At 44.8% G+C, this 288,358-nt stretch overlaps 2 protein-coding genes across 2 annotated transcripts; both read right to left on the bottom strand.

The window, feature by feature from the left end:
• Nucleotides 1–59,343: 59,343 nt before the first annotated feature.
• On the bottom strand, nt 59,344–112,360 carry DCLK3 (doublecortin like kinase 3). Its single transcript, XM_075547078.1, has 5 exons — nt 112,252–112,360; nt 85,633–87,458; nt 64,521–64,653; nt 61,692–61,859; nt 59,344–59,752 (listed from the first exon to the last, which is right to left on the bottom strand). The coding sequence occupies exons 1-5, from the start codon at nt 112,331–112,333 to the stop codon at nt 59,532–59,534; spliced, it is 2,430 nt and encodes an 809-aa protein (XP_075403193.1). The 5' UTR covers nt 112,334–112,360; the 3' UTR covers nt 59,344–59,531.
• Nucleotides 112,361–160,835: 48,475 nt separating this feature from the next.
• Nucleotides 160,836–276,406, bottom strand: TRANK1 (tetratricopeptide repeat and ankyrin repeat containing 1). The gene is made up of 25 exons (XM_075547077.1): nt 276,249–276,406; nt 238,569–238,700; nt 235,157–235,283; nt 232,344–232,494; nt 229,658–229,726; nt 228,778–228,896; nt 227,520–227,603; nt 227,170–227,308; nt 226,078–226,209; nt 218,064–218,234; nt 209,198–209,359; nt 206,746–207,000; nt 204,583–204,759; nt 201,030–203,924; nt 195,134–195,333; nt 194,712–194,849; nt 190,231–190,377; nt 186,445–186,601; nt 183,510–183,598; nt 179,754–179,857; nt 179,510–179,642; nt 174,403–174,548; nt 167,552–170,607; nt 166,049–166,147; nt 160,836–162,707 (listed from the first exon to the last, which is right to left on the bottom strand). Exons 1-25 carry the CDS (start codon nt 276,269–276,271, stop codon nt 162,607–162,609), a joined length of 9,006 nt encoding a protein of 3,001 aa, XP_075403192.1. The 5' UTR covers nt 276,272–276,406; the 3' UTR covers nt 160,836–162,606.
• Between the last annotated feature and the right edge of the window lie 11,952 nt (nt 276,407–288,358).

Genomic DNA, 288,358 nt, shown 5'->3' with positions numbered 1-288,358 from the left:
ATATGGCAGAGTGACAGGATACAAAATCAACAAACAGAAGTCTATTGGACTGCTCTATACATCAGACAAGATCACAGAAGAGAAGATTAAAAAGGTTGACCCCTTTACAATAGCCAGGCACAAATTGAAATACCTAGGGATATACCTGACTAAAAGAATGAAAGATTTGTATAAGGAAAATTATAAAACATTACTACAAGAAATCAAGAGTGACCTCAACAAATGGAAGAATATCCCATGCTTGTGGATTGGCAGACTCAATATAGTAAAGATGCTAGTTCTGCCCAAGGCACTATATAAGTTCAATGCTATCCTGATACGAATACTACCATCCTTCTTCAAAGAATTGGAAAAACAGATTACCAACTTCATGGAGGGCCAAGAAGCCCATAATTAGCAGAGAACTCCTCAAGAAGAAGGACAAAGTGGGAAGGCTTGCTCTACCTGGCTTTAGCATAGTGTATACAGCCACAGTAGTCAAAACAGTGTGGTACTGGTATAATGACAGAGCTGAAGGCCCAGAAATAAAAACATCAGAATACAGGCAACTGATCTTTGATAAGGGCCCAAAAATATTAAATGGGAAACAGATGCCATCTTCAATAAATAGGGCTGGAAAAAATGGATATCTACCTGCAGAAAAATGAAGCAAGACCCTTACCTCACTTCATGCACAAAAAATAACTCAAGGTGAATCACAGACCTTGAGATAAAACCCCAAACAATTAAGGTCATTAATAAGGGAATTGGGACAAACCTGAGAACCTTGGCACAGGGTATGCATAGGATATCAGAAATAGGGAAGGATACAAAGACAGAACAATCACAAATAGACAAATGGGATATACTAAAGATAAGACACCTGTGTAAATCAAAAGAATTCACCAAGAGAGTCCACCGACTGGGAAAACAAATCTTTCACAATGACACATCAGACAAAGGCCTTATTATTAAAACCTACAATACTTTGAAAACTTACAATAAGAGAAAAACTAATTGCCCACAGAGGAGGTGGGCAAAGGACCTGAACAGAAGTTTCACAGGTCTGAAGTCCGAATGGCCAATAAACATATGAGAAAATGTTCCTGATCATTAGCCATAAGAGAAATGCAAATCAAAACAACTGTGAGATACCACCTAACACCCTCAAAGATAGCCCAATTCAAAAAATCAGGAAGCAACAACTGTTGGAGGGGCTGTGGTGAGATAGGAACTCTCATCCACTGCTGGTGGACCTGTAGGTATTTACAGCCACTATGGAAATCGATTTGGCAATTTCTCAAACAGATGGAAATAGAGTTACCATATGACCTAGCAATCCCCCTACTGGGCATATACCCAGAAGAAGCAAGAAACAAACCACGGCCAGACATCTGTGCTCCAATGTTCATTACAGCATAGTTCACAATCGCAAGGAATTGAAAACAACCCAAATTTCCATCAACAGAAGAATAGATTAAAAATTGTAGTACATACATACAATGGAGTACTATGCATCGCTAAAAAGCAGTGAGGAGCTCATGAAGCATATCTCCACATGGGAAGAAATGGAGGAAATTATGCTAAGTGAAGTAACCCAAGCACAAAAGGACAAGTATAACATGAGTCCACTGAGGGAAGTTATATATATGAGAACAGAAAGGTAAGTGCAAAAGGGGCACAGGGAAAAAGCTACTGTATACAAACACTCCAGGGGTGAGGCCCAGGTAGCATGGCAGGGGTCAGACAAAATCCAGGGGTACATTTGGTAGCGAACTAAAAAGGCAGCAGGGAGGGAGGAAAAGGGAAAGAAAAAAAAAGACATGTGGTGGGGGAACAGGGCACTGACCCACCCAACAGGAGGGTATTGTTTGTGTCTCCACGGGGAAAGAGGAACCAGATTTAAAGCCAGTACCAGATGAATGCAGTGTGCCGGCAAGGAGTGGGGAGCCCGTGGAGGGGCCTGAGGGCTCAGGCCCCATATCAGCTATGTGGCCAACTGCCCCTCCCCCCAGAAGAATTTACTTGAGAGGACAGCACTGAAGCTGCAGCTAGGGGAGAGGGTCATGTCTGATCAGAGCAAATGGGAGCAAATGAAGGGAGAGGAAGAGAGAGTGGAGCACATCCTGGCCCAACAGGCCTGGAGGACTATATCCCTGCTCTGAACTGCCAATGCACAGAGTGGACAATATGGCTGATCCCACTAGGAGACATGCCATCCCTTGATGGCCCAGGAGCCTAAGGGGGACAGCATTGGAGACTCAGTGTCAGTACTGGCCCAGAATGACCCTGTGACACCAAGGCAAACCACAAAAAGAGTGCGGCAAAACAACCATGGGAGCAGAGCAGGAAGCCCCTGAGGGAGTACAAAGGACAGACTCTGGGGCCAGAGCATGGTACCCCATTGGACCTGACCAAAGGGCATGCCTAGAGATCAAAAATTAGACCTTGATCTATTTACAGGTTTTTCTTTCTTTTTAAATTTTTTTCTTTTAATTAATTTATTCTTCTATGGGTAATTGGTTTTCTTTTTTGTTGTCATCGCTTTGTTCTCATTCATCGCCTATTATCTCTACAGATCTATCTAGATAAGATAGACTGAATAGTCTGGAGGAGAAAACAATGGGACCAATGTTTCCAGGGAGACAAGGGAGAGGGACAGGCAGGGGTAAGGAGGTGGTGCTGACCAATTCAGGGACAGGGAAGCAACAAGTAATCCAAAATCAGTGACAAGGAGGGTGTGAGTGGCTTGGTAGGGATTCAGCAAGGGCAGTGTAACCAAGAGAAATTACTGAAACCCAAATGAAGGCTGAGCATGATAGTGGGACAAGAGAAAAGTAAAAGGAAATAGAGGAAATAACTAGGCACCAAAGGGTATTTATAGAGGTCTAAAGACTGGAATGTACATATGTAAATATATTTATATAAGAATGTGGTGAAACAGATCTACGTGCATATAGTTATAGGTTTAGTATTAAGGCAGCAGACAGACATTGGGCCTCCACTCAAGCACTTACTCAATGCAAGAACACATTGTTCTATTAAATTGGTATTCCAGGATGTACACTTTCCCAACACAATTGCTGAAGAAAAAATGTGTGCATAAGCAAATGTGGTGAAGAAAGCTGATGGTGCCGGGCTATCAAAAGATTAGGGTCTGCAGTCTTAAAGGCTTGAAGATAAACAAGCGGCCATCTAGCTGAGAAGCATCAAAGCCCACATGGAAGAAGCATACCAGCCTGTCTGACTACAAGGTGTAGAAGGGACCGGTTATCAGACATCAAAGAACTAAAAATCATATCAGTGGGTGCCCACCTTCCCAATACAATCACTGAAGACAAACGTGTGCATAAGCAAATGTGGTGAAGAAAGCTGATGGTGCCCAGCTATCAAAAGATATAGTGTTGGGGGTCTTAAAAACTTGAAGACAAACAAGCAGTCATCTAGCTCAGAAGCAACAAAGCCCACATGGAAGAAGCACACCAGCCTGTATGACCAAGAGCTGTCAAAGGGATCAGGTATCAAGCATCAAAGAACAAAAAAATCATATCATTGTAAATATGGGTGAGTGCAGAGTAGACTCAAAGCCCATCAGTGGGCAACTGGATGCACCCTTACTGAAGTATTGTAGGGAGGAGATGAGCCAGTCAGGGTGCAGGATAGCAATGATGAAACATATATCTTTCCTCTATAAATGCTTCCTCCCCCCCACTATCATGATCCCAATTCTACCTTTCAAATCTGGCTAGACCAGAGGATGTACATTGGTACAGATAGCAACACAGGGAATCTAGGACAGATGACTCCTTCAGGACCAGTGGTGAGAGTGGTAATGCCTGGAGGGTGGAGGGAATGTGGGGTAGGAAGGGGGAACAGACTACAAGAATCTACGTATAGCCTCCTCCCTGGGGGAGGGACAGCAGAGAAGAGGGCGAGGAGAGATATCCGATAGTGTAACATATGACAAAATAATAATTATTTATGAATTATGAAGGGTTGAGGAGGGAGGGAAGAGTGGGGAGGGAGGAGGGCAATGAGCAGCCAATATTAAGGGTTCAGGTAGAAGGCAAATGTTTTCAGAATGATGATGGCAACAAATGTGCTGAACACAATGGATGTATGTATGGATTGTGATAAGAATTGTACGACCCCCAATAAAATGATTTTTTAAGTCCACTTGTATAGTCACTATTTATGTTGCTTAAAAAAAGTTTTTGTGAGGAACAAGTCATTTACCTTGCATAATTCTATCATGTGACCTCCAGCTGCCTTTCTACCACCAAGGCCATATTTTCCAACTATAATTTCTTCCTCTCTGTTTCCAGTTTTTGCATTCCAATCACCAATAATTATCAATCCCTCTGATGTACATGTTTGATGAACTTTTAACTGGTAAAGTTGATAAAATTCTTCAATTCCTTCATCACTGACTTTAGTGGGGTAGGTAAAAGTGAATAATAGTTCCATTAACTGAATTTCTTTGTATATGACTATATAGTATTTTATCACAGGCAGCATTTGACTTCAAGATAGATTTTGAAATTTTTGAAATTTTTTTATGATAAATGTGATGCCATTCCTCTTGAATTTGTTATTTCCAGCGTAATAAGCCATATGATTGTCTGAGTCAAAATGGCAAGCACAAATCCACTTCAGCTCACTAATGTGCAGGATATTGATCTTACTGTGTTCCATTTCATTTTTGTTGCTTTCCAATTACCAAATTAACACTTTGTACATTTCACCTTGTGATGACTTAAAGATGTTTATAACTCTTTCTTATTTTAAGCCATGTGGAATCAGCAAATGAAAGTCCTGGAGGCTTTACTCCATCCATAGCTTTATGGTCCACTCTACTCTTAGAAAGGATCTCTTCCTCAGTCGAACTTTGAGTTGCTGATCTGAAAGGCTTATTTTGGGGCACTGTCTCTGGCAATGATTGGCTGCTGTTTATAAGGTGTTTTAGTGATGAACACTCAGAAGTGGACGACCTATTCCTTCTTCATAGTCTGTTATTAGCCTGAAAGCTCCACTGAAACCTGTTCACCTTGGCTGACCCTGAAGGTATTTGAAATGCTGAGATCATAGCTTCCAGGAGCCCTGGTGGTGTCGTGGTTATGAGTTAGGCTACGATCCTCATGATCTGCACTTCAAAACCACCAGCAGCTCCAGGAGCGAAAGACTGGGCTTTCTATTCCCATAAACCTTTACGGTTTCAGAAACCCACCCAGGGTCACTACGAGTCAGCGTTGACTCAATGATAGTGAGTTGGTTTTTTGTTTTTTATAGCTTCCAGCATAAAAATAAGACCCAAGAATCTACATATAACCTCCTCCCTGGAAGATGGACAACAGAAAAGTGGGTGAAGGGAGACGTCGGACAATGTAAGATATGACAAAATAGTAATAATTAATGAATTATGAAGGTTTCATGAGGGAGGGGGAGTAGGGAGGGAGGGAGAAAAATGAGGAGCTGATATTAAGGGCTCAGGTAGAAAGCAAATGTTTTGAGGAGGAGGATGGCATCAAATGTACAAATATGCTTGACACAATGGATATATCTATGGATTGTGATAGGAATTGCAGGAGCCCCAATAAAAAGATTTTTTTTAAAGAAAGGAAACATCCCAGTGGTGGTCCCACCGAAGACCATAAGTCCCTCTTCAGACTCATGCGGTCACATACAATGATGCAGAATGTATTAATAGCACAGGCTGGTGGATGTAAAGCTGTGTGTATCCAATGGTGGTGGTAACATTACCAGGCTCTGGCACCTCTCAGAGTGGTCCACAAGCAGGAAGGTACAGGTAGAGAGAGGTTCCTGGGCCCTCCTTATAAGAAAGTCATGCTTACAAAGAGGAACCATCAGGCTGTAAGCCTTTGTATATCTAAAAGTTTACAAAGAATTATGTAATTGCCACACTGATTCCAACTAAGAATATCTTTAATGTAAAATAAATGTATATTTCCATTTTTTAAAAATTCTTTCCTCATATTGATAAGTATTTTTATTTTCCATTAAAAAACCTGTTTTTAAAATCTTTGTAACAACCAATAAAATCCATATTGATCACAAAGTCCATTTCTTGTGCACACATAGGATGCTCATGATTTGGGAGCTGATTTGTAGTTAAAATCAGCAATAAATTGATTTTATATATTGTTCAGAATAAAGTTTCTCATTTGAGTCTACCCCAAACATATTTTATTTGTTGAATAGTACAGTTTATATACCAGCCATGATTTCAGCTTCTTTGATTTGTAAAACATGCTCATGAATAACAGAGATATAGGAAAATTGCCTTGTATAAACCTCAGGCGATAGATTATGTATGTTCAGTCTGACAGAGTACCATTTGTACAATATTTATCTGGCATTTGAACTGTTAATTCCTTTGTAGTAAAAGAGAATTCCAGAAACATATTTTAAGATATTCTATATTATAAAAATGAAATTCTCCTCAATAAATTAGCTACATAATTAGAAATGTTGACTAGTTTAAAACAACTTAAAGTCTTATTAAAATATACTAATTGTAATTTAATACTAATATTTCAATAATGCAATACAAATTATCTCTATCCTACTAATGAAAAGCAATGCAAACATAAAATTTTTGACATGTATTTTAATCATGTTTTAAGTGCTTGTGTTTAAATTAATAAGAAGCAGAATTCAAAATTTTAAAAAAGACCCAAACCATCACAATTTGACAAACTGACAGACAAATGGGAGAAGCTAGGAATAGAGTTTATGTTTTAAAGTAAGTAAATAAATAAATAAGAACAAGCAACTGAGACTTTATGTGCCGAGCAAGGTGATGCGTTTAGGTCAAGTCAATGCAGAAATAAACCTAAATCTCTTTTATCCCAGTGCCCAACCTACTCCTTCCACCCTCCTGTTGTCATGCCCCCACATCTTCTGGGTATAGCTGACTATTTTTACTCATTGTAAGTCCTAGTGACCTAATGGGTGGTTTATATTTACCATAATATAAAAATGTCAAGTGTCTCATGCATACAGGGAGTCGTCAATCATTACTTGATGAATAAGTGAATGAATTATGTGTCATTTTTTAAACTAAATTATGTATTTCAAGGACTGTACAACTGAGATCAGAGTTTTCAAATCTAAATGTTAAGAAGCCCTGGGAGCAGAGTGAATCTTTCCATGAGAACATTGCCTATTAAATAAACTTCAAACAATTTCCAGTATTGGTTTCTGTAATTTTTCTTTCAATGCAACAAAACATGCAAAAGCTGTTTATTCAAACTGTGAAATTTGACTTTGCTTATTATGATAGATTAGGGAGTCAGCAGACAATGGCAGACAAGCTAAATCTAGTCCACAGCATGGATTTTTGTTTTGTTTTGCCTCAAAAAAAAAAAAAAGCAAACAAGCCAGGGATCATATTTTTATTTTCAAAGAGGTGTCAAATAAATAAGTAAATAAATGTATGCATGAGAGACAACCTGCAAAGTGTCTGACCTGTCACAGTCAAAGGTTACGGACATCTGCCACGTATGATAGTCATCAACTCTGCGCCTGCCGGGTCTCTCCTGATATCAGTGATAGATCTCACTGCCTCGGGCCAATTGGTTCATGGAGGGGGAAATTTATTTTACTCTTCACATGTAAAGCACAAAGAGATACAGTATATAAATATATGACGTGTTTGTCGTATTGATATTTCATGGGGAGATGGTTGGGGCGGTATGTAAAAGTCTCCATAAGGGAACTGTAGTGAATAGCAAGGTTGAGAAACACCATGGGAAGCAATAGCTAACAGGGTGGGCTATCAAAGACTCTCATACTTCAACTTGTGACTGAACTTGGAGCTTCCTTTTCCAGTCAGAAACACCGGTGGCATACTTAACTAGTCAGAGCCGTAACGGAGCAACCCAAACGCTGCCAGGCCAAACCGCTGTGCTTCACGCTCTAGGTATCACGGCTATTCAACACAAAGCCAGGAAATATATTTTTTCATGGAGAAGCTCACTTGCGTGACCCCCACTCAGGCCTCGCACTGTCACGAGTGAACACCCCTAGGTTCTCTTCCAACCTCAACGAACCCTTTTCCACGTAGGACTGTGGCAAATCCAAAGTGCCACGCCAGAGAAATAATGGGCAGTCAGAAATGTCAAGGCCCTCTTGTCCTCTGTAATGAAAACTCACGAAAGAGTTGGGTTTCACTTCTACTCACTCGAATCCACAGCTCTCCAGAAAGCCGCTCTTGCTATAGTCACGAGGGAGCTCTGTGCTGACAAATCCAGTCGACGTTTGCTCTTCTCTTGCTTGACCTCTGAATCCTCGGAAACAGCCTCGCCTTCATTTCTTTCCTCTTTTCAGCAACTACCCATTTGGCATCTGAGATAGTTACGGTTTATTGTGCCAACCTGGCCGATAAACACATGTGGGAGTAATTGAAGGGCAGCGAGATAAATGGCTCTGTGAGGCTCGCCTTTCTAGTTCTCAGGTCTCTTGCTTTCTGATGGTCAGACCAGGGTGCAGCTGCCTTAGCCAGTTCCCTGCTTCAACTGACAAGGCTCACTTCCTGCAAGACATTCCCTAGGAGAAGCCACATGAACCTACCCCGATGCAGCCCTGCATGCTGGAGCAGCCGTGTGGAGACCCCTGCCAGCACTGAAATGCTTACAGGCTCACAGATTCGGCTTTCCTCCTGCAGTCGGCATCATAGTGTGTGTTTTGTGAGATGGAGGAGGACTTTGTGGATTGGTGTGAGACATATGGGCTAGTGTTAGACTTGTGGGCTTGGGCAGCACTGGGTTGGGATGCTTTCTTAATGTACACTTACCCTTTCTATAAAACTCTCTCTTATACATGAGTTTCTGTGGATTTGTTTCCCTAGTTTACCCAGACTGACACAGCAGCTAATCATAAAGTCAGTAAGTTTAAAACTTCCAACTGATCCATGGCATTAAGAAGAGGCTTTCTGCTCAAATAACAATATACAGCCTTGAAAATCCACCTGGGCAGTTCTACTCTGACCTACAGGGATGCAGTGAGTCAGAAAAGACCACATGTGGCAGTGAGTGAGTGCATAACTGCCAATCCTTTCAAATTTCCTTTTGGAAATTCCTCTTGCTAAATCTGAATCTTGGATGTGAGAATTCCCTACAGCAGTCCTAGTGCCTGTCTCTTCCCTCTCAGTGTTATATGATTCATTCCATCATATGCTAAGGAAAAAGAAACATAAGTGAAACACACAGTCTTAGCCTGGGATACCCATGGAAAGTAAAACCTGAGACAGGGGCTTCCATGCAATTCATTTGGGGATAATAATCTCTCCAGAGAAGAGAGTGTGGTCGGAACCAGTAAACTAGAAAAGGAGTAAAATCCAATAAAAGGGTTTATTATCAGTAAGTCTCTGGGCCACTGTAGTCCAAGTCTCGAACCAAGGTTGTTTGAGTGGCCCAGTAAAATAAATGTACCACAAAATTGTCCAACTGGAAGACAGAGGGGAGACCTTATTTTCCATCACTGTCCCTCCTTAGTCATTCACCTTCTCACACACTCCATGCTGTCATGTCTGGATTCTGTGAGGTTCCGGCAGAATGTGGGTAAAGGATCAAAAACATAGGCGCTGAGGTGTAGAAGTAGCCAATGTTTCTTGTAAATCTGTTAGATAAACAAAAGTAAAGTGTTACTCCGTCCTTGTCTTTTATAGTATGAGAATGAGAGTATTGTCTAGACTTCGATAAGGTAATTATTTCTAGGATACTTTCTAGAGTAGCCACAAAGAACAGAAATACTGTATATAACATTAAACACTACAGAAAATGAAATGTAAAAGATATCTCAACAGATAGAAAGGAAATGGGGATTATGTACTAGTATAAAAAGTGAAAATAAAATAAGGTGATATATTTAAACCCATACATATCTATAGTTATATAGATGTAAAAGTATTACATTTCCAGTTATTAGACAAATATCAATAATTTGAAGTACAAAATAAGTAAAATTTTACCACTGTATTAAAAAAAACCTGGTTAATATGATGAGAAACTTGTTAATGTGCCATGAGAAATTAAACCATCTCATCTCAGACTAATATATGAGCAAAAAAATTCAAACTCGCTACCATCAAGCCAATGCCAATTCATAGAAACCTTACAGGACAGGGGAGAATTGCCTCATCGAATTTCTGGGATGGTAACTATTTACAGGTGTAGAAAACCCTGTAAGAAAGGCTGGTAATTTCAAACTAATGGCCCAATACGTAACCACTACCTCACCAGGCTCCCTAATAAATAAGTAGAACATAATAAATCAAATTATAAGCAAAATACTTTAGAAAAATTGACAAGATTATTCCAAATTAATCTGGAGAATATTCAAGAATATGAGTTTAAAAATGGAATCATTCGAGATGTTAAACTATCCATAAAACTTTCAGAGTAAATCTGTATATCACCCCAACTTGTCCATGAATAGTGTTTAACAATTTTCCAAACACTTGTACATTTATTATCTCATTTGATAATAAATTTCATGAGGATTTTATAAAGGAAAAGGCAGAGGCTCAGAAAGAATGACTTTTCCAAAGTTGCCCAGCAAGTGAAGAAATCTAAACCTAAGCTCAGCTCAAATTCAGTGTTGGTGCGATACCTTATTTTATGATATCTACGATGATGACATCAAATTAAATGTATGCACCAATGGCAAAAGCTCATGCTAAAGAAATTGAAGAAGTCTACCAACAAATTCAGTAGGGAATTGATCAAACATGCAATCAAGATACGTTGATAATTATTGGTGATTGGAATGTAAAAGTTGGAAACAAAAAGTAAGGAACAGTAATTGGAAAATATGGACTTGATAGAAATGAAGCTGGCAGTCTTATGACAGAATTTTACAAAACAAACAAACAAACAACACAAAAGGTCACTATATACATGGACTTGCCCAGACAGAACATACAGAAATCAAACTGACTATCAAGGGTAAGGCTGTGTAGAGAAGAGGTATAGCTGTAGCCCAGGTGGTGACGGAGCATGGTAGTAGGGCAGGAGGAAAGTCAAGGGAGATGGAGGAAAGAGCTAGGAGTCAAAGGGCATTTATGGAGGTCTAGACAAAGACATGTACATGCAAATATATATAGGAGGATGGGGAAATAGATCTATGTGTCTATATTTATAGGTTAATTATTAAGGTGGTGGAAGGACCTTGGGCCTCTACTCAAACACTCCCTCAATGCATGAATACTCTCTTTTATTAAATTGGAACTCTATGATGCTCACTCTCCCGACACAACTGCTGGAGCCAAAGGGGGTGAACAAGTAAATGTGGTGAAGAAAGCTGATGGTGCCCGGCTATCAAAAGAGATAGTGACTGGGGTCTTAAAGGCTTGAAGATAAATAAGCGGCCATCTAGCTCAGAAGCAACAAAGTCCACGTGGAAGAACACACCAGCCTGTGTGATCGAGTGGTCCCGAAGGGATCAGTTATCAGGCATCAAAGAACAAAAAATCATATCATTGGCTGCACACCTCCATGATAGGATCACTGAAGACAAATGGGTGCATAAGCAAATGTGGTGAAGAAAGCTGATGGTGCCCGGCTATCAAAAGAGATAGTGTCTGGGGTCTTAAAGGCTTGAAGGTGAACAACGGCCATCTAGCTCAGAAGCAAAAAAGCCCACATGGAAGAAGCACACCAGTCAGTGCGATCACATGGTGCCAAAGGGACCAGGTATAAGGCATCATGCAAAAAAAATAGATATATATGTATATGTATATATCTGTGTGTGTGTATACCATATTGAATGAAGGGGGAAGTGCAGAGTCGAGACCCAGGGCCCAAGTGTCGGCCACTGGAGATCCCCTCATAGAGGGGTTTAGGAGAGGAGATGGGTCAGTCAGGGTGCGAGGTAGTACCGAAGAAGAACACAGCTTTCCCCCAGATCCTGGATACTTCCTCCTCCCAACTACCATGATCCAAATTCTACCTTACAGGGCTGGATAGGGCAGAGGTTGTACACTGGTGCATATGAGGGCTGGAGGCACAGGGAATCCAGGGTGGATGATACCTTCAGGACCAAGGGTGTGAGGGGCGATGCTGGGAGAGTGGAGGGTGAGTGGGTTGGAAAGGGGGAACTGATTACAAGGATCCACATGTGACCTCCTCCCTGGGAGAGGGACGGCAGAGAAGGGGGGGGGGGGAGGGAGACTCCGGATAGGGCAAGATATGACAAAATAACAAGGTATAAATTACCAAGGGCACATGAGAGGGGGTGAGCGGGGAGGGAGGGGAAAAAAAAGAGGACCTGATGCAAAGGGCTTAAGTGGAGAAGCAAATGCTTTGAGAATGATTGGGGCAGGGAATGTGCAGATGTGCTTTATACAATTGATGTATGTATATGTATGGATTGTGATAAGAGTTGTATGAGCCCCTAATAAAATGTTTTTTTAAAAATAGACCCAATCACTTAGGAAAGTCATCCATAAAAAAAAAAAAGGAAATCAAACCGACTGTATCTGTAGGAAGACACATAGAAGAAGCTCAATATCTGCAGCTAAAAGCAGACAAGGGGCCAACTGTTGTACAGACCATCAATTGCTCATAGGTAAGGTCAGCATAAAGCTGAAGAATCCACAAGAGTCGAAATACAAACTCACGTCTATCCCACCTGAATTTCAAGAACATCTCAAGAACAGAGTTGACACATTGAACAGAAGATCTGACGAGCAGCGGGAGGACATGAAGGCCATCATCCATGAAGAAAGCAAAAGGTCCTGATGCAAGGGGCTTAAGTGGAGAGCAAATGCCTTGAGAATGATTGGGGCAGGGAATGTATGGATGTGCTTTATACAATTGATGTACGTATATGTATGGATTGTGGTAAGAGTTGTATGAGTCCCTAATAAAATGTAAAAGAAGAAAAGAGAAAAAAAAGAAAGCAAAAGGTCATTAAAAAGACAGGAAGGAAAGAGATATCAACGTGGATGTTGAAGAGACTGTGAAACTTGCTCTTCATCTTGAAGTAGCTAAAGCCAATGGAAGAAAGGATGAAGTCAAGGAGCTGAGTAGAAAACATCAAAAGGCAGCTTGAGAAGACAAAGCCAAACATTATAATGAAATGGGTAAGGATCTAGCATTAGAAAGCCAAAAGGAAAGCATATGCTCAGTATATCTACAACTGAAAGAACTCAAGAAAATTTCCAGCCTCAAATTGCAATAGACTTAATGGACAAAATATTGACTGGTGCAGGAAGCATCCGGACAAGAGAGAAAGAATAGACAGAGTCACGGCACCAAAAAGAACTAGGCATCGGTCCACAGTTTCAGGTGGACACATATGAGCAGGAACTTATGATGGTGCTGAAGGAAGAAGTCCAAGCTGTACCGAATGGATTAGCCAAAAACAAGAATCCAAAAATTGATGGCATAACCACTGAAATGTTTCAGAAAGCTGAAGAAGTACTGGAAGCACTCACTCGTCTATGCCAGGAAATTTGGAAGACGGCTATTTGGTCAACTGACTGGCAGAGATCCATATTTGTGCCCATTCCACTGAAAGATGACCTAGTAGAATGCTCAAACTATGGAACAATGTCATTGATATTGCACACAAGTAAATTTTTGCTTTAGATCATCTGACAGATGTTCACGCCAGATTCAGAAGAGGACATGGAACAAGGGATATTATTGCTGATGTCAGTTATATCTTGCTGATGTCAGTTATATCTTGGCTCAAAGCAAAAAATACTAGAAAGAGGTTTCCTTGTATTTCATTGCCTATGAAAGGGCATGTGACTGTGTCGACCATAATAAACTATGGATAACCTTGAGAGGAATGGGAATTCAAGAATACTTCATTATGCTCATGAAGAATCTGTACATGGATCAAGAGGCAGGTGTGCAGAAAACACAAGGGAACCCCACATAGTTTAAAATTAGGAAAGGTGTGTGTCATGGTTGTGTCCTCTCATAATACTTGTGCAATCCATGTACTGAGTAATTCCTCAGAGAAGCTGGATTATATGAAGAAGAGCATACCATCAGGATTGGAGGAAGGCATAGTAACAACCTGCAGTGTGCAGGGGAGACACCCTTGCTTGCTGAAAGTGAGAAGGCCTGTAGGCTTCAGTGCGGATTTTAACTTAAGGTAAGGAAGACCGAAGTCATCACAACGGGAACAATAGATAACATCATGATAAATGGAGACAAGGTTGACGTTGTCAAGGATTTTGTCTTACTTGGATCTATGCTGATGGAAGCAGCAGTCAAGAGCTCTTTAGGTAAATCTCTTGTACAAAACCTCTTTAGAGTGTTGAAGCAACAGGATGCTACTTTGAGGCCTAAGGTGCACCTGGCTCAAATCCATGGTATTCTCCATTGCATCGTTATGCATGTGAAAGTCAAACCTTGGATGGACACAGTGGCTACAACAATGAACTCAAGCATAGGAACACGTGCGAGGATGGTGGGGGACTAGGCAGTGTTTCGTTCTGTTGAGCACAGGGTCACTCTAGGTTGGAACTGACTCACTGGCACCTAGCAGCAACAATAATAACTATACGGACCACTTTCTTGATATAAAATTCTTCCTGAAAATATGTGTTTGGATGTGTGTGTGTGTGTGTGTGTGTGTGTGTGTGTACGCATGCCTAGTTTTGTTTCTTTAGAGAACCCAGTCTAACACATCTTTTTTGGAAGACATACAGTCAGAATGTTTCTTAGAAGCAAAACTAGAGAACCTTCATCTCACATTCTTTGGACACGAGGGACCAGAGGACCAGTTCCTGGAGAAGGGCATCTTGCTTGATAGAGAGTCAATGTAGAAGAGGAAGACCTTCAAGGAGATGGATTGGCAAAGTGGCTTCAATAATGGGCTCCAACCGAGCAAAACCCATGAGGAGGCTGCAGGGCTCTGCAGTGGTTTGTTGTTATGCAGAGGATCACTGTAAGTGGGAACCACTGGATGGTAGCTAGTAACAGTCACAACTTCAACTTCATCTACTTGTGATGTTTCTGCTAAAGTAGCACTAGATAACTAAGACAAAAATGAACCATGTAGATATTTTCAATGAGCATCAAGACACCTAGCTACATATCAATATGTTTTCATGCTGGCTTCAATTTTTTTAACTACATGGGTCTTTTTAAGTATTGGGGGTATAGAAAAAAGTCTTATTCACGTAATATCATATATACTATTGATACAAGAGTAAGTCAAAATCACAGAAATCTTTGTTTAAAAATATCAAAATATGAAGCTATTATTTCACAACATTGAGGTCTATCCACTTCTGAGGTGGCGTTTCTAAATCTCTAATCCTCCGCTAAAGAAATTTGCACTCTTTGATTTATAGCACATCAAACTGATAGCTATGGTGTCCTGGAGGGATGCAAATTGTGTTTCTTTTAAATTTAAAGGAGCAGTAATATCAGGCCTGGAGGTGACTGGTGTCAAATTTTTCAATGACGTTCTTGTTGGGCAGCCTTGCTACTCACAGAGAACGAGTAGGTCCATTGTCATGATGGGAAAATAAAATTCTGTGGAACAACTTTTCTGGTCCACTTCTTACCAATGCAGTTTTCCATTTTCATAAAGGTTCTTCATACTAAGGCCCCATGATCATCCTGGATCCTTGATAGTCCTTTGGGATCCTAAAAACCAGTCCCCATACCACCTGAGCTAACCATCTCTCCTTTCTTGAACTAAACTGACCTACCAGATCCAAGATCCCCTCAAGCCTCTGGTGCTTTAATTAAACATTTTTAAGGCACCGTAAGGAACCCTGGTGGCATAGTGGTTATGTTGAGCTGTCAACCAAGAGGTCATCAGTTCAAAACCACCAGGTGTAAGAGGAAGCGTTCTACTCGCTATGCTGTAAAGAGTTACAGCCTCGGAAACCCACAGGAACATTCTCCTCTGCCCTGCAGGGTCACCATGAGTCAGAATTGACTTGATGGTAGTGAGTATGCTTTTGGTTTCCAAGGAAGCTTAGACAAGTGCATTGCTGAGCAGACTTGCCTGCAGCCATCTGTGGATTTCAGAGACCTGTTGAAACAAGTTTGGTCTGGAATAACTGTGTATGTATGAGTTGGAACTGTCGCGGCAATCTTTTTTTTTTAAATGATCCCTACGTGTTGATCTTATGTTCCACAAACAAACAAACCCCACCAGAAGAAAGCTCAGAACCTCACATTTTGTATTGTACATTTTTATCACACAAAATTGGCAGATGAGGTTACTTGATTTCAAAAAAAAAAAACCAACAACATAAAGTCTTAAATTCCTCAGCCTCTGGTCATCCACCTCATGCATTTTCATTTGTTCTCCCCCACGAGTGTTCTAATGAAAATAGTGGCAATAAGGAAATGGAACTATCTCATGTACTAAAACATATTCATATTTCTATTTTTGTTTAAAATATTGAAGAACTGCCTATCTCCTAGGGAGACTAAGCAATTCTAACGAACTGTGAAGCTCTGAAAAATCCTGAACCCCTTTCCACCTACTGCTCACCTGTAGGTGACTCTTCCCAGTAATCTATGCTGAACATTTTTAGTCTTTACTAAAATATTGCCTTATCATCCCCAAAATGAAACCAAGCTAAAAGATTTGCCAAATACTTTCTTTCTTTTGGTAGTACATTATCAGAAATATAGTCACTTCTAAGTAATCAGTTTATTATTCTCAAAAAAAATCTCCCTCCCAAGGAGTCAGTGCTGACTCCTAGTGACCCCTGTGTGCTTCCGAGACTGTAATTGTTTTCAGAAGTGAAAAACCCAGTCTTTCTCCTGGGAGCTGCTGGTGGCTTTGAACTGTTGACCAGGCAGATCACAGCCCAACGTGTAACCACTCCCCGACCAGAGCTACTAATAATTGCTTTCAAACTCTTCTGCCTTTGAGACTGTGTTCTTGCTTTCAATATTTGTTCACCTCTCCTCTACTGTGAAGGAGCTCTGGTGGCCTAGTGGATTGTGCATTGGCCTGCTGTCTGCAAGGCTGATAGTTTGAACTTACTACCAGCTGCTCAGTGAAAGATGAGATTTTTCTGCTCCTGTAAAGATTTATACTCCTGCAAACCCACCGGAACAGTTTGACTCTGTTCTATCGGGTCAGTCTGAGTTGGAATCGACTCGATGGCAGTGTTTGGTTTGGGTCTCTGCCTCCCCTTCTGTCTCTTTCTATCCATTGCCTTCACCTGCCAGCTCAATGCTACTGTCATCCTTGATAGGCCTTCCCACAGGCAGCCACGTCCAAAGGTTGTTGACAGGTTTTGTGCCAATACATGTCGGAGGACATCTGATACAATTCTTATTGTAAGGGAGGAAGCACCTACAGGCAGGCAAAGACTCCACAAAATCCCTACGACCTTGAAAAAGTCAGTCTATTTATATGACGCCCGCCCCACCTTCAAGCTCTCTTAACTACTTTCAATTCTCTATCCCATCTAGATGTCTGGAAGCCAAAGGGAAATTCTTCTCGGATCCCAAACAGCCCACAGAATGAGTTCTGCTTTCCCTCATCCTTGACAACAGCCCATTGATAGAAACCAGTTCCCGTGCCTATTCATTGCAGCTGTGACTGCAGCCATATGGATTCTAATTGTTCCACCTAGTCTACACGGCACCAGCCTCGTGCCCAGCATCAGTCAGGCCTTCCCTCGATGCCCATGCTGGTCTACAGTGATGTGGGCTGGTGATTGCCGAGAGACAGATGAGTAGGCTGCCCGTCACAGGGACTAGGCTGTCTCTGTTATCCGCCTGAGAACACTCCCACTATTTTCTCTCTTCACCCCACTTGTGATAAGCTGCAGAGAGGGTTTGCCTGTCACTAGAAGCTACAACTGTTTTGTTTTGTTTTGTTTGTTGCTGTGGTGTCGAGTTTTTATGGTAGGTTTTTGTTTTGTTTTTTAATGTTTTCCAGTATATGAAGTTGAAGTAGGTAAATCTATCAAGATAGTAACTGGAGTTATGACAGGAGAGGCTAGGGGAACTGGAGAGCTCACAATGGGTACAGGAAGGAGGAAAGTGTTCTAGAACCGATTATAGTGACGATTGTACAACTCATTTTAGTGTGCTTAGACTATTTACTTGTATGAAATGTGGATCATGTGCCAATACAACCATTTTTAATACAGAGTCAGCAGAGCAGTGCTCTGTGGGACAGACTGTAAAGGCAGGGACATTTTTCCTAAGAAAAGCTCATTGCCACCCAATTCTCGTCTTAAAACTGGAGAGACTGATCCCCGGGCAGAGGCAATGGACTTCTCAAAATCTAGGGGAAACATGGCGCAGCTTCTTGGAGCAACAGAAGTACTTATTCCTACTGAGAATTTTACAGCCCTTTAATACTAAAATAAAAGGTGAATTATTGTGGAGTGCAACACAGAATGCACATTGATTATAAACCTGAAATGCCAAGACTTGTAAGGAATTTTGAAATTCAGGGGAAAAACAGTAACCCGATGTAAGACCACTCCCACCCATCCTCCACCATAGAGTAATTCTTTTCTGTTACTACTGAGAACCTCGGGAAGACTTGGCTTTACTGTTTCCCATTCCTTGAATAGGTTTTTGGTGGTAGGCATAAACTTTATATCCTTTTACTATGGCCCTTCCCCCTCTGGCCCTGAGGCTATTCCAGATGTTGAGAAGTTTCCAGAGCTGATGTCACTTCAGGGGATTGCCTTCCAGACTGACATTCAAAGTGGAGTTATTTTTTGTATGTGTTACAAAGAGATAGAGATCAATAATAATTATGGCTAATTACAACGTTCTCCTCTGTGTTGCTATTATAAGCAATTAGCGATGAATATTCTTGTCATCATTACATGTGCACGTGTCATTAATCATTTCCCTAGGGATAACGGGAAGGCGACTCTTTCTAGGATATGTAAATTGGACTAATATTTCTATTTGCTATTAACTCAAGGACTAGCTCATGAGTATCAAATAGTTCTCATGTGTTATAAAGAGATGTCTCCAAAATAAATTTTTTTTAAATTTTTAAAAGAGAGATGTCTCCATGATTATGGGGTTCATAATAAAGTTGATGACATGTTATCTTTAGGTGGCCTGGTCATCCCAGACTACACTCTGGTGGCATAGTGGGTACTGGTTGGGGTGCTAACCAGGTCAGCAGTTCAAAACCACCAGCCAGCTCCAAGAGGAAAAGTTGAGGCTTCCTCCTCCCATAAAGAGTTACAGTCTGGGAAACCCACAGGGGCAGTTCTAGCCTGTCCCATAGGGTCAGAATCGACTCCATGGCAGCGAGTTTGCCTGTTTTTTAATAGCTATCACCACGTGTCTGTCAGTTTGTCATACTGTGTGGCTGTGTTGCTGTGATGCTGGAAGCTACTTGATCAGGATTTCCAATACCACCAGGGTCAGCCCAAGTGACCATGTGTCAGCAGAGCAGGCAGACTAAAAACAGACTACGCAGCAGGACTCGGCTCCCCACTTGGGAGGAAGCAGCCACTGAACGTTTTATGCAAAGAATCAAAATACTGTCTGATACGGGAGGTCTAAGAAATGGAAGCAGAACATGGTGGCAGACCGTGCCGGAGGAAGGGCGTCAGAAGGCACCCGAAATGTGACTGGTAAGGATCTGCTCTCTCAAAGCAGAGTCAGTCATGGTGGCATGAATGGAGTCAAGCCTGCAGGCATGGAGTCTTTGAGGTCTTCATTCATTGACGGGCACAACTCAAGGTAAGAAACACAAAGTGGTAAAGCAGAGGGGCGGCAAAAGGGGGGAAGGCCCTCCACAAGATGGGTTGGCACAGGGGCTCAGGCATAGGAACCGTGGTGAGCGTGGTACAGAAACAAGCAGTGTTTCTCTCAGCCACGCAGAGGGCCGCTATGGGTTGGAGTCAGCTAGGTGGCACCTGACAATAAACAAGCAATTTCTATCATAATAAACTTTGGGTGACTGGTAGAAGCAGGAATGTGTTTTCTCACCTTTCTGGAAACTAGAAGTCCAAATCAAGTTACTGTCCATGGCGATTCCTTCTGTTGGTCCCATGCCTTACTGGTAGCTTCTAGTGACTGCCCGTGATCCTCGGCGCTCCTTTGCTGCTTGGAGCTGCGTTTTCACCTGGGGTCTTCCCCCTACGTGTGGCCGCATCTCCGTGTCTGCTCTCCCTTTGTAAAGGATGCCATGCAGGGACCATTACTATAGAAGGAAAGTTAAGAAAAGATGGTCTAACACCAAAAGAAGTACATGCTGATGGTAACAGGAAGGCCAGGGGTAGGTGGGGAGCACAGGGAAGGTAGTACACGACAACTAATGGTGCCGCTAAAGTGGAACAGGGAGGCCAGTGCAACAACATCATGCAGCCGAGACTTGCCGGGTTCTACCTACCCTTTCCCATCGTGGATTGATGAGCTCTGGGTAATGACCCACAACCCCCAAAGCTGAGCGAGTATACAATTGAACCCTAGAATCCTTTCTCTGCCCTGAAAGAACCCGCTGGGTGTATATGTATGGGGGTAGAAGGATGCTCAACCTGACATTGACTGAGCACCTGTGGCATTCAGGCAGCCTGCCGGTGAGTCACACATGTTGGCCATTTAGTCCTCATGGCCACCATGAAAATTAATATCATTACTACACTTCAAATGGGGGCACCAAAGGTCAGGGTAGGCTGAATATATGTTCAATGGATCTGCATTGCCCAACACAACATGGATGGCACAGCACAGCTGAGGTTGGGGAGGCAGATGCATGGGCCTCTTTAAGAAGGTCATAAAGGAATAAGTAGGTGGTGAGCCCGGCTAACGACCCACTGAAACTGAGACCAGTTCGGCCGGCACTCACAGAGGAGTTGCCATCTCCTATGCAATATAATGGGGGACCTCCGAAGTCTGTAGAAACCACACCGGTGTTCTGTCTGCAGTCTTGTTTCAGACAGAATTGGGCTCTCCGTTTACCTGATGAAAGGTAACACATGTAATTTTTCAAAGTCAATGCAAGCAGGGCATTCAAAGTCAAGGAGGTTCTGGTGCCCTGGAGCTGCAAAGGAAAATCACAGCACAGCACCTAGAATGTCTTGAGGAAAATATTTTTTTTAATTAACCAACAAAACTGCTTTCCAACTCCTTCAAAAAATACTGATGACCAGAGAACCGTGACAGAACCACAAAGTTGCTCACGAGGGTGGTCCTCTGTGTAGCCTGATGAAAACTGTCCCTTTGTGCTTTGTGCTTCAAAGTCCTGCCCAGATGGATCATTGGTTTGTCCTCATGACTCATACATTACACAGTTTGCGGAATCTATATTTCACAGAAACGTATCATGTGTACGCCTTGTAAATGCCAAAGCCGGTAACAAGCCCTTTTCATTACAAGCCATGATTGGAGATTAAATGATTTCATCAACATATTGGCTGCTTCACATCTGGCATGAGCCTTAGAGCCCCTTCAATCTGTCATCACTGTTAATGAGAGAGCGACCTTCTTATGAGCAACAAGAAGAAACGTTCCCCTTTGACAGTCTGCCAGAAAGCAAACCCTCCGGAAGTGCGCACTCTTCTTCAGCACCCTGTGCGGAAGGCCTCAGGAATGGAGGGCCCTCGGCAGGGCAGGACAAGGACCGCTTGTCCTGGAACATATGAAATGTAGGCCTTGAGTTTGCCTGAGATCTTTCCTCTTAACATGGCGTCAGACTTATCAAAAACATCTATTGACGTTTCCCTAGTAGTAGAAAAGAGTGAACTCATATACTCTGGGGACTTGGGAGCATGGCAGTGGCTCCTACCACGATTTCAAATTTCCCTACAAGTCTTGTGTGATAGTTTAACATTTTCATTATTTATCTGGCATCCTATGCTGCAATATGTCCAAGCCCAATTTCTGATTTACCCTTAAATTTCCGTTAATTTCTGATTTACCCTTAAATTTGCATTAGTGCAAGGGAAATTGATGCCCCCAGAGGATGAATCTCACTTTTCCTTGATGTTGGGTAGGGCATGGTCCTCAGTTACATGAAGTCCCAAGAGCTCAAATACCGCCTTTTTTTAATCCTCAATTGTAGAGATTTTCTGAGTGGATCAAGGTTCCTTTACTCTCTCAGATGGGTGAATCGATAAACTAGTTAGAATATGGTTTTTTTTAATCATGGAATACAGAAAGTTTGCAGATGATAGACATCTGATTTATGCACAAACCAACCCCTATGATGCCTATTATATTAAAAACCCAAGGTACATATGATGATTCATAATAATAAATTGATACTATATTTTGGCATGCATCAAAATATTATGTATTATTATGCTACAAATGTTTTGTGCAATTTGAAATGTTTGATTTTATATTATTTTTGCATTACACACTCCATATTAAGACAAACATTTAACTAACATTAGATACGAACCATATCTAAAATATGGTTCCAACATACATATAAATTTGACTGAAAGTCAGGTTTAAGAAAAGAAGTGATTTGTAGCCAAGAGACTTCCTGCGATGTCTCCCTTCAGCTATACTTTTGCCAAATTCCGTATCATGAGAAGGGTTGCCCTTTTGTCACTTTTAGTAGATCAAGAATAGGAGTAGCTTCAATTTTATTTCTCTCTCCTTTGTAACAATGAACGAGCAGGTTGCATGGGACAATGTAAAACAAGCCTGGATGAACCAACTGTCCTCAGACGTCGAACAAAGCATTGGACTGAAGGGTTTTTAAGACTTCTTCTTCAAATTGCATTTATCTGTAGTGGTAGGTTTCAACCTTTTTGCTTTCAGACCCCTTAAGAAAATTATAAAAGAATGTACCCAATGACATGTTTTCTGACACAAATTTAAATAATTGCAAATGATAAATTTTTCAGGATGTAAAACATGTTGCTATTTTTTAAACAAATTACTGCTGTCACTCATTTTGATTATTGCAGTGTTGTGTTAGCAGTCATCCTCCCATTTTTAAAAAATAACCAACATTAAGTTTTTCTGTAACATGTTTTTGATATCTTCATTTCCTTAGGCATTCATAGTTTCATTTCATTTTCTCCACAGAATTTTATTCTGTTATCATTTCCCATTTGATTCTGGAAACGTTATTACATGATTCTCTACAACACAATAGAGCTACAAATGGGAGGTTGCATGCATTTCCTCCATTTGCCATTGATCTCGAAGTTCATTCGACAAGGTTTCCTGTGGATGTTGCTATAGGCATATGAGGGGGTTTTCCCTTGTGTTTTCTTTTTTTTCCCTTTGGGTCCTTTCTGAAATAAGTGAATCTGTAGCATATGCCACAAGAGGTTTCCACATCATTGGATATCCCCCCACCCACAGAAGTGATATAAGAAAGGGATGATTCAACCAAGGTGTAGTATAACACCGACAAATCACACATCATTCCTCTAGTTCCTGAATACGCCCGCCCGCCCCCCTCACTACTACCATGACCCAGTTCTAATTTACAAATCTGGATCTGGCTAGACCAGAGAACACACATTGGTACTGATAAGAGCTCTGGACATATGGAATTCAGGGCAGGTACAGTAAGAGGAGTAGCAACATCATGAGGGTATGGGGATGGTCAGGGAGGGGGAAGGGTGAGAAGTGGGAACCGATCACAAGACTGGATGTATAGCCCCACCCCCACCCCTGAAGGAGACAAATAACAGAAATGTGGGTCAAGGGAGACCATGGACAGTGTAAGATAAGAAATAATAATAACAATATATCATTGATCAAGGATACACGAGGGTAGGAAGGGACGGGAGGGAGAGGGTAAAAAAGGAGCTTATACCCAGGGCTCAAGTAGAAAATGTTTTGGAAATGAGGATGGCAACATATGTACAAATATGCTCGATACAATTGATGTATGGAATGTTATAAGAGGTATAAGAACCTCCCAAAAGAGATTTTTTAAAAAGAGGTTTCCACATCTAGAGTTTTACTCTTCATGGTGGTCGTTTGTATGTTTGTCATCTTCTGCATTGAGTTCTGGAGAGTTTTTATGTAAAGATTTCCTTTGGTAATAATTTTTTGAAAGTAGTAACAATATAGTTTGATTTTGCTTTATAATTGTGTAGTCTACAGTGGTATTGCATGAAAAAATAATTTTTTAAGACTGACTCTGGACAGAAGTACACAGCCTGTCTTCTCCCAGGCCCAGGGGCGCCTGGCGGTTTCCTGCTGTAGACGTAGGATGGTGGGTTGCAGCTCAGTGCTTAATCGCCCAGCCATTGCTCCATGGAGATGAGTGACTCAAACCAGTGCAAACAAAGCATAGTCACTGGGCTCAGCAGAGGGTGCAGAAACTTGGAGGGTAAAACCATGCTCTTTATGAACTGAATGAAGCCTGGTGCACTTGATGTACCCAATCACCACCGACCGTCATTTAACCCATGAGGACCTGTGTATCATTTTTGATGGACAAAACTCTTAGGTCATCGATTTCTTTTTTCCAAAGCCACTAGATTTGTCAGCCTGAATTTTGGCCACATGAGAAAACGAATACACTCTTGTGAGTTTCTTATCGAACCTTGGTCTCTTCCATGTTTCTTATTGTTCATTAAAGAAAAAAATATCGTCAATAGTAGACCATTGATTTTCGCTTGAAGTGAAAGAAAGTTTTAAAAATTCTTTTAGCGCATACTAATATTTCACAATTTCCACAAAATAAAAGCAAAATGCGTGTGGCTAAACTTCCAAACTGCCTGGGCTGCGGAAGCAACTGCAGGCAGTTGTAAATCTGTTCTAAGTATTCTTGCAAGTTTTTTTAGAGTAGGGGGCAGAATAACTCACAGGAAAATCACCTCATGTGCCTATATCTAAATAGTAATGCTGTCTAACAAAGAATTTCAAGCTCTCAGTCGCCTTACGAACAAATATGTACTTTTCTCATTCAGGACCCTGCGGCTCAGTGAGGGAGGCTCTGTGCTTCAGCGCTGGCTCGGACTTTGGGTCGGTTCAGGCCTGTTCCTTAGCTCTTCATTGTTGGATGAGTGGCCATGTTGGGCCTTTTCCTATTAGCATGGAATGATCGACAGATGGTCAGGGAGGTGAGAACGTGGGATGGATTTTAAAAGTGAAGGATCTGAAATGAGTTTGGGGAGAGAGTAGGGAACTTTTGAGGAAAGGAGCTTCTGCAGGGTCTGAGACAAAAGTGATTAATTGGTAGACACCCAAGGAAGATAAGCTGTGGCCCACCTCCTCTTCCCATTCACCGTCCAAAGAGGATTCTGTGTGGATTATAAATGGTTACTCAACTTTGGATGTCCTTCTGGAAACCGTGTATGTCCATGATAGACTAAGAAGAGCATCCTTCCTCGATGGGACTTTGCAGTCCTGTCCATCAGATGTCAATGGCTTTGGACACAGACTTGGACATGTTGAGGTTCTGCTTGGCATGTAATGGCGCCCTGGTGACATTGTGGATAAACAATGAACTGCTGCTACATTGGTAGTTCAAACCCACCAGTTACTCTGTGGGAGAAAACAGGGGCTGTCTGCTCCGGTAAAGATTTGTAAGCTCAGAAATCCTATGTATGGACAGCAACTCTATCTAGGGATAGAAACCCTATCCAGGGCTATGAGCTGAGGTCACCTCAATGACTGTGGGGGGTGTTTTTACAACATAATAATGATTTGAAAGGAAAAGAATCAGGTTAGATCATTTTGAAGTGCCCACTTTTTCTAATGGAGAGGGGGAAACGTAGGGAAACTGCCTGAGAGCCTACCCCACAAAGAGCAGCAGGGTCAAGCAGCTTGCCGGATGGGGTGAGGCCCTGACAGACAGCACCCACACCGCAAGCACCCACCGATGAAGCACCTCACACCCTGCCATGCCCACTCCTCACTGAGCACGCCTCCTGCCGCGTGCAGTCACATTTCAGAGCCAGACAGCCCTCCCAGCTGCCTGGCTCTGGGAAAGTAGAATATGGTTCTCTTTCTTCATTGGACCCGTGAATCAGGTGAAGTTCGGCAGCTTTCTGGGGTCAAAAGTGCAGATGCATGAGAGAAGAGACTAGAATTCAAGTCACCTGTCTCTCCCCACCAAGAAGACCAGACAAGGAATACCAAGTAGGCCGGAGTCGTGTTCTGTCAAGCTCCGCAAGCATAAAGCTTATGAAGGAATCTGACATTTGAAGTGTAATTTCTCCTTTGCCAGTTTCTTTCTTCTTTCCCCCATCTTTCTTGTCTTGCAATAACTTCATTTTTTTTTTGCACAGGGAATATGATAGTGCTTGTAACGATTTTACTATGAAAAGTAAGTTATTTTGTGCCTACTTTTAAATTCTGTAAAGCTGAACATTCCCACGCTTAATCATTCTCGCCTCGTGTGGTAGCCAAAAAATTCCCCAGATGAGTCAGATGGCCCTGGCCCTGGGTAAAGCCAAGCAGGGACGCGGGGCCCTGATGGCATCATGGATTCCGCACCGGGCTGGAACCTCAAGGCCCATCTCGACATCAGCTGCTCCAGGGGAGAAAGATGGGGCCTATCCACCTTTAAAGATGTGCAACCTCAGGAAGGCACAAGGGCAGTTCTACTCCATCCTGGAGGGTCACTGTGAATAAGCTATGACTTGAGGGCTGGGATTTGTGGTTTTTGGTTTTCACTAATCGGCAAGATTGGCGGTTCAAATCCATCCAGATGCACCTCAGATGAAAAGCCTGGGAATTCCATGAAGCAGTCATTGTTCATGGGTTCGCCATGAATCGAAATAAATTTGGAAGCAATGGATTTGGTTTGGGTTTGGATCGTGGGAAGACCTGTGGATAGGATGAATGATGACTCTCATTTTGGCTCAGGTGACTTTTAAAAAGGGAGCGAGTCCAGATGGGCTTAATTTAATCACACAAGTCATTTAAAGATAGTTTTCTTCAGCTTCAAGCCAAAAAAAAAAGTCAGAGATTCCAAACAGGAGTATGCTTCTGTACACAGTTGATAGCTTGAAAGGGAAGAGTTTGTGTGGAGAGAACTGGAGAGCACTTTCCAGCAGTTGAGCGTGGCCCCAGCCAACAGCCAGCGAGAGAACAAGGACTGGGCCACAAACACAAGGCACAGCATTCTGCCAACAACCTGAACGTACCTGGAAACGTTTGTTCTCTGGAGCCTCCACCTGGGCAGTGGATCTGGGAGACCCTGGGAATGGATCCAGCCATGCCTTGTTGGACTGACTGTCCACCCTTAGCACTGTGAGCCGATAACTGGCTATTGTTTCCAACTTCTAAAGTCATGGTAATTATGCAGCAATAGAAAGCCAATGGGGCCATCTCTGATTAAAATAAGGATCTGTTAGGTAGCAGAACAGGGCCACAGGTTGTCCCTCCACATGTCTGAAGGCCCCCTACAGGAGGTTGAAAGGGAATCAGGTGAGGCCTTTAGCCAGTCATAAAAACTAACTGGGCATGCTCCAAATTCAGGCCCCTGAGCCAGGTGGGCGGTACACCTGGGTGGCCCAAATTATCCAGACAGGCTTAATTCAGCCAATGGGGTCTATCAATACCTTCGACCACACCTCCCAGCTGAAGGCCCCACATACTAGGACCTCAAGACTCCAGCCCTTCGGTTTTCTTCTCTGCCTCCAGCTGGTTGGACTGTGCTTTGGTCCGTGTGGCCTCTGGCCACCACATGTGGGTGCTCAGTGACTGTAAACCTGAAACTTCCGTCCTTTATTAAAACTCACTTGAATAACAAGCCAGGCTTCGACATGAATCCCATCTCATGCGAAGCCAAGAACCGAGGTATTTCCCACCTGAGAACCCTAACCTATTTTCACACAGAGAGCATAATCAAACAAAATGTTGTTTCTTAAGAGATTGGATTTTACCTGGTAATTCAATGACTGTCATGACCTTTTCTGCTCCCTGAACAGTTATGACCAGCTAGATCATAGGGTAGCGATTGAGGAAACATGGTCAGTTGCCTTTGAGTGGAGTCCAGCCCATTGCAGCCCTGTATGTCAGAGTAGACCGCTCCACGGGGTTTTCAATGGCTAACTTTTCAGAAGAAGACCACCAGGCTTTTCTTCCGAGGTGCCTCTGTGTGAACTCAAATTCCCGACCTTTTAGTTTGCAGCCAAGCATATTAACCACTTAGACCACCCAGGGACTTTAAAAAAAAGTTGCTTTCAAATATACATATACATGTACTTAGTCCATATAATTATTGAGTACCCCACTCTGGTTCTCATAGTCAAAGTTTGGAGAGGGGAAGAAATTCTTTAAAAGGAAGTCGGTAAATGCTTCTAGGACCAAAGAGGACACGAGAAGGTATTTTTGTGAGGGTTTCCGCCTTTTGTATATCAGCTTTACCTTTGAAAAGCAGGTCATTACAAGCATCCATCTTGTCTTCCTTACATCCAGAACTCATCCTCCTGCTCCTCTGAAAGGAGCTTGTATCTAAAAGAGAAAGTTAGACACATAGATGCAAGAAAACCAAGCCGCCGGATAGGAATCGACAGTTGTGGCAGTTCGGCTGTGAGTGACAGGGAGAGCAGGGGAACAGCTTCTGAAACGTAGCACCAACTGTCACCGTCAGGATCATAAATTCAACCAACTGTGAAACGGTGCCTCTTAAAGGGGCTCTGTGAAGGTATTCTCTAGGAAGTGTGAAACAGACATTCATGCCATCAAAGGCGAATGCAAACCATGCGTGTTAGCAATTGGCGGGCAATGAACAATGAAGATCCTGCATCACCGACCATAGATTTGCACCTATGGTCCAGATGCTTTCTGAATGCATGGCAAAGGCCCCCTGGGCCAGGTTTCAGATGCAGGAACACCATGACAATCAGAGGTTGCTGGTCCAATCTGCAGACAACTACAGCTGTGCCTGCCTAAAAGTGGGGAGGAGGATATATCTATCAGTAAAGGTGAAGAGTCTTCCAATACCTTCATTCTAGTCTTCGCTGGTCTTCACCTCCTACAAGAGAGTAGGAAGGAAAGCCGAACCATCTACCTCCAAAAATTAGCCAATGTCAATGTCAACCCGTTGTATCAACAGAGTTGACCAGACATGGTGCTGAGATGAGGCCCCCAGGGTTGTAAGGAGCCAAACAATGGACTCACACACACCCGTGATCATGAGGAATGGCACAGGACCAAACAAGCCTTTATTATGGTATGCATCCAGTTGCCTGGAAACCAATTCAGAGTCAACTACCAACAACAACCAATACCCAGTAATACAATAGCTGAAGAAAGCTATGTCTTTATATCACAAATTTGTCATTTAATTTGGCCCAAGAGCAACATCTTGGCCATGACATATTGAATGAACAAATATAATGAATTGAACTTCATTTAATACTTTCTGGCTTTCTGATTCATGTCTCCTGGCCAATAAGCAAGTTTATCTGCCAGCAGCATCGCATCTTCTATCGGGGCCAGAAGAGAGAGAAAATGATGTTTCAGCTGCGAGGCCACCATAATGGAGAGGAAGCCTTGGTTGTGACTAAGATGTGAAGTGTTCATTCCTGTCTCAGTGGAAAAGAGTCCATACCCAACAATACAAGACAGGAAGACCACCCAGTCAGCCCAGGAAGACCTAAGCACTTCATCTTACCTCATAGGGTGAGGCTCTAAAGGAAAGTTGGATCTATGATGAGAAAAATGAAGAAGTTAACTTTTCTGTTCACTCTGAATAGAGTGTGAGTAACTTTAGAACCCTCTCACAAAAAGGTGTCCCAGAAATTTGACCTAATAGAGCATACTGAAAATTCAGCCACCCAGTGGTCCACAGTGGTGTAGGCACAATGAACTCAGGAATCTGCACCTTGAAGGTAAGGGGCTCCTTTGCCCTGGAGATTCCAGTGACTAACATGGTAGAGCGACCTCATACCAACGACAATGGAGGACTGGGTAATAAACAGTCCCAAACTCATCTTATTCATTCTCCACATGCTAATTCCACAGCTTTGATGCTCAGCATGCTTCCGTGGCACCTGCTGGGACTCCCCCACCCTTTACGCACTCATGTGTGCCAGCAGTGTCCAGTGCCCCCATCATGAGGATCACATACGTAAAAAGCTGAATACAGGAGGCAGGCAAAACAAAATCATCTGTCTTTTGTTTACTGTCTCCCTCAGGAAACAAAGGAGTATGAAAGACTATAAGAGACCGTGCTAAATATATGGAGCAGAAACTCAGATTCCATAAGTAGAGCGATCCAGGAAGTCTGGAAAAGGCAAAGGACGAGGGAAAACTTATCCAGCATCAACTCTGTGCATTTAAGGGTGAGACTTGGGATCAAGTTTAACATTCGCTGGCAAAATTAAAAGTGGTAGAGCAATAAAACAAGATTGGCAAATTTTACTGATGGTTAAAGCTAGGTGCTAGGTCTTTGAAGCTTCGATATCTTTGTCAACTTGAAAGTATATCTAAAATGTTCTATCAGAAAACATCAGCTGGTGGTTTTCAAGTATAATTCCATGCTGCTCATCTTAGACATGTCACACATGACCTACTTTAGTCTGTTTAACCATTAAATCATTTTGTTGATGAAGCGCCTAAGCGTTAGTGTGGTTAACAAATTGCGCCCAACAGTGATGGAGCTAGATTCCTCTTGAGCTCTCTAACTCTGAAAAAGGCACCTGAGGAGCTGGAGTTTGAACTGGACCTCACCTCTCAGAAGGTAAAAGCATTCCGGGGGGAGCGCAACCTGAACAAACACCCTGAGATAAGACCACGGAGAGAAACTGGTATTATTCAGAGATGGTTTTGCCATTCATAAATACACATTTTATTACCCAGTTAATACAAGCTGATTGGCTTCTAATCTTATCAACCCTGAGTGAAGTAATAAAGGCAAATCGATGAGGCAGATGATTATTAAAGGCAAAGAGTGATCGATCTGAGGCATCGCGGGTGATGAAGGAAGGGAAGAAACAAGCGAGTGACTGACTCTGACTCAGCAGTCTCTTGTGCTCAGTGTGGGAAGGAAGGAGGTGAAGATTCCCTGACAGATTCCCTGGTTAAGGCAGAAGCTCTGATGCCTCCCAGCTTTTATAAAAATAACTTTTCTTTCTCCTTCTTCATTCACTTCTAGCTTCTGGCTACGAAAATGTTGACTGCCCCTCTGCTTCGTGCTGACGCTGGGAATGCAGCGATTCGGTACACCTGATCTGTCCTTAGAGGGCTCATTTATAGATTGAATTGTGTCCCCTCAAAAGATATGATGAAGTCCTAGCCCTGGATGCCTATGAACATGACTTTGTATGGAAACAGGGTCTCTGAAGATGCTATCAGTTAACATGAGGTCATACTGGAGTAGGGTGGATACTAGCCCAATCTACATGGTATCTTTATAAAGAGAGAGGGGGGTGGGGCAGACAGGGAAAGACAAAGGCAAAGAATGAATATCACCAGCAAAGTCTACTGACCATCACCAGAAGCCAAGAGAGAGGCATAGAACTGCTTCTCTCTGAGAGCCCTCAGAAGGAATCAATGTGGCTGATAGCCTGCTTTCAGAGCGGTGAAGCAAGATATTCTGTCCTTACAAGCCATTCCGTCTGGGGTGCTTCATCAGAGCAGTCCTAGGAAATGATGACAGGTTTCAAACCCAGATCAGCAGCTGAGAAAGTGAGCGATAGTTTAAGTTCAGAATAGAGGTGTGGCCAGAGACAGGGCAGCTTGGAGGAAGCAGAAGCTGCATTATACCATACCGCAGGGATAGGGCTGAGGCCAATACAAACTTAGACGGGCTGCCTCAGCAAAGGTGAATGCAACGAATGTATAAGGATGCTTTGCTCAATTGATGTATGTATGTATGGATTGTGATAAGAGTTGTATGAGCCCCAATAAAAATATTTATTTTAAAAAAAGGTGAGGACATGTCTAAGATGCATCTAGCTGGTGTATCTCTCAGGGGACAGGGAGACTCTAGGAAGGCAATGGAAAATGTTACAGAGGAAGATAAAAAGACATTGTCTGAAGACTTGAGTGCCAAATAAAACAAAAGAGGAAATCCTTGGCGGTTTCTGAGGAACTCAGTCAAGTGCCTCACACACACTGGGGGAGATTATATTTCCGGAGTCTGTGTGTTTGCTGCTGCTGTTGTTAGGTATCATCTATTCAGTTCCAACCCATAGTAACCTTATGCACAACAGAACAAACCACTGCCTGGTCCTGCACCATCCTCACTTTTGCTCGTATACTTAAGTCCATGCTGAAGCCAAGGTGTCAATCCATCTCCTTGAGGGCTGTGTTAGTCCGGGTTGACCAGAAAAACAAATTCATGGACACTCCTATGTGTGTAAGAGAGAACTTTATATCAAAGAGCATTTGCACATTAAGAAAACATCCCAACCCAGTCCAGATCAAGTTCATAAATCCAATATTATCCTATATGTCGATACTACTCCATAGATTCCACTTTAGACTCACACGGCCATGCAATGATGCTGAATGCAGGAAGATCACAGGCCAGTGGGTGGCAAGTCTTGTGGATCCAGTGGTGGTGAAAGTATCTCAGCGTTGGCAGGGGTCTCCACGTGTCTTCTCCAGCTCCAGTAGGAAGACAAAGCAGAGACAGTTTGTCTGTACCTGGCCTCCAGTGAGCTATTTATCTCCGTGCCACCTCCAAATGAGGTCATCACAAGTTGACACCAGATTATGTAACTACCACAAGGGCCTTCCTCTTTTTCACTGCCCCTCTACATTACAAAACACGGTGTCCTTCTCCAGGGACTGGTACTTTAGTGACAACATGTCCAAAGTATGTAAGAGGAAGTCTTGCCATCCTTGCCTCCCAAACAGACCGGTTTGTCCATTTAGCAGTCCAGAGTACCCTCAACACTCTCCTGCAGCCCCGCAATTCAAGTGCATCAATTCTTCCATGGTCTTCCTTATTCAGTGCCCAACTTTCACATACATAGGAAGTAATTGAAAATATCTTGGCTTAGGTCAGGTATATCTTAGTCTTCAAAGTAACATCCTTGCTTTTCAATAATCTAAAGAGGAACTGTATCAGAAGGGTAGGGATATATTTGAATGAGTAAGATATGCCAATAAGAATATCTTAGAAAAAATTTGATTTAAAATAGTCATGTTTAAAATAATAATCTAGAGAGGTCTTGTGTAGAATTGACTAATGCAATTTATCTTGTAATCTCTTAACTACTGCTTCCATGAGCATTAATTATAGATCCAATCAAGATGAAATCCATGACAATTTTAATCTTTTCTCCATTTATCATGATGATACCTATTGGTCCAGTTGTGAGAATTTGAGACTTCTTTCCATTGAGTTGTGAGCCACACTGAAGGCTCCAGTCCTTGCTCTTCATCAGTAAGTGCTTCAAGTCCTCTCTTTGAGCACTTATTCTTCTTCATAGAATCCAGCTTCTCTGAAGATTTGCTCAGAATACCGATTGAACAGGTGTGGTGAGAATACACAACCCCAGTGCGCACCTTTCCTGATTTTAAACCACTCAGTATTCCCTTGTTCTGGTCACACCACTGCCTCTTGGTCCATGTACAAGTTTTCCATGAGCGCAATGAAGTGCTCTGGAATTCCTATCCTTCTCAAGGTTAACCATGGTTGTCACGATCCACTGAGTCGAATGCCTTTGCCTAGTCAACCATATACAAGTATACATCTTTCTGGAATTCTCTGCTTTCAGCCAGAACCCAACTGACATCAGCAATGAAATCATCCAGGGTTCCCCCTCCCTATAGCCATGCCTTTACTGTGTGACTTTGCAGCTCCCCCTCTGGAGGCACCAGTGGAGTGTATTTCCCCACTCCTGGACTTTGGGATCAACCATCAGCTGGCCTTTAGCCTGCTGTGGAATGCTGGCAGGTGTAACACAAAGCTGGGCTGAGAACTATGCCTTCACAGTAGAGCATTCCTTCTTGTGCTGCAACGGTTGCCAGGAGAAAGGCATGCCCTAGCTAGTCTCGGGGCCCAGAGGAGATGAACGACACTGCCTGGGGGACCTGACCCTGGCAGTAAGAAGCAGCCATTACCACCCAAAGCAGATTCATTCAGATGACACCCACAAAAATATGTGCTAAATAAGAACTTTTCACCTATCCCAGAAATTGTTGTGGTGCATGTTACACAGCAATAGCTAACTGATACACATACATGTCTCCTTCCAAAATTTTAAAAATTCAGGACTACCTTGCCAAGGAGGTTGTGAGCTGAGCCCCGGTGACGCTAACTGCTGGGGACCTTCCTCTCATTTTCTCTGGAGACCAGAGCTGGGAGCAACTCTGGAGATGGCACGGTTCTCATAAGATGATATATTTGATTTGATAGGACCTCACTCTCCCTAATGAGTGAAATATGGTTTTCCCTATAGACTAGTATTCCAGAAGATTCTGGGAGTGTCAACCAATTAGAAGTTTAGAAGGTCGCTGTTGTAAAAAGTAAATAGTTAAATCTCCAAATTTTTAGACCCCCTTACAGACACACACATACACACATATCTTCCAAAGCCATATATTACTATGGGTCTACAGTGTGCAGGGATAAACATTTTTCCATTATTTTAATGGAAATTATTTTATAACAAAGTCTTTTTTTAATATAAACTCAAAGCTTCAGAAGCCGGAACCAATAGAATGTCTTGGGCATGTTTAACATAATTCAGTTTTCTGATTTTAAAGTGTTGGCCAACCCTTCACTATTTTAAAAGGTTTAAATGGTATAAGTCTCACCACTGTCAGCAATTCTGTTCTGAGGGGGAAAAAAATCTATACAATGTGAACATTTCAGCCCTGAGATCTTATCTCCTCCTGTGGCAGCTTGTTCTCTGTAAGCTTGGACAAATCAGTCCTAAGTACTTATTGCTTCCCTAAGCCAGGAATTAAGGTTGTTAACTTGTGTGTGTGAGTGAGAGACAGAGAGAGAGATAAGCAGAGGCGGAGGCAGAGGCCAAGAAAGAATGAGAATTAGTTGTCCCCAGGACCACATTCAAATTCGACAACCTTTCTCAGAGACACCGATTTGAGCAGAAATGAACCCAGAGTGCTTTGCAGCCCTCAAATATGGCCACAACCTCACAGCTAGCTCCGTGACCCCAGCCCTCAAGAGTCTGCCAAAGCAGATGCTGCTCAGCTGGGGTCCTGCTTAACCTGGAAGAGATGTTCTCCGTGGCTGGGGGCGGGGGCAGGGGGAACAGAACTAGCTGGACTTTGCAAATTTGCAAGGCCCTTCTAAATTTCAGAACATTCTTGCACAGTTTTTCATCATTTCTGTAGCAAACTTGAGGGGTCTTGGTGGAACAGTAGTTAAAGCACTCAGATGCTAACCACAAGGTTGGCGATTCTAATCCACCGACTGCTCTGGAAGAGAAAAGTGGGACTGTCTGCTGGCATAAAGATGACTGTGAGTCGGTGCGGACCCACAGTGGCCCCTGTTGCGTTCTGAGACTGTAGCTGTTTACAGGAGTAGAAAGCCAGTCATTCTCCTGGGGAGATGCTGCTGGTTTTGAACTGCAGACCAGGCAGTTCTCAGTCCCGTGTGTCCCACTACACCACTAGGGCTCTTGCAGCCTTGGAAACCCTTGGTAACAGTTGGGAACCCTTGGGAATAGTTTACTCGGTAAATATGAGCTGGAATTGACTCATCAACCGCGGGTTGAGGTTGGAGTTGGGGTTGGGATTGGGAGTGGGAGTGAGGGTGGGGTTGGGGTGGGGTTGGGGTTGGGGTTGGGGTTGGGGTGGGGTTGGGGTTGGGGTTGGGGTTAGGGTTGGGTTGGGGTGAGGTTGGGGTTGGGTTGGGGTGGGGTTGGGGTTGGGTGAGGTTGGATTGGGGTTGGGTTGGGGTTAGGGTTGGGGTTGGGGTTGGGGACAGCAAAACAGAAGAATCCTTGACTGTGAAAACTTAGCCCTATAACACAGAGCATGACATTTTCATAACATCTAATTAAGTGTATATATTAATATATATGTTGATAACTATGAAAGTAAAGAATTAAAAAAATTTTTCCTGAAATTAAAAATTCAGGCATTATAGGGTTAAGCTTTCACCTGTGAACCAAAAACATTGGCAATTCAAACCTCCCCATTGGCTCCTTGGGAGAAAGATGGCCATGCTCCCATAAATTAGATGAGAGCCAGCAAGACGTCATTGGACAGTTCCCACCTTTACCACACACGGTCACTTTCGATCTAAATCAAATCTATAGCCCCTCACAAAAACGACAGCATAGCAAAACAAGGTCCCTGGAAGGTACAGATTGACAACCTAAATCTGGGCTACCCAAACCCACCAGCAGTGCCAAGGAATAAAGGCTTGGCATTCTCTTCCTTAAAGAGTCTTCCCCAGAGAGCCTTATGTCACTGTTCTATCCTGTAACACATGAGTGGAGACCATGGCACCATGGGCCGGTTCAAGACGCCCACACACTGAAATCCCCAAGTGTATGGCCAAGCTCCCCTGTGACCTCAGCTACCCTTGACATCAGTCAGTATCTGATCCTTTTCCCATGAACAAGCCGTCCCAGGGCCTGGGGTCACCTCTTACTGGGCAATGACCCTCTCCCACACTATGTCCCAGTGACAGCCCGTCCCTGGGCTCTAGTCAGTTGCTCACCCTGTCCACCCTGGCCTCTGGGGTGAGGGCTGCCCACTGCCGAGCTTATCCAAGAAGCTTTTCACTGCCACAAGCAGGGACATCTTGTTCTGGTGACATAGTCCTTATCTTGTCACACTGAAATATCCCATTTTGAGAGACTAAGCCTAGCAGGGCAGAAAATGAGAAAGATACCAAACCCTGATTGTCAGGGAAAGCATTTATCAGAAGCCAATATAACACAAATCCTCTGGCCTAAGTTCAGGGGCAGGATCTGGGCTCACGCAGCGATGGGCAGGAGGAAGCACAGCCACGGGCTCATCAGAAGCAACCCTGGGACAGGAACACATTCCCAGTCTCTGGCTCACCTGAGCAGGGCAGAACGTGGACGCTGCCTGCACCGCCATCTGGTGGCCGCTTGTGGTAATCCCACCTGTGGAGCCTAAGGCTGTTAGCCACAGCGGAACCCAGAGGGTGTGATCTGAAATTCAGAGCTTCTGAATTTCTTCAGAGCTGCTGTTCATTCTTCTCCTCGCTCCCTCTGGCTTCGTGGTCAGGTGTGTCTGGTCGTAGTAGTGTGCATGATGAGGAAAAACTCAGCAAGGACCCGGTTCAATTTAAAACAAAGCCATTGTCAGTTTTCTTTGTTGGGGTACATTAGACTCCAAATCAGCCAGAACCAGTGTTGACACGTGCCGGCTCCTCCAGGAAGGCAGCGCCGCCTGTGGTTGTTCACTGTCTCTCCTCAAGGACCCAGAGAGGCAGGAGATGTGGACAGAGCGAACCTTGCTTGGGTCGACCTTCACACACACATACACACAATTAAGATCACCTAACTCTTTGAGTGTGCTCTCTGCGGGCTATTTGCCAATGACTGCATATGGTCTACAGCCCAGAATGAATATCTACTTCTGTCAAGTTATTCAGCGGGCAGCAACCCAACCTCATGGCCTCTTTTTCCCTTTCCAAATCTTCTTTCAAAAAGCCACGGTAGTATAGTGGTTTGCACATTAAACTGCTAACCACGAGGTCAGCAGTTTGAACCCACCAGCTTCCCCATGGGAGAAAGATGGAACCATCTTCTCTAGTAATGATTTAAACTCTCAGAAACCCAAGGGGAACGGTTCTATTGGGTCCCATAGGGTGACTATGAGCCAGAATCCACTCACTGGCTAATCTTCATTCAAACACTCTTTCAAATTGCTTACAAATTGAGTTAATTTATTATGCCAACCTGGCCGATAAACACATGTGGGGTTCATTGAAGGGCGGAGGGATAAATGGCATGGTGAGCCTCACCTTTCTAGTTCTTGGGTCTCTTGCTTTGTGATGGTTGGATCAGATTGCTGCCTTTGCAGTTCCCTGCGTCAGCTTGCAAGGCTGACTTGCTGCATGACATCCCTAGGAGAAGCCACATGGACCTACCCCGATGCAACCCTGAGTGCTGGAGCAGCCGTGTGGAGACCCCTGCCAGAGCTGAGATATTTACACATTCACTGACTCGGCTTTCCTCCTGCAGTTGGCATCATTGCGTCTGTTTTGTGAAATGGAGGAGGACTTTGTGGGTTGGTGTTGGACATATGGGCTAATGGGACTTGTGGGCTTGGGCAGCACGGGTTGGGGTGTTTTCTTGATGTGCACTTCCTCTTTATATAAAACTCTCTCTTATACATGAGTTTCTGTGGATTCATTTCTCTAAAGTACCCAGACTAATACACAAATAATGCTTTTCTCAGTGTTAGTGTCCCAAGCTGGACCTCTGAGGATGTAGGGCCAGGGCATTAGCACATGCACACCATGACCTGTGACTGCAAAGGCCTTCCCTTGGCTTTGTCTCTGGGGATGATGCTGGGATGTTGGCCCAGCCAGGAACAGAAAGAGGCTATCGTGATATGGAGATGGAATATTTTGTCAACCCAGCAGAGCAATCTTTCCTGAACACTGGAATTACCGACTCAGATTCATACCATGGCCAACTATTGGCAGGAACAGATTTTGAAACCTGCCATTCAAATTAGAGGTACCCAGGGGGAAATGCTACATGGGGACTGAGGGCCAAGACCCAGAAGGGAGGCATTAGAACCTGGCATGAAAACCACATCACAGGGCACAGCGTGACTCAGGACTGGCACACCCAGATCAGGGAGCACACATCAGCACCTCTGATTAGTATCTATCCCTGGGGCCTGAGATCACCTTGACTTCTGACCTGTAAAAAACTCAGTGGGCACCTTCTCTTTCACAAGCAGTAGGAGGTTCAGGGAATTCCTGGGAATGTACTATCAGGGGTCCTGGCCACCAGAAAGCCCAGGAGATTGAGCAGCCTGTGAAATTTCAGTCACTCTTCCTTCCCAGATGGGTCCCAACAGCATAAAGGGAGCAGAGAGCAGGTGTTCTTTTGTTTTTTTTTTCCCTCGGATATGAATTGCTTACTCTAAGCCTCTTAGGATTTAGGTCTCTAGTCAATTTTGTTCTCAAAAAGCAGTTACTCAATTGTCAAAACTCATCGAACTGAGCAGTTAAGATCGGTACCTTGTCTCATATGTCAATTAGCCCTCAACATTAACCAAAAAAAAGCAATACTTTCTAACATCTGGAAACATAAACAAAAACAAACATACCTGTCTTCAAAGGTATGGTCAATCTGTTACAAAAAGCAACACAAAAAAAGCTTGCTCCTGTCGTCATTGGTGGTGGTGGTGGTGGTGGTGGTGGTGGTGGTGGTGGTGGTGGTGGTGGTGGTGGTGGTAGGGACTGTAGCATCTGTCCTGACTCATAGCGACCTTATGCACAACAGAACAAAACCCTGCCCGATTCTACACCATCCTCACAATTGTTCCTATGCCTGAGCCCATTGTTGCAGCCACTGTGTCCATCCATCTCACTGCCCCTCCACTTTACCAAGCCTGATGTCCTCCTGAAGGGACTGGTCTCACCGAACAAGATGTCCAAAGTGTCCAAAGTGCGTGAGACAAAGTCACACTAGGAGCAGTCTGGCCATCCTTCCACACTTTAGAAGATCTTGGGTTGGGTTTGTATATAATGTTTAGGACACCTTGGAGTTGATGGAGACTAAAGGTATAAAATATTCTAGAATCTGGGCTTAAATCCATCACTAGGGATTCTCAACAGTTGGCAAAGTCAACCCAGATACAGAGTCAGCAAGGTCATGTGCATAGTGGTGGTATTAGAGTGGAGGAAAACATTCCTGTTAGCTTCAAAAACCAAAACAGAGGTTGGCTTGGAGGCCACGAGCTACATTCTATGACACATTTATTGTGTTCCCTTGAGAAAAGGGATTTCCCCTCATTGGGTGTCAGTCAGTTCACATGGGCCACTGCTAACTGACTGAGTTCCAATGAGACACTTTTAAGTGGAAGAAAGGTCTGGAGATCGACTTCTGGAAAACCAACCTTGGGGACTCCCCTAGGGCACAGCTCGGCTTGGACATGCACGTGGGGTTGCTGTCGGTTGGGATCCACGGCCAGTGGGTTTTGCTGGTGAGGAGTAGGAGGAAGGGATGATCTCAGACATAAGCATCATTCTTCTGTGTCTCCACTTTGCTGGAGGAACTTGGGGGAACATTAATGCTGACTGGGGCATCCTCTCTGAGAGCATCCCTAAAAGAGTCTGCCATTCCAAGTGTCCACATGAAAACCCCAGGCTTCAGCCAGTTGCAGCCATGGAACAGATTGGACATGAATCCAACACCCTCACACGAATGGAGAGAGGCCTGGGGGGTGGAGTGGGGGGGTCCCATTGCTAAGCGTCAACTCATTGGTTCGCTGGGAGAATTCTCTTTTTCCAGGAGAGAGACCAGGTGTCTATGTCCAACCATGGGACTTGTATGAAACCATCACCCCATCTGTTGGTCCAGGGGGCTCGGTGACTACGATGCAGAACAGGTTTCAGCACCACTTCTGGACTAAGAGTGGGAAGTGAGGCCTGGCGATCTCCTAAAAATCAGCCAGGGAAGGTCCTAGGGACCACAATGGTGCAATCTGCAACTGATCAGGGGATGGCCCGGGATTGGGCAGTGTTTCCTTCCATTGTGGCACCGGGTTGCCTTATGTGGGGAGAGAACAGCACCTAAGAGCATGTATAAGATTGTCACAGGTGAATTGTAGAGGCCCCTTACACTGGTGATGGACCAGAGCTGAAGGGAATCGTACCTTGCCTTGGCACTAGACTTGACCTGCTAGCCTTGCAGTGTGGGACTGCAGGTAGACGAGAAGCTGGTCAGCCTGGGTCTAAAGAAGGTTCAAATGTCCCTAGCAAATCATCAGCTACAGAGCTTGGTCCAGTGTAGCTTGTCCAGCCTGGCCAAAAAAAAAAAATAGGGCAGAGTTCAAGAACCAAATGGCAGTTCTGTCGCGGGCCTCTGCTGCATCAGCTGCACTTGGCTGACTCGGCCTCGATAAGGTCAGCACAGAGGGAACATTTTTAAAAGATTAAAAAGCAACAACCCACTGCAATGCAACACCAGCAAATTACAGACTCTTCTCTGACCGGTTCACCCAGGACTGCAGGGCTTGTGCGATTCTGAATGTCGAGAGCACCACCTGCTGTCCAACCTGTGCACAGCCAGCTTCCGCCGTCCCTCTGCTCCAGTCACAGAAACAATGCGCGCCCAACAGCTTCTCTCCCAGGGACGGATCTGCCTGGAGCCCAGAGGTCTCTCTCTCTTAAGACTTGTAGAATGTGCGTCTGTGTGTTTGTCCTTAGGATCATCTGAAAACGTGACTACAAGCATATGCCGGCTCTCTGGACTGATGTCTTTACATAACAAAGAACTCTTGTGGTGTGTTTGTTAGGGGAGTTCTAGGAGGTTGTGTCAGGTGCTACCATTTGAATTGAATGCAGAACAGAGATGAACTACATAAGGAAGCATTTACAAACCAAACCCAAACTCACCTCCCTCGAGTGGACTCTTCGGAGCCATCCTAGAGGATAGGGTAATACTGCCCCTGTGGGTTTCCAAGACTGTGAGGAACTCTTTACAGGAAGAGAAAGCTTCGTCTTTCCCCTGAACAAAGCATTTTGGAGCAGAGCTGCTGAGCACCCCACCATGCTCCGAGAACTGCGGGGGCTGTACAGGCATGTTATTGGTGCTGGTAGTAGCTGCTATTCTTGTTATTAGCTGTCACCGAGTCAACCCCTGGGTAACTTATGGCAAAGCTCGTGCACAAAGGGATCAGACTGTGGTCACTCACAGCGTTTTGCCTGGTTGCTTTTCCAAAGTGGGTAGCCAGGCCTTTCTCCCTAATGTGTCTTAGGTTGGAAGCTGGGCTGAAACCTTTCAGCATCAACGCAACATGTGAGCCCCACTGGCACAGGGGGAGCTGCGGGACAGGGACACCGAACAGAAGAGCGCCAGCGGTGCAGTCTGAGCAGATCTGCAGTGCACAAGGCAGCTTCCCGAAGCAAACGTCACCCATCCACCCATCATACTGTGTGTCAGTCCAGGGAGACTAGAGAAACAAATCCATGGACACACATATGTGCATTAGAAAGAGATTCATATACGAGAGCAATTGAACATCCAGAAAACATCCCAACCCAGTCCAGATCAAGTCCATAAGTCTGATATTAGCCCATATGTCCAATACCAATCTATAAAGTCCTCTTCAGACTCATGAAACACATGCAATGACGTCGAATATAGAAAATCACAGGCCAGTAGGTAGGAAGTCTTTGGACCCAGTGGCATTGGAAACATCTCAGCACTGGCAGGGGTGTCTGCATGGCTTCTCCAGCACCCAGGGCTGCATCAGGGTGGGTCCATGTGTCTTGTCAGCTCTTATGTCTCCCAGGGTGTGAGCAGAGTCTCCCACCTCCAAGGAGGAAATACCAGAATTCCCTGAATCCTTAGGGGAACGCTATGCTCACATAGAAGCTTAATTGGCTATAACCTGATTGACAGGCTAGACTCCACCCCTACACGCTTAAACCTTAAATGACAGTTATAGAACTACCACATGCTGAATGGAGCTTTACTTGACGTGGAGGGGCCCTGGCATTGAAAAGCTGGCAGCTCCGACCCTCCAACTATTCTGTGGGAGAGAGCGCTGGTGATCTGCTTTTGTAAAGATGCCAAAAGCAAGCCCACTGCCATCGAGTCCATGCTGACCCATAGCAACCCTCTAGGACTGGATGGAACTGCTCCTGTGTGTTTCCTAGATGATAACTCTACCGCTGGTGGTCTCAAACTGCTGGCTCATGGGTAAGCAACCCAAAGCATAACCACCATGCCACCAGGGCTCCTTATAAAGATGGCAGCCTTGGGAACCCTATGAGTCAGCTCTGCTCGGGCCTATAGGACTGCTGTGAGTTGGAATGGGGTGGGGTTAAGATTAGGGCTAAAGGGTTAAGATTAGGGGGAAACATGCAACCCTGGCACATAGCTTTCCTGAATGTAATCCATGCAGCATCACCTTGTTCTCTCGGAATGATGTCTCCGTGGTCCATTCACAGCTTCTGCATGAGCACAAGGGAATTCCCATTCTTCTCAGTATCATTCATAGCTTGCTAAGATCCTCGCAGTTGAATGTCTTTGCCTAGTCAGTAGAACACAAATAGGCCAATTTGCAGTATTCTCTGCTGTCAGTCAAGATCCACCTGATGGCCCCAGTGACTGTCCTTGTTCCACATATTCCCCTGACTGTGCTTGGCTGTCTGGCAGGTCCCTGGCTGTGTGCTGTTACAACCACGCTTTTTAAAATTCTCTTCAGCACCATTGTACATGAGGTGGTATTAATGATACTATTGCATCGTGCCTGCTTGCTGTTAGATGGCCTTTCTTTGGGATGGGCCGTACGTGTGGATCTCTTCCAATCAGTTGGCCAAATTTCCTGGCACAGATGAGTGAGGGCTCCCAGTGCTTCATCAGCTGTGGAAACATTTCAGCTGGTGCCCCATCCATTCCTGAAGCCCTGTTTGCTGATAATGCAGCTCAGACTGCATAGCACCCCCCAAAAATGGCGATGGCTCACAAGAACAACCATCTGTGTATCTCATTCATGGGTCTGCATGTCAGAGGCAGATCGTTTCCACGTGTCTCTCATCTTGGAGCCAGAATTACCTAAGACATGCCCTTTCTGTGGCTAGTGGCAGAAGCACAAGAGGCCACAATTAACAGGCAAAAACATTTAAAGCCTCGCTTTGCAACATTACTGCTCACATCTGCTCCACCAAAGCAAGTGTCATGACCAACGTCAAGGAGGTGAGACAGCCTATTCATCTCAGGGCGCCTGGGGGAGGGCAGGGGAAGGCAGGGGTGGAAGAGAGAACAATTGTGAACAAATTATATAAGTGCAATCTACCACTGCCCCACATGTATGAAACATTGCTTTTTAAGAAAATGAGTCTTTTGTATTTTCATCCTTCACTTAAAAAATAAAAAGTATAAGCTTCTAATCCACATGGATTTTATTCTCTTGTTCCATGTCTGAAATCTCCATCTGCAAAAACCCAAATGGACTTCACTGTGGAAACCCTAAGTCACAAAAAGAAACCACAGAAGGCCAGCAACCATGTCTAACCCTAAACATCTGAGAGTGCAGACTAAGGGGAGGTGCCTAGGACTGCCAGGAGCTTCACCTCCCATGGCAGACTTTGAAGACAGGCCCTACTAGGAAATCAGTGATGGGATCGCTGCAGTCAGACATTAGCCTCAGGTCAAAGTGACTTGAGATGGTGAAGGGCATGGTGCAGTCGTCTGAAAGCAAACTCCTATCTGAATGGACCTTTGACCTGTTGTCAAGGCTCTCTCCAGGGAGACCTCAAAATTCCTCAGAACCGGCACCCGCATTTCCCACATGAGATTGTGGGCAACTTGACTGGCTGGTGAGGGGAGCATGTTGCTGGCAGCTTCGAGCTGCTCAGGCAGACATGGTTTGGGAAGTGCTCAACACAAAAGTGGCATGCCTATGGTCAGAGGGCAAGAACCCTGCTCACTCTCCTGGGGCCTGCCCTTGCTGTCGTACAGTATTGTACAAACTGAGCCCAGTCTAGTGAGAAGAATCACAGGACAAAGGAAATGAAGGAGCAGTTGAAAAGCAGTGGTTCGTGGTAATTACAAGATTGTAGCTCTGGCGAATAGATTAGCAAGTTCTTGGACCAGAGTCTAACCTAGCTCTAGACTTGATGTATTTTAAATTTCAGTATATGATAAATGGAGTTTGGAGCCCTGGTGGCTTAGTGGGCTACGCGCTGGACTGCAAACCTCCAGCTCAGCAGTTCAGAGCTACCTGTGGGACAAAGATGAGACTCTCTACTACTCTCCTCAAAAGTAGTAGAAACCCCACAGAGGTGGCTCGCCCCACCCCACCCCACCCACCCGTCCTATAGGGTTACCATGAATTGGAATTGATTCGCTGACAATGAGTTTGTTTTGTTTTGCTTTTAATTAATGCAATAGTCTTTAAAATGAAAAAAAAAGTTAGTACGTCTGAGCCATGTGTCAAGACAATGGGTAGGCCAACTGGAAAATAAAATAAAATAAAGCTCAAATGCGTTCCTAACTCTTTTTATTAAAATAAACTTTTGGATGGATAAATTATGAACTGTTGAAGTGTCTAATAAAAACTCCCTGTGAGTACTAAAATATACATAGGAGTTTGGGAGGCGGGTAGCGGGGTGTTCATCTCGGTGCGGGAAGGGCCGTCTATGAAATATGTCAACGTCAGAATGCAAAACAGCGAAGGCCAGGGAGTCAGGCTCTCAGAAAAGGATCCTGTGCCTCTGGATAAAGATTACCAAGGAGTCTCCGAGGATGTAAAAATGATACTTCAGGATCCCATTAGACATGCCAGTCGTCCCTGCCTAAGTCCTATCTTTGTCTTCCTATGATCATGTATCCCTAGCCTACTTCCCCACGAGAAAGGCCCGCAGGTGCCACGTGACCTGTCACCACCATTAAACAAAGCTGATTGGACCAGAGGTGGACACCTGCCCCAGCTGAGCCAATCAGAGTTACCCACCAGGAATTGGGAATGAAAGCCTCACAGACTGAGCCCATTCACTCTGAGATGATGGAGACTGAGGAGCCAGAGTGAGCTCCGGAAGACGCAGTGGGCACCTGGTGGAGAGGCGTGCCGGGAGAATCAATGCCACTTGACCTTCTGGAAGGCCTTTCCTTAAACCCCCTTTTTACCTGCTCATCTTCCTCGCAGCTCACCGTTCCTGGTGATGAAGCAGTCTGCGAGGCCGTGTGTGTTAAGAAATTGCCCACGAAGGACGCGGAGGGGTGGATGTGACCAGCGGTGGCTGCTGCACAGCCCCCTGGGAGCGGGGTGTGAAGGGCCAAGCTGGGGACAAGCGAGTGCAAACGCCGTTCAGTCACTCAGAGCCCGTGGAAGGGAAGCCTGGCGAATGAAAAACCCCAGAAGCAGCGAATGTGGGGCAAAATGTCCCCTGGTGCTTCGGTTTGTTTTCAAGAGGGCAAGCACAGCGCAGAAAAACAAAGTGCTGTCCGCCTTGAACGGTTTTCGTGAGGCTGACAAAGCCGACCAGGCGGCTTGAAAGCGCTGCCTCCAGCTGCCAAGGTGCAGGCCCTCCTGATTCCAGCAGAGCTGACTTCTCACAGCCTCCTCTCCTCTCCCTGATGTAGCTGCTGTAGCCCCCGCCCACCCCCACCCCACCCCCCAGGGAAATTTGAAGAGCGGCACACAATAAAAAGAATCCCCCTCTGCTCCCCCTTCCTACGAACAATGCTGTGCTGGCCCGCTGGACGAACGTGAGAGCTTTTGTAGAGATAGAGACTTTACTGAGCTCATTACGGGGAATGAAGACCTCCTGAAAGAGTATTGAGCTTGTCTGTTTATTTACCCTCTGCCATCAAGTCCATTCCCACCCATAATGACGCCGGAGCACCCCAAGGTCTCGGCCAGAAAGTAGAGCTAAGCCTGAAAGCGGGAAAAGCTCACACTGGCAGGCCACACACAGCCCGCCATGATGGCTGTTACAATTATTTTTTCTCAACTAGTGAGACTTCTGTCAATCATCAAAGTCTTCATTGTCAAAGGGGAAGGGCAATTTTAATTTCTACTGGTGGTTGAGAGAAGCGGTATCTCCCTTTTTGTATGAGACAGGATTCTTTGATGACACCGCTGGTTAGCCACTCCACTAGTAACCAAAGAGAGCCTAGTGACCGCTTCCAAAACGCACACCGCAGTGTGACCACATGTGTCACCAGGAGTTTGAGTGTTAGGATGGATGGGTTCTCCAGAAAAGCCAAACCACTGACACTGGTGTGTGTGGTCTATGGTAAGGGAGTTCTATCAACGGTTGACACTGTTGTGAAATAGGTCAGTCGAGCCCAGTTTCTGACTAGTGGAAGCTGATGAACAGGAAGCAGGATGCTGAAGCAGAGATAGCAGGGGGCACAGGCTGGTGGAGACACAGGTCTGAATCAGCTGAATGAATCCACCCTCCCCTGAGAGTAGCTGGGCTCGCCAAGTGAGGCAACAGGAGATGGAAGAACCAGATCCAATATCCAGCTCTAACAGAAGGAAATAGGCAAAGAGGATTCGATTCTGCTCTGTCTCTCTCTCTCTGACACAAAAGGGTTTATGCCACCAAGGAGGTGTCATCAGGCTGTGACACATCTGATAGGTTGAGCCCCATGCCTACCCTTGCCCAAAGGTGTCTAGGGGACATGATCCCTAACCGTCATAGGTTGGAATCTACTCAACTGCAACTGGTTTGGATTTTCATTTTGTGTTTGTTTTTCTGGTTTGAGAGTTGAGATGAACCTTTGAGATAGAGCCCAACTTTTTAAATCTATGAGAAGCTAGATATTCTTTTGAAATATCCCCTTTGTCTTTCCTTCAATTCAAGCTGGTTCTTGTGGTTTATAGCAAGACCTTAAAAAGATGTAACTCTCCGGATCTAATGTTCTTATTTCCAAAAGTGTTTACCATGATTAAGGTGGGCAGAGGGAGGCTCTCTCCTGTCACAAAGTTTAAGCACCCCTCCAAAAAAAAACACCTCAACCATCAAGAGAAAGAATTATTGCATGCAATACTAAAGTACACAACATAAAATCCATGATGAATAAAAGAGCAAAAATTTAACGAACTTGAGATATGTCAAGCCACATTGAAGCCTGAGACAAAATGTGTGTGTCCTTAACTTTAATGGAAGCAATGTCATCAATAGTACATTCAAATCCTACTTCTTGGTTTATCTTTTTCTCAATTTCAAGAATTGGCATGTGTGCCCAAGTGAGCATCAACCCACCACCTTTGAGTTTATTCTATTCATAATGAGGCTGTAAAGAATTATTATAAATTCTGCCTTGGTATAAATAAAATATTTAAACCTAAACTAACATTGGTGTTAATATAGCTCTGTTTCAATATTTCTCTATTTTCTAACTATGTTAGTGCTCTAACAAACAATAACACATTTAAAAATACATAAAACAATGTATACTGGGTGCATGTTTCCTTTAGCCCTAGGCTCAAAAATGTCTGCTCATGACACTGGCATTTATTTTAATGTTTTTTTAAATCATTTTATTGGGGGCTTATACAACTCTTATCACAATCCATACATGCATCCATTGTGTCCAGCACATTTGTACATTTGTTGCCATCATCATTCTCAAAACATTCTTTCTACTTGAGCCCTTAATATCAACTCCTAATTTTCCCCTACCTCCCATCCCCCTCCCTCATGAACCACTGATAATTTATAAATTATTATGTCATGTCTTACACTATCCGAAGTCTCCCTTCACCCATATTTCTGTTGACCATCCCCCAGGGAGGGGGTTATATGTAGATCCTTGTAATCGGTTCCCCCTTTCTACCGCACCTTACCCTTACCCTTCTGGTATCAATACTCTCTCTCATTAGTGGTCCTGAGGGGTTTGCCTGTCCTGGACTCTCTGTGTTTCCATTCCTATCTGTACCAGTGTACATCCTCCAGTCTAGTTGGATTTGTAAAGTAGAATTGGGATCATGATAGTTGGGGGAACTAGAGGAAACCTGTGTGTTTCATTGTTGCTATACTGCACTTGACTGGCTTGTCTCCTCCCTGCAATCCTTTCTGTAAGGGGATGTCCAGTTGCCTACAAATGGGCTTTGGATCTCGACTCCACAATTCCCCTCATTCACAGTGGTATGATGTTTTCTTCCTTGATGCCTGATACCTGATCCTATCGACACCTCATGATCAGACAGGCTGGTGTGCTTCTACTATGTGGACTTTGTTTCTTCTCAGCTAGAGTGCCACTTGTTTATCTTCAAGCATTTAAGACCCCAGATACTATATCTTTTGATAGCCGGACACCATCAGTTTTCTTCACCACATTTGCTTATGCACCCACTTTGTCTTCAGTGATCTTGTCAGGAAGGTGAGCATCATGGAATGCTGTTTAATAGAGCAAAGGGTTCTTTCATTGAGGAGTACTTGAGTAGAGGCCCAATATCCATCTGCTACCTTAATACCAAACCTATAAGTATATGCACATAAATCTATTTCCCCATCACCATATATCAATAGATTTACATATATACATGCCTGTATTTAGACCTCTATAAATGCCCTTTGCCTCCTAGTCCTTGCCTCTATTTCCTTTTACTTTCCTCTATCATGCTCAGCCTTCATTTGGGTTTCAGTAAATCCTCTGTTACATTGCCCTTAATCAAGCCCTACAAGGTCGCCTACACCTGCCTCACCATCGATTTTGGATCACTTGTTGTTCCCTTGTCCCTGGGTTTATTAACGCCCACTTGCTTTCCCTGCCTCCCCCTGCTGACTTTTAGGAGTATTTTCCCATGGCATCTGATGGGTGCCACGCCTTGGCCCAATAGTCTATTTTTGGTATTCCCTCAGGACTTCCTTGCTTTGCTCCCTTTGCTGTTCTGTTGCATGCCCTTTGTGTTTTGCCTCAGTGATGTGGGGTCAGATCGGGCACAATTCCTGCACTGTCTCCAGTGTTGTCCCCCATAGGGCTATGGGTCAGTGAGGGATGTCATGTCTCAAATGGGGCCGGCCATGTGTTCCTCTCTGTGCCTTGGCTACTCTGAGTAGCTCGGTGGGCCAGGATGTGCTCCGCTCTCTCTTCCTCTCCCGTCATTTGCTCCTGTGTGCTCTGTGCAGCCATGTCCCTCTCCCTGAGCTATAGCTTCAGTGCCATCCTCTGAAGTAAATTCTTCTGGGGAGAGGCAGGGCTGTCCACATATTTGGGATTGTGGCTGGCCCTTCAGACCTCTCTGTTAGTTTCCTGCTACATGCTGATATGTTGCATTCACATCTTGGAGCACGGGGTTTAAGTCTGGTCCCTCTTTCCCTGTAGAGATATAAACAATACCCTCCCCTTGGGTGGGTTAGTGCTCTGTTTCCCTGCTACCCATGTATTTTCTTTTTTTCTTTTTCCCCCTCCTTTTATAGTTGGCTACCATATGTATCACTGGATTTGGTCTGACCTCTGCCATATTACCTGGATCTTGCCCCAGGAATGTTTGTATACAGTAGCTTTTTCCCTATACCCCTTTTGCATTTTTTAGCTTACCTCACCAGACTCAAATTGTACTTGGGCTTTTGTGTTTGACTTACTTTGCTTAGCATAATTTCCTCCAGTTCTTCCCATGCAGAGATATGCTTCATATGTTCACCACTGCTTTTTAGTGATGTATAGTACTCCATTGTGTGTACGTATGTAGCACAATTTTTAATCCATTCATCTGTTGATGGAAATTTGGGTTGTTTTCAAGTCCTTGTAATTGTGAACTGTGCCACAATGAATATTGAAGCACAGATGTCTGGCCATGGTTTTTTCATGCCTCTTCTGGGTATATGCCCAGTAGGGGGATTGCCGGGTTGTATGGTAGCTCAATTTCCATCTGTTTTAGAAATCGCCAAATCGATTTCCATAGTGGCTGTACATACCTACAGGTCCACCACCAGTGGATGAGAGTTCCTCTCTTCCCACCACCCCTCTAACACTTGCTACTTTCTGATTTTTTTTAATTGGGCTATCTTTGAGGGTGCTAGGTGGTATCACATTGTTGTTTTAATTTTCATTTCTCTTATGGCTAATGAATGAGAATTTTTTCTCATGTTTATTGGCCATTCAGATTTCTGTCCTTGTGAAACATCTGTTTGGTTCCTTTGCCCACCTCCTCAGTGGGCAACTCCTTTTCTTTCTTTTTGGAAGCTAGCGGAGTAGTGTAGATTTGAGTAATAGGCCTTTGTCTGATGTGTCATTGCTAAAGATGTTTTCCCAGTCCGTGCACTCTCTTGTTACTCTTTTGGAGAATTCTTTGGAAGTACACAGGTGTTTTATCTTCAGTACATCACTTGTCAATTTGTGACTCGTTGATATTTGTGTCCTTCCCTGATTCTGATAGCCTGTGTATTCCCTGCGCCAAAGTTCTCAGGTTTGTCCCAATTCCCTCATTGATGGCCCTAATAGTTTGGGGTTTTATCTCGAGGTCTGTGATCCACCTTGAGTTTATTCTTGTGCATGGAGTGAGCTAAGGGTCTTCCTTTTTCTGCAGGTAGATATCCTTTTCTTTTTTCAGCATCACTAGTTGAAAAGGGCATCTCCTTCCCATTTGATATTTTTTTGGGCCCTTATCAAAGATCAGTTATCCGTATGCTGATGATTCTATTTCTGGGTTTTCAGTTCTTTCCCATTGATCTGAGTATCTGTCATTGTACCAATACCACACAGTTTTGACCTTTGTGGCTATATAATATATGCTAAAGTCAGGTAAAGCAAGTCCTCCCACTCTGTCCTTCTTCTTGAGGAGTTCTCTGCTAATTCAGGGCTTCTACCTTCTCTATATGAAGTTGGTAATCAGTATTTCAATTTCCTTGAAGAGAGGTGAGGGTAATTGTATTGGGATTGCATTAAACTTATATAGTGCTTTGGCAGAACTGACATCTGGACTATATTGATTCTTCCAATCCACGAACATGGGATATTCTTCCATTTGTTGAACTGACTTGGTTTCTTCTTATAGTGTTCTATAGTTTTCTTCATAAAAATCTTCTGTTCTTTTAGTCAGGTATATCTCTAGATATTTCAATTTGTGTTTGGCTTTTGTGAAGGGTACCACCTTTTTGAGCTCCTCTTCTGTGGCCTTATCCAATGTGTTAGCAGTTCGATAGACTTCTGTTTGTTGATCTTGTAAAAACTCAAAAAATACATTAAAAGAAACCAAGCCCTACAAAAAATCCTTGCTGACTCAATATGGGCAGAAGAACCTTACTCACTGAGAAAAAAATAAGAGACCACTACATAGACCAACCCATCCAGAGGGCAACAAAGAGAAAACATCCCCCAAAGATAGCATTGGCTTAAGGGTAGAAAGAAGTCAAGAATGAACCACACATACATGCACAACACACTGATAAGAAATGGAGATAGGAAAACACCCAACACAATCCCACTGAAATAGGGGACCAGACGAGGATTCTCCTTATACCCACTCTTATTTAACATCAGACTGGAGGTTTTAGCTAACAGCATAAGGCAAATAAAAGACATCAAAAGTATTCATCTGGGGAAGGAAGGGGTGAAACTATCATTTGCAGATGATATGATTTTATATATGGAAAATCCCAAAAGCTCCACAAGGGGGGTGCTGAAGCAATAGAGGAGTTTGGCAGAGTGGCAGGATACAACAGTCCGCGAGTCTGCTACTGGTTTTTATTATCTCATCTTTAAGGTCTTGTATTTCCCTTTAGTGTATGGTCTTTATCTCTGCTATCATTTCATCCTTTTTTTCTCTTGTTTCCCTCATATGCTGTATGACTTCACAAAGCATTCTAAAAAACTTTTTCTGTGGCAGATAAATGTCTGCTTCTTCTATGCATGTTGTTAGGTTCAGGATATCTTCCGACATTGCCTTTTGTTTTTTTTTTTTTCATTAAGGTTGTTGGGGCTGATTGTTGTTTGCATTGCATTGTTTTAGAGAAGCCAAGTGCCATTTTACAGGGAGTCAAAGAGCACTGGCTTGCTCTGGGAGACTCATAGGAATGCTTCTTCAGACTGTCTGCAGCTCATTGTACTATGGAATTAGCCTGCCCCTTTATTCTCTTGTGGCTTCACTCTTTTCCTAGTCAACAGTATTATGTTATTTGGAGGGAAAGTTGGATCGTCCTCTCAGGGGACAATGGCTTGGTGGTTGTGGTCCCACATGGATTGTGCTGTACTGGGTTATCTCACAAGAAGCAGTGATGTGTGGCCCATGGCAGCTTGGGGCATCGCAGAGGTCATGCAGGGGTGCCTGCTGCAAAGGGAGTGCCACAGAAGGCTGGAGGATTGCCCACTGTGGTGTAGAGCACAGAAAATGGTGGGTGGAATTGCCCTGGTCAGGTAGATTGCTGTGGAGGAGGTTGGGCAGAGGTTCCCGCAGCAGCATGGAGCATTGGCAAGTGTTGGCTGAACTGCCTTAGGCCATGTGAGGCATGATGGCAGGTGAGAGGAAGTTCCCTCAGTTGCATGGGACCACAGAGGATGGGTAGGAGCTCCCCAAGCCATGCAGGCAGGATTCTCCACCACCACCATCCCCCCCCCCCAAAAAAAAAAGAAGGTGGGTGAGATTTCCCCAGCCATGTGTTAAGCACTGCAGAGATTGGGTGGGGAATTTCCCCACTGAAGAAGTGGGTGGGTATGATATCCCACGGTGGAGGGTGGGCAGGCTTTCCCCAGCCTCGGGTTATACTACAGAGGATGGAGCTCTCCCAGCTGAGTGGAGGGCAGGAGTAAATGCCAGAGGCTAAGTGGAGTGGTCTGGAGGTCAGCACTGGCATATGAGAGAAAAGGAAAGATAAGAAGAAGAAAAAACCCTAAACCTGTTACAAAAGTAACAATATAGCTGAGCCCTGAGTCCTGACCATGGGATTGGAGGAGTTTAAACCCTGCCCCAAGGAGGCAGCAAGCTGTGTTGAGATAAAGCCCCTGCTCTGGTTTCAAATAATCCCTATCCAGCCTCCACTGTGGTAAGCCAAAAGCCCCCAGCTCCTCAAAACCCAGTGGATCTGTGCCTACTTATCTTTATGATGCTCCTCCTGCGACCCGGCAGTGTGGAATTTCCCTCTTAGTAACTCTCCTGCGTTGATTTCTGCGGTGTCCCTCTGGTGTGTGGTACTCAATCGCCATCTTCCCGGAAGTCCTCTTTAAATTGTTTATGTTTTCTGCATCGTGGGTTTCTCTTGGCATTTGTTTTGACTTCTCCAATAGTGCATTATAAAAGTCTTTGTTCTGACTAGTGAGTTTGATGGAGCTCCCTGATGACTCCCAAGCCACCTCAGCCTTACCCAGCCCAGCATGGAGGAGAAGGTGGAGGGTTAGTGGAGACCCTGAGTGATTTAAACATTTACATGCTTGGATGCTAATGGATAGGTTGAGGGTTTCAGTCCACCATAGGCACTGTTAAATAAAGCCCTGGTGATCTGCTCCCCGCCCATCAGTTGTTGAAACCCGCAAGAGACAGTTCTATTCAGACACACACGGGGTTGGCATGCACAGGTTGGGGTCAACTCAATGACAACTAGTGTGCAGGGTTTTTTGGGTGCAGGATGTTAGCAACATAAAAGGGATTCTTAAAGAGAAAAGCAGGAAGAGGGGTTTTCAAGCAGGCTACTTACAAAAGCAATTCTTCCTGGCTTGGGGAAATTGAGAGAGAGAGAGTATTCCATATGCTCCGAGGATCCAGGTGAAGCCCTAGGAAGGAGTGAAGATGACCTCAAAGAGGAATAAGAAGTGTCTCCTTGGAAACACGTCGTGGAGAGCTGTGCTAGAGATTCCCAAGGCTGAGTAGCAAGGAAGCAAAGGGGCAGCACCAAGTTGGAATGGTGGATGTGTCCACAGTAACCCAATGGGAAATGATGATCAAAGGAGCTTCCTGTGACAGGCCTCTCTGGACAAGATCCTAATGTGGAGAAAAGTGGCTGAGATCACTGCCCACCAGTCAGCAGGATGGGTGTGCACAGGGAAAATGTCATTAGACTTACAGGAGTGAAATTAAATAGCAAAGCTTGCACACCTGCACTTTGGACTGATCTGAAAGACCTGCCAGATGCAGATGGAGAACTCAAGGTTGCGAGATTAATTAAGCATCCTGCATTCAGGAGCAGAATTTATATTTGAGGGAGAAATTCATCAATTTACACATGACGATTTCAAGTGACATGCTCAGTTTCAGGAAGAATGTTTATGAAAACCCTATTTTCTGTTCCAGATACCTCCCTCATGCTCCTGTGTGTATTTCCTGTGTCAGATGCTTGGGAGCCTTTGGTGATGGCTGATGGGAAGTGAGAGCATCTTTCTTCCCCACCCGCACTCCCCACCCAACCCCAAAAGTTCTTTTGAGGGAGTTGGGGCTGAGAATGTATGCCGCAAACATTCTTCTATCACATCAGAGTGAACCCAAGATCTCTCATGTGAAATTTACTTTCTGATTATGATGAAGTTATTGGCTTTCTGTTGGCATAAATTACATGGATTCCACAATAGAAGCATCCTATTCTCTGTGCTGCATGTTTTTTGGGTGTTGTTTGTTTGTTTTTTTTTAATAATAGCAGCTGAATTTCTCGGTGTAATTTTTCTTAAGATCAAATTTTCTTCTCCAATTGTATTCAGTGATATGAAACTTGTCAGAACAAATCTAGATATATCTCTGTGTTCTTGTATTATTCTATTCCCAGACTCTATCAGGAAGCGAGACAGGGAGAGAAACAATATACCATTTACAATGAAATAAATATCTGGTGCTACTCTGCTGCGTCTGTGTAAAACAGAGAGAATGCAGCCCAAGGGAGACAGAGACATTTCCACTCCCTTCCAAGTACCGCTGCTTTCTGGAAAACAATTACAGGCTTTGGGCTGCAATTTATTTCAAGATTCTAGGATACCATCTACTGTAAGAGATATCCTAGGTTAAATCAAAACTTTCAAGGGGTAAAGGAACCCTCTATTAAGTATTTACCAACTGAAAATACATCCCAGTTTTAAAAGTGCTCGAATGTGGAGTGAGAACAGCCATGGAGACTCTATCTCACAGTAACTCAGCCCTAAGGGTTTGCCAGTGGAAGGGTCTTGGTGATTTTAGATGGAGCCAAAGGCCAGGTACCAATAAACAACTTGGGATTGAGATATAGAAGAGATGAGCGGTGTATAGTTACAGGTTTTCCAGGAGGGTGGGAAGGAGGGAAGATCTGTGGCCTCTGATTACTAGGAGTTCGGATCCCAACTCTGCTGTTTACTTCCTCTGTGGTGTGGAGTCTCCATCTTCCCGATAGTTTGTGGATTCCTTCATTCATGCAAAAATATATTTGTTATTCACTTCAAACTTCCCAGGCACTGGTCTAGACGTTGGGAGCAAAACAGAAGGGGTTCCCTGCTCTCCAGGAGCTTGCATTCTACTGGGGAGGGACATCAACATGTCAACAAACAGGCTAAGTGGAATCATGACAGAGGGGTGCATTGAAGGACATGAACACAGGGCAGCAGAGTCTGAGAGGGGAGGCCCGTTTAAGGAGGCAGCATGTGAGCTGGGACCGAAAACAGCTGGAGAAAAATCCGTCAAGAGCGAGGAAACAACAAGAACGAAGGCTCCCAAAGGGGTTGTCTGAATTTGAGAAGAGAGAGAGAGAGATTTTGAAAGAGAGAGAGAGAGAGAGAGATAAGGGCTTGGCAGGTGAAATCAGTGAAGCAGGGAGGAACAGGTCACTGGGTACCTGTGGACCATGGTGAAGAGTGTGCTCATGTTCTCAGTGTCGTGGGACACCCTTTTGAGCCGAGGGCGATTCCAGTTTTGTCTAATTTCACTCCAGCTTTGGTTGTTTATGCAAGAGCTGTTGAGGTGGCGTGATAGTACTATCTACTGCAGGGTCCTCTGGGGATTAGCGGAGGAAATGACGAAGGTCTGGCACAGGGCGTGCGTGGCCCTCTGCTGTACTCCTAAGTGGCCACTACAGGTATTTTATGAAGCTGAATATCTCCTTGATTACATTGCACTTCACCATAACGTATGGGCCTGTCTCGTCCAATATCCATCATTCTGTTCTCGGGGCCTAGTCCAGGACCTGCCTCCTAGAGGTTCTCCCACGGAACAGGGAAGCTAATCTGAGCAGGAGATGAGTGAGCAGAAGGCATATTGTAAGGACAGTCCCGATTTTTAACAATTTGTCCTGCGTCCCGCGGCGTTTTAAAAAAGTCCTGATTTTTGGAAAGAGCACGACAAGCTAGGGAACGGCGGGAGAACGGGAAGGGAATATACAGTTTTCGGCTGCCATGCGGCTATTTCGTTCAGGCTATAAGTTTTATATTATTTTTGTTAATTTTATAATGTTAAATTTTAATAATAACAAATAATTGTTGAGAACTGATTATCGAGAACTGCTTATCAAAGTTCATATTGTTGATCAGTTGTTAGAATTTGACCACCATTGTTTGGACTTAATGAACAATGGCATTTTTTGGCATTGGCAACGACGGAAACATTTTGTAACTGTCTCTTAGACGATACACATCGTACTGCGTGCTAGTGCCAGTTAAACTAGTGATGTCAACAAATCAGCTATTGTGCTGATGCTAATCTCTTTTCTTAGTCTCCATAATTTGTTTTCTGAAAAAATTCCTGTATTTTGGAAGATGCAGCAGTATTTAAATATCTTTCATGTTTCTGTGTCTCCAAGTGCTTTGAAATATCATTCTTCCCACCATACAAAAATCATTCGATCATATTACTCAAAATTTCCCATATAGTAATATTTCCAAAAATGATGTTTTAATGCAGTATCATTATTAGATAGATAGATAGATAGATAAGGAAAAGGTTAAATCTTGGGCATCACAATAGAGAATAAAATGGTTAGAAATATTTCATCATTTTGAAACAAACCATGTTCCATACAATAATGCACTAAAAATTGTGGAATATGCACTGTCCTTACCAGGAACTAATGCTGCAACAGAATATGTTTCTTCTATGGTAAATAAAGTGTGGACATCAGAAAAATCACAACTAAGTGTTGAGACTTTGAAAGCCATTTTATGTGTGAAATATAATTTAACAAATTCTTGTGAAAAATTTCATGACCCTTTAAACAATGACAGCAATCTATTAAAAAATTCACTCAAATGAGAAATATGCCAAAAAATAAAATAATCCTGTACATAATTTTTAATGTATTATATTTGTAAATTGTACTTGTTGAAATTAAATATATATATATTACATTACTATTTTTGTGTTCTATGAAAATTTTTGTTGCTCCATATAGACCAAATTTTTAATCAAGAACACCACCCCACCTCACACCACCCCCATCAATGGTGTCCCGCTTTACCAAAGGTAAAATCTGGTTACCTTATATTAGGGTGAATTTTCAGGATCATCACTTCCTGAAGAAAAGGCAAAGGAACACACTGCAGCAAATAAAGGTGGGCTGTGATCCAGTCCAACCCAGGGCTCAGCCAACCCAATGAGCTCTAGAGTTGGCATCGTCCTGTAAGATTAGCCTTACTTCGGGCAATAGTGCTGAAACTTCATAGCTGCAACCAGCTCCTGGATGCACTGATTCTTCCAGCTAAATACAACCCATATAGAAGAATGACAGTGGAGGATCATCAGCCTGCAGGGCTCCAGCAGCAGAAAGCCAGTGTCCACTACAGAACATTTCTCCTCCAAACTTCTGGGCTGTAATCATCCCAACCTCTTCCCGTGGTTTCCCCACCCAGGAGTAGCCACCACTTCCTGCTATGGTCTACTGGTGTCTAAATCTCAGTCTACTCTGTGCTTTTCCCATTAGCAGAAGCAACTCCTTAGACCTAGCCCGCTAGTCTTCCTGAATGGATGCCAGCTGGTAAGCTTCTCAACCCAGATAACTCTAAAATGGATCATGAGGGTAGGCTACGGTTGCCAGGCCCACATTGTTAATGGATTCTGTGACCTGTGGGTCATACATAATCCAAAGAAGTCAACTTGGGAAATATCAGGATTACATCCTGCCTTCAGCTCACACGTGTTTCCAGAGTCATCTGGAAACACCAGCATCTTGTTATGGAAATCCAAAATACTCAATGCTGCAGAGTCAATGCTGACTCAGTGACTCTACAGGACAGGGCAGAACTGCCCCTGTGAGTTTCCAAGACTGTAACTGTTAACGGGAGTAGGAAAACCTGATCTTTCTCTCAAAGAGCTGCTGGTGGTTGCAAACTACCAACCTTGAGTATCACAGCCAGGGCTCCTTATGGAAATCAAGGATGCAATCATTGGCCCTGTGGGGAAGCCCTGCAGATGGGCTCTGCTTGAGCTGAGGCCCTTGGCACCTCGGTGAAATCCAGTCGATGCATTTCCGACATATATGGCTACCTCATGACTGGACAGTGTTTTAACCCAGTGTCGGCCTGAGTATCTAATGTCACCTACAAGTGACTCGAACTCAGGGATCATTGGGCTGAAAAGTGGGTACCAAAGGGACAAGCCTAATTCCATGGTTTCCACTTTCCTTTGCTGAAAGAGCACCAACCCTGATTTTCAGTGGATTGAATGCTACAGCCCAGGATCCCCTAGTTTCTTTGTTATCCAGCTCAGTAGCTCCTAAATGGGAAGATGTCATCAGTCAATCAGACGTCCCTCTCAACAGTGCTAGCGTAGTCATGTTGATCTGGGGAAGCATGTCTGAACTCTAATTTCTGGCTCTCATCACCGCCATGGTAAGAAGTAATCGGAATACAGACCCACTTCAGTCATTCAGTGCACATTTTATTAGCACAGAAAGAGCATGGTTCACGTATTAATCTCACAAGGGGAGTTTGGAGCCCAGTGAGCACCACTCATGTAGTGCATCATGAACATGATCACAAGGAAGAAGCGAAACATCATGATCACTAAAATTCCCCACAGAGAACAATGCCTCCCGCCCACCCACCCACCCACAAAAAAGTATTAAAGGCTTCTACATATATATATATATACAGATCTAGAAATATGTTACAACAGCTCTGAACAGGAAGACTCGGTTGGTTTGATTTTTTAAATACCCTATCAACAACACTGAGCATCTCTCTTAGTGACCAAGCTGGGATAAGCCCCTTTCCTGATGTCTCTCTCCACCTTCTACCCATCTCAATGGGCAGACGTCCGGGGTGGAGATGCCGACGCCGCCTCGTCTGCAGACCTCTTGTGCTGGCTCCGCAAAGGACCCTCACTAAGGGACGCCTCCTTCTGGAGGTGTGCTGGGCTGGGCTTTCCAGCAGCTTCAATCCAGGGGTGCCGCAGAACCTGATGGGCCGTGTAGCGCTTGTGGGGGTCCACCACCAGCAAGTGCCTCACCAGATCTTTGGCAGCTGTTGGAGGAAGAGAAGGAGAGGGGGATGAGATGGGGGCAGGTGGCTCAGCATTGCTCTTCCCCAGACGTGGCAGCAGAACACAAACACAGAAGGCTCATCTGCATTCCAGCGTAGGGCCAGCCAATCGGATCATCTGCAGTGGTGGAAACCTTTCCTATCTGTGCTGGTCCTGAGTTTTGCTGGGCACTTGAAAAGGGCAATGGAGAAATGGAACTTGTTCCCCTACTTTTAAATAGAACACACTGGTTGCCACTGAGTCAACTCTGGCTCCCGGTGATCCAGTGTGTGCCAGGGCAGAGCTGTGCTCCATCGGTTTGTCCGTCGCTGTGGGTGCTCAGAAGCAGATCACCAGGCCTTTCTCCTGCCCGACATGCTCCTGGGTGGGTTTGAACTACCAACTTGTTGGTTAGTAGTTGGATGTTTAACCATTTGCCCCACCCAGGGACTCCTTCCTTCTCATTAGTCTACATGCAGACATCAAGTGCCGTGTATGTGTCTGACGGCTCCCATTGTGGATAGTTCCATTCTGGGAATGCTTGTTTATTTCCCTATAGAGTTATGGGACCAGGCCAGTCCTTAACACTGTGGCACGCAGGGCAAACGAACAAATAGACTCACATACGCTCTGTCTGCCGATTTTACAACTTTCAATCACACTAACAAGTTGTTAAATTAAATGTAAAAATAAATAAATAAAATGTATTCAATCTTTCTAAGCTGGTAGATAGGCCTTCCTATTAATACAATTGCAAAGTATGTGGAAAGACATCAAGTAGCACAAATTCAAAATCAATTTGACTTCCCAACCAATTTGACTGGTTCTGGAGAGCTGTGCTGACCACTGAGGGCCAGGTAGTAAACAGGGGAACACGAAGGGAGAGGAGACATCTCCTTGGCTCACTGGTTCTCACAGGCTGAGAAATGCACAAGTACTCACTCTTGCTTTACCTTTATTGAAGGACCCTGTGAGTCAGTATATCTATATAATCCCCCTGTTCTACTTTTCAAGCTAATGATTTTTTTAAAGCTGTTATCCTTAATTGACTCCAAATCATGGCGACCCCCACGTGTGTCAGGTGTTACTGTCCCACAGGATTGTCAAGGCTGTGTCCTTTCCAAGACAATTCTCACCGCCAGGGAGTCCACACTGACCCACAGAGATCCCCCGTGGATTTTTGAGACTGAAATTGTTTCTGGGAGTAGAAAGCCCAGTCGTTCGCTCATGGAGCTGCTGGTGGTTTTGAACTGCCGACCATGAGACTCAGCCCAGTGAGTAAATACTATACCACCAGGCCTTTTTTCTGAGGCACCTCTAGGTGAGTTCACATCACCAACCCATTAGTAACCAGGTGTATAGCCATTTGAGCCACTCAGGGACTCCAGAGACTCAAACCACCCCCACCCCCATGAGCTGGTTCTCAGTGTTCTAAGGGCAGGGGGGATGCGAACAAGTCTGTAGAAAGAAAGGGGAGACTCCATTTGGAAAAGGAAGAAGACCATCAGCTGCAGCCCCTGTGCTCTGAGCATGCCCTGCTTGGCCCCAGTTCACTCCTGTGTAAAATAAGCATTTTTTTATCTGTTCAAGTCACAATCTAATGTCTAGTGGAGATGACTTCCAAACGCAGGGTATATGTTTCTGAGTTTTTCTTTTCACGTCTGAAGTTCTGAAACCGCATTAAAGAAGAGATGCTTAGACTTTTCACTCAATCTCAAAGCAAGTCACATTCTCAGGGTCCTGCATAAACATACATGAGGCTCTTGAGGAGGTAAAGGATGAAGGACAATAAACAAGACAGGCCAGCTACCTGCCAGGCACCAGGCGGGCACACTGCGCATCTGACTTCACGTCTGATCTGGAAACCTCAGATTTGCGATCCGAACCAAGAGACTCCACCCCTCACCCCCTCTCCTCCTGCTTATGAGAGCCGGGTCTCACCTTCAGAGATGTTGTCCCAGTAAGGGGGGAGGAACTCAAAGTGGCCCAGCTGGATGATGCTAAAGAGCTCATCTTGGTCCCGCTCCGGGCTGCGGAAGGGGGGGAAGCCACACAGCAGGATGTAGAGGATCACGCCCGCAGCCCACATGTCCACCTCCAGCCCGTAACCTGCACAAAGAGACAGAGACAAAATGTTGAGCGCAGACGGGATAACACCAGATGAAGTTCACCAGGGAGTCTTCATTCTGGGTCCCAAGTATGACAACATCAGCTCTTCGTAAGCAGGAGCCACTGCGAAGCCCATGGGTGGACTTCCTGCCCCATCACACCTCCTTCAGGCATGGTGCCAACCTCAGTGATACTCAACGTTTGGTCCACAGACCACGGTCGCTTTGTGATGTGCTTATTACTGGTCTATGTTAAAATAGGCTTCGCAATTGCAAGGATGTGGTTAAAGGATGGAGCTCTTGGAGTAATGTGCTATGGCTGTGATCTCCAGAGGCATAATCAACGAACTCTCATTGAACAGGGCGCAGATGCGTTCGATGATTAGTAGACGGCTGAGGTGAGTCACGCAAGCTGGGGGCTGTGTCGTGATCGTGTGCAGTAAGAGCACGTACTGCTCACCCGAAAATGTTAAAGCTGCAAGTTCTGGTCCTCATCAGCAGTCTCTACTTCCTATCCATGATGTGCTGTCTCTACATTTAAAACATAACATGTCTGACTTTGTAAAATAATTATAATGACTGGTGTTTATCAGCTGTCGCCCCCTCTCTCTCGCCCACACACAGACACACATTCACTCACCTATGCTTTCTTTAGCAAAACTGGGATCGGATTAAACATCCTTGTATCTTATTCAATTAGTATTCTATCATGGCATTTCCTGAATAAAATACATTTTCAAGAAACATCATTTCTAATGACTGTTATTATTCCCTTTCAATCATGAATCCCCTGTGTTGGAATTTAAGTTGTTTCTGATTTTTTTTTGCAACTGTAAGCTATTCAGGGATGAGCATTAAATATTGTGCACATCTCTGAATGTAAATGCACCGTCACATATGGTGATTTTGAGTACAGGCTCTCTACCTGAATGCCAACCAAGCTGTCAACAGCACCAAGTGACTTTCCAAACATTTTGAAAACTTTTTTCTTTTTTACCTTTGGGAAGGAAAAAACACTTGGTAGTTTTAGTTGGGAAGTTAAATGTTAAAAAACCTGGAGTAAGTTTGTCAAGACACAAAATCCACAGGAAACAATTAAGAGGCCATGTTGCTGGTAAACAACCTCTGGCCGGTCTTGGTGGCCTTTCCTCGGTCCTCAATTACCTTTCCATTTTGGGGGGTGGAGGGGGGGAATCCTGGGGATCTGATTTTACATCATATAAGTGAACATGCCCAAAAGAATCTGCCTGGCCTCCCCAAGCTCACCTCTTAGTCCTTGGCTTCCAGGCCCACCTGGCTTCTGCTGACCCCTCCTCCTGCCTTCTCTCATCCCCTAACTCCTGGTCTCCCTCAAGTGACCTGCTGCCGTCACTAAGGAGCCTATCGTCTCACCACCACAGCCGCCACCTTTAGGTTGAAGAGTCTCAAAACTATACACTCCATCCGGATCTGTCACCTCGCTGCCACCTGGACGACGCCCAGTGGCCCCACTGCTGTCTCTATGTCAGTGTGTTCACAGTGAACTCGACCCATCTTCGGAGCCAAAGGAATACTGCTTCTTAGTAGTCTGGTACAGCTGAGGCGTGCCTAAGAGTTCATGGTGACTATTTGCTGTCTTCCTCCCTTCACCACTTCACCAAGGCTGCCATTAGCGTGTCTACGCTCCTTCCGTATTCTCCCCACCCCATCACCACATCCATTCCAGTAGCTATCATGAGGGTCACACCCGGGCTACACTCCAGTCTTCCCATTTGTGGGGGGATCGAACCTCAACTTCCTCAAATGTGCTTCCCTTTATTCCCTTGAGGTCCGTCTTCTCAATGTCTCTACCTCCCATCCCCTTCTCAGATGCTCTACTCCCAGGAAAGTGTCCCTCCCCACACTGACATCACCCCTACGGCCCATTCAGAACTTCCCCATCTTACCTCAAAAACTCAACCCACTGCCATCGTGTCAATGCAGACTCCTCTCAAGCCCCTCTGGGTTTCCAAGACGGTAACTGTTCACAGGAGTAGAAAGCCCAGTCTTTCTCCCATGGAGCTGCTCATGGTTCTGAACTGCCAACCATGTGGGTCGCAGCCCCTACACCACCAGGACCCCATAGGTTGGTAAACTGATTGCTCCTGGGGTATCACAGTAGCCAAACAGTCATTCATTTATTTAGAGCTTTGTAAAATTAATAGTGATTACTTTTTGATGTAAGTCTCTACAGAATATGTCACTAAAAGAGTTTACTGGGGTTCTCACCCAACACACCAAATGAAAAATAACGTTTAATCAGTTTTAAATGCAAGGCTATAGAAGAATTTTTAAACCAGTCCTTTCCCACTGGAGGTGGCGAGAGCTCGGCAGCACAAACAACCTCCTTTGCTCAAGTTCTCCATCCAGTTCTCCACTGTCGTGCATTTCACCGTCTTGCCAACACACAAAAACACAAGCACGCATCCACACCCGCAACACCTCTTCTCTAGGACGCCCAGCCCTGATGAAGGAAAAATTAGCTATCCACTCTGGGCCAAGGGAACCTGCTTCAGTATTTCACTCGGCCTTCGACCAACTCAGATTAATTACTGCCTCGTGTTGAAAAGTACATGAAATATTAAACATACAGCATCTAGTAGGAAGTGCACTGAAGTCCCACAGAGCAAAATGCAGCATTTACCTTTCTCAGAAAGAATTTCGGGAGCGACGTACGTGGGCGTCCCACACACAGTAAATATCGGTCTCAACACAAGCTTTGCAAGGCCAAAATCAGCTAGCTTCAAGGTGGTCGATTTGTCTTCATTTCGCTGAACCTGTAAGGAAACAAAATCCCACACCGACAGAGGTGTGGTGAGCACAAAGAAGGGAACGGAATGCAACCACCAATGAGTCAGTTCAGGATAGGCAAACGGTGATCCTGCCCAAGCATACAGCCTAGCCCAAAGCTGGCAAACCCGACTCCATCGCTGACAGGCGCCCTCGTTTTCAACTAACGAACAAATGAGCTCGGTTTGCTGGGGCTTCTAGTGTGGCGGCCACTGGTCACAAATGCCTATGTGAGTTGAAGTGGATTAAAATTAAATAAAATCTCCAACACTAGCTTCATGACAGGTGTCCAAGAGCTGGGTAGCCGTGGCTGCCGTATTGCACAACTCCGAACACTTCCTTCAAGCCCAAAGTTCTGCTGAGAACACTGAGGCCAGGCAAAGATTAAGGATCTTTTGAGCACTAATTTTCCTAAACCAGAAAATACCTGAGTCATGGAATCCTTAGGAAGAGGGATGAAGAACTGAAATTGACTAAAAATGAACAGAAGACCACTGAGCAAGGGAGGGATATTAAACCCCGAGCCCTAATTTGGGAGAATGGCACCCTGGTGGCACAGCGGTTAAGCGCGTGGCTGCTATCAAAACGGTCAGGTTAGAGCCCCCCAGCTGCCTGGGGAGGAAGGATGGGTGGTCTGTTTCCTTGCAAACAGAGGGGGGCGATTCGACTCTGCCACACAGGATCACTGTAAGTCAGCGCTGACTCCACCACCATGGGGGTTGTTTATTTGTTTAATTTGGGAAAGGACGTGGTTAAGAACTGAACGGGCCATTTCATAGTCATTTAGTCATGCCTACTCCAAGAGTCATGTCAAGGTCAGGAGTTCGTGAACCACCAGCCACTCCGCACGAGAAAAGATGGGATTTTCTACTCCAGTAAGGATTGATGGCTCAGAAACTCGCCGGGGCAGCTCTACCCTGTCCCCCAGGGGCTCCGTGAGCCCGCCCGGACTCAGGGCAGTGGGTGAATCTCCCAGAGTGAAGGAGCCCTGGTGGCGCACAGGTTAAGCACTCGGCTCCCAATGGAAAGGTGGGCCGTTCAAGCCGGCCTGAAAGACCTCACAGGCCGCTCGTCTACAGATGGCAGCCTGGAAACCCATAGGAGGCAGGTGGACAGGCTGGCAAGTGGGTTCCCTGGTGTCCGACAAGCCAATCCCCTCCGCCAAATCTCGGCGTCCTCCGCCCCCCCCCGGGTAGGTTTGCTGTGAAATGATTTCGAGGGAAAACGGAGCAGATCTCAAGCGGTGGGTTTTGCAAGTGTGAGGCAGCTTCCAAGAACCCGTGGGGAAATGGTGTGGCCGTTTTCATCCCATTTGTCCAACAAACTGGGCAGCGCCCTTCTTCGTGGGTCACCATGGCACCACTAGAGTGGGACAAGCAGCTTTCGGTCGCTGGTTCACGGAAGGGCTGGTGCACAGCTTCCCCAGTGACTGCAGCCCTCTGCACCTCGGGCGCTCCAGGGAACCGCCTCCGGGGTTGCCGGTTCAAACCTCCTAAGGGCTGCCCCGGAGGGAAGGCCTGGCAATTTGCTTCCATAAAGAGGTCAGCCAAAAAAACTCTAGAAGCCCCTCCTTGTTATAATTTCCTGAAAGCCAAGGTAGCCAGGCGGGATCTTGGTCCCTAAGGGCACAGCCACCTTAGCCTGTCCTTGAGGCCAAAGTGCTTGCATCTCCACAGCAAGGGGACGCTGGCGTTGAGGATGCTCTGGCTCCGCCCTCTGCTGACCTGCGGACCCGGGGCTGACCACTTCCCTGCCAACTTGGGTGGTCTGCCTCTGGGTCTCCTGAGTCGGTCGGGATGCTGCGGCTCAGCTTCATTTTGTGAAACTGAAGTAACTCCTCCGCCAGGAGGGTTGGCATCAAATACGAGTTACAACCAGACTCTGCAGCCTGGCTGTCGGGCTCGGATTCCAGCTCTCTGCTTCCTATGTAGCCACTCAGGTCACTTGCTCTCACTGTGCCTCTGTTTCCTCAACTGTGAAACAAGAGTGTGAATGCCCCACATTGTGGGTTATGGAGAGAGTGTGTCAGACACTAAGGAGTGGGCCTGGCATTGCCATGCAGTCGATTCTGACTCACGGCACAAACTGCCCCCTTTGGGTCTCCTTACTGGAGCAGAAAGCCTCTTCTTTCTCCCTTGTAGCCCCCTGGTGGAGTCAAACTCCTAACCTTGGGATTAACAGCCCACTTTGTCACCAAGACTCTGATAGCTATCCCTAAAAGGCACTATATACAAATCTGTACATTCATTGCCCTCATCATTCTCAAAACATTTGCTCTCCACTAAGCCCCTGGCATCAGGTCCTCATTTTCCCCTCCCTCCCCGCTTCCCCCTTCCTCATGAGCCCTTGATAATTTATAAATTATTATTTTGTCACATCTTGCCCTGTCCGACATCTTCCTTCACCCACTTTTCTGATGTCCGTCCCCAGGGAAGAGGTCACATGTAGATCCTTGGCTTATACAACTCTTATCACGATCTATACATATATCAATTGTGTAAAGCACATTTGTACATTCGTTACCCTCATCATTCTCAAAACATTTGCTCTCCACGTAAGCCCCTGGCATCAGCTCATTTTACCCCCTTCCTCCCCGCTCTCTACTCCCTCATAAAACCTTGATAATTTATAAATTATTTTGTCATGTCTTACACTGCCTGATGTCTCCCTTCACCCACTTTTCTGATGTCCATCCCGCTGGGCGGTGGTTATATGTAGATCCTTGTAATTGGTTCCCCCTTTCCAACCCACTCTCCCTCCACCCTGCCAGTATAGCCACTCTCACCACTGGTCCTGAAGGGATCATCCTCCCTGGATTCCCTGCATTTCCAGTTCCTATCTGTACCAGTGTACATCCTCTGGTCTAGCCGGATTTGTAAGGTAGAATTGGGATCATGATAGTGGGGGAGGAGGAAGCATTTAGGAACTAGAGGAAAGTTGTATGTTTCATCGTTGCTACTCTGCACCCTGACTGCCTCGTCTCCTCTACCCTTCCGTAAGGGGATGACCAGTGGCCTACAGATGGGTTTTGGGTCCCCACTCTGCACTCCCCCTCATTCACAATGATATAATATTTTGTTCTTTGATGCCTGATACCTCATCCCTTCAACACCTCACCACTAGCCTCTCTTAAGGAGAAAAGGGCTTTCAACTCCCATAAAGGATTCGGAGTCTGTGGGGAACTTCTACTTCATCCCATAGGGTCCCTATGAGTCGGCATCTACTCAATGGCAGTGAGGGGATTTGTTAGTTTAGCCTCCATAACAGGTTGCTTCTTAACTGTTTTCCTGAAAAAGAAGAAACGCGGACAGCTGTCCTCATATTTTCCTCCTCCTCCTCCTCCTCCTCCTCCTCCTCCTCCTCCTCCTCCTCAGGATCTGCACTTCGGAGCCCAGGGGTGGCGGTGGCTCAGTGGCAGGGTTTTCATCTCCCATGATCATCCAAACCCAAGTGCTCGACGTATCCCATTGCCCACTATCCAGCTGCCCCCGCTCAGCCAGGGACGCAGGCAGGTTCCTCCTCCGCCATCAGCACTCCAGCTGTCGGCAGTTGATGGATGGCTCCGGTCAGAGTGGGGTAAGCAGTTCATCAGAGCATGGGGTGAAAATGCACCCCTCAGTCTAGTCAGAAACTCTTTGGAGCCACCCCAGCTAGGGGGCCAATTACTAACTTGGTTACCAGCACATGCTGTCCTCCTCAGCCTTCTACTGGAACTGGGTGCAAAGGTGTCTACAGGCCCTGCCAGCCTTTGGGGGGTGGGAGAGCAATCAGGGGAGCTCTGGTCCTCCCTGGTCCATGAGCCACGGCCACAGCGATACTCAGAACTGCACAGGCAGCCATTTCTCCTGCATCCTCAGGGATGGCCACGTCCTTCCTATGGCGTCAGTCCCTGAAAGTGTGCTTACATCTCTGGAAGCAGAATGAGTCTTAATTACTTCGTCTGAGTCACCCGCCAGGCAACCTAATCAATGTCTCCCTAATTAACCTACCCGAATGGCAAGGCTGAGACGGAGAAATGGAACACAATTCTGCTTTTGCAGCCCCAAGGGAACACTGTGGTACCTAATTCCAAGGACGGAGGGCCGGGGGTTGGGGGGGCAGAAAAGCTAGTTTGGGAGGGAAGTGGGGGAGGGGGGGGGATAGGGTGGTGGCCGTATCAAGTTTCTAGATGGATCAATGGCACAAATCACATTTGCTGGATAATTACTACAAAAAAATATGTCTATCACAAATATTTGCACATGTTTCCCAACCAAATCATCAGCATGAAAAAGCATTTGGCTGGTTAAATATGCCAAAACCCAAAGCAAAAGCATTTCCATGTGAATGTGAAAGAGCCCAAAATCGAAGGCAAGAAGAGCTCCATGTTGTTCAGACCAAAGGTAAATAAATAAGAGGCCGTCAAGCCAAGTTTAGGTCGCACATGCTTCGGACACGGTGTCAGGAGAGACCAGTCCATACATGCTTTGGACACATGTCAGGAGAGACAGTCCCTGGAGAAGGACATCGTGTTTGGTAAAGTAGAGGAGTGGGCCTTCAACAAGATGGACGGACACCATGGCTGCAGCAACGGGCTCAGGCAGAGGAACAGTTGTGAGGTCGGCCCAGCACCAGGCGGTGTTTCCATCTGTTGTGCCCAGGGTCACCGCCGACCGGATGGCACCTAACGGCAGCACCAACAAGCCAAGTTCACAGGCATGAGTTGAACTGCCCTGAGACTTCTGCTTTTGTTTTTCTTAAAATGGCACCTCACCACCCTCGTAGTTTGCAAACACCTGCCAGCAAACCCTTTATAACTGTAAGCCAGCGTCATCCTGCTAAAACAATACCTCCTCCTCGAATCTGAGGGACCCTCAGATTCAAGCCTCCACCCAGCCCGGAAACGTGTTTGAACAGACTCCCCACACCAGGCTGAGATGCGGAGCAGAGACCCCACAACTTGACGCTGGAGCCCAAGCCCATCGTGGCCACCTTGTTAGGAAGTGCATTGGTAGGTTGACTCAGAATCCCGTCCTCCCTCTGTTCAAGCACTCCTCTGAAGGGCAATCGACAAGGACAATCCTGTCCAACGATGAGAAACAAGTACCAGACCCCGTAGTCGGAGTTGGAGATCGCCACTCGTTGCAAAACTGGCTTTTGGTCACGTAGTTTGGGGTCTACAACTTGCTTGATTTACACTAGATTTTGGAAACCGTTTGGAGATAGCAAACTCAGCCGTTTCCTTTTGTCTCACACTTCAGAATAAACTAAGAATTTCTCATATCAACCTAGTCTCTGTCTTTGCCTCAAAGTCACCAGTAATCCAGGATCCCGGCAACACAGAGACAACATGAAATGTTCCAACTGGCTATCCCTTCCTCAGAAAGCCTTCCCAGACTTGGCCCTGGGTTTGGCTGGGGCCCTCCTCGGGCAACCTCATGGTCCCGAAGCAGAGAGCTGGCCAAGTTCACCGCCCACAGTTCCCTTGCTCTTCCTCCTGAGGCAGAGCCCCTTCCACTTTTACCACTCACCGCCCTTTTTGCACCGCAGGCAGGTACTTCCAGATTCATGATGCATTTGATTTTGAATTAAATTTCCAGATTCATAATGCATTTGATTTTGAATTAAACTTCCATATTAATGATGCATTTGGTTTTGAATTAAATTTTGGTCGTTGAGCATTCAGAAGCCTTTTACTGTTGCCTGATTGTTCGTGACTTTCACATTCAATTGTGTGATTCTCTATGGAGTCTAGACCCACAGTTTAAGAAGCGTGGTATCTAGTCTATATAAACACACTTCTCTGTCCCTAATTCCCTCTGGGGCTCTGTTTTCATCTGACTGAGCAACTGATGTTACTTTGAGGACTATCGGTGTGCTTGCCCCACCCAAGCCATGGAATTTTTCAATCTCATTATATGCATATGAAAGTTGGACATGGACTAAGGAAGACCAAAGAAGAATTGATGCAAAATATTCAAAATATTGAAAGTAACATGGACTGCCAAAAGAACAAATTAATATGGCTTGCAAAAAGTACGGCTCCTTACAATTAAGGATGGCAAGACATACTTTGGATATGTTGCCAATTTGAGACTTAAGAGTGAAGGGGTGGAGGTTAGCCTCTCAATCAGGTCGCAGCTTGATGACCTCATTTGGAGGCACTAAGGAGATAAACAGCTCCCTGGAAGTGGGACACAGACTCACTCTGTGGAAGAAATTGCAGCTAACAAGACACATGGAGCTATGCTAGTGCCCTGAGCTGGAGGAGCCATGTAGAGACCCCTGCCAGCCCTGAGATGCTTCCACTGCCACTGGATCCACAAGACTTCCACCCACTGGCCTGTGGTCATCCTGCATTCAGCATCACTGCATGAGCATCATTGCAACAGCATATGTTGCATGAATCTGAAGAGGATTTATAGATTGGTATTGGAAATATGGGCTAATATTAGACTTATGGACTTCATCTGGACTGGGCTGGAATGTTTTTTCAATATACAAGTATTCTTGTATATAAAGCTCTTTCTTATACACATATGAGTGTCTATGAATTTGTTTCTCTAGTCAACCCAAACTAACACACATGTTATCCAGAGAGACCAGTCCCTGGAAAAGGATATCATGCTTAGTAAAATAGAGGTGTGGCAAAAAAAAAAAAGAAGATCCTGGACAAGGTGAAGTGACACAGTGGCTGCAACAATGGGCTCAAGAATAGGAACAATTGTGAGGATGGCGGCATTGGGCAGTGTTTCATTCTGTTCTGTTTAGGGCTGCTATGAGCTGGAACTGACTCTATGGTACCTAACAATAAAAACAACAACAACACAATGTCTGTTCATCTGTCTGGATACAGTCTCCCCTTTTCCAGCCACACCAAAGCATCCTGCTTGGAATAGTCAAGGTGATCTTGATCATCTTTAATAAGCATCCAGGGAACATATGAACAATCCCAAGGCTTCACGGGGGATCATCTTGTTTTCTGAGCAATTAGAAGTCTTCATTCTCTCCTTCAAGAAGCCACAAAGTCAGCAGTTCAAACCTACCAGGCACTCCAGAGTACAAAGATGAGGCTTGAGATCCCATAAAAAAAAGTTTTAGCCTCGGAACCCCAAAGTCTAGTCTGTCTTACAGGGTCACTGTGAGTAGAAAGGACTTGATCTTAGTGGTAACATCCATTTAAAGGTGAGCATGCCATTTTCATCTCAGAACACAAGGTGGCAGCAGAGGGCCGCTATACTAAGACAACCACCTTCTCACTTGCCCTCTGTGTCCGGAACCATTTCCCTCCAAAGTTCCGTTTTTCACTGCTTACCAGGATGGCTATGAATTGGCATCAACTTGAGGGCAGAGTTTTTGTTTTGTTTTTCAGCAAAGGTTGAAATGGTCTTAGAAATAGTTCACATTGAAGGGCCCATGCCTAAAATGAATGTGTATTTACTTCCAACAGCAAAAGATGTTTTCTGAAAGAATGACACCTGAAAAAAGCCAACAGGGGCAAAGGCTTCCTGTCACATAAACTCCAGCAAGCCTAGGACATGTCTAGCCCTCAAAGGAGAACAAAACATGATGCAGCCTCAAACGTGGCTTTTCTGAGCATATTTCATCTCCCTGCAAAATGAAGGAGATCCAGGTCTCTAAGTTGCCCGTGTAGCTCGAGAGCTCACGCTACCATCGACCAAGATATAACACAGCCGAGGGGGAAAGGATCCCTCTCCTCTAGGGTTTCTGCCCAGAAATAGCAAATTTGAGGTTAGGATCAAACAACCAAGCATCTCCCTAGCACAGTGGTCAAGAACATGGCTGCCACTTCCTAGTTGCTCAGCAGCCTTGGGCAAGTGACTCAACCTCTCGGTTTCCACCCCTGTACATTGGCAATAAGAGCCAGGTGGCATAGGGTGTATCCGTACAAGTGACTGGTTTGCAGTGAGAGTCAAGCTTGCCATCATCCCAAGTCTAATTGGGTCCCCTTAAATCATTTATATAATAGTTTCCTGATGCTCTCCTTCTTGACCTAAGGTAAACTAAGACAATATGATTACCAACACACCTAAAAGATACCTAGAAGGAGCCCTGGTGGTGTAGTGGCTATGTGTTGGGCTGTGGTCCCAAGGTCAGCAGTTCAAAAACACCAGCAGGTCTTCAGGAGAAAAGATAGGGCTTTCTACTCCTGTGAAAAGTCACAGTCTCAGAAACTCATAGGGGCAGTTACCCTGGCCTATAGGGCCACTATGAGTTGACATCAACTCCATGACAGTTCTGGTTTGGGGGTGCCAAAAAGCTAAACAGCCCTGGCCTTGAAAGGTGGATGAGCGTTATTTGCATATAGGAAACAGGCTACAGACTTAAGCCTGAACATTTGAACTTAAAAAACAGAAAACATGGAGAGGAGGGTGATTGGGACCACCCAGTCACTCTTTGTACAACCCCTTGGATAAGGGTCCCTGCCCCCAAGACTTTACAGGCAGGAGCCCCATCTAATCTGACACCCATCTCAGAGGGTACAGAATGTCCTGGAAGCAGCAAGGCTAGAACTAGGCCCCGTGCCTGGGGTGGATCTGCAGACCAGGGAAACAAAAGCAGGCTAAGAGCAAGGGAAAGTGTCTGAGTATCTGAGAGAGGCCTCCTTCCCATAGACCAGGTGTGTCAGGGGGCCTCCAAGATCCTCGGCCAAATCACCTGTGAGGCTTGGGGTGAACTTGGAAACAGAAAGCCGAAGGTGCTTCGTGTCTACAGTTTGCAGAAGGCGGGCACCTCCCACAAGTACCTTTCCTCTGCAGTGGCCGCCAGAGCCCCCGAAAGAGGACTCTGCCACATCCCTAAGACCCCCCTCAATAGAGATGCCAGGATTCCCTGGCATTCCGTGGTCTCAGGAACTAGCTCCTAGGTAGTTTCTCCTTCTGTCAGGGAAGGCGGAGTCAGGGAAGGGAGGAAACCCCTGAGGGAAACGCACTAACCCCAGCCATGGGAAAGGAGTCTCCGGGCCCTGCCATGGTTTATATGCCCAGCTGATAACCAGAAAGCTGGCCGTCTGAGTGCACCCAGGGGTGCTTAGAAGGAAAGGCCTGATGACCTTCAGTGGCACCACTTGAGGGTCGCAGGAAGTGCAGACGGCACCAGGTGACACTGTCAGAGAGAGGTGACGCAAGTAGGACTGCTCATCAAATTCCTGTCCAGTGATTCAGCAGAAAACTACAGGGCAGAGTATCACTACAGGGCTAAAACTCTCTGCCAATCTCATTTGCGAGCCTTGGACTGCATTCATCCGGGCTGTCATTTCTACCCGATTCCAGCCACGTAGCTTCGTCTGCACGTGCTGGGGTTTTCATGGAGGCTCGTGGCATCGGTGTGTCTGATGTTTGCGCTACAGTAAAGTGGTCCTTCTGAACCTTTGTCCAGTGTCCTCGATAGCATTGGTGTCACTGGTGGGTGAGGCCGCTAGCAACTGGCCCATTCCCGGAGGATACTCTGCTTCTCCACTCCGTGGTGCTCCCTGTGGTCCCTGGACCGCACTGAAGAAGGAGTCCGACACATGTCACTAACCCAAGTGACACTATGGGCTTGGTGGACCTCCCCTGTAGTGCCAACCTGCCTACCATCAAGACAGACACTTTAGACCTTAGGGATCATTTTGGTGTCATCCCTCCGATAGAATCAAGGGGTCAACTGAGTCATTTATTATATCAGGAAATGGAGGGGGGGGGGAATTAATTGATCATGAACGAAAATCCAAACCAAGCTCACAGGCACCACGGTGATGCTGACTCACAGTGACCCTGTAAGGCAGGGTAGAATGGTCCCTGTGGGTTTCTGGGATTGTCACTCCTTAGGGGAGTAGAGAGCCTCTTCTTGCTCCCATGGAGCGGCTGCTGGTTTCCAACTGCTGACCTTGTGGTTCGCAGTGCAGCCTCTAACCACTACGCCACCAGGGCTCCTCAACAAAAGGAAAAGAAGTCCACACGGAAGAAGCATACCAGCCGTGTGATCTAAGGATTTGGAATAATAAAAGTCCAAAGGAGGGAATGGAACCAGAGCCACAATGGGGAATGCCTGGTTTGCAGAAGGCTATGGAGGACAGGGGAAACGCAGCATCCATTCACAGTCTACACATGGACCAAACTTCTGGTGACTCCTCTCTGATCATAGTTGAGGGGTGTGAACAGTCTTGTTATCAGACAGAGAGCATTGTAGAGTCAATTATGGCAGGTGTGGTCAGGTTAAAATGCAATAGCGTATCATTTGATCTCCCTTTTGACCCATTTTAAAGATGTTTCCATTTTTTAAAGGGGGTGGTACACTTGGATTAAGCTTCTGGTGAATCCCCTCTCCCTGCAGACTGGAGATGTCAAGAGTCCTGCTATCACGCAGAATGTGTTGACAAGGGCATTGCTGCGGTGCAGGTAGCAGCACCCCATCATTCGCTCTCCCTCATAACCCATTTTAAATGTGTTCTAGTTTTTAATATTTTCTGCTTCCTTTTCCATTGAGGTTTATATCTGTTCTACTTGTTGTTGTTAGTTTTGTGAGGTTTTTAAATCTAAAGAAACAGTAACTCGATTAATGGTTCCCTGGGGCTGTGGGGGGGGGGCGGGTTGGCAGGAAATGCGGGGAGCCAAGAACTGGAATAAAGAAAATGTACCAAATGGTCGGTGGTGATGACTGCACAATTCTTCTTGAGGCGAATGAATTACTGCATTGTATTTGTGAATTGGACGCCAATAAAACTGTTGTTTTTTAAAAAGCATTTTCAAATGGAAGCACAAGGGTAGTTCGCACATCTTAGAATAATCAACCACTGAGAATCAGAAGGGCAGCATTGACCCAGGCACAAAATCCCTGGGTTAGGAATGAAAGGGGAATGGAAACAGGAAACAGGCAATCCGGGGAGGAAGTGGGGTAAATCGTAAAATACCCAGTTCACAAAAAGGCTAGGACACAAGAGAGGCGTTCGTAGACTCTAGGAAGCATTGCGCTTCTGAGATTTCCACCACACTTAGCACGTATTTTCCTAAGGTGAAATGGATAGCAAACAATACTAGGGAATCCGCACGATGGGAGGCCAGTGGGCAGGGGAAGACGGGGTGAAGCCAGGAGTTCCTTCCCTGGTAAACACCAACCCCAGTGACATCACCAAATCACCTCCAAATCCTAGGGAGCACAGTCCTATCTGACGCACACAAGGTCAAAGTCAACTCAGGGCCACCGGAGTGGCACACTATCTTGGGAAAACATCTATGAAACTGTTTCCCATGTCACACCCACTGCCTGCGACTGAGAGGCCAAGCCCCATAGCAGAAGGTACCTTAGCCCAAGAGCCCAACCACAGGCCCGTCTGAAACTTCACACACAAGACTGCCTGGCGGATCCACTCTTTATCCTCTCCCACATCCTTACAATGCATTCTGGATGCAAATTAAAGTTTTGAGCAACTGGCGCTGAGAGCCTCGCCTACGGAAGGCCCTCTGTGAGACACCTCTCACAGGCAAGAGAGGGCTGCTCTTCGTCACCTTGCCTCAGTGGCCTGGGGTCTCTGGATGCCCTGGAAACAAAGTTGCAACTGTAGAAGACCCCCCCCATCAAGTTGGACAAAATACAAATCCGGCTGTAGCAGGCTCCTGTTGTGGCTCATTGACTGCCACGGATAAATGATCAAAAAGCTATCCTTGTGTTAGGTAGCTTAGCCTAGGGAATTGGGAAGTCCATTTACGCATGCCCAGGAGAGCCAGCAAAGGACAAAGCTGGATTTTCCCGCCGGTGGGCTCGGAAGGGCGTTATACCTGGAGCAGCCCACCTGGGCCAGGTGATTGCAATTCAGCCAATGGGAGCGAACTGGGGTCGTTCACCACACCTCCCCTGGGAACCCTTGAAAAGGCAGGGACCGAGAGGGAGAGGGCTGGTCTTGCTTGGGCGGTCTGGTCGTCTTCGTGGGAGGAGAAAGATCCTTGTGTGTCCGGAGCGGTCTCTGCCAGGCCGCATGGTCAAAGGAATCCTATGGGTGCCGCGTAAAACCTGAAACTTCTTTTAACTCTCATTAAATTCACTTGGATCACAAGCCCGGCTTCAGAGTGAAATCTTTCTCGCGCAGAGCCAAAGACCAAGGCTGAAATTTAGGCCAGAGAGAGAAACCTTACACTTTCAAGTGATTGTTTTAAAATAGGGTTCTAAACCTGTTCGTCCCCTGCTGAGAACTTCCATTAACACTCAAAACATACTGAATCAGAGGCTGCATTTTAACAAAATCCCCCGGTGACACGTAGAAATCATTTGAGACTCTGGTTTAAAGGCATGCCTCCTCTGCCTTCCATAGGAGCCCCAGGCGCGCAGTAGTTCCGCATTGGGCTGCTAACTGCAAAGTCGCCTGTTTGAAACTACCAGCCGCTCCGTGGGAGACAGACAGGGCTTTCTACTCCGGAAAGAAACATTCCAGAGCAGTTCTACAGGGTGCCGCGAGTCGCCACCGACTGGATAGCAGGGAGTTTGGCTGGTTTGGGTCATCTTACTGCCCTCTGAGGATAAGGGGGGTTTTGCAAAGAAAACTCACTGCCATCCAGTTGATTCCAGTCATGTTGCTGTGCCATCGAGCTGGCTCCGGCTCAGGGACCCCACGCCCAGAGAACGAAACGTCTCCCTGCCCTGTGCTGGCCTCACAATGTCCTTACGTCAGAGCCTCTCCATGCACTGCCTCCGTCCATGTTGTCAAGCGTCCTAGCAGCCATAGAGGACAGAACAGAAATTGCCCCCGGTGGCTTTCTGAAACTACATCTTTACAGGGGCAGAAAACCTCATTTTATTCCTGCTGAGTGGCTGCTGGTTTTGAACTGCTGCCCTTTCCCATTAGCAGTCAGGCGTATCACCACTAGGCCACCAGGGCTGCTCTAGTAGACTACAATACAGTATACACGTAACTTCAACATGCACTGGGAAACAAACGAAAAATGTGATGTGACTGTTTATGGCGAAATGCACTTTACAGCAGTGGTCTGGACCAGAATCTGCAGTATCTCTCAGGTAGACCTGTATCTGGGGTGGACAGGTGAGTTCTCAGGAGGAAAATCAAACTGGAATCAACTAGCTTCAAGCTCTGATTCCAAAGGAACTAACGAAGCCCACGCTTGCTCAACCTCCCTCTCTTAAGAGTGTTTTAAAAATTAGTTCCATGGGCTAATCAATGACATGATAAACAGAAAGTCCCTTTGCTCCAGGGAGATGATTGAGAAGCTTCTCTGCCATAAGATAACAAGGGTGTCTCCAAGGTGAGCCAGAGGCTCAGGAAAACAGATTCGGGAATGGATTTGGGCTCACACGTAATCCTAGCTCTAATCTAAGAACAATTCGTTCTTACAACCTGGCCCTGCTCTATGCTCACGCTCACGAAGGAAACACATTAGATAAGGTGCTATAGCAAAATGTGGTGAGGAAATTAGATGGTGCCCGCTATCAGGAAGAATAGCGCCTGGGGTCTTAAAATCATGTTTCCAACCAACTAGCTGTCTTAGTGAGATGTCAATGAAGTCCACATGGGAGAAGCACACCAACATCAGCAACCCAAGGATTATAAATCATATCATCCAAATACGAAGGAGGGAATAATATCAGAGTCTAAATTGTGAGATTCTGGTGTGTAGAAGGTGACAGTGGATCCCCTAAATACTTTTGCAGGATCTCCACGGGGAATAAGCCTATAGTGATTTCCATCCAACCATAATTGAGGGATGGGAATAATTGGAGAGACGACGATAGAAGATTAAAATGGTATTTCTGACTTGAACAGTTAAAAGCTGTCATTTGACCACTCTCTGGTACACTTTGAGCATGATCTGGTTTTTAATATTTTCTGTGGGCTTTTTTCATATTAAGGTTTTTCTCTGTTGTATTTTATGACTGTAAGTAACCTTCTGGGATTATTATTATTCATATTTTTCTGAACATTACATGGGAAATTAACTTAGCAAAAAAAAAGTGACCTTCTGGGATCTTTGTTATGTGTTTTTCTATGTCTTTTAATATATTAAACCCAAAATAGATGAACCTATAGAGACAACAACTATAAGGGTTCCTGGCAGAGTCTGGTGGAGGAAGTGGGAGTGGGGGGCAGCTGATATCAAGGAGCTAAAAAAGAAGTTGTTTGTTTTTTATTAGAAAACGTTTTCAAACTGCTTTGGGGAGCAATTGTACAACACTGCTTGATGTGATTGAACTATGAATTAGTATAATGTCTTGAATAGATCCTACACCGTCTGCACAATCGCTCCATGCTTCAGCCCATTGTGGCAGGCACTGTGCCAATCCCTATTGTCTAGAGCTTCCTCTTTCACTGATCCCTTCCTTTACCAAGTGTGATGTTCTTTCCCAAGACTGGGCTGTCCTGATACTAGCTCCAAAGCACGTAAGCTAAAGTCTTGCCATCGAAGGATCATTCTGGCTGTACTTCTACCGAGACAGATTTGTTTCTTCATTTGGAAGTCTGTGGTACTTTCAACATTCTTTATCAGCGCCGTAATTCAAATGCACCAATTCTTCTTCCATCTTCCTGATTCCATGTCCAATTTCCACATGCATATGAGGCAATGGAAAATACCAGTTTGCATCAGCACATAGTCCTCAAAATAGCACCCTTGCTTTACAGCACTTTAAAGAGGTCTTGTGCAGCAAGTTTACCCAGTGTAATCTGTCATTTGATCTCTTGATTGCTGCATCCATGAGAATTCATTGGGGATCCAAGAGAGACAAAATACCTGACAACTTCAATATTTTCTCCATTTATCATAATTTACTAATTGGTCCAGTTTGAGGATTTGAGTTTTCTTTAAATTGAGTTGTAATCCATATTGAAGGCAGCAATTCTTGATCTTCATCAGCAAGGGCTTCAAGTTCTGCTCACTTTCAGCAAGCAAAGTTGTGTCATCTGCATATCACAGGTTGTAAGCCTTCCTCCAATCCTGATGCCACATTCGTCTTCCAATAAACCAGCTTCTCTGATTTTTTTCTCCACCTACAGTTTGAATAAATGTGGCGAGAGGATACAACCCTGACACACCACTTTCTTGATTTTAAGCTATGCAGTATTCCCTTGTTCTGTTTGCCCAACTGCCTCTTGATCCAGGAACTAGTTTCCCAAGAGAACAATTACGTACTCTGGAATTCCCATTCATCTCAAGGTCATCCAAAGTTTGCTATGGTCCACTCAACCGAATGCCGTTGCATAGTCAAAGGTACACAAGTAAACAGCATCCGGGTATTCTTTGCTTTCAGGCAAGATCTAGCTGACATCAGATTTGGCCTTTTCTGAATCCAACTTGAACGTCTGATAGTCCCCCTGTCAATGGACTGCTGCAACCAAATCTTCAGCAAAATTTTACTTACATGTGATATTACTGATGTAGTTCCATAACTTTAGCATTCTATTGAGTTACCTTACTTTGGAATGGCTACAAATATGGATCTCGTCCTGTCAATTGGCCAGGTAGCTATCTTCCAAATTTCTTGGTAAAGAGGGGTAAGTTCTTCCAGCGCTTCATCAATTTGCTGAAGCATTTCAGTTGGTCTTTAAACTCCTGGAGCCTTGTTTTTGGCGTATGTCTTCAGTGCCACTTGGACTTCTTCCTTCAGCATCATTAGTTCTTAATTATGTGCTGCCTCTTGAAATGGCTGAATATCAATTAGTTCTTTTGGTATAGGGACTCTGTGTATTCTTTCAATCTTCTTTGGATCATCAATATGTTGCCAATAGAAGTTCTCAATATTGCAACTTGAAGCTTGATGTTTTTCTTGAATTCTTTCAGTTTAAGATATGTTTAGTGTGTTCTTCCTGGTTGCTTTTCTAACTCTAGGGTTTTCAACATTTAATTCTAATATTTGACTTTGTCTTCTCGAGCTGCCCTTTAACATTCAGCTCTTTGACTTCCTCATTTCTTCCATTTGCCTTAACTACTCTACCTTCAATTAAGAGCAGGTCTCAGAGTCTCTTCTGACGTCCACTTTGATCTTTTCTTTTTAATGGCATTTGCCTTCTTCGGGTATGATGTTCTTGATGTCACCCCACAGCTCATCACGTCTTCTGTCTCCTGTTCAATGCATCAAATCTGTTCTTGAAATGTTCTCGAAATTCAAGTGGGAGAGGCTCAAGGTCATATTTTGCTTCTCATGGACTTCTTTTCATTTTCTTCAGCTTCAACCTGAACTGATGTGTGTGTGAGCAATTGATGGTCCATTCCACAGTTGGGCCCCTGGCCTCATTTTAGCTCCTGGTATTGAGCCTCTCCATTATCTCCTGATGGGGAAAGGGGTCCTCTATCTCTCAGCCGAGGTATAGCAGCAGCCAGCTGCCCACCCTGCCCAGTCTTCTCAGCACGTTTTCATAACAAAAGCTCATCCTTTCCCTGCCCTTTATTCTGGGAGAGATATTCTCAAATGACAGCCCCTATCTCTACAGTTTCTTTCTCTATCCCTCTCACCCCTCCATTTGCCCTGAATGTAATAACTCACTCACTGGCCTTGAATAGCCTGGCCTGGCCACTGCCCACCCTGTTTGAGCTGGTCTCTGCCCAACATTTCTTTTCAGGCTCCTATCTGCTTCCTCTCCCTTTCTCCAGGGCCCAGCCAGCAGCATATTCCAGCCCCAGCAAAGGAACACATGCTGGCAGAAGACGCAATTAACACTGATATTTCTGCAAGCTAGAAACCCCCATCATTAGAACTTCTTTGGTAAGAGCTCAGGAGTCGAAAGAACTCTAAGGGGAGAGAAGTAGCATCTGATCAGTAAATATGACGAGTGTGAGTAGATAAAACTCAGTAATACCAGACTGAAATGTTACTCGAGGCCCCCATTATCAGATTTAAATATTTCTGTTGATTAAAACAGCATGCTACGCTTGCAATACTCGCTCAGAGCTTTTAGCAGATTCGGAAAGTTTCTTGCAGCAACCACAGTTATAATGAGCTCTGTCAACATAGCGCCAACAGACTCACCTCGCTAAGCTTGACAACACACAAAGCCAAACCTGTGGCCGTGGATCAGTTCTGACGCTGGCAACCCCAGGTGGGGAACTGAGTTCCACAGGGTTGTCTTGGCTTCAGTCTTTACAGAAGCAGGTTGCCAGACCTTTCTTCCATGGCACTGCTGGGCAGATTTGAACCGACAACTCCTCAGAAACTGAGAGAAAATCATTTGCACCACCCAGACAGGTTTAGTTTAGCAAGAAGCAAACAAACACTTAACCCTGTTGCTGTGGAGTTTCCAAGACTGCAACCTTTGTGGAAACAGGCTTCCACATCTTTCTCCCCCAGAGCCTCTCCTGGGTTTCAACCACTAAGCTTTTGGTTTGCACCAAATATTTCACCTCTACATCACCAGGGATCCTTAAACCCAGCAAAAATTCAAAACAGAAACCACTGCCTTCCAGACAATTCTGACTCATAGTAATGCTCTCTTCAGTGTCTGAGACTGTAAATCTTTATTATGGGAGCCGATAGCCTCATCTTTCTTCCACAGATCAACTGGTGGATTTGAAATACTAACCTTGAAGCTACCAGCTCAACACATGACCCACTCCACCAGTAGGGCTCCTTTAAAAGAAACAACCACAATAATAACAATATATTAACTAATGAACTGAAGTCAACATGGGGATATTTAATAATAGTAAACCTTAGAAAATACCAAATAACTCTTCAATAATTAGTACCATCACCCTGGGGGTGTAGTGGCTAGGTGTTGAGCTGGTAACCACAGATCAGCAGTTGGAAACCACGAGCCACTCCTTAGGAGAAAGACCAGGCTTTCTACTCTCATAGAGTTACAGACTCAGGAGCCCCCAGGGGCATTTCAACCCTCTCCTATGGGGTCGCTATGAGTCATTCTATGGCAGCGAGGTTAGAATTTTAATCACAAGTTTAGCAATGACATCTTTCTGAACCCAGGCAGTGAGTCAACTGTCAGACCTAACATTCGCATGATTTCCTTCTGAAAAAGCAAAAGGAGCTGCCATTAGACAGCACTGAGAGTTCTGACATGACAATGTGTTGAACTTTACAGACTCAGATTAAAGACAAACGCGTTGTGACAGACCGTCGTTTTGATAACTGCAAGCTGACGCGTTACCCACAGAGAAAACATATGAACCTATGCCACAAAACCATAACCCGGCCCATTGATTTCAACTCATAGCGACCCTATAGGACAGCATAGAACTGCCCCTGTGGGTTTCCAAGACATGTAATGCTTTAAGGGAGTAGACAGTCTCCTCTTTCTCCCACATTTGACTCCAATGTGTAGCTTTGGGGAGTTTGTGAAGAGCTATACCACTACAGACAGGCACAAAAACATTTTTAATTTAAAAGAAAAAGAACGCTTTTTTGAAGTCTGCAAGGAAAACATGATTAGGTACAATCAATAACTGACTCACACTCATACACACATTTGTACACAATCCATCACCCCTAACAAAAATCTCCTCTGTTTTGACATTTAAATCCACAAAGAGATGCCAGATGATGTCCCGGGTGCCCTTGGCTCTTCCTGAAGCCCGCTGGGCCCTGACATCCCAACTTTCTCCATGGTCGTAAAGATTGTGGACAAGTTAAGGCATTTAACAGAGGAGGCTCCACTGGCGCAGAAAGTCCCAGCTTCCGTAGGCTGGCTCTGGGACTTGGTGATAAACAAGTTCAACTGGTTGTTCATAGAAGAAAACACCTCGATCTGGGAGATGATCTTGTTCCGCGTATTTGAGCACCGTGTAACCATAATCAGCTGTACTAGACACGTCCCTGAACTGTTCAGCTCGGGGGACCTACCCAGGCCTCTCCTCGGAATCTCTCCCGCTTAGGCAATTTGGTGAAACCATCCGAGAGAGTCACTAAAGAACCGTGCCCTACCTTAATCCTCCCAGTATCCAGCCCTTGTACAGGAAGGCTCCCTGGACTCAGGTTCAAAAGCTAGAGAAGGTCGGAGAGTGACAGGAAAAAGGCCAAGGAAAGCCAGCCGAGGCAAGAACGAGATGTTTCCAAAGGCCAGTTGTTTGACGACAACCAGTCCGATGATTTCTGCAATTCTACGAATCTGAGCAAAAAGGGGGTTGCTTGGCTTCAGGGTTGATGCCAAACTTATTTTACCAAATCATTAGCCTGACTCACTGCAGGCTTCTCTCAGCTTGTAGGCACAGTTCATGGGCAGATGAATGCAGGGGTGGGGAGGGAGGGGAGCAGGAGTTTTCCGGGCTGAGTGGACAACCATGGAAATGAAAGGAAATCAGTCAAACCCTTGCCGAACAACACCAAAGTGAACGTTCCTCAACAAGGAAGGCCGTGGTCTCCATTCCCTGTCACTGATGTGCAGCATCGGTAGATAGCTTTAAAATAGGAGTGTCGTCGCTGTCGCCATGTTATGTGTGAGGCCACCACTGCAGCCACTGTGCCAGGGAGGGTCTCCTCTTCTGCACGGCCCTGCTCCATGAGACCTTTGCCAGGGACAGGGTCAGGAGGCCCACCTTCCTATCACACCTGGTTGAGATGTACGAATCATCCTGGCAGCTACCCGAGGTGGGCGGCAGCCTCTCAGGCTGCGTGGGAGAGTGTTGGATTCATTCACACAGTTTGCATGTATCGAAGGTCTACCACACCAGACACCGGGCTCCTTGTTGGGGTCCTAGCTAAAGAAAATAAAGGCCCCTGCTGCCATGGAACAGTCTTTCCAGTGAGAAGAGAAAGGATCCTGGTGAGTAAATACAGACTGTATGTATCCGGTGATGATGGGGATGGGGGAGGCTGTGAAGAACAAGGTGGGATAAAGGTGCCAGAGAGGGACAGCAGGAGGCCAAGCCAGAGAGCACCAGGAGCGCACTTGTCATCAAGGAGATCAGGTTATTGATTCGGGACAACAAGGGAACGTGCATGTCGTAGGGATCTATGAGTAAGAGGCTGTTTGAAAGACCGCTCATAGGATTGGGGCTGTTGGGATCTGGGGGAAGTTTGGTTGGACACGATCGGGAGGTGGGGGTCTGCTGGTTCTCTTGGAAGTTCTTCTCTAGAACATCAAAGGGGTGGGTGGGCAGCCATCCCTCACTGTAGCCAGGGGAAGGGGTACATGGCCATGCTTGTGAAGACTGCAGTATGGTGTTGCTTTTGTCTTGAACCATCCCTGAGGCCAACACTGGCATTCTGTGAAACTGTTTGCGGTCAATAGAGCACCACGGCCAAGCTTGGAGGGCCCGGCCACGGCCACGGCTGAACAGTGGGAGCTGCTCGTCTCCTTCCCGACTGCACTCCTCCCCCAACCTCACCAATAGTTACTATTATGAGTTCCCTTTCTTAAATAAGGAGAGGAGGTGCAGACAAGTGAGGCCATCTTTGGTCAAGCCAAGATTCAAGGCCGGATGATCAGCCTCCAGAGGCAGGCTCTTGCCCATGCCCCACTTGGGTCTCTGCAGGGCGGAGCTTCTGAAGACACAGGTCAAAGGGAGCTTTCTTCAGGAGGGTGGGGAGCAGACTGGAGAGAAGCTGCTAACAGCAGAACCCCACCCCACAGGCACCCAGGCTATGCAAATGCTGGAGATTCTAAGTCTGAATATTCCCTGCCAAAGGCAACAAATTTTGCACCCAGGGGCAAGAGAGCCCTTTCTGCCTTTATTTCAAGTGGAAAGTTGCTTTCTCAAGCACTTACTCAAAACCCATCTCCCTCAGTAACTTGTGAGCAGTGACCACACTATTCGATACCGGGAAAAGTGCATGGACGTAATAGAAAGTGAACCTTCTCGCGTGTCAGGTGACAGACGACACAGGCAATCACAGGCATCTCATCTCCCAGTTTACAAACCCCTCTCCCCAGAGGTTGCATAGCACGTCTGCCCTGTACGGTCGATGCAATTTTTCCGTAAACCGAACGCTGCTCTAAAACACAAAGGAGGAAAGGAAGGAAGGAAGGAAGGAAGGAAGGAAGGAAGACATGACACAAAACACCACCCCTCTCCCATAGCAACAAAATCGGGCCTCACCAAGAGGTTCTCCGGCTTGAGATCCCGGTGGACGATGCCCTTGTCGTGCAGGTGGACGAGCGCCCGACACACGTCCGTGATCATGAGCGCCGCCTCCCGCTCGGGGAACTTCACGCTCTGGATGATGGCGTCGAAGAGATCGCCCCCCGGCACGTACTCCATGGTCAGGTAGATCTCCGTGTCCGTCTCGTACACTTCGTGCAGTTTCACGATGTTGGGATGGGCGAGGCTCTGCATGATGGCGATCTCGCTGTCCACCATGTCCTCCCTGCCCTGGAGTTTGGACTTGTCGATGATCTTCATGGCATAGGTCTGGCGGCTTTCTCGGTGCCTGCACTCCTTCACCACGGCGAAATTCCCGTCCCCGATGACCCGGCCGGGCTCGTAGTTCTTCTCCACATTGGTGGTGAGGATGCCCGCGGGCCGTGCCTTGCGCCCTGTTGGCCGTTCGGGCTTGCTGTCTTCGGGCCGAGGCTTGGGCTCCGGGTCCACCTGCGCAGGCTCCTGGTCCCTGAGAACCACTTTTCTCCCTGCTGGCGCGCAGGCCTTTCTCTCCTTCCCGGGCCCCTCCTCCCTGTCCTCGGCCCGGTGCTCCCTCCGGAGCCAGCCGCCCTGCCTGTGGTGCCCAACATGCCGGGGCTCTTTCTTGGCTTCCTTCGGCCCCGGCTCTGGGGCTGGCTGTGCTTCAACAAGTTCCTTCTTGGTCTTGACCGCTCCTGGCGGGAGGCTCACCTGACTCTCGGGCTCCCTCTCCTCCCTCTTCTCCGTGGTCTTGCCGGGTTTCCTGGGGTCGTGCGTGGGATTCCTGGGGCTGCTCCTGTGGCTGTCGCCCTTCCTCCCTTCCTCCCCACCCGGAGGGTTCGCCTCGGGGGACTTCCTGCAGCTCCTGGTCCTCACCAGCTTCTCCACGTCGTGCACCGCGGGCCTGCCCAGGGCTAACTCGCTGGTCCCCTGGGAGAGCCTCTCCCGCTCTCTCTTGCACTTCTCGCATCGGACAATTTCCCCCGAGGTCTTTTCGATCTCCACCCCCAGGTGCTTCTCCCCACTCGCAGGTGTCTCCTCCAGCTTGGTGGTCTCCCTGGGAGACTTGCTATGGGAGTCAGCCTCCCCCTTTCCCTTCCCCCAGGGCTTCTGGGCCCTGGCCCTGTCCTCCCCGGCTGGGGTTCGGTTGATCACCTTGGAACCAGCAGCCTGAGCCCCGCTCTTAGTGGTCTGCGTCTCCCCAGAGGGATGACCCCCTTTCAGAGTCTTGCTAAAGAGCCTGCTCCTCAGCCTTGGGGAAGGGGCCCGGCTACGCGGAACTAGTGTCAGGGCCCGGGCTTTGGTGGGGTACAGTTCCTCTATGGCCAGCTGAATGTTCTTCAAGGTCAACGGCTCTTTCCCCATGGCTATGAAGGCATCCCCTTCCCTGAAGAAATCAGAGACGCTTTTGATTTCCCTGCCCTTGAGGTTGAATATTTTCCGCACACGATCATTCTTCCACCTCGGAAAACCCAGGGCCTCCGAGATGTCGGCGAGGAGCTGCTCGAACGTCTGCACCGAACGTCTGTTGAGCAGCAGGGTGATCTTCCGCAGGGGGTGCCCGCCCAGCTTCACCACGGTCACCACCCTGGGCTTCAGCAGGCTGCTGTCGGCGTGGAGGCAGTGCAGGCCGTGCTGAGGGCTGAACACCGGCGCCGCCGAACCGCGCGAACCACGCGGGCCCTGCAGCGGTTTCTCCACCTTCCCAGGACCCGATCCCGCAGGCAGCCAGGAGCCCTGCAGCTTCCGCTCCGTGATCCTCGAGCTTAAATAGTTTAGAGAGTGCTCGCATAGGCCCCGGTGCCCTGTAACGGGAAAAGGACAACAGAGCATTAGTGGGTGCGAGTCAAAGAGCCTTCTTCACCCACGCTTTTGGTCTACAGGGCTGAGGGTGCGATCAGTTTGGTGTGGTGCATGGGGGTGTTCTGGAAAGGATGGAGCCATTGTACATTAAGTCTAATCCTGGTCTCCCCTGTGAGAGATCAGAAGTGCAGAATGGAATCGGCATGGGGCCTGAGGGGACTCCTCTACACGGCCCAGAGGACACCCCTACACCACCACCACCACCACCACCATGGGTAACGTGGGAAAGCCCTCCCTAGCTGAGGCCGAGTCTGTGAACATCGCTCCCAGGTCAAAAATCCATGGCTGAGGGGAAAGGCCCCAGAAAGCTCCAACCCAAAGGCGGGAATATTCTCAATCACAAGGAATCCAAATCTCCAACAGTGATTTGCCAAGAGCAGGCTCAGCTCAACTTCCAGCTTCCTCAAGGCATTGGTAGGTAGTAGGGAAGTGTGATGCTCACAGGAGTTGAGGCAGGCCTGGATTTTCACCCCAACACAGCCACTTACTATTCATGTGCCCTTGGGCAAATGACTTTCCTTCCAGTTTTCTCATCCATGATTTAGGAATGATAACACCTTTCTCCCAGGTTTGTGAGGAGCCAGTGAGAAAACAATGACCATTCACTAAACACAGGGCTTGAGAAATATTTCCGTGTTATCACTACATTTTAATTGTAATCCATTAAGAAAGTAGAAGTCTGCCTTCGCAGCATAGCGTAATACAGGAACTCATGGGCCACCATTACATGGAAGGGCATTTCTTAAGACTCTGATTGGGATTTCCCTGTATTGCGGTCTGGTCAAGAAAATCGAAGGAGGTTTCAGTTTAGATATAAAAATGTTTCCCCAAAAACAAGGAGCTGATACCAAGGGCTCAAGTAGAAAGAAAATGTTTTTAAAATGATGATGGCAACAAATGTACAAATGTGCTGGACACCATGGATGGATGGATGGATGGATGGATGGATGGATGGATGGATGGATGGATGGTGATAAGAGTTGTACAAGCCCCCAATAAAATGATTTTTTATTAATGTGTCCCCTGTTACGAAGAAAGAAACCACAGTATTAGCAATGTTCAGAGCTTTACTCATGAGAATGGCCATGAATAAAGCAAGACTGGATTTCCTGGTCAACGGCACCAGTCACAGTACAATAGCTGCCGCCAAAATGATTCCCTTTCCTTTGTTCTGGTCAGGAAAGGAAATGACAGAATGCATGGTTCAGCGCCACCATGAAGATGGGGTGCTCATTGGGAAAGTGACCTGAGAGCAATGGTTCTCAACCTTCCTAATGCTGTGACCCATTAATACACTTTCTTATGTTGTGGTGACCCTCCAACCCTAAAATTATTTTCATTGCTACTTCATAACTGTGATTTTGCTACTGTTATGAATCGGGTGACCCCTGTGAAAGTGTCGTTCAACCCTCCCCCCCCCCCCAAGGGATAGCGACCCACAGGTTGAGAACTGCTGCCCTAGAGGCTCCGTATGTCATATGCCACATGTCAGAATCTGCCACTGTGCTTCTTCTAAATAAAAGTTAGAAATGATGACGTATCAGTATATTTGAATCAAGTACAGCAAAAATCCCAGTTGTCCCAGGATGGGCAGTGTGGTCCACCGGATTACACAGAGCGGTTTGGGGTTTTTAATGATAAAGTCCAATCTGTTCTGAGATGCTGAGTTCCTGCACCTCACAGGTGTCAGCTGCGATACAGTAGCAGGTGGTACTGAACTTCCCACAGGCTGTATATTTATGGGCTTAAGCATCACATTTACAGTTCATCTGTGTATTTGCAGACACCTGGTGTCCATTGTTTTCTCATAATCCCTCTGCTTCCGTCTCTATCTTAGATGAGTTCATATGAAGGGATGAGTTAATGTTGAGGAAAGCTGAGGAGGGAGGCCGAGGGAGGAAGAGGGTGGGAGAGGGGGGGACAGGGAGCTGGTGGAGGCATGGCTACCTCAGTCTCATGGCCATAGGGAAGCCAGATGAGGTCCGATGCGCCCTCAACATGCTGCATCTACACAGCCGAGAACCTAAAGGCTGAGGTTTTAATTCACCCAGAGGCACCTTGGAAGAAAGGCCTGGGAATCGACTTGGAAAGCAAATCAGCCCTGTAAGCCCCGGGAGCAGAGCCCCTGCTCTGATGTAGATGAGAATGCCAGGAGTTGCCGTCAACTGGAAGGCAACTGGTATCAGTTTGATAAGTGGTCCCAACTCTCAGCCCAGCCCCCCTTCTCCCCACAGTCCTTACACCCATTCAAGCCTTACCCTCCTGTGAGGTACAAGACCCACATCTACCATCTACTGCACAGCCTCCCTGCCCTCCCAACTTCACAACGATAGCTCCCTCCTCTATCACCCTGTTCATTCATGACACCAGTGGTGTAGGGGAAGCCTAGCTACTGGGACACAACTGGTCTCATCTTCTGCCTATCTCTAATTACTAATTACTACTTCATCTGCATATGTCTAAGTAGTCCTAACAAGAGACCCCCCCTACCACAATCATACATTCAGGCTACCCTAACACAGGCAGACCCTGCATAAGGAATCAATTCTAGTCCCGATTCTGTCTTTAGCATGATGTACATAAATCGGAACAGTTCAGTCAGGTTCACACCTAATGTGAGATAACCAAAGGCTGATCTGAGTAGCTGGTATATCGTATACCTGTCAATGCTTAAAAGGCAATAGAGAAACCCTTCCAGATGCACTCGAAAGCATATTTCACACAATAAGGCCACCATAGTAGTAACAAAGTTCTGATGTGGGTGGCAACGTGGTGTCCATTTGTGACTATGAACCACCGGGGGGCGGGGGGGGGTGTGCAGTACTACAGGTTGTGTGTAAATGGAATGTTCGAATCTTGGAAGCTCAGAATCCAGAAAGAGCCTAAATGTCTAGTAAGAATTCAAGTCCTCAACCTTAACATCAAACACAAGCGTCTTTCTCAGGCGTTCCAGTGCTTGCTGTCAGTAACTGAGTGCCACTGCTCACTGCAGTGCCAGATATCCCGCAGCAGTCCTTCGAAGCAGCGTCAATAAGGAGGTGAAAGGAAACCATGACGTCCATTTACTACAAGGCAGTCTTTATACGGGCCAAACGCAGATAGAGAAAGCAATGTTATTTCTTCAAGGTCTGAGAAAGCTTCGTCTCAGAGCTGCGCAAAGACCGTGGGGTAGGAGACTGCAGTTGAAATCCCGGTTCCACTGGGCTCTTATTAGCTATGTGACCTTGAGAATGTTACCAAATCTCCCTGAGCCTCCATTTCTCCTTTTGTCAATTTTAAAAAACAAAAACTCATTACCATTGAGTCAAGTCTGACTCATAGTGACCCTAAAGAACAGACAGAACTGTCCGTGAGGGTTTGCTAGACCGTAACTTTTTATGGCGTAGAAAGGCCTCATCTCTCTCAGCTATTGGTTTTGAACTGCTGAGCTTCCAGTTAGCAGCCCAAGGAGTACTGAGGGGCGCAGTGCACTGCTTGGAGTAGAGTGGACACTCGGACTGTGTGTGCTTTCATCCACCCACATTTCAAGGCCAAAGGGAATGCGATGTTAAATATGACACGACACATTGATGTCTCATCCCTGTAGCAATTAACACAGACAACCAGGAGGGGCAGGTTTACAAGAGAAACGCTCCAGCAAACCTAAGCAGACAGCTTTTCAGGGAACATAAACTCCGGCTCCCTGGTTCTAGCATTCTCTGGCAGGAGCCCGTACAGTCACTGCACCTGCACATTGTTGTTGCTCCCTCTCCTAGATGCTGCAGCAATCCAGGGGGATTAACACAACAGCCCTCCTCCAGCTCATCCTCCTGGAGGGATCGTGAAGTGAATGGAAACACATTAGCCCAGTTTCCTATCTAACCATTGATGATTATTTCCTTAGGCTGTTAATCAAGTGTAAGGTCATAAAAAACACTCTATTAATATACTATGAAATTTAATCTTTGTATTATCTTTTGAAAGAACTAAGAATATTCACCTTTTTCTAATCCCTTTTTCACCAGAACCAAGGTGTCTAATAAAAAGAAAAATTACCTGGACAGTCAGTAAGATTTTAGAACTCTCTCATCTGCTCACTTACTGTCATCTCTCCAGTCCACCTGAGAGCAAGCCAATAGGACAGAGTAGAACGAACTTGCCCCGTGGGTTCCTGAGGCTGTCGAGCTGCACAGGAGCAGAAAACCCACTCTTTCCCCCAGGGAGCAGCTGGTGGGTTTGAACTGCTGGTCTTATGGTCAGCAGGCCCATGCATACGCCTCCAGGGCTCCTCTCCTTCCACCCCAGCTTCTGGAAAAGGGTATATGCTACTGGTAAAAGCCGTCTCTTTAACTATTAACAACCTATGTGTGGTTGTTACATGCCCTCGAATCAGCCTCAACTCACGGCGACCCTCTGTCCAACAGAAGGAAACACGGCCCCGCCGGGGGCCATGCTCACAACCGTTAAACTGAAGCCCACGGTTACAGCCACCGGTGTCAACCCATCTTCCATCTTGCATCTGTCTCTGCCCTTTACTTCACCAAGCACGATGCCCTTTTTCAGGACCGGTCTCTCCAAACAATAAAGTATGTGAGATGACGTTTCTAAGGACTGTTCTAGCTGTATTTCTTCCAGGGCATATTTGTTCATTCTTGTGGCAATCCACGGTGCTTTTTAATGTTCTTCACCAGCACCGTAATTCAAATGTATGGATTCTCCTTCGGTCTTCTTAGATAGCCAATGGCCAACTGTCACATGAATTTGACATCATTGAAGATACTATGGCTTGGGTCCGGCGCACCTATGTCTTCAAAATAACCCTTTTGAAGTGTTTACAACACTTTTAAAAGGTTTGGAACTGGAAACACAGGGAATCCAGGACAGATGAGCCCCTCAGGAGCAGTGGTGAGAGTGGCAATACTGGGAAGTGGAGGGACAGTCGGGTAGAAAGGGGGAACCAGTTACAAGGATATACATATAACTTCCTCGTTGGGGGACGGACAACAGAAAAGTGGGTTAAGGGAGATGGCGAACAGTGTAAGATATGACAAATTAATAATGATTTATAAATTATTAAGGGTTCATGAGGGAAAGGGGGGCGGGTAGGGAGAGGGAAAATGAGGAACTGATACCAAGGGCTCAAGTAGAAAGCAACTTGAGAATGATGATGGCCACAAATGTACAAAAGTGCTTGACACGATGGATGGATGGATTGTGAAAAGAGTTGTACTAGCCCCCAATAAAATGATTTTTAAAATAAAATTTAATTTGAAAAAATAAAAGAGATTTTAGACTGCGACTGCCAAAAATAAAAAGCGGTCTTGTGCAGAAACTAAACAATTTTTGTCTAGTTTCTTGACTGTGGCTCCCACGAGCATTCCTTGTGAATCCAAGTAAGGCAGAGTCCTTGACAACAGCACTCTTTCCTCCATTTATCATGATGTTACCTGATGGTCGCGTTGTCAGGGCCTTGGTCTTCTTGACATTGACTTGCATCCATGTTGCAGGCATCTGTCCTTTCTCTTCGTCAGCAAGTGCTTCAAGTCCTCCTCATCTTAACCAGCAAGGTTGTGTCAGCGGCAAGGTTGTTAATAAACCTCCCTCTAATCCTGGTGTGACATTCGTCTTCACACAATCCAGCCTCTCTGATTATTTGCTCAACATACCGATGGAGTAAGCATTATGAGAGGTTATAACCCTGACACACACTTTCCTAAGGTTAAACCATGCAGTGTTCCCTTGTTCCACACAACTGCCTCTTCTCCCACGCACTGCTTCCCCAGGAGCACACTGTGTCCGGAATTCCCATGCTTCTCAAGGCTATCCATATTTGAGGAGCTACACAGTCAAATGATTTTTAATAAAGCACAAGTAAATATCTTTTTTTATTTTTAATCATTTTATTGGGGGCTCATACAGCTCTTATCACAATCCATCCATACATTCATTGTGTCAAGCACATTTGTACTTTGTTGCCATCATCATTCTCAAAACATTTCCTTTCTACTTGAGCCCTTGGTATCAGCTCCTCATTTTTCACCTCCCTCCCCCACGCCGCCTCCCTTATGAACCCTTGATAATTTATAAATTGTTAATATTTTTCATGTCTTACACTGGTCCATGTCTCTCTTCAGGGAGGGGGTTATATGTAGATCATTGTGATCAGTTTCCCCTTTCTCCCCCCACCTTACCCTTACCCTCCTGGTATTGCTACTCTCAATATTGCTCCTGAGGGGTTTATCTGTCCTGGATTCCCTGTGTTTCCAGCTCTTATCTGTACCCTCGTACATGCTCTGGTCTAATGAGAATTGTAAAATAGAATTGATATCGTGATAGTGGGGGTGAGGGGAAGCATTCAAGAACTAGAGGAAATAAATTTAAAATTTTTTTAAATAACTAGAGTAAAGTTGTGTGTTTCATCGATGCTATACTGCACCCTGACTGGCTCGTCTCCTCCTGCCACCCTTCTGTAAGGGGATGTCCACTTATCTACACATGGGCTTTAGGTCTCCACTCTGAATTCCCCCTCATTCACATTGATATGATTTTTTGTTCTGGGTTTTTGATGCCTGATACCTGTTCCCATCAACACCTCATGATTACACAGGCTGGTGTGCTTCTTTCATGTGGACTTCTCAGCTATATGGTTACTTGTTTATCTTCAAGCCTTTAAGACCCCCAGACACTCTATCTTTCGATAGCCAGGCACCATCAGCTTTCTTCACATTTGCTATGCACCCATTTTGTCTTCAGCAATTGTGTCAGAAAGGTGAGCATGACAGAATGCCAGGTTACTACAACAAAGTGTCCTAAAACACAAATGTCTTTCTATTAGTCTCTGCTTTCAGCCAAGATCCTTCTGACATCAACAATGATATCACTTGTTCTATCTCCTCTTCTGAATTCGCCTGAACCTCTGGCAGCTCCCTGTCAATGTACTGCTGCAACTGTTGTTGACTAATCTTCAATAAAATTTTATTAGCATGTGATATTAATGATATTGTTGGATAATTTCCACATTGTGTTGAATCAACTTTCTTTGAACTGTACAAACATGAATCACCTCCAGTCAGCTGGCCAGGTAGCTCTCTTCCAAATTTCTTGGCACAGAAAAGTCACGCTCCAGTGTTTCATCAGCTTGCCATAACATTTCTTCTGGGAGTCTGGCAATTACCAGAAACTGGTTTTAGGTTAACGCCTTCAGTTAACGCCTTCAGTACCATCAGTTCTTGATCAGATGCTGTCTCTTGAAATGGTTGGGTGTTGAATAGTTACCTTTGGTACAATGACTGCGTATTTCTTCTATCTTCTTTTGATGCTTCCTGCATCGTTCAATAATCAATATTTTGCCCTTAGAATCTTTCAGTATCACAACTTGAGGCTTTAATTTTTATTCAGTTCTACCAACTTGAGATACATTGAGCAGGTTCTCCATGTTTTTGTTACTCTAACTCCAGGTCTTTGCATATTTAATTGTAATGCTTTATTTTGTCTTCTGGAGCTACACTTTGAAATTTTTTCAGCTCTTTGAATTCATCATGTCGTCCTTGTTCGTTGGCTGCTCCATGATCAAGAGCAAATTTCAAAGTCTCTTCTGACATCCACTTTGGTCTTTTCTGCTTTTCCTGTATTTAAATGACCTCTTGCTTTCTTCATGTATGCAGTTCTTGATGTCATCTCACAGTTTATTAGATCTTCTGTCATTAGTGTTCAATAAGTCTTGAGGTGGTCCTGAAATCTAGATGGGATATAATCAAAGTCATATTTTGGTTCTTGTAGACTTGTCATTTTTTTCAACTTCAACTTGAACTTAGACATCGGTAATTGATGATCTGATCCAGTCAGGTCCAGGCCTCACTTTGCCCATTGATATTGAAATTCTCCATAATCTCTTCCTACTAATGTAGTCAATTTGATTTTTGTGTGTTCCATCTAGAGAACTCCACCTTTTGCGTTGTTGAAAAAATGGTATCTCAAAATGAAGAGGCCGTTGGTCTTATAAAATTCTATCATGCATCTCCAGCTTCATCTCTATCACCACGGCCATATTTTCCCACTACTGCTCCTTCCTCTTTGTTTCAAATTTTTGCATTCCAATTACCAATAATTATCAATGCATCTTAATTGCATATTTAATCCTCGGTAGCTTTAGCGGTTGAGTAAATCTGAATAATAGTTCTATTAACTTGAATTTCTTGTACCTAGATAAATATTACCCTATCACAGACAGCACTGTACATCAACATAGACCTTGAAACATTCTATTTGACATTGAATGAGATGCCATTCCTCTTGAATCCATCATTCTCATCATGGTAGACTACACGATTATTTGATTCATAGTAGCCAGCAGTCCATTTCATCTCACTAGTGCCTAAGATATCGATCTTTATGGGTTTCATTTCATATTTAATGTCTTCCAATTTTCCTAGATTCCTAGCAAACCTAGGTGGCACAGATCAAAATGCTGCCCAGTCCTGTGCCAAGCTCGGTGGCTGCTCGGTGCTGAGGCTGTAGTCCCTGTTACTCATCAGCAAGTGCGTAAAGTCCTCTTGGCCTTCAGCCAGCAAGATTGTGTCATCAGCATATTGCAGGAAAGTCACATACAGTATCTAATAATATACTCAAAAAGGATTGGGAGAATCACACCCAAACTGCTATAGAACATAAATAATGCTTGTTGTTGATGTTTGCTGTTGAGCCCATTCTGACCCATAATGACCCCATGTGACGGAGTACAACTATCTCACAGAATTTCCAAGCTATAATCTTCATGGGAAGGTATTGCCAAGGTGTTTCTCCCCAGTAGCCACTGGTGAGTTTGAACCTCTAACCATTGGGATAGCAGCTGAGGGCTCTAACCATTGCAGCAAGAGCGCTCTCTGGGAACTCTTCAAATATGTACAAATTACTTGTTCTGAAAGAAAGGGAAGTGGATTTTTTAAACATCTGGTAATATCTAATACAACAAAAATTACTAGAAAATAAAAACAAATCAATCTAAGTGCATGTTATTAAGCCCCTCTTCCTAGCAGGGAAGAGTCCCCTTTACCCACTCTAGTTTTCAGTGATTCTCCGGATGGATCAGCTGTGGCTTCAGTGCACGCTGCTGAGAGACTGACTATTCAATGCCACTCTTCTGTGGGAGAATGGGAGGGCTGGCTGAACCCATCTTCCTTTCCCTGAGTAATCAGCTCTGGCTGTTTTCCAGAGGCCATTTGGGAACAAATTCCTTGTGCTCCTCTGCAAATATGAGGCAGGAGAAACATTTGCGAACTGACGTCTGATTGTGCAAACATTCTAAAGATAGTTTTCTAAATGAATAAAAATTTTTTTAAAGCTGAATTGGAGCTTCTCCTGAAGCCTGAGAAATGCCACTGTTTTATAACTGTACTGGTCAAAGCTGAAGCTAAATTTCTAGGTCGGAAAGCATCACTGTGCCTGGTGTGCCATTGATTGGCCCTCCCCACCGGGGACAAGGCCACCTCTAATGATCTATGACATTGAAGGATCTTCTTTATCACTAACATGACATGCATGACTGGGACATGAGAAGCAGTGTGGAGGACAAGACTTTCTCCTGCTCATATCTCAGAAAGACCTTTGTTCTGGGTTGTCTTTTATCTGCAGACCCATTCATACCAAAAACCTGCGGTGCCTCCCCGAGTACTGGCACAAGAACCCAGTAGAGTGACTGATGAACATTTGCCAGTCCTTCATGTTCTATCCAGCCTGATGCTGGGACTTCTTTCCGAAGGTCCTTGTTGATGGAAAGATGAGGTTTAACAATCCAATCACTTCAGAGACACTGAGTTTTAGGTACGCCCTCAATTTTCACATACCCTTTGCCACAGAATTCATTCCAACTCCTAACACCACTGTGTGCTACAGGATGGAACTGTTTCAGAGGGGGTTGGAACCCACCCAGAAGCCCCACTACCGACAGGCCTGGGAACCTGCTTCCCTCAAGACTGCAAGCAAGAGAACCCTCGGGGGCAGTTCCGATCTGACAGGGGTCACCATGAGTCTAATTCAACTTGAAGGCAATGGGGTGTTTTAAAGCAAAGAGGCTTGGGTTTCTTTACTGACTCCTAAATCTCACCCATAACCCCTCAATCAGGCCCGATGCAGCCCCAATGGGCTTTCTATCTCATTACCATATGACCTCTCCCACTTCCTCTTCCATGAGCTAAATTTGCCTTTAAAGGGGGAAAAAAAGCTGCAGAAAGCATTTGTCTCTCTCGGCAGATGTCCTAGACACCAGGCGACACCCTCAAGGCAATCCGCCACTAAGGGGATCGACAGCCAACATAGGAACTGTTTTCTGGGTCCCAGGAGTACCCCTCCAAATGCTGTCCTGAGATGGTTCAACCAGCAGCCTTCAGGTCTGATTTTCTGTGTTCTAGACCAGGGGAGTGGTTAACGTGAGTTATCCATTATCTCAATGGTTTTCTAAATGGTTAACGTGAGTACCAGTCACGCAAGGGTTACGATGCAGATGATAGTTCCATGAGCCTCTATGGAGCCTGAGAACCTGCCTTTCGATCAAGCTCCAAGGTGGGGGTAACACTGCCGGCTCACATTGGGGAGGCAAGAGGCTGGAAAAATCACGGGTGTCCTTCTATGAATGCTGGTCATCTACAAGCACTTTCAGACCAATTTCTTAACGTTGTAAATGTCATAATGGCACAACAGCATCTTTGTTTGCACAATCTGACTAAATAACTTAGAGGATCTGCATGCAGAGAAATGTAGCCCAGCCAGACAGGCCAGGATTCCCACCCACAAAGGGGTAAGCACAGCAAACAGAAACGCGGTTGGGGGTGAGGAGTCTAGACTTGGACAACTCAAAGTAGGCCAGCAGCCTGGGCATCATCGGCAAGCATGTGAGAAATGTGGACTCTGGAGCCCTGCCCCAGACCAACATCATCTGAGCCGGCCTTTTAACAAGATGTTGGGAGGTGGGGGGGGATTCAGGGGAGCCAGGGGCTCGAATGTTGACTCACATTAAAGTTGGAGAAGCTCTGCTATAGAATATCTCTGGCTTTTCCCCAAGTGCTTAGTGTAACCAAACAAGGGAGGCCCCACCTGGAAAGATGACAACGCCCTTACTCTAGTCTGTATCGATTCACACTTAAGAACTGGGCATTGTGACCCAATTAAAATCCGAATGGGGACCCAAGGCCTGGCTGTTGGCCCTGCCGGTGGGTTCAGTTAGAATCTCAGGTATCTTTTTGTACCACTTGCCAAATGAGCTGGAAGGGAGTGGGTGAAGGAGGTATTTGGGTGCAGGCACCCATGAGCCCCTGGGAGGAGAAAAGAGGCCCAAGAGGAATGACAAAAGAGAGGACTTCTGCCCCTGCACTCTCTGCCCCAGAAGGGCTGGTCTGGGCTCCCTTTGGAGCACGAGGTCCAGGATGGAAGGGAGCTGAGCTGTCACAAACTTTGTGTGAGGCTGTGGGTAAAGGGCCGAGGCGCCTAGAGGAGGCAGAGGGTCAGCCGCCTGCCTCGCCTAGTACTAGCCCAACACGGCGGACCTCAGGTGGCATGCATAATAGCAGGGAGGCCATGGGATGGAAAGACAGAACAAACAACTGCAGCAAGACCAGGGACCACAGTGAACCTGAGCACAGGTGACAGCCTGTCCCGGGGGACCCAGAGGATGCTGGCTGAGGTCCTATGTAAGCAGATGGGGCTTCTGGGACTTGTCAAGCTAGACATGAATATTAACACGGCCTTGTTTGCCCTCGGGGCGTGCGAGGCCTTGGACATTCCCGGTGACTCTGACCGTCTACGTTTCTCTCCACCTGCTTTTCCTGCAGGTGAACTCACCTCCATCTCTCCGGTTATTTTGTCACAAAGCTCTCCCTGGGGACAGACTCCCTCCTTGGGCTTCATGTTTCCTCCCAACACGCCCCAGCTCAATGACGATGTGGTCCCTCGGGTGCCCCCACTCACTCAGTAAAATTCCAACAGGGCCCGACGCCCAGGCCGGGCTGCTGTTTCCGATGACCTGGATTTCTAATCCCAGTTGTCTCCCGCAGCCAGGAGATGCCAGATAACCTCAGCCTGGGCAGAGGCTCACCTTTCCCAGAGGATCTTGGGGCGTCTTCATCTGGAAGGGCGTCTCCACCCCAAGAACATTCTCTAGGAGCCTAGATGCTGGTGAGACTCCACAGCCTCCTCTTTCTGTCTGGTTATGGTAGCTCATAGGCCTTCTCCGGCCCACTCAACTGCAGTCCATGTCACAACAACACATCACAGCAGATCTTAGCCCAGTGGGCTTCACGGCAGTCTGATCCGGCAGGTGAGGCTGTGGAAATCACTCTGAGAGCGAGCCCCTCCATCGTCTCTGGTCCAGGCAGTAGAGACCGGTGGTATGGGGGTTATCTGCTCAGCTGCTAACCGAAAAGGCTGGCGATTCAAACCCACCCATGGCTCCAAGAGGGGAAAAATATGATGATCCACCTCCCTCCTCCTACCCCCTAAAGATTTCAGCCTAGGAAACCCTATGGGGCAGTTGACCTCTGTCACATGGGATGGCTGTCAGTTGGAATCCACTCAATGACACAAACAGCAACATCTCGCTTCTGCGTCTTCAGACTTTGTTTTGGACAGACCGTAGGTGACAGGGCAGGAAGACGTTTGGGATGTGTGCATCATCCGTCAGAGCTGTCAGACCTCACTCCTCAGACACAGATGTGGGGGCGGACCGACACTGCCGCCACCCATTTTTCTGCAGGAAGGAGGAGGCAACGGCCCGGCGCGTCGCTTTAAAGGGCCGTGTTTAAACAACGTCTGATGTCTCCGGAAGACCATCTTGATTTCTAACTCAATTACCCATGAGCAGAGAAAGCCGTGTTCAGAGGACGTATCTCAAAGCACACGTAGCTCACGCTCATACTCAGGAGACCTGACATTTAGAAAACACTGGGGCTGTTTATGGAAAGCATTAGGAAGGGAGTCTTATGAATAATTTTACGCCCATAAACAAGGCCATATAACTAAAATGGATAGATTCCATGCAAGGCGTATTATCAAGCTCACCAAGAAGTAAATCATCTAACTAGCTCCACTGTGACATTGATCAGAGGTCGAGGTACGCCAGGCGAGGCGTAGCTTGCCTTCAACATGCAGGCTACAGCCAGTTACACAATCTGTTGGATTTGCCGGTTAAAAATCCCACAAGCGGCTTCCATTCAGGCACGCGCCCTTTGTACACTCAACCACGCCCCCGAGCTATATACTGAGAAGGACATTCATGTGGCTCCAAAGGCTGTGAGGGTGGAAACTTCGAGTGTTAGGTCTGTAAGCACGATCCCCCAATAGCCCAGCGCCCTCAAGTGTCAGACACAACTTTGGCCCACAAAATCTCACTGGCATCGAGTCAATGCTGACTCATAGTGACCCCATAGGCCAGGCTAGAACTACCCCAGTGAGTTTCTTAGACTGTAACTGTTTATGGAGGTAGACAACCCCGTCTTTCTCCCATGGAGCAGCTGGTGGTTTTGAACTGCTGACCTTGTGGATCACAGTCCAACACATAATCACTATGCTACCAGCTCTCCTAGAGCAGCAGTTTTCAACCTGTGGGTCGAGACCCCTTTAGGGGTCGAATGACCCTTTTGCAGAGGTTGCCTAAGACCATTGAAAAACATCAATATTTCATAAGATATTACATATTGTTTTGTGATTAATCACTATGCTTTAATTGTTCTTAATTATGTTCCATTTGTAACAATGAAAATACATCTTGCATATCAGATATTTGCATGACGATTCATAACAGTAGCAAAATTACAGTCATGCAGTAGCAACGAAAATAACTTTGTGGTTGGGGGAGGGGGTCACCACAACATGAGGAACTGTATTAATGAGTTGGGGCATTAGGAAGGTTGAGAACCACTGACATAGAGGGAAGCAATAAGCCCAAAGCCACACACTGGATGATAAAAAACCATTCTTCCGGAGATTGTGAATCTTTCATTAAAGTTTGGGGATGCCATTTGTCACCACAGGATAAAGGAAAGCCCAAGAGGCCTCCCCGAGGAAGTGGTGAGCCAAAACTCAGTCTCATGAAGGGGCCTCGACATCTAGGCCTCAGATACTTCCGCGCTGTCCTATTTGCTCAGCCAGCCAGCATCTCAGTTGGGCAAAATAATGTCACACAATGTTCCTGAAGCTACAAACAGGTAAGCTTTACCCTGATAACCCCAAAGACAGCACGGCCTCGGATTCAACTCCCCGAAGTACATTAAGATCCCAAACAAGTACGAGTGACCTTGGGCACAGCAGGGTACTGTGCCAACTTTGCTGCCTTTGGGGATTTCAGCCTGGGTTTGCTTTTCCTCTCATTTAAAAGTAGAGAAGTCACCGTGCCAAACGACTGCTGGTGACAGGCTTCCGGCAGGTACCACAAAGCGCCCTCACTGTCCTCTGACATCCCTCCTAAGTGCCAGAGCCGTGGAGGTCCTCAGCCACATGTGTGCCGGCAGCGCACCCGGTGGTCCTCGCTGCCCTGGGAGCTCTGGGACTCGGCAGCCTGGCTCCCCAGGACTATCGTCACCTGCGTGTGCTAAAATCTCAGTGGCTACGAGGTGTGTGGTCGGCCTGCGATAAACAAGTGCTGCTGGCAGAGTCCCCTAAATCCACAGCCCTGCTAACAACCATCACCATGTCACACAGAGGGGGCTGTGGGATTGAAGCAACCGGGTGCTCAGGATTTATGCCTCCACGAAAACCTAACCAAACCCACCGCCACAGAGACCACCCGGTGATCAAAGAGCAGCCCGTGACAATCACTGATCATAGGCGCTTCCTAGTGTCTCATTTTATAGCTTTTACACTGAGCGGGAAAAGACCTAGATGACCTAGAAGAAAAAGACTTTCTTAAAATGCTTGGACAGGATGGGACTATGCCTGACTGAATTGTTAGCGGACGGTGGTTAATTGTAGTTTGACCATGTCAGCCTGGTCCAGATGGAGACAGCTAGTTAGCCAGGATCTGCGGAGAATGTTTGCCAGTGACTCAAGGCAGTTCGGAAAATATAAAACTTTCCTCTGTCCTCCCCTGAGATGGGCAGATATTTAAACCTCCTTCCTCCCGGTAGAATAAAAATCCCGCATGCAAGTTTGTTGTTCTTTCTTTGGGTTGTAGGCTGCTGGGAAAGCCCACGCCAGGAGGGAGGTAAAGCAGTAAGAGGAAGGGCTACCAACCTGCCCCTTCCCACCCTCCCACCCCCACCTCAACACGTCCAGTCCACGGTGCCCTTCTAAGAGAGGCAGCAGCGAAATAAAGACGCCTCTTTGATGCTCAAAAGGAAGAAAGCCCAAGTCACTAAACACAAAGCGGACTGGCAGCCTCCCTTGTCTCTCACACAAAGACACAGCAACTGGAAAAGAACAAATACCTACCCAATGTCCCAGAGATCACAGGACCCACTGGGGCATTGGAACCGGTTGGCAAAGTCCGTGTGTCCTCCTCCTCTGTCCGACCCACCCACCCACCGGTGCAGACTCTCATTTCCCTTTCACAGTGAGGGTGGGCTCTCGTTTTCCTTCCACACAAAGAGACATCTTTGGAAAACACTCTCTCCAGAAACTGACAAGCATCGTTAGTCAAGCAGAGTCGGAAAGGGTAGAGTTCTCCGAGTCTATGTAACAATGCGGTCATTTCAGACACAGCACTAACACGTCCCCAGAGAGAGAGGACTCGACCTGCCCTCACTCCCCACCCACCCAGCCCCCACAGGCTTCCTGGGACCAGATTACTGGAGATCAGCAGCCTCTGGGCACCAGCTGAGCCCAGGTTCCTAAAAGAGAAGGGGGATCTGGTCTGGAGCACTTTGTGTTTCTACCTCTTTCTTTTCCCTTTTCTGAGGAATACAGCCGATGTCTTGCCGTTCTCCACTGGAACACAAGATGAGACCCTGACTGGGCAGCAGCAGCCTTTTGTTTTGTTTTGCAAGGACAGGTCTGACCTGCCAGGGCTGCCTTTGGCATCAGTGCAGAGGGGGCCTCCTGTGACATTGTCTTTTATTACCCAGACTCTAAACCTGTTATTACTGACAAGCATCAATCATGTCAAAGCAGACTTTGATGTCGGGGCCAGTGGTGTCTATGACCAGTCAGAGACACTTACAATCAAGTTTTCAAGGTGTAGGAGATCGTGCCACAGATAGAAAACACACAAAGAAGCTCGCCTATCTGTTTGCATGGCATCTGTAACCCGGCACCTGGGCTGTGGGGGTGGGGCGCTCCAATTCTTGTCGAGAACCCAGCCCCTCCCTCTCTGCCACCCACTCAGAATGTGTTGCAATTTTAGAAGGTGTCCACATTTTGCTTCAAAAGATAACTAGAAGACAGCCTGCTACAAGTGTGTGTGTGTGTTTAAAGAAAAGAGTAATACACGGCATTCCTAAAGAACTAAAGACGGGGAGTTCAAATCCACTCGATAGCTCTGCTGTGGGGGGGGTGGGGGCAGAATGCGTGTGTACACTACATAACTGTGATCATCAGTTGGAAAAAATAATAGAAGAAATATTAACGCTTATAACGCTAACATATAGAAAGCTCTCAGAAATAATCTTACCCAAAGGCGTGGGCCTGGCACGAGGAAGACCACAACTGGAGAGGAATGAGGAAGGGCATGTAAACGACTGGCCGCTCCAGAAAGTGAAATACTCGATTTGAAGGCACCATTTCTTCCCTAATGCAATTTGCAGATTTGAAGCAGTTTAGGCACTAATGTAATAATTTTGGAGGGAGGACGGGACGAGATGCGTAATGAAGATAGTAAAATGTATTACAGAGCTGCAATTACGTCTTGGTACTTGCACAAGAATAGCTGGATTTGACGAAAAAGAAAAATATAGCCCCCAAATAGCTACTACTTCGCATTAGAATTTAAAGATCATAAAAATGCCATCAGGAAGATAATAATTCTTAATCAATGTTGGAACAATTGGCTAATGATTGTGGGGGGGGCGTATCTGTATTCTCATCTCCCTCTGTCACACACACGTACATATTTTCATTCCAAGTGAATTTAAAAGTTAAGCATACCCCCACTGCTGAATTTGACTGGCTTTAAAAAAAAAAAAAGTTAAGCATAAAGAGCTAAACCATAAGAGAACAGAATTAAATTTCGCTTTAATGTTCATCAAGCCGCTGAAGAGGGGAGGAATTTGGGAATTAGAAGCATTATTCAGGGAGCTCAGTGGGAAACGCTCTCAAGAGGCCTCAGGTATCTGTCCTGAGTGCAGACAAGGAGAGGGCTGACTTACGTGCGACTGTACACAGAAGGGACAGTACCCAAGCGAGGCGCCCAAGGCCGAGACTCCTCTGCTTCAGAGGACAAAGGCTCAAAAGCTCAGAGGCCAACCTCATAAGACCAACTTTTCACCCGTAGGCATTCCAGTGGAGACGGGCAGCCAGCCACCTATTTCCCTCTTGAAAGCTACTCTGGGGTCGGGGAACTAACATGCCAAGCACTCTGGCCTGCCCAAGAAAGGGCCAACCTGTAGCCACAGAATGCTCTCTGCATTGCAGCAGCGTGCAGTGGGTGCTCTCAGAACAGCACTAGCAAGTGCTCAGGGACAGTGGGCAGGGGACTGGTGGCATCGACTGAAGAAGAGGGCTTATGTGGGCGCTGCCAGCATCCCTGTCCTGGACCCAAGTGGCAGAGGCTAGTGCTGGAGGTCAATCTGGAAGCACCGCCACCGCTGAGCTACCTCAAATCCCCAGGCTCCTCCAACAGGTTTCTGAAAGGCCCTGCTCAAAACTAGGAAACGGTAGCCCTCCAGCCAGCCCTTCCAGTTTGCCCTGGGCTGCCTCGTGGAAGTATGCATCACCATGAAGAACAAACCCTCCTGCCACCATTTCCATGGGACCTGTGGACCAAAAGGCAAACGTCGGAAACCAAGAGCCTTCTGTCGGAGAAAGAGGAGGCTTTCTACTCCAGGAAGGGCTTACCATCTCAGAAACACAGGGCCAGTCCCAGTGTGGCCCGTGGGATTGGGAGGGGTTGGGATCCACTGGATGAGTTGGAGTGTGGGGGGTTCCATGAGGAAAAGCTGTGCTCCCTGGGGTGGTAGGGATGCACCTGCCCTTGGGGCTCTGTAGCAATCACATCAAGGAGGCAGGGGGGAGGCTTTACTTCTCGGAGGGCCTCTGCTGTGGAGATGCCATCTGTACCCAGACCCAGCAGCAGGCAGAAGCTCGTCACAAGCGGGGTCAGTGTGAGGGAACGCCATTTCTGGCAGCCTGCACCTGTTGCTTTTGTCAGCTGGTTAATCGTTTTTAAAAGAGGGGACAGAAGGGTCGAGGGTAGGAGACGAGCCAGTCAGGGTGCAGTGTAGCAACAGTAAAACCTACACCTTTCCTCTAATTTTTAAATGCTCCGCCCCCCACTATCATGATCCCAGTTCTACCTTACAAATCCGACTGGACCAGAGGATGTGCACTGGTACACATAGGAACTGGGAACACAGGGAATCCAGGACAGAGGATCCCTTCAGGACCAGTGGTGAGAGTGGCGATACCAGGAGGGTAAGGGTAAGGTGAGGTGGAAAGGGGGAACTGATTACAAGGATCTACATATAACCTCCTCCCTGGGGGATGGACAACAGAAAAGTGGATGAAGGGAGACATCAGGCAGTGTAAGATATGACAAAATAATAATTTATCAATTATCAAGGGCTCATGGGGGAGAGAGGAGCGTGGAGGGAGAGGAAAAATGAGGAGCTGATACCAAGGACTCAAGTAGAAAGCAAATGTTTTGAGAATGATGGTGGCAATGAATGTACAAATGTGCTCGACACAATGGATGTGATAAGAATTGTATTAGCCCCCAATAAAATGATTTTTAAAAAGAAAGGGGGAACATGGAAGTTACCTTTTAGCATACTGAATGTGGAAAATTTTAGTGAATACAAGATTCCCACCCCCTAGGAGCCCCAGGGGTTGTTTGCAGCTTTCGGTGTTTTTATTTGTCTGTTTGTCTTTGATCGTGTTCTCTGCTCACCACTTCCCCAAAGTGCAGCTTCTATACTCCAGTGTACGTCATTTGCTGGGGCTCCTGTAATGGTCTCTGCTGGGAGAATGTCCACCCAAAGAAACCTGAGTGTGGGAGGCTGGTCATTCTGTTCTCCCAAACTAAAGGCAGACCACTAATCTCACATTGTGAGTCTGGCAGCTTCTGCCTCAGACCAGCCAGTCATCAAACACATAGAAGAAGTCTGTGCCTAATTAGGTCAAATGTTGCCAGACCCTCCTCCACCAGGTCAGAGGCAGCAGGCACAACAGAAAGGCTACCCAAGCCGTACTTATCATCCTACCTAATGAGCACACTAATTAAATGTCCTGTTGAGTCAAACAGGCACTGAAAGATGCAGCAAGTCCCCAGAAATTGGTCCAAGGAACGCTCTAATCAGTTGGAAAATCTCAATAGGAATGTGGCTGAACACAGCTCTGCCCTTGAACGCTTCTGTTCTGTCCACCAAGGCATGGGGCCCAGGGAACCCCAGGGAATCCGAGGCATTGGGTTGCCTCTCAGCCCACCTCCCTTCTCCGGTGTCAACCTCCAGGTCTCTTGGATTCCACATGCAATATGTCTGCCGACTCAGGCTCCTTCTCGCTAGTCCCTTAACTCCTGCCCTTTCTGAGCCTTCAGCATGTCTGACCTAAACCGCCATCACGCCTTTCCAGGGCTTGCTGTCGTCCTCCTACCCTTCACCTGCCGCCACCCCCACCCCCGCCCTGGACAGAGGGACATCTTTAAGCCCTAACAGTGGTCACCTCTCCACCCCTTCATTAAACCCAGAAATGGTTGTCTCACCTATAAAACTCGGCATAAGCCACAATGCATCAGCTCCACACTGAAGCCTAGAAGAGCCAGGGAGCAACTCTCCAACTATCTCTTTCTACAGTGCTGGCTGCAGAGACTACGTGTTCCAACGGGGTGACTGCAAGATGAGGAAGCTCCGTGAAGCTGGTGCTCCACTGAACCCTCAGGGGACACATCATGATGAGGAATGGCTTGGGTTAACCAAATAGAATTATGGAGTTAATATGTTGCTGCAATGGACTGCATCTTCTCCTGACTAAGAATGACATCGGGAACTGAGCTCTGTGCCCCCGAATGAGCCTGTCTGTGATATCCTATGCTTCAGATGACCCTGTTCAAGGACCTGATCATGGCACCATACTTTTTGGCATGTAGCTCCGTAAGCCCAGAATGCCCCTCCCCAGACCCTTCTGACCTCCTCCCTACTAAGGCCAAGTGATTGATCCTTCAAAGTCCATTTCAAGTAGAGTTACCAACAGGAAGTTCACACACATACCCATACCCCTTTCCAAACTCCCTTCCACCCATCGTCCACGAACACAATCCTTTTCTCATCATGCCACAATCACATGATTAGATGTCTCTGTGGCAGGATTGTGTATCTCTACAACCTCAGTGCCAGCTCTTTGGAGTGTGGGCAACATTTGTCCAAAAGAGCTCCCTTTGGGAAACTGGTTCTAAGGCATTTGAGGGAAGTTGGGTTAACTCCAACTACCCGATGGGAAATCCCATATTCAATCCCAATTCTACACTGCCCCTGCCGCAGGTCTCGGCCAGGAAGCCTGAACCCTCGCCACCATCTTCCCCTCACCCCAAACACAAGATTCTCAGCCCCACCCCTTTCCCTCAGAGAGAGATTCGGACTTCACCTCTGGAAGGTGTAGCCTGGGACTCAAAAGTGAGGTCCTCACACTAGAGGCATCCACAGCACTTAAGCGACAGTGACAAAAGCAGCATCGCGGGCTCCTTCCCGGACCACCTAAACCCAAACCTGCACTTTGACAAGAGCCCCGGAGCATGATCGTGACCATTATTGTTAGTCTATTCAATAGTATTTGACCAAGCACTGGCACCCAAACTGAATCTCGCCAGCAAAAAGTTCACTCAACAATATTTTCCATTTGTAATGCTGTTGGGTGCCTTCAAGCTCTTTTCAACCCACAATGCCCCATGTGACAGAGCAGAGCTGCCCCACAGGGCTGTCTTGGCAGTAATCTTTAAGGAAGCAGGTCCCCAGGCATTTCTCCTGCACAGCCAGGTTCAAACCACCACCTGTGGGGTTAACAACCAAACCCTTAACCATCTGCCACCCCCTGGGCTCCTATGTATTTGTAGTAGTATCTGCTAATTACTTCACAACACTCAATCTTCAGAACAATTGAGTCACACCCATTTATCAAGGAGAACAACGAGTCTCAGAATAGTTGGGTACCTTGCCCAAGGTCCCACACTGTGAAATGTAAGAGCCAGATTTGAAGGAAGTTCGAAGGGACTCAAGGGTCCTAGCCTCCACCCCCCTCGCCACGTGCCACCCTGCAGGCTGCCGAGCTGCATGAACGCTAGCACTAAAGAGCAGAGCAGGCAGCTAGGAGAGGCCTTGGCTCCCTCGTGCAGGCACTGACCTGGTGCTTGACTCCAGCCCACCCCTGCCATCCCCATCCTGATGCATCTCCGCCAACAACTAACCCTAAGAGGCTTCCAGTTCTCCCTGGGTACGTTATTTCATGAGCTTGCTCAAATAATTGTTGGATGAATCAATGAAAATATTTCCCTCTTTGATCCTCAAATAGCCCTCTGAAGTTGGTTGCATAGTTATTATTAAAAAGTAAACAAAGATGAAGACACGGAAGTTCCCAGAGAATTTCAGTCTTGCCCCAGGTCACCAGGAAGTCTCCATCTGAGACCTAAGCTCTCAACTCTCAGTCTACACTTCTTCCCCATTCCTACATTCTGTCAGCTCTGCTTCAGTCCTGCATCAAAGCAATGAACAAATATGTTTTCTTCAAAGAACTTTCCCACGTAGTTCTATCCAAAGGGGACTCTGCTCCACCACAGGACAAGCCAAGTTTAGACACTGAGTCAAGGCCAACCATAGAAAAGAGGAAAACTCAGGAGAGTATACACAATGGACTCCCAACCCCGGAAGAAGGGAAACCCTCACACACAATGAACCACTGTCAAGCCTCAGAGCCCCCTGGCAGCTCCTAGGAAGCCAGGTGAGTGAATGACTAACTGACCACTTCCCTGGCCAGCCTCTACCTCCCACCTGCAGTTTGTAGCACTGAGTTTCTGATGGCCAAGGCACGGACTTTTTCCTTCTCCTGGCCCATTTTAGAAAGAGGCTAAGACATTTAGTCAGTTGGGTCAGAGCAATGCAAACATCTGCCTAGAGTGTTCAGATCGTTAGAGAAACATAGGAGGTGGAGAAGGGAGGATAAGAGAAATCAAGAAATGAGATCATGGGACAAATGGGCAACCCCCCATCCCAATCTTGTTTTTGTTCTCCCAGGCACCATGATGTAGTCCCCTTAGGTTGAACACTGGGTGCAGTGCCAAAGGCAGCTGAGAGGGTCAGTGAACCCTAACACCCTTCTACCAATCCTATGCCCAGGCATTGGACAGCATTCACCCAGAATGGGGGAGGTTCTGCTACTTCACACGGAGGCACCCTACAGACCAGCACAGGCTACCATTTACTGGTGATCATGTTCTTATTCTGATACCACAGCCGGGAAGGGAGGGGTAAAGAAACATTGAGAGAAAGGTCCACATTTTATGTAGAGTTCCATAGAATCAGATCCTGAGATAAGAATGGCTATGAAAACGTTTAATTAGGAGGCACTAGGAAGGATTGGTAGTGGAGTTTAATAAGACGCAGAATGAAGGCAAGCAATGACCCACAGAGGTCATGCTAACGTCACTCCACAGTGAATCTCCTAGGAGAAAGCATGCCATTCCCCTGAGTGTCCCAATCAAGGGAAAGGACCCTGGACTATGTGTGCCCTCATTTCTATAGATTCCTGTTTTGGGGCTGCCCCAAATGCACCGCACTCCTGGCCCACACACAACACAACCACAGGCACTGACATCCCAAGGGTCATGCTCCAACAGAGACGTGGTGACTGTCAGCTGAGCGGAAAATACTGATGGGCATCAGCGTGTCCCAAGGTGGTAGAGAGATCCGAGGAGACACGCACTCCCTACTCCGATATTTCTTTCCCTGCGAGGGGTCTTTCTCCAATTTGGAGCTGTTTTGCATGCTGAGAACACTAAGACTGGGCCTCAGTTCATTGGGAGGCCTTAGGCGTTCTCACTGTTTCCCACTTCTTTGAGTCCACAACAAAGGAACAAGCATGACATGTGCTCTGCTTCTGAGACCTTTCAAAGGCCAAAGAAATGAGTCACAAAGCACCTTTCAGAAACCATTTCCTGCCTTCTGATTCTGTCCCACCCCCCACCCCACCCACACCTGTCCGGCACTTTGTGGCACTACCCTAGGCAAAGCAATCCGTACATTTGTTCAACTGCTTTTTCTACATTGGGGTGTCAAGCAAGCCCAGCACCCCTTCTGTTTCTTCTGTGGACCTTGCCCCCTAAGTCTAAGCACAATGCCTCCCTCTTTGGAATCATGATCTCAACACCAGCCTAAGGGATCACCTCGCTAAGTAAGACCTACTGCACATCTCCCAACACAACCATCAAAGGACAGGGCCACTTAATGGCTGGATGTTACATGAGAGACAAGTATGAAGAGGGAAACTGGCTTCTACGAGCAGCTTTTAACGTGGACTCTACGTCAAGCAAGAGACAGAAAATGGATCAGCTGGGTGGGGGTGAGGTGTGGGGGATGACTAAGTGTAAGAGATGAATAACAACCCAAATTCCTGCCCAACTTCTCTTCACCCCCTCTCCACTCCCAGCAGACGGAAACTGCAAAGGTGACCCCAGACGCCTCTGCCCAGGCTAATAGCATCTTCTCCCATCTCACCACACCTCGCCCCCAGACACACGTGAAAGGGAGTGTAAATATGATCCTATATTTGATGTAATTGATGGAATATGGTTTCTCCCTGTTCATTCCCAAATGTTCTGCCCCTAATCATTCCCAGGATCATCTTTCATGCTTTGTTTCTTTATGGGGATCAGATTCCAATTCGAAGGAATGTTCCTTACCTTCAGCTGGTTAGAAAGGCAGCAAAATAAATAAACAAACAAGCAAACAAATAAAAGAGGAAGCCCTTGATGCTGGGTTCAAACCTATGAACAATCGCGAGGATGGCGCAGGACAGGGGAGAGCTGCGGGGCAGAGGGGCGCTATGAGTCCGCATGGACTCCAGGGTACCTAACAGCGACAAGGGCAGCCAGAGCTGGGGTTCAAACACTGACTCCTTCACGCCGAGCTAGTGAGCCCAAGCAAGGTGGTGGAAACCTCGGCTGCCTCCTCTAAGAAATGGGGAGTACACTGTACAAGATTAAAGGATAGGTGAAGGCCAAGTCTGGGTGAAGCATCCCGCACACCGCGATGCTCAAAACATGCCACTTCCTTTCGGGGCATCATCGCTGACTGCAGCCCCGCGCACCGCGCAAGGTGCCAGCCTTTCAGGCAGTGTCTCCAGAAGGAAGAAACCAGCTTCGACAGCGTTATTCCCAAGCAAGAGAATTTCACATTTCAGCTTGTGGAGACACCCGCGCAAACACACACACGCACACACACACACGCACACGCCACAGCGCGCGCCGGGCACTCCCACAGGGACTGACACGGTCCCCGCCGTCCGTCTGTCCCCCTCCAGCCCCATCAGCCGGGGCCAGGGGCCTGAGTGCGGGTACAGAAGTTCTCGGCTCCCGGCCGGCCGGGGCAGCTCGCGAGCAGCCGAGACCCGTTCGGCGCCGGAGCGCACGGCACTCACCTGGGGCGGGCCTCGCGGGGCAGCCCGGCGCGGGCCGGGCCGGGGGCGGCGGCGGGCGCGGGGTGGGCGCGGCGGCGGGCATGGCGCGGCCGGCGGCTCGGGCGACTTGCGGACTTGACTCTGCGGCCGCCCGGCGGGGGCCAGGAGGCGGGGCGCGGCGAGCGATGAAAAGCGCGCCAGCCCGCCCTCCCTCCCTCCCGCGCGCGCCGGCGACGGCACCCGGCACGTCTCCGGGGGCGCGGGGCTTAGCAACGGCGCCCGCCGCTCTCCCCGCGCTGGCCGGCTGTGCGCGCCCGCCGCGCGGGGCTCTGGAGGCCGGGCGGGGCTGGCTTTGAACTTACGTCCACGCCCCGCTTCGTCAGCGTACAGGACAGCCCAAGGGCGGCTCCAAAAACGTCTCTCCGCGCCCTGGGGGGCTTGGCCCTTGGACTCGCCTCCTTCCCCGCCTAGTGCTGGGCGCACTGGCTTGGCACCCGGCGGGGTAGGGCATTGAACGTGCGCCTCGCCTGCTGCTGCTGGCGGCAATCCCTGGGCGGCCCAGGACCCCCATGCAGTCCTCGCCGCACCTCCCGCCCCTACAGTGGAGGGTCTAGACCTGGGGAGCTACTCTTTCCCCTGCCCCGCGCCCCTTCTCACACACCGCCTGTCTTCAAGGAGAGCCCCACGCCTAGCCACCCTGTGTAGTTTCTGAGTCTCCAAGTTTTTTAAGGCAGTGGTTCTCAACCTTCCTCATGCCACCACCCTTTCATACAGTTCCTCGTGTGGTGCTGACCTCCAACCATAACATTATTTCCGTTGTTACTTTGTAGCTGTCATTTTGCTACTGTTATGAGTTGGGCGACCCCTGTAAAAGGGTCGTTCGACCCCCAAAGGGGACGCCCCCACAGGTTGAGAACCGCTGCTTTAAGGGAACAGAGAGCCTCCTCCTGCTGCTGAGCGGCCCCTCACACTTACTGCTCTACGCCAGACGCCCCATTATTACATCCCAGTGGCCCCCTAGAGACCTGGGAGCGCTGGTGGCATAGTGGTTTCACAGACGCCTGCGATCCACAAAGTGAGCCCTTAGAAATCACCAGCAGCTCCACACGAGAAAGACTGGGCGTCCTACTCCTGTGAAGAGTTACAGTCTCAGAACCCCACAGGGCAGTCCTACCCTGTCCCCTATGTATTCATCGCTGCGAGTCCGCGTGCACTCGATGGCCGTGAACAAGTGAGTACCCACGTGCTGCTGATCCACACCTGTAGCCTCATGCCTCCAGCTTCCTGCCTTCCTGGTATCACCTGAAGGCGGCCCAGGGCCCCAGGCATGGTTTCATCTTCACCCAGCACCACACCTAATCTTCACTCTGCAGGTTCTCTGGGTCGGAAACACAGTAGGGAGCCCAGGCTTCCATAGCCTCAAGCCCTGGCTCCAGGGTCCTGAGTGAGTTGGTCTAGCCGGGCGGGGTGGGGGTGAGGGCACATACACCTCTCCATTCAGTTACTGACGTGTTTTTACCTTGATCCATTAGGCCACTTTAGGGACCCCATCTCTTTCCAGGCTCCCACAGCACCACCTTCATTGCCTCAGGATCACAAAACAGCTGTAATGCCCCCCCCCCCCCGTGTGAAGTCTCTATGAAAAAATGAACTTCTTGGTCTAGCAGATAGGTTGGCCAGACAGCCCACTAGGAAATCAAGTTGGTTTTTTTTTTCATCAATCCCATTTTGTAACAGTGAAGGAAACAATAAAACTTCCTAACTTTCCAATCTCTCAATTTCCAGTGTACCCACCCACCCCCCAAAAAAAACAAACCGGTTGTATCAATTCCAACACACAGTGGCCTCACGTGCTTCGGCGTATACCTGGCTCATCTTTGGGAAGTAGATAGCCAGACCCTTCTTCCTCAGCACTGCTGGGTGGACTTGAATGGACAAGATACTGCTGAGCAGCCAAGGGCTAACTATTTGTGCCATTCAGGAGCTTTCCCTCTAGTGCAAAGAATGAAACCATCAGATGAGGTGATCAACAGTAAGGAGAAACTTTGTGGCAGAAAGGAGATACACCATGTTGCTATTTTAAGTGAGTGGTCAGAGAGAACCTCACTGGCAAGGGGACGTTTGAACAAAAACCAGAGGAAAGATCTTATTAAGAAAGTCCGTTCCAATTGGTGGCAACCCTGTAGGGTAGAGCGGAACTGCATCCTTTGTTGGTTTTCCAAGGCTGCCACATAGTAACTGGTGGGTTTGAATCACCAACCTGGAGGTTAGCAGGAGCATATTAACCAACAGGTCTCTTTCTCCTAGAGAGGCATTTCTATAAATTAATTAACTATAACCTCTCCTCTTGGCCTGACCTTTTCTAATTTAGGGGAAACTAAAAGTCAAATAAACTGATTTTCAGAAAGAAGTTTAACTTCTGTGGAGGAGAAATCAGATCAGTTGCGTGAGCTTCCTTGCAAAAGCGACAGTCCAGCAGTGTTTAATTACTTCTTAGGAATTTGCCTTTGATTTTTAATTAGGTATACACATGATGCAATCCCAATGAACACCTTTAGGCAAGTTATCAGATCTCCTCACAAAAGTAAGGGATAAATACTATGGAAGAAATTGCTAGTTGCTTTACCTAATACTCATTCTCTCCTGACCTGATAACCGAACCTCAACTCTTAGCTAGACCTACTGCAACCTGGGATACAGGGCATGGTTGTTTCCCAGTTGCCCAGAAATGGCCCTGTGGAAGTTTCTGGCCAAGGAAATATGCTTGGAAATATTGCTAGGGGCTTTCAAGAGAGTTCCTTAAAGATGCTAACATGACTCATGGGGGACCCTTTTCCCCTCTCAGCCCCCTTGGTCTTGGGATGCTGCCAGTGATAGATTGGATTACTGTCCTCCGTTCTTCACCCCAGCCCTTCCCAGTACATGACAGATCCAAGTTCGTCCTTATGCCGGGACTTTGGGCTTGCTTTGGCCAATGGAAGGTTTTTGAACACAATGTGAACAGAGACTTGGAATGTGCTCGCATGATTTGGTTTCCTCTCTTGAACTCCAGCAAATTCCCATGAGGGTAACAAGCCCAGCGAGGTCATGGTCCAAGTAAATGGAGAGGCACACGCCTTCGTTCCAACCCACCCTGCAGGGCAGTCAACCTGAGCCCCAAAGCAAAGCTACAGCAGCAGGTCTGCACACCTGGCAGTGAATATGGGCTCACTGTTGCAAGCAACTGAGCTCTGGGCTAGTCTGTTACTCAGCCGGAGGGTAGCAAGAGGGGGCCCACTCCATGGTTGGTGACGGCTGCAGGAGCAGCACCACCATCTTGGTTCACGTGATGACCTGGAAGCTGGAAGCCAAGTCCTGAAGGTTGCATAGCAGAAACAGGAAAGCCTGAGTCCTTATGACACCACGGAGCTACACAGCATCTCAACTACCGACGTTGGGCCTCCCTTTTCAGAACGAATAAATAAATCTTTACCTCTTTAAGCCACCAGAGTCAGATCACATGGGTGATTAGCTGGCAGAGGATGCTTTATGTCCATCAGCGTGCCAAATAAGAAAACTCTCTATTTTCATATTGAGCAGCACAAACTTAAAGTCGTCTAATGCAACATAGAAGACAGAAAAAAGGACCTCACATGCCGTGTCCTGTGAGCCACTTCACTCGCGGCTCGTGTAGCTGAGCTGACGGGCATGGACCGAGAGCAGTGGTGATCTAGTCAAGAGCTCAGGGTTATTGTGAGCACACGGCACCAAAGTGCACTCCGGTCGGCTCAGGTGACGTCAGAGAGCACATGGGGTATCTTAAAGATATCTAAAGAAACCTTTCCAGAAGCAGATGGCCACTGTACCTCATGACCTTATTCTCCAAGGCCGGGTACATTTGCTATCCCTTATAGCCAGTCTCTCCAGACAGCCATTGGATTGGAGACATTGGGATAAATGACCATCCCTGTCCAAACAGCCATAGGTGGGTGGAAAAGAAGCTGAAGAAGCATCTCCACAGCCTCCGTGAGGTTGTGCGCAGGGTATGTTTAAGGCAGAAGGGAAAACTGTATGTGCCAGCTAAATCAGCTTCCATCTCCACGACCCCAGGTAATCTTAGTTAAAGAAGAAGCTAGCAACATTCTGAGACCAAGGTGAAGTTCTTTCTATTTAGGAGTTGCTTGGAGGAGAGACCTAGCTAAAGGACTGATGGGTCCTGCAAGGGAATCGTCCCTAGCTGGTAGCTCACCCAGGATTACTCCAGATCGACATTTGGGGAAGGGAGAACATTTCAGAATCTTAGACCCCTATTAGAATATAATGATTCCCTTCATGTTGATAGAACATTTTCAGTGCCTCCCAACCCCCATCGGTTGCCACCTCTCTGCTTCCTGCCCCAGGTAGACTTCTTTTTTTAAAAAAAAAACATTTTTATTAGGGGCTCATATAACTCTTATCACAATCCATATATATACATACATCAATTGTATAAAGCACATCTGTACATTCTTTGCCCTAATCATTTTCTTTTTTTACATTTTATTAGGGGCTCATACAACTCTTATCACAATCCACACATATACATACATCAATTGTATAAAGCACATCTGTACATTCTTTGCCCTAATCATTTTCAAAGCATTTGCTCTCCACTTAAGCCCTTTGCGTCAGGTCCTCTTTATTTTCCCCTCCCTCCCCGCTGCCCCCTCCCTCAGGAGCCCTTGATAATTTATAGATAATTATTTTGTCATATCTTGCCCTATCCAGCGTCTCCCTTCACCCCCTTCTCTGTTGTCTGTCCCCCAGGGAGGAGGTCACATGTAGATCCTTGTAATCTGTTCCCCCTTTCCAACCCACTCAACCTCTACTCTCCCAGTATCGCCCCTCACACCCCTGGTTCTGAAGGTATCATCCACCCTGGATTCCCTGTGCCTCCAGCTCCTATCTGCACCAGTGTACAACCTCTGCTCTATCCAGACTTGCAAGGTAGAATTCGGATCATGGTAGTTGGGGGACCAGGTAGACTTCTTAAGAAGTTACTTCACATTCCCCATTTACCCTCCCTCCCTTCCTTATGGTGAACTTGTCAGACCTGCTGGAATCAAAATCTGTTTCACTCTTTCTGCACTGCTGCTTTAACTGCATTGCTGACAGCTCTTATCTGCCAAACACAGTAAACACAATTAAGTCCTTGTTTTATTTTGCCTCGCTGCAGAATCTGACCAAGTCCCTGCTTGAAACACGTCTACCCTGACTTCTAGTAGTCCTAGTGCTCTTTTGTATTTTATTTTACCCTCTTTTTTAAAGCAAAAGGATCATGATGGCCCCGTGGGTTAAGCATTGCACTGCTTACTGCAGGGAGGGTGGTTCAAACTCACCAGACACCCCAAGGGAGAGAGATGAGATTCTCTCTTTCCCTAAGGTTTTACAGAAGCCCCGGGGAGCAGTTCTACTGTAGTCTGTGGGGCCACTACGATTCAGAATCAACTTGACGGCAGTGGAGATCTTAACATTGTTACTTCATTGTGGGTTTCTCTTGTACTACTCAGTCTTTGTTGTTGTTGTTATTAGGTGCTATCTAGTCGAATCCAGTCCAGAGCAACCCTTTGAACAACAGAACAATATTGTAATTTCCTAGGGCTTCTTCCCTAGGTTTGGAAGACTCCCAGGGCAATCTTATCTGGCCCCTTGATTTTAACTTCAGAGCAAGCTCATCTCCTTTGTTCCAGCAGCCAATCCAGATGGCTACTAGCCCACTCTCCAACAGCATGTCAGATATAAAGCAGCATCTCCCTCTTCAATGCGTGCCTTCTACAGGATTATTGGCCTTATTTAATTCAATTGCCTAAGCCATAAATCTGAGAATTATCACCAACCCCACTGTCGGTCACCAAGTCCTCTGCTCTCTCCTCTCCTCCTTGTCTCTCTGCCATTGCTTTATTCAAGTTGTTGTTGTGATGCATCTTGGTCATCCTGACCAGTCTGTTCCCCTCCATTGCTGCAGCCTTTGCTGGCCTTACTCAAACCAAACCCACGGCCATCAGGTCAACATTGACACATAGCAACGTCCTGTGGGCTTCCGAGACTACGAGTATTTACAGGAGTAGAAAGCCCAATCTTTCTCCCTTTGAGCTGCTGGTGGTTTCAAACTGCTGACCATGGGGATCGTAGCCCAACCCATAATTATACGCCACCAAGGCTCCTGTCCAACCTTACTAGAGTTAAGGAATCCTTCTAAATACTGAGCTAGGTGATCACACAATTTCTCTACTTAAATCCTCCAGTAGCACCATCTCCAAAGAGCCAAGGTCCAGATTCCTCGGTATGATCATCAAAGCATTTCAGCCTCTAGACCTCTCTATGTCTTAACCCTCACCTGTCGCCATTCGCCGTGGATAGGCTGGGCTCCAGCCAACGCAAGGGCTTTGTTTTCTCTGAGCAACTGCCTCTCCATGCAGCACGTCATATGGTCTGCAGCTCATAGACAAGCACCGCCGCCTCACTGTAAGTAAACCACCAAGCCAGGACTCCAGTGGGATTTTTGCTATTACCTATTCTACCTCTCCACGCAGAAGGAACACAGAAAAGAAGGATGAGACCGCACCCATGAAATGACTGCACAGCCATTTCACAGCCAACCTGATCTCACTCTGGACGCTGACAACTGACCCAGACCTGGGCATTCAGTCGGTGATTCTATCTCCCTTGACATCAGACCACACACTTCAGTCGGACTTGGGAGACTCAACCTATATGGTCCGAGTTCACTCTACAGAAAGGTTTCAAAGGGAAGAAGAGGCCAAACACCTGCCTAAGATAAAAGGTGGGGTTTCCTGTGATGTCCTGGAGACATGTAGCCTCTCGCTCACATTAGTTCAGAAAGCTGCATGCTGGTTGTGTGTGGACAAAATTAAGAAATAATAAATCTAAAACATGTGATCACTTTCCCTGCATACAACTCCTGCTTTTAGATAAAGCCAATGTCTGCTAAAATGCCATCGGGCTGTCCTGGTGCTCACAAAGATGGCCCTCAGAGCTGGAAAGGCAAGCAGCGATCATTGTCTCTGTACTATAGCAAGTTTTAAAAGCCCATTTGTGAAACTGCTCCTCAGTTTGTTTGTTTTTTAATATGGGATGGCGATAAAAGGAAACTCCACACAGGTCTCAGGTCCTTATTATATTGTAATAGACTCAGAGGATGCTTTCAAGTATCACTGGATTTTACGGTGCACTTTGAACTTGACTGGCATTTCCCAAAGTACTGCCTATAATTAAATATCATGGCCAGGAAACCAAACTGGATTTAAGTCTGAGAAAGATGGACCATAACCATACTGCAATGACGTGTGTGCTCTCAGCTGCCTTGCCAAGACTTCACTCAAAAGAAGACAAGGAAGAAGCAAACATGGCGACTGTATCCAGTCCCTGGGTTTCAGACAGAAAAGAGAGAGAAAGGGACACATTTTCCCTAGTTCTTATATTTCCCTGAAGGTTCTGGTGCTCCAGAGGAGGGATCTGCTAATTATACGGACCCTGTAGCTCAATACGAGCCCTGATGGCGTAACTCTCAGGGCTGCGATCCTCAAGGTCTGCAGTTTGAAACCACCAGCCAATCCATGGGAGAAAGATGAGGCTTTCTACTCCCATAAACAGATAATAGTCCCAGAAACTCACAGGGGCCTGGCCTGTTCTACCCTGTCCTATAAGGTAACTTTGAGTCAGTATCAACTCAATGAGTTTGGATTTAGTTTTTTGGGGTTTTTTTTGAGTTTTGTGTGGCCCAATGTCATTTTTCCCAGTTTTGTTGTTTGTTTGTTTATTTTTCCTGGCTACAAGTTTATTATCCAACACAATCAATACTTTCCAACTTTAGTAAAGTGGCAAGCGACATCTACTATCAAATCTGTCACTTTGGCTGGAATTCAGTGGCTGCTTTGCCCCAGCCTCAGCTTTTCTGGTGACAGCCCTCCATCGGTGTGTGTGTCTCTATCGGCCTCCCCTTTAGGGAATGTTGCAGGTCATCCACCCTCCAGGTCACAGCCTGCCAGACTCATAGTGGCTGCGGCAAAGGGGCAGGTGGAGGTAATCCAGAAGGACTGCATACCCTCATTGGTGAGGTCCAAGCACAAAGCCTCCAGGCAGACTGTTCCTTCATGTAGCCTGGAGACTTGAGAGACTACATGGGCTTCTTGACATGCAGCTCTTCTTGTCTGCAAGTCCCGGGTTCTTTGCCATGTGGGCATCGTTCTGGGCCACCATCACCCCCTCCTTAGAGACCTAGTTCTTCTTGGACATCAACATTTTATTGGAACACAGCTACACCCATTCTTTTATATCCTGTCTGAGACCGTGTCAGTCACTATAGGTCAGAATTGCAGTGAGTTTGGTCTGGTTTAAGGCTGCTCTTAATTAGTTCAGACAGAGGCTATATGGGCCACAAAGTTAAAAACTACCCATTATCTCACACGATCCTTACTAAGACCTCAGCACCTCCATGTGTGGCAGAGGGGCCCAGATAGATTTATACTGGACACTCGTACTATTGCATGGAAAATATTTAGAACGGCAATGTTCAGGACACTGCTTTCTTTACCATGCTTGTCTTCTGTGAGGTACATGCTCCTGTGAAGATTCCATGTGTAAATGTATCTGGGCCAGGGCAAGGGGTCTATTGGCACAAGTGGCTACATGCTGGCTACAAACCAAAGGTTGGTGTTGGCCCCCACCCAGAGGTGGCCTACAAGAAAGGTCTGGGTGACTCAGGGGGGGTAGTTCTGCTCTGCCACACAGGGATGGGGTCAGGTCACCATAAATCCAAACTGACTCAGCTGGATGGCCACCTGTTAGGCTCCGAGAGTGGCACAAATAAATGATGCTGGCTTCACACCGTGGTGGAGGTTTAAAAGTCACATAAAATGGTGGGGAGCACAGGTGTTTTGGAACCTGAGAGAGGCAGTGGTGGCTGCACAGCACTAGGCAGGTGTTGAAAGTCATTGGCGTCTTCACGGTCCAGCCGCTGATTAAAACAGGAAACTCAAATATGAAGATGTCAAATCCGGCCGTAGTGGAATGAGCAATCTCCTGAACCCCAATCCTTAAGAGCTATCTTGCTTGAAACGCTCAAAAAGTGATAGAGTTATAGCAATCAATGAGCCAATTGTTCTCCACCTCCCTTAGTTCCAGTGAAACTAAGAATTCATAAACCAAAAACGAAACCAAACTCCCTGCCATCGAGTCGACTCTGTTCATAGCAACTCCATTAAACAAAGTAGGACTGACTTTGGGGTTTCGGAGACTGTGATTCTTTACAGGAGTAGAACATCTCAGCCTTTACCCAAGGAGTGCTGGTGGTGTCAAACTGCTGACCTTTTGGTTAGCAGCCCAATACATAACCCACTACACCACCAGGACTCTCTAATAGCGCAAGGAAAAACAGACTAAATCTACAGAGCTATCATTCAAAGTTGTAACCCTTTGAGCAAAAACAGGAGTGTCTCATAAAAGCAATCCTCCAAAATTGTGGCAAAATCATGCCTGGATGTTAAACGGATCAGGTATCAGGTATCAAAGAACAGAAAAACATATCATTGTGAATGAGGGGGAGTGCGGAGTGGAGACCCAAAGCCCATGTGTAGGCAACTGGACACCCCCTTACCGAAGGGTCTTGAGGAGGAGACCAGCCAGTCAGGGTGCAGTGTAGCAATGATGAAACACACAACTTTCCTCTAGTTATGAAATGCTTCCTCCCCACCCCCATCCACTATCATGATCTCAATTCTATCTTACAAATCCAGCTAGACCAGAGCATGTACACTAGTACAGATAGGAACTGGAAACACAGGGAATACAGGACAGATGATCCCTTCAGGACCAGTGGTAAGAGTGGTGATACCAGGAGAGTGGAGGGAAGGTGGGGTAGAAAGGAGGAACCGATTACAAGGATGTACATATAACCCCCTCCCTGGGGGAAGGACAATAGAACAGTGGGTAAAGAAAGAAGTCAGGCAGTGTAACACATGACAAAATAATAATAATTTATAAATTATCAAGGGTTCATGAGGGGGGGTACGGGAGGGGGAAATGAGCTGATACCAAGGGCTCAAGTAGAAAGAAAGTGTTTTGAGGAGGATGATGGCAACAAATGTACAAATGTGCTTGACACAATGGATGGGTGTATGGATTGTGATAAGAGTTGTACGAGCCCCCAATAGAATGATTTTTTTTTAAATCATGCCTGTAGAGAGAGCAGACTAGTGACAAAAGTCTCTTCCCAAATAGCAGTGAGGAGAGTCAATAAAGTCAGTGGGAAACCATCAGAAAGGGCAATCTACACCATGTGTGTGAAAGAGAAGAAATCTCCAGCTCATATTGGACAAAGCCCTGAAAATACGATCCCATTTATCCATGGACAGAGCTCCCAACCTCTTCGTTCAGGTTGGAGCTCTGCTGAGAATTTCCATTTCACTCTAATACACGGAATCAGAACCAGCATTTTAAAGATTCCTAGGCAATTCTTATAAATCTGCGGCACAAGATGTTTTTAGAGTGTTAAAAGGCCAGGGTGTTATTCTGAGAGCTAATGTGTGCCTGACCCCACACCATGGTATTTTTCAGTCACCTCATATGCGTGTGAAAGTTGAACATTGACTAGGGAAGACCAAAGAAGTACATTTGAATTATGATGCTGCCGAAGACTACTGACTACACCCATGGGTTGACAAAAGAACAATCAAATCTATCTTGGAATAAGTACAGCCCATGTGCTCCTTAGAAGCAACGATGGGGATACTTCGTCTCCTATACTTTGGACTTGGTATCAGTAGAGACTAGTCCCTGGAGAGGGACGTTATACTTGGTCATGCAGAGGGGCAGTAAGCAGTGGACGGCCCTCAGAAAGCGGACTGACACAGCGGTGGCAACAATGGATTAAAGCGTAAGCACAATTGTGAGGATGACACAGGACGAGGCAGGGTTTAGTTCTGTTGTACGTGGGGTCCCTCTGTGTTAGAGTCACCTGGATGGAACCTAACAACCAAGATGTTAATACAGGACTGGATTGTACGTTGAGTCAATCTCTTTTGAGCTATCAAAGAAGATGACCAAGTAAGCAGCCATCAGAGGGACCTACAGTCTAGAAAGAAGAGCCAGAAGCAGAGAAGTCCTTTGGACCCTTGAACTCTGAGACCCACAGGAAGATTGCTGATAAGACACATGGAGGTTTGAGGGGTGCTGGATCCACAGATGTTAAAGGGAGACAAGGTTCTTTCCCCAGAGCCAATAGAGAAAGAATGCCTTCCCCTAGAGCTGGTGCCCTGAATTCTCCTTTTCCCCTAAACAGTGATCTGCAAGGTTGCCAGTTCAAAAGCCACCAGCACCTTTGTGTGTGGGGGGGTGGGGGCGGGGTGGAACTGGGCTTCCTACACCGGTAAACAGTTACAGTCTCAGATAACCACAGGGGGTCGCTCTGAGTCAGCATTGACAATGGCAAGGTGCGAGTCTCCTAAACATTAAGAGGATCCATTTCTGTCCACTAAAGTCATCTACTTTCAATGTGTCTGTTACAGCAGCACTAGATGAGACAGACGGACAGCGCTTCAATGATTCCAAGCAGCATATGTTAGTGATACAGTCAGTATCCTGGAGTGGCTGAGTGTGTAACCTCAGATTTAAAATATCACAATTATTCATACTGAAGAGAAGCTCAAAATATTGTCAAGAGGTTGAGGCATAAAGGATAGGTATAAATGACTCTATCAGGAAGTCTGATTTCTTTCGTATCACATGCTTCTCTCTGATCCCAGAGAAAAGGAGTCAGTCATATTATTGGGCATGTCTAAAAACCACATTCAAAGGCTGCACCAGACCATGAAAGAATTCTTTGCTGGGCCAAATGCAACCAAGGACAGAATATAAACACAGGTACTGCTCTCATGCAAGTTTAAATAGCCGCCCCTGCAGGCATTGAGTGCAATGTAGCTGCTCAGCTAGCTGACTGCCTTCATCATTTCTGGTGAGAGTCTAATTCCAAAACGCAAACGCACTCAGAGAACAATCAGGCACCTGCTGGCATTCTGAGCATCTAAAACTGGTATTTGGCCAAAATAAAAACAGCTAGGGAGAAAGCCGGCTTATTGCTTATTAACCTCAATGTATAAGACAAAAGTCAAATTCTGCAATCAATTGTGATGTGTGGTAACTACATATGCATTAACAAACAAACAAATAAACCAAATCCCCTGCCCTGTAGTAGTTGATTCCAACTCGTAGCGACCAGGTAGGCCTTCTGAGGCTGTCTTCATGAAGCCAGATGAAACCAACATCGCTCTCTCCCAGCGTGACTAGTGGGTTCAAACCACCTGCCTTTAGGTTCACAGCTGAACGCTTTAACCATTGAGCCATCAGCACTCCTTGTATGTAGATTTCTTAGTTTTATAGGTACACTCTCCCCTCTCACTGATTAGAAATTATTCTTATTAGCCTTGGGTTGGTTTGTTTTTTTCTGACCTGATCTTTAACATTTAGAAACAATGAATAATGACATTTAGAAACTAAAGTTGGTTCATGGTGCAATACAGATCCTCTGGGGTGGTCTAAAATTTCAAGGACAGGAGAAATTCCTGAATAAGCACGATTGAAAAAACAACCGCAGCCCGACTATTTCTGCAATCTGAGAGCAAGGCGGACGCAGCACGGTCATGAGATCTGTTGTCCTTTGTCGACAGCCCTTGGCTCTGTCCTTTATGCTCGCAGAGAACCTTCTTGGTTTGAAATCTCAAAAATGTTGCAAGTGTTCCATGAATCTTTAGACCATCCCACTTACAGCGAGAGTGGGTGGAGAACACAAGACCCAGAGAAATGAAACAGCCGCTTCTGTGTCAGAGAGGAGAATCAGAATGGGGGAAAAAATGTCTACACTTTTTCTGGTTCTTTTTTTCTTTTCCTGTTCTGCTTCACTTTTAATAATGCTGTTGATTGGAGCATCTTAACAAGAAAGTCAGACAATACCTCCTCAGATTATCCTTAATTGTTAGAGAAACTATCAAATGTAGCTTTGCAGATTTTTTTTCTTTTTAGCTATTTTCAGGAAACCATTTAAGAAGAACAATTATCTAACGAGGAAAACTTATAATTATATAATTGTACGGCACTTGGCAGCATACTGACTTTTGTTTGAAAGAATGGGTGGCTTTCATCTTCTTCCTTTGTGTCTACAGAACTCTGTCTTGGGTCTCTAGAGATTTCTAGGGCAGAACAAGGTTATCATCAATCAAATGTCTTCCAGGGAGAGAGATTGTGGCAGTTACATAATCTACTGTCAACTTGAGGGAAGGGGTGGAGTCTACCCTGTCAATTTGGTCATAGCCAATGAGGCCTCGGGGTGGACATGGCCTTCTCCTGAGGATTTGGGAACTCCTGCCCTCCTCCCTGAAGGTAGGACATTCTTCTTGCGAGACATCCCAGTTGACAAGCCACATGGGGCTACATTGACGGAGCCAGAGCCCTAGAGTTTGAGGAGTCATGTGGAGAGATGGTTCCACTGCCACTGGATCCACAAGACTTTCCACCCACTGGCCTGTGATCTTCCTGCACTCGGCATCATTGCAAGTGCTGTGTGAGTCTGAAGAGGAATTTATGGATTGGTATCAGATATATGGGCTAATATCGGGCATATGGGCTAATATCAGACTTATGGACTTGATCTGGACTAGGTTGGGATGTTTTCTTAATATACAATTACTCTCTGATATAAAGCTCTTTCTTTCTTTATTTTTTTAACATTTTATTAGGGGCTCACACAACTCTTATCACAATCCATACATATACATACATCAATTGTATAAAGCGCATCTGTACATTCTTTGCCCTAATCAATTTCAAAGCATTTGCTCTCCACTTAAGCCCTTTGCATCAGGTCCTCTTTGTTCCCCCCTCCCTCCCCACTCCCCCCTCTCTCACAAGCCCTTGATAATTTATAGATTGTTATTTTGTCATATCTTGCCTTATCCGGGGTCTCCCTTCCCCCCTTTTCTGCCGTCTGTCTCCCAGGGAGGCGGTTACATGTGGATCCTTGTTTTGGGTTCCCCCTTTCCAACCCACTCAACCTCTACTCTCCCAGTATCTCCCCTCACACCCCTGGTCCTGAAGGTATCATCCACCCTGGATTCCCTGTGCCTCCAGCTCCCATATGCACCAGTGCACAACCTCTGCCCTATCCAGTCCTGCAAGGTAGAATTCAGATCATGGTAGTTGGGAGGAGGAAGCATCCAGGATCTGGGGGAAAGCTGTGTTCTTCATCGGTTCTATATCGCACCCTGACTGACCCATCTCCTCTCCTAAACCCTTCTGTGAGGGGATCTCCAGTGTACGACACTTGGGCTTTGGGTCTTCACTCTGCACTTCCCCCTTCATTTAATATGGTATATATATATATATATATATATATATATATATACACACACACATACACACATATTTTTTTTGCATGATGTCTTATACCCGGTCCCTTTAGCACCTTGTGATCGCACAGGCTGGTGTGCTTCTTCCATGTGGGCTTTGTTGCTTCTGAGCTAGATGGCCGCTTGTTTATCTTCAAGCCTTTAAGACCCCAGACACTATCTCTTCTGATAGCCGGGCACCATCAGGTAAAGCTCTTTCTTATACACATGTAAATAAGAATTTGTTTCTCTAGTCAACCCAGACTGACACACTGTTTATCTCAGTCTTTGGGAAAATACAAGTTGAAAAGTGCACATGGAAACTGCTGATAATGAGACAATGAAGTTATGCTCTGAAGAATATTTTCTCTGACAAATGAAAGCAAATGTCACACAATCCCTGACCAAAAAAAAAAACTTGGCTCCCAGAAAAATGTTTCCTCCTACACATTGAACTTTTAAAAGTGTCATTGTGATTCTTAGATAGACCTGAACAATTAGAGCACACCTGCTCCGTGCAAGGCTCCATGCTAATGACTTTATAGGAATTATTTTAATTATCCCCCACAATAACCTCTGCAGGAAAGTGTTATTTCCTTTTCATAGACAATTCAGATGAAGTGATTCTGTAAGACCACATAGTTGATAAGCGACAAAGACAAGATTTGAATCCAGGTATGTCTGACATGAAAGTCCATATTCTCTTACCATGCCACCCTGTTGCAGACTGAGAGGTGAGGACTGCAGCTAACAAACAACCCCAAAATGTACTCACTTAAAATCAAAACCACTTATTTAATTCATAAGGAGCCCTGATGGCATCGTGGTTATGCATTAGGCTGCGGTGCCTAAGGTTTGCAGTTCAAGATAACAGTTTTCTGGTAGGAAGATGGAGCTTTCTACTCAAAGAGTTACAGTCTCTAAAACTAACCAGGGCAGTTCAGTCCTATCTTATAAGATCTTTCTGAGTCTTAGTTCATGTTTTTTTTTTTTGAGATATTGACTTATGGTCTCAAATAGAGTTCCTCTCATCTTAACTGGGCTCCCTCATATGCCTACCAAATTCACTGCCTTCAAGTACTGTATATCTTTACAGGAGTAGAAAGCCTCATGTTGCTCCTGTGGTGCAGCTGGTGGGTTCAAACTGCTGACATTATGACTAGCAGCCCAGAGTGTAACCCACTAGGCTACTGGTCAAGGATGGCCTTGGCTAGTAAACCTATCACTATCAAGTAGTCTATTATCCTTTAACAGGTTAGCCTAAGCCAATACACAGAATAGTTGGTCAGTGCAAATGTGTAAGATTTTATGAGACAGGTTCAGAATTAGTATAACATCACTTCCATCATAGATTATTGTCTACAGCCAAGTCACAAGTTCAACTATATTTAATATGTAGACTTCATCTTCAATGAGAAAAGCTCGTCACATTGCACATCACTTTGGGGAGCAGGATTTTCATCTCTTAACTTAAATACTTTCCACTTTGTTTCAATTCCTCCCTTTTGTCTAAGCATCTCATGTCTGTGGTTTTCTGCCATGTACATTTTTCCATACCTTCCATCAGTTTATTATGAATTGGCCTCATTTTGACATACATAGCTTCAATTTACATCTAATAATTCTGCTAACAACTCTGAAAGCCAGGCAAAGGAAATCCCTCATGAAAATAATATAACTCCAAAAGAACTGAGCAAATGAAACCAAAAAAAAACTTATCAAAGATATAATCAAAGAAACCTTTCTTATTGAAAACAACTCGTTAGATTGAAAGAACTAACGATGACCAACACTGCGCCATATCTTTGGAAAGTTAGTGGACTCAGAAAGAAAGAATTGGCATAATGGAGAAATAACAAGTCCCTTATACAAAGAGGCTTCAAAAAGTTCATGGAGAACAGAATTTTTTAATTATGGATTTTTTCCATGAACTTTTTGAAGGCTTCTCATCCTAAGGGGAAACACATCGGATGAACCCAAGACTTTTCCATAACAACATTCAAGGCAAAGGAGCGTGGAGCGAAGCTTCCGAAGACTTTGGAGGAGGGGGTGATGACTTGGCCATGCTCAGGCAAAATTCCAGTCGGTGGCTTGTTGTTGTGGTTCTGCCGCCATCCAGTTGGCTCTGACGCATCGCAACTCTGTGCACAACAGAAGGAAACAGCTTGGTCCTGCGCCTCCCTCACCACCGTTGTTAAGCTCGAGCCCATTGTGACAGCCACATGGAGTCCACCCATCTTACTAAGGGCCTTCCTTTGCCACTGCTTCTACATTACTGAACATGATGCCCTGCTCCAGGGATGGTTCTCTCTTGACCACATGCTCATAATACAGGACAGTTAGTCTCGCCACCCTTGCTTCTGGCCGTATTTCTTGCGAGATAGATTGGCCAGGGACATTTCACATATAGTCAATGAATATTTCAAACATGCAGAATCTCAAGAGTCAAGTATCTGCGAATGCTTCTTAGAAAAGCTGCATGGTAACAACTAAAGAAAAAAAGGATGAGCGGACAAGGTGTCATCGAAGGGTTGATAAGGAGCTTTAAACCATTCCATACAAAGCCAAGACTAAACAACTATCAAAAATGTAGACTCTCAATATCACTGCCAGAGAGAATGGACGTTTCAGACCACGCATTATACTTAAGTGCAATGATTAACCTTCTTGGATATAATAGTAGTAGTACAATTTTGCCTGACGTTGTTTGCTATGAGTCTTTATGTATGTAATATTTTTTAATCAACATGTATTCCCTTTTCTTAATTTGCTACATATAAAAGTATTATTTACCTACTTCTTTCTCATTTTCCTGTGACTTAGGAAAAATATTCCCTAAAAACTACTTGTTTCAGTCTGTACTTAACCTATCCACACTAGAGTTTCCAACCCACATACAGAAAGAATAAGTGAATTAGGTTGACGTTCATACCCGACAAAATGACTTATATGGCTCTATCTACAGCTAAATTTCTCAACACAATGCCTAGCACCTAAAATGAGGTTCAAGAAAAAATAAATGTTATGGGAATGCAGATTATGCAACTAAGGAATTTCACTGAAGGACTTTCAATGAATTCCCTGGATTCCATAGTTCAGTGAATAATAACCCAAAGCAAAGCCAGTCTCAACTGCACTTCCCTTCTGGAGCACTGCACAGAGCCCATTCCCAGAACCTTCCCTCATTCCGTCCTCACAAGACTCTGAGTCAAAGACGCTATCGCCCTCACATTACACACTGACAAACAAAAACACGCACCATCAGACTTACCCCAAAATTATTCAGCTATATCAGTGTGGAACTGAAAGCCAATATCAAGGCTTTGGGGCTTCAAAAACTACGCCTCTTCCCTGACTCCAGTGATTCCCAAGCTTTTTAAAAAGCAGACACCAATTCAGCAGATCTGTGGGGAGCCTGCAATTCCACATTTCTAACACCTGGAGATGCCAGGCTCTTGGACTATAGACCACATGTTTAGGAGCAAGGCTCTCCCACCAGCTGTTGGGTATTGGCTTGATAAGCTATGTCCTAGACAGGCTGAGAGCATCAGAACCCCCTCACCTAAGGTGGAAAGGTGAGAAAATCAGTGTGCCTGGTGAGAATGGAGTAGAAAGGGCTCTATTTCCATGCAATAATGATTTCAATACTATCTTTCTGTAGAACACTTTTTTTTTTTCAACTGAAGTCTTTTCTTTTACATCATTTTACTGGGAGCTCATACAGCTCTTATCACAATCCATCCATCGTGTCCAGCACATTTGTACAATTGTTGCCGTCATCATACACAAAATACTTTCTTTCCACTTGAGCCCTTGGTATCAGCTCCTCATTTTCCCCTCCCTCACCTCCCCTCCTCCCTCATGAACCCTTGATAATTCATAAATTATTTTTATTTTGTCATGTCTTACACTGTCTGACAGCTCCTTTCACCCACTTTTCTATTGTTTGTCCCCCAGGGAGGGGGTTATATGTAGACCCTTGTGATCAGTTCCCCCTTTCTACCCCACCTTCCCTCCACCCTCCAGATATCACCACTCTTACCTCTGGTATTGAGGGGTTCATCTGTCCTGGATTCTCTGTGTTTCCAGCTCCTATTTGTACCAATGTACATCCTCTGGTTTAGCCAGATTTGTAAGGTAGAATTGTGATCATGATAGTGGGGGTGGGGGAGGAAGCATTAAAGAACTAAAGGAAAGTTGTATGTTTCATCGTTGCTACACTGCACCCTGACTGACTAGTCTCCTCCCCATGACCCTTCTATAAGGGGATGTCAGGTTACTTACAGATGGGCTTTGGATCTCCACTCCACACTCCCCCTTATTCACAATGATATGACTTTTTTGTTCTTTGATGCCTACTACGTGATCCCATCAACACCTTGTGATCACACAGGCCGGTGTGCTTCCTCCATGTGGGTTTCATTGTTTCTCAGATAGATAGCTGCCCATTTATCTTCAAGTCCTTAAGAACCCAGATGCTATATCTTTTGATAGCCAGGCACCATTAGTCTTCCTCACCACACTTGCCCATGTACCCGCTTTGTCTTCAGCAATCATGATGAGAAGGTGAGCATCATGGAAGGCTATCAACTGAAGTCTTAATAGAACCTTAATTTGTAAAGTTTAATTTTATTTGTAAAGTTTCAGTTTATATACTAAAATTTAAACTTTCATTTACATTTTATATTTATATATTAAAATTTATATTTCTATATTAATTTTATATTTGTATATTAAATTTTATATTTATATATTAAAATTTATAATGTACTCATGGTAAAGTTAATGATGGGTATGATTTAATTGTTTTGTTAACACAAATATTTGAAATAAGAGCTCATGGAAGATACAGCATTATGTAAGACTCAGAATCCTGAAAGCAAGCTAGCCCAGAAGCTTAATGAGTTTATATATATATAAACTATCAAATCAATATTATATACTTGGAACAAAACACTATGACAACAATGAGAACCTCTTTTTTGCCCACAATACTAAAGGTTGTCACGTAGGCGATGCAGTGGGCACTCATAAGCATTACTTTCATACTGGTACAACTTTTGAAAAGTAATATTTGTAAAATTCCGTAAGGATTTCTTTGCTAAGACTCGGACTGAAGGGGATATTAGGCTACAAAAGATGAAAAAAGCCAATATTTACTGAGTACCTTCTCTGTTAGGTATTGTGAATTAGATATGAAATGCCATTATTAGGTGCTGTCATGTTAGTTCTGACTCATAGCAAACCTATGTGTTGTTGTTGTTAGGTGTCCTCGAATCGGTCCCCAACTCATGGTGAGGTACAAAAGAGCAAAACATTGCCCTGTCTCATGCCAACCACACAATTGTTCTTCTGTTAGAACCCATGCTGCAGGCCCCATGTCAATCCATCTTGTCAAAGGCCTTCCTCCTCTTCTCTGCCTGATTAGCATACATGATGTCCTTCTCCAGAGACTGGTCTCTCCTGACAACATCTCCAAAATACACTAAACAAAATCTCTCCATCCTTGCCTCTGAGGAGCATTCTGGTTGTATTTTTTTCCAGGACAGATTGCTTTGTCCTTTTGTCAATCCATGTTACTTTTAATATTTTTTACCAGTACCATAATTGAAATGTTTCCATTCTACTTAGGTCTTCCTTATTCAATGACCAACTTTCACATGCGTATGAGGAAACTGAAAATATCATGGCTATAGTCTGGTGCACCTTAGTCCTCAAAGTACCATCCTTGCCTTTCAACACTTTGAAGAGGTCTTGTGTGACAGATTTATCCAATGCAATGCATCATTTGATCTGTTGCCTACTGCTTCCAGAAACATTGATTGTGGATCCAAGCAAGAAGAAATTCTGGACAACTTCAATCTTTTTATCTCCGTTTACCATGATATTACCGACTAGTCCAGTTGTAAGGATGTTTGTTTTCTTTACATTGAGCTGTAATCCATACTGAAGACTTCAGTCCTTGATCCTCATCAGCAAGTGCTTCAAGTACTCCTCTCTTTCAGCAAGTAAGATTGTGTCACAGGTATGTCTCAGCTTGTTAATAAGCCTTCCACCAATCCTGATACCCCATTATTCTTCATATAATCCAGTTTCTCTGATTATTTTCGCAGCATACAGATTGAATAAGTATGGTGAGAGGATGCAACCCTGATGCAGATCTTTTTTTTTATTTTAAACCATGCAGTATTCCTTTGTTCTGTTCACACAACTGCATGAGGAGTGTGGTGTTCTGGGATCCATTCTTCTCAAGGCTATGCGTAGTTTGGTATGGTCCACACAGTCAAACTCCTCAGCACAGTCAATAAAACCCAAGTAAACAGCGTTCTGACATTCCCTACGTTCAGCCAAGATCCATCTGACATCAGCAATGATATCCTCATTCCAAGTCATCTTCTGAACCCAGCCTGAACTTCTGGCAGCTCCCTATCAATGTACTGCTGCAACCACTGTTGATCTTCAGCAACATTTTACTTGCATGTGACACTAAAGATATTGTCCTATAATTCGAGCATTCTGTTTGGTCAACTTTCTTTGGAATGGGTAAAAATATGGATCCCTTCCAGTCCGTTGGCCAAGTAGCTGTCTTCCAAATTACTTGGTGTAGAAGAGTAAGTGCTTCCAATGCTTCATGCGCTCATTGAAACATTTCAGTTGGTATTCCATCAATATCTGGAGCCTTGTTTTCTTCCACCAGCACCACGATGCTGTCTGCATCTTGCCCACGTGCTAGCTCCTGGGATAGTGAAAGGCAGCTCTCTGTAGCACCGTGACTCTGTGCTCTTTCCACATTCTTTTGATCATCACTGCAACATTCCACCTTTTGCCCCTACAATTTTTCAATGTTGCAACTCGAGGCTTCAATTTTTTCTTGAGTTCATTCAGTTTAAGTTATGCTGAGCATGCTCCTCTTCCTTTTTGGCTTTCTAACTCTAGGCCTTTGTATAGTTCATTACAGTATTTTAGTAATCTTCCTGAGCCACCTATTGGAATTTTCTGTTCAGTTTTTTTTGGGGTATTAACTGTAAGGTCAGCAGTTCAAATCTACCAGTGGCTCCTCAGAAGAATAATGAGGCTATCTACTCTCAGAAACAGTTACAGCCTCCGAAGCCCACAGTGGCAGTTTGATCCTGTCCTATAGGGTCACTGAGTCACTGACAACTTGAAATAAAAACAGGTGAAGGGAGACATAGGACAGTGTTAAGACATGTAAAAATAATAATAATATATAAATTACCAAGGGTTCGTGAGGGAGGGAGGGTCGGGAAGGGAGGAAGAAATACGAGGAGCTGATACCAAGGGCTTGAGTAGAAAGCAAATGTTTTGAGAATGATGATGGCAACAATTGTACAAATGTGCTTGACATAATGGATGGATGGATGGATTGTGATAAAGTTGAATGAGCCCCCAATAAAATGATTTTAAAATATAAAATAAATAACCATAACCAAACTGGCTGCCATTAAGTCAGTGTTAGCTCACAGCTACCCTACAGGGCAGGTAGAACTAACTGCCCAGGGCTCCAAGATATGAAATAGATATTACTAATTTATTTTACATAGGGTTTAGGTAATTTATATAACACCACACAGACAGATGATCTAATCCAGGTTCATATAACTCTGAGGACCACATTTTGTGTCTTTGAAATTTCAGATTTTTGCCTACCAAAAACATATACTCAGAAGTCTGATACACCTCTGCCTGCTTGGCAAAGGCATATCATAAAAAAGCAAAGAGAATATGAAAATAGAAAATCTATTGTAGTCTTAGGTTGCCATTTATTGGGCCCCTTCACCACAAGAGATTTGAAGCAAAGCCCAATGACTTCCAACTTCATAATCTTGGGGAAGTAGTCATCTACCTCGTCTCATAACAGGGTATTTCAGCCTTAAATCAAAGGGAGAAATTCAGTTCCTTTTATCTGTTACAGAGTTATTTAATATAAAGTCCCATTCAATTAGACAGATATCCAAATCAGATGCTTCTGATGTGGCCTGTGAAGCATGTTGTGCACCTCAGAAGACATAGTCTAAAGTCCTAGTTGTCTATAGCACTTGGCCTGGGTCACCAAGGGCTGGACAGAAACTCAGTCAAAAGTATCTGATTAGAAACACAATATTTTCTCATTGTGGGACTGTATGAATACGGATACGCATTTTTTCCCAATAGCAAGTTGCTCCTCCTAATTTATCCACCAACAGAAGTGAAATCACCTTCTCCAAGACAGACACACCCACCCCCCACCACCTCTGGAATTGAATTTCCATTAAGGCTCACCACATACCCTTGTTAAAGGGTCTGTAGATTTGGGGTGACCATGGAACAATTCTATACGGCAGGAACCGACTGTTCTTCTCTCTCTCCAAACCTGAGACACTGACTCCAACTGAGCCAAGGCTTCCTCTAACGAAGTGGTTTTTTAAGATGTATAATAAGGGGGTGAAACATGGGACATGCGCAGTAGGCAGCACACCACCTCATTGCTTGGGAGACTGATTCAAAGATTGCATGACCCAAGAACAGATGCCTGCTCTGTCTGGGTGCATATCCTTGTAGCAGTGATCTCCCACAATAATTGTCCATTTGTGACTGACTAACTCTGCTCCCCTGTCTCTAAGCCTCCTTGTTGGCATAAGGAGCCCAGTCACTTAAGCTTCTAATCTTCACAAATCAACAAACCAATGCATTTTAACCTAAAAATCTACTCTTTACGTGTATATTTTCCTTTTTTCTTAACTGTATTTTAAATTCTCTATCATTGGCTAAATTAAGATACTATCACTAGAACTACCATACACCACCTGTGGATGACTTATAACATCCCCTAATAAAATGGCAACGATACATCTAATGTGAACTGCGGGCATATATAATCCATAGATATTATTCATTGTTTTTGAGCTTGTGCTTTATTGTAGCCTTCATCTATGACCAATTAATTCTTGTAAAGTGGCCCTACTCAATACTTGCCCTTAAATAAAGTGATCACTGAAGATGTGGGTGCTATAGCAAAGTGTGGTGAAGAAATCAGACGGCATCTGGCTGTCAGAAAAAGCAGTGTCCGGGCCTTAAACGCTTGTCTAAACACAGCAGCCATCTAAATGGGCCATCAGTTAAGCCCACGTTGAAGGAGCACACCAGCCTGTGTGAAACACAAGAGGAGGCTAGTGTCTTAGAGCTTAAATTCGGAGCACTCGGTTTGCAGAAAGCTGTGAATGACAATGAACACCCAAAATCCATTTACAGGGTCCCCACACGGAGTAAGCTTCTGAAGAGCCCCCTCTGACCGCTGGTCAGAGATATGCATAGCCTTGCTATCAGACAGAGGGCATTGGAAAGTGGACTGATGTAGCTATAATTAGATTGATATCTAATACCTTATCATTTGGTCTCCCTTATAACCCATTTTAAATTTGCTCTTTTTAAATTGTTTTCTATTTTCTTTTTTATTAAGGTTTTTCTGTTTTATTTTATTATTTCTTGTTGTGGCTTCTTGTGGGAAGAGGGTTATGATTTCCTTTATGTGAACTTCAGAAGAGGTAAATCTCTAGAGATTGTAACTGAATCAATAGTTCTGAGGGTTATGGCAGGGAAGGTTAGGGGAAGATGGGGTGCTAGTAGAAACGGATCAAGAATGAAGGAAAATATTCTAAAATTGTGATGATGGTACAATTCCTTTTAGTACTCTTAAGCCACTGAATTGCACGGTATGTGAATTATATGTCAATAAAACTGTTAATTTTTTAAGAACTAATATTCTCCATACTTCTTGGTATATCATTGTCATCTCCTCGTCTTCCCCTGTCTGTTACCTAATGTCACATAGTTACAAGAAGTCTAGGGGAATTTGCCTGTGTAGATATGGCTCAATGTCTGTGCTTTCCAAGCTATATCAGCCCTCAGCTGGAAGATGTTTACTACATTCCAAGGAGCTGTCATCAGATGAAACTTGACTCTCTTTACATCTGGGAAATTATTAGAGGAAAACATCTGACTCAAACAGGAAATTCTGACATAAATTCTAGAAAGAAAGTGTGGGAACTCATTGCAAAATTCCCATTTCTCAATGAAAGAATGTATCTTTAAGGGCATCGAGCGCACATCTCTGGGGAATTGTCCACCCGAAGTTAGTGCAGTGGGAACAGTGCATCCCAGAGACAAACGTGAGGAAGCAGAAACTCAGGGGGTGGGGGCGGGGGCAGGTCGGGGAAGCTGGCAAAGCCCAGGGACATGGAGGAGATTGTATCAAACGTCACAAAACAATGTATAAACTGTTGAATGGAAAACAAATTTGCTCTGTAATTTATACTCTAGTCAGAATTGTAAAAACAAAATAAGAGGCTGCTCTGTTAATGAATGCCAATAACTTTTATAAGAACTAAATCAACGTGACTTGGGGACAGTCCAGAAAATATCTAATTAACACGCCTAAGAAAGCAGCTTTCTGCTCAGCCTTTCTGAGCTCAAGGAGCTCCATTAGACCAGCCAGTTCTGGGAGGTCAAGTCCAAGAGCCCAGACACTCCCTTTGAGAAAATAGTTCAAGCAAAGAAGGCGTCGATAGGATTGTTGTGCCATATTCTTCGTTCCGACGTGGACTCTGTGGAAAGAACATCATGGGTGCATGTGGATGTCTGCCTGCTGATCTTCAGACAGAGGTCTTGGAAGACAGGAATGGGGATGGGCTATGGGCTGGGCTGCTAACCACAAGGCCAGCAATTGGAAACCACCAGCTCTTCTGAGTGAGAGAGGCAAGGTTTCCTCCTCCCATCAAGGTTTACAGGCTGAGAAACCCACAGGGGCGATTCTACTCTGTCCTATAGGATTGCTATGAATTGGCATAGACTCAGTAGCAGTGAGGGAGTGACCCTGGATACAATCATAACTTATGTATTGGAAGAAACCAGTAATATTTGGTTTATCTGAAAGAAGAAACAGCGTGAAAGAGCTGGCAACCCATGAGCGTTGCCCATTTGAGCTCTGGCTAGGAATCTATCTTCCCCTCTGGTCGGCTCCTAACCACTCCTGAGACCCCAGATCGCATCCAACGGAAGCTCTCTCGGCCTCTGCTGCCATAGGGAGAGGGGCTTTCTAAGCTATCTGCTGCATGGATGATCCTTTGGATTATTACAAGATTTACACCTTTCTCAGAAGTTGCATGGAAATAAACCACAGAAAGGGAAGTTGTGTTAGTCCAGGTTGACTAGAAAAACAAATCCAGGGAGCCTTATATGTGTATAATAAAGAATTTCATATATAAGAACAATTGAAAATTCAGAAAACATCCCAGCCCAGTCTAGATCGAGTTCATAAATCCGATATTAACTCATATGTTAATATGAGTTACCAATCTATAAAGTCCTCTTCAGACTCACGAAACCTATACAATGGCCCAGAATGCAGGAAGATCACAGGCCAGTGGGCTGGAAGTCTTGTGGATCCAGTGGCGTTATAAGCATCTCAGCACTGGTAGGGTTCTCTACGTGGTTTCTTCAGCTCCGAAACTCTGACTGCCTCAGGGTAGCTTTGTGTGGCTTCTCCTCAGAACTGTGTCACAGGGAGTGAGCCCTGTCAGTAGACAGTCTCCTGCCTCCAAGGTGGAAAATACAGGCGTTCACAGAATTCTCAGGAGAAAGCCATGCCTCTACAGCGGCCTCATTGGCTATAGCCTGTTTGACAGGCTAGATGACACCCCTTCCCTCTTAGTCCTTAAATCAACCACATTACGTAACTAGCAGTTCATTTTTAAAAATTGATATGTATGCGCATTAGCTCACCAGCTATACTCCTGCTGTTGGATGTCCTTTGGCTGATTTCCATTTACGGCAACCCCAGGTGACAGACTAGAATCGTCCTGCAGAGTGCTCCAGGTTGTCATCTTTCTGAGGACAGACAGCCTGGTCTTCCTAGCAATCTCTGAAGAACCCTGCGCGTCTGAGAATTCTTGCACCCACCACCAACACGATATTTTTCTAGGGGCAAAGACAAGGCTGCACTTGCTACTCCCTAAACAGGTGTGTCTCGGAAGCCCCCAGCGGGGCGCTGTGAGTCCGCATGGGCTGGGCGGTGGTGAGTCTGGGAAAGGAGAGGAAAGCCGAAAGAAAACATCAGATCGTATTAAATTAACACGTGGAATGCGCTTCCCTTGTCTCAAGCATTTTTTCTTTAGTTTTTTGAAAACAGCAACAACAAAATATTGTACAGAAAATATCCAGAACGATAGCAAGCCTCAAACACGGGCAAGCACAGGATGATGGGTTAGCTAGAGAGCTGATAGCCGTAGTCGGTGCACCTTTCTGTCTCTGCCCGGCAGCCAATCCATCACCAGTCCCTCCAGAACTGCCTTCAAAATGACCTAACACTTCTCTACCTTGCTTCATCTCAGATACACGCCATCACCATTTTCGGCCTAAGCTCCTGTCATGGCCTCCTAACTCGTCACCGTGTTTGCACCCTGCCCTCCGTCCATCTGTTCTACACGGGAAGCCAGAGCTGCTCCTCAGCATGTGTGTACAACTGTGTCGGGCTCTGGCATGAAAGTCTTCGGTCACTAAAAATCATTTGAAAAGATTATTCCCTTTTTTATTCATTAGAACACTATAAACTCGACCACAGTTAAATACTGGTACGGATCAACCCGAATGGCTAAAAGGATAAAGATGTGAAATAGTAAACACGGGTGAAGGTGTGGAGAAACTGGAATTCTCAAACATTGCTGTTGGAAAATATGCTCTCAGTATCTGATAAGACTGAGCATACCCTCCTGCAATGCCACTAAAATATGCATCTTGTAGCATTGACCAGCCATTGCTTGGCTGGTGCTCAGTTCTGTGTGCAGATGTGAAAAGGTTAGCAGCCATAGTCAAAATTATCTCTGCTCAGTAAACAGATATCTTAGATCTCGAAGGGCTAATTCTTTTCCTACGTTTATATCTTCCTGGATGAAGTCTTTTGTTTTGTTTTGTTTTGTTTTCTGAGTGAAGCCTGTGGGAGGAGGTCAGATGCTCACAGGCATCCTCCCTGAGGGCCATCAGTTGCCAGACTGCAGTAGGCCCCACTCCTTGCTGTGAAAGACAATGGATGCCTGCTGGCCTCGATTTGGTTCCTGTAGGTGGGGTTTACACCCTACTGATAATGGTTCCTATGGAGATCTAGGGAATAGGTCAAAGTTAAGCTGCCATCCTAGACCTAGGATCTGCCCATCTTGTCACATGTATAACCCCAATCCCTCCCCTTCCTATTGCATGTATGTCCCTAGACCACCTCCTCTCATTACTGTATGACCTATAGCACAGCCCCTTCCTGTGATGTATGTCCTCACCTGTAATTAGGGGGCTTGCATGTCCCCAGAGAAGATAAAAAGCCTGGGCTAGCATTAAATATCTCTCTCTCCCTCCACGCAGACCATCAGGCAGGGCTGAGGTGAGCATGCTACCATGAATCGTGTCTGACTCCATTTGTTTCAATACTTCACTTCTATCTCTCGTGCGCTCTATAACTTTACTATGATCTTGACTTATTCTCACTGTACAATTGCGCCTACCGGACCCGTAATGATGTGTTAGGGGCTGGCTTCCCCTGACAGAAGCCTTTTCCCCACCTACAGCAAACCTGGTTCCAAAACTGAGTGGAACTCATGTGCTAATGAACATAATCCTGCCGAGAAATAGACCCTTCCTGGAAACATATCACATTTAAATTTGAATTGTGTAAATGTAACAATGGAGGCTGCCATTGGCATTTCTATATACACAAGAATAAGTCAAAAATATTGCCAGGCGGCGTCCAGTTCAACCATGCGTGGGGTGATCACAAGCAGAACGTGCTGACACCTGTGTCTGCCATTAGTGGGTGCCTGCAGACACGCTCTCTCAGCAAGGCACTTGCCATGATCTCACTGGGGTACTTTCCAATGGTTAATCTGAACAGTGGCTCCTAAGGGAATCTGTTGGCTTAGTTCCATCCGAGGCAGAGAGAGAGCTCAGAAGGTTATAGTGACTGTTTGGGGAGATTCTTAAAGGGTAAGATTAGCATATTTTCTCAAAGGACACAGGCCAACTTTGGGAGTTTCTTACAAAGAGGTTTTAAGAAAATGGAAAACTGTTGGCAAGGAAAGACCAGGAATGTGGTGCTGGGAATGCTTTCCCATCATGATGATGCACCTGCTCAGAGTTCACGGGTAGCAAAGGCTGTGGTATGAGAAGTTCATTGGGAGACTTTGCTCCATCCACCTGACCGTCTTGATCTTGCCCCTTCAGGGTCCTCTTTGTTCCTCAAATTCAAAGGGTTTGAATTGTGTTCAAAGAACACACCTTGAGTCCCTTTATGATGCCAAAATTGCCATTTCGATAAATCAAAGAGCACAGAACTTTTTAGAAAAGGGTTAGCGAGACAGAACACCATCTTCAGAAGTGTATAGGCCTGGATTGAACATATGCTGAGAAAGCATAGCTCCACATTTTGGTATTTTTGATTCATAATAGTTTCTATTATTTATAGCAGTGTGTGTGTGTGTGTGTGTGTGCATGTGTGATAATCAGGATTCAAAGTCAGCAAGAATGACCCCCAGTTGTTTTTGCAAACACAGTCTTATTGGAAGGTAATGATAGCCATTTCATTTGTAGATTAACATTCTTTGAAACTGTAAAGGCAAAGGTTTAACACAGACGATTCGAACTGTGAAGCCAAAAATAATAGTATTATCTAGCTTGTAGTGGGCTGAATGATGGCCCTCAGAAATATATCTCCATGTCCTGATCCTTGCTACCAATGAATATTACCTATTTGTCAAGTCAAAGACTGTTATTCTCTATCATAAAAGATATGATTAAGACAAGGGTCTTGAGATTATCTTGGATTATCCCGATGGGCCCCAAATGCAATCACACAAGTCCTTTTAAGAGAATGGCCGAGGGTGTTTTGAGCCATGCAGAGAAAGCCATGTGAAGAGGAGCAGGCAGAGCTGCAGCCAGAGGCCAAGGCGTGGTGCCAACCACCAGAAACTGTACGAGGTAAGCAGTGGATTCTCCCCTGGATCTCCCGACAGAACCCTGGCCCTGCTGACACCCAATCCAGATGCAACGAAACTGATTTCAGAGGGCTGGCCTGCAGAACTCCCAGAGAAGAGATTTCTGCTGTTTGAAGCCATTAAGTTTGTGGTCCTTGGTAACAGCAGCAGCCCTAGGGGGTACCAGGTGGCTCCCTGTTAAAGAAGGAGCAAACACCGTCATACAAACGAGTCCTATGGTATTAGATTATAATTGGAGATACCAGTGTTACTTATGATTTTCAAGTTATGGAAATAGATATGTAAATATAGGTGTAACATATAACATATATGCATGTTTTGAAACACACACATAGTTTACATTCTCTAGCTTGGTTCATTGAAAGGGCCCTGGGAAAGCAATGCCCCAATTACAATGAACACATTTTGTACCCAGAGCTTGGCTTCTATGTACCAACTTTACTAAAAGGAACCAGAGCTTGGAGAAATTGTTGATTCCATAGCTGAAGCAGGAAAAGAATACAAGGGAAGCATGCTCTTAATATATCAGAGAGTAAGCAATCGTCACAATAAAGACTTGTAAAATGGGCACAGAAGTCAGCTGGAAGGGACTGCTACAGGCCGAATCTGGGACAATTTGAAAATATCAAGATGAAGAAGAACAATAACGAATGCTAAGTCATTAAAGAAAATAAGAAGCCACGAGTCTATACTGACATGAATACATAAGAGTTTGATAAGGAACAGAATAGTCACATTATTCCCAAGCACCTATGTGGAAAATATTGATTCATTTCCAAGGGGAAAGGAGGAACTTCACAGTAAAGGAGGTTGGCAGACGAAACAGGTGAATCAGATGAACATCATCAGAGATGGACCCCCTCGCGTCATGTGGGGCTCCTGGCCCCATGCGAGGAGAGGAGGGCATTGCTTCTGCCTGGTTCCTGCCAAAGGAGCAGAACCGGAAACTGCTCATGGGATAACTGCGGATCAGCCAGAACCGGGGGAGAATCGACAAAGCCATTGGCCTACAGCCTTGGGAAACATTCAATTCATAAGGGCAAGTAAACCTGAGTTGTTGTTTTTTTTCAGATGAAAGGAAATGAAGATATAAGTAAGCAAGAGGCATGATTGTGAATGGATTACTTTTGCTATCAAGGCCATTATTGAAACAGTTAACAACTGAGAAGAGATCTGAAGATCAGACGGTAGTCCTGTGCTGACAGGGAGTCCTGGGGGTGCAGGAGCTCAGCTGTGAGCTGAAAGGGGGAGGCCACCACTGCTCCAAGGAAGAACAGCCTGGCAACCACCTTCCACCAAGATTCCAGTCAACCACACTCTACGGGCAGTTCTGTTCTGTCACTTGGGATCATCAGAGTGGAATCCACTTGGAAGAATCTAGAAACAATGTCTAGAGATAGCTTTTCTGATGAAGAAGATTGTATTGTGTTTGTGGAAGAAGATACCCTCGCTCGTGTGAAATGATAAGATTTCTGTGGAGTGATGGGACTGGATGCTGGTGACGTACTCTCACATAGGTCCAGAAAACAACCTGCTGTGACAATTAACAAAGGAGACAAAGGAGCCACACCAGACTGGCTGTCGGACGTCACCTCTGGGTTGAATGGCTTATTTATAATGGATGTCTGGATTGATTACGTTCATTCATTTATACACCAAACATTGACCATGCCTCAGAAGGTTCTGAATAGATTGTGCATTGGAAACACAAAAAGGAATAAAATAGACGTCATCCCTGACCTACAGAAAATTGACTAGGTTGGGAGATACAGCCAAGTAATAAGGCAGTAACAGTACAGTCAATGAGCTCATATAATGAGGGTCCAAATTCAGACCTTGGGGCTTATATAGTCTTCCCAAGACCCAAAAAGACTGAACAGGAAGACAGATCAAATCGGCTGCTTTGAAGGGTTCTTAATTATATTAAAATAGGGTTTATATGTCACGTTATCTAAGGGCTAGTTAGTGCAAAATTCTAAGCACGTTCTGAAACAATCACCCTGATTTGGCACGTAATTGGCCCAGAGCCATGATGCTTCCTGCGGACTTCTCTTCTGGTATTGCTCAACTCTGAATAAGCAGACTCACTCTACTCTGCCCACCGCATGGAAGGAGGCACAGGTGGTAGCCCCAAATCCATCCCCCAAACTGGAGCGAGCAGTGCATCCCAGGAAGCGCTGGGATTTGTCTTTTCAGCAGTTGCTATGACGACAACTTAATAAGGCAGCTCCCAAATGTGTGCGTCTCAGTGGGTTTTTGCAGACCCACTTCCTTGGTATTCACGCTCACCTAATGTGGCTCCCAAGGAGGCCATGCAACTACCAGGCATTTGTTGGTTCTGCGTTGAGAAGATGATAATGGATTTGGTACATGGAATGTCAAAGAGCCTGTGAGGCACATGCAGTTTACAATGGGTTGGTAGGCTGCTAACTTATAGGCTGATAGTTCAAACCCACCAAGAAATGTGAAGCAGTTGAAATCTGCAAGACACAGGGTCCCTGTGAGTAGGATTTTGACAGAATGACAAAGGGTTATGTTTGTTTGGGTGTGAAACTTGAAAGAATGGAGGTGAAAAGGGGCAGCTAATTAATTTAGGAAAGGACCTACCTAGTAATATGAAGTAACAAGTTAAAGCTTACTGAATCTCAGGAAGTGATTTTGCATGAATCAGCATGAACTTAAGACTTTGAGATTTCTTCACAGGTCCTGAAATCACCATATTGCTTCTGCTTGGAGCTTACCCAGTACAGTCTGCCACCCAGGAAACAGGACGAGGGCCTGATTTTGCCTAAGGTGCAGTCAGCAGTCCTAACTCCTGGTCCAGGGAAGAAGAGAAGAATGAAAATTTGAGGGAGAACATCAACAATGGCTTCCAAATTTTCTCCTTAGTCCAACTTTGGGCTGGACCAATGAGAAACAGCTTCCCTGAGCAGGGGTAATTGAGAGAGATCTGCCACCGAACACCCCCGAGTCCATCTCAAACCATGGTGAGCCCATGAGTGTCAGAGTCGAGCCGTGATGCACAAGATTTCCAGTGACTGGTTTGGGGGCATTAGATCACCAGGCTCATCTTCCAGCGTATCTCTGGACGAACTCACAGCACTGGCTCTACAGTTAGCCGTCGGGCACAAGCACCACGGGCACCACCCAGAGACTCCGATGGTCATCACAGACCTCAGAGAAGCAGAGCCCGTGAAGGAAGCTTGAACCCCCATAGGTCAGAGGAACCGTGTCGCCCCGTCTCTCCCCAGTGTGAGGAGCGTCTGAGTTGCCTGTCTGCAGGCAAGACTGTGTGGAAGAAGAACCTTGTAGCACCGGTCCATAAGGAGCCCCGGGGATAGGAGATAAACATTGGGATTCTTGACAGGATTGAATCATTGAATTGCATGGCAGGCGGATGAAGTGTCTATAAAACTGTTAGGGGGTGGTAGAAAGAAGCTGATATCAGGGAGTTCAAGAAGGAAGAGAATGTGCTAGCAACTCTACAATCCTGCTTGGGTGATGGAGCTACGAATGGCATGACATCTGTATTAGCTCCTAATAAAATGGGTTGGGGAAAAACGTGTTTAAGAAAATGAGGCGCCATGTCAGAAACGCAAGGGGACAGTTCTGTCCTGTGCTCCAGGGTCTTAGTCAGAATGGGCTGGAAGGCAGTGGGTTTGGTGAGCGAGTTAGTGCAGAGTTGGGATTATGAGAAATCTTTTGCTGGAACTTGGGACCATGCCCAGGTTAGCTATGGGAGACAGCTTCTGCACCACACCTCCCCAGCCTGGCCTGGGGAATTCCAACTCGTGGGCTTAGAGGGCCAGCATCGCAATCATAGGCACTACATTCTAGAAAGTCTCTTCCTCAGGGAAGAGTAGAAATGAGGCCGTGTCTGTGTCTCATCGATCCCAGCGGAAGGATATTAGAATAGGTATGCAGGGCCCAGTACACCTGGGAATATTGGGAAACCAAGTACTGTCAGCAGTCAACCCAGAGTGATTTTCTGGGAACATCTGCTCCCCCAATTGTCACCTTGATGACTATTAATAAACCTGTCCTAGCCAATCCACCTTACCTGGAGTCCCTGCCCCTGCCTCTACTTCCTCCTCTTCTCTTACAGGGACTCCCATTTTCAAGCTTGAAAATCCATCTTCTCTTCTGGCCATACTTGGGAAAAAAAAGAGAGGGCCATCTAGACAGGACTCCACCTCCATGCCCCCAGGGCAGAGGATGGGAGCCTTAATCACCTATTTCGTCTTTCAGATAAATATTCATCAGGATGCTCTGTGGCCAGCATCTGAGCCTTGTGGAGACAGAGGTCAATCACAAAGAACAAAATTCTGACTCTTATGGAATTTTACATTCTGATTTTACAAAAGACAGACAGGAAAGAAGAAAACAAAGAAGCAAGATCACTTCCAGTAAGCGCCACAAGGTAAACAAAGCACAGGGCTGTGGCGGAGTGGGACTGAGAGCCTGAGAGGATGAGTCTCTCAGTTGTTTCTGGACCACTCATGGTCTTTTGCAAGGAAGAGTCTGTCTTCACCCTCCAAGCAACGAGGAGAGAGCACCTTGGGGGTCTGGGGGTGGAGTGGAGGTGGCTCCTGCTGTCATTTCAGCAGACTGTTGTCATCTGGGCCCTGTTGCCAAGCAACCAGCCATGCCGCAGGCAAACCTGGCAGAGAGCTCTGAAGGCAGGTAGGCAAAGGAGATTCTTGCTCAGCAGATCAGCTCTCGCCAGAGCATCTCGGGTATTCTCAGTGGGTTCAGTAGGGTTTTGAGGAAGAGAAGAGCATCATTTGTGAAGCGCAGAGCCGGCAGTCTGAGTTTTTCGTCCGTGCAAGAGGACAAGACTGAAACATCTCTTCAACCACCACAAAACTAACAGCAACCAGACTTAGCACTGCACTATGCAAATTTTGGCCAGAAAGATTGCTGGGGGTCTTTCTTGTTCATACGCTTCCATTTGGATGTGGGCCCCATCCCACATCTAGCTAAGTTATTTACCACCCGTCTCTTTTCTTTGGTAAAGTGTCTACTCAAATGTGCATCCATTTTGGTATTATTATCATTTTTATTGAGTTTGGGGATATGCATCTATATGTATACATGTACATATATAAAAACCTAACAAATTGTACACTTCAAACATGTTTATTTTATTAATGTCAGTTAATCTCTAATAAAAGCTGTTTTGGGTTTGTTTGTTTCTTTTTAAGTCATCGAAGAGAAGCTAGATAGGACAGTCATGAGAAATTTAAAGAGATCTTTTTGATCAGATAGCTGATCAAAGATGAGAATAATCAAGTCCTAGATGGCAAAAGATCTGTAAACCAACCATCGATGGAGGCAACTTTGACAAACTCTCTCAAAAATCCAAATATACATACACTTTGCTCCACTAATTCCACTTCTAAGAATTTATCCTGTAGGTAGGTATGCCCTCATATGTGTGCAGAGATGACCATACACAAGAATAAAAACAGCCTTATGTGTGTCTGTAGAAGAACAGAGTAAAATCCAGTCACTCAGTCACTTGGGACTCAGTAAAGTATAGCACATTCATAGGTTGTGGGTTTTCAAAGTGTGACAGAGAACCATCGACTGAGACATTCAAGACAGCCACGCCATGGGCTCAAAAATATCAAAGATCATAAAGATGGCATGGAAGCCGGCAATGTTGTGTCCTCTTCTACATGATGTTGCCATGAGTGAAGCCAACACCTTGGCAACTAACACCAGTGGCGACATACAAGCTATGTTACTAAGTGAAGAGCAAAGTAGCATTGAGGGGAAGGTCAACAGTCAGGAAGCAAAGGAGAGCTTATACTTCACCTGTGTACATAGTTGGTGTGCTTGTAAGGGAAAACAAAATATAAAAATAATGCTTTGTAAATGATTAGGGCAAGGAATGTACAGATGTGCTTTATACAATTGATGTATGTATATGTGTGGATTGTGATGAGAGTTGTATGAGCCCCTAATAAAATGTTAAAAAATAATTCATATAAGTATATGAACCAAAATAGCTGATTTAAGTTATGATAAATAACAAGAGGCGATTATACCTATTCTAATATTCTTCCGCTGGGATCGATGAGACACAGACATGGCCTCATTTCTACTCTTCCCTGAGGAAGAAACTTTCTAGAATGTAGTGCCTATGATTGCGATGCTGGCCCTCTAAGCCTACGAGTTGGAATTCCTCTAGATGCCGCAGATATGGAGAAAATGCTTAGATTTGCGCTAAGGGCCCTGTCCCCATACCTTTTGCCTTTCCCAGGCAACCTGCAGAGGATCATGATTCCCTGCCCCAGCCTGCATGAGTCAGTACAATGAGGGAGGAGTGACCAGGTACCAGTTCCAAGCCTGGACATTTAGTGACCTTGTCTGTTTGGGCTCATTCCTTTTACTTCTCCATCTCCTGAAAAGGATTTGCTCAGGCTAGCCCACTGGTCTCAGCAGAAAAATAAGAGCCATGTAGAGCCCTGCTATCCCAGCTAAACTGGCTAAGCCACGCTCAGCCTGTAGCAGAACCCCTAGGTAACCCAAAGTTAGGAGCAAGTCTCGCTAAGATCCACCAAGCCCAGACTCCTAACTTGTGAATTCTAATAATAAGTGATTATTGCTTTGAAGTTGTGTTAAGGTGTTTAAGAGGCTCAAACTTAGCACCCATGTGAGCATTGGTGCAGGAATGGCAATGTTTGGTTCTGTTAGGCATAGCACCGCTATGAGTCTGAGCCAATTGGCTGCACCTGCTAAGCACCAGTGGGGAGGGTGTCCAGTTATTATCTCTGCGGTCTCAGGGGTGATCCTCAGGATATCCTAAGAGGATCTTGAGGCAGGGGTCCTGGAAAAGAAGGGCTCGGTCTGCTACCACAATCAGAAAAGTGATGCATCGATGATTAATTATTGAGGTTCAACCCATTCTTCCAGTTACTCCAGATTCGGTGGCTTTAGAGGAAGTATTTGTTCATTATCTCTATGCCATTGTGCTTGGTGGAGTAGCGGGGCAGGGAAAAAGAGGAAGACTCTCAACGAGATGGACGGACACAGTGGCTGCAACAGTGGGCTCAGGCACAGCAATGACTGTGCAGATGGCGCAGGCCCGGGCGGGGTTTCCCTCTGCTGCACACAGAGTGACTAGGAGTTGAACTGACCCGCCTTGACGGCCTCTAACCGCAACCTCTCTCCTCCATTTGGCATCAGCGAAGGCAGTTCAAGTGCTAGGATCATCTGAAGGCTTGCTCACTCTCATGTTAGTGGCTGATGTTGACTGTGACCTTACTGGGGCTGTTGACTGAGGCACCTACACTTCCTATGGCTACTTGGGCTTCCTTCTAATCGGGTGGCTGTGTTCCCCAAGAGAAAAAACCAGGTGGAAGCCATTCCATCGTTTATGACCTATCCTTGAAAAGGATGTGTTCTCCTTCCTCCAATTCTATTCCTCATGGTTTAAGAGACTCTCACCCAGGTATATATAGAAGGGAAATAGACCCCCTCCCTTGATGATTCTTGTGGTTTCTTTCTTTAGAGGTACCACTGCTTAGGCTCAATGATGCCGGGGCGTGATGGGATCGGTTAAAGGCTTACCCAGTGTTACAGAGAGTCAGTGGCATGAGATGCTGAACTGGGCTCAGTCTCTCCTGGCAGGAGGGTCAAGTGTGAGAGTTGTCATAGACATGGTGGGAACAGCAAATAATCCCTTCCCCCATTTTTATATTTGTGTAACAAGGTACAGAGCAGTGTGCTGAGAGGTGGAGAGGAAGAGCCGGGGTCAGGCTATTAAACTTCTTTGCACCCCAGTTTCTGTACCTGCAAGGCTATCCTGATGATTAAATACCACGATATCCAAGAGACGCTTAGTAACCAAATGTCACTTAGCAGGTGCTCCATGCAGATGCCCTGATTGCCGTGCTTGGATTTCTCTGAACATTCTTAAAAGAAAAGCATCCGTTCTTTGACCAGGAGTAGATTGATCCCTGAGCTTCAAAAGCATGTGATCAAATGCTGGGAACACTTACGGGGAAAGCAACCGAGTGTGGTAGGGGAGATGATCCACTTCTTAATTTGAGCCTGGTAGAGCTCAGAGCCTCCTCCTACTCACAGGTGGGGACCTGCAGACTGGGTTTCCCAGAGAAACCAGTTCTCTGTTGCTGCCAGGGAGGTGCCTCTGTTTGAGGCTAAGACTGACATACAGCCCCAGATTTGCGAAGGCTGGGCAACGGTCAGGAGCCTTGCTCTAACCTTGCCATGAGCCCCCCCCCCCCTCCATTTTCTTTGTTTCCCTCTTGCCCCCTCTCAGAAGCCCAGTGCTGGGCCCTGAGAGTGCACACCTGCCAGCCTGGGCCGAGCAGGGGAGCGTGGCGAGAGAAAGAACAAAGGAGGCGGTGCTCAGACATTTGGACAGTCTCAAAGATACCCACTGGAGTGCAAACGCTTGGCCCTGATTCTGTGTTCAGCTGTCAGCCAAAAATGTGTCTCATCTAAGCTGGAAAATGTGTCAAGAATAGCAATTGTCTTCACTCCACGCAAACACCCTGCCAGCGCCACAAGATTTTTGGACTGAACACTTGGTCTGGGAAATAGCTGGTGCTCCGTGAGTGGGCCTTCCCTTCCTCTCTCCCCCACCTCTCGCCTCCCGGACCAGCTAGCTGCAAGGACACTTTGGAATCTGTGACACTAACTCAAGGGCCCTAAGATGCCTTTTTATTTTATGGTCTTCTGACTCACTTAATCTCTCAAAAACGCACAGGCCTTCCCATCCAACATTGGTCGAGCATCAACTCTGGGTCAAGCCTCCTGCTTAATGCCAGGCCAAGTCCCTTCCCTTAACAGTGGCTCTCCACCTTCCTAATGCTGCGACCCTTTCATACAATGCCTCATGTTGTGGTGACCTCCAACCATAACATTATTTTCATTGCTACTTCATAACTGTAATTTTGCGACTATTATGAATCGCGTGACCCACAGGTTGAGAACCGCTGCTTTTGAGCAACTCGTTTCAAGAGAACTTTCTGTGATGGTGGACATCTTCTCTGTCGGCACTGTCCACAACGGCAGCCACTACTCACATTTGACTATGAAACCATCGTCATCGATGCAATTAGGTTACAATTTAATACCTTAAAGGCTTGGTTTCCAAACAAGCAGCCATCTACGTGAGATGTCAACCAAGTCCACGTGGATGAAGCATGCCAACATCAGTCACCAAAAGATTGTAAATCGTATGATCCAGAGCCGAAGGAGGGAATGGTATCCGAGCTTAAACTGTGAGATTCTGGTTTGCAGAAGGCTATGGATGACAGTGGGAACCCAAGATACATTTGTGAGAACAACATAGGAAATAAGCCTCTGTGATTTCCTTCTGTCCGTAATAGAGGGATGGGAAGAAGCTGGTTCTTAATCCAGAGAGATGACTATAGATCCAAAGGATAAACCTGACTTGAATGGTTAAAACTTTATCAGATGACTCTCCCCTTCCAACTCCACCCACCCCATGCACGTTATCGGGTTTTCAACGTTTCCTGTATTTTTTGTTTTTAGTTGTTCATATTGGGGTTTACCTCAGATGTATTATATCATTCGGGTCACCTTCTTGAATTTTTGTCATGTGTGATGATGAAACATACAACTTTTCTCCAGTTCTTTAATGCTTCCTCCCCGCCCCCCACCTTTCCCCACTATCATGATCCCAATTCTACCTTACAAATCCAGCTGGACCAGAGCATATACACTGGTACAGATAGGAATTGGAAACACAGGGAATCCAGGACAGATGAACCCCTCAGGACCAGTAGTGAGAGTGGCCATACCAGGAGGGTGGAGGGAAGATGAGGTAGAAAGGGGGAACTAATTATAAGAATCTACATATAACCTCCTCCCTGGGAGACAGACAACAGAAAAGTGGGTGAAGGGAGACATCAGGCAGTATAAGATATGACAAAATAATAATTTATCAATTATTAAGGGTTCATTGGGGAGAGAGGAGCGTGGAGGGAGAGGAAAAAATGAGGAGCTGATACCAAGGGCTCAAGTAGAAAGCAAATGTTTTGAGAATGATGGCAACAAATGTACAAATGTGCTTGACACACAATGGATGGATGTATGAATTGTGATAACAGTTGTATGAGCCCCGAATAAAATTATTTTTTAAAAAGGAACTTAAAAAAAAGTCCTGGTCTCAAACCAAACACACATACACACATTCGCTCACATGCATACACACCACAGACATAGGAACATACACGCTTCTGACAAATGTCCTGCTTGCTTAAAAGCTGTGGCCTTGAGGTCCAGGTCACATCTGCATCCTCCAACACATCTAGTCTGACAGTCCAGCCTCTCCGGAGTCTGCTTTTGTTCTTAATCGAGTTTCTTCCTTTAATTTTTAAATTTTATTTTAAAAAGCCCTTGATAGGAAGAAGAGTTCTTTCAGGCAAGTGATGCAGTTACAGAGCCCAGTCTCCCTAAACACCCTAATCTGACCTTGGTTTCTCAAGAGTTGAATGTTGATGAGCCAAGAGAATTGATGGCCAAGGTCAGTGATCCTGAGGCAGATTCCCAGGAGTCAGATGTTTGGCGTCAGACACAAGACTTGCAGGATGATGGGCTGAGTCTCCAGCCGCTTGTCTGACTATCTGGGCAGTAAGCAGACCCACCAAGATTAAATGCTTTCCTCAGCTCCGACCTGAAAGCTCTGAGGAATATTGAGAAAATTACTCAGCTGAACTGCGCTCCCTCCCTTGAGAGACACGGCTATGTTTCAAGTGAGGGGTTCTTTCCCTTCCTTGGATGTGGCCCAGGCCCGTATTGTTTCTGAAGAGGGGGGGGTCCCTTTCCAAGGTCAATAAGACCCAGTGGGGGAGTCTTCGGGACACGACACCACTGTGGCTCTCTGCCAAGAAATGGCTTGGGGAGCAGCTCAAGCTGCTGCTGAAATCTGCCCCCAGCAGATTCTTTCTGTGCCTGAACCGTCAGCACCCTCTCCCTTCCCCCTGCCAAAGGAACACCTGCAAGGTCAGCAGGCCAAACAGCCAGTGGACACCAGACATTTGGAAACATGCTGACAACTACTTGAAAGAAAACAAAATGCAGGGGAGAGAAGATGGGGGGGGTTAGTGGCTGGAATAAAATGGTCCGTGTGTTCAAGAAGCCCTCTGGGGACTTCTATAGACTTCTCCATCTCTATAGTCTGTGACCCCCAAGAACAAGTCCCTGGGTGGGACCCTGTGGGACAGGCTAGCTAGGACCCCATGTGTGAAACACTAAGCACAAAACCAAACTCATGGCCACTGAATCCATGCTGACTCATAGTGGCCCTGTGGGACAGAGTGGAGTCATCGGTGGAAGTTTCAGAGGTTTCGGAGCCTGTAATCTGCTGCGAACAGAAAGTCTCATCTCTCCCCCTGAGGAGTGGCTGGTGGGTTAGATCCACCCACCTTGTGGCTATAGCAGCCCAGTTCATAGCCCCCATGCTGCCAGGACTCCTTTCCATCTGTGTAAGGGGGGTAAAAAGGCACCTTCCCTGTGGGGGTTGTTCTGCATATTCACTGGAGTGGTTCCCGTGCAAGCAGGTATTAATGTGCTCGTTCCATAAATGGTAGGAGGTCTTATTCGTGTTGCTATTTGTATCAGTGTCTGTTGTCCCTACCTAGTGCTACCTCAACAAAAGTGGGTAGGTTTGAAGAAAAACTTCTCATAGTGCTGGAGGCTGAAAGTCTGAATGAAGAGCAAGGCTCTTAGAAGGTCTTTCTTTGTCTCTTTTGGTGCTTATTAGCCAGAAAACCTTGGAGTTCCTGGGCTTATCCATGATCATCAGACAGCGCCTGTCGCCCTCCTGTGTGCCCACTGCCTATGTGTCTATTCTGCTCCTTTTAAACCTCAGAAATGATTCGTTCTAGGGAACCCACTCCACTCATGTGGCCCCACTAAACACAAGAGAGAATCTTATTTTCTTATTTTTAAGGAGAATTCGATCCATAGGTTTGGAAGTTGAAGGGAGCTAGGGAAGGTAGCAGGAAAGTATCGCCAACTAAGACTCAAGACTAAGGATGCGCTCAAAGGATACGATGGAAGGTCTAGAGTCAGATCATGGAGAGTAGCACAAAGAAAGGAGCCACGCAATAAGGGTCAAGGTACAGACGCTGGGCAACCCCAGAAGCTGAGGGCCCTGCTTGTTTATGGCTGGCCGGAGCTGCACATCTGTTGGATGTGGGACAGGTGGATGGAAAGCACCGATCCAACCTGTTTGGTAGCTCGACTATACTGTAGAGCAGTGGCTCTCAACCTGTGGGTCCCGACCCCTTTGGGGGTTGGATGACCCTTTCACAGGGGTCATCCAATTCATAACAGTAGCAAAATTACAGTTATGAAGTAGCAATGAAAATAATTTTGTGGTTGGGGGGGTCACTTACAACACGAGGAACTGTATGAAAGGGTCGCAGCATTAGGAAGGTTGAGAACCACTGCTCTAGAAGAACATCTTTTTCTACTGAGCCATCACCACCAGGGAACACACCCTACCCCTTAGCATCTCCTTGTATCATATGAGTTGGCAGAGAAAGTTCTTTTCTGGCCAGGCCTTTGGACAATAAATACATACCCTCTTATATCATTCCACTTTGATTTATAGAAATATCGTGGTTGCTTGTGACCACAGATATAATCCAAGCTTTGTTTTGTTTTAAGTCAACACTATCAGGATGCTCAAAGTCAAAAAGGAATTCTCTAAGTCATCCTACACCACAGAGACACTGACGATTTTATTTATTTTTACCAAAGAGCATCTAGCCTCTTCTGACATTTGCACTCTCTGTGAGCAATTTGTCTTGGCCACATCGCCCTGCTGGCACATTTAGAGCTCTTTAGAAATGGACCTGTGTTCACGGTACTCAACCATGACCCTGCAGCATCTTTGGATTATTCCCAGTTCTGCTCTCTCTCAGTGCCGAAGTGAACATTCTTATCCACATTTCTTGGGACACTAGTAGGAACATTTCTTTAGTATACCCCCCTGAGAGGATAAAAGCCAAATTCAATTTTAGTAAATAGGGCTCTTTTTTATTGTTATTTATTTAAATGGGTATTGTCAACATATCCCCAGAACAGCTATACCAATGTTTGCTTCCAATACAATGTACGAGTCCCTGGGTAGTAAAAGGGCTAAGTGCTTGACTAGTAGTCAAGAGGTTGACAGTTCAAACCAATGTCGGGCTGCCTCCGGGGAGCAGACTGTGGATCATCCTGCTTCTGAGAGTTCAGAGCCTTGAAAAGCTTCGGGAGGACAATTCTAAGTGGCACCACACGGGGTTGGTCTCAGCCCAAACCAACTCCATGGCCACTGCGGGAGGACTGACTGTCTGTCATTCCTCCCGGTGTATGAGAACCCTGCTCCCCACAGCCTCTCTCTTTTTTTTTTTTGGAATCATTTTATAGGGGTCTTATACAACTCTTACCACAATCCATCCATCTATCCATTGTGTCAAGCACATTTGTACATTTGTTGCCATCATTTTCAAAACATTTTCTTTCTACTTGAGCCTTTAGTATCAGCTCCTCATTTTTCCCCTCCCTCCCCAACCCTCTATCCCTCATGAACCCTTGATAATTTATAAATTATTATTTTTTCATGTATTACATGGTTCAATGTCTCCATTCACCAATTTTTCGGTTGTCTGTCCCCCTGGGAGGGGGTTATAGATAGATCATTGTGATTGGTTCCCCCTTTCTCCTCCACTTTGCCCTTATCCTCCTGGTATCACTACTCTCATAATTGGTCCTAAGGGATTTATTTGTCCTGGATTCCCTGTGTTTCCAGCTCTTATCTGTACCAGTGTACATGCTCTGGTCTAGCCGGATTTGTAAGGTAGAATTGCAGTCATGACAGTGGGTGGGGTGGGGTGGGGTGGAGAAGGAAGTATTAAAGAACTAGAGGAAAATTGTATGTTTTGTTGGTGCTACGCTGCATTCTGGCTCCTCTCTTCCTTGTGACCCTTCTGTAAGGGAATGCCGAATTGTCTACAGAGGGGGTTTGGGTCTCCACTTCACACTCCCCCTCATTTACATTGATCTGATTTTTGTTCTGGGTCTTTGATGCCTGATACCTGATCCCATCGACACCTTCTGATCACACAGGCTTGTGTGCTTCTTCCATGTGGGCTTTGTTGCTTCTCAGCTAGATGGCCACTTGTTTAACTTGAAGTCTTTAAGACCCCAGACGCTATATCTTTTCATAGCTGGGCCCCATTAGCTTTCTTCACCACATTTTCTTATGCACACATTTTGTCTTCAGCGATTGTGTCAGGAAGGTGAGCATCACCCCCCAGGCTCTTGAACACAGGTGTACCAACCTCACTTTCCATCATGATCAGCTGATGGGAAGTGGAGGAAAGGAAGGAGGTAGAAAGTGATAGGTGCGCCAGAACATGAATGTTTGCTGACTCAGCTCCATCAACATGCTCAAGTGGCCACAGGGTCCATTTGGGTGGCGGATTTTTTGAGGGGTGGGTGTAGATGCCTCCAGGCTTCTCTTTCTTTCTCTTTCCTCAGCCCACTCTCTGACCTTCAAAGGATGACTCCCAAAATCACAGACTGGCCTAGATCGTTCTCTGAAACAGCTGTCCTGCAGAATCACTAAAACTTGGGTTAAAAATAGTCTCCATCTCGAAAAGAAGGGTGGATCCCTGGAAATAAAGGCCTCTTAGAAATGTTTACACTTCTATGAAGGGCACGGGCAAGCTGACCCAGCTTTGTCCCTGGAGTTCTTCTCCGTGCCCTCCCTGTCCTGGAAACCAATCTGTACCAATCTTTTCACGGACCTTTCGTTTCTGTCCTACCTATGGAAGGGAGTCAGGGAAGGCAGTGTCTGCCGTGTGGCTAGGAGCACCTAGCCTGTTCCTATCGATAGGACCACAGCCACGCTACCCACTCGGTGTCATTAGTTCCACTTCACAAATGCCCAGATGGGCTCAGACTTTAAATAACTTGCCTGAATTCATCCAACCAGTAGAAAAAGGGAGACATTTCCCCTTAACTCTTTTCTATCTCTCTAGTGCAATAAGGTCCTATCACACCTCAGGTCCACATCAGCACTGAGAAGGTTAAGACACACGAGTCTTCAGCAGATACCATAAAAGTCTGAATATGGGTTAGAAATCTGCATTCACAAAAGACAGGTTTCTAAACAGCAATTCACCAGGATGCCTGGTCCCTTATTGATGGCTTTTCTTAGTGAAGGAGGAACATTTTTTCCTGGGCAGTGGGTGTGAGTGAGGTTCAGCTGCCTGATGTTGCCAGTTGCCCTAGTTTCTCTGTTGCAATAAGGATCAAAGTCTATCAATTAAATGAGAGGCATCCACTGAACGCTCAACCTCTATAGCTGTGATGGGGGTGGCTGACTAAGGAGACTACTCCTTCCATGCCCTAGCTTTTTGTTCTGTAGTCAGAACGTCCCAAGCAGATTTAGAGTAACAATGGAAGGCAAAGGCATTCCCCACTGCCTAGGGAAGATACTCATGACAGAAAGGTGAGTGGTTACCTGCTGCACTGATTCAGCCTCTGCTTCATGACTTCAAGGGGGACTCAAAGAAGAGAGATTCCTGGAAACCACGTGGTGCTTCTCAAAGAACACAGTCAAGGCATCCACCTGCTAGAGGAGTCAGGAGAGTATATTCTCTGTGTTGAGAATATTATGAGGGTATCAGATCTGGGGAATCTATGAATGGCGCATTCTGTCCTGCAAAGATCCTGCAGTAGATGCAGGAGGAGAACTGGTCAAGAAAGGTAGTGCCATAACTGTTGTGCCCCAAGCCTGCAGAGAGTACATATCTACAGGCCATTCTAGACCACCCTCCAGGACCCAGAAGACCCCTGCCAAATTAGCCCTGAGCCTCTTCTTCTCCAATGTACTGGGTGGCCATAGAAGCCATTGGGGGATGGGGTGTGCGGAGATATAATGAGCTTGGATATGTGGGCTGGAAGACCCACATACATGAGAAAGACCCTTTGCAGTGTAGGATGGAGCAAAGGATGGGAAAACAGGTGGTGAGAGTAGATCTTCATTTGCATTCTTACCTGAATCCCACAATGTTAGGAGCAGGATTTCCATGATATATGTCAGGCCGTGATGTTATTCGCCAGTGGCCCAGGGGAACTAGCACACAGGAACTAAGTAGAGTGATCCCTCTCAATGTTGGTCTGAAAGACCCATTGGTCTTTCATGTCTCAGCTACCGAGAAAGCCTCACACAACCATCTAGCTGCCAGAGCCCAGAGAGGAGATGGCTAAGGAAGAAAAAACAAAAAGCTTGGTTCCAGAGATGAGTTCTAGGATACCAGCTGTGTTAGGTTTATTGTGCCAACCTGACCAATAGAAACATGTGGGTGAAGATTAATCAGGTCGCTGATTGATTGAAGGGCAAAAAGATAAATGACTGCAAGGTCCACCACTGTCTCTCTTGCTCTCTGGTGATTGGACCAACGTGTTGCAGCTTTAGCTAGTTTTCTGCCGCAATCTGTGTGCTACACTACCTGTGGACCAAGGCAACCTATGGATTGTGTCGCTAGTTTCAGGCTCCTCTGAGACCTGCATCACCACTCTGCTGGTGCATACATTGCCTGAGTTTAAGGCTGGTGGATCCTGCTGTTGTGCTTGAGCTCAAGATCCCATCAGGGCCTGCTTTGCTACTGACTGTTGCTGACCCACCCTGCCTGCTGCCTGCCTTGCCTGAGGAAAAGACTCCATTGTCTGCATCCTTGACCTTGGACCAGACCACCCATGAGTTGAAGGACTTCCAGTATATTAACTGTTCCAGGAAAGTGAGTTGAACTGAGCCTTCTGTCCTGCTGTGTGGACTAATTAGCTGGTATATTCTTTCTCACTATAAAAACCTAGCTTGGGCTTCTTCACAGCTTGGCAGTCTAGTGTCACTTCTGCCACCTTCTACTGTCACAGTAGCCCACCAGAGGAAGGAAAACAGACTCCATCTCGTGGTGGGTGGAGTGACACACACTAGGATGGAAAGGAATTGATGGTAGCCAACATTACTGGCATCTGCCTTCTACAGCTGTCAGCTATTTTATTCAACTATTTATTCACCTTGCATTCTCATTCTCCCTTTCCAAAAGAGTAACTAGGCCTTTATATGGCCTTACTATTTCAAAGGTGAAGCAGGTTTTAGGGGGTGTCATGGCCAACAGATGTACCCTCACCTCCTGACATGGCACTAGAGGGATGGGAAGCTCCGGGGGCATGGCTGGGTGGTTCCTCTACAGAGAATGGAGCAGAGGCACCAGGGATCCCAGACTCATCAAACTCAACAGGGAAGAAACGTAGTTCATGGTCTCAGATACTGACAAGGCTCAGAGGAAGAGCGTCAGTGTAGCCCCTTCCTCTCAGAACCTGTCGGTATCTGAGACCATGAACTACGTTTCTTCTTCCCTGTTGAGGTGTACTCACTTGATTCACACCCCAGACACGTCTTACCACTTAATCCCAAGGAAGTAGCGGATTCCTAATAATGACTCGGGTTGAATTTCACACCAAATGAGCACTAGTACTCAGTGAATAGACTTGCAACTTAAATAAAATCTAGCATTGCTTACATAACTGAGATTCGTGTCTATCCTGCTATCATTAAACCCTTAATCCCAAGATTATCAAAGCCAGACTAAAACTCCATCATGTAGGAAGTTCATATCCAACACCAATACCATTTAAAAATAAAAGTGAAATACCTCGTATGTGGATTGGGTAAAGCCTGGAAGTGTAAGTGGAAGTCAGGATTTTAGGGTTGGGTGCTTGTTTACAGTGGTGGGCATGGTCCCCACTGCAGGCCTGGAGTCACTGTCAGCTCCTACAAGGAGCTCCTACATCATAGCCCTCTCCATCTTCTGGTCTCACCACTTGAAACCCTGTCATGTCCCCACAGCGGCACTGGGCCCAGGCCCCCACAGCGGCACTGGGCCCAGGCCCCCACAGCACTAAGGAAACCGATAGCTGATGCTCTCTGGCCAGTGGGTTTGGGCAGGTGCCCGGATCCATTGAGCATGCATCATCTCTCGTCTTTCTCTGGCAAGAAGCGTGGCATGAGCTCCAGATGTAGGGTTGCTGGGTACTTCCCAGGGTGCTCAGCAAACCTAGGGCTCATTGTGAACTCCAGGTGAATTGCTCCAAGGCAGGTAGGCTAGCATGGGCCAAGCAAAGGTGAATTGCAATGTTTTTGATCTTAAGTTTGGGGTCCACGTGTGTGAACAGTGCTCAGGGTACGAAGGGTGAGGGCGTTGAGGAAGTGAAGCCAACCTCAATTTCAGTTTAGGTGTTGGGTTGGGCTTCCCAGTGGGAATTACTTTGTACAATCACTTTGACCTGTCACAGTGGGGTGAGGAGCCAGGTGGCCACAGGCCACTGCAGAGCACATGTGCATGTCCCTGTCAGGGTGGTGTCCCCTTTCCTTTAGGGATTCATTAGAATAAAAGTCCTATGAAAGGCTGAGGGGGCAGCTCTCAAATGCTCAAGAACAGATATGCATTGATAGTGGACAGGAACCATGGACCCCAAAAAAGACAACTTGATGGTTGGGGGCTTCCAAATAAAACCAAAAACTCACTGCCATTGAGTCCTTTCAGACTCATAGTGACTCTAGAACTGCTCCTGAGAGTTTCCAAGACTGTAACTCATTAATGTCTCCTCTCGTTCTCCCAAGAGAAGCCGGGCTATAAGGTAAGTGGTAGACACAGCACCGAGGGTACATCCCCTTCCCCACTTTTCCACATCTCCATCTCTCCCCGCACCAGATTGTGACACTCCCCCAGCCCCACACCCCACCAGAGGTCCTTCCACTTGAGTGTGCATGCTGAGTGGATCTAACTTGGCCCAGGTAACATGGCTCAGGAATACAGGACAAGAATTCAATCCTAGGTCTCTTGTCTCCCAAGATAACATGTTAACAAAATATTCCAGCAGCAAACACTGACAAATCCCCCCTTACAGGCTCAGAAACATCCGAAGGAGAAAGGATTTGCATAGGGCAGCTGTGAGCCCCTAGGCTGATCCTTCACTTCCATCCCTGGATTTCTGCATTCCAGAGGCACAGCGTGTCTGAACCAGCAAAATTTATCCCTTCTCTCTCTGAGTAGAAATAAATAACAGGACACCAGCAGGTAAGAGAAGTGCTTTAATTTATATAAAAGTGTGGTAATACAACAAGATTTGATTTGGATGTTTGTGTGTACACATGTGTTTTTTTTCTGGCATGTGAAATTTACAAAAGACACCTGGAATTAAAATTAGAAACATGACTTAATAAAACTTGGAAACAAACATTTCAAGAAAACTGTGTCGTTTTGAAATCCAATGGGGAGACAACCACGAGCAGCAAAAGCAGTAGCAGCACGGGAAGAAAGTTGGTTCTGTGGTGAGGTCAAAACAATTAAGGACCACAGTGAACTTGACCTTTCGCACCAGGGCGAGCTGAAGGGTAGGGGGTCAGAGGGCTTAGGGACAAGGCATGATGGCTTCTCCCAGGGGCTATACTGTGGGCTTCTGGCCCGTGGGTAGTAATAGCCTCCCATATAGGTCCCACCCTGCCCTCCTTCCACAGGACCTACCAACCAAGCGGCAGTGATTCCTAGCCAAACCCCCATGGCTCGCCAATCAAGGACTGGCGTCCACACTGTCCAATGGCTCCTGACCTGTAGTTCTGCTGGTTATTATCCCAAAGTGAACTCAGCAGTGTGGGGGGGGGGGCGGGGGGGGAGGGGGGAATGGGAGTCATCACAATGTCATCCTAAGTGAAGATGGCAAGCTTGCCAGGGAGAACCAAGATAACGAGACACACTAGGCTGCACACACAACACCGTTTGGAATGTCTGCACCATAGCCAAAGCAGAGAGTTAGGACCACCTTGGAGAGGCAGGCCCAGAACCTCCAGGCCACATTCCCAGCCTTTCCCTCTACGGAAAGGGCATTGAGGCTGGCCACTCAAAGGACCTAGGCAAATTCTTGACTACATCTTGAGGTAGTCTGTGACTTACACAAGTAGCTGAGAATCTCTCTCTCTCTCTCTCTCTCTCTCTCACACACACACACACACACACACACACACACAAGCTGGGTGTGGGGAGTGGGGAAGTACATAGAGTTCTCAGAGAGAGAGACGGCTAACATAAAAGAAGGAACTAGACTACACGTGGGCTCAAGAGATGACCAGAGGATGGCCTGGGTGTGGCAAACCCACAGGGAGCCTGGCACACACAGCTCCTCACATGCTGTCGGGCCATGTCACAGCTGTGGGATAGGAGGTGGGGGGATCTGTGCAGTGATTGCCCAGCAACTCTGAGATGAGGGCTGTTTGGGGGGGTTCTGTCTGGTCAGTTTTCAACTCAGTGACCCAGTGACCCCCTATGCTGAGTAGAGCTGCCCCTGCTGGCTTTTCTAGGCTGTAAATTTAGAAACAGATTGCCTGTTCTTTTCCCCATGGGGCAGCTGGGCAGGTTCAAGCTGTCAGTCTTTAAGGAAGCCGCTGAGCTTAATACTACAGCCACCAGGGTTCATCTGAGAGCGCCTTAAACAATATGTCTCCTGCTAGACTCATATCACGATGGAGACAAGTCGGAGGACCTGAGGGCATCAGGGTAGAATCCAAGAAGCCCCTTCAACTGTGGCTCCTCTAACTGGTGTATGAATGGATCTAAGCATCTAATGCTGTTGGACTTTAACTTGGAAAACACGTATTCAGTCCCTGCAGATGAGGGAGCAAGTTAGACCCAAAGCCACTATGAAAAGAGAAATGAACAAAAAGCAAAGAAAGGCATTCTTAAAAAAAAGAAAGAAAAGCATTCTTAGATAGCCTTTTTTTTTTAACACTGATATTCTTTTTCTTTCTGCCCAACGTTCAGAAATCAGGATGAAAGTCACTGAACATGTAGGAGGGAACATCTGATTTGGCACTAGTATTTCCTCTGCTTTCCACCTTTCCGTGAACGCTTTACAGGACGCAGCTCACCAAAGTCTTCACCTTCATTGTCGTATTCATCCTCCTGAACGATGCCTATTAAAAACACAGAAATGAAGAACAGAAGGGTGATTTTGTTTTCACTCAACCGCATAATGTCTCTGCACTGCCAGAAAACAGACAAATCAGTCACGGAAGAAGTACAGCCAGAATGTGCCTTAGCAGGGAGGATGGTGAGACCTCATTTCACGTCCTATGGACATCACGCTTGATACACTGGAGGGTCCGTGGAAAAGAAGACTCAATGAGATGCACTGACACAGTGGCTGCAACAATGAGCGTAAACAACAACTGTGAGGATGGCCTAGGACGTAGCAATGTTTTGTCCTGTTGTAGACAGGCCTCACTATGAAATAGAACAGAATTGATGGCAGCTAACAACGAAAAACAAAGATTTAAATAAAATTTTAAATAACTGTCTCAACGATGCTTGCTTTAAAGTAAAGATATGAAGAAATAGGATTTTCTCTGAATATTGCTTTTACTTCCCATAATGACCCAGAGAAAGCATCGTTCTCTGGAATTAAGGTTTTTTTACAGACAGGTTCCTTTGGCCTGTGGTCTTGTCCGGTAAGGGTGGTACTGTTAACCTCAAGGTTGTCAGTCCAAGCTCACCCACTACTCCCGGGGAAAAAGATGAGTTACCATCAAGCTTTACAGACTCAGAAATGCTATACAGCAGTGGCCCTCAACCTGTGGGTTGCAAACCCTTTCATATGGGTCGCCCGATTCATAACAAGCAAAATAATAGTTAAGAAGTATCACACAAATAATCTTATGGTTGAGGGAGTTACCACAACATGAACTATATTAAAGGGTCATGGCATTAGGGAGGTTGAAAAACACTACTATATAGGGTCAATGTGAATCAGAATCTACTTGATAGCAATGGGTTTGGATTTTTTTTTTTGGTCTAAATGACATAGCCGTCAAATAAGACCTAAATTCAACCACAAGCAAAGTTAGTATACCAAGATTTTAAACATTCAAAAAGCCATGGTGCCCAGCAGAAACTATATTCTAAAGTATCTTAAAAAAAAAAAAAAAAAAGCCCTGACATGACATTTTCCTCCCAAGTCCTTTCAACTCTTTCTTGGTTCAAAGGTGCAGATCCCAGTATTTTCCAGATTATGAGGATTCACAGAGGGTCATCAAGAGCTGGCGGGAGTCCCAACAAGACGATATGTGGTCCACTTGGCAATTCTACTTTAGGTGTATATCCAATCAACTCAAAAGCAAGGAAGGACTCACACAGATATGTACAGACCAATATTCACTGAAGCATTAGTCATAATAGCCCCAAGCAGGAAATAGCACATGTCTATCAACACATGGATAAAAATAAACATCATGCATGCAATATTATATGATTTAGCCATAAAGAGAAACTCTAAGTTGAAGAAAAGATGTAGAATGCCAATTTTCCTTATCCAATACAGTCCAACTTGTCTTCTCTTCTGGTACTGAAGGCGCAGGCTACATACTCACTGTGCTCAACCCACAATCATTACCATCAAGGCGATTCTGACTCACAGCAACCTGTATGGTTTCCAAGGCTGTAAACTTGATGGGAGCCGCCAGCTTCATCTTTCTCCCTCAGAGTGACAGGTGGGTTTGACAGTCAACCTTGCAAGTAGCAGTCCAATGCTTACCTCATAGGACTACCTGGAGTCGTTGAAACTGTGATTACTGACTGTAGCCACACTGAAAAGGGGTCAAGAGTGAGACAGGGCTCACTGGTCTAGGCAGTCTATTGTTACCATCCATATACGGGCTCTCACTTTTGCTTCTCAAATCCTCGAATGCCTTAAACACTGTCCCTTACCGCCTTCTTGCGGCCACAACATACCCTCTTTGGATCCTTCCTGCGTACTTGAAATGTCCTTTGCTTACTTCTGACAAGAAGTCAAGAGACCTAGGCAGACGATCTGATTTCTAAGCCAACAGCTTCCCAGTTCTCCCTTTTGCCTCCTGATCCCATCATCCCTGTGGGTAGTAGTACACTCTGACCTCTGCTTAATGTCCAAATTCCTACTCTCCCCAGTGATGTAGTGGTTACAAACGGGGATGTAATCCTTGAGGGCCAGCAGTTCAAAACCACCAGCCATTCCAAGGGAGAAAGACAAGGCTTTCTATTTCTGTCAAGAGTTTTGTCTTGAGAAACCCACAGAAGCAGTTCCACCTTGTCCTATATAGGGTTGCTATGGGCTGACATCCACTCGAGGGCAGTGAGTTTTGAGTGAGCATATCTTCAGAGTCCACCCTCCTCAATCATCGACAACTTAACCACTTAACAGTACTTCACCTGCCACACTTACCTTTCTGCTAAGGCCGTTTCAATCCCAACCTAGTAACCAAGCAAACCAACCTTACCCTACGGCATCCATGTTGGGGAAGGGAATCTGCTTGGCTACGCACAAGCCATTAACCCTCTGTGGGAGGGTGCAGCCAAGTGTCCCCAATGATCTTACTTGTTTGGTTTTTCCACAGGTGTGTCCCCAGGCCCAGAACCCTGCTGATACATACTAGACAATCAACAATTATTTATTGAAGCAAAAAACTGAGTGCTGAGCCCCACCAGACGGGAAGCAGTAGTACCAAGGGGCACCTGTCAGATTCTGAAAGAAAAAAAGAGGGGTTTGAGAGCCAGGTAGATCAGCTCTAGCTTTTGGGGGGGAATTCCCAGATAGAAGGGGTGCCAACATTCCTGCAATAAGCAGCAATGCATGGAGTCACCCCAGTAGAGGTCAACAGAGAGGACAGTAACACCCCAGTAGAGGTCAACAGAGAGGACAGTGTGGAGCGTGGGTCTATACACCCAGTGCTTACATATAAGGATATCGGCAAGGGGCAGGAAAACCCCCATCCAGCGTGCATAGGCAAGGGCTGCTTTGTACTAGTAAACGGGTGTCAATTACATTACCATGGAGTCGGGGGGGGGGGGGGCGGTACTAGCTCCGGTGGTCACTTGCTCAGTAAGGTACTCTGCTTCTCTTCCACAATTCTCTGTAGGCAAGACCCACACTTTGCATTGTTCAGGGGCCTCCCGTCGACACAAGCATTTACCAAGGGGTGGCTTTGCAATCTACCCTTCCTTTGGAGTCACAGTACTCAGCATGAATAGTGACTGAGAGTCATCCAACAAGAGCTCATGACTAGCAAAGAGGGTTTTGGCAAAGAACGAGAGCCTGGACTAACTGCTCTCTTAGTATAGACCGCTGCTGCTCATAAGTTACCATGCTGGGGGTGCTGCTCCCAGAAGTGAGTGACCATGACTGACCTCACTGGGCAGCCCCATCCAGATTCACGGGGGATTGACAGGATCTAGAACCACGAGACCAAAGCATTGCCCCATCTAAGGCCACCAGATGGCTTACCTTCTTCCTGTAAGTGGAGCTCGGTTTTCCTCAACCACTCCTTCGCATCCCTGACCGACGGGGTCAGAATGTTGACCAGTTTGGTCATCACCTCCTTCCCTAAAGAAGCCAGAGAACAAGGACTCTGAGTAAGGGGCCGCCACAGGGGCTGGAACGCCAACTCCTGAAGCAGAGCCCCTCCCACAAATGCTGGTCTGCGTGCATGTGCTTCCCTGGAGAACGAGGTCCCAAAGTTGCCTTCGGCCACAGATGCAGGAAGCACAGCCAATGAGCTACCATTATGATGCTGGCCTGACACAATGACTGCCAAGTATACTGGAAGAACCTGCCAACAGCAAGCCTATTCAAGGAAGCTCATGTCTGAATATGGTTTAAAACATGCATTCACATTTTATACCTAACTTACACTTAGTGTTGCTAGGGAAGGTTGTAAGGGAAATCTGATTCCAGTATTACCTAAGAATTGCTGACGAGAAAAGACTTACATTGCATATGGTTTAAGTCCTTGTAGTTATTGGTGTGGGCCATTGAGTTGATTAGGATTGACCAAGCTGTGATCTTTAGAGAAGCAGCTCACAGCATCTTTTTCACCAGCAGTCACTGATGAATTTGAACTATCGACCTTCCAGTTAAGTAAAGGTCAATAAGAAAACTAGTTACTCATCTCCAGATACCAGTCAAGGGTTCAACACGTAGGGGTGCTCATTAAGTGTTCACTGATGAGTGAATCAAGAGAACCTTCGCCACCTGGTGAATGTAGTGACTGTTACTGAGTTGTATACTTAAAAAAATGGTACGGGTGGCCACTATTGGGGAGGGGTTCCCACCAGCCTCTATAATCTGATCAGTAAGCCTGTCTCTTTTATGACTTGAGTTCTGTTCCCCATTTTTCTCCCTCTCCTAAAAATAAAACAGTGACCCCTGTGAATTTCTGAGAACAGTCTACAGGAGTGAAAAACTCATCTTCTCCCCAGGAGCTGTGGGGTGGTTTCCAACTGTCCACCATGCGGATCACTGCCCAATTTGGAACCCCTGCACCACCAGGGCTCCATCTCTCGCCCTCTCACTCTCGGACCTTCTAATATGATCCTCTTCAGATGATTTGCTCCGTCAACCATCACTCATTCACAATTACAAGTTTTAAAAATGTCTTTTAAAAGGGAAAAGTAGTGAAAATGGCAAATGCCTTCATATATATACATATGTATCACAATAAAATCAGGACCTCAATACCTTAAACATCCTCCTTTCCTCAATCTTCAATAGTGCCAGGAAACCCAATCAGCCCAGCTAAACACAAATCTTAACTGCGGGGAAGGGGTGGCCAGAACAATGAGGTTTTGCTCTAATTGGAAAACACACACTTCTCATGTGTTTCTGCTAATGACGAGACTATACCGTGTCCTGACTCAGGTGCTACTTGTGCTCTTGACACCCCCTCCCCCACCCTGGCTTCGGATTGGTTTCTAACGTATTGGGTCTCCCGTGGCCTGAGCCCCTTACCGGCTCTCCAAGCCTTCTGCCTGTAGAGTTCCTCCACCTTGTCGGAGACCTTCTTGATGTTCTCCTGGACCTTCCTCTGCAACATGTAGCTGTGCTCCTTCGAGCCCAGGTGGCTGCGGATCCACATGCTTTGCTCGATGTCCTGCACCACCTGCTTGCCTTCATGGATGGCCGGATCGACTTTCTCAAGGAAGAAAGCCGCATATTTCTGGTAGGCCGCTTGCTGCCGGCGGTGGCCTTCCAGATGGATGTGCTGCTCGTAGGAGTCGCTGTTCAGTTCCAGGCCCTTGTCCCCTTCTAGCTTGGCCCTGACAAGGGCTGCCACCTCGGGCCCTGCCTCCTCAAACGCTTCCCGGGGGTTGAAGTAGGTCTCGGGCCCGCGGATGAACTTCACGCCACACAGGTCGCACTGGGTCCGGTCAACGTCGGCCCTTTTGAAGTTGCCAGCGCTGGGCTCGTGGGGCTCCTCCAGGAAGCGCTCCGCCTGGGCGCTCACCCTGCGCCGCCAGCTGACGCACAGGGACACCACCAAGCACACTCTCCTCAGCTTGCGCTGCAGGGACGCCTTCCGCTGCTTTTGAAAAAGGATGGCGGCCAGGTGGTCGTCTCCGTCCTCCAGGGCCACCTCCTCCACCGCCTCCTGGTCGAACGTGTCTTCCAACTCGGCGAAATAGTCCCCGGCTTCGGCGCAGAGAAAACGGTTGAGTTTGGCTTCCTCGTGAACCAGGCCGCGGGGCTGGGGCCCTTTGCTGTACCCGCTCTCCCAGCGCCAGTGGCAGTCCATCAGGTACTCCTCGTCCCGCTCAGAGAGCAAGTCCTGCAGCACCTCGGCCACCTCCTTCACGTCGATGGCCACCCGCACGCGCCGCATCACGCGCCGCAGCTGGAAGATTAGCCTCTTGGGCACCTGGGCGTAGCAGTTGACTCTCATCCGCACCAGCCGCCTCTCCATCTCCTGGAAGTGGCGGCACAGGAGAGGCTTGCAATAGGGCTGCAGCAGCTCCTGGGCGTTCACCAGCATCACCAGGCACAGCACCAGGCTCCGCTCGGCCTCGCCGGAGACCACGTAGTTGATGTCTCCGAAGGCGTCGAGCAGCACGTTGAAATTCACATTCTCAGAGCCGCAGAACACCTTGACGAGGTAGGACAGGTGGGACCGCAGGTCCTGGACGGCTCTCGGCACATCCTTGGGCTTGTACTCCTGGATGAGGAGGAACACGTCCCTGCATCCCTTGTCCGTCTTGCAGAGCAGGAACTCCCAGTAGTGCAGGAGGGAGATGTAGCTCCTGGGGAGGCACAGGATGGCACTCTTCCTGAGGCGGGCCACCAGCACGGCACAGTGAATAAACTGGAACTCCAGCAGGGCCAGTGTGTTCCCGATGCTGGGAATGAGCGGTTCCTTGCACCGCCTGATGAGGACATTCATGAAACGGAAAAAGAGCATCATGTAGTCCTCGGGGTTCTTGTACACGTAGAACTGGTCGATGCAGTTCTCCAGCAGGCGGATGAAGCAGAGGTGAATCTTCTCGGTCCCTTCATCATCCTTGTTGGGCACCAGCATGCCGAATTTCCCTTCGACCCCTTTGAGCCGGCTGCCCCTGCCCCGCTCCTCCTTTTCAGACTCGAGCGCCTTCAGCTCCCTGTGGTAGCTGTCCTCCTCTTGATGGAGCAGCTTTTCAAACTCCTCGGGGAAGTTGGAGGAGACCAGGAATGCCTGCATGGCCCTCAGCCACAGGTCGGTGGACTCCCTGCGGCTTCGGGCGCTTTCATTTTGAAAGAGGAAGTGGATGTACTGTTTCAAAGCGAACCTGTAGGGTCGGAAGGATTTGTAATGGGGCTTGAGGATTTCTTTGCATGACATAGGGTTCTCAGAAAGTATTCGCTGGTGGAAATGCTTGGGGAAGAGGACATTCAGAAGAGATTTGCAAGGACCGTACATGTCTGGGGACAGAATATAATCAATTTCTTCAAGTCCTTCAGCTAGGATTTTAGGGAAGGTTTGTTTGGCTTCCAAAAGCAATCCGTTGATTGCCACAAGGTTTATTTTCGACTGAACCAGAGACCTGGCCTCACAGCGCCGCAAAGGCCGGTGGAAGTCTTCACAGTTCTCCTCTTCGCATTTTAAGCCCACAGTAAACCTCACGCAGATGCCTCGGTAGGTCTTTGCCAGCAGGCTCTGTGAGATCTGACACAGCCTGCTCAAAAGGTGCCTGTTGAGGGCGAAGTTCACGTGGTCGGTCAGTATCAAAAAGTGATCTTTGGTTTTCTTCTCTTCCGAGGTTAAATCCAGGTCAACGATTATTCTTAATATGGGCCCAGGGTCGTTCTGCGCTATCTGGCAATATTTCGCATCCACTTGGGAAATTCCAAAAAACTCAAAGCACGATTTAACCATTTCCTTCTCGGCATTGTTTGTGACTTTTTTCAGAGCCCTGACCAGATTGAGCAGGACTTCCAAGCCCGCCGGGGCTAGGGCCAAGATGATCTCGGGCTCAGTCTCACAGTGGCTGGCTACTTCATAGAGTGCTTCTACCACACCGGCTGAGTGGTTGAGTGTGTCAAAATTGAAGAAGGCCCTTTTGAGCTTCTGAAAGTCTCTCAGGATCACCCCCTGCAGGAACTGGGCCTCAGCAATTCCAGACAACTGGCCGGTTTGATAGCACAGATCAAGGGCTTCTCTCAGAATGCCCTTGGTATGTTCCAAGTCAGAATCCCTAGCCACATTGAGGCGGGCTGCCCCCAGCAGGCACGAGGCCTGGAACTCCTTGTTGGTGGTGAGCCTGGCAGCCTCCAGGAGGTAGCCGTGTTGCTTCATCAGCAGGGCAGCCTCCTCTCGCCTGCCCTCCCTCTTCAGCAGGTCTGCGGCTTCTGCTAGCCGCTTCCGGGACTTCAGGAACACCAGCTGGTCTTCTATGTCTAGCTTTGAGAGGACAGACATCATTTCATTGATCTTATTTGCACTGAGATACTTTGCTGCAGCTTCCAAGTAGAGCTGGCTGGAAGAGTAGGACAGTTGGGAGGTGGGAAGGGTCTTGGCCTTTAGCATTTCTTCATACCTGCAAAGACAGAGAATGCAAATGTCAGCTTATTGTCACCCTCCCAACGGAAATTTCTCTCCAAAAGGCAGAGCAGAAAAAGGTTCAAGAAAATCCACACTTGTCACACTGATCAAATGTTTTTACTACAAATGCTTCATTTTATGCTAAAACAAACAAAAAAACCTTTATTTTCCAAAGGGGCCAATAGCTGGTGAGTTTAATTTATAAAATATAATGGAGTTGCAGTTCAAGGAGACGACAGTTTGAAAGTCAATCAGAAAGGCAAAAAGCATACATACTCAAAACTGTCCTTGAAAAACTATTCCTCATACTCCCATCAAAACCCTCAACCCCCTTGATGGCCATCGCGACAACTCTGACTCACGGCACCACAGTCTGAGCCTGACTGCTTGGGTGCAGACTGAAGTACACTCCACTGTTTGCAAGACAGTGGCTTTCCAGAGGCAGGCCTTTCTTCCTGATGCATTTAAACCAACAACCTTTATGTCACTAGATGAATGCAAACCTCTTCCACTACCCAGGCAAGGGCCCTTTTAAGTTTCCATAAAAGCATGGCAATCATTTTAGGTGCACAGCCCTGTCCAGTTCAGTATGTGATTAATAAGTAACAAAGAGGAGGGGAGCTGGAAACGCTGGCAATTACATGTGGGTTTTCTCTTCGGCCAGATGTACATATGGTTGCCTGAGTGAGATTCCTGAGGCTCGGGTGGGCTCCCTTGACTGCTATTCAGTGGGCATATTTGGACACACTGTCAAGTCTCAGAACATCAGAATATATGTTCTCACACTTATTTGGCCTACCACCTCTTTTTCAGGGAAAAATATTACTCAGGCCCTCCATGGCAATGAAAAACTTTTATACTAAAGCCCATAATCCAGGAGTAAGTGCAGGATCTACTTTTGCAGGCCCACTGGATCATTCCAGTGACCTCTTAGAGGGTGCGCAGTATCTCCTGGGAAACACTGCACTAGAACAACCCAATAAAATCTGTTTTCTCAGGATAAAAAGTGCCTAAGGGGCCATCTTGTATATCAGAGAGAGAGAGAGAGAGAGAGAGAGAGAGAGAACAAACTCACTGTTATCCAGTCTATTCTGATTGATAGTGACCCTGTGTAGGATTTCGAAGGTTATAACTTTTCACGGCAGTGAACTGCCTCAGCTTGCTCATGAGGACGAACTGGTGGGTTTGAACTAGCAATTCAACACTTACCCAATGATGCCACCAGTGGACCTAAAAACATCAGATTTCCTAGTGCAAAACTTCCATCAAGATGAGTAAATACAGCAGGCAGTATATTCTGGTGAGCATTAGCTAAGGGTATATGGAGTTTTTAGCAAGTTTAAGACCCCAGATAATCTCTTTATAAAACAAAACATTTTTTACTGGAGTACTGTATTGCAGAGTAAATGCACACTATCACATCTTGTCTTCAACTGTGAATACTTCCGTATATATTTCTAACAGAAAAGGAGTTTATTAACAAAAGCACCTTGCCATTACCGTAATACAATGAATAAGAACACCCTCATATCTTCTAATATTACAGATCCTCGGTGGCATACTGGGTTGATTATGCATCGGGTTGCAAACTGCAAGGTCGGTGGTTTGAAATCACAAGGCACTGCTCTGAAGACAAGCCTTTCTAGTCCTGTAGAGTTAAAAGTCTCAAACCCACAGGAGAGTTCTACACTGCCCTATAGGTTCAGTGTTAGTCAGCATCGACTCAATGGCAGTGAGTTTAATTTAAATGTCTTCTAATACTGATTCTACACTGAAATATCCCACTCGTGGGTGCTGATTTGGCAGAATAATACACATTGCTTTGGTTGGTATTTTTATTTTCTGTTAAAAAAACAAACAAACACAACAATAGCAAGCAGGGTTCTGTAAGTCCTTCTAAACCTCAGACACTAGTGGAGCCAGCAAGCTGGACACAGAGCCTTGGGAAGCCCTGAGCTTATAGATGGCATCCTGAGTGGGTCGTGGGAATGTGTGAATTTATAGCCAGCAGGTCAGAAGCATTAGTGCAGAGGGCTCTCCAAGCACTTGGCTGATGTCTGCAGTTGTGAGCCCTTTTAGCAATCTAAATTTGCCTGTGTTTGCCTTTCCTTTTACCCAAGTTAATAAGTTCTTACCCTCTAGTTAGTGAGTTGCCCTCTCTTTTCTTGCCACCACTGTTAACCATCAAAGAAGGTTTCTAATTTAAGAACTTGGAGAAACTACTTATAAAGGAGGAATAACCCCAACTACCCTTTATCTCCAAAAAATAGAAAATCTGATTCCCCATGACTAGGGTTGGTGTTTCTCTTTCAAATGTAAAATATCCTTAAAGCACCTTCTTGGGCCAATTAGCAAATGAGCTTTACATTCATTATGCACAGCATTCAAAGGGCAGGCAGAGAAATCTAATGTGAGCTTCCAGTTAATAAGACTTTTTTCCCAAGTCAAGAGTCATGGGAAAATTGGATTAAATGATAATGGAAGGTTTCCAAAGACTTTCTGAAGTCCCCTCCACCCGGTCCCCAATGCTCAGCCTAACTACACTCATAGCTCAAACCAACATATCATTGAAACCTCTCTCATTGGGTTTTGTTATCTGAACTCATAAGGTACTTGAGTAAGGTCTGCTTAAATGTCACCGAATCACACACACTGTGTGTATCAGCACAGTGGCTTATGCATGTTTACTGAACCCAATTAATCTGATCCTTCAGATGCCACTCACTTTGTATGACGTATGATAAAACTCTCACTCATTGTGTATCACACCTAACGATGGTCCCAAGGGCCTTGTTAAGAGGCTTATGCTCAATGACCAAAGGCAGCTCAGCATACCCACTTCCTCGCTTCAAAAATAAAGATCCATTTCTTTAACTGGGTGCTGGTTTACAAGTTTACTTTGTAAAGACTGTGTTACTTGTTAAATCTAAGTTATACTTCCATGAAAATTAACTTAAAGATTCAAATTTTCCACATCTGGATCAATTATGTTCACTTCTCAACCCCCTTCCCTAAATAAGTACAATTTGGTAGAAAACAAAGAAAATATAGGGTCAAAAACATGGCCCACACTACTAAAACCAGAAAACTGACTCAAATCCCCGCTCAGCAGACATGCCGACTTGCAAAATCCCTCTGGTTCTGGCTCTAACATACCACCAGGAAGACTTCATGAGATTTGGGAGCAGAGTTGTTTCTAGGTTCTGGTTAACTATTTAACTCCATCCATCTCCACTTTACCACTAGAACGTTAGCTAAAAATATAAGACTCACGGAAGCCTTCCCCAACCCTGGCTACTCTTCCACTGGGTCATGTGTGTAGTGTGTGTCCTACATCTGAGGATATGCACATCCATATTATACTTGTATGTAGCAGTGCACAGCTGGGGAATCAGCAGATGATAATGAAGCAACATCCAGACTGGCCCCCCAGTGTTCTGACTTTTATCCATCCACATAACAGCAAACTGTCAACTGAGTAAGAAAAGGCAAAGAGAAGAGAACTACTATCAGGTACGAAATGTCAGGACAGTTCCAAATGTGGCTGACACACTCATAGCAAACCTTTTGTCTTCAGTCCCCACGTGATATTGTGTTAAAAGAAAATGAAAACATAGAAGCCTGCTCTTAAGAAGCTTTTGACTCAGCCTGGATCCCACCACTCAAACTGCAAGGGACAGGGGCACCAGATCAGAATTAGCATACCACCACCCAGAGCAAGCTGCCCCAGTACGAGGTAGGAGGAGGACCCAGGAGGGAAGAAGAGAAAGGAGAGAATAAAACCACCTACTTTTCCACTGCAATAGCTGCTTCTTCAAAAAGCTCCTCTTGACAGTACATTTTGAGTGCTAGCTCATACTCCTGAATCTGTTCAAAACATCTGAAAGCATCTTTGTAGCACTGGCTTCGCTTATAGAAATAGGCAGCATCTTTTATCTAGATCAGAATCAAATTTTCCTGTTAGAACATTTACAACATAACCTTTTATCTTAACAATACAGCATCATGACTGATTAAAAAAAAGATATTACTTGTTAGGATTCAGTGAAAAACACTCCAAGACATGTTAAACACTAATTTTCTATATGGAAAAAAAATCATGTTAAATCCTAAGGTAAGTTCCAAATACACTAAACATCTAAATGAACGAGCTAATAGGGGAAACACAGAAAAGCACTGTACTTGTTCTTTGGCGCTTGGCTTACTTCACTTAGCATAATTTCCTCCAGTTCTTCCCATGGGGCGATGTGCTGCATCCATTGATCACTGCTTTTTAGCGATGCATAGTACTCCATTTTATGTATGTACCAGTTTTTTAATCCATTCATCTGTTGATGGAAATTTGGATGGTTTCCAAATCCTTGCAATTGTAAACTGTGCCGCCATGAACATTGGAGCACAGATGTCTAGCCAAGGTTTGTCTCTTGCCTCTTCTGGGTATATGTCCAGTAGGGGGATTGCTGGGTCATATGGTAACTCAATTTCCATGTTTGAGAAATCGCCAAATCAATTTCCATAGTGGCTGTACATACCTACAGGTCCACCAGCAGTGGATGAGAGTTCCTATCTCACCACAGCCCCTCCAACACTTGTTGCTTCCTGATTTTTTGAATTAGGCTATCTCGGAGGGTGTTAGGTGGTATCTCATTGTTGTTTTAATTTGCATTTCTCTATGGCTACTGATCGCAAACATTTCCCCATGTTTATTGGCCATTCTGATTCTGCCCTTGTGAAACTTCTTTCTTTTCAGGTCCTTTGCCTACCTCCTCAGCGGCCAATTATTTTTTCTCTTTTTGTAAGCTAGCAGAGTATTGTAGAGTTTAGTAATAAGGCCTTTGATGTGTCATTGCCAAAGATGATTTCCTAGTCTGTGGGCTCTCTTATTACTCTCTTGGTGAATTCTTTTGATGTACTCTTTTGATGTACACAGGTGTTTTATCTTCAGTATATCCCACTTGTCAACTTGTGCCTCCTCTGTCTTAGTGTCCTTCCCTGTTTCTGATAGCCTGTGCATTCCCTGCGCCAAAGTTCTCAGGTTGGTCCCAACTCCCTCAGTGACGGCCCTAGTAGTTTGAGGTTTTACCTCAAAGTCTATGACCGACCTTGAGTTTATTCTTGTGCATGGAGTGAGAGACGGTCTTGCTTCATTTTTCTGCAGGTAGATATCCATTTTTTCCAGCACCATTTGTTGAAGAGGGCATCCACTTGATTTTTTGGAGAGGAGGGGACCTCCCAGATCAGTTGTCTGCTGGTGATTTTATTTCTGGGTTTTCAGTTCTTTTCCATTGGTCTGAGTATCTGTCATTATACCAATACCATGTGGTTTTGCCCACTGTGGGTGTATAATATGTGCTTAAGTCAGGTAAAGCAAGCCCTCCCACTGTGTCCTTCTTATTGAGGAGTTCTCTGCTAATTCGGGTCTTCTTCCCACTCCATAGGAGGTTGATAATCAGTTCTTCCATTTCTTTGAAGAAGGATGAGGGTAATTGAATCGGACTACATTAAACTTCTACAGTGCCTTGGGCAGAACTGACATCTTTACTATATTGAGTCTTCCAATCCACCAGCATGGGATATTATTCCTTTTGTTGAGGTCACTCTTGGTTTCTTTTAATAGTGTTCTGTTGTTTTCCTCATATAAATCTTTTGTTCTTTTAGTCAGATATATCCCTAGATATTTCAATTTTGTGCTTTGCTATTGTGAAGGGTACCACTTTTTGATCTCCTCTTCTGTGTTTTTTATTTATTTATTTATAAATCATCTTATTGGGGGCTCGTACAATTCTTTTTTTTTTTTTAACAATTTATTAGGGGCTCATACAACTCTTATCACAGTTCATACATATACATACATCAATTGTATAAAGCACATCTGTACATTCTTTGCCCTAATCATTTTTTTATCTCTTTTCTTTTTTTACATTTTATTAGGGACTCATACAACTCTTATCACAATCCATACATATACATACATCAATTGTATAAAGCACATCCATACATTCCCTGCCCCCTCTTCTGTGTTCTTATCCAATGTGTATAGCAGTCTGATAGACTTCTGTTTGTTGATCTTATACCCTGCCACTCTGTCATATTCCTGTATTGCTTCCAGTACTCCCCTTGTAGAGCTTTTGGGATTTTCCATATGTAAAATCATATCATCTGTGAGTAACGATAGTTTCATCTCTTCCTTCCCCATGTGAATACCATTGATGCCTTTTCTTTGCCTTATGCTGTTAGCTAAAACCTCAAGTACGATGTTAAATTAGAGTGGGTACAAGGGGCATCCTTGTCTTGTCTCCTTTTTCAGTGGGATTGTGTTCATCTAGTTCTTTAATGCTTTCCACCCCCATCCCTCACTATCATGATCCCTATTCTACCTTACAAACCTGGCTAGACCAGATGATGTACACTGGTACATATAAGAACTGGAAACACAAGGAATCCAGGATTGATGATGCCCTCAGGACCAGTGGTGAGAGTAGCGATACCAGAAGGGTGGAGGGAAGGTGGGGTATAAAGGGGGAACCAATCACAAGGATCTACATATAACCCCCTTTCTGGGGGACGAACAGAAACGTGAGTAAAGGGAGATAGACAATGTAAGACATGACAAAATAATTTATAAATTATCAAGGGTTCATGAGGGAGGAAAGTGGGGAGGGAGGGGCAAAATGAGGAGCTGATACCAAGGGCTCAAGTAGAAAGCAGGTGTTTTGAGAACGATGATGGCAACAAATGTACAAATATGCTTGACACAGTGGATGTATGGATTGTGATAAGAGTTGTACGAGCCCCCAATAAAATGATTAAAAAATAAAAGCATTGTAATTTTGGAGGTAACTGTTCAATATCTTCAATATTGAAAAACTATTTTAAGGGAGAAATTTGATATGAATATTATTTAACAAAACATGTAAAATGAAGTTAACAGAAAAAAGTCAAACAGAAGCTGTCTTATCCAACAGAACATCTGTGAAGATAAACATGTTCCATATTTGCACTCTCCAATGGGGTAGCCACTGCTCACACAGGAAAAATGAGATGGAAATTTTCATTTCATTTCATTTTAATTAAACAGTCACCCACATGATTAGTGGCCACAGTACTTAGGCGGGGCTGATCTAGAAGATAAGATGAATTCCTAAAACCACAAAAGACTTTTCTAGAAGCACAGAAAAAAATAGTCAAAGGATAGAAACTGCCAGTTCCTAGTGACGACAGGAAACTTGTCTGCCTAACAAATACATGAGGATGCTTCACCTTAACAAATAAATCAGGGTACTGTGAATTAAAACTACAGAAGACTAAATCCACCTGCTTTGCGAAACTTAGGCAGTCAGAACCACTAAACTTGGGCAAGGATATGAGGAAAACAACTTTTGTGCACAAAAGTACAGCCATCTTTAAAGCAAAGTGGCTGCTGTTGTTGGAAGTTGCCGCGAGTCCGTCCTGATTCTGGGAGACCCACGTAGCACAGAGCAGAACTGCCCCATCGGGTCCTCACAGAGCAGACTGCCCCATCGGGTCCTCACAGAGCAGACTGCCCCATCGGGTCCTCACAGAGCAGAACTGCCCCATCGGGTCCTCACAGAGCAGACTGCCTGCAGTTTTGCTGCGTGGGAAAGCTAGAGCTATCATGGTTATCCCCTTACAATGAGACTTCAAATCCCAGGGTTTCATCTGCACATGCTACAAGCTATTGTTTTTGTTTCTGCCAGTATTTTTATAGTCGGCGGTTGTGAGAAATGTTCCGGTGTTCTAGCTGGTATTTGTGAACCTCTATCGGTGTGTGGGTGAAGTGGAAAATGAAAGAGAAAAAATTTAAAAGGTTTCCTGGTGGCCCAGTACACCCAGTGTCTGTCTGGCACACAGTAAGGGCTTTGCATCTCTGCTAAATGATTTCATTATCTCTTGAGATCTAAAAATAAGAGTCAAAATAAAACAAAACAAAATGCATGCGTCAGACCCTTGAACACATCTTGTGGCATGCCCTGGCATTAATTCTGACGCACAGTGACCCCTGTGAGAGGGGTAGCTCCCCCCGCAGGACTTCCAAGGCTGGCATTTTACAGGAGCAGGTCACAAGGTCTTTGAGTGGCTGGTTGGTTCAAAAGAATGGCATTTCTGATGGCAACCCGGTGCTTAATCATTGTGCCCCAGGCTCTTGTAATAAACCTTAGCTGGGTGACTTTAAACGAGGCAAACTATAAAATAGAATATAACAAGACTCAGATGCTTCTAAAGCTAGAGACTTCAGCGACTAGGGTATACAGGCCACCTCAACATCTAGCCACCCTGTTCAGTTTTGTCTTCTGAAAATGCAGATTACCCTCATTCATTGCCAAATGTATACCAAGTAGAGGGAAAACACAGAGGCTGGCTCTGCACGGCAGCTCTCCCTTTCTGATCTGCCTGGTTCTGTAAGGAGGCTCCCGCCTGCCTTCCAGAGCAAGGGCCCAGAGCGGTTTCCAGGGAAACCGATGCTGCTCCCTGGAGAGAGGGGAGAAGCAGCAGCACAGGAATCCCTGAGAGGAAATCTAACACTCCCACAGCATCCCTCCCAAGCACATCTTCCCAGGGGTCACACACATTTAGGGGTTGGGAACCCTCTACGAATCACTATATGGTCACTCTAACTTGAAATTGCATTGATGGCAGTGGATGACTCCTATCAGGCCTCAAACATTAACACGGACAAGGCATACACACGTATACAGACTGCATCTGGATCCTTAGGGCGGCCTGGGCCCACTGAAGGAGGGCTATCCTCAGACCCATCGAGGCCAGGCTCTCCATTAAAACTGGAGCCTACTCTCACCACACGCAGAGGTTGGAGACCCATCCCTCAATCTGCTCAACTAAAACCCTGTCTTCCCAGGAGCAGAGCAGAGGCGTACCTGTCCCAGCCTCTCGCACAGCTGGCCGCAGAGCTGAAACTCCCTGCTATTGCTCAGACACTTGAGAGACAGCTTTGGTTCGTTGCACTCCAAATAGGTCTTTGCCAATTCCAAATACCCCATCTGCTTTTCCCTGGAGGAAGGGAAACAAAACAGAATTGCCATGGCATGCCGACCCAACACCAATCCATCTGAACGGCTGCTCTCATCGACACAGTGCAGGCGTACTCCTCGAGAGGCTTACATGGGGCTGACTTTCGTGGATTTCATGTTGAGGGCGGTGTTGTGGGCCAAGACCAACTTCGCCTTCTCAAGTGAACCTCCTTTTTGGTAACACTTGGCTGCAACCTGGAATAGACAAAAGATTTCAATCCCCCGCAGATAACAGTGATACCACAGAACAAGAGTTAAAATGTACGTCGCCTGGTTCTATTGACAAAGCTGAGTCTCACCCCAGCCCCATTGGAGGAGAGGGGAGCCGTGGTTTGCTGGTGAAAGTAGCTGTAGAGGCTGCAGGCCAACAAGAATAACCAGGTAACACTTCACACCCAAAGATGCCTTTGGGAAATACCCAGAAATCATGGGAATGTACATCATGAGGATTTTTTAATAGGCCACTGTCCACAGGCCACCATACCACCACCATCATTTAATCTTCTATCAGTCACGCACAAGGAGTATCGCCCTACTCTCTCTCTAGACCTCAGCTCAGAGATGTGCAGTGATTGGCCCAAAGCTGCCCAATAGATTTTCTGAGCATCAACAGGGGTTTTTCAACAGCTGGTAACTCCAGCGGCCACCTCATAGTGTTGGCGGGCAGATGTAGCACAGCCACAGAGGAAAGAGATGCAAAAAAGTCACCGGTCAGATGCTTGAGACATTCAAATATGGGATCACCAAACCCTCTGAACATCAGATGGACAAACATGTGTCACAGGAGAGTCACACAGAGTCAGACCGCACCCTCACTCTTGCTAGCAGAAATCCGGGTTTTTAAAACAGAAATGCTAACCTGTATCTTAAAGGACAGCCCGGAAGAGCAGAAAGTTCATGTCCTGCTCAACATGAGAGAATGGGTCTCAGCACGGACACCATTGGGACACTGCAGCCCGCATTAATACACTGGACAGAAATATATCTCCCAGCTTCACATTCTGCTCCAACCTCCCTAGTCTACGCTCGTTCCCACCACTGGGCCTCTGCCCGCACTCTCTCCTCTGATGGTAATGCTCCTCCACCCCTCTCTGCATGGTTAGCCTCACTCATCCTACGGACCTGCGCTCAAGGTCTCCCTCCTCAAGAGAAGCCTTCTCTGGCCCCTGGTCCAGACAGAGCAGTTCTTTTGTCTATGTGCCTGTTTCACTTATCATCATGATCCTGAGACCTCAACACAATGCGTGGCCCACAACTCAGGAGGTATTTGCTCAATGGATGAATCTCAATGAGTTTCCACTTGCAACGTGGTGCTCAACCTTCTATTGACATGCATTTATAGCCTCAATAAACCACCTTCCTCCTGAAGTTCCTTAGCCAGATCAGAATAAAATCAGGCGAGGAGAAGGCTTTTTAGAACATTCTAATCTGTGCCAGCTCTCCTATAAAGATTTTAGATTCAAACATTAAAAAGACATGGAAGGCGAAAAATAATTTGAAATCTATAGGCAGCGTGTTATGGTGAGCACCAACAGGGACCCAAAAAGAGAAAGACTTTACCTAGTTTTGCAGTGTTAGGCCCATATTTGCTGTCCATCCTAGCCCAACCTCTCCTCCCCACTCGCCCCAAATTGACCCGACCCCCCAAATTTTGGTTTTCTAACAATAGCCAAGTGTTCAGTATTTCTTTCCAATGTTAACAAGAATGGCCAAGGAATAAAGTTGGCGGGGGGGCAGGGGGATGTCACTCACTTCCTGCAGCTCAATGGTGCAGATGGATAAATATTTTCTATCCACCCTCAAACATGTAACAGTAGAAATGTTCTCTCATCTTTTGGTCGGCTGAAAGGGCGGTCATATCCCTTCTCTCTTCCCTCTGTCCACACCCCATTCCAGTATAACTTGGAAGCTTCTCCCACCAACAGTGGTAGTAGCTCTTTCTCTTCCCTTTCAAACTAGAGTGTGACTTGCTTTGGCCGATAGTGCCACAGAAACAACTGTGCCTAGGCCTTGAGAGGTCTCGTTTGCCTCTCCCTCTCTTCAAACCTGCCCAAACACCATACAAACAAGTCTTGGACTAGCCAGTTGAATAATGAGTAGTACAGAACTCCAGTTACCCCATCAAGTCAGCCAATAAAACCAACCAACCTCCAGCATCAAAGGTGCCTGGCTGCCTGGCAGCTGTGTTCCCCATATGAGATCAGACGTTCTGCTCGGCTAAACTCAGCTTTTCCAACCCCCAGACTGATAGACTTCATAAAGGACATGTCTGAGGCACCAAGGTTCAAGAAGTCCTGTAGCAAACAGTAACTGATAAAACCCAAATGTGAGTTGCTTGCTGTAGACTAAATATCCTTTTCTTTGCCACAACAGACAAAACTCTCCTAAAAATTGTGACTGCGAAAACTCTAGGAATTCCTTCTCCCATGGTACATCAGACAGAAGACATCGCACCTGTAGCATCCATGAGTTCTAACTTGGAATTTCATGATACTTGTCACTTGCCAGTACCTTTACTTGGGCCCAACTCTATGCCTGGTAAGAAAGATCATGAAGACAGCAGGGCAGGCCCTCCAGAGGAATCACCATCCAGATGTCTGTTCACCAGTTTCAAAGGAAACGGTGGCACTTACCTCATAACTTTTTAAGAGCGGGAACCTCTCATATGAACACTGAGACATGGAAAGGAAAGAAAGGATCTGTCCAAAACTCAAGCCCAGCTATATTCTCAGGAAGCCTCTCCTGCAGCTGCCAGCCTGGGGGACTCCGTGGGCCTGGGGCAGTTAGATCTTTGGGAAATGTGCATGAGTCAGACACCGTTGGGTATTTGTTCCCTAGCATCCTGCCTCCCATGCTTGTCTGATGGCAGGGATCTAACTCCCACAAGGGCTGAAACTGCCATATGGAATTACTCTCCCAGAATCCCTTGCTGCTAAGAATGGTCTAGCACTAGTCAATGAGACATAAAGAGCCCCATGGAAAACAAATCCCTGTTCTTCATGCATGGGATGCTCCTGAGAAAGAAGCTAGTGCTTGGAGCTACTGCCGCCATTACATAACCATGAAGGGGAATCATGATAACATAAGAAAGAAATGGAATAAGATCAGGTCTTTGTTGAGTTTGTTGGACTTTGTTGGATCCAAGCCTCAGATCAGGCTTCTGGTTATTGGTTTTGAAAACACCCCTTTAACTGTGTTATAAACCCTCAGGGTGAAGGTGTCATTACTGCTGTTATGGGAGACACACCTGCCAAGATTCCTAGCTAACACCCATGACACATGGGGATTCTGGCTGCGGGAGAAGTGATAGGGCTCATCACGCTGGTCTCAACTTTTCAGGAAGACTACTGCTGTCATTTCCTAGGAGAAGACTGCTTGAGCCTCGAAAATGGCCTGTAATTAGCAATCAATCTGCTCAGCCTGGTGATAAAGCTTAATCTACACCCACCAGACTCAGATGCGCAATTTGGTTCATATTTAATCAACGAAAAAAGTAAAAGAGAGGCACAATCTGTTACTGTTTTAAAATACAGTGTGATAATTATAAAAAATCTTTCTAAGCATACAGTACAGGAGGGAGAGAAAATATGTAGGATTTAAGGGGCCAATACATTGACCTCTTTCAATGACCTACTAGCACCTGGCCACAACAAAGGTTGTCATGACCATGCTGAGGAAGGGACGGGGCAGGGAGCTCTCATCACTGCAGAATGGCCCAACATTTCCAAAGAAGTGACTTGAAAAATGTCACCTTACCCTGGCTCCAAGGTGATGATGAATGAGATTATGGGAAGCCTGCTCTGGGGCCTGACAAGCTTGCTCCCTTGCTCCTGGGCCAGCCCCTTACCTCCCAGCACTGATGCTTGGCGTAGTATTCTCCCTGGGCAATCCATTCTTCAGGGGTGGAAGTCTTAACGAACATACTATCATCAAAGTCTAAAAGAAAAAGAGAAAAGCAGGTTTACTTCTTTGAGCGCTCATTCACTTAAGCAATCTGATACATTCCTTTTGGTGGATCCAGCTGCTTTTAGTCAGTTCCTCCTGTTGGCCTTACTAGCTTACTTTTAACAATACCTGCCATCCTAGCTAACTTACCTAGCTTACTTTTAACAATACTCAGCCCCCAGAGCATGACCAACAATGGGCGAAAGTCCCTGAGGGCTCCCAAGTCACCGCTGCATGAGTCCAACAAGTGACAGTAAATAACAGGCCCATGCTAACCATCAAGTTGGAGGTGAAAAGGATAAAGCTACTCAGGTCAATGAACAGCCAAGAGGAGAACAGGCAGGCATGCTGGGTTGGTTTAGAGGGTGTAAAGACATGCTATGCTTTAAAGCCTCTCTGCTCCCTGTTCACCCCTGCTAGTGCCCTGGAACACATATGCAGTATCTTGTTCTGACTGATGTGCATTACTAGTGCCCCACTGACATCTTTTTCCTACAGCAGAGCCTCATCTTTTCTCTGAATAGGGCCAGTGGGCTTTGTAGGTCCCATACTGAAGAAACCCCAATTTCATAGTAACGACCCTCACCCCCCAAGTCCTCTTGAACATGAAAACGGTGCTCTCAAAGATGTACCAATGTGCACCTTACCACTCAGAATTAAAACTGTAACTGCTGTGGTGTTCTTGATGCTACTAGAAACATAAAATAACTGGCGATTCTTTATCATTTGGTATTTTGACTTGAAGAAAGTGTTTATCTTGATGACTTTGTATAATAGGGGCCGAACCATATGAGCTAAAGGGTGGATTAAGGAAGCTGACCATGCTAGACCAACCCACTCACATATTTTTAGCTGAAATACTGCTTCATGGAAGCAGCAGTCACGAAATCAAGTAACATTCAATTGGGTAAATCTGCTGTCCTTGGAAGGCTAGCGTTATGTCTGACGTAAGCCACGGTATTTTCCATCACTTCATATGCAGACAAAAGCTGGACAATGACTAGCAAAGATTGAAGAATGAATGCATGAGAATTATGATTTGGGGGAAGCACAGTGGATGTACTATAGACTGCTAGAAGAAGGAACAAATCTGTGTTGGAAGAAATACAGCCAGAATGCTCCTTAGAAGCAAGGATGACAAGATTTCATCTCACATACTTGGGGCATGTTATCAGGAGGGACGAATCCCTGGAGAAGGAGATCATGCTTGGTACAGCAGAGGGTCAAGCACAAAAGAAAAGACCTTCAGTGAGATAGACTGACACAGTTGCTGCAGCAAGGGGTCAAAAATTGATATGATCATGAGGATGGCGCTGGACCAGGCAGTGTTTCGTTCTGTGGTGCATGGGCCTACGTCACTGAGTTGGAGCCAAGTGGACAGTACCTAACAAGAAAAGCCCAGAGGCAAAGAATGGAGCTTTAACAAGAGGTGTGTGGCCATACTGGCTGAGAATTCAAAGAAGACCCCAACCGGTATTTTAAACTCCAGGTCTTCTATTTTCCCATAATTACCACAACAGGCCCCAGGATGAGAACATCTATTCCTGATCCCCAAACAAAACTTTAGGCAGAACTAGAAATAAAAATAGTTAATAAAAACCTCAGTGTAATTGAGTCTGTGCTGACTCTCAGAGCTCCTAGAAGGCCAGAATTGCCCCTGAGTTTCCAAAACTGTAACTTTTTACAGGAGTAGAAAGCCCCATTTTTCTCCTGCTGGGCGACTCATAGTTCTCAATTGCAAATCATTCAGATCATAGCCCAACACACGTAGAAACTACGCCACCAAGACTCCTACCTACCCAGGAATAGCTGTCATAAAGCTGGGTAAGAAATGCTCCCCAAACCAGAAAACCTACCTGTGGCAATGGAACCCTGTGCCTTCCCCTACCCTCGGAGGAACCAACTTTGATCTGAAAGAGTTAAGTCAACAGCTCATCCGCAAGAAAGACAACCATCTGCTCCATCTTTACAAGCTGGTCATTTACCTTCTCAGTTCTCCTATCAGGAAACATTCCCTTCATTTTGTAATCACCAACCCCACACTTACTAGTCCTTGCTCTAGAAGTAGCCATTACAAAAAGTTTTGTGTCAGAAATTATTAGTGTAAACAAGTGTATATGCATTCAGCCTTACTCTTTGAATTTTGCTATTTAAACATTTGCCACCCACCCTCAGGAACTGAATACACAGTCTCTGATGAATCCCTCACTATACTAATTTGTAAAACTCAAGAACCAGATAGATGCAGATAACCTGTTATCTCTCACTATCTAAACTCTCAAACCAAGGCTTCAAATGGGCTCTTCTCTGTTCACCCATAGCCACAGAAGCTAACCCTGAACCCATCTGAATTTTTAAACTTTGGGCTAACAGGAATGATAATCAGATAGAAACCCTGTTAACAACTCAATCTTTTGAAATTATGAGATTAAACAAGTGAGCAGAAATGAGGTTAAAATAAAGGACAAGATAATGGAGATCTGTAAGGATTCACGAAGCAGAAGCTGAAGAGACAAGGGCTCCCACCAGAACCAACTGAGAAAGACTCCCCTGAGGATCAGCACTCTGAATCTGGACGTGAAGCCTACTAAGCAGTGATGACACGCATGCCAGCTACTTGTGCTATGTCTGTCTACTATGGTAGCACTGGATAACTACGGCACAAGGCCTCATAAGATGAAACACTACAGTTAACGACTTTATGTAAAAGGTGAAAAGAACAACCTACTCTGGCGGATGAAGAGCTCTCATTTCTCAGAGGACTACCGAGCAGGCAAAGAAAGTTGAGAAAAGCATGCTTCCATGTCAACAGTGAGACAACTTTAATGACCAGTTACCTTTATTTCCATCTGTCTTCACAACTTGGACAAAATTTCTTCTCATGAAATATTTGAAAGCAGGAGTCCGCTTCTCTCGGTTTTCATCAAAGATCCAGAGGTTGACCCGGGCTCGCGTGATGGCAGTGTACAACTGCTTCAGTTCTCCATTGAGGAGCTGTGGAGAAGATTGGAGGCTAAGACAGTGAACCCATGGCCAATAGCTACCGTGTGACACAACAATGCGCTTACTCTGGTTTTGGCACAGTACCAAAGCAAGGCTTCGGAGGCCATCCCAGTGTGATAGAGGCAGCAGCAGCTCCAGGTCGCTGCCACATAGCTGAGTGGACTCTGAGACACTCCACTCCTACTCCTATCTCACACAGAGGGCAAGTGGCCAGGACTACTCTCTCAACTTTGTACTGAAATATATTTCCACAGGAAGTTACAAAAATATGGTGAGCTCCCACAATTCCCATCCACCCGTTAGCAGGTTGCCCCCAAAGTAACCTGCTACGTGATTGTTCTCATTCACTTTGCTTTCTGTGGTACATTACACACAACATAAAATTCATCCCCTGGACCACTTAAAACATAAAATTCAAAGGCATTTAGTGTATTCACAACATTGTGCAAACCTCTCCACTATGTAGCTCCAAACTAAACATTTTCACCACTTCAAAAGAAACAGTACCCACTTTAATGCCAAATAACTGCATCTTCTATTCCCTGAGCCCCTGGCAACCACTGATTACCCTGCTTTCTGTTTCACTGAATTGCCTATCCTAGAATTTCACAAACAAGGAACCATACAACATGTCACCTTTGTGTCTGCCTTCTTTCTCTTAGCATGTTTTCAAGATTCATTCATTCGGTAGCATGCAACAGTAATTTCATTCCTTCTAAAAAGTATTCCATTGGATGGATATATCAGAATGAAGCCTATTGGGTATATACTGCCAGGAAAAAAAGCGAGCAAATTTGTTTTAGAAGAAATATAACCAGAATGTTCCTTAGAAATGAGGGTGGTGAGACTGGCTCATTTAATTTGGAAAATCGTCATGAAAGACTGATTGCTAAAGGATATTATGTTTGTTAAGACAAAGGGCTAGCAAAACCTCAGGGGAAACCTCAATGAAATGGCTCAACAGTAGATTCAAACACATGGAGATGTGTCGTAAAGATGACCCGGAGAAACATTTCATTTTGTTACCAAGGGTTCCATGAGTCAAACCCAACTCACCACCAATCATAACATAACATTGTCTACGAAGAACACATGGGCTGTTTCTACCTTTTGGCTAAAGTGAACAGTACTGCTATGTCCGTTCGTGTACAGATTTTTGTTTAAGCACTTGTTTAATATTGTGAAGTTATAAAGTCATTCTGTTTTAATTTATTGAAGAACTGCCAAACTGTTCCCACAATGGCTGTAGCATGTGTATAGTTCCACCAGCAATATATCAGAGTTCTAAATTCCTCTAGCCTTGCTGGATTTCTGTCTGGGGCAATCATTTGAGAAGGATTCATGTTAATTTTTCTTTAAAAGGTTGGTAAAATTCACCAGTAAAGTCATTTCTTTGATAGGCTTTTTTATTACCTATTCAATCTCTTTATTGTTATAGTCTGTTGAAATTTTCTATTTCTTCCTGATTCAGTTTAGGTAATTGGTGTGTTTCTAAGTATTTGTCCATTTCATCAAGATGGTCTAATATGTTGGTAAACATTGTTAATAGCATGCTCTTACGATCATTTCCCCTATGAGATTAGTAGCAATGTCATCATTTTTAGTTCCGATTTTAATAAATTGTGTCTTCTGTCTTTATTTCATCAGTCTAACTAAAAGTGTTAATTTTATTCATTTTTTTCTTAGAACTGTCCATTTTGTTTATGCTATTTTTTTTTCTATTTTCTATGTCATTTAGCTCCGTTCTAACATTTATTTCCTTCCTTTGGTTACCTTTGGGTTTGGTTTTTCTCATCTTTTTTCTAGTTCCTCAAAGTTAGGTTCTTGATTTGTGTATCTATTTATTATTATTATTATCATTATTATATAAGCATTGCAGCTATAACTTTTCCTGTGAGTATTGCATTCACTGCATCACTTGGATTTGCTTTCACTTTACTAGTCTCCACGTCTTATCTAATTACCCTTGTGAGTTCTTCTTTGACCATTGGTTGTTTAATAATTTAATTTCTAAATATTTGCAAATTTCTCAGTTTTCCTTGTTACTGATTTCTCATTTCATTCTATTATAATCAGAGAAGTTAGTTTGTATGATTTCAATTCTTTTTTAATTTATTGAGCCTTCTCTTGTATCTTACCATATATATGGTCCTGTGTACAGTGAAGAACAGATATTGCATTTTTTTAAAATCATTTTTCTAGGGACTCGTATAACTCTTATCACAACCAACACATCCATCCGTTGTGTCAAGCACATTTATTGCCATCATCATTTTCAAAACATTTCTACTTTAGGTATTGCATTGCTAATGGGAGTGTTCTACAGACATGTGTTAAGTTTATGTTCTTGAATCCTCTCCTGTAGTATTGATCTTCTTTCAAATGTGCTATTGTTTAAAGTGGGACAATGAGGTCTCCAACTATATAGCACTGTCTTTCTCCCTTCACTCCAGTCAGTTTGCTTTTTCGATGCTGAGGCTCCTCTAAGCAAGCTGCACAGGGACAAAGTGTCACCTTCTGCAGTGGGGAGGCAAGCTGGGGTGTAAAGACTGCAGACGGGGAAGTTACAATGCCACAGTGCTCTTAATAACTTGGGAAGCTTCTCTCGTTATTAAGTAGGCATTCCCCCACTTGTTGCTGGGCTTTGATCAGGGACAGAGATCTGAAAAATGCTGATTCTAATAGCATTTCACTTTTGCTGGCTTAATCATTGCTAAGTGGTGGGGCAGAATTTTAGTGTTCCTTACTCTCATTTTTCCAGAAACTTAAATTTTAAAAATGAACTGAGCTACACACCTCTTGTAATCAGCATTAGTACTGAATTATTCATGATCTACCTCTTGACTAGTCATGCTGAGTCAGCTGAAGACTGCAGATCAAAGGGCATTGGGTCATGCACACAAGCAGGGCGTACTTAGAAAACAACACACATTTCCAGACCATAACAGAACAGTGGCTAGCTGAAGATTTGCTTGGCTTGTCTATTATTTAACTTAAATTTTCTGCTGTGCCTTCTTACAGAAAGAATCTGATGGCTACTGCTCTATTTGGTTTTTTTTATATATGAAACATAAAACAACAGGAGTCATTTTGCCTAAAGAATTTTGGTTTCCTTCGGCTCATTTGTCCTTTCCTGTCGCTCTGCCTTCGGGATTGCCACAGCAAACACCCTTAGTCGAGGACTCCACGGAATTCCATGGGCTTGGCCTTATTCTTGGTGTAACTGGAATGCAAGGGGAAACGGAAGCCAGGCCCCTTAACCTTCCAGACGAGTACGCTTGTGGCACCACAGATCAGTCTGAACTTCTGCATTCCCTTCAGAAATGCCCAATAAGCTCTGACCCAGAAGAGTCAAGTATGGGATTGAGGGCTGAACAAGGCAGAGTTCCAGAGGAGGGTCAACCCTTCCCTTTTTACTTCAGACAGGAAAATGCTCTCCAAGGCAGCGAGGCTGCTCGCTGCAGAGAAAAGGGAAATTTTCCTGTGCTGACACTCAATACTTATACATTCTTCCCTCCTCCACATGCATCAGATCCACCAAGAACTAGGCTCCTTTTTAAAACTGTTCTAAGTATGGGTTCCCTGCCTAATAAATGTATAGGAAAATGTATGAAAATCACCTTGTACATTTCTGGGTTCAGTGGGAGGCATCGATCCGGCAAGGAGCTTGCTTTTTCAAGAGGCACGTCGATCAATGGCCAGTTGTCCTCTCTGGAGTCAGGCAATAGAGGCATAAATGAGGAAATGATCTTCCATTCCTTGTGAGCCTAAACAATGATGAGAAATTAAAGACCAACGAAATATGCTTCTGAACTGTCCACATAACCTCCCTGAGCCTCTCGGAAAGCTGAGCCTTGCATTTTTCTCACATAGGTGTTCGTGTGTATGCTGGGGTGGGTGGGGGGATTCTGTAGCCCCAGTGCAAGGAGGCAGCCAGTCTATGGCCTCAGAGTGGGATAAGAAGGTTTGAACGACATAGGTGGGGATTAAGGAAACGATAGTGAAAGCTGTCTATACACTACAAAGCTGGGCACATTTCCAGAAAGAATATTAAGAGTCCAGAAAATTACTCCATCAGACTATCTGCTCTTAATCATTTTTCAAACATTCAGTACATAAAGAGAGAGGTACCCAGTGAGCTAAATGCCATGGTTAAGAGATGACAGGGCCAGCAGTTAAGACATGTTTAACAGAATTTTTCGAACTAGGCTATTCAATCAAGGATAGAAGAAGATTCAGGAGCTGGGGTGGCATTCAGAGTAGACTCTTGAGAACAGACTGAATAAATTGATGTCTTGGTTCTTCTACTCATTTGCTATGTGACCTTGGAAAAATTGTTTACTCCCTTCTAGACCTTGTTTTCCCTTTCTATAAAATGGAGATAATGCAATGTCTCAAGTTTTGTTTTAGAAAATGAAAAGAGATCATCAAGTCTTATACCTGGCTATTAGCACAAAACTTAATAAACAGTTCATTTTTTACCTTCTCATTCTTTACCCCAAACCTAAAATCAATGGAATGGTGTGAACCAGAGGTTAGCAAACTTTTTTTTCTATAAACTCTTAACTGGTAAAAGTGTCTCTCCCAACTACTCAATCTTGCTGTTGTGTAAACGCCACCAAAGAAAACACATACACAAAGGGGCCTTGCTGTGTTCCAATAAAACTTTATGGAAACCAAAATTTAAATTCAGATAATTTTAATGTGCAGCAGAATATTATTCTTCTTCAATTGTTTCCAGCCACTGAAAAATACCATGCTTAGCCCCCAAGTCATACAAAAACTGAATTTAGTGCATGGGGGTGGCTTTATTGACCTGATAAAGCTGAAGTGTCCAGATGGAATGAAGTATTTATATTTAGAGTCTGGAGTTTTTATGAAATTCCAGATTTTAGACTTGTGGGAGTAGCTAATTAACCCTGCTAGCCGATATATTTATATTTAAAAAATGGTGCTCCTTGCTACCTTTTTGTGCTTTCAAGGATACTGAAAAGGCAAAGTGAGTTTACCCACGGGGCTTCTAACTGCACAGTCAGCAGTTTGAAACCACTAGTTACTCGGGAAGAGGAGGCTTTCTACTTCCAAAGAGTTACTGTCTCAGAAAACCACAGAGCAATTTTACTCTGTCCTAGAAGTCAGAAGTGACTTGATGGCAGTGAATTTGGTTTGGGTTTTTGAAAATAAGGAAGTAGGTGCAGTTGATAAAATGCATTAAGTTGTCCTAGAACTTGATCTATGTAAATGTTGAGTTAAATTCTTTAAAACTGGTAAAACATGTAATCATTTAAATAGTTATAAGGCTAAGAGTAATTCTTCAGGGCATATTTATGCCAATATTCTTGGTAAAGCTGTTCAGATGGCTGGATTGTTTGCCAAGAAAAGCAGGCAAAAAACATACATGCTTGCTATTTGAGAGGATTCTCCTGGCAAACAGCAGGAGTTGACTGTGAAAAGCCTAGTGAAGTACAATGTCTTTTGAAACTACTAGATGGGAAGCAAACGCTATGCATATTGGCACCCAACTGACCTGTTTCCATAAATGAAATACATTTTATTTTCAAGACAGAGCCTTTCAGGAGTCAGCATGTGTTTTTGTAATAAAGACACAGGCCTGCAGCACCGCTGGCAATAAAAAGCAGAAGCATTTGAAACCCATCCAGCTTCCATTGCGACCACTAATTGTGAGAGGAAAGGCAAACCTTCTGGCAAACCTACCTGTGAGGAGTCTGTTACCTAAATTAAATGCTCATATTGTTGTTTTCAAAGCCCCTCCTGTTCTGTGCATTGGTTTCCACATCGGTGTGTAGGAAAGGACTCACCTTTAGGGAAGTGTAAATGGCAAAGCACCCTTCCCCAGCCTTCACAGGATAGTTTGGGGGCAATTAGGAAAATGACTATCCTTCCCCAAAGATAAAGCAAAATCTTACAAGATAAGGGTTTGGTGTAACTAAGTCCCTTGACCACCTTGGAAGATGGGCCTGGTAACCAGGTAGTTAAGCAGGTAACATCATGTTCTCTAAAGGGAAGCCTCCCAAACCGGGGCTGCAAGAGTGCCACACATACACGTCGAGAGGCCAATGCACAACGAGGAAAGCTGCCAGAAACATCTGTGGGCTGGAGGAAGAGGCTCCGGGGAGAGAGAAGCTCCCGTGGTTCTCTCATTGTGTCGCAAAACAGTTACTCTTCATCAGCTGGTCACCCCAAAAGAAACTCCACATGAGCAGCCAGGTCATGGCAGCTGGGAGGTATGTATCTCGACCCTTTTCTCCCTTGATTAAAGCATTTCCTCTCGTTTGTTGACTGACTTTCTTGATCTGTCCACTGGGGGTGTTGTCTGGTCAAGGGCACTGAGGCTTGTGTTCCCGGATATATTTCAAAGCACCATCCGAAAATCTCCTTAGGAGCCTTGCTGTATACATTCCTATGAAGTAGATGTTACCAAAAGGTTCAACTGATATTAATTTGGTACAACTCATTGAGTCATCAGCCTGAGCATATACCTGGACCACTGCCATGGATAGGATCAAGGTGAGATGAGTAACTTGATTTTTCTTGCATAAACAGAGCTGACCGCAAGTTATAAACCCGTAAATCCAGCACTCCTTGAGCTTCTGGCTGGCACCAGCATACAACTTTCACTTAATAAAGTACAGGAACAACAAAGTCTTACCCCTTTCTCTTTTAGGTGAGCCTCAGTCCAACCATGACCAATGGATGTATTATGAGAAAAAATAGTTAGTCCTCGGGATTAAAAGTGGTTCCAGGGTTAATGAGAGTGCATCCAATTTTAACAGCAAAAGTCAATAGAAAGGGAATGTACATAAGGTATGGCAATGATACACTCATCATGGAAGGTTCTAGATGCCAATTTGCATGCAGGCCTTTAAAAGGAAGGGGAGAACACTGGAAAGTACACGAGATGTGGAACCCAAAGCGTCTGGGCCCATCTCCAGCCTCTGCCACCTCCATTATGACTATGGGCAATTTACTGAACCCCCATGGCCCTCTGCCACTATAGAATTGGAGTTAAAAAAAATAGTACACCTCAGTTAGTAGACAACACATTCAAAGGGTATTTTGTAAACTGTAAAGCACCCATAGTAATATTAATTGTAGGTATCATGAAGGCAGACATGGCAGGAAAGAATGACCAGGAGAAGGTGAAAAAGGGATTTGATTTAAAGGGTCAGATTTGGAAAGGATTTCCACGGTGGCAAAGCCAGCAGAACACCTGACTTGAGTATAGAACACAGCCCTTTTAAGCATGCACCAGATGCAGGGGTATGTCTATAACAGGGAGCAGGACGCAGCCAGCCAAGTCCTCCAAGGAGACTCCATAGCACATTCAGCCTGGGTGTCCATCCAAAGATGGTGGCCAGGAGAAGTCAGTAGGTAAAACACCGAGGACACTGGTCTTGAGCTGGTGGTTTTACTTACAACATACAATGCTTGGGGAGGAAAACACAGCAAAGGGACTCTGGAGTCAAGGTAAAACAATGGGCTAGCACAGAGGTTACTGTGGGTCAATCTAGGGACTTCCTCATTGCCATTGTCTGCACGGGGTACAAGCAGTGTTGGTAAAGCCATGCCAGAAGGCGGCTCCTGGGCAAGACGGCTGTTCTCGTCCCCCATTTAATCTGGCTAGTGGGCAGGAATCATGCCTCACGTGACTTCCCAGAGTTGTCTTTCTATGAACTAACTTTGGCCAGTTCTGTCCTCATAAGGTAGACATTGCTAACCTTGCCTTAAAAGTCTGCTCCGACTTGGACACCTGGAAGCCAAGGATAGCAATCGCTAATGAAAACTGGGAACTGGCACTTAGATACCAGGTAGGCAGAAGAAAAATAATACAAGCGAACAAGAAAGAACAGGGCACGAGGAGAACCAACCCAGGACACACTGTGAAATGAACCACAGCCACCGTCAAAGCCACAACCAAACATACAAGACCCCACCCTACAAGGATGGCACGCCAAAACACAAGCAAGCACCTGTGAAAAATTATTTCTCCTCCGGTCCAAATTCTCTTCCCCACAGTGAAGGAAAACCCCCCCACCCCCGCCACACATGCAGTATGTAAAAAGAATCTACTACCACATACCTCAGAATCAGTAAAAAAGTTGTAAAGGAGGACATCATCAAATTCTAAGCCTTTTGCCTCATAAACTGTTAGCACAAGTGCTAATCCCAACTCTTCTGGAATTTTCTCCTTTGCCATTTCATTGGCAACAAGGATTACCTGCCAAAAAAAAAAAAAGTAGGGAATAGGAAAGGGAGGGGGCAAATCAGATTCTACAAAAAGAAGCCTCATAATACCCAACTTATTTTTTATGGGAAGTGGGTTACATCTTCAAAGAGCCCAGCCTAGATTTGATTGGTCAGGCAAAGGGGAGTATTTATGACAATTACCCATTCCGGGAAAGGGGCTATTGAATTCTATCTTGTATCATAATTCAGACACTGAATTTTTTTTGCATTGCAAACTACATTTTATTTCAAAACACAGAATCCCACACAGCTCACCTGGTGTGCTCCGAATTCAATGGGCTGAGTTTTCCTTTTGTTGCCTCTTAACAAAATCGCCAAGTCGCTCACACTACAAGACTCTAGGACAGTTGCTTTGGGGCCATCGAAGAGGCCACAATCCCTTGGAAGGCGATCAAAAGATTCTGGGAAATAGAACTGAAGTAAATCCACCACTCCAGATGCGAGATTGAGGATTCCTGGAGCAAACCATAAAGCATGTGTCAGCTATTTACAACATGACTAGGTATTTCGTTTTTTCCCCCCAAGACACGGTAGTTTTCTCAGAAGCACTGCATGTCATTACAAACCAGTGTCCAGTTCCCATTTGATGATCACATTGGCCCTGAGATGTATTATTCTGGGGACAGTGGATGGAGGCAGAGATGCACTGCTATGCACAGAGAGTTTGGGGGGAGGGGGGGAATCTCTTTCCTGACCAAGTTCATGTTGGAGAAAACTGCCTCAGAAAGAAAGGGGCGAGGCAGAAATGTGACCTAAACAATTAGAGCTGTTGAAGTGTTAACAGAAAGGCCCCATACCTGTGGCAGAGAAACATTATCCTGCTCTCATCTCACAGGTGCGTAGAGCAGTGGTGGTAATGTTGTCATGACGACAGCAGAGCTGATGCTAACTGGTGGTAGCAACCAAGGCCCCCATCATCCTTTTCTGCCAGGTTAACACCCAACTGAGAGGGGACTGTACTAAGAAAAATGATCAGAGCTAAAGGAGGATTTTCCAAAGAGACTTTTCTCAGCTTCCCACTTTTTGTCTAAGCTCTGAAAGAGCAGTGACATTTATTGAACTGCTATCAACATCAGGCACATTCATAAAAAACATCCTATTTCATCCTTGTAAAAGCCCAGAGAGGCAGAATCAATGATCCCACTTTTACAGTGAGTCCAAGGTCCACGGAGTTGTGAATGCCTCCAAGTGACAGTGTTTGCCACTGGGCTAAATCGAAATTATCCTGGGTCTCTCCACTGCCCTCAGCCCTACATCAGGCAGAAGGCCATGGCCTTGGTAGAACACCATGAACCAGACATGCGCCTCCATTGCAGTGGCTGGGTAACAAAAGAAAATCTTAAGCTTCAATACAATTACTAATAAAAGTCTACAAATAAAAAAGGATGTGTGCAGGTGGAAACTGCTGGATATAAACAAGCCAGTCATTACCGAATTCCCTCCCAACTGGCAGTGAGCAAAAACCAATGGTTTACATTAGTGGGAGACTCAGGAAAGGCCAGGAAGGTGTTCATGGCCATGAAAGAATGGAATCCACTTAAGATACCCTTGAGGCAATTGAACAAGTTTTGATATGTATTACCTTCTATACCTACAGAATAAAAGGTGGTTCCAAGATAAAAATGAATGGATTCTGATACAATGATACATGGATGGACCTTGAAAACATTGTGCCAAATGAGAGAAGTACATCACAAAAGGCACTGTGGGATTTCATTCCTGTGACATATCCAGCGCAGGCAGACATAGAGAGACAGAGTTGATCAGTGGCTGCCAGAGGTTGAGGAGTGGGGAGAATAGTTTTGATTGCCAGCAGGGATGCAGGCTCTTGGGAGGTTAACCAAAATGTTCTAACATTAGAAATCGATAATGATTGTAAAGCTCTGTGTCTACACTAAAAACTATTGAATCATGTATTTTTAAAATATGAATCTTGTGACAAGTGAATTATATCTCAATTTAAAAGAGAGAGATAAGTGAGGAAAATATCCACTAAGCATAGTATAAATCCAAATTCAAATGCACTGCCATTATGTGGATTTCAACTCATAGCATAGGACAGAGTGGAACTGCTCCATAGAGTTTCTGAGACTGTAAATCTTTACAGGAGCTGATAGCCTCATCTTTCTCCCACAGAGCAGCTGGTGGGTTCAAACCAATGACTCTATGGCTAGCAAGCTAATGTTTAACCCACTGTGCCACAAGTGCTTCTGAACATGATATATAACCTCCACGGGAGGAGGGGAATCCACTGCCACTGATTTCATTCTGACTCATAATGATCCTATACAGGAATTCAAGATTGTACATCTTTATAAGAACAGGTAGCCACTTTTTTTCCTACAAAGTACCTGGTGTGTTTGAACCACCAACCTTGTGGTTAGCAGCTCAATGCCTGACCCACAGTGCTACCAGGGCTCCCTATAGTTGCTATACAATCAATTATCTCATAAATACATATAACATATGTAAAGAAAAATATCAGAAGGAAATAAAACAAAATGCTAGTGTTTTGTATAACAGTGTATGCCATTCCTACATGCTAACGGTGGAACTGGCAGGTGTCTCCAGGCCAAACAAGGGTTGGACCCAGTGTTGGTAGCCCAAAAGAATGCTGAATTTTCGCTGCATGCGTGAAAAATGTACAAAGTAATGCTGAACTTAAGGGTTTAGATATGAATGCTCTGCTCATTAAATACATCCAGGAGTACAAATCCCCCAAGATGCCGCCACTGGACTTACAGATTGTCAGACCAACTGATACAAAAGCTCCCCCTGCCTCACTGAAGTGTTCCTGACTCAAGAGGAACACATTGTTCCTAAAACAGAAGAGGAGGCAGCACAGAAGAAAAAGGTCTCCTAGGAGAAACAGAAGAAGCAAAATGTATGGCTTGGGAGTAAATTAAACTTAAAACAAAAGCTAACCAAAGTTTTTTTAAAAATCCAATAAAGAGTTGTTTGAGCAATGCAGTAACCATATTAAGTAAGGGAGTATAATAATGCGTCTGAATAAATGTATAACACAGAATAGGGATCCCAGAGAGAGACTCACAGATGTATGAAAATAGAAGCAGCACATTACAAATACTGACACACTAATTACCCTTTGGAAGAAAAGTCAAAGTAGGTCACTAGAAAGCTGTTTTGATAAAAAAAAAAAAATTCATGCCACAATCACCTCTTAGATCAACTGAAACCAAGCCCACTGCTACTGAATTGATTCTGACTCACAGTAACCCTATAAGTCAGAGTTTCCAAGACTAAATCTTCACAGGGACAAACAGCCTCATCTTTCTCCCAACAGTGGCTGGTAGGTTTGAACCACTAACCTTTTAGGTAGCAGTCTAACACTTAACCCACTGAACCACCAAGGCTCTTTCTAGAGATCTACCTAAATTTAAAGACATGTCTCCATCCATCTTTTTTGCTTCTCCTTGGGAGACAAGCAGTTTTAAGGACTGATGACTGGTAACACTAATTTTACAATTTCCTTGTCAAATAAATAGGTACCTCCAACATGCTGTAACAAAAGTTCTCGAATAGTCTCAATGTTCCCCTGAAATGTGTTCATGCCACAGCAAACTCTCTAAGCTATAATTACCTACAAGTAGCTAACAGTACATGTTTAGCCAACTTAAGTTGGTGGCAGAAATCATGAGGTCTCGTGCTCTAAGATGTGAATGCAACATGCCGCTGTGAAGTAGGGAGCCAGTGGAGATGTCTGGGGTGCTGGCCCCAATCCCAAATACTAAGTGGATACCTGCTCCTCCCCCCAGAAGAATTTATTTCAAATGACCGCATTGAATCTACAGCTCCAGGAGAGGGACAGATCTGATCGGAACACATGGGAGCAGATGAAGGGGAAGGAGAGAGTGGAGCACATCCTGGCCCACCAGGCCTTGAGGACAATGTTCCCGATTAGAGCAGCCAGTCAACAGAGAGGATCACATGGCTGGCCCCACTATGAGACATGACACCCCTCACTGACCCATAGCCCTACAGGGGACAACACCGGAGACACAGTGTGGGAATTGTACCCGATCTGATCCTGCCACACTGAGGCAAAACACTAAGGGGGTGCAACAGAACAGCAAGGGAATGGAGCAGTGAGGTTTCCAGGGAATGCTGAAGGTGGACTTTAGGGCCAGGGCATGGTGCCCCAACAGACTGGACTGGAAAATACTCCTAAAGGCCAACAAACGATCCTTGAACTAACTACAGGCTTTTCTTTCTTGTTTTGTGTCATTGATTTGTTGTTGTTTTGTTGTATATTGTTGCTTGGTTTTGCTGTCTTGTTTTTGTGCATGTTATCTCTGCAGGTCTGTCTAAAGAAGATAGGCTGGAGGAACAATCTGGAGGAGAAAACAACGGGACCGACAGTTCCGGGGGGACATGGGAGAGGGGGAAGTGAGGGGAAAGGACGTGGTGTTAACAAACCCAGGGATAAGGGAACAAGTGATCCAAATTGGTGGTGAGGTGGGTGTGGGAGGCCTGGTAGGGCATGATCAAGGGTAATGTAAAAAAGAGGAATTGCTGAAACCCTTGTGGGGACTGAGCATGATAGTAGGGCAGGAAGAAAGTCAAGGGAAATAGAGGAAAGAGCTAGAAGGTAAAGGGCATTTATAGAGGTCTAGATAAAGACATGTAAATATGCAAATATATGATGGAGAAATAGATCTATGTGTTTAAAGGTTTAGTATTAAGGTAGCAGAAGGACATTGGGCTTCGACTCAAGTACTCCCTCAATGCAAGAATACTTTCTTCTATTAACTTGGTATCTATGATGCTCACCTTCCCGACACAACAGCTGAAGACAAAGTGGGTAAATAAGTGAACGTGGTGAAAAAAAGCTGATGGTGCCCAGCTGAGATAATTTATTGTGCCAGTCTAACACACCGGCTATCAAAAGATATAGTGTTTGGGATCTTAGAAGCTTGAAGATAAATAAACGGCCATCTAGCTCAGAAGCAACAAAGCCCACATGGAAGAAGCACACCAGCCTGTATGTTCACGATGGGCCAAAGGGATCAGTTATCAGGCATCAAAGAACAAAAAAATCATATCACTGTGTGCTCACCTCCGTGATACGATAGCTGAAGACAAATAGGCGCATAAGCAAATGTGGTGAAGAACGCTGATGGTGCCCGACTATCAAAAGATATAGCGTCTGGGGTCTTAAAGGCTTGAAGGTGAACAAACGGCCATTTAGCTCAGAAGCAACAAAGCCCACATGGAAGAAGCACACCAGCCTGTGCGATCACAAGGTGTCGAAGGGATCAGATATCAGGCATCATCACAACAAAAAATCTTCCTATAGAGAATGAGGGGGGAAGTGCAGAGTGGAGACCCAAAGCCCATTTGTAGGCCACTGGAGATCCCCTTACAGAGGTGTCTTGGGGAGGAGATGAGCCAGTCAGGGTGCGATGTAGCAACAGTTAAAAATTACAACTTTCCTCTAGTTCCTAAATGCTTCCTCCCGCCCCACTCCTATCCCCCACCCCCACTTATCATGATCCAAACTACCTTGAAAGTCTGGCTAGACCAGAGGTTGTACACTGATATAAATAGGAACTGGAAACACAGGGAATCCAGGGCGGATGATCCCTTCAAGACCAGTAGTGTGAGTGGTGATACTGGGAGCTTAGATGGGAGAACAGGTTGGAAAGGGGGAACCAATTACAAGGATCTACATGTGACCTCCTCCCTAGGGGATGGACAACAGAAAAGTGGGTGAAAGGAGACATCGAATAGGGCAGGATATGTCAAAATAATAATTTATAAATTATCAAGGGTTCATGAGGGAGGAGAGAGTGGGGAGGGCGGGGGGGGGGGGGGAATGAGGAGCTGATGCCAGGGGCTTAAGTAGAGAGCAAATGTTTTGAGAATGATGAGGGCAATGAATGTACAAATGTGCTTGACACAATTGATGTATGTATGGATTGTGGTAAGAGTTGTATGGGTCCCTAATAAAATGATTTTAAAAAAGAAATCATGAGGTCTCTTATTCATAAGTGTATATGCCAACAAAACGCAAGTGCTGTCCTAATACTGGCTGCAAAAGCTAACAAAAATAAGCCCACAGTTTCGAAAGCAGCCCACGTTTATTGCCCAAGTACCCTGCTCCATTTGGGCACCCAAGTTCTATACCTACCTGAGTGTGACCTGTAATTCTGGTACAGCTGGTAGATCACCTTGGGTTTCCGGACAGCATACTGCTTATCTGTGCTGTTTCTGCTGGCATAGTGGAACAGGCAGCACAGATCACTGAAGCGGAAGGCCACACCCTGCATGATGCCCTGGGCTGTGTCCCCAGTGAGGAACATGGCATTGGGGTCATTAATGCATTTCATCAGTAGTGCCAGCTCCGCTTGGGTGAAGTCCTGAATCTCATCACCGTAAAACTCATGAAAGGACCACGGAAGCCCACTGAGTTTCGACAGCCTCTGAGACAGGTTGTAGAGAAAATCCTCTTCATCAAAATAACCTTTCTGGGACCTGATCTGCTGATAGAGGCAGAAGAGGTTATAGATCTCGCTCCTATCTTCCTTAAAATTGGGCGACCGCTTTCTCCCTAGTTTCTTATATGCTTCTTCAGTGAGTATTCCGTGGGGACTGCTGAGAGCCTCAAAAGAACCTTTTAGAAAAGATTTTATTTCTTTCCATATCAGTGCGGCGTTGTAGGAAGTTTTGCCTTTGGTCATCTTGGGCCATATTTCATTGACGAAGACCTCAAATGTCACATACACCCGGGGGTCGCTGTCATCTTTGCGAGCTTCTGCAGCTTTATCCTCTTCACCATCGTCTCCGTCCAGGTCTGTCTCATCCTCATCCTCTTGCCAGTTGGGGATGGTCCAGTCTTCCTGCATGGACCACCCTGCAACGGTTCTTTTCAAACTGCCATCTTCGTTTCTCAGGAAAAACGGGTTGGGCAGAGAAGCGTCAAGCAGCAGGAGCAGCTGCTTGGAAGTGACAAACAGAGGAAAGTTCTCATCCTTGAGGTCCTGGAGTTTGTGAACATTGGGCCCCATGGGTCTGTAGTGACTCGTGGCCTTGGTAGACTTGGAGAGCTCGATGAAATTCTTCTGTACCTCCTGGCACAGGACGTGGTTCTTGGTCACGAAGATCTGATGGAGATGCTCCAGCTGCTGGGGATGACTTGGCCCATGGACCGCCTCTGCTGGGTTGTCTGTCACCTGCTTCACGGCAGGCCCCATTGCACCAGCGACATGCTCCTCCTCTGGGCTGCATGCCGTTGCCACTTTAATTGAATTTTCCTCTGCCTCAGCCTGCATCTCCCTCTCTCCTTCATCTCTCCCTAGACCCTTTTCTCCAGGTTCCACTTCCAATCTTTTCCACCAGACCGGTTTGGCCAGTAGGGGGCTCCCTGCCTGCTTGGCTTTCTCCCAGTAACTGTGGAATTTCTTCCACATCCTGTACAGGCAGCAGGTTGTCTTCCCGGTGCCACTCCGCCCAATGAGGATGATGGGTTCCAGCGGCTTCGGGTTGAGGTCAATCACTGCATACTCGAGCTCACCCACCCGGAAAGGGTACTCCACTGTGGTCGTCGTGTCGTTGAGGATGTTGAAGGCCATGTTGGTACTGAAGCTGTGGAACTTCATGATGTTGTACTCTGTCTCCACTGCGCTGGCGGGGGGGAAATACTCGATATCCACGCAGTCCCTGCCCTTCTCTCCCTCTGTGTCCTCCACATAGCAACGGGGTATCCGTTTCTGGACTTTCATGTTGGAAAACCCCTGACTCTTGCTGATCCCCTTCAACTTCTTCCGCAGAACACAGGACATACCTCGGTTGTAGGCACTGCAGATGGCCCTGATGGAGTCTGACAGTTTGCAGTGATCTAAGACAATGTCCCAGATGCGGATGATTTCCGTGTAGACCCGCCCCGACTTCTCCGTGGAGTGTGCATTCTGCCCCGTGGCCATGATCTTCTCCGGGTTCTCGCTGCATCGAGGGGAGAAGTCAATGGCAAGCTCCCATAGCATCCGAGTTCCTTTATCCAGCTTCGCTTCAAAGAGCTGGATGTTCCCTTTCAGGTGCTTCAGTCGCTTCTGCAGGCCCTGGGTCCACTCGCCATTCCCCAACTGCTGGATAGCAGAGATGGCTTTCTTTTTTATGACCTTGGTCATTGCCTTACTTGAGAATTTCTTCAGCATCTCTGATGTGCACTCAATCTCCCATGTCATGTTATCAAAGTCCTGGAAACAAAGCTCCACATCCTGCATGCTCCAGTCCTCCCCATCCCCACGGTTCATCCTCCTGTTGACAACAGGAATGAGCTGCCTGGCCCTGGCGCCTGCCTGAGCATGGCCTTCCGCTGCCTCAGGAAAGGGATTATTGCCTCCACCACAATCAGAGTTCGCCGCAGCTAGGCTTTGCTGGAATTCCTCTTTCTTGGCTTCTGCGCCTGCTCCTGTCACCAGAGACTCTGTACACAGAGGGCAGGCTTCTGGGGGGGCCACAGCCAATTCAACTTGCTGAATCAAAGTCATGATGTCCTGTACGAGATGGTCTCTCAGAGAGCCTGACCTGATGGCTTTAGGCTCCTGCTTCGTCAGCTGGGCATGAGGGGCCGTTTCCCAGCTCTCCGGGACCCCAGCTTTTTCCAGCAGGGCCTCGGAACTGACGGCACATGACAGTGACTTGAATGAACCCTGAGACTTGAGCTGAGACACATGGCCAGGGGTGGTGGACCTTGGGAGCTTCCCCATGTGGGCAGCAGAGTCCTGTCGGCTCCTCCGCTTGCTGTCCATCAGAGCTTTGTTCCAGGTCAAGAGCAAAGGATCATTCTTCTTGACCCGGTGTCGTGCATCTTTGCCCTCTTTGTTCTTCAAATTGAGATTGATGTCAAACTTCACCAGCAGGTCTATGAGCTTCTTCATGCGCCTCAACATGCCTTTCTGAAACAGAATGTGCATCAATGTGTTCCCATTGCTGTCTTGGATGTTTGGGTTGAGGTAGCAAAATTCAGTGGGGTTAGACCAGAAGAGGTCCAACAGGTGGCTGAGGAAGCTAAAGCCAATGTCAGCTGAAAGACAAAAACAAGACCTTGTGAGTACTGAGCTGCTCTTCTTGGAGGAGAGAAGTCCCCTGGGCTTGAGAAATGCCAGTCGGGGTATCTTAGAACATGGAATGACCACAGGCATTGAATACTCAATTAAATAACCCAGTGCTTTTCAACCAAGGGCAATAGTTGCCCCCTCACCCCCACCCCATGGAGCTTGGAAACATCTGGAGACATTTTGTATTGTCCCAGCGAGGGGAAGGCTACTGGTAACTAGTGGGTAGAGGCCAGGGATGCTGTTAAGCATGTGACAGCACCATACTGCACAACGAAGAATTATCCAGCCCAAAACATCAACAATGCCAACCCTGAAATAACCTTTCAACATCCCAGCAAGATCCTTTATGTCAAGACCTTCAAGAGGGTCATAAATAAAAATATGTCCAGAGTTGTGACTCACAAGTCTTTCCTCGATCCACTCTGACAATTCATCATAATGGTCACTTCCTCCCATTAAGTTATGTGTGAGAGGCCAGGACAGGCTGGACTCAAGAAATTAAGCTTTTACAAATCATTGGTTTTCCCTTTCCCAAAAGGAAATAAATACCCAAAACACAGCATCGTTTACAAAACCCAACCTGATCATCAAGCAAAAGTCTACCATGTTTATCTACTGACTTACCATGTATATCTAGAAAGATGTGGAGTGCCGCATGTAAAGGAGTATCACCTTCCATGAGAGAAATGTCGTGAGGGTCTGCACCCTTGGTCAAGAGAAGAAAAGCCAAGTCAAAGTCCTCATGTTTTAGGGACAGGACAAGGGGGCTCACTTGGCTATCCTGGAGACCCTCGAGCAAAGCTGAGGAAAGCAGAAGAGAAGACGGTATCAGGCACTTCCCTGTGAAGAAGCACAGCCTAGGAGGTGGGAGGGACCACATTCGCCATTTAGTTTAAGGGAAGAGCTGATGCTGACTGAATCCCAAGCCCCTGCTGTCACCAACCCTGTTGGAAGGAAAATGTGCTCAAGTACCCTCAAGGGGAAAGCCCAGCTCCTGTAAGCCTCCTGTTCACAGACTTGGACCCTCCCAACCTCTCTAGCTGCCCACCTTTTCCCGACACAAAGAACACAGTTCCCACCACTAACATTCCCCTAGAAGAACGTTGCCCAAAGTGGATGACAGTGTCTCCTAGGGATGCTGAAACAATCCAAGAGGACCCGCTAAAGCAGATGCCTACACTTTATTCTGGATTATTAACTATAGTACAAAGATGTTTAATTTTTTTTTGGTGGGGGGAGAGCTGAGCAATTTTCTTTTTTATTCTAAAAATAAGTTTGGTGACCTATGTCTTAAGATTAATAAGATAGGGAACCATTGAAATTCCAATGCTTGACTCCCACACTACTCAACACAGAGTTGGTCATAGGAGTATGAGTGGTACTTCCTCCATTCTGTGCTACTACTCAGTTCTGTCCTAAAATGTATGTCTGGCCTCAGCTGCCATCCTCCCTGACACGTCTGCAGCCTCCACCTTTTAAGTTCAGTTCATGAATCCCTCTATGGTGCACGCTCCCCTGCTTGGCCTCCTTCATGAGACAGCCTTACTCACTGCCAGATCAGTAGCCCTACTACACAGACCCCCAACAGCCATGTGCTCACCTTTGAGACTTGGTTCCTACTACCACCCCATAAGAGTTATGTTGGATCACAGCATAAAATAGGGATTCCACAAGGGGCCTGATTTCCAAGCAAAAGCAATAATTATACTCCATGTTATGAATGCATTCTCTACCTCCTGAAAGCTTTGGGTGGAGCCAATGCCTGCAGGCTATACATTACAGTGCTTTGAGAGATGAGGCCCAACAGGCTGTCATTCCTTCTGAAGGGTACTTTCCCTTAAATGGGTAAGCCCAGGCACTCATCCAAGCGCTTGCATTTGGTAACTTATTAATACTCAGAGAGAGCAGCCAAAAGAAACCACTCTCATTCCCATTTTATAAACAAGGAGACAAAGGTATAAATAGCAAGCCCAAAGCCATATAGTTAGCAGTGGCTTTAGTTGGGGTGGTGGCATGAAAAGGTTGGTGTTTCTAAATTAGTTTTAAAACAAAACCCAGTTCCCGATACAGTCTGCACACTCCAGACGCAAAACCAGCCGTGCGTGATCATCCTGATGTAAACAGCAGATGTTTCCACCCACCAATTATTTGGTTGTTTCTTTAAAAACAGTCTCTCAAATCCCAATCCACTGATTAGGAAAGAAGGCCTCAAAAGCAACAAGGACACACACCATGCAGCAAGTGCAAGGGAGCCATCTAAGCCAAGGTCAGGAGGAAGTTGACCTCTGTGGGGACTCAGCCAGAGCAGAAGGCCTTCTACGTACCTGATGGCCTTCACACAACTGAGAAAGCGAGGACAGCAGTGATAACAAGAATTCACCGAAAGGCAATGTTCCTACTAAAAAACAAACCATTCTGTTGTCGTCTGATTTGACTCACGGCAACCCACATGGCAGAAAACAACTGGGCCACAGACGGGGTTTTCTTGCCTGCAATCTTTACAGAAACAGATCAGCGGGCCTCTCTTCCTGCTGGTGGTTTGAGCTATCAACTTTTAGCTTAGTGGGTGAGAGTGAAAACTATCTGCAGTACTCATCAACCCCCAACACTTCCTAATAGGGCTGCAATCACCTTTCACTGTCTCAAAACAAGAGGCTACAGGGGAGAGAATAAGGCAGAATGTTAAGGGGTCTCCAAAAGCCAAGGGGAAAGACCCTTGGAAAGGCAGTGCCTTGGCTCCTCCCCACGTGAACAATGTTTCCCCAGACATTATGTAGGCATGTTCACCTCCGCTGTCTATGAGGCAGCCCAGGAGCTGCGTCTTCCGCTGGTCCCAGCTGCTGAGGTGTGGGATGATGGCACAGATGTCAAGTTCCCAGAAACTGCAGTCTTTGATGAGACAGTCTCCATAGGGTGGCTCCCCGCTCACTTTGCGTGTCAACAGGAGGAGGACTTCTGGCCACTTTTGTTTTTCCAGTAAGAACTTGATGAAGATGTTGGCACAGTCGCGATTAATGTCACAGACCAGGTCAGGAGGAATTTCTTTGAAAATTAAGCATGGAAGAAGACACATCCAAAAAAGGGTTCATGATTTCTATCCAACCCCCAACATCCATGTATGAAAGCAGCACAGGTTTCAGACCAGGAGTTTCAAGTGCTAGCGAAGCTGTAAGCAAGTGATTAATTACTTTAGGGAAGTCATAGGGCAAACACCAACCTTAGAGGCTCAGAAGTATTGCATGACGTAGAGAAGTTGGCTTCAGAGGCTAATGAAGCAATGATGGTTGTGTTTTAAGGTGGATTATCTGAGTTTGGGGCATTCATCTAAGGTCAGAAGGGAAACATCTGACTTACATTTTACATAGTATCAAGAGTATGCCCTGCTTAAAAACAGTGAAATACTGGAAGACTCTAGAGAGAAATTACAAAGTCAAGAGCTGTCAGGTAATGATGAAAAATGGCTTACCCTCGACTCTTAATTTGGTATTATGATATATTAAGTACTTCCATGTGACTCCCGATATCTGGAGACAGGATAATGGTTGTCATAGTTCATGCCGTTGTTATGAATTATGGGTTGAAAAATTTAAATACGTCTTTAGAATGTTTATTGCCAAATATAGAACATTTGATTTTCAGATAACCAACAAATATATATAACTATATTTTAGTATAAGTATGCCCATGCAATATTTTATATTTGTACTTTATCTGGCAAGTCTGCTAGTAAGAAAAAAGGGAGGGAGAAAGGGGGAAGAAATCAAGGGTTCCTTAAAGAAAAAGTAGTATGGTTTACATTTGCTGATTTTCGCTCCCCAAGGGAGGAGAAAGGGGAAACTTAAAGAAAAGGCATAAAGTGAAAAGGCCAGGTATCAAAAGAGTTGGGGAAAGGTGCTCAAGTCGGCTGGAGGAAGACCTGCAGGGGGCAAGGAAGAGAGGGGGACAGATTTGAGAAGTAAGGTGCCCAAAATGAGTCAGAGAGGGACCCACCTCAACACATATAAATATTCATAGCTAAACAAATAAAATGCAGGAGCACAGACCTTAAGACTTTCAAAAATAACATTCTTATAGCTTCTTAGGAGGTTTTTACCAATCCCCAATAGCAGCTCGCATTTTATTTTTATAACCCTACTTAGAAATCAGAATATTCAGATTGGGCCATGGGTCAGATAACATGAAATCCAAAAGTCAAAGGCCCCCGAGGTGCAGTTTTTGCACCGTGATCTCACTGAAAGATCCCTCATGAGGTGGCCCTATCCTTGAGGCTTAGGTGTGATATTTATCTTTGAGTCACTCATATCCCAAAAAAGAAAAGCTGGTATTACAAACCCACACTAACAGCTAACATGAATTAGTATTTTCTATACAGGCCACTAGACTTATCAACTATCTCATCTTGTTCCTTATCAACTGGGATAAGGTGAGTTCTCCCAACTAGCCGGAGATGAAGAAAGTAAAGCTTGAAGAGGATAAGCAATTGGTCCAAGGGCACAGACTTGGCAAATGAAGAGTTAAGACTTGAAGGTAAAATTTCAAGCCTTAAACTGTACAATCTGCTGCATACTCTGAAAAATGTATTTGGTTACTCCAGCCAAGCCTTCCTGCCTTCTTTGTAAAATTGAGACCTCTCTGTCCTACGAGTTGAGTACTTTAACAGTTCATACTGTCAATTTTATAAATGCTCAATTTCACTTATCAGTTCTGGAATCTTCTCTTGATTATCTAAAACTTAAACCTCTTTTCTGAAAGTTTCCTAATTTCCCCAGTGAAAAAATTAACACATATTAGCCATTATTTGGAGAAAGATAGGCGGTTTTCTATTCCCATAAAGAGTTATGGTATCTGAAACCCACCAGCGCAGGTCTACCCTGTCCTGTAGGGTGACTCTGAGTTGGCCTTGAGCCAATGGCAGTGAGTTTGGTTTGGTTTATTATCCAGTGTGCACAGGGGAAAGCCACTCCTAGAGTTGTTTTGTCTTGTTTTTTAAATGACAGAATATGAAGAGTAATTCTCGCAGGAAACAAGGGAAATTAGTAACAGGCATTGCCTATGGGCCTGAGATTTAGGACCTGAAATTCAGAGAGGTAGAAGACTGACTTTTCACTAAAGAGCACCCCATCATCTTTGTAGACGTGTTACCTTTTTATTTCCTTCTTTAATTTTAACTTGTTGGAAAAAGAACTCTAGTAAGCATAAATTGTGTCTTGCCCAGGTGCCTGTTTTGACAAAAAATTACCTTGCAGCGAAGACAGGAGACGCAGGAATCGCTGAACAATTTCTTGCTTCAGAAAGTTTTTCTGCAGCGACCGGTCTCTGGAATTCATGTACTTCACAAGCTGTTCTGAGACTCTCCTAAAACTCTCAATCTCGCTGATGGGCCCCTCACCATTGCTCAGCCCTGAAAAGCAAAACCAGGCGACGGTTCTGAATGCAGAATCATTTTCCTGCCCCTTCCCTCTGTGGCCTGCTGTGACTGACCAACACCATGGAGATGGTGATTTCCGTGCCAGTGCTGACCATGGACTTTAAGAAGCTCCTGTGCTGCCATTGACTGTCTTGGGTCCCAGACTCTGCCATATGAACAGTTAGAAGCTAGCCCGCTGGCAGATCAGAGACAATGCCTTACAGAAACAATCAGGCCCAGATGTCTGAGCAGAGGCCTCGGAGATGGAAAAGAATCTAGCCAAGAGCAGCAAAGGCTGAAAATGCTTGCTTGGTGTTCAGGCAAAACTGTGAGGAAAAGAGAAGCCTCTTTCATTCCTGGAAAGAAGGTAAAATGGTGTCCCTTGTGGGAAACCGTTTGGTGATCTCTCAAAATCATAAACATAAAATTACCATACGACCTGGCAGTTCCACTCCGAAGCATATATCCCAATACTGAATGCAGGGATGCACACCCGCGAGCATGCACAAACACACGCACATGTCCACAGAGCACTATTCACAAAGCCCAAATGCAGAAACAGCCTAGCTCCCCACCATATGTAAGATATCCATGCAATGTCCAGTCATATAAGGACAGAAGCACTAACACACGCTGCAGCCTGGAGGAACCTCCACATTCGGATGAAGTGTGACGGCGGACACAAAAAGCTATACATTGATTCTGTTTACTTGAAGTGTCCAGGAGAGGCAAATCCTTTAGCGACAGAACACTGACTGGTGTTGCCAGGGGCCGAGAAGAGATGAGATGGGGAGAAACTGCTCTGTGGGTTCAGAGCTGTTACTTTGGGCTGATGGAACTGTGCACGCTGACACAGTACTAAGTACTGTGGAATGGTTCACGTGAAAATGACTAACTTAGGTACATTTCACCTCTGTGAAGTTTAGGTTTCGTAATTTGAAAATGGAATCATCATGAACAGATGAAGGGACAAAGTGGGCTGTGTCTTCACGCCCAATGAAGAGACCCTGGCAAATAGGAGAAGTGCCAGCATACATGTGGAGAGACGAAGAAAGCTCATGTCCTGTTCTATCAGAGTGGGGGGATTTTCAAAGAGAACTATTTGGGAGGGGGGATGGAGAGGCTTCTATCTTCCATGAGCAGCAGATGCGGTGTTAAGGATCTGTGTGCAATGAGTTTTGTAGGGGGTCCCCTGGGGTGCAATGGCTAAGCATTAGATGGTTACCCAAAAGTTTACTATTCGAACCCATCAGTCGACCGGAGGTAGAAAGACGGGTCAGTCTGCTTCTGTAAAGATGCAAAGACTCAGGAACCCGAGGGAAGTTCTGCTCTGTGTTACAGGGTTGCTGTGAGGTAGACTCAAGGGCGGACCGTGACTGAGCGCATGAAGGAGGGGCCACCAGAGAGGGGGTGAAGGAAGCCACAATTGGGGAGGGAGTGGGTGGGGAGAAGGATGAGCCGCAATCTCAGGCAAAGTCCCACAGAAGGTGGGCTCAGCCTGCTCCCACAGAGGCCTATCAGTCACTGGTTAGAGGCTGCATTCACACCAACATGGTAACCCTAGAGGGCAAAGCAGAACTGCCCTGTGGGTTTCCCAGGCTGTAAATCTTTACAGGAGCAGAAAGCCTTACCTTTCTCTGGCGGGCTCACATTGCTGTCCTTAAAGTTAGCAGTCCAGCATGTTTGAAGGAGCATAAGCAAGGCAGGCTTTGTAAGCCCCAACACACTTCTGGAGAAGAGTTTTCAAAGTGAACGCACTCCCAGGGGAAGGAGTGCACAGAAATGGTAGTGGGATCCAAGGGCATCTAGGCAGATGCAAACCTGCTCTCCTAGACTCTCTGACACACAGTTGGATCAAATGTCAACAAATAAAGTGAAAACACAAGAAAGGCACACACACGCACCCCAACTTCTTGTGCAAATGCTCATTGCCCTTTAATCAGGAGGTGACAGGCCCCAGCAGTACGAACAGTAGCACCGTCATCCAGAAAGAAAAAATGAAAATCATGTGGCAAAGGAAGACACAGGTCGCCTGAGCTAGAGGTGCACTCGAAAATAGACACCACGTGTCTGCTGAATCAGTGTCTGGCCAGCACTCTTGGACTTGACCCTCCCACCTTGATCCTAAATTAGCTACGAAGATGCAGAAATAGTAAAAAACGGGACTCTTGGTAACGGAGGAATTGACTTTACAGTGAAAGCTTGCTACTTGTATCTTCAGCCTGTGCCATAAAAACTTTTTAGAAACAGCATTCTTACCCCAGTGAAATTTAGTATAAAAGTCACTTGAAATGAGTAACAGGAAAGAACCACTTTTGACAAACATTGGCAGTTAGATGCAATTACAACAAACACATGATTGTGTGGCTCAGATTGTTAAGAAGACAGTAACAGAAGCTCAGGCAAAGTGCAAGCCATCAGGAAAGAAATTAGAGCATCACATGTACCTGCTGCCATCAAGTCTGGTCTAACTCACTGTAACCCTCCAGTTTCAGACACCGTGCATTTTTATAGGAGAGCTTCAACTATCTCCTGGGAGCGCCTGGTATGTATGAGCTGCCAACCATGTGGATAGCAGTCCAATGCTTACCTGACAGCATCACCGGGACTTCTTAGAGAAGGATATTAGCTCTCTTTTACACACACACACACACACACACACACACACACACACACACGAAAACAGAAATCATTTCAAAATAGGAGGGGTTTTTTTTCTTGCCAGAAATCTTTCTTCCATATTGTTCACGACAAAAATGGTACGTTTTATTATAATAATCTTTACCATTTAAGTGTATAGACTCATCCCACTTTCGTAAAAGAAAGACAAAATATATAATAAAGATGTACAGAATAAAACAAATGACCAAACAAAGATGTTAACTGGAGGAAGGGGTCAGCAGCTTTTCTTTTCTTTTCTTGTTTTTCCTTTCTGACATTTTCTAAAAGAAAAATATGCTGCTTTTCAGTAAAGAAGGAAAAAGCATGTGGCCATCCCTCGGGTCAATATCCACGTCTGTAGTTACATCCTGTGTTGGGGTTAGGGCTTCGAAGATGACAGCTTCTGAGTCACCAGTTCCATTTATAGCACAGACCTACAGGTAGAAACCGCTCCAGTGTGCTCCGTGCTTCACTAGTGCATCAGCTCGATAAGGCAGAAGCAAGCAGCAGTTGGCTCGCCTTGAGAAGACCAGACAGGAAAGGCTTCAGAGACCTGAATTTGAGCTCACTCTAAAAAGCCATGGGCTAAGGAATCAGAGAAAGCTGACCCAAAGAACAGAGAAAAGGAAAAGGCTCCGATCTGATTCTCTCCCGGTCCTATGGTATGAGTTGAACAGCAAGTCACCAGAGAAGAGAGACATGCTGCCATCTGGTGGTGGCTATGTGATGTAGATAAAGGTGGCAAAAATTCCAAACTCACTGCCAGTGAGTGGCTTCTGACTCATAGAAACCCTCAATGACGAGTTAGAATTGCCTTGTGGGTGTCTATGCCTGTACATTTTCATGATTTCAGAAACCTCCTTTCTCCCTTAAATCAGCTGGTGGTTTTGAACTGCTGACCTTGCAGTGAGCAGCCCTATGGAGAACTCTAGTGCCAGGGGTCCTCATGGGTAAAGATGGTCAGCATCCTCAGAGTCAAACCTTGGTTTTCTCAGTGTGATCCCTGGCCATCTTCTGGAAGCTTGAGAGAAACACAGCACCTCAGGATCAACCCTGGACCTGCCAAATCATAATCTGCATCCAACCGTCTTCCGGATAACCAGAGTACACGGTAAAGCTGGAAGAAGCACTGTATCGAGAACAGCAGAAATCTTCGCCGAGGACTTTCATTTTTTCTGGCTAAAATGTTATCTATCTGCCAAAAGCTTCCCTATCCAAAGAGACCAGCATGAACAGTCTCGCCAAAGCCAATTCCAGGAAGAGCCAAGGGATCAGGGATCTTTCATCCCAGAAAAGAAAACTGGATTATTTATCCTCCTAAAGGGTGCAAGAAACTAGCTGTTGTCCAAATATGTAAAAAAAAAAAAACACCAAAAAACCAAGAACCATCAAGTCAGAAGAGGGTACAAAACCGCTAGACACAACTCACCCCTAAGATATTGTCTCCACCTGACTCAGAAATGGATGAGTGGGGAGGAACTTAGGTCTCTAAAACCCAAGTGGATCCACTTTACTCCCAAGCACAAGGGCCCTTTCCTTTGCCTCTGCCACTCACTTTCTGGCTATTCCAGTGGTAGCCTGGGGCTACCATACTGGACAGAGCAGTTATAGAGTATTTCCATCACAGCAGAAATGGATGGTGCTGGTCTAAAAGACCACCTGTACCCACTCCAGTCCCTCCTTAGGTTTTAAAGGTTACGTAACTAGCAGACTCTTAGAATCAAAATGTATGCATACAACTCATAGAGAAGTATAGCTCTTTGAGGGGTTTTTCACAAGTTCATGGGAGAATTCCATTATCTTTTCATTCTAATGAGACTCTTCGCTTGGTTTTGAACCTGAGATACAGAAAGGAAAGGAGATGTGAGAACTTTGTCTCAGATGAGGAGTTTTAGCAGACCTTATTATATACTCACTGCCATCCATCGAGTCCATTCCAACCCCATAGGACAAGTCAGAACTGTCCCTGTGGGTTTCAGAGACTGTAACCCTTTACAGGAGTAGAAATCCCCGTCTTTCTCCCCCCAGAGTGGCTGGTGGTTTCAAACTGATGACCATACGATTAGCAGCCCAACATGTAACCACTATACCACCAGGGCTCCTGTTTCATTCTATAAGGTAGTTAAGAACAAATCCTTAAAAAACTAAATAAAAATTAACAGTTTCTGCTAAAGATTAAAACATTAAAGATAACAGATATACAAATATGCTGAATTCTAAAATTTATGGTTAGGATTAATAAAAGATAAATTTCCAAACAAGTCAGCCATTCCCTACAAGGAGCTAGTGGTCCTGTTTTGCTATTATTTTTAAACTTGGACATTCATGGACAAAGAAACATGCTTGATTAGTTTCCCTTCCTCAAATAGTGAGTGCGTAATCATTCTAAATCTAAGATTCCATGTCTAAATTCCAAGAAAGCATTTCTCAATGATTTATTAAAGAATTATTCAGAATTCCTTAAAACATAAGGCCATTTCAAAACTAAGCATGAGCATGTTGGCTTTAAAGGGGCATCCATGGAAAAGAGGGGTCCCTGTAACATATCTCTCTCCTGATTCCGATGGTTTCAAAGAAATTACAGGAGATAGTTAAAATACCAAATAAATAAATGGCAAAGTGGGTAAGGAGACAAATGAAAAGCAGCTTCAATCTACCCCATGTAAAACAGTCCTTGTTCTGTCCATTGCTGGGATCCCCATCCTGCCAGACTACCTGTTGTCCCCATCCTGACACAGTCCCTACTGGCTGCCATCAACTTATTAGCCACTTACCACTATCCAAGGGGAGGAGTGTTTCAAAAAAACTCTCTAATGACCAGCAGGTAATTAAACTAAACCCAAGGAGCTGTCATGGAGTCGGTTTCAACTCCTGGCAGCCTCGCGGGGTCAGAGTAGCACTGTGTTCCACAGCGGGTTTGGGTTTTCTGAAGTTGATCACATGGCCTTTCTTCTGAGACACCTCTGGATGGACTCAAACCTTCAACTTTTTAATCCGCAGCTGAACAGGCTAGTCATTTTCATTACCTAGGGTCACTAGGGAAAAGTATTAGGACAAAAGAGAAGCAAGCAAGAAAAGCAATCCACCAACTACAAACAAAGCATAAATAATCCAGGGAATTGAAGAGGATGTTCTTTATAAAAACAAAACTCTTCCCTCCAGTCACTGACAGCCACTTGTTTGGGCCTACGAGAAACCTTCAATTAAAAAAAGAGAGAAGACAATAAAAAAAAACTCTTTAATATTATCAAGTGTGATTCAAGAGATCTTAGCCAAAAAGCAAACAAAAAAAGAACAAGCTGTTACATATAAGAAACAAAGAACAAGCTTAAATATTAAAACTAACTTAATTTACCAAATTTTAAAAATGCAATGCTCAAAGTGATGATAGATAGAAAAGCTAAAGATGAAGGGTACGATCCAGGAAGCAAGATGAAAATAGACACTATTAAGGAAAGTAGAGAGACGTGGGTTGCTTGTGAATTCAGGACATTCATCTGTTTAAGAGGAATAGCAGAATGAGAAAAGAGACTTTGCAGGGGATAAAAGAAGAAGAGAGCATCATTCCCCAAGCTCAGAAAGACAGAGGGATAAGGGCCAGTAAGCACCAAGTAAGAAGTACTTAAGAGCATTCCTATGCAATTTCAGAAATCCACAGATAAGAGAAAACCCCAAAAGAGAAAGACTCACATCAGACTTGTAATCAATTGCAAATAGGTCCAGAAAACAATGGTGAAATTCTGTGGGCAGATAAAAGGTTTTACCGTGTATTTCCTAAATCTAAGATGCCAGAGTGCTGGACATGTCAGAAAGGGCTACCAATTAAACTGTGGCATGCCAATGTCACGATAACGTGGCCAAGATCATTTCAAAGAAAATGTTCCCTACAGAGTTCAACTTTCATGGAAAAAATACGATGTCTGTGTTCAGGTTTCAGTTGAAACTCATTTCCAGATATGCAAGTCTCCCACCCAGGCCAAAGCAAACTTGCAAGAAAGAAAATCTGAGAGGGCAGCATGAGCCACAGGAACTACATGTCGGTGTGAAATTAAAGGCATCACGGAAAAAGAAAGCGGGTTCGTTAAACTGCAGGGCGTGAAGAGTATCTCATTTAAAAAGAAGAGTCCTCCAGACCCTGGTAGCATTTCCTGTGCTACAATCCAGCCATCCTACTTACTGCTTTTAGAAAGAAAGAGCAGTGTCGTTTCCAGTTTTCACATTTTCAGAAACCATCTATAGGTGAAGCCTAGAAGAGGAGTTTAGAAAATACACGAAGAAGATACTAGATAACATTCACCACGTGGGCTGAGACCTTTGATTTTATACAGCAGAAATGTGATCTCAACTTCACAAATCAAGAAATATAGACACAAGGGTAAGTCAAAAACCGCCACAAAATCATAGAACCTTTGTTAAAGAAAAATATCAAAAAGTGAAACTATTGTTTCCTGACATCTCCTAACTAGATCAACACACTTCTGAAGACAGTGTTCTTGGCTCTCTACCTTTCCCAAAGAGTCCTGCGCTCTTTGGCTGACACCACATCAACATGATAATCTTGAGGGACTTCAACCGTGTTCCTGAGATGGGCTTTAAATTTGGGGAACAAAACTAAATATAAATAGGGGGATGCTCTAACACTGATGTAGATATGATTGTACAATCCTCCTTGGTATGATTGAACAATTGAACTATTGAATTGTATGATATGTAAATTATGTGCCAATAAAATTGTTGGAAAAAGAAATATACATAGACAGGATCAGGATTGTAGGGTTGATGGGGTAAAGTTCCCCACAAAATTCTTGTAGAACATCCCTTGCTACTATTAAAGAATAAGCAGGTACATTGTCATGATAGGGGGAAAAAATCCCTCAATATAACTTTCTTGGCCTTTTTCTGATCAATGTGGTTTTCAATTTGCTTGAAATTTCTTCTTAATAAGCCTCATGATCATCCTGTGTCCTTCTAGAAAATCTATCAAAATTCCCCTTGGCAATAAGATTAAAAAAAAAAAAGCAGTTGCCAGAACTTTCTGATTTGAACAAGACCAATAGACCCCCCAGGGAAGCCAGTTTTCTTTTGAAGGTACCCTAACAAGACAAACATGTGACTGAAAGGATATGTCTGCAGCTATCCACTGAGCAGAGGCACATTTTTGTTGGAATAGCTCATGCACGCAGAAACAAACCCTAACAAAAATACTTTCTGACTTACCCTCATGTAACTATATTTTTGACCGTGTGAGGGGCTAAAATCTCCTGTTCTATCTGAATTTTTTTTTCACTTTTACCCTGTGGATGCTTGCAAAAAAAACAGAATCACTCATACTGTCTGTGATGGTTAAGGATATGTCCAGCAGACACTTGTAGCTAAGGGTGGAGTACAACCGGTCAAACAAGTGATAGCCTGATGACACCTTCTTGAGGGTTGTGACCTTTTATGTGAGAGATAGAACAGAGACAATTTCTCTTTTGCCCTTTTGCCTTTCTGCTTGCTGGGACTCTGTGTCTGCCTCCAGGAGCAGCCCCACGTGGCCACTAACCCCAGGAGTCAATTTCCAAGCTGCCTGCACCAGGAAGCGTTCCCACAAAGCTTGGATCCACAAGACTCTGCACCCACCATCCTGTGATCTCCCTGTTTCACGTTTCAGGGTCACTGACCTGCAACTACGTGAGTCTGAAGAGGGCTCTGGTTAGCATCAGACCCAGGGACTTGAGTTGGACTGGGCTGGGACATATTAATTTCTTAATAGGAAATTACTTCTGTATATAAAGTTCTTCCTTACACATGCATTGTCATTGGTTTTGTTTCTCTAGCCAACCCAAGCCTAACACACTGTCCAAAGCTGGACCTGGCAAAGTTCCTATTATATTGTAAATAAGAATTTTCTTATTCTTTAAATAAAAGAAAACAAACTTTCCAAAGACTGGTGGTCTCATTTTCATCTACGTGTATCAAGAAAAGTAAACGATTTGTATCTCGTACCACAGGACCATTTGTAACCCCCCAGAAGTTAATCCACTGGAAGCCATACCCGGTAAGTCCTTAGAACATGCAGCCAACTTTTCCAAATGACTGTTAACTTTCTCAATCGCTTTGAAGTTCTTATTCTTCTTCAGGATATCCAAGGCAGAACGGGACTGTCGATCCAGCAGGGTGGGGTCTGCCCCCAAATGCAGGAGCATCTGCACATCCTCAGTTTGTCCTAGAGCAGACCAAAACGAGAAGAGGGGATTGTCACTCTTCTATCCAGGAGAGGTCCCATCAAGATGCTTCCTCCACCTCGGGCAAGGGGATCAGGGTCCCTCTGTTTACAAACCTGAACTACCAACGTAGGCAGTGGACCCAGCGCCCCAAAGCAAGAAGTCCTGTGTGAAGTGGCAAGGAGACTAGCTTCTAAGAGGTTCTGAAGTATGCTCCTTTCTACCTTTCTTCCCTCTCCTTGGCAACCAGCAATGAGGGGAGGGAATCTGGTTCCTAGGCAACAGTTGTAGCTGTAAGGATAACAGCAAGCTGTGGCTTCAGATTCCTTTATTCCGTAGAAAGGAGACAGAATATTCTGTCAGACAAAAATACCCGGTCTGGGGATAGGAGAAGAAAGTGGCAACTGCCATGTGGTCTGTCTGTTGTCACAGTTACCATTCTCTCCGCCGCCCGTTCCATTACCTGTGCTGACATAGCTCTTTGTCCAGCATCATGCTGGCTCTGGGACTAAGCATGCAAGTTTTGAAAATGTAACGCATGAGTCTGTCTAGATACAAAGACTAAAGTGGACATGGAGACTTAAAATAAGAGAGGACCGATCCCCAACTTCCATACACATGCTTTCCTAAAACTCACCACAAGGCACTAAGCACCATACTACGCGTGGTATTTTCCTTTGCTGCCTCCACAGTCACAACCACCCTCATTCCATATTATAAAATTTTAACTTAATTTAAAAAGTCAAACTTCTTACCCACTTCATGTTACTGAGGTAGGCAGAGTTCTAAGATGACCCCCACAAATCCTGGCCCTTAATATAACACATCTTCTCCCAGTTAGTTAATCAAACACTAATTTATGTGCTACTATGATGAAATTTTGTCAATGCAATTAAGGTCCCAAATCAGTTCCTCTTAATACAGAGAGCTTAGCCTGGTGGGCCTGACCTTACTCATCACAGCAGCCCTAAAAGTCAAAGGTCTATAGGTCACAAGTGGAAGAGGTCAGATTGAACATTTAAGAAGAATTTTATGCACAAGAGATTCTCTACTGCTAGCTTTCAAGATGAAGGGGACAAGATGGCAAGGGCTGTGGGGGGGGGGGCTGTAAAGCTGCAGGAGGCCCCTGAGTGCCAGTCAAAATAAGAAAATGGGGACCTGGGGTTTTATAGTTGCAAAGAAGGAGATTGATTATGCCACAACCTCTTGGGCTTGAAAGAGGCCCCAGCCTGCACCTTAATTGCTACTTTGCAAGACACTGAGCAGAAAACTCAGTCCCACACAGAACGGAAAGCCAGTACATGGGAGTTGTCACAAGCTTTTGGTGATCTAGCATGTAACACAGAAAACAAATACACAAGTAGATAAAATTCCTGCTCTGGGGTGAGGGGAAATCACTTAAAAGGGGAGTTAGAACTTAATGAGGGTCTGAAAAGAGGGGCCTTGCAAAGATGCACAATGGTTAAGCCTGCTCACTAAAATATTGGTGCTCAAACCACCAGCTATTCCCAAGGAAGAAGATAAAAATAATATGCTTCTGTACAGATTATAACCGAGGAATTCCTATGAGGCCATTCTACTCTGGTCCATAGTGCTGTTGGGATCGAAAATCAACTCGAAGGCAATAGGTTTTGAAAGGTGTGCCTGTCACCTTCCCGATACAATCATTGAAGGCAAATGGGTGCATAAGCAAAAGTGGTAAAGAAAGCTAATGGTGCCCAGCTATCAAAAACTATAGTGTCTGGGGTCTTAAAGACTTGAAGGTAAACAAGCGGCCATCTAGCTCAGAAGCAACAAAGCCCACATGGAAGAAGCACACCAGCCTGTTCGATCACAAGGTGTCAAGGGATCAGGTATCAGGCATCATCAGAACAAAAATCTTACCATAGTGAATGAGCGGGGGAGTGTGGAGTGGAGACCAAAACCCATTTGTAGGCCACCAGACATCCCCTTACAGAAGGGACTTGGGGAGAAGACGAGACAGTCAGGGTGCAATGTAGCAACGATCAAAAATACAACTTTCTTCTAGTTCCTAAATGCTTCGTTCCCCCCACCCTCCCACTGTCATGATCCGAATCCTACCTTGCAAGCCTGACTAGACCAGAGGAGGTACACTGGTACAGATGGGAACTGGAAACACAGGGAAGGCAGGGCAGATCATTCCCTCAGGACCAGTGGAGTGAGTGGTGATACTGGAAGGGTATAGGGAGGGTGGGTTGGAAAGGGAGAACCTATTTCAAGGACCTGCATTTGACCTCCTCCCTGGGGGACTTACAACAGAAAAGTGGGGGAAGGGAGATGTGGGACAGAGCCAGATAAGACAAAATAATAATTTATAAATTATCAGGGGTTCATGAGGGATGGGTAGTGGGGAGGGAGGGGAAAAATGAGGACCTGATTCCAGGGGCTTGGGTGGAGGACAAAAGTTTTGAGAATGATGAGGCAACGAATGTACAAATGTGCTTTACACAACTGATGTATGTATGGATCGAGATGGGTGGTGTATGAGTCCCTAATAAAATGATATTTTTTTTTTAAAAAAAAGAAGTTGGGGAAAGTGGGAAGATGCCATTATGTTTTAATTCATTTTTTCTACACTTTTAAAAATCCCCTCATTATACTTAACCTTAAATAATACATTGTTTAATGGTATTTTTAAAATATTATATGCCATCTATGTAAAAAATGTTTTGAAACCGACTGTGGTAGCAATTGTACAATACTATTTTATGTGATTGATGGAATGTTACGATATACATAAGAGTTCCCAATAAAATATATTTTTAAAATAGATATAGCATCTGGGGTCTTAAAAGTTTAAAGGTAAACAAGCAGCCATCTAGCTCAGAAGCAACAAAACCCACATGGAAGAAGCACACCAATCTGTGTGACCAGAAGATGTCAAATGGATCATGTATCAGGCATCAAAGAACAAAATATCATCTCATTGTGAATGAGAGAGATTGCAGATTGGGGACCCAAAGCTCATCTGTAGGCAATCAGACGTCCCCTTACAGAAGGGTTACTGGAGTAGATGAGCCAGTCAGGGTTCAGTATAGCAACAATGAAACATACTACTTTCCTCTAGTTCTTAAATGTTTCCTCCCCACCCCCATACCCCCAAACTATCATGATCCCAATTCTACCTTACAAATCCGGCTGGACCGCAGAATGTATGCTGATACAGAAAAGAACTGGAAACAGGGAATCCAGGACAGATGATCCCTTCAGGACCAGTGGTGAGAGTGGTGATACCAGGTGGGTGAGGGGAAGGAAGGGTAGAAAGGGGGAACCGATTACAGGGATCTACATATAACCTCCTCCCTGGGGGGACAGACAACAGAAAAGTGGGCGAAGGGAGACGTCAGACAGTGTAAGATATGACAAAATAATAATAATTTATCAATCATCAAGGGTTCATGAGGGCTGGGTGTGAGGAGGGAGGGGGAAAATGAGGAGCTAATACCAAGGGCTCAAGTAGAAAGCAAAGGTTTTGAGAATTATGAGGACAACAAATGTACAAATGTGCTTGACACAATGGATGGATATATGTATTGTGATAAGTGTTGTATTAACCCACAATAAAATGATTTTTAAAATAAATAAAATTTAAAGCCACTATAATCCCCCCCTCCCTACCTCCCTCCCAACAAACTCTTCCTTTTTATATTTGATAATCACTTATAGAAATTTTTCCTAAATTTATTTTGGTAAGCTCTGTAGTAATAGTAATTTCAGTGAGAATTCTGTCATTTCTATACAGAAAATAAATTAATCTTAGGCCCTTATAATCATGGTATATATATTTATATATATAAATTTATAGTTATAGAAACAGGCTAAAAAATTGTGGAGAACTCCATCATCTTTCAGTTATTGTGCCATAAACTTTTGAAACCTCCTGATCATACAAGTGCTTTCACTACTGAGAGGACCAGTGAATGATTCATTGAATATTCAAGTGTAAAAGCCATTAAGACAAACTCCTTTGCCAGAAGTACACTGCAAATCTGAGTCAAAAGAATGCACAACTTTCTATTTTAGACTTTAACAGAGCTTGTCAATAATTTAAAGACTACAGAAAGTGGTTGAGTCATATGTATCCAAAAAGTACTCGACTCAAGTCATCTCATGAGAGTGACCTTCCTGGAATTCGTTCACAAGAGCTATCAACATCTTGAAACTATTCTAGCAATAGTTTGAGTTCTGAGGTTTTGGGGGTTATTTTTTCATTGCTGTTGGCAAGCCTGTATGGAGACTGGAATTCTTACATGCTGCTGGTATGATTATAGAATGGTATAACCACTATGAAAAGCATGTGGTACTCTCTTAAAAAGCTAGCAATAAAAATATCATGCAATCCAGCACTCCCACCCCTAGGTGTGTATCCTAGGGCAATAAGAGTGGTTACATAAATAGATAAATCACACCTATCTTCATTACAGCATTATTCACAGTGGCGAAAGATAAAAATAACTTATATGCTCATCAACAGATGAATGGATAAACAAACCATGTAATATATAAGGGGTAACTCCCTATAAACGTTTTGTTTTTTCCAAAGCTATGTATTTAAATTTTTTTACAAAACAGCATCATTATCTTCAAAGAACTCTCCATTACACATGTGTTAAATCTACCATTCCATTTTTGGAATCATTTTTCAAACTCATCTGTTGGGATGGTGCATCTCCCTCTGTTTGTTTGTTTTTTCACCTATTCTACATCTTCAAATCACTGTCCTTTCATGTCCCCCTTCATTTACAGAAACAAAAAGAAGTCACACAGTGCAAGGTCAGGTGAGTTAGGTTCATGGAGCAAGAGAGGCATGCTGTTTTTTGACAAAGAATGGCACGAGATGGCTGCATGAGCAATTGCATTATCTTGGTGGCAAAATCAGTCCTGTCTGCCACAAATCAGGCCTTTTTTGTCACACACTGTTAGCTATCTTTTCAGCACCTCTAAATAGAAAGCTTGATTAACAGTTTGACCTGGTCGAACAAACTCCAAATGCACTACCAGTTGACATTTTTGTTCATTCGGAAAGTTAACAGAAGTCCAGAATGAGGTTTGTCATCAATCAACATTTCGCCTCTTTTTGAAATGAGAAAACTACTTGTACAGTTGAATTTTTCCCACAGCTCTATCCTTGTAAGCTGTGTTCGACATCACAACAATTTCTGCAGCATATTTCCTGAATGGGAAACAAATTTCACAGCTACATACTGTTCTCTTAAATTGGCCACCACAAAACAACAAGGTTTGAGAAAAACTGCTTGTATGAGAAAATTCACTGTGACCAGAGAGAACCTTCCCAGGCGATAACACTAGATGAACTAACTCACAGCAAGTTACTCAATGCTCACCTACCGGGGGAAATGTGTGCCACGAAAGCTCCGCTCGCCCATTGTAATTCTGGTTGAGGGATACTCCCTCATACAATGGAATAGTACATAACAAGAATAATGATTAACCCAGAAGACATATCACAACACAGATGAGACTGGAGGGTACTATCTTGAGTAAGTAAGTCAAACACAAAAGGATAAGTGTTGTAAGAGAGCACTATTATAAAAAATCAAGAACAAGTTAATCCTCAGAATGAAATATTCTTGACGGTTACCAGGCAGTGGGTGGAGAGGGAGGAAGAAGTGATCACTAGACAGTAGACAAGAGTTCATTCTGGTGAAAGGAAAAGCAACTCACACTATAAGAAATGTTAGTACAACATAAGGAATACAAAGGAAGACAATGAGAGAGACTCAAGGACAACATTAAAGGGCCATTTTGGTAAATGTAACATATAGACAGTCCTGTAATAGCAGTGATAACTAATAAAAATTTATGAGTAGGTACCTAGACAAATGTGTATGCTAAACGGATGAGGGAGGCCTTAGTGGAGGACACCCAACCCACATAAATGAGTATAGAAGTGGATTATTTCTACATACATATGAGGGGACTTCAAAAAGTTCCTGAAAAAATGACATTCTCTTTTAAGTCCACTTTTCCAGACTTTTTAAAGCCACCTTGTATTTTTAAGTAGTACGTGTGTATCTCTATAACAACCCACAATTACAGAAACCACCAAGACCCTGGGACTGTATCACTACTGGGCATGAAGGCTAAGACTGTACCTTCAGGGACATCTAGGTTAACTGACAGATAATATCCTACACCCTCGTCTGCTGAGTAGCATCTGGGGTCTTTAGAAGCCATCTAAGAAGCAACTATTTGTCTCTTCTTGTATGGAGCACAGGAGAATGAAGGGAAACAAAACTCACAGAACCAATTAGTCCAAAGAACTAATGGTCCACATAAAGCACAGTCTCTTCTAACCTGAGAGCAGAAGAACTAGATGGTCCCCAGATACCACTACCAACTACTCTGACCAAGCCCTCAATAGAAGGTCCAATTAGAATGGATAAAAAATATAGAACAGAATCCAAAGTCAAAAATCCCCTAGATTTACTTATCAGGAAGAGATTAGAAGAACTCCAAGATTATTTCCCTGATAAAATCTTCTACTTGAAACTGAAGACATTTCAGGAAGGCACCTTCTAGCTGAAGACCAGATGGGAGTACAAAACAAACAACACAAAGAATGTGCTCCTCAGAACAATCAACACAAAGAATGTGCTCCTCAGAACAATCAACTATAGGAGAACCAACAGGCAACAGTTCTCTAAAACTGAAGATAAGAAACAAGGAGGGTCCAGGAAACATGGAGCCCCGGGAGGAAATGTGGGGGGCCAGGGGGGGTGAGTTGCTAACACACTGCAAAACTATAATCAAAAAATCAATGTGAAAGAACAATTTTTGCATGAACTAACTGGGAAAATTCAAATGCTACATAAAATTTCACAATTTTAGAAAAAATATACCTTTGGTACACAGGCCTATTATTAAATTTCCAAGAATTATTTGAGCTGGTTAATACACACAGACATTATTTTTAAACTTAAATGAATTACACTTACTAATAAGTAAATTTTATTTAAAGCAAAGCTTGCCACTTCCTAGTTATTTTACCACACGCGCTATTATCTATGCTGAGGTTTCTTGTCATCTACCTTCCTGAGACAAGAACATTACTCAACCATTGAAAGGCACACTACAATGCGGATGAACCTTAACCACATTATGCTCAGTGTTCTGCTGTGTACATGCTCCTCAACAAAAATTAAAATCATTTTAAAAAGAACTAGCCTGTCCTAGTGTGCGCCTGCCTCGCCTTTTCAGGTACCCCATCTGCTCCTGCTGGATATGTGAGGATACAATTTCTGCGTTGGATCCTAAATACCCTGAAGGCAGAACCATGTCAGTTGTCTGGGTCACAATTTCTCTCTATCATAAAGCAGCACTTAGGAACCATGTGATGAGTGAGGGTACAAGTACAGCAGGTAATCCGCAGGTCCTTGAGTCATCCAACCTCAGAGAAGAGCACCAGGAGCCTGGCATTTCCTAATTCTCTCATTCCACCTCTCCTCGGTGCATAGTCTACCCTCCCTCATGGTCATGTTTAATTTGAAGAAAAGTTTAGCCTTCCATGGACAGCCACATTGTAATGTCCTGTTGCAGTTAAGTCCACTGTGACTCATGGAGATGCCATGTGGCAGAGCAGTCCCATGCTCCCTAGGGTTTTGATGGCTGGTTTTTTCAGAAGTAGACTGTCAGGCCTTTCTTCCTTGACACCCTTGAGTGGACAACTCAAATAGCCTATCTTTTAGCTAGGTAAGAGGATTAACATTTTCGCCACCCAGTGACCCCTGTCCCAGGGTGGAAGAGGGTACGGATGTGGGTTTTATCATGTCTAGGATAACCCGGCCCACACTTAGTGCTTACGTTTGATGAGGTATCCTGGGGAGTGGGATGCAACGACGTGCAGGACTGTGCAGCCATCTTCGTCCTTCTGGTTGATGCGGCCTTTCCACTCCGGCTTGCGGTCCAGTACCCATCGGAAAAGTTGGTTTTCTCCTGTAGGGAAAGGAAGGAAGTTATCAAGGTAGTTTTCTACATGCAATCAATGCGAACCATGCTACGGGGACCAGCTGTGCGATCTAACCCACTTTTCTACTCCCCACACGCAGCTGTGAGACACAGGCCTGGGGAAAATTGAAAGCTACTCATGGTCACCTGGAATAGGCCAGGTTGCCTAGATGCAGAGCCTAACACGGGGGTTCTTGTGCAAGTGATGTTTTGAGAGACAGGCAGAGAGAGAGATCTCAGGAGAAAAAGAGTGAGGGAAGAGGCAGGGCTAGAACTCAGAAACCCTGTGGTCTCAGCTGGAATTCACTCCTGGGGCGCTCTGGAGAACACATCGCTCCACAGAGCTGGTCCCACCTGGAGGCAAGGAAGCAAGCCTTTTAGGGTCGTGGCATTAGGAAGGTTGAGAACCACGGATCTAAAATGTTAGGATGGGTAGGGAATTTAATAAAAACTTTAAAACAATTTTTTTCAAAGTAAATCCTATAAGTTAGGTGGGGAGGTTCTAAAGGAAGAGCTCTATAAAACATATTGCTTTGAAAGAACAGCAGCCAAAAAATACCATCAACAGCCTGTGCTTTCCTTGGGGTTCCCCTGGCCATTACCCCAAACACAGTTGTTGGCTTCCTAGAAAGGCTGGAGAGAAAATGAAACTGACAAAGGAGCAGGGGAAAGAATGTCCACAGTCCTCCTGGGAGCTCTCCTGGGCAAGAGGGTCTATCACAAGTCCTTTCCTTGGGCCCAAGGCTCCACCTTGCTGCTAGGAACATGGAACCCTTTCATGTGGGGTGTCCTATCACTATTGTTCTCGAGAAAAAGAAAATGATGCCATTTCTCAGCTTCTTGTCTTCAAATTACCCAGGTCACCAAAATGTTGGTTTCCTCTGAGCTCAGCAGAGTGCCCTATGTGGAGAAGTAGTTTGGAGGGCCTGGAACTGGAAGGATACTCACTTGCTTGGATACAGAGTCGAATGAGCGCATGAAGAGGGTAGGGTCCAATGCTCTCGATAGGTGCACCAATGGAGATGAGCCACTGGACTAACTGGGGCACCTGTTCCATATGATCATAAAGTCCAATGATGACATATTTCTTGAAATAAAAAAGAAAATGCAGGGAAATTATGGCAGTCTCTAAATCCATTTGAAATTCCAAACTCTTTCAGGCATAAAGTTTGGAATCAGTAAACCCTAAGTTAGCTGAAGACAGATAAAAACCATTTGTGGTGAGGGGGCTGAAAAAGTCCCCAAATACAAGGTTGAGGTGGCCTGACATGAAAACTTACATAACAAAGTCATCTTACCTCAAAAAGACTTTTCAGTGATAGGTCGTGAACAAGAATATTAGTTGGTAGCCTGTCTTTTCTCGCAGACAGAAGTAGAAATGACTGATGGGAGGAGAGAAAAAAAAGACAAAGTTAGAATAATAAAATTCTCTATATCAGAATCTACTCTAAGGCAGTGAGTTTGGTTTGAGTTTGGATGGGGGAATTATTTTGAATCCTGAAGCACAAGAGAGTGGGCTTATAACTTGCAACTCACAAATACAGAAATGAGCTTCAGAAGGGTCATAATTAGCCCAAAGGAGTAAGTGGAGGATTAGGAATCAAGGAGACATCCATGTGACACTGAAGCCTTGGTTCTGTCCAGGTGGCTCATCCCTTTTGCATGAACCAAGTTCCTAGTCCTAGTTCAAGTCCTATGACCTCACTTAGCTGCTACCTACACACAGGCCAGAAGTCCCTTAAAGCTACACAGGAACTCTAAGCTGCACAGCCCAGGCCAACACTAGCTAATGCAGTACTAAAAAGACTAAAAATCAATGTGCAAACAGAACTCAAATTCTTAAAAACTCCAGACTTACCAAACCAGTTGAGACTAGAGTATTCTTGCAAACTTAAAAGATAAAGCTATTCCTTAAGGTCACTTGTTGGCTTACATACTACATTGGATCATATAGGAAAGTATATTATCCCTAAGTAATAAGCTTTTCTGCTGGGGGTGGGGGTGGAGGCAACAACAGATATAGACCAAATGGTCAAAAATCATTGTAGAGTAAACATGGGAAGGTAAGGGGCAGGGACATGAAAATAATGGAAATGGTACCGCTCAAGCAGAGTGAATGAGAAAGGCACTTTGTGAAAAATGAAACCCCCACCGCTGAATCATTTGCACTTAAATCATCCAATGGGAACCCCATATGCTGTGTAAACTCTCAGCTGACACACAGTAACATATTCTACATCAATAAACAGATACACAATTGTTGCCTTTTCCTCATTTGACCTTGCCATGCACATTAGAACGTTACATCTCTTTCCTAAAAACGGGGACACGGTGCAAGGACGCCACGAACACATTTTCCCGATCTTAAAAAAGATGAAAATACATTAATACAGTTAAATGACTTTGCATCTCTACTGATGTTGTAGTGAAATAGTTAAGGTATTCTAGCATGAAAATAAACAAAGAGTAAAAGATAGGCACTCCTCAGGGACCAAGGAAAAAAATCATTTCCTCAAGGCTGAACTCAGCCCGTCACAGCCTCCTGCTTTTACTTACATGCCATAACCCTTTCTTTGCCAACTTTTCTATGACAGATTGCCACACTTCGGATGAGAATTCAGCCGTGAAAATATCATCAAAGCAGGGCAAGAAACTTTGCAAAACTTCAGGATCAACTGAAAGAAAGTTTCACAGTTAGAAATTTCAATGCGCAGATGATCTAGAAAAACATTTAGAGAAAAAGGTTGTCCAATCACAGTGCAAGATATGACAAAATAATAATTTATAGATTATCAAGGGTTCATGAGGGATGGGGAAAATGAGGAGCTGATGCCAGGGGCTTAGGTGGAGGGCAAATGTTTTGAGAATGATGAGGGCAACGAATGTACAAATGTGCTTTACACAATTGATGTATGTATAGATTGTGATAAGAGTTGTATGAACCCCTAATAAAATGATTTTTTAAAAGGGTTGCCCAATCAAGACCACACATAGACGCTGGTCAGTTAAAGATAGCAGAAAGACAGGTGCTTTCAAAGTAGAGTCCTATAGGACTGACTCAAGAAGCAACTATACAAATGAATAGATGACCCATTAAAAACCGGCCCTCTTTGAGTTAAGCAGCGTACTGTTCGCTAACATTCATTCAGGGTTTCTATTTGTGAGAACAAACGAGTACCCACTGTCCCCATTTACAGAGAAGGAAGTGAAAGTTTAAGAGAAGCTATAAAAATCACTTCCTTTTGGAGAAACATGACAAATATTATTGGCATCCAAAGAATGAGAATAACTACTAAGGAGAGGCAAACCTTGTCTTGAAGTCCTATCAATGCTTTCAGTCAATCAAGCATGTGTGTTTTCATCATTAGCTTTATATTGCATTAGCTAGTGTGGCCCTGTGCCACTTGGAGGGTTTCTGTGTTGCTTTAAGGGGTACCTGGTAGCTCTGGCGGGTAATCACTGTCTCCTAATTTCAAGGTCAGGTGGTTCGAATCCACCAGCTGCTCTGTGGGAAAAAAAACGAAGCCCAGTCACTCTTACTGCCATCAAGTTAATTCCAACTCATAGCAACTCTATAGGACAAAATACAACTGCCCCGCCCTTCCCCCCCGTAAGTTTCCAAGACTGTAACTCTATGGGAGTAGAAAGTCTCTTTCTCCCACAGAGCAGCTGGTACTTTCAAACTGTTGACCTTGCAGTTAGCAGTCCAAAGAGTAACCACTAATGCCATCATAAGAAAACTCCAAACTCACTGCCATTGAGTCAATTCTGACTCAGTGACCCTGTAGGGCAATATGGAACTGCCATGTTAGTTTCTGAGACTATAAGTCTTGATGGAAGTAGAAAGCCTCATCTTTCTCCAGAGGAGCAGCTGGTGGTTTTGAACTACTGCCCTTGTGATTAGCAACCCAGTGAGTAACCACCCTGCCACCAGGACTCCTACTACACCACCAGGGCTCCCTAAAGATGAAGCCAACTGCACTGTCAAGATTTACAGTTTCGGAAACTGTGGGTTGGAGTGGACTCAATGGGCTGAATTTTGTTTTGTTTGTTAAACCTGTAGGTAGCTGCTAAGTGGGGCTGGAGGAGTTAAACCAAGTCCAAGGGCATGCAAAATGGAACACTGGAGTGGCTAGAGCTGAGACTTCAGTGTCACATGGGTATCTCCTTGACTCCCAATCCTCCACTGACTAATTCTGAACTATATTACATCCTCTCTGAGACACATATCTGCATTTTGTAAGTTGCAATTTATAACCTAACTCTCTCCTGCTTTGGGCAAGGCTTATAAATAATGGGCTGGATCCCTAGTGGTGTAGTGGGCTGTGTATTGGGTTGCTAACCACAAAGCAGCAGTTCAAAACCACCAGCTGCCCTGCATGAGAAAGATGAGGCTTCCTATTCCAGTCTCAGAAACCTACAGGGGCACGTGAGTAACCACTAATGCCATCAACCGTCCCATAGTGTCAATATGAATTGGAATCACCTTGATGGCAGTGAGTGAAACATAATGCACCCAGAGCTCTTAATAATATCAATGACTGTTTATTGAAAGCTTACAGTATGCTAAGCACTGAGAAAAACATTCATAATGTCTGATATATGCTAATCTATTCCATCTCCTGTGCCTCAAGCTACATTGCTCAAGCTTATGGATGAGAAAGTCCAAGGGGGGAGATCAAGTGTCAATGTAGCATGGCATCTCTCCCTGGGTTATGTCTCCAAGTAAGTAAGTATCCAAACAAACCTACTGTGGGACAAGATACAAAATATTTATAAAAATATTTCTCAAAATTTGGAAATTGAACTGTGGGTACACATTTACACTCGTAACAGAGGTTGTTGTTGGGAGTGTCTGTCCAGTTATCCAACGGATAGTAGCCCCATGTGACAAGGTAGAACTGGCCCCATAGACTACTCTAGGCTGTAATCTTTACAGGAGCAGATCACCAGACCTTTCTCCCGCTGCTCTGGTAAAAGGAACTCAACGCATTGCTCTAAGAAGTCCTGTGAATGACTCCTGTCTCTCGCTAGCAGAACACAAATGAATGATGCATCTTAAATCGGCACAATCTTCAATGGGATCAAATTTATTTCAGACTGCATGAAGGTAGCCAAAGAAACCACTGACAAGGAGTATATTACGCTGGGCTTTCTCCCTTCAAGTTTTGCCTAATGGAGACAAGACCACCTTATGGACAGATCACTATAGTCATAATTGACTGCATCGATGAGTCACATGCTCCCAGAGTGCGTGGGGGCTCTGCTGAGCCTGCTGCAGCACAGTATCATCACAGCCACGACACTCACAGGGCGCTGCACCTGTCCTTCCAGGAGAAGCTCTTAACAAACAGAGTATTTTATCCACACATTAGAGAAATACATGCAAAAATCATTAGAAACGGCAAAACCCACACAGAACAAGCAGTGTAAGTAGGCAGGAGCCCTGGGGGAAGTCCCTGACCACTCTGCTCCAAGCCAAAAGGTTGGCAGTTGGCAGGTAAAACCTGCCCATTGGTCAGTGGGAGAAAGAGGAGACAGTCAAAGACTACAACCTTGGAAACCCTCTGGGTAGAAATAAGGAACTCTCCATAAAGAGCAGCCTCCCAAAATGTAAGGGTTCAGGAACCAGAAGGCTTTATGCAATGTATGCAGGAGAATATAGGGATTTTTTACAAAAGCAGGAGACACCGAAGTTTCCAAAATGCTTTCTCTTATGTAAATCCATGTTGTTTAAGTGATTGGCCACAAATAAACACCCTGAAATGATCTCTCTAGGAGTCTGTGTCTAAGTCCCAGAACCTTTCAAATAAAATAAACGCAGCAAAAGTCAAGCCCATTGCTGTCAAGTCGATTGGGACTCATCACGAGCCCATGGGACGTGGAGCAGAATCGTGTCTGGCGGGTCTGCAAGGCTTTGACTTTTTGAAGCAGAAGCCCTTTCTGCCAAGGTGTTGTGAGGTAAACTTGGAGTCCCAACTTTTCAGTTAACAGTAAGCATGTCAACCATTGGCTCCACCTGGAAAGTCACCTCAACTAATGAGGGACAACACACACACACACACACACACACACACACACAGAGAGAGAGAGAGAAAACTGTTTCTGCAGGTCCAACTTACTGTCCATCGTGGAGAAGACTCCAACAAGAAAATCAGCAACCTGTCCTTGATCATGGCTGTCCTGAAGAAGCCGCAGACCCTCAAAAAACATGTGAGCGGCTTCATAAGGCTGGAACATGCCCAACAAGGCATAACCAGCTCGGTAGTATCCCTGGAAGGGGAGGGAAAGCAACACTGTATGACAGACCATTAGCATGAGAAACTGGACTTCAATCGTTCAACCCTTGTCCTTTGACCTCCCTTTGACACTCTGTGCTTGTCTGTTTGTTTGTTTCATAGTGGTGTCAATCTCAGCAGTATTTGCTCATTGTTGGTAGCCTTCTTGACCCTCTGTTATATATTTTCCTATCTTTTTCAGTACACGAAATCCAAGATAGGTGAATCTATGGAGACGATAACTGGAATAATGGTTCCAGGGGGTATGGCAGTGAAGGGGGCGGGGGTTGGTATCAAGGAGTTCAAGAAGGAAGAAAATGCTTTGAAACTGATTGTGGTATCTACTGTATAACACTGCTTGATATGACTGAACTATGGAATGGTATGGTATCTGGATTAGCTACTGATAAAATGTTTTGAAAAAGAAATAAAAAAGCAAAACTACAACATCCCATATCTTCTAACCTGCTGCTGAAAGAAAAGGCAAGATGGATGACATAGAGAAATCCATCTCTATGTAGAAATGGAGTTCTAACCAACACGGGATTTGCACATTCGGTGTCACATTGTTCCTATTATTTTTTAGCTGCCTGGAGAAGAATCTATTTCCAGTCCATGACCTGCAGTCTCTTACATGTGGTATAGAGAAGGAAGCAGCGTCATTTCCACTGATACATGTGGTGCATTATCTGTGCCTTAATTCACAGCCTGTGCAGGGGCAGAGGAATGGAAAAGCCTATGAACTCGGGGTCTGAGAAAAGAACGAGCATGTCATGCAAACACTAAAGCTGTTTTCTGCTCCGTTCAATCAAAGCAAACCCAATTTCCACTGGGTAAGTAGGAAAAAATTATGACAACCATTGAGATTTACTGAGCTCCATATTATAGGTCATATGCACCAAAGGCAAAAAATAAAAATGTTCTCTAGAGGAAGAATCATGTAAAACTTCAATGATCGATAAAGGAAAGGGGCTAATTTTGCACGTGAACTGCAGGATTCGCCAGACAAAATTGAATGCTATTTCCTTGCCTGCTTTGACCAGGTGAATCAGTATCAAAGATCTACCAAAACAATTTTCCATTTCTATGGTAACAAATGGTGGCTACAACAGGGTTCATGAAAAAACTAGAACTTAAATATTCCACTTACTACCAGGTCTCTAGCTAATTTTTGCATTGTTTCCATGATTCTTTAACTGTCTGGAGCCTCACATAACAATCAGAAAGCAGAAAAGAATGTTGTTTTCTCTGTTTTCTGAGTTGTTGTGTTTTTTTCCCAACCAGACAAGTTGGGTCACAATCTCCCAAATTTTTTGTTTTCTCAGATTTGTCTCATCTTTTATCTGGGAAAAATGTCCTGGAGAGAAAGGGCACCCAGAAGTTCTGAGTAATAGCTGAGGAGTGGCCCCAGTTGTGGGGCTGTCAGAGTCACTCAGGAAGACCCTGGAAGCTCCATCCAAAACCTTCTCAGTCCTTGGGCCACAGCTACAATCTCTGCCCATGGGAACGGGCAGACTTCAAATACTCACCCAACCTGTATCCGAGAGAGAAGCATGGGAAAATTGTTAACACTCCTCTGAGGAGAACCCCTTTGGAACACATTTCCATTTTCAAAGCTTGTCAGTAACTTCCAAAGTACCCATCTTCCAACAGAAGAGGTCCAACAAGACAATGTCTGTTTGTCGTGTTGTTGTTAGTTGACAGTGAGTCCATTCTAACTCCTAACTCCTGGCGAACCCACCTGTGCAGGGTAGAACAGCTCCTTAGGGTTTTCAAGGCTGTGACCTTTTGGAAGCAGATCACCAGTCCTTTCTTGTGAGGCACCACTGAGTGGATGTGAACTGCCAACTTTTCAGGTAGTAGTAAAAAAACTGACCATTCACACCACCCAGGAACTCTCCTTGTAATGGGCAGGAAAGGGATGGAGGTGTACAACAGAGCACTCCAACCCCAAGGAATTTGGATACTTTACTAAATCTCCAAATCACTCAGGGTCTCCCCCGCCAGTTCCCATTTTGTTCTGTTTCTGGCCCTCCTGAACAGACTATAAACCACTAAAAACACCTATGAATCACCAGGTGGGGCAAATGGCTGAACACCAGACTATCATCTACAGGGGTCTGCCAACTTTTTAAACGGGGGGCCAGTTCACTGTCCCTCAGACCCATTGGAGGGCTGGACTATAGTTTAAAAATATATATATATATATATGAACAAATTCCTATGCACACTGCACATATCTTATTTTGAAGTTAAAAAATGGGGCAAAAACACCCGGCGGGCCAGATAAATGTCCTCGGCAGGCTGCATGTGGCCCACGGGCCGTAGTTTGAGGACCCCTGGTCTCAGAGACTGGCAGATCCAACCCTTCAGAGGCTTCACTACACCAAAGCCTGGCAATCTGCTTCCAAATGGCCACGGCCTTGAAAATGCTGGGGAGCAGTTTGACTCTGCAAACATGGACTCAACTAGACAGCAACAAACGGCCACAAAGCAGAGATAGGTCCTGGCTCCATGCGGTTGATGACTATGGCCATGATGGTGAGGAGAATTCCCATGTTCTGAGTGCCAACAGCTTTACTGAATACCTCCTCAATCCTCAAAGCAATGCGAAGTAAGCAGTAGGGAGGATTCCACCCTCCACCACCACACCATACCTTCACATAGGTTGGATCCCAATGGAGACATTCCTTGGCAGAGAGAAACGCTTCATTCCATTTCCCAAGGCTGTAATATGCATTGGACTTGTTGCACAACAGCACAGCCAGATCCCTCGGGGGGACCCTGTGAGAAAGAACAGGAGACCTGTACTGATAGCTCTTCAGCAAATGCAGAAAACAAGCTTTGAAGATGGCCCTTCTAAATGCTGGCTGCTGTCATCCAGGAGGAGGCTGCAGTACAGTTCTCAAGGTTGCCTCTCAGATGCAGCCCAAGCAGGCCTCTGGAAAGCCTGGGATATTTGCAATGTCTGGATATACCCTTGCTCACTCCTAACTCCTCCACTCCCACCTTTTAATGACAAATGTTCACCATTCCTTCTACCTCCCACGGACCTTTATTTTTTTAGTGATCATTGGACAAAGTGGTGCTACCATGGCGACCAGTCAGGAGTTCTTCCTGAGCCCCAGCAGAATCCAGACGCTGGGTGAACCACTACCACACATGCATGCTCATGCGATGGAGATGCAGAGCTCATCATAGGAAAGGCCTGGTGCTCCTTTAGAACACGGGATCATACCACTCCACGCCACTCCACTCTACAGCGAGAGATCCAGGGCAAGCCCTGTTCTGGTACATAAGCAGGCCCACACCAACATTTGCAGAACCCAGGCCAGAAAATGGATGCCCTGCCCTGTTTAATCTAGTAGCTGTTAGCCACCTGTAACTATTTAACTTTTAATTAAAATTAGATAAGGTTAAAAATGCACTACCTTCATTGTATTAGCTACACTTTAAGTGCTTCATAACCACATCCTGTATTATAGAAAGCCCTATTGAATAGTGCTAGTCTATATATTTTAAGGCCATAAATCAAGATTAAAAATTGTCCAATAAAATATGTTCTGACCTCTTACTATTATGATGTCTAGAACTTCTCTTTGAACCTCAGACTCCATCCAACACTGCAAGAGGTGCAATACTGAGTTCTGTCACCTCTCTAACCTTGGTCACGCCTCAGAATAGGCTATAAGAGGGCTGTGCGGGCCCTGGAAGTGGGACCCAGGGACAGGGAAGTCCCATGATTCTGTTACCCAACACCTGGACCGAGAAATGGCAAGGCCTCAGGATGGATGTCCCATAGATTCCTCGCAATAGGGAGAGCACAGCTTGTAAAGGCCATGTAGGGCCTTTAAACACAGAGTCCAGGGCAAGGCGGCCCCGCTTGCTTGGTTCTAGGCATAATGCCACTACAAAATGAGTGGTGAAACTGGACTGGGAAAAGTACGGTGCAAAATATATGATAATATGGCACCAGAAGCCACAGGGTAAAAAAACAAGGCCTACAAATTCTAATTAATTGTGAAAATAATGCCAACTGCTCTAAAACAATTTAAACAACAACAACAAAAAAACCTCACTGTCATTGAGTCAACTCTGACTCATAGCAACCTGATAGGACAGAGTAAAACCAGGCCCCTGAGAGTTTTCAAGGCTGTACATCTTTATGGGAGTAACAAGCCTCATCTTTCTCCCACTGAGTGGGTGCCAGGTGGTTTCTACCTGCTGACCTTGTGGTTAGCAGCCCAATTAGTAACCACTACACCACCAGGGGTCCTTCTAGAATAATCAGGCAATGGAAAATAAGCACAAAATAAAATAAAGTAAAAATCACTCTAATTATTGGCCCCACTCTTAATGGTTTCTGTGTCTTGATCCTCCCTCTCAAAGTCAATGCCCGATGGCCTAGCACATCTTAGACACAGTTCTGAAGTGAATGTACCAGAAGCGTGGAGAATAAAAGAACTACTGGTCCAAGACAATAACCCACACTCAACTCAGATTCAACTAACTGCAGACATCAAGGTGTGGGAGGAGGTGAGAGGTGGGAGCCAAGTTTCAGTCATTTCACTCAGGGCCATTTCTCAGGGCAGTGCAAGCTATACGTACGGCACAGGTGACATCTTCCACTTCTTCGACTACAGCAGTTCTCAAAATGTGATCTGGAGGCTCCTGAGATGGTCTCCAAATCCATTTTAGGTCATCCAAAAGATCAAAATGATTTTTACCATTGTGATTGGCTGAATAATGTCCCCGGCTTATGTCCACACCCTAATTCCCAGAAGCTATGAATGTGATTTTTTATAGCAAATGGAACTTTGGTTTGATTAAAGGTACTGAGATAGAGAGATTAACGTAGATTTTGATGGAATCCCAGTGTCCTGATAATGAGTAGGTAGAGGGAGATACAAAGCACAGGCAGCAATGTGATGATGGAAGCAGGCTTCAGAGCGAGGCATGCACTCGGAAGATGGAAGGAGGGGTCACAAGCCAAGGAATACAAGCAGACACCAGAAATTGAGACGAGCAAAGGCACTGCCCCCACCCCTACCCCCACAGCCTCCTGAAGCAGCACAGCCCTGTGATTTTTGTGTGACTTTTGCTCAAAACTGATCTCAGATTTCTGACCTCCAGACTGCAAAATAGAAAACATGGACTGTTCAAACCACTGAATACATGCTCAGCTGTTACAAGAGCAACAGGGGACTCATGCGAAAATCATGCTCACACACCACGTGCCCTCTGCATGCTCATTCACGCACATATGTACAAGGATGTTTCCCAGAGACTCCCCAGCATGTGATTGTCACAAAAGATTGAGCACAGAAGCAGATGTGAAAAGCCAGATGTCTGTCTTCTACTCAAGACACATGAATGAGATTTTTTTAAAAGGAAAATTATGGCACTACTTTCACTAAATGTTTTTGTCTTGGGAGGTAAGAGTTGTTTTCCTATTTTATTTTTTTAATGTACTTTTAACATGGAATGGACTTATTACTGATATTTTGAAATTAATAAATATATTTTAATTAATGTTTTCTCCATTTTAACTCCCAATACGGGCTATGTCCACTGATAGCTATAATCTAATAGCTATAAAACCAAGCTCTTCAGGGTCCTCAATAATTTCTAACAGTGTAAAAGGGTCCCAAAAAACACCAAACACCAACTCTTCTAAAAGCTGAAAGGTCAGGAGAAAGGGTGATCTTTGCTGCTCAGGTGATGTGGCCCTAGGGCTAGGGGGATGAGTGGCATGGGTTGTCAAGATGATGAGATGGATCATAGCAAGGAGGTTTGAGGGCTTGAACCATTGCTAGGACTCCAGTCCCTTAATCAGCTGGTGAGGGAAGTTTCATTGTGTTTATCCACAGTGCTGTGTGTTTCACTTTCTATTTCCCTTCGTACAGGGATATTTTTCTCCTCTGTTTGGACTCACAGAGCAGTGAAGATAAACAGCCAGTGAGCGGGAGAACACAGACACAAGCAAGGTCGTGTGATAAGAAACAAAAACACAAGCAGTCCCCCATTGGCTGAGAAGAAGCATGCTGGGGCGGCAATCCAGACACTTACCCCCACTCGTATAGCTGCAGGAGAATCTGGATGGCTTCATCATACTTTCTGATGGCCAAAGAGAAGTTTCCATTCTTAAAACCCTGGTTGCCAGATTCTTTCAACAGCTCAGCGTAAACTGCCAGGTCCATCCTGCGAGGGGACGAGGAATGACTTGCTGCCAGCCCCACGGGGCACGGTGTTCGCCTTCACATCTGTAGTAGTACTGAGTCTGGGTAGGAGCTGGTTCACTTTGGCCCCACCCTCCTTGGAGCACACACACCCCCAGCCCCACCCCTCATCTACCAGGGGACTAGACAGGATGTCTGCCTCAGGAACAGCTGGACCAATTCCATTTCTGCAGTCTTTGCTATCTGCGAGGCCCTGAGCAAGGCTGTCTCCCTGAGTAAGAAAACGTGACCTGGCTGGTGGGGAGGGCTGGAGAGGTGGCAGCCGTTCTTACAGCTGGCACGATTAGGATTCTCTTTGTCACTCATCATTACAGTCTATAAAGAAGTGCTGTCCACACAGTCCTCAGGAGCTCAAGAAGTGCAAGGCATTTGAGCTTCTGCGCAGAAACTCCCTGGTTCTGACCCCAGAGCTAGCCAAGTTTCTGCTATTGCCAGCTGTTTCACATCATCAACTAGTACAAACAAAAGCCTGTTTTCACTACTTCCATTCGACAAGTCTGTATGAAGCAAGGGTACAGAAAAGGTGCCCTGGTGGCAGAGGGGGCAAGAGCTCAACTGAAACATACCGAGACTAACCACTGCCACTCCTGCCTCATTCCTTAAGACACTTCACATTTTCTCACACGACATTGTCGATGCTGGCTTATTTGTGTCTTCCAAGGGTACTTGCCTCTTTTCATTAATTCATTTATGAAGCCTATAATATAACCCTATAATCTAACACACAAGTCCTCACAGTGTCGTTCTTCTGCATCTGGCTACGAACTGCTAGATTTGCAGTTCCAAACAACCAACCGCTCCACAGGAAAAACACAGGGCTTTCTACTCCAGTCACAGTCTCAGAAACTCATATGAGGTAGTTCTACCCTGTTCTGTAAGTTCACGATGAGTCGGCATCGGTTCGCTGGCAGTGAGTTTGATTTTGGGTTTATGGTCTAGCCCAGACGAGGCCTGGTAGTATAGTGGTTACATGTTGGACTAATAACCACAAGGTTAAGAGGTTCCAACAATGAGCTCCTCCAAGGGAGAAAGATGAGACTTTCTACTCCCATAAAGAGTTACAGTCTCAGAAACCCACTGGGGCAGTTGTACCCTGTCCCTATAGGGTCACTGTGAGTCAGAACTGACTCAATGGCAGTGAGAGTTTTTTAGTCTGGTCTAGCACATAGTAATTTTAACTTTTAAAACAAATTTTAAGCCAGTTGCCACTGAGTTAGTTCTGATTCACGGCCAACTCATGTGTTTCAGAGTATAACTGTGCTCCAACAAGGTTTTTGGAGTTTGTGATCTTGCAGATATATGTTGCCAGGCCTATCTTCTGAGACATCAGTTTGTGAACTCAAAACAGCTACCCATACTTTGAGTAGTCTAGCACTTAGCTATTTGCACCACCCAGGAGGTGGGCGAGTATTTGTGGTGTAAATCAATGTGGATGAGGGTGTGTTAGTCATTTTCTCTGGTTGTGGCAAGGGCAATGGAAGAGAAGTGCTTGCTCAAGAAGAAAGTCTTGGGAGAGCCTCAGGAAGTAACTAGCACAGAGAGAGAAGGGGCATGGTCAGAAGAAAGCTCTCAGGCTTTTCATCCCCCAGGTTGAAAGGTGAAGTAGTGAGGGACGTCCTGCACCTGTGGGTTCATAAAATCTATTGGTCATCTTGTTGGCCCACACACTTCTTGGATACGCCATCCTTTATTATTATTCTAACCTCCTAACAAAGGTCTGTTCGGAGGTTAGAAGAGGGCAGACCAAGCAAACACCAAGCCCAGTGCTATTAAAGGAATTCTGAGCCAGAATAACCCCAGCTGCTACGGGGGGGGGGGGGGGGAGGATGACTATTACTCCATGGAAATTTTCATCTTTATCTTGGTGTGATATGAGCAAGTATCAGCTTTGTTCTCCTCCCTATTTCTGCTTTTTCTTAGTATAACACCACCCAAGGAGTAAACTACACAGAAAAGTGTTTGCTACTTAATACGACTCTTGAAAGTTACATACTCGTTCTAAGAATTTATCTTTGCCCTAGAACACTTGTGACTCTGATTTGGGGGTCTTGGGAAGAAAAAAAAAAACGGTGCTGTCGGTTTAGGACAGTGGTTCTTAACCTGTGGGTCGCAACCCCTTTGGGGGTCGAATGACCCTTTCACAGGGATCACCTAAAACCATCGGAAAACACATTTCTGATGGTCTTTGGAACTGAGATACTGGTCTGCCCACAAGCAAATATGCCAACATACGAGCATCCGGCCTGAAGAGTGTTACCCATGCTGCACCATGCTTCCAGACAAAATTTCATTCATTTGTAATCAGAACTAAATATTTCACAATATATAATTACATATTTTTTGTGATTAATCACTATGCTTTAATTATGTTCAATTTGTAACAACGAAAACACATCCTGCATATCAGATATTTACATTATGATTCAAAATAGTAGCAAAATTACAGTTATGAAGTAGCAACAAAAATAATGTTATGATTGGGGGTCACCACAACATGAGGGAACTGTATTAAAGGGTCACAGCATTAGGAAGGTTGAAAACCACTGGTTTAGAAGATGAAGTTGTTTATTAAATGCAAGTGATGTAAATGGCAATAATTACCATATGCACTGAACTACTACTAAACGCTAAAATGCACTGAACTACTACTGTGTACTTCCAAACATTGTGCTCCTTCATTCTTATCAGAATCTCTGTGAGGCAAACACAATGTGTTCCTTTTTACATACATGGAAACTGAGGCAAAGAGGTTCACAGTCACATGGAAAAGTAGCAGGATTGTGATCAATCCCAGATGGCCTGGCATTAAGAACTAAACCAAACTCTGGCAAACCAAGACAGTTTGTTAAAAGGCCAGCACCCAGCAAAATCATTACAGTATGATACTACACTCCCTTACCTGCTCTCTCTGTTTTGTTACGCAAAGACTGAAAGATACATAAAGGACAACTTACAAGCACGAGGTTGGCCTTTAGTCAGTTTTTAGTTTCACTCTGTCACCACAGAATGTCAAAGTCCAGTTGTTGGGAGGTGTCACCAGCTACCTGGCAACACCAAGAGGAAGCAGGGACAGAAAACAAAACAAGTGTCCTAAGCAGATTTGTAAACAGCTCACAAGTAGACAGATTCAGATTGTAGTGGCTTTTATGACTGTGCACAAACACCTGAGACCCCACACCTGATTTACAGGAATAGAGCAAAAACTGCAAGCACAATCGACTCTGGAGCTGACATAAGGTAAAGAAGTTTGCCTTCACACTTCATGCAATTGTTTACAGAAGTAGAGAGCCCTATATTTCTCCCGCGGAGATGCTGGTTTTGAAATGTTTGCAGCCCGATACATGAGCACAACATCATCAGGATTCCCTTCATGTGCCTATGCATAGTTGAATTCTTAACAAAATGCAGTTGTCTTTCAGATGACACCGTAGCCGTTACTGATGCAAGATCAACGCTGAAATGCAGGAGCAGGAACAAACCAGAGACAAGCGGGCTGAGAAAGACCGGGTAAGTTTGAAGCAGCACAGAGACGAGGAGAGGTCAGGAATTGAGAAAGAAGATATGGATTGTGCATCTGTCTGCTTTCATGAACAACTGTTTCTTTTGCTGTGAGACCAGAACTGGATGGTCCCCCTACAACCGTTACTGATCATTTGGAGAAAAGATCCTATAGGAAAATCCTGACTAAAGAGGGGAGAATGCAGAATAGAATGCAAATTCACATAGAATGGAAACTTTCTGGAGCCACTGTGTTTGAATGAACTCATAAAAACTACCACCCTGAGATAACCTTTCAATGTGTCTTATCTTAAGAAGTACGCATCTGCTTCGGGCATTGCGCTCTTTAAAAAAATTCTATGAGGACACGTTGGCAATGGCAACTTCAATAGGCAGCTTGAAGGGTAATGTGTTTAACTCAGTGGTAGTGGAACAAATCAGAGAAAGAGTGCCCAACTCGAACAGCGTAATCAATGTCACGGAGTGGAGGAATTGTTGAGATGACGTGCAGCTGTGTATACGTGCTAAAACAAGCCAATGCTGACTCGCTCCTCCTCCCCACAGAGAGGCAGCCACAGACCAACTCAGCTAAGAATCCTGAGTCAGCAATCCTTCTGCAGCTCTGCAATAGCTTCGCTTTACTCTTTTTCTTGAGAAAAAATGGTACAGATACAAGAAGAGTAAGGCCCCAAAAAGAGAGAGAGAAAGCCACTCAATGTCTTACAAAAAGGTCTCTAGGAAAACTTTAAGTACTGGTCCCAAACCTTTCCCAACCAGCATGTTTAACTGGAACATGGGCAGATCGCCACCTCAGTTCACCTGTCTATCTCTCACTAGCCCATCCCAAGTTACAAATCCCAGTTAGGAGGCTGGGCATAAAGCTGCCCCAGTTCAGCAAGCCCCCTTTCTCCATGAAGTTGAATGGACAGCAGTAGCAGAAAACCATTCTCTACATATAGAAGAGAGGATACCTGCACACCCAGACTATTACTTCTCTAGTTCAACAAAAAGCCAAAACATTGCCTTTTTTTCTTTTTTGTTTGACTCTAATGGGCAAGTAGAGAGGCTGACGAGGGAGTGGGGAAGGGAGAACAGCACTGAGTGTAAATTGTTCTCTAAGCAGGTTTTGATTTGTTTTTTCATTACCAGGATCCATAGTCAGTTTGGACCTGCCTCTATATAGGGTACTCTGGGCTTGATTTTTCTTATAGCGTCCATTCTCAACAAGGCAATGTTGCCCTCAAAGAGGTGAAAATTAATTCCTGGGAAAATGTTTAATGCTTTTTATATGTAAAACTCATATACAGAAAGCACCCTCAAAGGTATATAGTATACCTGAGGTATTAAAATTGTAGTAGGAAGCAGTGTAGCAACGATGAAACATACAACTTTCCTCTAGTCCCTAAATGCTTCCTCCACCCACCCCCCTCCCACACACACATACCCACTATCATGATCCCAATTCTACCTTACAAATCTGGCTAGACCAGAGGATGTACACTGGTACAGATAGGAACTGGAAACACAGGGAATCCAGGACAGATGATCCCTTCAGGACCAGTGCTGATAGTGGCGATACTGGGAGGGTGAAGGGTGGGTGGGCTAGAGAGGGGGAACCGATTACAGGGATCTACATGTGACCTCCTCCCTGGGAGATGGGCAACAGCAAATTGGGTAAAGGGAGACGTCAGACAGTGTAAGATATGACAAAATAAAAATTTATAAATTATCAAGGGTTCATGAGGGGGGAGGAGGAAGCAGAGAGGGAGGGGGAAAAATGAGGAGCTGATGATGCCAGGCACTTAGGTGGAAAGAAAATGTTTTGAGGGTAACGAATGTACAAATGTGCTTGACACAATGGATGTATATATGGATTGTGATGAGAGCTGTATGAGCCCCCCAAAAAATGATTTTTTTTAAAGAGGTGATTTGGGGGTGGGGGGAAACATTCATAAAGGCTTAAGGAAATGATTTTTTTAAAAACTTGAGAGATAAAAAGATTAAAAACAAACAAAATACCAGCCCTAGAAAGGAAGGTGGTTACGTATTTCCCTAATGAACAGGATGCTACAGCAACATACACAAAAGATGGCAGTTGTCGCAGTCTGCCCCTTTTTGTGACAATACTGATTTATATGCACATCCAGGAAACTAAAGTTACTCAAGATATCAATCACTTACATAGCCATGCTAAGCTATTACCCCCACATACACGATGGTAATGAAAATTACTATGATCTCTAAATCAAATCGGAGATTACTTTTACCTGTACTTAAACATGTTATCATATCATACAGTGGGTTCTTTGGGGTCTGGTTTCTTTTCTTGAATATCATGTGCATGTGATTCATCCATGTTGCTGTGTGCTCCAATAGAGTCCATTTCTTTCATTGCTGGGTAGTGTTTCATTGTATGACTGTATTACAACTTACTTATTGATTCTACTGAAGGAAATCTGGGCTGCCTCCAGTTGTGAATGAAGTGGCTATGATCGCTCTGCTACATGCCTTTCAGTGGACACATGTCATGTCTTTGAGGCGCTTCTCTTCAAAAAGGAATCAGTGAGATTCTGGGTAATGTACTGCTCCATTGTATTTGGTACTGCCAGTTTTCCAAGTGGTTAGATCCATTTATACTCCCATTAACTGTGAATTGGTAGTATAAATTGCCAGTACTTGTTAACACTTGACATTTTCGGTCTTTTTATTTTAGCCAATTTGGTATCTCATTGTGATTTCAATTAGTATTTTGTTGATTACTAAGGATGTTATGTGCCTTTTTATCATTTTATTGACCATATAAATAAACTCTTTTATGACCTGCCACATTGAACCAATCTTAAAGTAGAGGGTTGTTTTTGTTTTTAATAAGTATCTCATAGATAACAACATGCCAAGCCCACTTTAACTGGTTTCCTTAGCAATAACATCACTACTTGACCCAACATCTACCATTCAACTATTAAACACACAATTATAAGCTGTAAAAATCTATTTCTAAAAATTTCTTAGCAGTAAGTAGCTAAGGAGATTTCAATAGATTCTGTCAATAGTATGGTGCCAGGAGATATTTTATAAAAGCCAAAACAAGTTATTCTTAGCAGAAACTTAAAAGTTAACGCTGAATAATAAGTAAAGATATTTAGTACTTAGCAAGCTGGGACACTTTACTTACTTGGCTGCCATGAACCATTCTTGGGAGTTCCACACTAGCTGCTCCTACCTAAGGCCCAGTTTTGTTTTTGCTATCCACCCCTCTCCCACAAGGCCCCTAAACCACAAGGCTAAACTGATCTCATGCCCAATTCCTATGGAGAATATAATAAGCAAATCCCACCTCCTTGCCAGAGATTTGTTCAGTGCTGGGTGTGGGGCCCAATCCTGGCCACAAAACCTTGAACTATTTGTCCAAGGCTCCTGGGAAAGTTCCAGGCATGAATCTCTCTATTACTTGGGATATAGTTCAATGTAAAAGGAAAGCTACAAATCTAGACACTGAGACCTGTAGCTAGAAGGAGGCTACCATTTTGATGGGCCATGAACATGAAGCCGACACTCAAAGGAAGAAGGCAGAACCAGGGAAATATGTGGGACCATTGACTCAAGAGACTTCTGAAGCTCCTCCTATCACCAGACTTCCATTTATGTGTGTGCATCAGCTAGAAAGCATTTGGCTCAAAATAACAGAAAATGTGACTTAAGCCAGTAGAGGCTATTTTCCCTTATAATCCAATACCAGGAGATAAAAGAAAAATTCTTTCTACAACACATCTTAAGCACACCGGTTTTCTCCTCTCATGCGTGTCACTGGTAAGTAGCTGAGATTTCAACAGAGTGGCTGCGTGGTTGAATACAATTGTTAAAACTCAAGTCAGAAAAATAGCTAAGAGAAGAACCTTATGGGTCTGTTATCACTAATTTCTTTTATATTAGAAAAAGGAACAATTCTCACAAGCTGTAAGCTTCTCTATGAGTTTCACTGGCCAGAAGTGGGAATGTGGAAAAACCATCATGGCAGGTGGTTATGGAAGGCAAGGGTTTCTAGGTTTGCCAAACGACAAGGGCACAAAATGAGCAAGTACGTACCTTTCTGTTACCTATAAATGTTCTACGGAGCCCTGCTGGCACAATGGTTAATGTATTTAGCTTCTAACTACAAGTTCAGCAGTTTGAAACCACCAGCTGCTCTGCTGAAGAAAAATCTAACAGTCTGCTTCTGTCGAGATTGTTGTTTTTCATGGGCAACAAAGAGAAAACAGACTTTAAGATAGCATTGGCTTAAGGGTGGAAAGAAGTCAAGAATGAAACACACACAGACAAACACACACACACTGATAAGAAAGGGAGGTAGGAAAACACCCAAGACAAAAGGTGTAAGATGACATCACAGAGTCCACAGAGGGAGATACTAACCCTGAATAACAATGGACTGAACTCAGGCATTAAAGTACTGAGGCTAGCAGTTGGACTTAGAAAATACAACCCATCAATCTGCTGCCTACAGGAGACACATCTCAAGGCTACAGACCAAAAAAAAAAAGGCTGAGAATCAAAGGCTAGAGAAAAGCAAACCAGGCAAGCAGCAATTAAAAAAAAGTAGGGATAAAATTGACCTCAAAGTGCAAACCACAAAAAAGAGAAAAGGAGGGAAACTATATAATGCTCAAGGGAGCGGTAGACAAAGAAGCACTAAGCATTTAAAACATAGTCCCTGAATGAGAGACCCGCTGAATACATGAAACAAACGCACCATAAGAAGAAAAAAGAAATCACAGCCTCAACACTTATAGGAAGTGACTTCAATACACCACTCTGAGAAAGAGAGATTATAGGGTAAGAAACTCAACAAGGAGGCTAGCGATCTAAACACTACAATTAGACAATTTGACCTGATAGATATTTAGAGAGCTTTTCATCCAAACACACACAAAAAATTCATTCTTGTCAAGCCCGTGTGGCACATATTCAAAGATAGACCACATGCTGGTACATAAGGTGAATCTGCATACATTTAAGCACATCGATATCATACAGACCTCTCACTCTGACCACTGTGCCATAAGGTTAGAAATCAACAAAAGGAAGATGAAAAAAACAAAAGCAAATAATTGGAGGATAAATAACACTCTATTGCAAAAGGAGTTTGTGCTGGTCCAGATCAGAGATGAAATTAGGAAATTTCCAGAAACCAACAAGAATTAAGCAAGACCCCTATCTCACTTCATGCACAAGAATAAACTCAAGGTGGTTACAGACCTTGAGGTAAAACCCCAAATATTAGGGCCATCAAGGAGGGAATTGGGACAAACCTGAGAACTTTGGCGCAAGGAATACATAAGCTATCAGAAACAGAAAAGGACACAAATACAGATGAGTCACAAACTGACATGTGGTATATACTGAAGATAAAACACCTGTGTAAATTGAAAGAATTCACCAAGTAGGTAATAAGAGAGCCCACGGAAAAGGAAACCATTTTTAGCAATGGCACATCAGACAAAGGCCTTATTACTAAAATCTCTTATACTCTGCTAGCTTTCAAAAAGAAAAAATGTAATTGCCCACTGAGAAGGTGGGCAAAGGACCTGAACAGAAGTTTCACAAGGGCAGAAATCTGAATGGACAATGAACATATGAGAAAATGTTTGATCATTAGCCATAAGAGAAATGCAGATTAAAACAACGAGATACCACCTAACACCCAAAAAAATAGCCCAATTCAAAAAATCAGAAAGCAACAAGTGTTAGAGGGGCTGTGGTGAGACTGGAACTCTCATTGACTGCTGGTGGGCCTGTAGGTATGTACAGCTACTATGGAAATCAATTTGGTATTATCTAAAACAGATGGAAGTTGAACTACCAAAAGACCCAGCAATCCCTCTCCCCCACCCCACCCCACCCCCACTGAGCATATACCCAGAAGAGGCAAGAAACAAACCTCGGCCAGGCATCTGTGCTCTAATGTTCATTGTGGCACAGTTCACAATTGCAAGGAGCTGGAAACAACCCAAATTTCCATCAACAGACGAATGGATTAAAATACTATGGTACATACATACAATGGAGTACTACGCATCACTAAAATGCAGTGATGAATGTATGAAGCACATCATCACATGGGAAGAACTGGAGGAAAATATGCTAAGCAAAATAAGCCAAACACAAAAGGCCAAGTACAAGAGTGCTGAGGAAAACTTTTAAAAGTTCAAACGGGGCATAAGGAAAAAAGCTACTGTATACAAACATTCCTGGGATGATATCCAGGTAGTATGGCAGGCACCAGACCAAATGTAGGTATACATATGGTAGTCAACTAAAAAGGATGTGGGGGAAGACATTGGTAGCGGGGGAACAGGGCACTAACCAACCCAAGGGGAGAGTATTGTTTATATCTCCACAGGTAAAGAGGGACCAGACTTCAACCTGGTGTTCCAAGATGGGAATGCAACACACTGGCATGAAGCAGGGAACCAATAGAGAGTTCTGAGGGGCTGGCTCCAATCCCAACTACAAGGACAACTGCCCTCACCCCAGAAGAATTTACTTCAGAGAACAGCAAAGAAGCTACAGCTTAGGGAGAGGGACATGTCTGATTGGAGCACATGGGAACAAATGAAGGGGGAGGAAAAGAGAGTGGAGCACATCCTGGCCCATCAAGCCTGAGGACGATATCCCTGCTCAGAGCAGCCAATGCACAGAGAGGTCCATATGGCTGGCCCCATTACAAGACATGACATTCCTCACTGACCCATAGCCCTATGAGGGACAACTCTGGAGATGCAGTGTAGGAATTGTACCCAATCTGACCCTACCACACTGAGGCAAAACACTAAGAACAACAGAACAGCAAGGGGAGCAGAGCAGCAAAGTCCCCAAGGAATACCAAAAAATAGACTTCGGGGCCAGTGCGTGGCACCCCAACAAACTTTACCAGAAAATACTCCTACAGGTCAACAAACAGACCTTCAACTATTTACAGGCTCTTCTTTTTCTGTTTTTGCCATTGGTTTTTTGTTTTATTTTGCTTTATCTTATTTTTGCGCATATTATTATCTCTGCAGGTCTATCTAGATAAGATAAGCGGGATAAACAATCTAGAGGAGAAAAAAACAGGACCAATGGTTGGGGGGGCGGGGCATGAGAGAGTGGGAAGTGGGAGAAAGGAAGTGGTGTTAACAAACCCAGGGACAAGGGAACACCAAGTGATCCAAAATCAGTGGCAAAGAGGGTTTAAGAGGCCTGATAGGGCTTGATCAAGCGCACTGTAACTGAGATAATTACTGACCCCAAATGAAGGCTGAGCATGACAGTGGGACAAGAGGAAAGTAAAAGTAAACAAAAAAAGAACTAAGAGGTAAAGGGCATTTAAAAAGGTCTAAATAAAGGCATGTACATATGTAAATGTATTTATATATGACGATGGGGAACTAGATTTATGTGCATATATTTATAGGTTTAGTATTAAGGTAGCAGATGGACATTGGGCCTCCACTCAAGTACTCCCTCAATGCAAGAACACTTTGTTCTATTAAGCTGGCATTCCATGATGCTCACCTTCCCAATAAGATAGCTGAAGACAATGGATGTATACGCAAATGTGGTTAAGAAAGCTGATGGTGCCTGGCTATCAAAAGATATAGCATCTGGGGTCTTAAAGGCTTGAAGATAAACAAGAGGTCATCTAGCTCAGAAGCAACAAGCCCACATGGAAGAAACACACCAGACTGTGTGATCACAAGGTGTCAATGGGATCATGTATCAGACATCAAAGAAAAATCTTATCATTATGAATGAGGGGGAGTTAGGAGTGGGGACCCAAAGCTCATATGTAGGCAATTGGTCATCCCTTTACAGAAGGGTCGTGGGGAGGAGACGAGTCAGTCAGGGTGCAGTGTAACAACGATGAAACATACAACTTACCTCTAGTTCCTAAGTGCTTCCTCCCTACCATCATGATCCCAATTCTACCTTACAAATATGACTAGATCAGAGGATGTACACTGGTACAGAGAGCAACTGGAAACACAGGGAATCAGTACAGATGAACCCCATGACCAATGGTCAGAGTGGTATTACTGGGAGAACAGAGGGAAGGTGGGGTTGAAAGGGGGAATTGATTACCAGGATCTATATATAACCCTTTCCCTGGGGGATGGACAACAGAAAAGTGGGTGAAGGGAGATGTTGGATAGTGTAAGACATGAAAAAATAATTTATAAATTATCAAGGGTTCATGAGGGAGGGGGGAAAATGAGGAGCTGATACCAAGGGCTCAAGTAGAAAGCAAATGTTTTGAGAATGATGATGGCAACAAATGTACAAATGTACTTGACCCATGGATGTATGTATGGATTGTGATGAGTTGCAAGAGCCCCCAATAAAATGTTTAAAAAGCCTGAAGGGGAAATATATATGGATTAAGACTCTGGTAAGTACTCTGACCATAACGCAGGGATGGGACTAGCCTTGCTGTCATGGAGCATGCCTTAGAAAGCGTGTGTGGTTAATGGAATTAGGTTAAAATTTAACCTATTACCATTCAATTTCCCTTTTGATCCATTTTAAGTATCTTCTAATTTATAAGATTTTCTGCTTTCTATTCAACTGAGGTTCTTATCTGTTTTACTTTGTTATTGTTGGTATTTTCATTGTTTTCATTTTTTCTATATATGCAATCCCATGGATAATGGAATGAAACTGCCCAGTGCTGAGCCATCTTCACAATTGTTGTTCTGCTTGAGTCTGTTTCAGCCATTGTGCCAACTGATCTCATTGAAGGCTTTCCTCTTCTTCACTGATGCTTTACTTTGCCAAGCATGTCCTTTTCCAATGACTGGTCTCTCCTTGTAGCATGTCTAAAGTATGTGAGACTAAGGAGCATTCTAGTTAGACTTGAGACGGATTTTGCTTCTTCTTCTGGCCCTCCACAGTACTTTCAATATTCTCCAACACCATAATTCAAATGCATCCATTCTTCTCCAGTCTTCCTTATTTATTGTCCAGATTCCTCATACATATGAGGTGAATGAAAATACCATGACCTGGGTTAGGCTATCTTAGTTTTCAGAGGCACATCTTTCCACTGTAACCCTTTAAAGACGTCTTATGTAGCAGATCTGTCCAATACAACATGTTTGATTTCTTGACTGCTGCCTCCATGAGCATTAATTGTGGATCCTAGTAAAATGAAATCTTTAACATCAATCTTGGAAACTCTGTAGAACAGTTCTACTCTGTCCTATAGGGTTGCTATGAGTCAAATATCAATACAACAGCAATGGTTTGAAGTTTTGTCTTTGTTTTTATAATTGTTCTGTTCCTATTATTATTCTATCTAGGATATTATTCACTTTGTAATATGGATCACCCTGCTGGTATCTGAATTACTGAAAGCATAGTCTTTAGCATCCTAACAGTATCTAAGCTACCAGAGTATGACAAACTGACAGATAGGTGGGGTGTGTGTGTAAAGATGTCTATGTATTTATATTGCCCTGGGGTGGTGCTAACCAGAGGCACCTCAGAAGACAGACCTGTTGATCTACTTCCACCCCTCTGATCACAGACCAGGGCTGTGAATAGCCGTGCTATCTTGGAGAATGCATTGGAAAATAGATTGTTGCAGATGCAGTTAGGCACTTTATCATTCTCCCTTATGACCCACTTATATTCGCTCTAGTTTTTAGTGTTTGGAACTTTCTTTTTGAGGACTTTATTTGTTTTACTTTGTTACTGTTGGGCTTTTTTTAAGGGTTTTTTTCTGTCTATGAAATCCAGGATAGGTAAGTCTATAGTGAAAGTAAAATGGTAAGGCAGAGGAAGTTGGGTGGAAATGGGGAGCTAATAATGATGAGTACAAGAATGAAGAAAACGTTCTAAAACGGATTGTGGTGATGATTGTACAACTCTACTTGATGTGACTGAACTATTGAATGGTATGATCTGTGCCTTACATGCCAATAAAACATGAAAAAAAGGAAAACGCTAAGTAACAGTGGGTCACTGTTGTTGAGTTGGAATTAACTTGATGGCAGCTGGTTAGTTACACACACACACACACAGACACGGAGGGATGTGTGTTCCCAGTGTAACTATGAGGGTGTGTGTGTGCGTGTGTGTTTGTTTTAGAGGCTCTTTATATTTGCTAAGTGGGTTAACTAACTCTACTTCCTGCACGTGCTGCCTACAAAAACAAAGTTGGGATGAAAACAAAATGTACCAGGTCCTCTATTAAACCCTGTTGATGTGCACTGGGGAATTGATTCTGACTCCTAACACCCTATAGGGCAGGGGAGAACAGCCCCTTAGGGCTTCCTGAGCTCTAAAACTTTATGGGGGCATAGCTCTAGCTTGTTTTCTCAAGCTGAGCCACTGGTGCATTCGATCCGTTGACCTGTCAGCAGCCAAGTGTGCAACTCTTGTGTGAGTAGGGCTTCATATATACAAAATTAAATGAAGAATTTCCTCCTTGCTCTGATTTTTCTTTTAAAGTCCATTCATTCGGATTTCACAGATACAACGTATTTTAGTCTTGACTTAGTTGAAGGCTATAAACATCAAATTGTAAAGTAATATCAATGTGATTAACTTTCCTAGAAGCTCTGTTTCTGTTTTTCTTCACCTAATGGAATGCTCCAGTTGTAATCTAGAAATTAATGAATAACATGCTTTAAAGTGCTGGTTAGTTAGGGGACAAGAATGAGTCAGTCTGAGGTTGAGTCAAGTTTATTAGGGGAAACATAAGACTTCAGGGTTGGCTGTGTTGAATATTCTGAGCAACCAATCAAGTTGGGATCAACTAGTAGATGATGATGAAATGTTTCATTTTCTTCTTAGACAGAAACACAAGTTGCTACACAAAACAGTGTCAGGAAATGGTGTTTATTCTTGCAAGGTCAATTGCCAGTCTATGGATTTGCCCTTGGTTTGACAGGTCTTTGCTATGCTCTTAATTTCTTTAAAGGAGATCAGAAGGATTAAAACCTAACTATTCCATGCTTATGGGGCAGCTTTGCAACAATGTGAAAGGCGATGCTGGGGGAGACATACACCTGGTTTACTGAGCACAACCTGTGACACCTGCCCTAAACATTTTATGCCAAAAAAAATGCTATCAAAGCAATGCCAAGATAAGCTAGTTTCAAATTGCAGATATTTTAAATCTTGATGAAGGTGTCTAGTGGCATAGTGAGTTGCCATTAAGCTGCGGACTGCAAGGTCAGGGATTCAAGTATACAAGTTACTCCACAGAAAAAAGTTCAGACTTTTTGTTCTGGTAAAAATTTGGTCTCAGAAATGTGGTCTCAGAAACCCAAAGGGGCAGTGTCTTGTTAGGTCTCTACGAGTACCCACTTGACAGCGGGCTTGGGATATGTATTAGACGCCCCAAACATTGGCTATAGAGATGACCGGTGTCACATATCTATTACTCACAGAGAAGCTTTTGTATAAAACTCTCTGTCTAGAAATTGAAAGACTTATAAAGTCAAAAACAAAACTTGACTCAGAAAGTTTTCACCTATAAGAATTGTTAAATGATAGATGAACTATGGGAATTGAAGAAGAAAACAGACTTACAGATAATTAAAGTGAAAACTAATAAGCACTTACTGAATGAATGGAATATTGCCTTAAATTTTCAAAATTGTAGGAGGCCATCAGCTGGTCCAGGTGTTTATTGGTGGGTGACTAATTAGTCCCCTGTGCCTCTGGTGTCTTTGCAGCTAAAAACATTGAGAGATGTCCTAAATAACTCAGTTATTTATGACCTCTTTGAGATTCTTTTGAACCCTGCATGTCCTTGTGCTTATCTTAGAATACAGTGCTTTTATTATTCAAATGTTTAGAAAGTGTGACTAGTTAAGTAACATTTGCATAGATAAGAGGTTAGGAATGCTTTTTAAAAGCCAGTTCTTTGATGTTTGTTTTTTAACCATTCCCTTGTAAGAAGAGTATAAGAAGTAAGCTTCAAATATGCTCTGTACTTCAGTCCATCAGACTGCTGTCCTCCCGATCCCATGCTTTGTACATGTCTCTTTCTTTTCCTTTTATCCCCACACCTCATTTCAGATGCAGCTTGATGCGGGATAGCTGGTCTAATCACCCCACAAAACACATTATTTTTCTGTTTGGGAAAATGTACTTTTTATTTTAAAATGTAAATCTTCTCCAAATTCATGTATCTTTCAACAAATTTTTAATTCAAAAACCAAGGTGTCTGTGGAAATTAATGAAAAATTCTCAGTAACATTTAAAAGAATAAATACACCAGAACAAAGGCATTTTTAATAAAAAAGATGTTTATAGAGAATCTTCTCCAACATAAAGAAAAGAACGGGACCAACAGTCCCAGAGGGACATGAGAGTGTGGGAGGTAGGGGAAGGGAGGAGGTGTTGGCCAACCCAGGGACAAAGGAGGGATGGGAGGACTGGTAGGGAGTGACCAAGGTCAAGGTAACTGAAAGGAATTACTGAAACCAGAATGAAGGCTGAACATGGTAGTGGGACAGGAGGAAAGCCTAAGGAAATAGAGGAAAGGAGTAGGAGGCAAAAGGCATACATAGAAGCCTAAGTACAGACATGTACATATGTAAATATATTTATGATTATGAGGGAAATAGACCTAGGTGCATATATTTATAGGTTCAGTAGTGGGGTAGCAGCTGGACATTGGGCCTTCTCACGCACACTCCCTCAATACAATAGCACCTTGCTCAGCTAAATGGTCATTCCATGATACCCACCTTCCTGACATGATCGCTGAAGACAGACATGTGTATAAGCAAACATGGTAAAGAAAGCTGATGGTGCCAGACTATCAAAAAGACAAAGCATCTGGGGTCTTTAAGGCTTGAAGGCAAACGAGCGGCCATCTAGCTCAGAAGCAACGGGACCCACAGAGAAGGAGCACATAAGCCTAAGTGAACATGAGGTGTTGAAGGAATCGGGTAGCAGACACCAAAGAACAAAAACCATCATTGTGTGAACACCTTCCCCACATAAACGCTGAAGACGAATGTGTGGATAAGTAAGTGTGGTGAAGAAGGCTGATGGTGCCCGGCTATTCGGAGATAAAGTGTCTGGGGACTTAAAGGCTTTTAAGTAAACAGCGGCCATCTAGCCCAGAAGCAACAAAGCCCACATGGAAGCAGCACACCTGCATGTGTGATCATGACGGGCCAAGGGGACCAGGTTTCAAGCAACGAAGGCGGGGGAAAAAAATCCTATCATCGTGAATGAGGTGAGTGCGTGATGGGGACCCAATGCCCATCTGTACACAACTGGACATCCCTTGCAGAGGGGTAGTGGGGAGGACATGAGTCACTCAGGGTTCAGTGTAGCAACAATGAAACTCAAAACCTTCCTCTAGTTCTTAAATGCTTCCCCTCCCCCCCAATTATCATGATCCCAATTCTACCTTGCAAACCTGGTTAGACCAGAGGATGCACAGCAGTACAATTGGGATCTGGAAACACAGGGAATCTAGGACAGATGAACCCCTCAGGACCAAAGGTGAGAGTGGCGATACCTGGAGGGAAGGGGGCGTAGAAAGGGGGAACCGATCTTGGGGATCTACATATAACCTCTCTGGGGGATGGGCAACAGGAAAGTGGGTGAAGGGAAAAGCCGGGCAGTGTAAGATAAAATAATAATTTATAAATTATGAAGGGTTCATGAGGGAGGGGGGAGTGTGGAGGGATGGGGAGGGAAAAAAGGAAAATGAGCTGATTCCAGGAACCCAAGTGGAAGGCGAATTTTGAGAATGATGAGGGCAACGAATGTATAAGGATGCTTTACTCAATTGATGTATGTATAGATTGTGATAAGAGTTGTATGAGCCCCAATAAAATGATTTATATAAAAAAAAGAAATACACTTTGTTACCTCAAGTAAAATGAAATGGGAATGAACAAATTATAACCACATTATATAACAACAATAATCTCAAAAACAGTGGATTGAAAAAGTCAGGCATTAATGTACTGATTATGATAAAAGCTCTAAGAGCCCCCAGTAAAAGTATTTAATTAAAAAAAGAGAAAATGTTCTAGAATTGAGTATGGTGACAATTGAACAACTCTTCTTGATATGATTGAAGTATTGAATTGTATGACATATGGATGAAGGGCTAATAAAACGTAAAAAAAGATGTTTATAGAGAATCTTCTCCAACATTTGAAATTATATTTATAAACTTAATTATTCAATGGTTGTGCTAACATGAGAGTAAACCTACTATGTGAACAAACAAATCCAAAAGTAAATACGTACTATAAAAGCATTTCTACCACTTACTGTGGAGATCATTGCTAACTGATGAGATGGGTCACGGCTAGAAGCAGAGAATATTTACTTTGTTGTATTATGCCAATGATTTCAATTGTGTGGATAAAAACAAACATTGATTAACACTGTGAAGACTGGAAATTCCAAATCCCTTCACTGTGCTCATGCCTAATCTGTACACAGATCAAGAGGCAGGCTTTCAAACACAGCAGACACTTTGGCGTTTAAAATCAGAAGAGCCGCACATCAGGGTTGTATGCTTTCATCGTATGTATTAAATCTGTATGGTTAGAAAATAATCCAAGAAGCTGGCCTCTTTGAAGAAGACACCATCGGGATTAGAGGCAGGCTCATTAATATCCTGTGATACACAGATGATACAACTCTGCTTGCTGAAAGTTACGAGGACTTGAAGCACTTACTGAGAAGAATCAAAGACAAAAGCCTTCAGTATGGATCACAACTCATGGTAAAGAAAACCAAAATCCTGACAACTGAACTAACACACATCATAATAAATGAGCAGATTGAAGAGGTCAAAGATGTCATTTTGCTTACATTCGCAATCAAAGTTCACGGAAGCAGTAAGTCAAGAAATCAAACAAAGCATTGCCCTGGGCAAATTTGCTGCACAAGTGTTGAAAAGCAAAGATGTCACTTTGCCTGACCCAAGTCATGGCATTCTCAATTGCCTTCTATGTATGCAACAGCTTGACAATGAATATGGAAGACTGAAGAATTGGTGCGTTGGAACTACGGTGTTGGAAAAGGCTATTGAAAGTACTACGGATCACCAGAAGAGCAGGTATATGTATGTCTTGGAAGATATACAGCCAGAATGTTCATTAGAAGAAAGGATGACAAGACTTTATGTATGCTGGATATATTATCAAGAGAGATCAGTCCCTGGAAAAGGACATCGTGCTTGGTAAAGTTGAGGGTCAGCGAAAAAGAGGAAGGTCCTCAAGGAGCAGACATAGTAGCTGAAAGAATGGGCTTAAGTATAAAGACTCTAAGGAAGACAAAGAACCAGGCAGTGGTGTTTCATTCTATTAAACATGGCGTTGCTGAGTCAGAACTGGCTCCATGATACTTAACAACCTAAGAGAATTCCATGCACAATGAAAGTGACTTGAAAAGCACAGAACAGGCTGCAGTGGAAGAAGTACAGAAGAATGAGACAATAGGAGTTAAGTTTCATGGTTTCATTACTGTTCTTTAGGAATGCATTGTATTTTACTGTGGATATGCCCCAGTGTTTATCAGTTCTCCTACTGATGACATCTGGTTGTTTCCAGCTTCTTGCTATTGTGAAATATGCTGCAGTGAACATGGGAGAGTATATGTGTGGTTCATGTTCTTTTATTTCTTTGGGGTATATTTCCAGCAAAAGTATTGCTGGGTCGTATGGTATTTCTATTCCCAGTTGATTTAGATGGTGCCCTACCACTTTCCACAACGGCCGTGCATATTTACAAGCCCATCAGGAGTCTATAAGAGTTTCAATTTCTCCACTTCCTCTCCAGAATTTTTTGTTCTGTTTTTTTCAATCGGGCTATTCTTGTGGGTGTAAGGTGATATCTCCTGATTGTTTTGATTTCCATCTCCCAGATGGCTAATAGTTGTGAGCATTTCCTCAGATTCGTTAGTCATTCAAGTGTCATCCCTTGCGAATTGTCTATTCATGTGCTTTCCCCACCTTTTAATTGGATTATTTCCTTTTTCTTATTGAGGTATTACAAAATTCTACAGACTTAGTAATGGGCCCCTTGTCTGCTGTGTCAGTGCTAAAGATTTGTCCAAATCTGTTAGCTCTAGCTTTACCTTTTTGATGAAGTCTTTGATGTGCATAGTGTTTTATTTTTAATAGGTCCTAGTCCATAAAACAACTCATGATATGGATGGACCTGGGAACCATTATGCAAAGTAAAGTTAGGCGATCATAAAAGAACAAATATTGTAGAAGCCTACTACTATAAGCATAAATACCAAGATGAAGGCAGGCTTCTGCTCCCAAGTTATGTAATCCTCTAATCAGATCTCCCAAACAACAAGGTTGGGAGACCCCCTAGCTCCCATAAACCACATACCCCTTTTATATGTATATTTTAAAAACCACTTAAAGGAAACCTCACCTCAGCTGAGGTCTATTTCTCAAGAGGGGGTGAAAGAGATCATTCAGCTGCTGCCATACAACACTGTGGTGCCAAAGTGACCCCATACTAATAGACTCTCCTACAAGAGCAATAAAACCTTACTGGAAATCCAAGTTATGATGTGAAGAGGGGACATACATGTCTGAGAGAAGGCGATTACATTTCTGTTGGTGGGTAAACAGGAAAATCAATCTCCCATTCAAGGAAAAATTACAATAATACTTATCTAGCTCAAGGGAAAATATACCCAATACTATGTTTCTAATGGGAAAATTTTAACTTAGTTTCTATCTAGCCCTTGGTGACCCACACCATGTGCTATAGACTACTGTGACTTAGACTCTGTCCTTTCAAGGCACACATCATCCTACATAGGTCACACTAGGATTCAGTATGGAAACTCCACTAAGTGAACTGGGATTTACCTCCAAAATCACCTGTAGCAGATTTAAGGAATCAACATAGCCAGCCCCCTGGACTTAAAACTGAAATGTCCAAATGTGAGATGCAGATAGATGGCTTCTATCCTAAGGTTTATGGAATTGGGACCATTGGACTATGGTATGGATCTCTTGCTTTGAGGGTGCAAAATGAACAGTGATACAGAACTAGTATATATTTACTATTTTAATGCCCTCCTTGCTTTCTTATATATATGAATCTGGTGGGCATGATTCTGCCTTTGTGAATGCTATTGAAATTTTCGCCCTATCACCAACCCTCATTGTACTTCACACTGAACCCATTCTATACTAGTATACATTTCCTTTTCTCAACAGGGTGAAATTCTATACCATTGACTAAATTAATGATCCTATCAATACAATTACCTTATGTCCCTGGTATATGATTGATAATGTTCTCTATGATGAAATGATAATAATGATTCTGAAGTTTATCAGACACCTATGAACCATAAATATATGAATGGATTTGAGGCTCCACTTAATTCTGGCCCCAATCTAAGAACAATTAGTTCTTATGGTATGGTCCTACTCAATGCTTACCCCCAGAAGAGATCTCTGAAGATATGGGTGCTATAGGAAAATGTGCTGAAGACACAAGACAGTGCCTAACTATCAGAAAGAATAGTGTCTGGAGTCTTTTTTCTTTTTAATCTGGAGTATTAAAGACTTGTCTTCAAACAAGCTGTCATTTAAGTGAGGCATCAACTAAGTCCACATAGAAGAAGCACACCAGCCTCTGTGATACAGGGATTGTAAATAATAAAATCTAAGTCCAAAGGAGAGAATGGTATCAGACCTTCAATTGCAAGCATAGAGTTTGCAGAAGGCTATGCATGACAATAGAAGCACATCTATTTGCAGGGTCCCCGCATGGATTCTCTGGTGAAACCCCTCTGACCATAGTTGAGGAATGTGAATAACTTGCTAGCAGAGAGAGCAGTGTAATCAATTATGGCAGATGTAGTAAGTTAAAATGTATTACCTTATCATTTGATCTTCCTTTTCACCCATTCTAAAGTTGTTTCAGTTTTAATATTTTCTGCTTCCTTTTTGTTTGAGGTTTCTCTGTTTTGTCTAATCGTCATTGTTTGGGTTTCTGGTTGTTTGTTCACTCCTTGTCTGTGTTTTATTTTTTTGTATATGAAATCCAGGATAATAGATCAGTAACTGGATTAATAATCACCTGGGTGTATGGCAGGTGAGAATGGGAGGAAATGGGATGTTAACAAAAATTAGTACAAAAAGAAAATGGTTTGAAATTGATTGTGATGATGATTGCATGAATCTTAATACTTAATGATTGAATGATTAAATTGTAAAATGTGCCTATGTGCCAATAAAACTCTTTTTTTAATAAATTATGTTTTTCTTAACAACAACAAAAGCAGGAGACATTGCAGATGATTTGAAGGATGAGAAAAACTCTGCTTGTTGTTTCTTTTTTTTTGAAGAAAAAAGGTCAACATGACCAGACAGGTTAGTGGCCTTAAGAAACGGGGAGAAAAAAAGCAGCTGGCTGATAGTTATTAAGGAATGGAGACCTCCATCTACAACCAGCTTCTGTCAACACATGAATGAGCCTAGAAACAGATGCTTCTTTGCCTCCTAATAAAAAGACTGATGTTGGTCTTGTGAAACTCAATGCAGAAAAAGCCCTCAGTAAGCCTACAGGACCTGACAAGCCCTCAGAATCCTTTCTACAACATCCATTCTAGATGACCAAGTGAACATGTGCCAGGTGCATCCTATGGATCATAGCCAGTTTTGTATAATGAAGATTTGAACCAAAAATCAACTCGTGCATCCAAACAAGGGCATCAAAAGTGCCATAACTAGGAAACAGCAGACCAAAGGAGGCACACGGGCCCCAGAATGGCTGTCCGTAAGTTGGATTCCCACACACCTGCAGCAATACAGTCTTGGTCTCTCCATTATCTTCTTACACTGACCATGCCAATCTGACTCACTCTCTTTACTAAATGCATCATCATGGGTGCTGTGCTCAGATTTTAAAAGCCTCCAGCATCATTTCATGGAGAACTCCTATCCCAGAGGCCTCTCAAGCCCAATTTTGACAGGCATCGCTTTCAGACTCTGGTTTCTCTCTCCCTCCCTGCATGCTAACACTCAGCAAAACTCACTGCCTCCCTGGCATGCCGCCGGCGGCAGCACCGAAGGCCATAGTTAATGCTATGCCTCTGAATGTCTGTGGAAGGCACTGTGTGTCATTTTTATACCACTTAATTCCTTGAGTTATTATTTATTCCTTCATTTGATGTCTATATTTCCCTTACAGCCTCTGTTTCAGGCAACATAGGTCTTAATAGCTACATGCTGGATGTTCAGTTGTTTCTCGTTCCTCAGTACACTGAACTCAGGGTAGGAACTGAGCCTTACTAAATCTTGTCACTTCAGTAACCTAAGGGTCTAGTATTTCTTGTAAAAATAATTACTTAGATGTTTCTAGACTTATCAGAGACAAATGTGGAAGACAAAGTAGGAAAAGTCTGGGGGATTAATTCAAACTCCACAATTTTTCTCTCTCTCTCTCTCTCTCTCTCTCTCTCTTCTGATAGGCAAAAAGTATATATATATATATATATATATATATATATATATATATATATATATATATATATATATTCACCTGTTACCAGAGGGCACTGTTTCCCAGCCAGCACTGTGAAAGAGGGGTCCTTTCTTCTACTGACTAAAAATAATTCAAAAAATGCCAAAGTTTTCCACGTGAACAAAAGTTTATTATAAGAGAAGAACAGGCAGAAAGGGCCTATGCAGCATGTACCCCCATCTCCCTAAACAAATGAATCATCAAAAGTTTATAAAGGATCACAGGCAGCAATGGACATTGTGTTAAATCATAGTCTATGTGGAGATTTTCAGCAAGACAATCATTTACAGAGGATTATGTCCACAGCAGTCCCTTCAAGATAGATTCAATCACAAGGGTTTGCACAGCCAGGTTGGGTTGATGGCCCATGTTTCTGAAGGTCATATAGTGGTGGGTTAATGTCCTCTTCACATGATCAAGTTATCAGATCAACCAATTGTTATGAAGTCATTCTAACTAGAAATTCTGAAGGCGACAATGCATACTACAAGGGCCACTATCTAAACAGATGGCCTCGAAATCCTGCAGGCTCCAGAAGCTCTGCAAGATTTTCCCAGGAGGTAATTGGCCGGCCCTAACGCATCTCACAACTCTCATCTGTTCCCTTGGAGAAAGACAAATAAATTTCATAAAACCCAACCATGCAAATTAAAAATCAGGAGCAACAAATGATCCTTTTCAAAATAAAATTGCCAACGTTATTGGAATCATGGAGAAGGCAAAGAATGTTTTATAAATTCATACTTATCTGTTCAGAATTCCAAGGTCAGCAAACAAAGTAAGATATTCTTGTTTAGAGAATACAAGTATACACTCCAAGAGATTCAGAAATGCCAAAAAGCAAAGAATAGTCCTACAGATGAATGGTTTTAAGACTTTGGACCTGGAAAATGGTAATATTTTCACACATACAAAAGAAATTGAAGAAAAACTAAGTAGGATTGCTTTTAATTTTGCCAAGTGAAAACATTTATAGACAGAGTGGATGTGTGTGTGTGTGTGTATACATGCCATCTATTGTCCCTGTTATTTCAAAAAAGAAGGAATGTTTTACTCCAAGAAAAAGAGGAAGAATATAAATTTAGACTTAAAACTATTCTTAAGAAAGGAAGAACTAAGAGCTTTTAACCTTGAATCAGGGAAAAATTAAGCACAGAAACGTTTAGATAATATGCAGGCTACTTGACCCTTCAGAGAGAGAGGAGGTTTCATGTTCCTAAAACCAAACCAGGCCTCTAGAAGATGCTCCAGAAATCGTGCTAAAGAGCAAAGATGGATTGATTTCAAATCCCACTTCTGAAGAGGAATCTCAGCCACTTCATATCCAAAAGCAAGCCGTCTGGAGGCCACTCTCCCAGTTTGTGACCAGGGCCCCCTGGTACACAGCTTCCTCCAGTTGCCACAGAGGGGCACCCAATGTCCCAATATCACTACTGAATGAGCCTGGTCCTAAACAGTTGCAGAACATAAAAGTTACTGAGAACTTACTATGTGCCAGGCCCTGAGCTAGGCCCTGTGCAGGCATTTTCTCACATAATGTCCTTAACAATGCAGTTAAGGAGGTACTCTTAATAACCCAATTTGACAGTTCAGGAAACAGGTATAATCAAAGTGAAGGGACTCCTCCAAGCAAGGCACAAACTGAAGTTCACAATCTCGCTGTGAGGAGCACAAAATCTGTGAAAAGTTAAAGTAAACAAAGAGTGAAGGTGACTGGGGAAAACTGAAGGCATGGCCTTTAAAATTCAAATCAAACCCGGGCTAATTCAGGCAATTAGAAGACATTAAGAAATTAGCATGCTACCCACTGCCTCAAGACAAATGAGCAAATGAAGTATTGGGCCAGTCACTGGTTGCTCATAAATCTTGACTTGGGATAAAACCCAAACCAAGCCCGCTGTGAAACAGATTGAATCATGGGGACATTATAGAACAAAGAAGCACTGTACCTTAGGGATGCCTTTCCAGCTGTGATCTTGATGGAAGCAGATGACCAGGTCTTCTCTCTAGGGGAGCAGCTGGAGGGCTAGAACCACGAACCTTTCCAGTAGCAGGCAAGTGCTTAAAGCACTGGACCACCAGAGCTCCTTGATTCAGGAGAACTATGCTAAATCTAGCCTGTCCACCATATTTCCCTCAGTTGGGCTTCCTGCTCTTCCTCAGTGCACTAGGAGGTTTAGATGGTGAAGTTGGGAGTAGTCCCTAGGAAGACGGCTCTTTTTTTTTTTTTAAATACTTTTATTAGGGACTCTTACATCTCTTATCACAATCCACACATTCATCCAGTGTGTCAAGCACATTTGCACATATGCTACCATCATCATTTTCAAAGCATTCTCTTCCCATTTGAGCCCATTATCAGTTCCCCTTTTCTTCCCCCTCCCTCTCCTGCCCGGACCCCTCACGAACCCTTGATAATTTATAGAAGACTGCATTTTTAAAGGAGAATAAGAGTTTAGATAATAATAATAATCCTGATCTCCTCCTTCAAGCCCCTCACATTTAAGTGCTTTTTAAAAAAAATTTCTCAGTCCCCAAACCACAGAAATCTGCTTCTCCCTCAATTAGTAGGGCAATTCAAACCCAGTGGAGTTTAAACACGAACCACCCTGTGTGGGGAGGGCTTGAAGGTATCTAGGAGTTCCCCATAAACAAAACAGCTTCCCCCAAACAGGGACCTCTGAAGGACACAGCTTTTGAAGGCCCCTTAGCAGTGCTGAAAGGAGTTGAGTTCTAGCGCGATTACTACATTAGCTGATAGTTTTCTGAAACACATGAGCCTTGAACTTGGCCTTTTAAAAAAAGTGAGGACTTTGGCCAGGAAAACACACTCATCCACACTCCCAGCCTCTGGAGTTAACCTTCCAAATAACACACATAACTTAATACACACAAACACACAGGCTTACAATGGCTTGAAATCATTAAACTATTAAAAACAAAACAGTTCATAGTCTCATTCTAATACATACACACACAATTTATCTGTCCAATAGTCTCTAACACTATATGCCTGTTATGTTATAGTCACATAGTTATCTTGACTGTATTAATACCCAAAATCCACCTGGCTCCTTCCCACTCAGGTGCGTTGCGGGGAGGGAGTGATTCTAGAGGACACAGTCTCTATGAGTTTCTCAGGTTATAAATCTTTACAGCAGTTAAAAGCCTCATCTTGCAGCAACTGATGGTTTGAAGTGCTGACCTTGTATTTAGCAGCTCAACTTGTAGCCCACTAAGCCACTAGGGTAGGAGGATATACAGATCAGAGTATGTTCACAAAACAAAACAAGAGAGAATCTTGACTTCTGGAATCAAGCCCCGCCTGCTTTACCACTTCCAGGCCAGGTGTCAGGTGGCCAATTCATTTAACCCCAGGCCTGTTTCCTTACTGCAAAATTGAAGTGTGAGTAGCCAGCATTTATAAACTCAACTGTTAAATAAAAGAAAGACTGGCAGTCTGTACTCACCAAGAGTTCACAGAAAAATACCTACTAATCTTCTCCTAGAAAGGATTTGTCAAGAAAACCCTATGGATGATTCTGTCGCATAGTTACGATGTAACTGAGTTGGCATCCTTTCCCTGGCACCACAGAGCAAGCACAGGGCTACTATTCACCAGGTTCCTTGAGGGAGAGTGGTGAGGCCTCAGAAACCCTTTGGGGTTGCTATGCATTGGAACGGACTCCATAGCAGTGGGTTTGGACTTTCTTTGTAATAGGACTGCATGGTTCACATGTCTGGATTCTATTTCCCTAGTCATCAACAAAGTAAATACTGAGTACTTACTGCACGCCAGCCATTCTGGATGCTTGAGGCAAGTGAATGAACACAACTGACACACACCCCAGTGTGGACAGCCAGCCAGGACTAGAGTACTGTAACCAAAAGCATTCTTGCAGACTCTTCTGGATTCAACCATACAACCAAGTAATCTCATTACTCAAATACAAGTTTCCGTCTCCCTTGTTTCTCATACATTTCGCTTTCCAGAGTCAGTTGCGTGGGAAAATACTGGCCCTCTTCTTAGCCTCTCTGAGTACCTGCATGTGCCAAGTAGGGTAATCAAATTAATGGATCGTGACAAGCTTTTTTATTTTTTTTTAAAACACATTAGTATCAAATAAAGGAGAATATCTTTGTGCGTAGACCTCTAGTGAAAAATAAATGTACTACAATGCTCTTGTGGCACTTTTATCCTCCTGCATAAATGTAAGTAGATGTGGGTCTCTTGTGGCTCTCAATCAAAAGAAAACAGGCTGTGAAATCCATGGGTCTGAAGCTGGGAGATCCCAACTCGGGAGTGAATGCTGCAACCACCCACCCCGCGTGCAAGAGCTTGCAGAGGGACTTCAGAATTCTAAGCTCCATCCCGCAGGCCTGCAAAACAGGCTTGACTGGAAAGAGGTGCGGTAAACTTGAGCCTCTCCTGCAAAGCACTGTTTTCTACTGACACTGCAAAGGGGCTTCAAAAGGTTCATGGAGAAGGGAATGAAAAACTGATGAAAAACGTCCACAAAGGTTTTGGGGTCCACTGCATAAAGCATGAAGCAGCCTGCTCACGAAAAGACCCAAGCACGAGGAAATGGCCTTACCTCAAAAACGGGTCTGCACTTGGAAGGAAGGGCAACTAAACTCACAAAATGTGCATGAATTCTCTCTATAAATTTTCACGTGAACTACAATAAAACATTCAAATGAAATGGGGAGGGAACAGTATTTGAAAAATAAACTTCTCAGACCTAAAACTTAAAAAAAAAATGAAAAGTGTCTGGCTGCCCAAGGGCTCAACATGAAGAAACTGCATACTGAGGAAAACCCCTGCCAGTAGGCACCAAAAGCATTATAATCCATGCCCTCTCTTCCCTTATTCTAATTGACTAGAGGGGGTCGGGGAGATTTTTTTTTTAAGCTGCAGATAGCAACTGTGCAGAAAAGACACCTCTACCACCACCTCCTCTCATAGGCCTTTATGGCCCACAGAGGGGTGGGGGAAGAGAAAAGATGGCAATGGGGGAACAGGGCACTAATCCACCCAAGGGGAGGGTGTCTGTCTCCACAGGATTTATGTCTCCACAGGAAAAGGAGAGTGAGAGTAGATCTCATTCCAGTGCAGCAAGCCTTGAGGGCAATGTTCCTCCTTGGAAGAACTCATCCACAAGGAAGACGGAAGGGCCAGCCTCAGATTGAGACATGACGTCCCCTCCCTAGATAACAGCGTGACAAAGGACAGCACTGAAGATAGAGTTCGGGGACAGTGGCCGGCATGACCAGCCCACAAGGGGGTAAACCAGGAGGTGAGTATCAATACCAAGATGCTGATCAAACAACAGATCATCAATAGGAGCAAAGACACGAAGTCCCTGAGGAATCTTGATAGAAGACATCTGACTTGGGAGGCAGTGCTTGGCACCTCAACTGAACAAGGGGCCCACACTGAAAGTTAAAAGGGGTGGGGTTAAAAGTTAAAAGGGGATAAAAGTTAAAAGGGGTGGGGGTGGGGCACTAGACTGCTCCAGTCTTGACTGCAGGAAGAGCAAAGGGGTCTTGTAGAGGTACGCCCCTTGGGCATAAATGTTGAGGACTAAAAGGGTTTAAATGCTGTTAGGTAAGCGGATCCAGGGAGATGGGATCCCCAAAAGAAAAGAGAATTGGACCATTGGAGTGTATCAGGGTCTACTTGCTATTTAACAGAGGTACACTCATCTACTGGGGTCAGGACGATAATTAGACATGCAATTATTTGCATGGGCTCTTTTTGTTTTCCTTTCTCTTTTGGTGTCTATATAAGATAGGCAAGATAAACAATCCCAAGGAGATGGCAATGGACTGAAGGTTGGGGGAGGGAGGAGTAAGGGAGGAGTAAGAGAGGAGAAGGGGGGTATCAATGAGCAAATAATGAGAATCCAAAATTGACAGCGAGGAGGGGGTAGTGTCCCTGGTCATGTTTGATCAAATGAATTGTATCCGAGAGGAATTAATGAGAGGTGAATGATGGGTACACATGATAGTGGGGCGGGAGTTTTGTTTTCTTTTGTTATGTTTCACTTTGCCTTGTTTTTGTGCTTATTATTGTCTCTGCATGTCTATCTAGATAAGACAGGCAGGATAAACAATCCAGAGGAGAAAACAACAGGACCAATGGGTCCTGGAAGATGGGAAAGGGGGAGGTGGGGGAAAGGAAGTGGGGTGTGAACAAACCCAGGGACAAAGGGACAAGAGAACAACAAATGATCTACAATTGATGGCAAGGAGGGTATAGGATGCTGGGGGGATGGAGGGGAAGGGGGGCTGCTTGATCATGGACAATGAGGCAAGAGGACTTACCAAAACCCAAATGAAGTTCTAGCAATGATAGTGGGACAAGAGGAAAGTAAAAGAAAACAGAGGAAAGAACTAGGAGGCAAAGGACATTTACAGAAGTCTAAATACAGGCATGTATATATATGTAAACTCATTTGTATATAATTATAGGGGAATATATCTATGTAAATATATATTTATTTGTTAAGTATTAAGGCAGCAGATGGACATTGGGCCTAGAATCAAGTACTCCCTCAACACAAGAACACTTTGTTCTACTAACCCAGCACTCTGATGGCTCACCTTCCCGACATGATCACTGAAGACAAAATGGTGTAGCAAATATGGTGAAGAAAGCTGATGGTGCTTCAAAAAAATATAGTCTGGGGGCTTAAAGGCCTGAAGATAAACAAGGGACCATCTAGCTGAGAAGCAATAAAGCCCACATGGAAGAAGCACACCAGTCTGTGTGATCATGAGGTGTCAATGGGATCAGGTTATCAAAGACCCAAAACGCAACAAAAAAAAATCCTATCAATATGAATGAAGAGGATGGCAGTGTCAATCCAAAGCCCATCTGTAATCAACTGGACATCCCCTTTTAGAAGGGTCACAAGGAAGAGACAAGCCAGTTAGGGTGCAGTATAGCACTGATGAGACACACAACTTTCCTGTAGTTCTATAGCAATAGTAAGAGTGTAAGGGAAGGTGGGGGAGTAGGGGGAACCAATAACAATGACTGATGTACAACCCTCTTCCAGGGAAACGGCAACAGAAAAGTGGGTAAAAGGGAGACAGTGGTCAGTGTAAGACATGAAAAAAATAATAATTTATAAATTATTAAGGGTTCAGGAGGGAGAGAGGGCTGGGGGAGGGAGGGGAAGAAAATGAGGTGCTGATGCCAAGGGATTAAGTAGAAACAAAATGTTTTTTAAATGATGATGGCAACATATGCACAAATGTTCTTGACATGTTCTCCGCCTCACCTCACCTCAGCCCACGCCGTGCTGGCTGGTTAGATCATGGCTATCCAGGAGCAAATATAGCAAAACCTGAAGAACTCAGTGTTCACAATAACACTTCAAGCCAGAGTGATGACTTCCAACAGGCTTGGGACTGCCAGATCCAGTCTACTTGTGGTGCCTTCCTCTTCCTGCGCGCCCATGCTAGTGGACACAGAGAATCTTCCAAGGCCTTCTGCAGCAGACCAACACGACAGGAAATGACTCCCTGATGCCAGTGACTGCTGTCAACATGGTGGAAACCAGTGGAACACAAGGGCCATGCCCCCACCCCAGACTGCATACAGAAACTACACTGACTTTGTCCATGAGCACAATGTGAAGAACACTGGAGCTCATCATGATGCTCAGTTCCCTGGCCATTCAGCTATGACCGAGATATGAGTGTTAAGCCTTTTGGGCACTGGGGCTCTTTCTGTCATGCAAGATGATGGTGTACATTTTCTAGAGTTTACAGGGTGTTGATCACATTCGGAAAATCTGGGAGAAGGTATTTTATGTTCACTAGTTATGTAGTTATGCTTATAATTTATCTCGAGAGGGAAAGGGGTCTAAAATGCTATATTCCATATAATGACAAATGATTTTTATGTTGAGAATTGTCTGTATATCATTATAGTGTTGGAAAAACTCTTCACGATTTCAACATGTTTCACACATTACTTAGAAGCTGGCTCAGGAGAAAGTTTGTGCTTGTGAATAAGCTACCCATTGTCACCCTCACACAATGTCGCACTAAATAGATGGACAATCAAAGAATCTAACACAGCAAAGGATAAAAGCATGTTCAAGGAAGTGTCCAGGTGTTGTGCATCAGCTTTTGTGCCATTTTTATAAAACGATTATACCTTCTGACAAAGTGGGAGGGCTTGCTCTACCTGATTTTAGCACGTACTATGTGACCACAGTAGATAAAACAGTGTGGTACTGGCATAATGACAGATATTCAGACCAATGAAAAAGAGCTGAAGACCCAAAAATAAAAACATCAGCATACAGGCAACTGATCTTTGATAAGGGCCCAAAAAATATTAAATTGGAAGCAGATGTCATCTTCAATAAATGGGGCTGGAAAAAATGGATATCTATCTGCAGAAAAAGGAAGCAAGACCCTTACCTCATTCCATGCACAAGAATAAACTCAAGGTGGATCCCAGACCTTGAGATAAAACTTCAAACAGTTAGGGCCATTAATGAAGGACTTGGGACAAACCTGAGAACCTTGGCACAGGAATACATAGGCTATCAGAAATAGGGAAGGACACAGAGGAGTCACAAATAAACAAGTGGGATATACTGAAGATAAGAAGACACCTGTGTACATCAAAAGAATTCACCAAGAGAGTAATAAGAGAGTCCACCAACTGGGAAAACATCTTTACCAATGACATATCAGACAAAGGCCTTATTACTAAAATCTACGATACTTTGCAAGCTTACAGTAAGAGAAAAATTGCGCACGTATGAGGTGGGCAAAGGACCTAAGCAGAAGTTTCACAGAATCTGAAATCCGAATGGCCAATAAACATATGAGAAAATGTTCCCAATCATTAGCCATAAGAGAAATGCAAATCAAAACAACTATGAGATACCACCTAACACCCTCCAAGATAGCCCAATTCAAAAAATCAGAAAGCAACAACTGTTGGAGGGGCTGTGGTGATAGGAACTCTCATCCACTGCTGGTGGACCTGTAGGTATGTAGAGCCACTATGGAAATAGATTTGGCAATTTCTAAAACAAATGGAAATTGAGTTACCATATGACCCAGCAATCCCCCTACTGGTCATATACCTAGAAGAGTCAAGAAACAAACTAGGGCCAGACATCTGTGCTCCAATGTTCATTGTGGCACAGTTCACAATCTCAAGGAGTTGGAAACAACCCAAATTTCCATCAGCAGACAAATGGATTAAAAAACTGTGGTACATACATACAATGGAGTACTATGCATTGCTGAAAAGCAGTGATGAACACATGAAGCATATCTTGCCACATGGGAAGAACTGGAGGAAATTATGCTAAGTGAAGTAAGCCAAGCACAAAAGAACAAGTATAACATGAGTCCACTGAGGCAAGTTTATATATGTGTGTGTGTGTGTGTGTGTGTGTGTGTGTGTGTGTATGAGAGAACAGAAAGGTAAGTGCAAAAGGGGCACAGGGAAAAAGCTACTGTATACAAGCACTCCAGGGATGAGGTCCAGGTAGTATAGCAGGGACCAGACAAAATCCAGGGGTAGATATGGTAGCCAACTAAAAAGTGGGTAGAGGGAGGAAAGGGGAAAGAAATAAAAAGGTGTGTGATGGGGTAATAGGGCACTGACCCACCCAAGGTGGAGGGTATTGTTTGTGTGTTCACAGGGAAAGAGGGACCAGATATAAAGCCAGTGCCAGACGAATGCGGTGTGCCGGCAAGGAGTGGGGGGTCAGTGGAGGGGCCTGAGGGCTCGGCCCCCATACCAGCTACATGGACAACTGCCCCTCCCCCAGAAGAATTTACTTGAGAGGACAGCACTGAAGCTGCAGCTAGGGGAAAGGGGCATGTCTGATCAGAGCAAATGGGAGCAAATAAAGGGAGAGGAAGAGAGAGTGGAGCACATCCTGGCCCATCAGGCCTGGAGGACAATATCCCCGCTCTGAACAGCCAATGGTCAGGGTGGACAATATGGCTGATCCCACTACGAGATACACCGTCCCTTGATAGGCCCAGGGCCCTAAGGGGGACAACACTGGCGACTCAATGTCAGGACTGGCCCAGACTGACCCTATGACACCGAGGCAAACCACTAAAGATGTGAGGCAGATCAACCGTGGGAGCAGAGCAGGGAGCCCCTGAGGGAGTACAAAGGACAGACTCTGGAGCCAAAGCATGGTACCCCATGGGACCTGACTGAAGGACACGCCTAGAGATAAAAAAAAAAATCAGACCTTGAGCTATTTACAGGTTTTTCTTTCTTTTTAAATTTTTTTCTTTTAATTAATTTATTCTATGGGTTAAAAAAAACTATTATACCTTCTCTTCACCTAAGTGCCTAAGGTTTTGTAATATTAATTAATTTCTAAAACCTTCACTTTTTAATAAAGTATTGTAAATTGCCCTAAGGCCTAAAAATCACAATGATATGATGTAGAGAGAGGTTATTGTTGAATGTTTGTTCAAATTGGAAAATTTATTTACTTTCCTTTTCCCTTTACTCTTTCATCTCATGGACCTGGTTTCCACAGCCTCATAATTTGGCCTTAAACAACCTTTAAAATAAAATTCTAAAGCCAAGAAAAAATGTGCTCGACACATGGATATATGTATGGATTGTTGTAAGAGCTGTAAGAGACCCCACAGGGAAAAAAGAGGAAAAATAATTTTTTAAGTAAAAATTATATAGGTTTAACTCTAGAAATGTATATATTAAACATAAAGATAGGTGATTTGTCTATGTGTGTGTATATACATATATTTGTAAATACAACAAGGAAGCAGATGGACTTTGGACCTCTACTTAAATCTTACATCAGTACAAGATCGATTTGTTCAGATAATGTGGCTTTATGATACTCACCATCCCTACAAGATCACTGAAGACAAATGGGTGCACCAGCAAATGTGGTAAAGAAAGCTGATGGTGCCTGGCAATAAAAAGATATAGCATCTGGGATCTTAAAGACTTGAAGTTAAACAAGCAGCCATCCAGCGGGGAAGCAACAAAGCCCACATGGAAGAAGTACACCAACCTGTGTGATCATGAGGTGTGACAAGAATAGCTATGAGAAATTCAAAAACCAAAAGATATAGCATCTGGGATCTTAAAGGCTTTAAAGTAAACAAGCGGCCATCTAGCTCAGAAGCAACAAAGCCCACATGGAAGAAACACACCAGCCTGTGCGATCACGAGGTGCCGAAAAAATCAGGTATCAGGCATGACCAGAACAAAAAATCTTATCATTGGGAATGAGATGGGGAGTGCAGAGTAGAGACCCATTTGTAGACCACTGGACATCCCCTTATAGAAGGGTCTCCGGGAGGAGACGAGCCAGTCAGGATGCGATATAGCAACAATGAAAAATACAGCTTTCCTCTAGTTCCTAAATGCCTCCTTCCCCACAAACCCCCACTATCATGATCCCAATTCTACCTTACAAATATGGCTAGACCAGAGGTTGTACATTGGTATAGATAGGAACGGGAAACACAGGGAATCCAGGGAGGATGATCCCTTCAGGACCAGTGGTGTGAGTGGCAATACTGGGAAGGTAGGTGGACTGGAAAGGGGGAACCAATTATAAGGATCTACATATAACCTCCTCCCTGGGGGACAGACAACAGAAAAGTGGGTAAAGGAAGATGTTGGACAGAGCAAGATATGACAAAATAATAATTTACAGATTATCAAGGGTTCATGAGGGAGGAGGGAGCGGGGAGGGAAAAAATGAGGAGCTGATGCCAGGGGCTTAGGTGGAGAGCGAATGTTTTGAGAATGATGAGGGCAATGAATGTACAAATGTGCTTTACACAACTAATGTATGTATGGATTGTGATGAGTTGTATGAACTCCTAATAAAATGATAAAAAAAAGAAATTCAAAAACAAGCAGTCAGATTGACATGAAGGAGTATAGACTAAGTGGAGACCTAAAACCCAGCTGTAAGATAAGGGGACAGCCAGCCCCTCACAGAAGAGCCACATGTAAGGAATGATATATCCAGGGTGCAGTATAGTACTGATGTAATATACAAATATCCTCTAGTTAATATTTCCTCCTCTTACTATCATGATCTTTCTTTCACCTCATTAATTTGGATAATTAAGGTTGTTTGATGCATGAAATCCAAGATCGAGAATCCCTTCAAACAGTAATGGGACTAAGGAGAGTACTGACTCCCTGAGGGTACAGGAAGAAAGGTGGGGGGTGGGGAATCAATAGCAATGATGACTGTATAAACTCCACTCCGGAACGCATGACAGAATTGTAGAACAGACACATTGGATTGTGTAAGATATGGCAAATAATAAAAATATAATAAGGGTTCCTGGGAGTAGGGTAGAAGAGGGAGGAGATAAAGGGGAGCTGATATCAGAGTTCAAGAAGAAAATGTTTTGAAAATGATAGTGGCAACAACTCTACAATTAGGCTTGATCTAATTGAATTACGAATTCTTATAATATCTATGAGTTCCCAATGATTTTTTAAAAAGAAAATAATTAACTGGTTTCATCCCATCATGAATTGGCTTTGGGCCAGTCTTGTAACCTGTCCTAAATTTATTCATCTGTAAAAAAGAGATAATAATAATACCTACTCTGTTGGATTATTGTGGCATCACTGCAGTGGTGATACTGCCTGGTAAAGATTGGACTAACTGAAAAATTGGCATTTCAAACCTACCAGCTGTTGAAGTTGTCAGTTCTTGTAAAAACTTATAGCCTCAGATACCCTATATAGGATTGCATTTAAGTCTAATTGACTTGATGACAGGTAATTTTACATAATGCAAATGGTTAAGACATTTAGCTGCTAACCCAAAGGTTGGAGGTTTGAATCCACCCAGCGGCACCTTCAACAAAAGGCCTGATGACGTTTCTGAAAAATCAGTCACTGAAAATTCTGTGGAGCTGAGTTCTCCTGACACCCCTGGGGTTGCCCTGAGTCAGTCTGGAAGCAACTCTGCAGCAACAGGTAATAATGGTTAAGATGAGTTGTCGCAGCAGGGACGAGGTGCGAATTCTTAATCACAGGTTCTACAAAGCATCCTGGATAGAATTCTGAGTGTGTGCCAATTGGGATGGGAAGATTTATTGCATTATTCAGTTTTAATAACCTCACACAAACTCTCATTTCTTTTCCTGCAGGCAACAAACCAGCATTACCACTAATCGTACTTATGACTTTATGACCGTATGAAGTCACAGATATTTCCATAGGCTATTTAGAAGAGAGGCATCGACAAAGAAGACCCCTTACAAGATTGATGGGCACGGTGGCTGCAACAATGGACTCAAACATAGCACAATTGTGGGTATGGCGCAGGGCAGGGAGGTGTTCTTTCCGTTGTGCACAGTCACTAGACTTAAAACCGACTCGACGGCACCTAACATTTAGCTGTTGCAAGTATCTTGAATTATCATTTCATCTGTTTTTCACATCATTATCAAATCTGCCGCAATTGCTTGTAATTGTACCAGCACTTCTAAAGAAGTACTTAAAATAAATAAATAAATCAAGCGAATAACAGCTAGGCTGGGGTGGGTCAGGACGCTTCGTTTTTACCTTTTTCATTCCCCCCCCCCTTCTTTTTCATATAGCACACCTCTCTCAGAATTTTTCCTAGGAGGTACCAAAGCTTGGGGTCCTCCAGAAAGCACCCCCAGCGTAGAGAGATGGGTGCTCTCCAACTGCGCAGCAAAAGCATGGGGCTCTATGAGAGAGCTGGTGGGGGAGGGGAGGGGCGCCTCTCGGGCAGCAGGCTTCCCGCTTGGGTCTAAAAACCACTCCGGAGGCGGAAGCTTGGGCTTCTCCAAGCTGAGCGGAGTCTCCCGAGAAATCCGCAGCTACTCCGGCCCACACGCATGTGTCCAAGGATGAAGAGCCCAGGCGCCCCAACCACTGCTGGCTCCAGCTTCCGTTAGTTCACACCGAGGCGGCGGCCTGCCCCGTGGAGTCCTGAACCTCCTCCTGCAGGGAAGCGGCCAGCGCGCGCCTTCGCTCGCTCGCCGAGTTCCCGCAGAGACCGCCCTTCCAGCCCAGCCCCGCCCAGCTGCGCACACACACACACACACACACACACACACACACACGCACCCCACCCCCGACCGAACGCACGTCCAGGGGCCTGGGCCGTCGATCTTTCCATCCGAAAGGTGTGGCGGGCCCCGGCGTCGTGGAGCAGCGGGTTCGATGCCCAGGATGGAAGAGCAGGACCGGGCGCGCCGCCGCAGTCCTGGCGCAGCGCACGCTCTGGTCGCCCCTGGCCAGACCAGGCCGGAGCCCACAGTGCACTCCAGCTGCCCCCCGCCGCCTGCCTGGGCCCTGCACCTGAGGGGGATGTAGGGGGGACCTGACCAGGAGAACCCGCTCCGCCGCGCCGCCTCCGCAGGTCGCCCGCGCGGGTGCGCAGGGCCAGGACAGGAGGCGCGCCGCCCGCCGCGCTACGCACCTAGTCGCCGGTGGGTCCCACATGGCCGGGGTCGGGCCCGTGGCCGCCGAGGGATCTGCTTCCCGCGGGCGGCCGGGCAGCGGGGAAGCCCGAGACCCACCGAGCGCGGCGCGGCAGCCGGAACCGCGGGCCGGGGTGGCTCGGAGCAGCAGCGGCGCGCGCGCGCAAGCAGGGGCCCAGCGCTCCCCGGGGCTTGGCTCCGGGCCGTGCCGAGCAGGGGCGGGGGCTCGGGGACCCCAGCAGGCGTCTCCGGGGCTGCGTGCAGCCGCAGACCTATTCCAAGTTTCCACGTAGTTGCCAGAGGCCGAGCAGCGTCACGTGCCCGTCGCCGCGGGGCGGGCGGGGGGCGTCGGGCCCGGGGTTCACCAAAGGGCCTTTGGAGGGCTCCCGGCGTGCCTGCGAGCGAGCGGTTAGCGCGCGGCGGACCTCGGGCCGCGCCGCGCCGCAGGTAGCGCCTGAGCGCACAGGTACCTTCAGCCTTCGAGAGCTGGTGCCGCCACGGGGGATGGGGGTAACTGAGGAAATGATGGTCGGACGGCCTTGGCCCACCCCCATCCAGCGCCCACTCCGCTCGTCGGGTGAAGGAGACCCGACGATCCAGACTGTCCCCAACCCGCAGGCCCCCAACCCTCACCTCAGGCCAGTCACTGGGCGCCGTCGAGTACTTACTCGTGGGCCTCTGCTCCTTTCCCGCCACGCGTGGGTCTCGAGAGCGAGGCCCTCGATTTCCTCACGGTCACGGGGATGCTCATGGCGCGTGGAGGTGAGGGCACCGCTCTCCACACACGGGGGCGTGGGGGGCAGTCAAGGAACAAAAGACGAAGGTTCGGTCCCGCTCCTCTCTGCCTGGAAAGAAAAGGATGGCTGGAGGAGCTAGAGGAGGTGGAGGACGGCGCGCCCGCCCTCGCGCCCGCTCTGGTTCGAGGCGGAAGACGCTGTGAGCTGTCACCCACCCCTCACGTGAGGCCCGCTCTGCCCCGGTGAGAGGGGGATTACTTTTCCACACGTCAGCGCCTCGCCCAGCGAATCAGAGCGCTAGTTTCCGGAGCAGCCTTTGGCCAACACCGCCTCCTAGTGGTCCTCGGCTGCTCCGGGGGAACCACTGCTCGGCTGGGGCCGCGGATGCTCGCTGGGAAAGCAGCGAAAGCACGGGGCTGTTTCCCAGGCGACAGGGAGGGTCCAGAGATGCGTGGGCGCCCTAAGACGTGCAACCCATGCACGAGTCATCCTGATTCTAGAACTAGTCTGTTAGTTAAGTTCGCCAGCTCCTCCTTTCTGGAGTTTTACCTCTTCCCATTTGTTCTGCGCATTCATGTCCCGAAAGCTTCGTTTTGCATTACTAACCAGTTCAAAAGTCTTCAGTGGCTCCCTCGTGCCCGAGACCTGGTATCGCGACCGAGACCAGGTATCGGGTTTATCCTTTATTTCCCGTCTTGGCCTCCTCGGTATACTCTATATTCCACTGATTCTCGTTGTAATTACCTACGGGTCTTGAAAATTCTAATATCTGGCTCCTATTTTCAGAAGCTCTAGTTTAATTATGACAGAGACGTCAGGATTTTTTTTAAGCTACACAGGTAGTATAATGTGCAGAAAATGGATAGCCCACTGCTGTACTCCAAATGATTGGGGGACTGTTGCCCGTTTCCTAGACATCCTTTCAGTTTAAGGAAATTTTGAATATCCTTTCTTCACTGCTTTATCTAACCTTCCTCAATTCTCTCTTTAGAAAGGACTGGTTGCTCTTTAGACCAACTATCCTGGAATTCCCATTTGTCGCCATGCTGGGGTGTATTCACTGTTTCCTGAATCCTGTCAGCTTTTTTGCTCACTTGCGTTGGGAGTTAATTCTCCAATAGACTCCTAAAGAATGAATGACAGGGAGGCAATTTTTTATTTTATTTTTTTAGATTGTACCTTAGAAACTTCACCCTTGACTTAGTTTGGCTGGGTATAGAACTGGAATTGGAAATATTTTTTCTTCAGAATTTTTATGGTGTTACACCAAGGAGCCTAACGCGTCTTCTCTTTCTCCCCTGTGTTTAAAATCACACAAAGATGTGCTTTGATATGAACTCACTCATCCATTCCATTTGGGACTCTTCAAACTTGAAGCCCTTTACCTCTAGGGAATTATTTTGGATTATTTTTATTTTTGCTTTTCTCCCTTTACCCTAGTCTCTCTTTTTGGAAACCCTGCTCTTCAGACATTGAACTTTCAGAACTGGTCCCTGAGTTTCATAGAACTCCCATATTTTCTATTATGTTTGTCTCTTTTGTACCACATTTTAAGGGATTTCCTCAGTTTTGTCTTCCATTTTTTCCTAATGAATTTTTATTTCTGATAGACTTTATTTTTCCAACAGGACTTTTGTATTCCATGTGATTATTACATATAATTGTTCATTTGAATTTTAAACTAGCTGGAAAGTAAGCAGTTTGAACCCAAAGGTTCACCAGAAGGCAAGAAGGCAGGCCTGGACGTCTGTTTCTCAAAGATCACTGCCTTTAAATTGTATGGAGTAGTTCTCCTCTGCAAACATGGGGTCACCATGAGTCAGAATCCACTTATTAGCAATGAATACAACAACAAAATTGAAAAAATAAAAATACAGAAACAAATAAACATAATTACATGTCAGTTGGTTAGTATAACCACACAAAAGTTATTCTACGTGACCTTAAAACACAGTACAAGTATTTTGTTTTCTGGAATACACGCTGGGGAAAAAAACAACTCAAAAAAATCTTAAATTTAACAATATAGTTGTTACTAAGGGACATGGATTCATTATTTTAAAATACTCAAAAATATTATGTGATCACATTTCATTATGTAGTAATGTGAATTAGGTTGAACAAATTATTAATCATGATCTCTACACACCATTTCTCTCTACAAGGAACCAGACACCTAAAAGAATTTGGCTGCTTTCAAGTCTGGAACACAGAAATGTACTAAGTAAGCCTGGGACATTTTATTTTTCCCAAAACAAAGATTAATGGAGTTGTATCAAAAGGATACAGGACCCTAAATGAAAATTATTTTCTGAAATTTTCCTCAAATTAAACAATAGTTTAGCTTAACTAGTAAAACATATCTGCTCCTTTAAGAACTACCAAGAGGTCAAATTGACAAAAATTCCAAAGATTAAATAAAAACCATAGGGGTCTTCTTAATGGGAGTAAACTGCATTGCATGATATGTTAATTATATCTCAATTTTAAATGATGATTTCTTTTAAAAACAGAGTTCAGTGAATTTTGTTAACAGTGGAGGGAAACCCAAGAAAGGAAGAGTAAGAATGGTTGTACAATTCAAAAGTCTGTAATCAGTATTATTAAATAGTACCTGTTAAAAACGTGTAAAATAATAATGTATAAATTATCAAGGGTTCATGAGAGGGGGGAAGCAGGGAGGGGAAAATGAGGTGATGCCAGGGGCTTAGGTGGAGAGCAAATGTTTTGAGAATGCTGAGGGCAATGAATGTACAAATGTGCTCTACACAATTGATGTATGTATGGATTGTGATGGTGTGAGCCCCTAATGATTTTTTTTAAAAAACATGTTTTGCTGAGTATATTCTCAAGAGAAACAACAAAATAAAATTATTAAAAGAGAAGGAGGAAGGAAGGAAGGACAAAAGGAAGGAAGCATGGATAAATAGATGGAGGCAGGGGTCAGCAAACTTTAAAAGGGTTCCCATGGTTTAAACTTGAAAGATTTAAATTTTTAGAAGAAACATTTTTCTAATTCTATCATTCTTTCTGCATTTGTTTACTGAAATTCTTCTACACAAAAGAATTTTAAATCAATTTGGTTGTCTTTTTAAAATGTTTCTTTAGATAAGACAATAGGTATAAATGTTTACATGTCTCCCTTTATTTACCAGTTTTAAAAAGAAAAAGTTATTCTCCCAGTAACCAATAAGGGTTTGGTTTTCTGAGTTTTTAAAATTTTTTTAATGAATTCATGAAATTCTGCTTAGAATAATTCAAAACCAGGCCTACCAAATACATGTACAATAAATATATACCTAAATAGACATTATTTTAATCATTTTTCTTCTGCATGCTGAAATTTCCCATGTTTGAATAGCAAGAAACCATTTGGCCAATGACTATCAATGATAATAAAACTACTGGGTCAGAGGATGGGTCTTGCTGTTTCTCCATGATTCCACTTACCAATCTTCACATCACTAACAAATCCACTGTGTGCTTTCATTGTGAGGCAAGAAAGAACGTGCAACACCTATGAAGAACTCTTACCCCACTCAAAATTGAATCTGTGTCTAATAAAGGTTCTTTAATAGAGGATCTTGACTAAAGATTCAGGGATGATACTGAGAAAATCTGTGAACTTGAACAGGAAAATAATTTTACTAATCTTTAGCTAAAATTGAGAAGCTTTAATTATGAAAGCAAAAAATAAATTTAAGACAGCACCTAAAAACTATTTTGTTCAGATGTACTTCAAAATAGTACTAATTATTAGACGTGTTGCTAAGTCTTGTTATTTGATGTGTTAATAAAGAATAGATATTATGCCACATAAACATTTTTTAAAATACTTTGAGAATTAAATTATATATACAAAACATTATTTTTCTTGAAAAAGAGTCTGGTAACTTTAGCAGACTATTAACAGGGATTCGTGGCACAAAAAAGAGGATAAGAAATCTGGCGCTAGAACTAGCTATCTTTCCACAGGGCCACAGAGGCGAGAAAAACATCTCAAAAGGACACACGGAGGATGCAATCAACCTATTCCACAGTGTGGAAAATTGTACAGGACAAACGCCTTGAGCTTTCCAACGAATAATAAATGGCATCAGCACGGGCAGGAGGAAGAGTACAGGATGAGAGTTTAAGAGGTGCCAAACGCCATATCATCCGAATGCAAATATGCTAGCCTTCTTTGGAGACTGATTCAAACAAATCACTGTCTAGAAAACTGGAACACAGGCTGGGTATGAGAATGACATCTAATTTTCTTGGATATGAGCGTGGGGTGGTGGTTATATTATTTTAAAAGTCTGTTCTATGACAGAGGACACCCTGTGACCAGTGAGATGACACTGAGTCTGTCTTTCCTTTCCAGAAGCCCTGGTGGCGCACGCTGAAGCGCGGGGCTGTGAAAGGCGCCTGGTATGAACCCACTCTGCAGCTCCCTGGGACAAAGACCGCCAACCGGTTTCCGTACAGGTGACAGTCTGGAAACCCAGGAGACAGCTCTACTGTTAACACAGCCCACTGTTTACTTGATGGCAAGTAACAACCACAAATTGGCTTGTAGAGATTCACGTGCAAAAGGGATGGACTAGATCAGTGTTTCCCCACGTCGGGTATACTGCCCCCTGGCGGGTGGTGCAGCTGCACGCACTTCATCATGGATTGTGGACACTCGCACAAAAGGCTTTCATTGCCAGGGGCTCTGAGTTGTGGTGGTGGTGGTTGTTCCTAAAGGGGGGGCAGTGAGCCCAATATATTTGGGAACCTATTCAAGCATGCTCAAACTACTGCCCGCGCGCCACATGCGGCCCGCCAAGGACATTTATCTGCCCCCCCAGGTGGTTTTGCCCCGTTTGTATTTTTACTTCAAAATAAGATACTGCAGTATGCTTAGGAATTTGTTCATAGTTTGTTTTTTGTTTTGTTTTTTAACTATAGTCCGGCCCTCCAACGGGCCTGAGGAACAGTGAGCTGGCCCCTTGTTTAAAAAGTTTGAGGACCCCTGTAACACGATTGGTAAAATACTGCTCACTTTTGAAGCCAGGAAATGGTTCCATACTTCACTCTCTACTTTTGGTCAACTTGGAATATTTCCCATAATGAAGAGTTTTTAAAAAGACTAATGACAGAAACAATAGCCTGGTCTATAACAGGAACAATAACACTGGGGGCTGGGGGTACACTCTCCTTAGAATTATCAAACATTTAAGAATAAAAGAGCACATTACCCCAAGACAGCCAGCCCCTCAGAAGGATTGGGAGAGACTGAGGAGTGGAAAACACACGAAGGGCTGGGGAAGGCGAGGTTATGTTACATTGTGTGGATTGCAATCAGCAAGCTGAAACAAAGTGTGTATGACTTGTTGAAAACGGACTTATTGTTAAGCCTTGACCCAATTAACAGTGAAAAGGTCTGTTGTCATTGTTTAATTCCTTGCTTTAAAGGAAAAAGAAGAAAACGACTGGCAGACTCATAGGGAATTTGACATTTGGAGAAGGAGAGTAAGATTCCTGCTTCTTTGCAGGGTGCGGGCCCTGCTGTCATCACGGTTGTGAGCTGGGTTGTGATCCTCCATCAGCAGGTGGAAACTACCAGCTGCTCTTCAGGAGAAAGATGGAGTTGCTACTCCTAAAGTTACTGTCTCGGAAACGCCCAGAGGCAGTTCTCCCTGCCCTACAGGGTCACCTTGAGTCGGAGTCAATGCCATGGCAGGGAGCTTAGAGTTTTGGGTCAACATACTAGTTGAAAACCTCTGACATCATTCCGTTTGGACTGTTCATATCTAGCAATCTCCTATTGACAGGTAAAAGTTTAGCTGTCTGCGTTACTGTGTGAAGGTAATGGAGGGAAATCAGAGGGATAATTACTCAGTATACACATCCTCAGCTGCTCTGTCTGGTATCTTCCAATCCTGAGATCCTCTATTTTATTCCCTGTAGAAAGTAAAGCCCTGGGGAGGACCAACACCCTAGCAGGGTAGGAGGGTGGGGATGACTAACAATACTTTTAAGGATCCTAAGGCTAATGCCTGGTACTATGCTCCCAAAGGGCCACATTGTCCCAAGTTTCTGAGAACACAGGCATGTTCCCTGAAACACTGGGATACTCAACCTTCTAGATGCACAAATCCCTCCAACGACCATTGCGGAGGGATGTGATGTGGAAATCTCAGTAGGTGAGCTAGGTTCTTCCTCAAACACACCTGTCACCTGAGGACTGAAGACTAAAATTCCCTGGTGTGTGAAGAAGCAGAAGACAGCTATACCAAGAGTACTGAACTGTCAGTAGGCAGACTAACATTTGCTTACTATTACACCACCCTACTTCATGTATCAAGATAGGTGTTATCCTGGCAATCCGGTGTCTCACACTGTCAGTGAATATTTTTTTAAATCATTTTATTGGGGGCTCTTATAGTTCTTATCACAATCGATACATTCATCTTTTATGTCAAGAAAATTTGTACATATGTTGCCAGCATCATTTTCAAAACATTTTCTTTCTACTTGAGCCCTTGGTATCAGCTCATTTCCCCCTCCCTCATGAGCCTTTGATAATGTATGAATTATTTTTTTCATGTCTTACACCCACCGCTGTCTCCCTTCATCCACTCTTCTGTTGTTTGTCCCCTTGGGAGGGGGGTCAGTGAATATTATTGTAAGTTTTGTCTGACCACCAACTTCCATTGTTGGTGTAAACAGTGTACAGTCACTATATGGACTATTTGATAAAGGCTTATCAATAAGGATTTATCCTATACAAGTCCATACTCTCTGTGCTATGGTTTGAAGTTAGGCTACACTTGTTCAATCTCCCTTTCTCAACATTGTTTTAACATTATTAGCATGGGTTACATCAAGGACACTATAAACAGAAGGTCCTTATGCTCCAGGAAGATGATCAATAGATTGTATACACCATCAAGTAACAAGAAAGTCTCTAAGGTGAACCAGAGGCAGATAAAAAACTTAGACTCAGGAATGGATGTGGGCTCACACCTAAGCCTAGCTCGAGTCGAAGAACAATGAGTTATGTGGCATGGCGCTGCTGGATGTGCACCCTCATGGAGGACACACGGAAGATATGGGGCTGTAACAAAGTGTGGTGAAGAAATTAGAGGGTGCCTGGCTATCAGAAAAAATAGTGGCTGGGGTCTAAAAGACTTGTTTTCAAACACGCAGCCATCTTAGTGAGACATCAACTAAGCCTACATGGAAGAAGCCCGCTAACATCTGTGATCTGTGGATGGTAAATTATATAATCCAAATCCAAAGGAGAGAATAATATCAGAGCTTAAATTGTGAGACTCGCCAGGAGTTTACGTGGAGAGCAACTGTTTTGAGAATTATGAGGGTAGCAAATGTACTAATGTGCTTTATACAATTGATGTATGGGTGGATTGTGATAAGAGTTGTATAAGCTCCCAATAAAATGATTTTTTTTAATTGTGAAACTCTGGTGTGCAGAGGCTACAAATAACCAAAGGCCCAAATATATTTGCACAATCTCCGTAGGGAATACACCTCCAGTGATTTCCCTCACTGTAATTAAGGGATGGGAATAACCTGGTGATGGAACAGAGTATTATGGAGACGAATGTAGTAAACTAAAATGATAAATCTGACTTGAATGATTAAAACATTCTCATCTGATCTCCCTTTTAATGCACTGTGTTCTTGATCTAGTTTTCAATAGTTTCTGTGTGTGTGCATGTGTGTGCGTTTTCATATTGGGATTCACTTCTGTTGTATTTTGTCACTGTAGGTAGCCTTCTTGATTCTCTGAAAGCAAAATAAGAATAATAAAGTCCTTTTTGGTTGTTGGGAAAGTGGCCAACTTTGCTACGTTGAGGTGGTGATGTGGCGTACCTTCGAGTGGATTCCACTGACAGCAGAATGGATGGCAGCACAGGAGGTAGGTAGGACGGAGGAGAACTCCCCACAGGCTCCCCTAGGCTGTGACGATAAGGAAAGCTGTCTGTAGCATCTGCCTACTGCAGGGTGGCTGGTGGGTTCCCAGCACCAACCTTTCCATTAGCATTTCAACCCTTAACCATGAAACCACCCAGTTCTTTGAGTTGGGGTATAGTCTTCTTTTTAAGCCCCTCCCCCTTTACAATCTTACTTCCAGAAATAACTGTGACCATTGGGTTTCCTGTGGCTTTCCCTACTTCCAGCTTGCTATCAGGTCTCTAAGTCTACTAGATCATTAGATCCTTCTTACAGCTTCTCAGTTTTCAAGAGATTTTTCATATGATCATTTATTCTCCCTATCTATGTGCCCCTATTTTGTAATCCCCTTAATGTAGTGGGATTTCAGGAGTGAGAGAAAGCACATGCTTATGTTCAATCTACTACTATGCCCCTGACCCCCCAAATAATTTTTTGACTGAAAGGCTTGTCTTTTGAAGGTAGTGCCTAATACTGCTGCTTCGCCCCATGCTGCACTCTCCTGTCTCACCCAGCTATGTTTCACTTCTTTCCTGGGCCTCTGTGACACCAAGCATCCCTCTCAAGACCGTTCATTGTAGAGCCATGTCAGGGGATGCTTTACTTACTCATCTCTAAGGAGGAGCTCTGAAATATCGTGGAAAATGTAACAATGGAGAATGTTGTATTCACCCAACTCGGGAAAATTGATGTAGGTTTGCAAAGACTATTTGGGGAAGTCATTTGGTTGAGGGAGTGGGCAAGAAGGGTGAAGAGCCACCTCAAAAGACAAGTTCACTAGTGATTTCACTCAACTCCTTTCTAAGGAGGATGGATCCTATCAAGCATAGGACTCCCCTTACGCTAAAAGGGCATGCGCGTCATGCCTGGTTCACAGGGAACTGATATTCTAGCAGGGTCCTCCTCCTCCTCCTCTGTCCACGTGCAGTCTCTCCTCTGTGGGCATGTTGAGCATGGCATTAAAGAACACAGAGCAAGTTCAACAGAACTGCGACTACATCCTAGGTAGCTTTGTTAAGCAAAGATCTCAAAATGTGAAGCTATTTCTCCACGCATCGTCCATCTAGGTCTACATACTTCTCAAGGCAGTATTTCCATCTCTCTAGCCTTTCTTCACTCTGGTTACCACCACAGCAAAATGGCAGTTGAGGCATCCTTTACTGAAGAAAGTAGCACATTACCATTCGAGATCAGAAACAAGTCAGGATACATTTCTGCAGTCGGGACTTCTCAGCTGTGCCTGCCGGGATGCTTTCCTTCAGCATTCAGTCCTTTGGCAAAGGCCCCGTAGTTTCCACCCTGCTTGAGTAAATGTTACAAAGCTCTGTAGCTCTTTAGCCAATTAAATGCCCAGAGACAGCTCACAGATCGCTAGGCAAGTCACTCCATGGGTCAGCACACTTAGTTCCACCAGGTGCTGGAGTCACCCCACTTAGTTCCACCAGGTGCTGGAGTCACCCCACGCTGCTACAAACCTCCTGCCTGAAGCATTAGGCCTTCCCTTTCTGTGGAACTGGACGTGGGAAGACCCACACTTCTGGGTCTGCTGTCTCTGCCTTTGCCACTGGTTCTCACCATCCCTTGCTATCTCTCATGTCACCGATGTCTCTCTCCTGAGTCTGCCCGTGGGCGTCGGGTCCAAAGGATGCACTCCACTCCTGGCTCTTCCCTCTTCAGGGGAGTGAGACCCTCCTTTCCTGTCTCTGGGATGACTCATTTTAACCCTAGCACCGTGGTCCTCAACCTTCCTAATGCTGCCACTCTTTAATCCAGTTCCTTGCGTTGTGGTGACCCCCCCACCATAAAATTATTTTTGTTGCTTACTTCATAACTGTAATTTTGTTACTGTTATGACTCAGGTGACCCCACTGAAAGGGTCATTCGACCCCCAAAGGCGTCAAAACCCACAAGTTGAGAACTGCTAGCAGAATAACAAAATTGACCGATCCCCAGGTTAGGATTCAATACCCCACTATCACATGGCATTAGCAGAAAGCTCTTCAGTTCCACTCTTGGGCCACAAGCACCTCCTATTTGCCTGGTCCTACCCACCGATCTGATGGGAGTGAGACTGTAGGGAGAAGGGCCAGATGAAGGAACTCACTGTGCTGCAGCTATGAAAGAAGAGAAGTAGAGGTGTGGAATGAAAACCAATTTGCTCAGTAAATTTTCACGCAAATAACCAGAGAAAGTAAAAGCCAACAGAAAACATAATTATGCATTTTTTAAAGAGGAAGAGTTTATGTAATACCAAATACAAGAACAGGAAGTGCCATTTTTTTCCATCAAACATTTATGAAGCACCATTTTTTTAAGTTTGTATGATACTGTAAATCAATTCAATATGCAGGGTATGAAGTACCCCTATTCTACAGAAATAAAAACTAAAGGAATTAAAAGTTAAGCTTTACAACCAAATGGTAAAAAATACAAAACAGACATATTCAGAATGGCCTTGGCTGTACATTTGGGACCCAACTTGAATCCAATATGGATTCTGCTTTGGAAGAACAACTCGAGGGACAGACCAGCTACAGTTTTCATTTTGTTTTTCATGTCAGCTTTACAAGATCCGAGTCTTACCCTGTGTTAGCATGCTGAGAATACCAGTGATGTGTGTCATGTAGGACACTGGCCTCTCCTGATAACATAGGAAGAAAAGGGCAAGCTATTTACAGTCCAGCCTCCAGAACATAAACAGGCACACTCACCCCACAGAGGTCAGACACGCTCAGAAACCTACGTGCAAACATTCATGCAGCTACTTCCTTCTCTCAGACAACAACAATCCAAGGTCGGGAAGCTGCCTTGGCTCCCCTTCACTTTGATTGAGCCTGACTGTTCCTACCAGAGCTCACTGATCGCCCCCACCCCCACTTACCCCCACCCCCATCCTCTGCCCCCAACCAGGGCTGCCCTCTCAGCTTTCCAGCCAGCCCTGAGAGAGGCAGATAGATAATCAGTAGTCAGCTTATTCATGCTCCCAAGCACAGCAAACAAACTAAACCTGGGGCCTCCATACCCTTAGAAGAGAGTGGTTCTTAATCATGGGGGGGGATTTGGCCATGTCAGGAGACATTTCTGATGGTCAGGACTGGGGATGAGAGGTAGGAGGGGCCAAGGAGGAGATGCGGGCATGTCGTGGCATGCATGCCCTTAGTAGAGGAGGGGCTGCTGCTTAACATCCTGCAGTGCACGGATGCGCCTCTGTCCTATCTGGTGCGAACCATGAGGTGCAGAGTCTGCCTTGGAATAAGCAATGGGCAGGGCAACTCTGTTTTGTTCTGACCTTAGGTGGTTCCTCTGCTGCCGTCCAGCCAAGTGTGACTCGTGCTGAGCCCACGTGGGTCACAGGAGAACTGCTGCACAGTGTCGTTCATGGTGGGTTTTTCTGAAGTAGAACCCCAGGCTTTCCGCTGAGGTGC

The sequence above is a fragment of the Tenrec ecaudatus genome, chromosome 4, assembly GCF_050624435.1.
Source record: "Tenrec ecaudatus isolate mTenEca1 chromosome 4, mTenEca1.hap1, whole genome shotgun sequence".
Lineage (NCBI taxonomy): Eukaryota > Metazoa > Chordata > Mammalia > Afrosoricida > Tenrecidae > Tenrec > Tenrec ecaudatus.
This window is presented reverse-complemented; position numbering and strand designations above follow the sequence as displayed.

Coding starts and splice junctions, on each gene's coding strand:
- DCLK3 (XM_075547078.1), bottom strand. CDS start 112,333: ATGCCCGCCGCCGCGCCCACCCCGCGCCCGCCGCCGCCCCCGGCCCGG. Junction 64,654..85,632: donor TCAAGCCGGAGAACCTCTTG/GTGAGGCCCGAT, acceptor GTTTCCTTACAG/GTTCAGCGAAATGAAGACAA. Junction 61,860..64,520: donor CGAAATTCTTTCTGAGAAAG/GTAAATGCTGCA, acceptor CTCTTTGTGCAG/GTTACGGGCTGGAGGTGGAC.
- TRANK1 (XM_075547077.1), bottom strand. CDS start 276,271: ATGTGGGACCCACCGGCGACTAG. Junction 238,701..276,248: donor TGGGACCCACCGGCGACTAG/GTGCGTAGCGCG, acceptor GTCCCCTCGCAG/GATGGACCTGGCAGTTTACG. Junction 174,549..179,509: donor TGTGCGAGAGGCTGGGACAG/GTACGCCTCTGC, acceptor ATTCTGATCTAG/ATAAAAGATGCTGCCTATTT.